Below are 206,436 nucleotides of genomic sequence, written 5' to 3'. Positions count from 1 at the left end.
ACAATGAGTACCGTATCATCCGCAAAAGCACTTGCAATACCTCTCAAGGGCAATTTAAGCAACTCATTGATATAAATCAAGAAGAGGTACGGACCTAAGATACTACCCTGCGGAACTCCACGAACAACTGGTACCTCCACACTCAATGAATCTCCTAGTCGCACACTCTGAGCTCTCCCCGACAGATAAGAGCGAACAAAATTTTATTCAAACCTCGCGACCAAAAAGCTGAAAAATAACACGAAATAATTGTGAATTTTTAATTTTGGATTTCAGTTACCAACTTTGCAATAAGACAATTAAAATTTTTGTCGAGTATAAAAGCATCGGTTTTGAAGATTTTAAAAATAATTCATAATTAACTCCTCCTTCCAAAATTTGTTTCAACTACGTCTGTCGACTAATTGGCGTGAAAAATGTTAAAGGTGGATGGGGAAGGGGGAGGGAGGTCTGGATTAAAAATTTGGAAAAATCTTGCGAAAAAGGCTGGGAAAATTTCAGACTACTCCTCTCCACCCTCTCCTCCGACACATTACTTCGTCATGCCTCTAACAGTAAGGCTGGACTCTTTCATGAATCGGAATTATTGTATACGTACATGCATGAAACCTCATCTTGAAGGATGAATTTTCTGCAAAACTTATCATCTTAAAAAGATTAGATTGATCTTGACAGTCACCACGTCATTTCTCACGACTGGTTTTTTGGCACTCGAGAGAAATTTTTACGACCCTGGTGCATTATTCACTGCTCAGAATTGAACTAGTCACGCTTATACTCGTATGTCAATCGATTGCATGGGAAAATTGGCGATTGCAAATTTCACGAGAATAAAATTTATCGACGATGAAGATGCTGAAGAGGGTGAAGTCGTCGAAGGTGAAGGGTAGGGTACGTACAGTCGAGATAATGCATGTAATGTAATACGAGTACATATACAAAACCTGTTAAAAGGTATATTAGGTACATTATACTCGTATGGTTGAAAGATGAAAAGAGCAGCGCTGAGCGCGGTACGGTTTGACGTTGTGGTAAGAGAATAAAGAGGGAGCACGGTGTAAATAATCTGTTATCTCGGGCTGGGGCGAGTGGGACGGACGCGAAGTTCACGGCAAATCAAATGAGCGCGAGCGCAGCGCGACAGTCGCGAGCGAACTGGCTTATGTGATAGAATCGTGGAGAATATGTTCGTGAGTCTGCGTACTGGTATCACCTCCGAGACCGACGACGTCGAAACGTTCGAGTTCGATCGCGTTTACTACTCGTATTATTTAATCGCGAAATTAATATTACCAAGAACCGAATACTCCTCGTCGACGATGGAGGGTATTTGATAAATAAAAAAAAGTGGAAAAAAATTCGATACTTGATCACAGCGAGAGTGATCCAGCAATCCGAATCCTCGAGCTTTCGAATCTAATCTTCCTCAAACGTGTGCGGTGTCCGAAATCTTCGCGTGGTTTTTTTCGCGTCATTTTCGAATTAATACCTACCTAAGTATAAATGATCAATCGTCATGTGTCACGAGGAGGAGATACAATGAGTGCGACTTCGAAATCGGCCACCAACAGTCCGATAATCGCGCCGAAACCGATCATTTCGCCGTCTTCGATCAGCGTCACCAACAGCCCGCGAATCTGCCGGTCGCAGAAATACGTGCAGAAGATCCTGGAAAATGAGAAAGTCCAAGAAGAAGCCCGCCGATTGCTGATGGACGGTCAGCAGAAGCTGGTCATTATACCGATGGGCAAAAGCGGAGCTAATGGAAAGATAACTCCCCAAGTTCGAGTCTGCTCGACGAGTGTGGCCAACAGCAGCGATAGCAGCGATGGTAAAAGGACACCTCCGAGAAGGAAACGACAGCAGCCCACCAATAACGTAGGAGGAGGCAGCGGCAATATCTCCGGCAAAGGGTACCACCATCAGCATCATCATCAGTCTACGATTTGGAAACCGAGTGTGCAAAAAACGCCCAGAAATTCGCCCAGCTTGAGGAGCCTGAAGGCGATGAATATCGAAGAGAAACACGAAGCTGGGCTGCTGCCACCGTCTCCCAGCTTGAGATCGTTCACCACGTACAACGATATGCCGGTATCGAATACGCTCAGACCGTTATCAGACGTCGTCTCCGTCAGATCGCTGGTGTCGATCGGGATGGGATCGACGGATGGCAAGAAATTGGTCATTAGGAGGGTTCCGACGTCGCCTTCGGATTTATTGAATTTTGCTCACGCGTCGCCGTAAGTTACCTTACCTACTTAAGTACTCTTCTTGCTTAAATTGATTTAGTAGAAAAGCGTCTGCAGGTATCCGCCTCATGGACCTGGGCCGAGCCCCCCGGCATAAGGCATTTTAGTCCAAGGTGCCATGCCATTGCCAATGCCACTGCTACCTGTAATCTCTTCTTCGCAAATTCCCCGTTAGATTCACACCACGTGATAAACGCCGCGCGGATACGATTCGAAGAATTTATAGCGATGTTTGTGAAGATGCCTAAATCTCATTCTGCTCGCTACTTGTACGAGTACTATCGGAAAATACCAGTTTGGTATGTGTGATTCATTAAAAAAAACTCAATCAGTGAGTCAATAAGACAAAGCAATCGTGTCCTAATTCTATACATCGAATTTTAGTGTAGGTATCTACTTCTTTTGATTAGAATTGTTGTATTATAGCAGTTGATTCGTCCCTCGAGACACGTGTGTGGGTCAGTTCAGTCGGTGTATGTGTTGGGCTTGAACCAGGGCCATAATGGGGGGGGGGGGTGGGAGGATAATTCAAGAAGATGGAGATGACGAACCCTTTAGTCATTGGTCATTTTGGTGACAGATTTTGGAAAATTTTTTACCTGTCGAAGTTCTAAATCAAAACAAACAAAAAATTGAAAATTCCTCCCCTTTCCTCCTCCTTTGGAATCTGATTCAATTTCGTTAACTTTTGCTTTCGTCGAAGTTCTAAATCAACAAAAAAATCGAAAATCTCCCCCCCAACCCCTCCTTTGGAAGAAAAACGTCAATTCTTACCTTTCGTCAAATATCTAAATCAAAACAAAAAAAATCAAAAAGTCACCTTTTATTTTCCTCTCTTGGGAATTTAATTGAGTTAGAAATTTTCAATTTCCGCCTTCGCCAATCGCCAAAGCTCTAAATCAACAAAAAAAAATATCGAAAATCTCTCTTCCCTCCTTTGGAAGAAAAACGTTGTCAATTTTTACCTTTCTTCACAAAGATCTAAAACAAAAATTAATCAAAAGTCACCCCTTCCTCTCTTGAGAATTTAATTGAATTAGAAATTTTTCTCAATTTTCGTCTTCGTCGAAGGTCTAAATCAACAAAAAAAAATCGAAATCCCCCCCCCCCCCTCTGAATCTGATTGAATGAGAAATTTCGTCGATTTTCGCCTTTGCCAAAGCTATGAATCGACAAAAAAATTATCGGAAAACCCCCCCTCCTCTCCTTAGAATATGATTGAATGAAAAATTCTAAATCAACAAAAAAAATCGAAATCCCCCCCCGCCCAGAATCTGATTGAATGAGAAATTTCGTCGATTTTCGCCTTTGCCAAAGCTATAAATCGAGAAAAAAAATCATCGGAAATCCCCCCCTCTCTCCTTAGAATATGATTGAATGAAAAATTTTGTCAATCTTCAACTTAGTGGAAGTTCTAAATCAAGACCACGAAGTCTCCCCCCCCCCTTCCCCACCACCATTTGAAATTTGATTGATGAGAAATTTCGTCAACTATCGCATTCGCCAAAGCTCTAAATCAACAAAACAAATTTGAAAAGTTCCCCCACCCCTTGGAATCTAACTGAATAAATAATGTTGTCAATTGCTCTAAATCAGCAAAAAAATCGAAATCCCCCCCCCCCCAACCAGAATCTTCGTCAATTTTCGCCTTTGCCAAAGCTCTAAATCAACAAAAAAAATCGAAAATTCCCCCTCCTCCCTTTAGAATATGATTGAATGAGAAATTTTGTTAATTTTCAACTTTGTCGAAGTTCTAAATCAAGACCACGAAGTCCCCCCTTCCCCACCTCCATTTGAAATTTGATTGATAAGAAATTTCGTCAATTTTCGCCTTCGAGCTTCGCCAAAGCTCTAAATCAACAAAACAAATTTGAAAAGACCCCCCACCCCTTGGAATCTAATTGAATAAATAATGTTGTCAATTTTTACCTTCGTCGAAGTTCTGAATCAAAACCAAAAAAAAGTCAAAAATTCCTTCCTCCCACTCTTCTTTGAAATTTGATTCAATCTCGTAAACTTTTGCCTTCGTTGAAGTTCTAAGTAAATGAACAAAAAAAATCGGACCCCCTCCCTTTGGAACCTAATTGAATAAAACATTTTGTCAATCTTTACCTTCGTCGAAGTTCTAAATTGAAACAAAAAAAAAATCAAAAAGTCCCCCCTCCCCCTTCTTAGGAATCTAATTGAATGAGAAATTTTGTCAATTTTCGCCTTCGTCGTCGAAACTCTGAATCAACAGAAAAAAATCGAAAATCTCTCCTTCCCTTTCGAACCTGATTGAATGAAATTTTTTTTCTGTTTTTACCTTCGCCGAAGTTCTAAATCAAAACAAAAAAAAAATCAAAAAGTCCCCTCCCCCTCCCAGAATATGACTGAATGAAAAATTTTGTCAATTCTTACCTTTGTCGTAGTTCTAAGTTTAAAAAAAAAAAATCGAAAATTCTCCCCTCCCTACTTTGGAATTTGATTCAATTTCGTAAACTTTTGCCTTCGTCGAAGTTTTAAATCAACAAAAAAAAAAAATCAAAAATCCCCCCCCCCACCCATCGAACCTAGGTAATTAAATGAAAAATAACTACACAAAAAAAAATAGAAAAGTATCCCCTCCTCTTTTGAATAAAATTAAATGGAAAATTTCCCAAGTTTGTATATCTTCGTCAGCTTTTTACAAATGTTGAATGCACCAATCAAAAAAATTGAAAAAATTCCCCTTCCTTTTGAACCTGATTAAAAGGATCCAAAAGTTATTCTTTGAGCTTTTATGGAAGCAACAAGCATCATACTCGATTATGTATTCATTTTTTATTAGTTGGGAGAAGCGTGATTTAGAAAAGGTCTTCTCACCGCAACAAAAAAAATATCAAGAAACACAATTTTTAAATGCAAAGGGTGATTCAAGGCTGAATTTTCTATTTGCTTGAAATATCTCAAAAATGATAGGTTGAAGTCTTTCTGGAAATAACTGGATAATCACACACACAAGGGAGTAATTAATTGTTTATAGAATATCGTTTCTCTTTGTTTTATTTTTGTTTTTGGTAAAATTTTTATTGCTTTTCAAAAATTATTTTCTTCTCGGCCGGCAGTCGGCACTCTTTATTTATTTATTCCCAAAAGGTCAATTTGGGTTACTATGATGAAAAATTGAACTTTTTCCCTCATTTTTAAAAATAAAAGACCTTAATTTTATTTTGGTATTTTTTTTTAATTTGCACTTCCAAAAATCTTTTGCTCTCATCTCCGAAGTATCATTGGAACTTGTAGCCCTCCAACTATACCGGCAAACCTCCCTTTCTGGGTCAGAATTTTTTTTTGGTAAATAATCCATTTTTCGAGGAAAAATAACCTTCAGTTTTCCAAGCAATGTTACTCTCCCCATGTAGAGCTCTACAAATAGAGAAAAAAATCCAAAAAATGAAATAAAATAAAATCAAAGCATAAAAATCTGTGAACAAAATTTGAAAATTTTCCATTTCTCCATGTATGAAAAATGTTTTAAAAAATTTACAGTATTTCAATTTTTTATTTTTGGGTCAATTTTTTTCAGTCTTTGTGGCAACTTGGAGGACTCTATTATAGATGAGGATCAACATTTTTTGAATAATTGCTTCTTGAAAAATGGGGTTTTATTTAGAAGAATTCTGACGCAGAAATATAGGCAACTTTCCAAAGTTATTTTTATTAAATTTTATTTTGGTAGGTTCGAGTATTTCATTTTTCTTGATTTTTTTTTTACATCTTTGGCAGATCCATACGAGCGGAATAAAAGTACCAGAGGATGTTTGTTCTTGAAACAATGGATTATTATTGATGGAAAAAAACGAAAATTTTCGAATATGTTTGATTTTTTGGTTTTTGTTGGCTTGTGGAGAAGTTGGTGGGGGGGGGGGGGTCCGGCACAATTGTTTTTTACGTGAGAAAAATCTAAAAAATGGAGATTAATCTTTTTATAAAATCCAACAACGGAGAGGAGGGCTTAAAAAATTAACGCTGCAAATGCGTAAAATATTTTTCGATTTTTTTTTTTTTTTTTTTTTTTTTTGAATTAAAAAACAAATTTTAGGCTTCTTGAATTATAAATTTCCAAAAGTTTTCGCTCGGAATAAATTATTTTTCCCATCAAAGCATCGGAATAATTATAAAATTATAAACAATAATAATAGAATTGAAGGAGAAAAAACATTCAGTAGGTATGCATTTTTTTTTTCACTTTGATCGAGAGCTATTTTCCTACTTCATGAACATGCACGGTTATTTCGCGACTTTCGGAAACCGATGAACGACTGTTTAAATAAACAATATTGGGTTAGGCTCAGCTAAGCACACAGTGTACAATGTACATAATGTACATGATGCTCAAGTGCTCGAAATTCAGAAGTTACCTTATTGAATTGAAGTACAGCATATGCTACATTATTATTCCAGTACGTACGATAAATTTATGTATACCTACTTACCTACCTATATAGACCTACAGGGTGCCCAGAAATATCGAGTACCCCTAAAAAAGTTTTCTACTAAAATACTTTGGTTGGTCACAGTGAATGATAACAATGATAGCGCATGATTGGTTGTTGGACTGGAGAGATAACATTCCACCAATCATATGCATCTATTTCACGTTGCCAACCTATATTTTTAATGAAAAACTTTCTAAGGGGTACTCGATATTTCTGGTCACCCTGTACTTACTACCTAGTTTTCGTTTGAAAATGAATTTTTTTGCGCTTCAGTCCTACAGTACTTGGTTGACTTACTGCTGATTTGCCAACTTGGTATTTTATTTTTTATCGGAGTCTCGAGATGATTCGTATGATTAACTGTGTCATCGTTTTAATAATCGTATGTAGGTATAATGAATGGAATGCGATTAATATACTCGTACTCGTATTCGTATTCGTATTCGTAGCGTATATGAAGTAAACATTAATGTTTTGAATTTCTTCGTTACTCCAACGTGTTATCCTTTCTATTATTCTAGTCGTGCGATTCAAAGTGTTGATGGGGTGTTCGGTGTTGAGGGGAAGAATGTCGCGAAAATGTTAAACAATAGATTCTGTGATGTAAGAGGCAAAAATATCTTCTGTAGAGAGAGGGCAAAATTAAAATACATTATCAGATCAATAGTCTAAATCTAAAACAAGTTTGAACTTTGAATATTCCAAATATGTAAGTAAATGTTTTTTTGGAGTAGAAAATTTCCAAAATTACGAATCTAAATTAATTTTTTTACGTGTATTTGAAATTGATTTTGAATGAATTTTTCTATGACTTGGTATCGACATCAGAACGTCTAGACTTTTGGAAAATCGGGAAAAGTCGACAGTAATTTCATCGTTCTGAAAAATTTGGAGAATTGTTCGAGAATTTTGTTATTTTCACTCCAAAATTACTACTTTATTCATGTTTAAAAATCGAAGATGTATTCAAGAAAATTGATCAATTATATTCAAACGTTCTAAACTTATTCAAAAACTGTACAAAAATTCAAAATCTGCGCAAAAGTGTGATAAAAAACTTTTCAAAAGTTCAAAAATTGTTCAAAAATTCAAAAAAAAAATTGAAAAGCTTATTAAAATATTTTAAAAATTGTTCCGCATCATCAAGTCAAAAAAAGCGTTCAAAAATTCAAAAATTTATCCAATATTGAAATATATGAAATATCGATTTTTTTCAACATTCTTGTGGCATTTAACCCCCCCCCCCATCATTTTTATTTGTCGAAAAAATTCTTGAAATGATGGTAGCAAAAATGTTTGAGGTAACAATAAAAAAGTTGGTCAAATAATTTATAAAATTCTCTATTCGTGACGTTCAACCCCCCCCCCCCCAATCCCACTCCCTCCCCTTGTTCAGTCTACTGGCATTTTTCGTACGGCTGATACATATTTGAAAGATGTGGAAAATGAGGGGGGGGTGGTTTGGAAAATTTAGAAAAGTCAGGAAGAAGATTTGAGTGTTGAACTTTTTGAATTTCCAGCAAAATGTGCGATTGGGGCCAATTCTTTGGTGATTTTTGAACAATTTTCAACCGAATTGAATATCTTAGATTACGACTATGATTTAGGGTGATTTTTTTCAAACGATTTTCCAAATTGACGAATTACGAAATCAACGAAATGATTCATATTTTTTTGTTAATTTCTAGGCTGGTTTTCCGATATTCGAGTGAATTTTTCCTCCGATTTCTGAACGATTTACTGCCGAAATTTTTTCCAACTATTTTTGTGAATTTTTTCTCGATTTTTGATGATTTTCTAATTTCTAACGAATTTCTCGACGATTTTATGCAACTTCTGAGCATTTTTCGGCGGTGTTCTCAACAATTTATGAACGCAACTATAGTTGTCCCATTTTTATTAAATTTTCATCCAATTTCTGGTTCCTCACGACGACGTAAGACGAACTTCTAATGTATCTTTTCACGATTTCTGAGCGTTTTTCAAATAAATTTCTATATGATTCACCAACGTAGACGACTCTCTACATTTTAATTGGTACTTATCCAATTTCAGGCAAACCTTGCGTAATTCTAAATCGATTTTATCGTCCAATGATGTTATTTTTCCACTTTCGTAAGATTGTGAAACGGTTTCCCTTAATTTTGCTCCATTTTCTTGGCAAAAATTTAATCAATTCACAAAATTCTGTTCAGATACATATCAGAGTTTTACTCACATATACTTAAACATGAAATTTTCCTACAAAAAAAATGTTTTGTGACTCAGGTTATTCAAAAAAAAAAAAAAATCCCGAGTTTCTCCAAACAAATAGAAGTTTACTTCATCATACTCTTCTCTTTCCCAAATGATTGATTCTAATCAAAATTCGTTCAAATAAAATTAAAAGGAAAACAGTGGTTTAACAACAGACGATATTAAACGGTACAATACTCGTATTAATCGATTTATTATTATATTTATCAGCGAAAGACTCCGTGTGTCAATAGTATAGAATTACGTAATCAACCAAAGCATAAATAATTTATATAAATTGACGTAAAAGTTATAAGCTTTTTATAACGTGTGAGAATAAACGTGTATTTATCTGTATAAATCGATCGTAGGTATTTATATAAGGTTCTGTCATCTTTTGCTTTTTGAAAATGACGCGATCAGGTCGTAAAATAATTCGAACTAGACACTCCACAGTAATCGTTACGATTAAAAAAATATAACTGACTGTGTGAGGTAGGAACTTAGGAAGGTATCAATTTGCACTTATATATTGCAGTGTGGAAAAAAACATCACTCGTTACGGATTCTGAACTGTTGATTGATGTAACTCGATCGATCGATCGATCGATTTTACGACTTTCAAGTCTATTTTGCTGCTTGCAAATTTGTATACGGGCAGTTCCTATCTACTTCATTAGGTCGAGTATAGAAAAACGTGAATTAAAATGGGTAATTTGTAGTACGTATGTAAAACTCATCAACATGTGCAGGTTAGGTTGGTGTAGATGTGGTGTTCTCTGATTGTCTCACCTATTTGTGACGATCGAGATACGTACTTGTGATATGATACGCGTTAATTAAAAAAATGAATTACCCTCGAGAGAGTTTTTTTTCTTTATCTATGAAAATGCGTCACATCGACGAAAAAATATTACAATAAATTCTTCTCTTTCGCGATATAAAACGTTGCTGCTGATGATGATGATTATGATAATGATGATGATTTTACAAGCTCAGCGCGATCGACGAAGAGTCGAGTCGAGCTGAGATATAAGATATTATACGTAGGTACGAAGAAGAAGACCAAGAACCATACATACTCGTATAAGAAGCTACAATAGCGTGTAAAAATTAACTAGTCGAATTATAATACCGTAAAAACCGGGTGATTTAGTCAAAATTACCCATCATATCCACCTACTTACCTGCTGGGAATTTTGAAGCTTCATCTTCTTCGGATAGGTACTGACATCGGTGGTGGAAAATTTTACTCGTACGACCTGAGGTGAAAATCACCAGCAGAAAAATTCCGCTCAAATCACGTGAACTTGGTACTGTAGCGTGAAAAGCCGAAGGATGAAATACGATAGGTAATCCTAGCGCGTATATTTATCTAAGGCTGGTCCAAATTATCGTTATATCGCCTCAAAAGACATATAATTAAACGTATTATCGAGTATAAAAATACATTACCCATGATACGTTTTTCTATTTTCCATCGAAATTTAAAATAATTATACAGCTAGAGTAAATGTGCGTGTGTGTGTGACTGTGTGAGTATGTTCCTCCTCTCGAGCTAACGTGTTATTACACGTGTTTGAGGAATATTTAAATGTACGAGTACGAGTATGGAATGGAATATGTGTAACTTGTCCAGTGGTGTACCAACCAGGAGTAGGTATATAATCATATACTTAGGATACGACGATGGATACGATGGATGATGGCAACTCTGCTACTATATACTTAATTTAACCTTGATTCGAGGGAGCTAAGTTGGCTACTGTTTGGAATACAATTCAAGGTACAGTAGGTACCTAGTTATTAGAATTTTACAAAAGAGAGCAGGTAACCCCCAGACTCGCGACTCGAGATGCCTTTGCACTTGTATAGATAGATATGTGATGTTGTGAGATGAGGTATCCTATATACTCCAACATCCTCATCCTCACTCATAGGCTATGGCTATGGCTTTGGCTCTATGCTATGTCTATACAACATAGATTAAACCTAACAATACGTTAACTAACGACTTCCTATGAGACTGTGTCGATGTCGCCGTGTATGACGACGTGTCCAGCCTTAGTAATCGCGCTATCAAAGGTGCGGTAATGTGTGCCCTGATATGTGGTCTCTTATGCTTATCAGCAACTGCATATATATGTACAGCAGAGGGTAGAGGCAGAGGCAGACCAACAAACAGCTCTTTAGGTCATTAGTGTAAGCTGTGAAGCTGACTAGTGAGTAGATATCAGTGAACATAAATGTATTACTGTGGGTTGTTGAAACTAGTCAGGGTTTCGGTATATCGTTGTATTCGTTGGTGTTTATGGGTAGATTATGGTTTGACTCGTGGACTAGCCCATTTTTATCTTCTACCTGCTGTAAGAGAACTCGAACAGGTCCATTTAACGGATGTTTTACGATAGAAAAAAATAAAACACGAAAAAGTGATAAAGAAGTGATTTTTTTTTCGTCGTTTGCTCGATCGTTTCAGTGCCAATTTTTTCATTATTGAATTAAAATGGGATAGGTCACCTCTGTTCGTTCTCATATCATCCGATATGAGGATATGATGACAATGTATACGAATGGTTGCTTTAATCTGCGCGAGTTTGAAAATTATTCAACGACGTGGTATTGAATGACTTTTGCCATGATCGGAACATGATTTAACAGGAGTAAATCTTGCTGAATATATGCTCGATAGGTTAAATGTATTCGACCTGCCGGTTACTTTGATTATAAGCAGTTTTGCTTGCGCAGTGAAAACACGAAGGCCGGAATAATAAGCCAAAAACGTTAGACTTATGCACGTGAAGCCTCGAATGATTATTTTTGATAAGAACCCTCTTCCCTCCTCCTCCTTCATTTTACTCCATAGTTCGAGACTTTGAGAATTTGAAATTTCATCCATAATGATCGGAGGGTCCGCATAAGGACCTACTGCACCCCTCCCCCCGGTCAATCTTCTGGAACAACTTTTTTTTTAAAGGAGGAGTGTCCTAAAGAACATTTTTAGCTCTTTCTATCTCCCTTTGATGAAATTTTGTGGAAATTTAATGTTTCAAAAATCTACTAGATGGTGCACTAATTCTGAAAAAGTTGCTGGAAGGAGGCTCCAAAATGAGACTTGAAATTCACCTGCAGTCGACTTCGTAGCCTATTAAAATTAGTTTGCAGAATGAATTTCGGCTTTCCAATTCCATTTCATGAAATTTTGTGGGAATTTCGAGATTCAAAAATCTGCTGGAGTCTCCAGAACTACTCAAAACGGGTTGAAACGGTTTCCAATCGATTTGGCATGCCTAAAGTAGAGCATATTCCAAATTTCAGCTTTCTAGGTCAATTTGGTAAAATTTTGGTTTTTTCCTCATTTTTGACCTAGATTTTCAAAAATTCACCAAAAATCGAAAAAGACATTTTAGCACTTTAAATTTTGACAGGTGAAAAATTTTTGCCTGCTCTTTTGATCTTACATTTGTATGGCTTAAAAAATGTTATTTTATGGCAATTTAGGTGATATTTAAAAGAGTTGGAGAGTTTGTAATGACTTTGAAAACATGACAATATGTATTGAAACAATTTTTTAGTTTTAAAAACTTTTTTGAATTTTTTTAAAACAATTTTTCAGTTTTCAAACAATTTTTATTCTTTGAACAATTTTTTCAAAATGGACTCTGAATAATTTTTCAATGTTGGAAGTAGAACAACTTTTGAATGTTCATAGGATGTCTATTTAGGGTCATAAAAGTCATCAAAGTCATGAAAAAGTCATGAATTTTGCTAAAAACACTCTTGAAAATTTTTTTTAAACCCCATAAAATGGAAAAAAATCAAAAAATTGAAATCTTTTTCAAAAGTCATGAAAAAGTCATGATTTTTGTCTGGGAGTTTTGTTAGACACCCTGGTTGAACACTCTCTTGAATTTTTGAGCAATTTTGGAGTTTTTGAACCATTCTATTTTTAAAACAATTCAGATTTTGAAGGATTTTTTAAAAATGTTCAAATTTTTGAGTACTTTTTCAATGTTAGAACCATGTTTTAATGCATCGGAACAATTCGGATTCAAGATCATTTTCAAGATGGCAAGTAGGAGTTGAAAAGTTGGCAATGGAAAAAATGAAGCCTTGAATAATGTTGTTTTTTTTGGGGGGGGAGGGGGCTCTAAAATTGAATCAACCTACTATATTATTCCAGATTCTGGGTGACCCGTTTACTTAAATTTTACGGGCATTTTTTTTTTAATTTCTTCACATTCACACTTGAAAAATACTCGTAGATATAAGAAAAATACCCCTAGGGGCAGAGGCAGATACAAGGTGGTTTAGACCTCCGTGGAGCACCCCCCCCCCCCCCTAAGTTTTGAATCTACTGGCAGACGGCAAAGATACTTCTTAAAGATTTTTTTTTTGGTCTTCACTTTTGAAAAAATTTCTCGTCACTAGTTGCGTCATTCGTTTTTCTTTAAGGGGGAGGGGGGTAGGGGAGTCCCATTTTGAAATATTCGTTAAAAGTTGTAGATTTTAAAAATCAAAAGGGGGTGCTCGAAGCTTGAAACTAACCGAATGGAGGTCAAACGATGGGTTTTTACAAAAAAAAATCAGAGCTAAAATTGTGATTTCGAGTCTTTTACACAGTTTATCTAACTCGTAGTGAAAGTAATGAAAGTAGTGATTTTAAAAATGGATAGTAAAAGTAGTGAATTTAGTCAAAAAGCTAATAAAAAAATTGAAAAATTTAAAGGCGCAACAAAAACCTTCAACGAATCATTGAAAAAAAAAAGGTTTTTTTGATGAAATTGACAACACTGTTGGAATATGTTAACTGTGAAGCTTGTGATGTCAGCATTATACAAATTTTTCAAAAATTTTCTTGTAAAAAATTTGGCTTCCGCAATTTTGTTGTGCAACCGGAGGGGGGGAGGGGTTGAGAGGAGAACTTTCTGAAAATTTAATTGAAAAAAAATGGCGAAAAAATATTGATTTTTTTCAAGAAAAAAAATTTTATTAGATACCATGGTACCTACATGACAAATCACATTAGTAGGTAACAGTTGTTTTTTAAACGGCTAAATTTTTTGAAATTTTCACACAATTGACAATTTCAAGTTGATTTTTTCCCTTCAATTTCTATATTGTAAGATATTCGAAAATTGTCGAAAATTTCTAAAAAATTCAAAAATTGAACTAAACTTGTTCTAAACTTGAAAAATTATTCAAAAACTCGCGAATTATTCGAGAATTGTTCAAAAACTTCTTTCAACTGTTCAGAAAATTGAAAATGATTATTCAAACATGGTTTAAAAATTTCTCAAAAGTTTGTTCGAAAATTGATACCTACCTAAAATTTTTTCAAATATCTAAAATCAAATCAAATCAAATCAACTTCATTTTTTGCAATAGGCAGCATTGCTGCATTTACAATGTCGACTTATTTACTAACAAAGATATATAAAAAAAATGAATAATAAAATGAAATAATATGAAATGAAATGAATGCGCCATGTATAGCATTATAGAGGTATAGGATTTGCAATTAGCACAGATATTTAAATAAATGCCTTCAATAGAAATAATAGAATCTAAAAACTAGACAGCTAAGCAAAGCTTAGCTGCAAAGTGTGCGTAGCTAGCTGCCTTTTCTACAGCTATAACCGTTATTACATCTAGGTAGTGCATAAGTGAATCAACCATGTCACAGTGATGAGAATTTTTGAAACTCTCACTGCTTCAAAATAATAATTGTTTTTCAGTGTTTTCATATTTTCCAAATTACAATAGGTATTTCAGAATAATTTATAAGCTTGTATTGCTTCTAAATTAAGAAATTTCTAGTTGTTTTTCATAGTTTGCATTGTTTTAAAATTTACAAAATTTCAAATCGATTTCCCGAATTCCCCATCGCTACAATTTCATAAAGTTTTCAATAAATTTTCAGAATTTTGCATTGCTGCTGAGTTAGGAAATTTGCAATCAATTTTTAGAATTCACATTGCCTCTAAATAGTCAAATTTTGAATAATTTTTCAGAATTCTTATTGTCTTTAAATTAAAAAATTTCAAATTCAATTTTCAAGTTCATATTGTTCACAAATTGTAAAACGTTTACTCAATTTTTGGAATTTACATTGCCTCCAATTTTTCAGAATTCTCATCTTGTTCATAAATATTACAATACTTATTTTATATAATTTTCAAGTTCACATTATCTGCAACTTACAGAACTTTTAATCAATTTTTGGAATTCTCAGCGTCTCTAAATACAAATTTTCATACTATTTTTTTTAGAATTTCCATTGTCTTCAAATTTATAAATTTTCAAACCAATTTTCAGAACTTGCTTTTTATTCTAAATTAAGAATTAAATCTTATAAAATATGTTAAGAATTTGAATTGCCTCTAAATTACACAAAAAAAAATATGGGTAATTTTTACAAAAAAATTTAACTAAATACTGGTATTTAGCACAATTAAGTACCAGATCCCATTTAATAATTTTTACTGTAATCATTTAGTAAAAATTATCATGTTAATAAATTTTGCTATAGGTACCTACCAATAGTAAAAATCATTTTGTTTTAATAATTTTTACTAAATCATGATAATAAAAATTTCATGTTTCAATTGTACAAAAATTAGTTTAATTACTCATTTTGAAGTAATTTTTAAATTATAAGTAAAAAGTTAAAAATTATTCATGTCAAGGTAATTCTTTTAAGAATTAAATCTTATAAAATATGTTAAGAATTTGAATTGCCTCTAAATTACACAAAAAAAAATATGGGTAATTTTTACAAAAAAATTTAACTAAATACTGGTATTTAGCACAATTAAGTACCAGATCCCATTTAATAATTTTTACTGTAATCATTTAGTAAAAATTATCATTTTAATAAATTTTGCTATAGGTACCTACCAATAGTAAAAATCATTTTGTTTTAATAATTTTTACTAAATCATGATAATAAAAATTTCATGTTTCAATTGTACAAAAATTAGTTTAATTACTCATTTTGAAGTAATTTTTAAATTATAAGTAAAAAGTTAAAAATTATTCATGTCAAGGTAATTCTTTTAAGAATTAAATCTTATAAAATATGTTAAGAATTTGAATTGCCTCTAAATTACACAAAAAAAAATATGGGTAATTTTTACAAAAAAATTTAACTAAATACTGGTATTTAGCACAATTAAGTACCAGATCCCATTTAATAATTTTTACTGTAATCATTTAGTAAAAATTATCATTTTAATAAATTTTGCTATAGGTACCTACCAATAGTAAAAATCATTTTGTTTTAATAATTTTTACTAAATCATGATAATAAAAATTTCATGTTTCAATTGTACAAAAATTAGTTTAATTACTCATTTTGAAGTAATTTTTAAATTATAAGTAAAAAGTTAAAAATTATTCATGTCAAGGTAATTCTTACTATACTTATGGCTATAGGTAGATAGAAAATTAATGAAATGAATTTTTAGTTAGCAAATGATATCATAATTCATAACTCAATTTCAGCATTATTTTTGCCCCATTATCATGTACTACGTAGGTAGTAAACTCCAAAGCATTTACCTATCCGATTTTCCTATGAAAAATCTGTCACCTACCTACTTACCTCACGGGGATTCGAACCTGGGTCCCTAAATTTCCTATTCCTACCTACATGCCCTATCCACTCAGCCACCACATCACTACGAGGGTTACGGCATTAAAATAATATATTTGTTTGGTAAACACCCCACCAAGCCTCTCCCACTTGAAATACACAGCTGGCAGACTGGGGGTGTAACAGGGTACAATGCAACGCAGCTGTTTATAAAATGATGAAAGGATAAGGCTGGGGGTATAGCAGGGTACAATGAGCGGCAGGTGGTTTACAAGTCCCCTTTCTCCTTTTTTAGGATTTAATGCATTAAAATAATGAACTAAAATTGCAATTACTCAGCAATTACCCATCCGAATTGAATGAAAATTAATCTATTCCCTCCGCCTTAATGATTCTCAAATGGTGTCCAATAGGTACAAAAAACGGTTGGATAGCTTAAGAGAACATTCAGTTCCAATAAAATTTCATTTCTCAAAGCGAAACCAATAGTGTGCTACGCACACTAAAAAACATAATTGCAATAAATCAGAAAAAAATACATTCTAAAAGAATTGAGATATTTTGTACATTTATCAAGATTCTTAGAATCATTTACAACATCACTAAATTATTGATTACACAAAAAAATTAAAAAGAAACAATGACGCTGTATAAATGATCATGACTATTGAAGATGATAAATTGAAAATACAAGGAGTCGCTGAAAGTTCAGTTTCTAATGCACTCAGTTATTTAACAGCGTCCATATATGTACTCATCTATTGAATAAAATGCATTTTTTAGCAGCCATTTTTTCAAAGTTTTAGAAAATTATTTTGTGCAATTGATTTCATTTGGAATTTTGTTATAAATTTTTGCAGTCATGAAGTCTATACTAGCTTGGTAAAATTTAGTCCTGAATTGTGTGCTATGTAGTTGTTGGCTATTTCTAGTAGGTATAATGACTATGTTGAGGGGTATGTAATTTTACTATGCCCTTCTTCACAATTTGGGCTATCAGGTATATGTATAAATAGGGTAAGGTTACAATTTCATTTGAAAGAAACACATTCTTGCATGATTCTGTGACTTGCATTCGATAGATGATTCTTATTGCTCGTTTTTGTATTACTAAAATTCTCTGCATAAGACTGATATTACCACCCCAAAATACCAAGCCATATGCCATATTAGACTGGAACATTCCATAATATGCCATTTTTAAAGTTTGCACATTGGTGACACCTTTTAATTGCCAAAGAAGATAATTTATTGATGATAGTTTCCCAGCTAAATAGTCTATGTGATCAGTCCAAGTTAGACTGGAGTTGATGTATACTCCCAAAAATTTTAGACATTCAACTTTAGTAATAGGCAGTGCCAAATTTAAATTTTGTGTGCTGTGACCAAAATATATTGGGTTTGTTTTCTTAACATTTAATTTCATTTTATTTATCCTGAACCACGCTACCAAATCATCCACAACCTGCTGTACTGAGACACCCATATTCATAGGAATCAGTGCAGTTGTTTAAAAGTTGTTCAAAAACTTCGAAAACTGTTCAAAGGGTTACAAATTTGAAAATTGGTCAGAACTTTCAAAATTTTTAATGCTTGATAATGACTGAAAATAAATTCAGAATTTGAAACCAAAATCTGATTTTATCAAGTGTTGCGATGTTAATTGGAAATTTTTTGGTCAAGTGTTCCAATGTAGAGAAACTTTTCCAACTGTGTTTTTGAATTTTGTTTTGTCTTCTTTACTATGTTTTTTTTTTTTTACTTATTATGTTGAATTGAATCCCTATTTTTCAAAATCATCAATATTTTTTTCTGTTTTCTATTGTTTTTTGATGTGTTTGAATGGATTATCAATTTTTTTATCAATTCGAGTGTTTTTAATCGAATTTATTTAAAAAATTGTATCAAAACAGAAACATTTAACGCTCGAAGTTTGAAAAGAAAATTTAATTTTTATGAGAAGTTTGATTTTTTATTCCCCTCTCCCCTCCTATTTTATTTCAGTTTTTTGGGAGAAGAATTCAATTTCGAGTCTTCTATAAGTACATGAAAAATGACATTAGTAACAGTTGTTTTTTAAAAAGCTCAATTTTTTGAAATGTACCTATTTTCAAAAAACTTTGAATTCAGCCTAAAATGATGAAAATTCATCTTCTCGTGTCTTCCAGTCTGTCGTCCATGATTGGATTGCGTATAACTCAATCAGCGACCTCCAACGCGGTCAACTCTTTCCCTCACAGGTGAGGTAGGTCTAGGCACAGATCGGCAATTATCTAATCACAAGTCCCAGCATCCGATAATCAAAGCATTAAATTAATAATCAAAATTATATCCAAAGCTCGCGACCTTTCCAAGGTTCAGTAAGTTTCGCACCCTTCGACAGGGACATACAAACGCATCGTGCACAGCCACAGATACTCGTATTCGGTGCATTCCAACAGCAACTCATGCGAATACCATGTGATCTACGAGTATTTGATGCGATGTGCTTTACCATCGTCTATGAAGTGGTCGTCGGTCACTTTGCCCTCGAGTTGAATGGAAAGACTCGGTCACGCGATGACCTTGTCCCTACATATGTGCGACTCCGACTATACATACATGTATATCAGAGCTCGCGTGCGTATTTGGGCAATGTACCAGTACCTAGTACATATCTAGTATCTACCAACCATAAGCATACATCTCGATAATCAAATAACCAGGCGGAGGAGGATGATAATTCATCACTCAATCAGCCAGCCTGAGCCAGCCAGTCGGTGGCAGTCAGTCAGCCCGCGGAAGTTCAAAAGTAAACCTCTGCTCAACCTATGATTACAACGACGCACACATCGACTCGTGTGTGTGCCCGTTAATTAACGATTTATGGCTTATTATCGGACGGGTGTGTCGGTGTCGGTGGAAAAAAAAACTTGCAAAATTCGCGATTATTTTACGATCTCGATCGTGTTTCTCGACTGCAAAAAGTACCCAAATGATGTAATATACGGTTTACTCGTAACTGACGCTTTCTCTATTAGTATTTTCAAAGCAATGAGATGTATAGAGAGGTGCATAAATTCGTATATATGCAACACCATCACATTCACATCTATTCTGTCGGTCAGCGGTCACACGTGATAATCAGCTAATAATTCCTCGTAATAAATGACTCAGCAGATGGCAAATTCCATAATCATAAAGAGCCTCGTCGTCGTAGCTTATTCGTATATTACGCGATATTTCCTCCTATTCTACGCATGTGTGTATGTACGAGTATAAAAGAGAATGATTATAATACGAGATGAGCATATTGTAACGGATTCAACGATTCATCCACCTAAAACTTTAATACATGACATTGGACCATTATATCATTTAAATGTCAAGTGCACAGGCACAGGCACAGCGGTGAGCACTCGAAAAGGAAGCAATAAAAATTGATCAAGAGCGCAATTATTATTGTCGCGCGTATACTTATATTACTCGAAATACACGCGTATTAATAATAATGTATGTATAATTTCATTCATTCATTCATTTATTCTGCCTACTGGCGGCATCGCAGGCTTCAGGTTTCTATACCTACAGATGAATAAAAGAGAAGAGTTGCAGAGCTAATAAACGTATAGCCGCCATCTCATCATCATCATCATCATCATTGCAACTGAACAATGGGCATTCTTATTGTAGATGACAGGTAGGTATATACCTACCTGATATATCACACACAGAGAAGAGACTATAAATTATTCGGAAAATATACTTTAAACTGGTTCCGATCATATATACGTGATGGTGAAACTAAAGAAAGAAAAGCTAGCAACTTGAATAGAAAGAACATGGATGGCGCGATATCGATACTTACTGATTTAATTCTTCTTCTTCTTCTTCTTCCTCTAGCTCTTTTTTTTCTTTCTTTTTTTTATACGCGAATGTACTTAATGTCTATGTAGGTATTACATACACAAGTACGTAGATATACTTTGTGTACATCCAATCTCATCCTATCTTCTCTGGCTGTGTAGCTATAGCTATTGGCTTGACTTTGCTGTATTTGTATTATAATGTATTCGCTACTAGGTGCATCCATATACAGAATGTCTAGATCCTTTTCTCTTTCACTACTTACTCGTTGTCGAGGTACCAGCATCATTCTTTTATAAAGTTCATGGCAATTGGTCTGAATAACCCAAGTTGGCAATAAACGAGTAGGTAGCTAGGTACTCTTATTAGATGCATAGGTATCGTCGCATATTTACCTATTCCAATACATACACACAGGATGATGCATAAATCGCGAGCACGTCTGGGTTTGACGTTTGCTCTGAGCGTGAGTCAATATGAGATTTTAAACAAACTTCATTTTTCAACTTTTCTGGATTATCTTTTGTAATAAAGAGAGTTAGTTGTCGAACATTGGAAACCCTGTCAAGATTAGTGCTGTCTTCAGTGGGTGCTAATAAGTAGCAGTTGTGACCATTTTGTTTGATCACAATGAAGGGGCCGATTTTCTTCTGATAAAATTTTCCAGAAGTTTGTTTTTCATATGACAACTCGTTACCTTAATGCCAAATCTGTGTATGTCCATCAAAAAAAAAATTGTCTTTTTGTGTCACTGATGAGACTCTGGGAAGCCCTGAATTGAAAAATTTGCATCCGAGTATGGTTAAAATGCACCACCGAAGATGCACGAAGCTGACCAATGTTCAATCAGAACTCAACAAACTCTTCAGAGCATATCTGAACCTCATCAGTGATATGTGAAATTGTACTTTTTTGTATGGACATACTCAGATTTGGCATTAAGGTAACAAACTGCTGATCAAAATGGAAAATGATTTTCAACTGTTGATCAAATGGCCAAATATTGAAAAAAATATTGACGAATTCGCAAAAAAAAATTGAGCAAAATCGGTTCAGTAGGAGAGGCTGGCGGATTGTCACCAGGTTTTTCATGTTTTCAACAACTTAAAATTCTTTTAATATATAAGGATTCTAGCACACTATTGGTTTCGCTTTGAGAAATGAAGTTTCATTGGAACTGAATGTTCTCTTAAGCTATCCAACCGTTTTTTGTACCTATTGGACACCATTTGAGAATCATTAAGGCGGAGGGAATAGATTAATTTTCATTCAATTCGGATGGGTAATTGCTGAGTAATTGCAATTTTAGTTCATTATTTTAATGCATTAAATCCTAAAAAAGGGAAAAGGGGACTTGTAGAACACCTGCCGCTCATTGTACCCTGCTATACCCCCAGTCTATTCCATCGCCAGCTGTGTTTCATTGTACCCTGTTACACCCCCAGTCTGTTAGCTGTAAATTCCAAGTGGGCGTGGTTTGGTGGGGCGTTTACCAAACAAATATATTATTTTAATGCCCTAACCCTCGTAGCAAAGTTGTGGCTGAGTGGTTAGGGCATGTAGGTAGGAATAGGAAATTTAGGGACCCACGTTCGAATCCCCGTGAGGTAAGTAGGTAGATGACGGATTTTTCGTAGGAAAATTGGATAGGTAAATGCTTTGGAGTTACTATGTAGTACATGGTAATGGGGCAAAAATAATGCTGAAACTGAGTTATGAATTATGATATCATTTGCTAACTAAAAATTCATTTCATTAATTTTTTATCTACCTATAGCCATAAGTATAAAGTAAGAATTACTTGATATGAATAATTTTTAACTTTTTACTTATAATTTAAAAATTACTTCAAAATGAGAAATTAAACTAATTTTTGTACAATTGAAACATGTAATTTTTATTATCATGATTTAGTAAAAATTATTAAAACAAAATGATTTTTACTATTGGTACCTATAGCAAAATTTATTAAAATGATAAGTTTTACTATACCATTACAGTAAAAATTATTGAATGGGATCTGGTACTTAATTGTACTAAATACCAGTATTTAGTTAAATTTTTTTGTAAAAATTACCCATATTTTTTTCGTGTAATTTAGAGGCAATGCAAATTCTTAACATATTTTATAAGATAATTCTTAATTTAGAATAAAAAGCAAGTTCTGAAAATTGGTTTGAAAATTTATAAATTTGAAGACAATGGAAATTCTAAAAAAAATAATATGAAAATTTGTATTTAGAGACGCTGAGAATTCCAAAAATTGATTAAAAGTTCTGTAAGTTGCAGATAATGTGAACTTGAAAATTATATGAAATAAGTATTGTAATATTTATGAACGAGATGAGAATTCTGAAAAATTGGAGGCAATGTAAATTCCAAAAATTGAGTAAACGTTTTACAATTTGTGAACAATATGAACTTGAAAATTGAATTTGAAATTTTTTAATTTAAAGACAATAAGAATTCTGAAAAATTATTCAAAATTTGACTATTTAGAGGCAATGTGAATTCTAAAAATTGATTGCAAATTTCCTAACTCAGCAGCAATGCAAAATTCTGAAAATTTATTGAAAACTTTATGAAATTGTAGCGATGGGGAATTTGGGAAATCGATTTGAAATTTTGTAAATGTTAAAACAATGCAAACTATGAAAAACAACTAGAAATTTCTTAATTTAGAAGCAATACAAGCTTATAAATTATTCTGAAATACCTATTGTAATTTGGAAAATATGAAAACACGAAAAACAATTATTATTTTGAAGCAGTGAAAGTTTCAAAAATTCTCATCACTGTGACATGGTTGATTCACTTATGCACTACCTAGATGTAATAACGGTTATAGCTGTAGAAAAGGCAGCTAGCTACGCACACATTGCAGTCAAGCTTTGCTTAGCTGTCTAGTTCTTTTTAGCATTTGATGAAGTTGTGATGTCGTTGCAGTAGATGTTGAAAAGCGTAGGGCTTAGAACAGCTCCTTGAGGTAAGCCTCTGAAGATGGGTTTAGGGTCTGAAAGTGAATCGTTTATGCGAATCTGGAAGTAACAGTCTGATAAGAATGATTTGATGATATCAAATAAGTAACGAGGTACTTGAGTATTCTGCAATTTTTGTAGGAGGCTGGAATGCCATATAGAGTCGTAAGCTTGTTTAATGTCGAGAAACGCTGTGGTGGTGTATTGTTCATTTTCAAAACCTTGGTGGATAATTTCAGTAAGAAGATGGAGTTGATGTGTTGTTGCTGTATGTTTTTGAAAGCCGAACTGAAACTGTGGCAATATTTCGTGTCTGTTGGTGTGATTAGTTAAGCGCTTCAAGATGATACGTTACAGTAATTTGGAAAGTGAAGTCAATAGGGTGATTGGTCTACAGCTAGCAGGAGAAGTTGGATCAGGACTTTTTTTGGGATTAGAACGATGATTGCTTTTTTCCATTCTTGTGGGAAATAGCCTTAAAGTGATAAAAATGTTTCAAAGTGTTGAGATTTTTCGGCCAAAAATTACAAACTGATCCCATGAATTGAAAACAGAAAAAGACACTGACATTTTTAAAAACGTGGCTTAAAAAAAAGAGAAAAACAAAAAACAATAAAATTTCTCAAAAATTGAAATCCGATTGTAACTGAACATCAATTGGTCAAAGAAAAGAAATTGATCCCACTAAATGCAAAATTATTGACAAAAGGAAAAACAAATTTAGCATAAAATTTGAAGTTGAAAATTCCAGAAAAAACAACCAAAAAAGAAAATTGATCACTTGAATCAAAAACAAAGAGCTACAGCATCAAACAATCGAAAAAAAAATTACCTAAAATTCACAAGAAATTGGAATTGAAGAAAAAAATTGATTAAAATTAGAAATTGTTATCAAGCTCAAAAATTTTGCAATTTTTGTATGGACAATTTTCAAATTCGTAATCCCTTGGCGAGCAGTTTTCGAAGTTTTTGAACAACTTTTGTATAATTTTTATAAAATTCTGATTGACTTTTGAGGTTTTGCAACAATTTTATTCTATTTTTGAACGAACTAGAAATTTTTGAACCACGTTTGAATAATTTTCAAGTATCTGAACAAATTTTTCATTAAGTTTTTGAACGATTCGTGAGTTTTTGAATGATTTTTGAATTTTAAAACAAGTTTACTTCGATTTTTGAATTTTTGTTGAGAAATTTTTGAATAATTCCGAGGTTTTTGAACAATTTTCCAATAAATGTTTTCAAACAAATTCTTGAATAATTTTCACGAGTTTTTTGAATGATTTTTGAACTTTGGAATAAGTTTAGTTCAATTTTTGAATTTTTAAACAATGTTTGAATAATTCTGAAGTTTTTGAACGACTTTCAAATGAAATTTTCAAACAAATTCTCAAATGATTTTCAAACTTTGGAACAAGTTTAGTTCAATTTTTGAATTTTCGAACAATGTTTGAATAATTCTAGAGTTTTTGTACGATTTTCAAAAACAAATTCTTGAATGATTATCATGAGTTTTTGAATGTTTTTTGAACTATGGAACAAGTTTTAGTTCAATTTTTGAATTTTTGAACAATGTTTGAATAATTCTGAGTTTTTTGAACAATTTTTCAATGAAGTTTTCAAACAAATTCTTGAATAATTATCATGAGTTTTTGAATAATTTTTCGCACTTTGAAACGATTTTAGTTCAATTTTTGAATTTTTGAACAATGTTCGAATAATTCTAGGGAGTCTGATCAATTTTCAAATGAAGTTTTCAAACAAATTCTTGAATAATTGTCGTGAGTTTTTGAATGTTTTTTGAGCTTTGGAACAAGCTTAGTTCAATTTTTGAATTTTTGAACAGTGTTTGAATAACTCTTGAGTTTTTGAACGATTTTCAAATGAAGTTTTCAAACAATATTTCTTGAATAATTGTCAAGATTTTGAATAATTTGTGTACTTTTGAACAACTTTTATCAAATTTTTGAACAATTCGTCATTATTTTCAAATCTTTGAAATGATTTGGACAATTTTTGAATTTTTGAACAATATTATGCTCCAATTCTTCAACAATTATCAAATCCTTTACTACAATTTTTAAAGTTTTGAACAATTTTTTCAAACTTTGAACAATCTTGAATCTATCAGTATTTATAACAAAATTTGAAGTTTTGAGCTTATTTACCATTTTTGAATTTGAACAATTTTTGAGATTTTGAGCCATTTTTCTTTTTTAGATTAATTTTTGAAGTTTTGTAACAAATTCTGAATAATTTTTAAATGTTAGAACAATTTTTTCAAGTTTTTGAAAAAGTTTTTTATTTTTACGCAGGTTTTGAATTTTTGAATAATTATTGCCGTTTGAATAGTTATTCAAATCATTGCAAACCAGATCTGAGAACTTGTTCTAAATGCAAGGTTCATGTTTTCAATCATTTCTGCCTTTATCTATAATCCTGATTTTTTTTCCAAGAGAGATGAATGCGAAATATTCGCACTTATTTGAAATTTATATTTCTGAAAATAAATAGTCACATTATGTTATGGTGATCGTCAAAACATTATTATCATGTGATTCAGTATCCTGTTTAAATAGAAATCTATGTATAAGCATATCTATCGAAATGCTGTAAATTTCTCATTTCGTTCTTCAGTATTTCTGATGAAATCAAACATTGATAAAACGTTTCATCCTGGATGATATTGATAATCGACATTCTTCGTGGAAACAATTATATGACAATCGATACTTAATTATATTACCTATCAGAACATTTTTCCTTCATGTTCACTGTTCAGGAATTTTAAAAAGGCATCTCTTTGTTCTAGTTTCAACAGAAAAATATTGATAAAATTGAAAAACTGATCGACGGAATTTATAGAAAATTGAATTCATATTGAAAAATATTTTTCAGGAGCCAATAAGTAAATGTGACCTGGAGGATTCCTCACTCAAGGAACTTAACTTCTCTGACGAGTAGCCCCAAGGTGGGATCGACACTCCTCTATTGTGGCAGTGATACTGCTGACCACCATTTAAAACACCAAATTCCATATTTATGTAATCGAATCTTTCTTACCCATTCCAGGTTATACTCCTCAAATACCTTCGTCGAGTTTTGAGGAAGTTTTTTTTTTTTTTTTACTCGCCATTTCGTAAAATTATAGTATTCGTGTAAACCGATATACTTTAACGTTAGCTAATCTGTTGATAATTATTTCAAGGCCTGAAATTGAACGCTTGTCGGTCAGAAATAATTACTTCGAAAAACGTTGTCAATATCAAATTATCTGTATATTAAAATGAAAAAGCAAACACGTTTAGAGAAAATTAGCGTATTTATGAGGAAATCTCACTTACCCCTACCCCTACCTCCAGATACCTATACCTGCATATTTAACGTAATGGTGTTTTTGTCCCCCCCCCTCTGTCACCCTCCTTCGTTTACCTCTTCGTGTGATTATTCTTCTTCGTTCTTGTTTTTGTATAGAATTGACGCGTATATTTACCGACTATTTTATTAAATACTTATAGTTATAATAAATATTTACGAAGGTTGAAAACGATGAATGACGAATTTCATTCTGCATAAAATATTCCACTTCATCGACGATATTCGATGATTGGTTTAGGTTCTAGATTTGGTGTGTGCTTTCATTTTGCTATAATTTAGAGGTTAGAATTACTACGAGTGAATGAAATGTGTGGGTTTTAGGACAAGACCTGGCTCGATTTTGTTGAAAGAATCTAAAAATTCTTTCCTAAAATGCCCAAGTCGTACCTATACCTACTGCAGGTGTTCTGTGGCATCCTTGAACTTGCTCGTAGTCGAATTCAAGGTCGACTTGAGCCCTATGTATCACATATGGTATATATTTTGGTATGGAAGTATGAACGTAGGTATAGAATTTTGTGAATTGGATGGTCCGTCACATTGGAGTAATTGACCCCCATTCTCTGGAACATATTTCAAATGCTAAATTGTATTTTTTTTAAATTTTTGGTGAATTTTTGAAAATCAAATTTAGGCCAAAAATGAGGGAAAAAATCAAAATTTTACCAAATTGACCAAGAAATCTGAAATTTGGGATGTACCCTATTTTCGACCCGCTGAATCGATTGAAACCGGTTTCAACCCGTTTTGAGCAGTTCTGGAGCCTCCAGCAGATTTTTGAAACTTGAAATTTTGAAATCTGAAATTCACGATCTGCTTCAACATAAACACGTGGTGGGTTTGTCATTTTGGAGCCTCCAGTGATTCTTTGAAATTACTGGAGCCTCCAGCACATTTTTCGATGCTAGAAATTTCAATAAAATTGTACCATATAGAGCTGGAAATCCAAAATTTTACTTTTGCATTCCAATTTCAACACCCTATCAAATCGACTGCAGGTAGGTTAGAGCCATTTTGGAGCCTCCAGCAACTTTTTGAAAACTCTCAGAGCCTCCGGCAGATTTTTGAGACTTGAAATTTCCACAAATATTCAGGAGCTTTAGAGTAAATGTGACTTTATAACTTCATTTGATGAAATTTTATTGTGAAAATTTCAAGTTTCAAAAATCTACTGGAGACTCCAGTAGTTTCCAAGAAATCGCTGGAGGTTCTAAAACGACTTAACCCACCGGCAATTGGCATAATAATTCAAATTGTACAAATTTTTGGGAATAATTTTAATCTTATGGAGACTCATCATTGGGGGGGGGGGTTGTGGTTGAAAATTGTAAAACTTCTCCGAATTCAAATATGTATTTCTTCAACAAAAAATTGAACGGAATAACCCTCAAGACTGTTGGAACATGAGAGACGAGCGGTTAATTGGTGGGAGGGGGGGGGGTCTCTCAAAATTCAGGAATAAAACATCCTCAGAAAAATCATATTACCCAGAATCACAGAAAATAAATAATTTTTGAAAAAAATTGCAAGTAGGTACCTATCATTTACCTAGTTACAGAGCGTGAAAATTCCCCATCATCTTCATACGCCGCCGCGCCGTGCCAATAAGTACAACGTCCAATCGTTCATCATTATGCCAAATTTGGCTCATACATTTCTAATTTTTCACGGATTACCGTATACATATGCAGGCTCGTATTGTTTTCCAAGTTGAAGGAAAAAAAAAAGAAAAATAATAATAATAATAAACCGCTTAAATTATTCGTCCTTGCTTGCACGAAACAAAAAGAATTAAGTAGAATTATCAAGTTAAAGTGTGCAAGCAGGAAACTGTAATTAATGTTTTAGAAATTTACACTTCTCTATAATGATTTTTTTTCCACATTTCGCGGCAGATTTGCTCTTTTTTCTCATCTCGTTCGCTCTTCTTAACTACGTCGAGTGGATATTTATCCGAAAAACTAAGTAAATAAACTCGAACAGTATAGATAAGTTTATTAAGTACGTATAACCAAATTAAGATGAACTAGACAGATTTTATCAAAACGCCTTCCATCGTTAAACTTTCTCATTGTACGTAACGTACGTTATATGTACGTACGCATAACAGAACAATGAAATACGTTAAACATCTAGATGCAAGTTGGCCAAAAGCTTAAGTATTGCTAATAAAATCTATTTAAAATGTTTCGCGCTCGACGTCCGTTCCTTACCTTACGTTTTATTAAAATTAATTTTATGGCATTATCTGCTCGATCTTTCAACTTCTATGTGAGCTGCCTCTTTTATTTACTCGTTTATCGTGGAAATTGCAACGCGAGATTTTCATAATTTTTTTAAATGCTCGCGAAAATGAATTTTGTAGAGTAAGAATGAATGAACTCTTTTTTTGCATGTTTAAATTGATTCAGTGACGCAAATAAAGCGCGAGAAGTACGAGTTGTTTTCATTTTTACCCACTCGTGATTGTGACAATAATTGAAATTACGCAGAAAAATAATAACACAAAGTTACAAAATTTGCGAGAATAGACCGAATTTGTGATTTAATTTGAAAATAAACTTACACCTCCCCTTAGAGAAATCTCTCAAGTCTTAATAGTCCGGCATATGACAATAGGAATAAAGCTAGATCGAAAGAGCGAACAAAAATTCATCATCAGACAAAATTTCAAGTTCTAAAGTGTATTTTTAGATTTTTGCCAAATCGATTGGAAACGGTTTCAAACCATTTTTAGCAGTTCTGGAGCCTCCAGCAGATTTTTGAAACTTGAAATCCACAAAATTCCATCAAATGAAGTTGGAAATCCGAAATTCACGCTATCAACTCGACTGCTTGCGAGTTTAAGTCATTTGGGAGACTCCAGTGACTTTTTGAAAATTCTGAGAGCCTCCAGCAGATTTTTGATACTTGAAATTTCAATAGAATTTCATCAATAAAATGCAGTTGGAAAGACGTTTATTCTGTAAACTAACTACTTCGACAATATTTGATTGATTTTTTTGACAATTTTGAAATAATTACAGTTTTTGAACACTTTCCCCGAATTATTCATAAATTTCTAAACAGATTTTTCATTGTTGAACAATTTTCCAGATGGCAAAGAAAAGCAAATGAAACAAAAATCACGAAAAAAAAATCATCAAACGACCAGTAAACTGAAAAATCTTGAGACCCAAAAATGTGTTTTGAAGATCTACACATATAAACAAAACAGAAATCAAACAAAAAGGAAACATCAAACATACAGCCGGGAGACTGAAAAAAACCCTTCATATGCAAATGTCTAAACATCCAAAAATTTCGAAACAGAAAAATATCCAAAAAAAATTTCAGACAAAAAAATTGGCAAAGTACAGAAAAATTTACTGTAAAAAAAATTGAAAATTCGAAACAAAAAAAGTCCATTTAAAAAATCTGAAGATCCAAGAATTTCTAGATCAAAAAATTTGGAGTCGACAAAAAAACACCAAAAAATGCGAAGACCACAAAAAAATTGTGTTCTAAAGTTTTCTAGAAAAAAAACTAGATATAAAAAACATGAGACAGAGAAATCTGGAAATTGAAAATTTTCCTCACAAAAATTTTATACACCGAAGAATTTTGGGGCAAAAAAAACTTGAGATGAAAAAATATAAAATTCGAGAAATCTCAAAACTGAAAAATTTGATATAGTCAAGGTGAGAAGAACTATGTACTAGATATAGTGGAAGTAAGAATTACTATGGGGGTGAAGATTAGAAATATTCCTTAGGCAGGGAATATTTACCAATACCTAGACAGCTCAGAACTATAGGTACCGTCGGGTGGGGTCGCTTTGATTAAAAAAAAAATGTTTTCTGTTCTGTACGGCGTAGAAAGATGTTTTCGAAAAAATTGCACCACTCAGTGTGTAAAGTAAGTCAAAACGCACCAAATGACTTTCTCATTTTTTTTGTTTTTTTTGTGCCTCAGAATTGCCCTCAAAGGCCGTATCAAAGTCACCCACGAGATGGGGTCACTTTGATAGGGGTACTTTTTTTTCAAAAAATGATTTCTCACCACCTTTAGACCTACCATACAAAATTTCATCAACTTTGGCCCAGAGGAAGTCGTCATATTATTGAAAAAGTGATAAAAGCCCCTATATTTCAGAAATTTTTTATAAAATTCAGTTTTTTAACAAAATTTTAAGATATTCAATAAAATACCTTTGCAACCTATCAAAATGGGATGAAATTTCACCCTGAATCCGAAAATGGCATTGATTTTTACTTTAGTCTCAAAACTTGAATTTTTAGCCTCAAAAATGAAAAATCAATAACATCCCACTGGAGAACAATGGGCCAAGGATCGGAGGCACCTCAACCTAGAAACTTGAAATTTTTGGTGAAAGTTCCCAAGGAGTGTACCTTTACGATAAGCTATCAGCCAATGTTCTATCACTTACCTGAATATATTAGAACATCAGCTCAAGTTGAGTAGTTGAAAATTTCAGAAATGTAGTGTTTTTAGAAAATGTGATAAAAAATGCGGTAAAAAAATATTTATTTACGAAATTATCACCGGTATCATATGAATTCAACATCAGTGTAACCACTTCGCTCGGGGAAAAAATGTAATTCGACGTTTTACTCACTCCACAGATTCAAACATGCAGAAAAATAAGCGCTACCAAAGTCACCTCGCGAAATCAAAGCGACCCCACCTGACGGTAGCGGTGATTACGGAACTCAGGGTTGTAAAAACCCGGCTAGTGATGTATGAGCTACTTTGTAGATAGCGTAGAAAGCAATGGGAAACTACTACATGAAAGCTCAAAACAACGTTGATTCACCAGAATAATTGCAGTGGCAATAGGCATTTGCCTTACCCTGTTGGGGTACCACAAAAATGCAATTTCCAATGTCCTGTAAAGGACAAGGAACTGTGATGACGAGACAGCTCAGAAGGGTTGTAGTTCATCTAACTCACTATATATCATTCAAAGAAGATACGTAATAAATAAGACTCTGCTTTACTTACTATGTATATTTACAGTTTTTACATAAATTCATTGACATACATGAGTACCTTAGAGTCAAACCCAGAATTCTCCACTTTTCACTATTTTGAGAAAAATACAAAAAACTGATGGAAGGTCTGTATCAGTAGTAGCAGGTTTCTGATCTCACCTATATATAGTGCCTCGGGTAACAATCGAATTTACAAAAAAAAAAAAATTTCAAGTCTTTCCATAGCAGTAATTCACGATACCATTTTGGAGAATTCTGGTTTTGACTCCAACTTCATAAAAAATGTCGAAAATACACGAAAATTCATGATAAAATGAGGGATAATTCTAGATACAAGTCTGTTGAAAGTATCTCAAGGTTGTTTACAGTCGACTGGAATGAAAAAAAAAAATTTTTTTGAAGTATTTTTTTCAAAGTTTGACTTGAACCTGGTACTTTGGACCCCTAACCATCATGGTATCGGATGGGGTAAAATGTAGAATGGCAATTGATGCGTACCTACTAACTGTACCCAAAACGACCATAATCTCATTTTTGAAAATTTTGGACATTTTTCGGAGTTTGACTCGGACCCGGTACTTTGGAACCCCCCTGACCAAGTCATTGTGTCAAATAGGTAAAAACGGCGAATGGCAATCGATGCGTACTTACTAACTGTACCCAAAACAATCATAACCTCATTTTTGAAAAATTTGGAGAATTCTGGGTTTGACTCTAAGGTACTCACATGACAATCTACATTTTGTTAGATACATAGTATGAAAATGAACAAATTTATTAAAGAGAATGATCTCTCCATGCGTGTGGTGAGGTAGATCAACATAAGTATACAACCATAGTCTAATTATGCGACTTTATCCCACCTGTAGTTGTAAGGATAGAATAGGCAAAGTTTGCACATGTTAATATTTATATGAAAGTATGACGTATAATTATTAGTCATCATAGATTCAGACACCTTGCTAGAGAATCTATGCGAAAATGATATTATTAAAATAAGTAGGTGTATCTTACCACTTACAACAAACTGTACATTTTTTCCATCTCTTTTGGGTGCCCACCTAATAATAAGGCATTCGATGGAACTTAACTAAAAGAGACACATTTTAATTCTTTGCGTATTTCAGTGATGTCCGGATACATCCCTCAATACCAAAAAGGTACACTAGGTATTAACCAAAAATTGTTTGATTAATATGAAAAGAATTAATTTACTATATCAGAGATGGATGGCGTAAACAAGAGAACTTTGCCATGGTCTCCTCGAAAGAGGCACCCCATGGCACAAATTTTATCAATGTTTGATGAGAGAACCGACTATTGTGAATTGCCGAAACCAAGTGAAGATTTAGCGCGAAGATTGGTATTATAAGGAGACATAAGATGGTCAAATCTCCACCCCTAATTGTGGGGTACCAATTGCGTAATTGCTAAGTACACAGTACTGTACATAAATTAGACAATTTATGTGATTTTGGTTATTTATGACTAAAATCCCTATCTTGGGCTATAAATGTCAAAGGCTCGCGAACCCTTTCTCTTTAAGAAGGGTGCGGCCTTGTATGCGCGAGTACATCATGTACTTAGCCTATTTTTAAGGAATTTACACACGTTACCAACATTTTCAATATAAGGGGTTCGTAATATATGCACTACCTTCGGCAGTGGGGCCAATCTGCCCTCTGTCAAATTTATGAAACGAAAAATATCCAAGTAAAAAAAAGTTTCAGGCAAAAAAATCTGAAATTTTTTTGTTTTAATGATTTTATTTAACGTCGCTCGACCTTTCGATCATTTGTCAGCCAAAAAATCTAAAAATCTGGAGCTGACAAGAAAAGTCCAAAAAATGCAAAGACCCGATAAAGCCTAAAAATCAAAAAATTCCGAAACCAAAAGATCTGATTATGGAAAATCTGTAGACAAAAATTTTAAAACCGAACAAATTCCCGGGTAAATTTCTACCTATAAGAGAATAATTATTTTCACCTTTGAAAAATTAATACATCAAATATTCACCCAATTCAACGATTTTTTTTCGACTATAAAGTTGAAATTGATAATCTGGAGACAGTAGAAATATTTGTACTCGCAGAGAACGAACAGTGGAGCGGGAGGGGGTAAAAATGTCCCAAAACTTGGAAAATCAGTGGACACTCGTCGTCGATTTTTTCAATTCTTTAAAAATTGTACGTGGCTCCCAAAAATGTTGAAAAAATTTGCCCCCGTTCACCTTCTGTTTTATTGGCCCTCTACCCTTTTTTAGTATTCGCTTCAATTTTTTAGTCATCAAGTTGTATCCAGTAAAAAAATTACTCAGATCTCTGTTTATTAACCTTCAACTCGCACATAAAATTAAATGAGGGGAAAATTTCAAGACTCATTGTGCAATTTGATGTAATGATTCGACATACAAGTACATGAGAATAGATAAGTCAAACGATCAGTACAGAAGCTACTGCTAGAAAACAGCTACCTCAGTTTTAAGAACAAAATTCAACATTTATTCTCATCGTACAGATAAAGTTACGTTCACTTTGAATTTTAAACTCATGAGAAATGAACCGCATCAATCAAGATTTTGGCAAATGCGTTTCTTGACCTAAGACAATCGTATAAAAAAACTATAGCTTACAGTTACTACAACATCTTACAATGCCAACGAAAGTACCCACAGACTAACCCAGACTTTAACCACCATTACTCGGCAAATAATGTTCGAGCACCTATACCAATACCTGTACTAGTATTAATAGTTAACGGTTCCAAATTACAACATTTCAAACTCGATTAAGTATGTACTTTGTTTTCTCCTTCGTAATATTACAATGATACCCAAATGCACTACACCACAATATCCGAACTCTTACAGCCAATAGGGATACGATTATAAAACTAGTTGCAAAAAGAAGGAAAAAAATTCACGATAAAATTTCTTCGAGTGTTTATACTCGTACTTATTATAATCACTCGATCGAGTATATCTACCTGTAAATTTCAACGATAAATTTCCAAAAGTGAATGTAGTTCAGCAGGGTCCCAACTTATCGTGCTGTAAAAGAAAACAGCATACGTAATCAACGAGTGGAAAAAATTTAATTAAAAATCTATTGTAACGGAATCGCGAATCGTTCGATGAGTAAGTTTCCATGTCCGAGATGGTGTGAATCTAGCTACATACAATTTCACTTCATCGGTGCAAGTTGCTATATAGCATTGAATCGTGCCATGTCAAGTACTTGTACTCGGAGAAGACCTACAGCAGGTATAGATTTGAAATTCGAAATTTTTACTCGTTTAGAGAATTTTCTATGTATTAATCAAAATTTACCTACGCCCAACGTTTCAAACTTGACCATTTTGATATATCTATGGCCGGCGGTCGATTCGCAATTTTGCCTTTGGAAACCGGTTGGGTACCTGCACCTATCATAGCACGTTTGTATATCTACATTTAACCATTGATAGATAACCACAGTACTATTTAATTATATCCGTTCGAGTTGTAAATTTAAAATAGATGTGCATTTTGATGTCTAATGTCTATAAGCACCTATCTACCTCGATACATAAAAATACGGTTGTATGTATTTGCTATATGTGATAATGATTTGTGGAATCAAATTATAGGTATTTGAATTGTGGAAAAATCATCGAAGAAGAAAATTTGCATTCGAAGATTACGTACGTCTTGTTTGTAGGTAAAATTTGCGAGCTAATAATTATACCAAAGGCGCTAACCTGAAGTCTTAATTTGCAAAAGTCTGACAGCACATATAACGAAATCTTCGCTAAAACTTGAACAATCATTATAAATGTGATAATAGATTGAGAAAATTTATTATACGTTTGAACTAAACGTAAACAGATGATAGACATCTGTCTCCGGTTTAGAAAAATACCATGTTCGTTGATGAATTTAATATTTTTTTGGCTATAGGTAAAGGAGACATTTCCCATCTCCAAATTTTTTGGTTTCGAAATTTTTTGATTTACCTATCTAGGTTTTAGGGTCTTTGCATTTTTTGTTTTTTTTGTCTGCTCCGAATTTTTTTCGTCTTTAGACTTCTGCTCATGCAATTTTTCATTTTGTGAAAGCTCAACCGTCAATATGTTCATCCAAAATGGAGCATGGGTCCCTGTATTTTATACCAACTTTTATCAATGTTTGCCCCCCCCCCAAAAAAGGGGTGAGATGTTCTTTGGAATTATGCTTTCACTCATTCATTACATCTTATGAAACTATATCATTCAGTTCTAAGGTTGACCCAATTCAGTTTTTTGCTTCTTCGATTTTGGAGGATAATCAAATGAATAAGTCTATCATTATTGAGATGGTTTCAAGGGGCGGGGGGCGGGGGGTGAACTGTGAGTAAAAGTGATACTTGTGATGTCAGGATTTGCCTGGGCCTTTAAGGGTTAAGCTCAGTGTATAAATTTTTTGTGAGGAGATTTTTTCAGTTTTCAAAATTTTCTATTTCTAGATTTTTTTGGTGTTTTTTTTTAGAGAACTTCAGAATACAATTTTTTTCAACAGATGGAAAAATTTTCACAAAAAAAAATCTGGAAACTGAAAATTTTGAGACCATAAAAATCTGCAATGAAAAAATTTTTATACAAAAAATCTTTAGATCAAAAATATGAGAGAGTGATATATGCCTTAATCGTCTTAGCGATTCTTAATGTAATCCCTCTTTAAAGGTGTACAAGATTTATGTACATCTAGGCGTGGGTGATTTATGTGTACTGGAAGTACTGAGAATGTGGGAACTATCAACCCTCCCTTAAAGCAGTGAGCTAGGTACCATCGTGGTACTTGCTGCAAGCTCTCAACTTCACTTAGCATCGATATCTCGAGCTCGTCGGAGCTAATGTCACCAAAACGTGTATTTTCTCAATTAAATAGGCAGAAGAGTTCTAACCTCTTCCCCAAATTCCTAGTTTTTGCCCACTAGGGTAAATGTGCCTAAGTTTGCGCGCTTCCTAAGATTGCGCAGTAACGATTTCTCAGAACCAGTGAAAGTTACAACATTGATACCACCTTTACTTGAAAGAAGAATCAAAATGACCATACTTAACGCTTTTTGGTGATGGTAGCCCCAATTGTTGCCAATTGACAAGCAAAAAACTTTTTTTTCAAATTTTTTTATAACTTTTCAAATAAAAGTCGCACGCGACAATTTTTATGGAAATGGCAGCAGAAATCTAAATAAGCTATTTTTAGATTCGTCATTGTCTGGGGATTATAACAAGCACATATTTCAAGTATTTTCTGCTATAATTAGCTTTCAATTTTTCAATTTTTTAAAAGAACACCCCTGTGCCTAAGATTGCGATTTTTATTTTTTGCTACTTTTCTAGACTAATAACAGTAATAACGATACTTTTCGAAATTTTCTTCAAGAATTCAATTTATTTGAATGAAATGACACCTTATATATGTATATAGAGTTTACTCCTTGTCAAAAGCTAGGGAGAAATGGGTGTAATGCTGGAAATACCAGATATGAGCGCATTTCCAGTGTGGTTCACTCAGAAGTTTCAAATGCACGTTCGTGTGAGACTTTTTGTTTGCTTTCATCATTAATTAAACAATATTGACGAATTTCTATGTTTTTCACTGGTGCACAATCTTGTGAAGGTGAATCCGCAATCTTAGGAAGGCATATGCCTAAGTTTGCGCATTTGGCTTTTTTTGGTTTTTGGTCAAAATATCAAAAACTAAGTCGATTAAAAATTTTATTTCTGGCGTAAATCATAGCCAAATGTTTGAAGAACCTTCTGTACTTTCAATATTCTAGCTCCTTTTCATAAAAAGTAGTGACTGTTTGAAAATTAAGTGCGCAAACTTAGGCACATTTACCCTACTATGTGGATAATTTGTATTAAAAACAAAGTGTTATTGACAAATTTAATCAATCGCGCTACATTCAAGATATTAATCGATCCTGCCGGCCATCGAATAATATAATAAATATTATAACCCAAGTCTGTCGCCGATCTTAGCATGAGTAGATCACAGGAGAGGCAGAAAATGAGAACAGTGTGGGTAAGTGATGAAATGGTACATACCTGAGTCGAAAGGCTCAATAGAAAATTAATTGCAATTTCATCGTAGTTAATTGTGAACACCTACCTGAGTCATGAGCCCTAATCAGGGCTTCAAACCCGAACGTTTTCGAGTACGGGTATCTGGTACGGGTACAGATTTATTTCTCAGAGAATCGGGTACGGGTATCGGGTATGGGTATGAAAATTTTAAACGTTCGGGTACGGGTACGGGTTTGGGTATTTTAGGTGAAATACCCGAACTGTACCCGATCTATCGGGTATTTTCGGGTATTTGGGTTCAAAATAGTCTCTATCGGGTACGGGTACAGGTTTGGGTATTCCTCATTTCATTTTTCGGGTACGGGTACGGGTACGGGTTTGGGTACAGAAATTGTTGGATTTTCGTTCGGGTATTCAGGTATTCGGGTACGGGTATGGGTAAGGGTTTGAAGCCCTGGCCCTAATAGCCCATGTCTTAGTTAGGTGCCTAAACTAGGGAACTTAATTACATCGATTTAAATAACAAAAACCCTTAAATATCATTTTAATTAATGCTTGATTCATTAAGGCGTGTCGTCTAGTTGGAGGTGTCTCCTTCTAAATTATAAAATATCTGCAAGTATTTTATATCAATTTCTCTTGTTTGTATTTTTACGACGAATAAATAATATTGACATGTCTGGAGATATCTATTTATTTGAGTTTAAACCACAAATAGCAATTTTATGTGCATAGAGTGATCTGGTTTTATTGTAAAAGCTCTCCGACTAAACCATCTAACGGGTAGGTAAATCTCACTCTCTAGGGAATGAAAATTATCTTAACCACCTTTGGCAAAAGTTATAATAATAACCATCTATCCCAATTATGCATGATCTCACTCTATCAAATACTGATTTTTGAAGCTCTTCAAAACACATTGAGAAAATGTTGAGACCAAAAAACGTAGAGAACGAAAAATCTAGAAACCAAAAAATCATGAGATCGAAAAATCTGGAAATTAAAAAATCTCCAGACCAAAAAATCAACAGATGGAAAAATTTTTGGATCAGAAAATCTGCAGTCTAGATGAAAAAATTTCAAGACAAAAAATCTGGAGATCCAAGGATGCCGAGTTCTGAAGATCTCCAGATACCTCTCCTCCCCTCCCCTTCCTATGAAAACCATCAGATCAACATCGAAAACTCGAGAAATCGAGAAATCTTGAGATCAAACAATCTAGAAACTGGAAAATTTCAAACTTGAATGAAAATTTTGAAACTGAAAAAACTTTGAGATTAAATAATCTGTGAATCAAAAAAATCTAGACATCCAAAAATGTGTTTCGAAGAACTCCACAAACTGATTAAAACAACCCCCCCCCCTCCCGCAATAGTCATCAAATAATCAGGGGACTGGAAAATCTGGAGACCCAAAAGTGTATTTTGAAGATTTCCACGAACAAACGAAACAAAAAAAAAAGTAAAACAATCAGGAGACTGAAAAATGTTTACACAACAAAATCTGTAGACCAAAAAATCTATAGGTACACTGAATAATTTCGAGACAAGAAAATCCTTTGAAACGAGAAAGTTCCAATTGAAAAAATTTCCAGACAAAACATTCTGCGTACAAAAAAATTTACTGTAAAAAAAATCTAAAAATTTTGATCCAGATAACAAATTTGGAGATCCAAAAATGTCAAAATAAATTTGGTTTGGGGATTTTTTAGTGTCCAAATTTTTTGGTTTCAAGATTTTTTGGTCTCAGAATTTTTTGGTGTTTTTTTCCCCTGGGGATATTTTGATATTAATATTTTTGAGTTTCCAGACTTTTGGTTTCAAAAATTTTAGTTTCCAGATTTTTTTTGTGAAAATTTTTCCATCTGTTGATTTTTTTGGTTTGGGATTTTTCAGTTTCCAGATTTTTTGGTTTCAAGGAATTTTGGTCTCCGAATTTTTTGTGTTTTTTTTTCTACTAAAGATATTCTGATATTGATATTTTTGAGTTTCCAGATTTCTTGGTCTCAAAATTTTTCAGTCTCCAGATTTATTTTTTGAATTGAAACTTTTTCCATCTGCAGATTTTCCAATCTCCAGATCTTTCAGTTTCATGATTTTTTGGTTTCTTTTGTCTTGAGATCGTTTGTCTTCAGATTATTTGATCTCGAGATATAGTAGTTTTCAGATTTTCAGGTGTCTGGATTTTTTGATTGTTTTCTTTTATTTGGAAATTTTCTGATCTCGATGTTTTTGGGTCTTTCGATTTTTGGACTACTTACAAGTTTTTCTGTTTACAAGTTTTTCGATCTCCATGGACTTCCCGATTTTCAAATTTTTGACCTAGGGATCCGTACTTTTTCCGATCTTGAGATTTTTTTTTGTTTTCGAGAAATTTTTCACGTTGAGATTTTTCCATTTCTATATTTTTTCTGATCTCGAGGTTTTTCAATTTCCAGATTTGTGGGTTGTTTTTTTGTTTTTTTAGATTTTTCTGTCTTCAGGTGTCAAAATATTCAAGAAATCACCGAAATACTTTATTTTAACCTCCCTCCCCCCACTTATCCTCCTCATAACTTTATTTCAAGATCCAGATAAGAGAAAATTGTATGCTCATTGAGCTGGTAAAAATTTGATTTTTTTTTAGTTTTCAAAAATAAGAAGCAACCTGCATCCCTCCTTTCTCCCTCCCGAAACCCTAGCTTCATCAACGCCCGGCAAAAGTTCGTGAATGTGGATGAAATTCGTAACATACCTATAATGGTGTTTAAAAAATTAGATCCCCTCCTCCCCCTTTCGGCTGAGCAAAATCTGTTTGCGAAATCATAGTAAACAAAAAAGTAGAGAATAGATTTTGAATTCAAGATGAGAGATGAGAGATTAAAGTTATTAAAAATCTTAAAATTGAACTGTCAAATCAAAAGCTTCGCTTTTCGATCATTATCAATGCAAAAGGTCAAAGGTACCCATACCTATTACCTACTGCTTAAAATCCTGAAAAAATTGTAACGAATGACTTTTCTTGTCCTTCTTTTTTCAACGCAGGCTATTTTTGAACTGAAATCTCAACATCTGTGAGAGGTGCAGACCTTTTTCGCCTCACCCCCTCCCCTCATTTTGATCAGAATTCGAAAAAAAAATTCTATATCGTGTGACATATCGATTATTATTGATTTTGAGGTGTTGAGTTTGAATATCGACTTATTTTTTCGATTCGACTTCTCTGAAGCCTCCTCTCTGCCATTTAATACGAGTATTTAGTTATAAAATACCAGGAAAATTGAAAATTACATTTGTGACGTGTCGTTTGTTAGTTTTCGAAGGCACTAAGTTCGAATTTTTTGTCATTCGATATTTTTAACCTCTTTCTAAAATTGTTCAAATCCGGTACCCAGATATTTCAAGAATACTCGAGGAGTGATTTCGATATCAATAAATGAGCACCATATTATAGATAGATTAGGTAGGTAGGTGTGGGTTGGGTATGACAGCAGCTCGCAGGTATTCGAGAGGTTCTTCATTCAGGTTGAAATACCTACGTGGATATTTATAATAATTTAAAAGCTTTGTTATCGAAAATGCACTTGTATCAGAAAATACTGATAAACCGAGCAACTCGTGTCCAATAATTAAGTATATTAATTCCACTCAATTTATGCAGCTGATCTAGTTTCGTAATACTAATTCAACGGTAGCCGTCACATAATAATTGATGCTTGTGCAAATACATACACCCATCTACTACACTTGATGTGAACATGACACCATCAGTAGGTATAGACGATAACTTGAAGCTACAGATCGGAATTTCCATCCAAACTTACGTAATATTGTATCGAACGATGTGAATTTTTTTCGTATAGCTTTCACATATTTTGAAAAAAAAAGTTTTAAGAGATATGGATTGGGATTTGATGGGTAGGTCTAGGTATATTGTAATCGAACGATTAGATGACTGATTTCCTGCCTAGACAGTTACGCAAGTGAATTCGATGGGCTGTTTAGTCTGTAGTCTTATTAGGTACTTGTAGCTTACCTACCTAAAATTCATATTTTAAAGTCAAATGTTAGGGTTCAGGTGTTCAATATTGTGAGCATTGCATATAAATTTTTGTATGAATAAATATAGCTCGCGATAATTTAATTTCGATGTAAAAAAATTTCACCACAATTCACTATTATCACGGTTCATTTTTCTAACCCAACGAGAACATTTTTTGATAACAACATATCCATCATCCTAGGTGAAATAATTTCAAAGTATTCGAGTAGGTAGGTAGGTAGGTAGATAGGTAGTTGATAATTACTCGTATTGTTTACATTTGACGTCATCAGTGTTACCAAATTTTACTGTGTTGTGATATAAAAATGAAATGAGACCGACTTGATTTTTTTTTTCGAGGAATACCTATCAAGTTTATGCGTAAAACTATACCTGCGTTTATTTTTATTATAAATGGTGAAATTCCATTAAATTATTACGACTTTCTTCGTGTGCATGCATAAAAAAAATTCGATTAATTAGAACAAAAGTTAAAAGTGTACACTGTATTCTTATTTCTTATACACGGTCGATTTGCAATTTCATCGTCAAATGAACCGAACCAAGTTAAACTTGATCCATGACTTTTTATGTTTTTTATTTATTTATTTTTTTTTTTTTTGGTACAAGACTTATGAACTTTTCGTAGATACTAATTTTTTTCGATTTTTCGTTTCGTTTGTTCCAGAGGAATTGGCACAGAAGATGATTTCTCGTCGTGCAGCAGCTTCAGCGGCACGTTATCAGATATCGGTGTGAATTACAAACCTCGTCGACGTTACTGGTCGAATAAATTGCAATTTATTTTAGCCTGCGTTGGGTACTCGATTGGCTTAGGCAATCTGTGGAGGTTCCCATATCTGTGTTACAAAAGTGGCGGAGGTAAATATTCGTATTATTTCTAGCTTCCCGTAGTACGTTATTATAATTGGTTATTAGCTAATTATTAAACAACAATGTGATGTTGGTGGATGGTGGATATTGTGAGAAAATTAAATCATCCTGTTACCTCCTATAAATTATAATCAATTCTCATCCGTTTTTTTTTTCTCGCTCGCTCTCTCCTTCACCGTTTCGTCTGTGCTATATGGATGTATGTGTACGAGTAGGAGCACAGTTGGTTGTGATGGCACGTAAACAGGATGTCGAGGATTTTGTTGTATTTAAATTGAAATTTATAAATACTGTGGAAAGAGTCTAGGATTGGTTCAAGTTTTGAAAATGGTCGTAGATGAAATTGAACTTATTTTACAAGAGGTAGATGATGAAAGGGAAATTTTCATGGATTGTTGTACAGGGAGCAGGGATTATTTTATAGTGGGAGTTGAGGGGTTCGTGTAGTTTTATGAGTTGGATTATAGGTATTTTATGCTCCCTAAAGTTCAAGTTTGAATTATGCAAAACTTCAAGTATCTACCTACTAAACTCGTAAATTTCCAAAATACTCCAGCACCTTCAATTCTGAGTTACGAGATGTTGTCCTTCTGTCAAATTTGAAGGATTGTTTGAAAATCGAAAAATTGTTGAAAAATTAATCGTTGAAAAACTCAAAAATTGTTCAAAAAATCAAACTACAATTGTTCTTAATTTCCTGTTCAAAAATTGGAAACATTGAGCAAAAAATGAAAAATTACTCAGGAATATTGAAACATGGTTCGAACATTCAGAAACAGTTCAAAAGTTTAGTTGTTCGAAAAAGTATCCATAATTGTTCAAAAATTAGAACTGGTAAACAACTGAAAATTGTGTTGAAAAACATTTCAAAAATTCAAAAATTCAAGGATTTGTTCAAATGTTGAGAAGACGTTGAGTGTTTGAAAATTCAAAAATTGTTCAAAAACTAGCAGTAGTTCTAGCATTAATAAACTGTTCAAAAATTCAAAAATTGTTCAAAAATTTAAAAATTGTTCAAAAATTTAAAAATTGTTTAAAAATTTAAAAAATTGTTCAAAAAATGAAAAATTGCTCAGAAATTTAAAAATTGTTCAAATATTTGGAAACAGTCAAAAACAAAAAGTTTAAAAATCGTTTTAAAAAGCATTCGAAAACTAGAATTGTTTAACTAGTGAAAAATTGATCAAAAGTTGAAGAAAAACAATCTATATAAACTCGAAAATGGAAGAATTTGTTCAAAAGTTGAAAAGACGTTCAATAAAAATTGAGTGTTTAAAAATTCAAAAATTGTTCAAAAACTAGAACAGATTAGTACATAGTTTGAGCACTGGTAAACTGTTCAGGAATTCAAAAATTGTTCAAAAATTTAAAAAAATGTTCAAAAAATGAAATAAAATTGATCAAAAGTTGAAGAAAAACAATCTAGAAACTCAAAAATGGACGAATTTGTTCAAAAGTTGAAAAGACGTTCAATAAATTGAGTGTTTAAAAATTCAAAAATTGTTCAAAAACTAGAACTGATTAGTAGTCTGACCATTGATAAACTGTTCAGGAATTCAAAAATTATTCAAAAACTGAGAAATTGCTCAAAAACTGAAAAATTGTTCAAACATTCAAAAAGTTTGAGAAATGTTTGAAAAAGTATTCAAAATTGTTCAAAAACTAGAATTGTTGAAAAATTGATCAAAAGTTGAAGAAAAACAATCTAGAAACTCAAAAATGGAAGAATTTGTTCAAAAGTTGAAAAGACATTCTATAAATTGAGTGTTCGAAAATTCAAAAATTGTTCAAAAACTAGAACTGATTAGTAGTTTGACCATTGATAAACTGTTCAGGAATTCAAAAATTATTCAAAAACTGAGAAATTGCTCAAAAACTGAAAAATTGTTCAAACATTCAGAAACAGTCAAAAAGTTTGAGAAATGTTTGAGAAATGTTTGAAAAAGTATTCAAAATTGTTCAAAAACTAGAATTGTTGAAAAATTGATCAAAAGTTGAAGAAAAGCAATCTAGAAACTCAAAAATGGAAGAATTTGTTCAAAAGTTGAAAAGAGATTCAATAAATTGAGTGTTCAAAAATTCAAAAATTGTTCAAAAACTAGAACTGATTAGTAGTCTGACCATTGATAAACTGTTCAGGAATTCAAAAATTATTCAAAAACTGAGAAATTGCTCAAAAACTAAAAAATTTTTCAAACATTCAAAAACAGTCAAAAAGTTTGAGAAATGTTTGAAAAAGTATTCAAAATTGTTCAAAAACTAGAATTGTTGAAAAATTGATCAAAAGTTGAAGAAAAACAATCTAGAAACTCAAAAATGGAAGAATTTGTTCAAAAGTTGAAAAGACATTCAATAAATTGAGTGTTCAAAAATTCAAAAATTGTTCAAAAACTAGAACTGATTAGTACCTAGTTTGACCTTCGATAAACTGTTCAGGAGTTCAAAAATTATTCAAAAACTGAGAAATTGCTCAAAAACTGAAAAATTGTTCAAACATTCAAAAACAGTCAAAAAGTTTGAGAAATGTTTGAAAAAGTATTCAAAATTGTTCAAAAACTAGAATTGTTGAAAAATTGATCAAAAGTTGAAGAAAAACAATCTAGAAACTCAAAAATGGAAGAATTTGTTCAAAAGTTGAGAAGACGTTCAATAAATTGAGTGTTCAAATATTCAAAAATTGTTCAAAAAGTAAACATTTTTCTAAAATTTGAAGAGCAGTTGAAAAACACTCTAGAAATTCAGAAATGAAGAATTTGTTCAAAAGTTGATAATGGGTATGTTAAATAAGTAATTGAGTGTTCTAAAATTTAAAAATTGTTCAAAAACTAGAAGTAGTTCAAAGAATTGTTGAACTGTTTAAAAATGGTAAAATTGTTCAAAAGTTCCAATTGATTTTTTTAAAAAGTAGAATTATCTAAAAATTGAAGAATTGTTCAAACATTCACAAATTGTTCAAATTTGGAAAAACCATTTAAAAATTCAAAATTGTCCAAAAAACACGAGAAATTGCTCAAACATTAAAATGAAAAATTGTCGGAAAATTCAAAAATATAAATTCAAAAATTGTTCAAAAACTGGAATTATTGTTTAAAAATTGAAATATGTATTAAAACTGGAATCATTTAAAAATTATTCAATTGTTCAACTACTCCAATTGTTCAGAAATAGAAAAATTGTGAAATTGTTTACCAACTGAAAGTTTTTCAAGAACTAGAATATAATTCAGAAACTGAAAAACTGTTCAGAAATTTGAGAATTGTTCAGAAACAAGTTGACATCTACCTAATGTTTAACAATCTGAAAAATTGTTCAGAAATACAAAAAATGTTCAAAGTCTAAACAATGAAAATGATCCAGTTGAAAAAAATAGAAAAATATTCAAAAACTGTGATTGCTCAATAATCGACAATTAAAGCGAGGGTTGCAAAATTGTTTGAAAATTAATAACTTGTTGAAGGATGAAGGAAGAGTTCAAAAATATGTACAAAAAGATACAAGAATTGCCCAAAGTTGAAAAATTATTCATTGACTGAGGAACTGATTGAATTTGAAAAGTTGTTGAAAAGTAAATTGTGTTTAAAAATCCATAAATTCTTCTCAAACTAAAACAATTGCTCACAACACTAAAAAAAAAGATAAAAAATTGAGGAATAGTTCAAAAAACTATTCAAAATTGTTCAAAAGTTTGAAGTTGTTGAAGAAATAATAGTTTAAAAATTCAAAAAATGATTTCATGGAATTATTTAAAAATTTAAAAATTACGTATCAAAAAATTAAGAAGCTGTTGAAAATTTAAATGTTCAATACATAGTTTAAAAATCGTCCACAAACTGGAAAATTGTCCAAAAAATTCTAGAATGATTCAAAAAAGGTTTCAAAATTGTTATGCTATAGAATTTGTTTTAACGATTTGAAATATAATTCAATGATTGTAGAACTATTTGAAACTTGAAAAGTTGTTGGGAAATTGAGAGTTCAAAAATTCAAAAATCCAAATATTGAAGAACTGTTAAAACCTGAAAAGTTGTTAAAAAGTGGAACGTTTGAAAATGAAAAAAATCTTTCCAAACTGAAAAATTTCTCACAACATTGAAAAACTTGACTAGGTAATTCGAGAATTTTCAAAAAAAAATTCATAAAAAGTACTCAAAATTGTTCAAAAAACCAAAATTGCTCAACTGTAAGACTATTCAAAGATTGCAAAATTGAAAAGTTGAGAGTTTAAAAAATCAAAAAACTGGATTCAAATTTCTAGAATTTTTCCAAAATTTAAAAATGATTCGAGAATTGAAGAAGTAGGGCTATCTAAACCTGAAAATTTATTCAAAAATTGTTCACAAATAGAAAAATTTCCCTTAACATAGAAAAACTATCCATAAGTTTGAGAATTTTTCGAAAAAGCATTCCAAATTCTTCAAAAAACAAATGTTCAACAGGTGAAGAATTATTCAAAAGTGAGAGTATGAAAATTCAAGAAATGGGTCGAATTATTTGTTCCAAAATTGAAAAATTATTCAAAAATCTAAAAATCGTCCATATTTTAAAAATTGCTTACAAGTGTAAGCATTTTTTACAATAAACTGATAAACTGACTAGAAATTCGAGAATTTAAAAAAAATTATTAAATGATTGTTCAAAAATTGCAGAATTGTTCAAAAAATTGGAACAATGATTCGAAAAAAAAGGTTCAAATTTTTAGAATTGTTCATGTTATTTAAAAATTAAGAAATTGATAGAAAAAATCGAGTGTTCAAAAATTCAAAAAATTGTTCAAAAATTGAGGCTTTGTTTACAACTGAAGAAACTGAAAAAGTTGTCGGAATTGTTTTAAAATGATTAAAAAGTTGTTCAAAAATTCATATGAAGTAGGTTAAAATCGTTCAAAATGTTGAAAAATATTCCACCACTGTTAGATAAATACTTAGTTTTGAAATTGCTTAAAAATTCAAAAAATAAAACAACAATATTCGTGCAATAAAATAAATCTCAGATAATGAGTTTCAACCGTGAAAGGAAAGGGAGTTATCAGCTCTAAAAATGTTGAAAAAGTAAAAATTTGCTTTAAAAATTAATTTTTGGCAATTTTTAACAAATGATTTTGTTGACAGCGTTGTTTTTGTTTCTTATTCCCAGGGATGAACTTGTAAGTGCGCTGAATAGTGACCTACAAAGGATCAGTCTTTGGTTTTCTCAGCACGGGCTTAGGGCGAATGCTGCGAAGTCAGAGCTTGTTGTTTTTGGCTTTCAAAATCGATATGTGGGCGACTTAAGAGGTAAGGTTTTCCTCCATGAGAGGGAGTGTGGTGCTCTCTGCTCCTGTCCAGCTCTGGTACAGGTGGAGAAACACAGGTACTTGGGTGTGTGGGTAGATCAGTGTTTGACGTGGAGGGAACACTGTTTGGTTTTGAGGGCAAAATTATCTAAAATTGTATATCTGATTCGCTACTTGTCTGGTTTGTTGTCTGGTGTTCATCTTCGGAGATTCTATGTGGCTGTGTTTGAGGGTACCTCGAGGTATGGGATTGCAGTGTGGGGGGGGGGGGGTGCGGCTACATGCTGGATCCGGCCACTACTGATGCTTCAAAAGCGAGCCGCTCGGTTAGTTGCTGGTGAACGCTGGGACGCTCCCTCTCAGCCAGTTTTCTGTTCTTTGGGTATCTTTAAGGTGAGGCAAATTTATTACATCACTGTGTTATCTCTGATGCACAGGTATAGAGACGCATTTGGCTATGCTGTGGGGGTGGGATGTACTAGACATGCTGCGTCGGGTGTTGTTCCGCTCCCTGGCTGGAGAAAGTCCATGTCTAGGTCAGTTTTTCGATACTTTGCTGCCCATCTGTACAACAGTTTGCTAGTGGAATGTAAAAATGCGAGTGTAAATGGCTTCAAAAGAATGATTGAGGAATATGTGTTATCCATCGTAGATAAATGAATGTTAGTGTGGTGTACCGAGCTATTACAGTATGTTGTTTGAAATTATTAATTGTAGGGTATTGTTCGCTCTCTGGTTTTTCTATTTTCTAGTGGCTGAGTGTTGGTTAATTATCTATTTATCTACTTATCTATCTATTTGTTTCTTTATTTCATTTATTTTTATTATTTTCTTATTTTTGTATTTTTGTTTCTGTCTTGTAATGTGGAGAGAGCCGATCCCCCACTCACCGAAATGTACTGGTGGGGTCGTAATATGTATCAATAAGATTGTACTGTATGAAAGAAATAAATAAAAATGTAAATGTAAATGTAAATGTAAATGTAAATGTTCTACTGCCTCCTTTTTCAAATTGGTTTCTGAAATTTGGTCAACTTTCGTTCATTTTAAGCAATTTTTATATCGATTTTATTGTTTTTCATGATACTTAATTTATGTAATTTGTGCTACAGTTTGTTCCATTTCGATGATGTTTTATCAATTTTTGAAACTTTGCAATTTTAAAAATATTCTCCAATTTTTTACACTTTTTTTTGGGGAAATTTTTCTCAAATTTGAATCTATTTTTATGCATTGAATATTTTTTCGATGTCATTGAACAATTTTTTTACTAAAATTTTTCGTGAGATTTGGCTTAAATTATACTTTTTTGGTTAAATCAATCAAAATTTTCAGTAACTATCTCATTTTGGGTAATTTTTGATTCATCACTATTTAGTCATTTCCAATTCCAGCAATTTTCATGTCGATTTTACATTTGAATTTGAAAGTAGTCCTTGACAGGCCCGTAGCCAGCGTAGGGGCAGCCGGGGCAATGCCCCGGCTAGAAAGGCTGTTTGCCCCAGGTAGCAAAATCAAAAAAAAATACGTTTGCCCCTACCAGCAAAATCAGAAAAAAAATTAGGAAGTGCAAAAAACCAAAAACTCAACAATGTAAAATTATGGTTATGTTCATGAAATGGCTACACTAGCATGAATTGCATTTGATAGTTCGATGGCTCGCTCGATGCGTTCACTAAATTTTAAATCAAAAATTTGATAATTTGAGTAAAAATTAGTAATTTGTGAGGATTAGAAATCCAGTAGGTAAGTACATCTTTTTGCAATTTTTTTTGAAAAGTGAGACTTTCACTTTGTGCAATTTGTGGTAATTTTACATAAAAAATTGAGACTTTTACACTTCGAAAAAGCTAAAATTTTCAGTAACAGGGAAGACTTATGGACAATTTTTAAGAAAGAATGAAAATTTTTATAATTTTTTGCGAAAAACCGAGAATTTTGACAATCTTAGCAAAAAGCAAGATTGACTATTTTTGAGGAAAACCACAAATTTTTGGCAATCATAGGCCAAAAAAATGATTATTTTTTTCGCAACCTTCGGTTGAAAATGGGAGACATTTTGGTCATTGACATTTTTTTCAAGCAAAAAAGGGGAATTATTAGGTAATTTTTAGAAAGGGAAATGGATATTTCTTGAATTTTTTTTACCAAAAAGTAACAATTTTTGGCAAGAAACGAGGATATTTTTGAAAATGTTGACAAAAGGTGAAATTTTGAGCTATTTTTGGCGATAAAAGTGAATGTATAAGTAGGTCAACTTTCTCAAATTATTCAATTATGGATATTACTAGCATTTTTTTCTCATCAAGATAAATGCAAAAATTGAATTTTTGAAATTAAAAAAATAATAATAATTTGGAAAACCAAAGCTACTTATCGAAAAAGTAACCCAATTTAGTAACTTAGTTTCTTGAAAAGTGATCAAGTACGAGCCCTGAGTGAGGGCAAAAGTTTGTTTTGAGAAGTAAAGTTTTTTCAGGTGAAAAGTGCGTTTTTTGGCTTAACATTTCTCTAAAAATTTGAATGATATATTTTTTTAATGTTGTTTGGACGCGAGTCAAATTTGACTATTTTACCTCCTGACAAAATTTAAACAGAAACAGTCACAGCCGAAGAATTATTACAAGAGTTTCACAGTAAATCGCGCAGATTACAGCTGTATTAGACTCAACCCCAGCATTACACATTATGTATAATCTTTTTCTGCAATATACACACTCATTCTGTTCATTTAAAAAAAAAAATTGGTTTTAAATAACGGTTGGTTGAGGGGGGTTAAAGGGGGGGGGGTATGTTTCACAGATGTTCGAGCCTCAAAAAGTGCTGCCCCAGCTGATATTTCCTTCGCCCCAGCTACATCCAGATTCTGGCTACGGGCCTGGTCCTTGAACCTTGAAACACAAAATGAGGGAGACGATCTTGGACTGCGAGGATTGAATAAATTGCAATACGAATACGTTATGTTCATTTTTTACGCACCTATTGACGTAGGTGCAGGTAGCAAGAGCTCGTGAAATTCAGTCTAGTTAATAAATGTGCTAATATTGTGGTTTTAAATTGGGTAATTTGATGGTCGCCGAGTCTCAATAGTGTTGCAACGATGTGCACCATTTACTCTTTTTAGTCATTCGAGATGTAAAACGAAAAAAAATGAAATTGAAACTAAAACGTGACGTTGAATGTTTTTATAGTATTTCAGATTAGGTACATTCAAAGTCGTGAATACTGCTTCGTTTAGTCGGTGGCCTGAAATTTCAAACAAACCATGCCATGCGACAAAATAATAATAATGATCGCGTGTCTCTATTTTAGTATTTATTCAGGAAATCGTCGTGCATCATATTGCTGTGCAATGTCATATTTTACAGTAAATAACTCTCAATGAATAGGTTTATAATACCTACGTTGAATTGTTGTTGATGGTGCGTCTCGCATCATCCTCGTTGTCATCAGAGAATTGAAAATGAAATACTTACTTATTATGTACCTGCATAATTGTATGAAAAATAAAATGAAATTTTCCTCATTTTATATTTTTTTTTTTTGGTTTCTTTGCAGGCGTGTTCCTAATACCGTATTTTCTAATATTATTAATGTGCGGACTACCGTTGATGTATATGGAATTAGCTGTCGGACAGTTCACTAGAAGAGGACCGATCGGAGCTTTATCAAAATTGTGCCCAATTTTAAAAGGTATGGGTAAAATTGCAAACCTACATACGAGTATATCCATCATAGTACAGCACACACCTCAATATAACTCGTTACACAGCTGGCATTGCTAGGTCAAGTATTGTGTTTTCATTTTATCGCGAATCTCGCGGCGAGTATTTTTTTTTTTTTTAATTACTCGACTTGGAAGTTAATAAATTATACACACTTTTAATATTAAAAAAAAACTATAAAAATATAAAATCGAATCGAACGATCGCTAATGTGTTATTCGGGTACCCTTGAAGTGTGTACTGTATAATATTATATTATTTATACATGTGTGTGGTATCGTAATTACATAAATAAGTATCTAACGTATGTAAGGTGTACTCGATGATTGCCGATTGGCAAGCAATGTAAAGAATAAATAGAGATGCAGATGTCGACGTTGATGTACTTACTCTAATTTATATTATAGATTTTTTAATCGACTCTTTCAGGTGCTGGTATATCGAGCGTAGTCGTATCGTTCTTCCTATCCACTTATTACAACGTTATAATCGCATACACCTTGTTTTACCTGTTCACCGCGTTCCGAAGCGATCCTCCATGGGATCATTGTAGTAATCGATGGAATACCCCAAATTGCTGGAAAAAATCGTTCGACACGATGAATCGAACCAGACCGATTGTGCCGAAAACGCCGGCCGAGGAATTTTACGCGTAATTATAATGTCTTTCTTTAATTATTTTCCAAAGTTTTACTAAAAAAAAAAAAAAAAAAAAAACACGAATATACGACCTAACTGAACTGACGTTGAGGTGAAAAGAGAGCACCGGTTAGATGACAGTAGAGAGACTATCTGTGTAGAAAATTTATTCTCGTGTTAAATAAGTTGCCTATAGGAGCCCCTGAAATGCTGAACGTTATCGTCATGCGAAATAAGTTGAAATTTTATTCTTCGAGTTTCGCTTTTTGTGTACATTTTTTGGTTTTGGGATCAAAAAACTCGATGCAATGACGAAATGTCCAAGTTTTCAACGCCCCTCCCCTCCCCTCCCCTCCTTGTTCATCTCAAAACAAAACTCTGAAGATTTTTTCGGTAGTTATTTTTCCCAATAAGAGTTTTTTCCTCCTCTCAATTTCTTACAAAATAAATTTGGGAAAAATTTTTATGAGCAATTTTTTATCAAGAAATTTTTTCAACAAAAATATTTAAGAACTGGATAGGATGATTTTTCTGTGGAAAATTTTTTCTCGTATTTGAAACTTTTCGCCAAGTTTTTTCCAGCTCTTTTCCCTGGAAATTGTTTATTTATCTAGAAAATTTTCTACCAAGAATTTTTTTCAAAATCATCGATCTCTCACAGTTTTTTAAAAAAAATTTTCTGCACATTTTTTTCTAGAGTTTTTTTGGAAAATTTTTTGTTGGTGGGTAAATTTCTTATGAAAAGTTTTCTCTTGTACAAATAGAACTCATTTCCTAGATTTTTCTACTGTCAATTTTTCTTCTGTGGATTTTGCTATAGAGGATTTTTTTCCAAATTTTTTCAGTGGAAAATTTTTTTGGAAAAATGCTGATAGGAAAAAATTTGGGCTTGATAATTTTTATTTGGATTATTTTTCTCCAAGAAAACTATCTGAAAAAAAACTTTTACTTTCTGGGAAATTTTGCTATAATGAATTTTAAGTATTTCCTTGAAGAATTTTCCTTTCTCAAATTTTTCTTCTGTGGATTTGTTTCTGAAACATTTTCCTATGAATGGAGAAAATTTCGAATTTCATGAGAAAATTAATAATTCCCTGTTCCAGCCGCCACGAGCCTACTTCCCAAATTGGGGGGGGGGAATCAAAAATGAATACGGTTCATAAAATTTTTTTTTCTACGCCGAAATTCCTCTAAATAATCTCCTTTTCAAAAAAAGTCACTCGCAGAATTGAAAAAAATAATATAAGAAGTGAAAGAAATCTTAAGTTGGCTAAACAAATTTGAAAACTTCCCATATTTGAGTCACAGAATGTTTCCAAGTTGGTTTAACCTTATTTTCAAGAAAGGACCTTGCTCGGTCCACCTCCTCAACAATTTCGTTCAGGTTTTCAGCCCCCTTCCTTCAAAAAAAAAGAAACAGAAGCCCGACAGACAGGTCAATTATTACTTTAGATAGTCAGACTGCCCTCAACAGCTAGACAAACATGTCAATGACCTTGAGAGTACAAACAGGACGCCAGACAACCTTCAGAAGCCAGACAGGCAGGTCAATGATCTCAGCAGGCGAGACTAAGAGCTGGACAGCTGGGTCAATGACCTTGAGATGCCAGACTATAGAAGCCAGACGTAGATAGCCCTCAAAAGCCCGACAGCCAGGTCAATAACCTTAAGGGCCCAGACACAACGCCAGACAGTCCTCAAAAGCTAGACAGACAGGTCAATGACCTTGAGATGCCAGACAGGACGCCACACAACCTACAGAAGTCAGACGGACATGTCAATGACCTTCAGAAGCCAGACAGCCAGGTCATTGACCTTAGGAGACTAGCTTGGACTCTATACACCGGTCAAAAACCAGACAGACAGTTCAATGACTTTGAGAGGCCAAACTAGAAACCAGATGGGGACGACCCTCACAAGCCAGACAGCGAATGACCTTAAAGGGCCAGACAGGACATCAGCCCGGTCTTCAAAATCTAGACAGACAGGTCAACGACCTTGAGATGTCAGACAGAACACCACACGGCCTACAGAAGTCGTATGGCCAGGTCAATGACCTTCAGATGCCATACAGCCAGGTCAATGACCTTAGGAGACCTGCCTGGGCCCCATACAGCCGTCAAAAGCCAGACAGGCAGGTCAATGACCTTGAGTGGCCGGACTAGAACCTAGATGGGGAAGGCCCTCAAAAGCCAGACAGAGGCCAGACAGGTCGGCAGACGGTCTTGTAAAGCCAGCCACACAGGTCAATGATTTTGAGATGCCAGACAGAACGTCAGATGCCTTCAGAAGCCAGGCAGTCTGGTCAATGGCCTTAAGAGGCCAGATAGGACTCCACAAAGACGGGTAAATACCTTTGAAATGCCACACAGGGCGTCAGACAGCCTTCAGAAGATAGGTCAATGACCTTGGAAGGCTAGACATGACGCCAGATGGTCTTCAAAAGCCAGACAGACAGGTCAACGACCTTAAGAGGCCAGACATGACGCCAGACGGTCTTCAAAAGCCATTCAGACAGGTCAACGACCTTAAGAGGCCAGGCATGACGCCAGACGGTCTTCAAATGCCAGACAGACAGACAGGTCAATGACCTTAAGAGGCCAGACATGATTCCAGACGGTCTTCAAAAGCCAAACAGACAGGTCAATGACCTTGAGATGCCAGACAGGACGTGAAACGGCCTTCTGAATCCAGACCGTCAGGTCAATGGCCTTTAAGAGACCAGACAGAACTCCAGACGGCCTCTAGATGCTGGGTCAATGACCTTAGCAGGCTAGACAGGACTCCTGACAGACAGGTCAATGACCTTGGGAGGCCAGCCTGCTTTTGGCTCAGAAATTAACCAGAAACGTCATTAAACTCTGCATTTTTTATGATGTTTTTTGACTAATTCGATGTCGCTGAGCAGGTAAATGACGTCCAATTTTTTATTGGACTTGTAGTTAGTGACCCTCGATACAAATAGGCACCTGATTCGGACTCTACGGCCTCAGATTAGTCAAAAACGACCTTTTACTAGTTTTTTTTTAAATCAAAAAAAATTGCAAAGGGTTAATACTGCATCTCTAAAAGTTGATCGATTTTCTTCCAAGTTTTTAAAAGCCTGTTATAATGTCAGCAACTCGACTGAATTTTTTTCCAAGGTTTCACAAATCCATGTCAACATGGTTTTTTTTTGTTGAAAATTTTTCTGGTCAATCCCGTTTCCAAGTTGGAAACTTGAAAAATGGTTGAAAATTTCTCATTTCATCCCTTTTCTTTATACAAGGTGGTTGTTTATAGAAAGATGATCGAATCAAATTTCCAGGTGCATCCTTGGGCGAGAAAATCGAAGTCTCGTTGAATGCTTTTGATTGGCTAAAAATGTTTAAAAATCTATTTTGAGAGTAGAAAAATATAGAAAAGCAGATTTTCATTACTTTTTTTTAAATTGAAAATGTGCTTACGGATTGAAACATATTTTTATTTCTATCGAGAAATGGCAGATTTCGAAGTGATTAAAAAATAAAACATTTTCATCTGAACATCAGCAAGGCCAGAAATTGCAGATTTTATTGGGCAAAATGATCGAGATTATTCTGATAATGCAGGAAAATTGTCCAAAACCAAGCTGAAAAAAATTCAAAATCGAGACCAAAAAAATGAGAAAACTCTCGAAAATACGTCATTTGTACGTACAGTGAATTTTAGATGCTTTAATTACTCGTATTAGCCAATTTATTAAGTTGAAATCGAATGTGTGAGAAACATCGAAATTAATCTAATTGAGATCATGAGATTATAATCGTTGGAGTTTTAATTTTCCTCCATTTTTTGAGCCAGTCTTGTGTCTCCATCCTAAAAAAATCGTTTCGTTCCTCCCAATTTTACATTAAATTTACCTGCTATTAAAAAAAAAAAAAATGATCGAAGAGATCAAAAATACGATTCATGTGTTTGGAATGCTTTTAGAGGCTCTATTGTGAAATTTTTCGAAATTTGAAGAGTGGAATCAGCAAAACAGTTGGAAAGATCCATCAGAATACCTTTATGAGGTTTAAATTAATGTTTTTTTTAATGATTTTTTTTTATTTTTCAAAATTTTAACTGCATGCTGGTTGAATTACTTTCTCGTGTTTTTTTTCATTTTTTTTTTTTTTTTTTTAATAATAATTAAGATACAATTTTACCATTAAATAATTCTTTTCGTTTCACCAAATTAATATTTTGCATTATTATTTCGCAGGAAAAAAGTCCTACAAATAAGTTCCGGTTTCCAAGAGTTCGGCATCATGCGATGGGAATTAGTCGCCTGTCTATTCATCGTCTGGGTGCTGGTGTATTTTTCACTATGGAAAAGCGTTCGATCCTCCGGCAAAGTGTTATACTTCACGGCTACCGTACCTTTCGTTTTAGTTTTAATTTTCATCGGTCATTCTTTGAGCTTAGAAGGTGCAAGTTTAGGCCTACAGTATTTGTTCTATCCTAAATGGGAACTTTTGCTCGATTCAAAGGTAAATACATATTATTTTTGCTAAAAATTTCATCTCCAATTTAAAATAATGAAACTTGATACCTTCTTGATCAACCTTACGATGCCTACATATTTTTATTTAATGTTTTTCAGGTTTGGGTGAACGCCGCAGCTCAAAATTTCAACAGCATGGGCATAGCTTTCGGTTCGGTGATCAGTTTCGCCAGCTATAACAAGTATAATAATCAAATCGTACACGATGCTGTGGCTGTTTCGTGTATTAACGGTATCACGAGCTTATTAGTGGCTGTTTTTGCGTTCACGACGATCGGTAATATTGCTTGGGATCAAGGCGAGTCGATCGAAAGTGTCATAACCGATGGTACGATTCATAATATTTCTTCGATATTTTAGTCTATGATTTTTTTATTTTTTAAAAAATTAATTTTGGTTGTATTTTTTCCCCCCTTTCGAAGGACCCGGTTTGGTATTCGTGGTGTATCCGCAAGCCCTGTCGCAGATTCCATTGGCCGGATTTTGGTCTGTTTTGTTCTTCTTCACGTTGCTCTGTATAGGACTTAATAGCCAGGTAAGTTAAATTATCGATGACACGAAATAATTTTGAACTAGTAGATCGAAAATACAAGATGTTTTTTTTGGTCGAATCCACTTTGAAGATAAAATAGCGCGGATATTATTTTTTGAGTTATAGTTTGCCATTGTCGAAGTAGTCGTGACTTCTGTTCAAGACGGTTTCCCTAATTGGATCAAGAGGAAGTTGGTGTGCCATGAGATTTTAGTGCTGGTCGTGTGCTTTGTATCGTTTATCGTAGGATTACCGAATGTTTTTCAAGTAAGTCGAACTATTGAACTTATTTTCGAGTCGAAAATGTCCCAAAATTTCTGTTTATCATTGCAACAGATCGTTCACTTTGTTACCTTATTATCGATCAAATCATACCTCATAAATAGATAGGTGAAAAAGTTGAAATAATAAAATTGATATTTTGATTTATATTTATTTATTAATGAAAAAAATTACCAAAAATTCAACATGTTGAAGTACATTATGAAACGTTTCATTTTTATTTTCGAGATGTAATTTTTTGGCCGGCTTGGAGTTGAAGCATTATTAAACCATCTGTAAAAACACAAAGAAGATTAGTACATACATATTTTTGACTGGAGAATTTATTAGTACATATTATTATAAAATACAAAAATACACCTAGTATGAATATGAAATAGAGAATAAAACACGTGTAAGTGTTAAACTTACTTTAAAAATAAGGAAAATTAGGCGATGACTAAGTCAAGGGCGGATTTTTCTTTGCCTTGGTCAACGGCGACGATTTCCATGGCGGATTTCTCTTTGCCTTGGTCAACGACGACGAAGTCCATGCTGACTTTCTCTTTGCCTTGGTCGACGACCACGATGTTATCGAAGGAGATTTTCTCTTTGCCTTGGACGGTGAAGAAATCCATGGTTACTCTTTCTTTACCCATTTTAGAGGTTTTTTGGTTTTGTAAAAAAGAAGGCTGTAAAATAAATTTGGAATTAGAAACACGTGAAATAGGTTTAAAAAGTCAAGTGCAAAGTTATTAGGATTAAAAAAAATAATTTTTAAAATTTAGTGTGCCATTTTCGATGATTTTTCGTCATCGTCATTCGTCAATTTGAAAATAAATAAATAAATTTAAGTTTAAATCATAAATGGATAGCTCAGATTTGAAAAAATAAATAGTAAAGTCAGCATTTAAAAATGAATTCAAAAATGATATTCGTGAATTAATTATTTTTTTTTTTTTAATTTATTGAACCATTTTGGATGATTTTCCATCAGTTTGATGTTTTAAAATTGATAAAATGAATTCCAATGAGAATGATTGTGTTTCGTACATATTTAATTAAACATTTTCTTTGAAGAAATTTGTAAATTGTTCTGTTTAGATTCGAAACCAGTTTAATCTAAATTCATCAACTTTTTATATTATTTTTTTTTACAGTTGAATTTTGTATCTTTTTTTTCAGAATTTCTCTCTAAAAATAATTATGAATTTTGATTGCAATTTTCGTACGATTTTCTTACTAAAATATATTTTAAAAAATAATAAATTTTTTATTCGTTCATGTTCAAAATTTAAAAGAAACCAATTTTTGTGTTTTGGAAAAATTGTAACGAAAAAAAAAATCCAATCAAATATAAAATTTTTCTTTACATTTTCACTGGAATTATTCTCTCTACTTCATGAAAAATATCACATAGATTAAAAATTTGATTTTTATTCGTTATTTTATTTGCAACAAAATTTTTAATCCAGATTTACTTTAAAATATATTATTCACTATAAATATTTTCCAATTTAATAAAATAAATAAAATTCATAAAGTGCAAAAAAAACACACAAAATATCTTGATTTTTATTCGTAATTTACTTACGAAAAAATACTTCAATTTTAGGTCCAGTTTTTAATTAAATAATGCAAAATATTCGTAATGGAACATTTTAAAAATTAATTTCAAGATTTACTTAGATAAAATAATTATGTAAAAACTGGTCACGAACTTTTCAAGATGATTATTCCATTAATTATTCCTCAAAAAACATTTTCCAAATTTAAAAAAAAAAGATGCAAAAAAAACATTATTCTAGTCCAATTTTCATTTGTAATTTGAGGGGAATTAGGATTATTTAAAAAATGTAGATGAGTTAAACGTAATATAAAAATCGATAGCGAATTGTTCAAAATATTCCTTAAATTATTCGCTAAAAAAAAAAAAAAAAAAAAAAATTCACGATAAATACAAAAAAACCACACAAAATATCTTGATTTAGATTCGCAATTAGAGGGAAAAATATTTTAATTTTAAATTCGGTTTTTAATTGAAAATGCAAAATAATTTTGATTTTTATTCGTAATGGAAAATATTTAACATTGTGATCCAGATTTACTTGAATGAAATGATGTAAAAGCTGGTCACAAATTATTCGGATTATTCACTAAAAAATATTTTCCAATATAAAAACAAAATGAAATTTACAATGCCAAAAAACTAGAATTCAAATTTATTTTTATTTTTATTCGTTATTTGAAGGGAAATCTTTAAAATTTAGATCCAGATTTAAAATAAATACGTAAAAATCGGTTACGAGTTGTTCAAAATATCCAAAAATACCAATTTAAAAGAAAAAAAAAATTAAAATCACGATACGAAAAGAAAATCATGCGAAAGTTGCATTTGACGATTATCTATCTAGGTAAAAATATACTCAAGTTTGTACTTAGAAAATATGTATGTACTAAATTCAAACTCACCGAAATAAAAAAGGCTTAGAAGCTCACAGTACACAAGTTACAAACAGTTATACCTTTCGAATGTAAAATTTTCGAAATTTATATCAATTCGGAGGTACGTGAGATTTTCGTGATTGGCCACCGAAAACCGTACGATTAGTTGTATTATCACGCCATAATCCTAATTAGCTTTCGCTAGCTTTTGGTACACTTGAACTTTGCTCTGCATCGGTCGATTTGTCTGCTCTGTATGTATACTTCTTTCTGTGTACGAGTATAATGTCTTTATTTGTATATTGGCGGTTTAAAAATTTGATATCCCTATAACCTCATCGTACGATGCTCGTACGTTGTGTATGTATTTGTAGCTATTTCTATGTAGTAAATATGCTCGGGTCATTTCATTGTCAAATGAGCCAAGTTTTGGGTTGAGGTGCTCCGATTTTGTCAATATTTGTTGTTAGGTCCTTATATGTACTTATTCGAGGTCATTGGCCCCTCGATCCCCCTTGGGATAGGTGAAGGGGGTTCTTACTGTTTTTTTTTCGGCTGTTAGAATTTCTCGTCGTTAAGATGCCCAAATTTGACATTTAATGGCTCGCAGTCGGAATTGCTGCAATTTGGAAAAAAAAACTTGTTCGTGGTGTTTTGAAAATAATTTGGAGTAGTTTCAAAAATATTTACCAGGTTTCAAAAGTTCAAGTTCAGCTTTGCTTTTTTTCAAAGCTCTATTTTCAAATGATTGCCAAATTTCGGAGTCAGCTATGATTTGAAAATTTGATGAAAAATTCAGGAAACTTGGATTTTCATAATAATAAAAACTATGATCTTTTCGTGATGGGATTCGAAAAATTATGGGGCGTAGGAGGCCCCAAAATTTTGGTCAAAATGTAAAAAAAATCACAAATATTGTGTGACATATCGTTTTGTATGTTTTCGAGGGTGCTGAATACGAATATCAACTCATTTTTTTGATTCGACCCCTCCAGCGCCCTCGTTGACCTGCCAAATTTCATGAAAATTGAAAAAACCGAGTGACATATGGTTTACTAGGTTTTTAGGAGTGCTAAATACGAATATCAACTCATTTTTTTGATTCGACCCCTCCAACGGCGTTATTGAGCCCCCCACCATTTTTGAACATTGAAAAAATCGTGTGACTTATGGTTTACTACGTTTTTGGGAGTGCTGAATACGAATATCAGCTTGTTTTCTTGACTAGACTCCTCTAACACTGACCCCAAAAATTTCTGAAAAGTTATTTCAGTCATGATGCTGATCGCGATAAGAACAAAATGATCGGGCAGTTGTTGGAAAAAATTCACCAAAATTGTGTGAAATATTCGAGATGTCGTCTATTTTCAGGAAAACTAGTAAAAGTTAGAGGGAATTTTTGCCCTTCATAGAACACTCATGAAAATTCCAAGGAATTCGAAAATTTTCACTCTAAAATCAGAGAATTTTGTGAAATTAACTACGTGATTGGTAGTTCTGTAAAACATCAAATTTTATTCTATTTTTAGTCAAAAAAAAATTCTCTCGCTTTGCTCGGGGATTTTTATAAGGTTTTTGAGGAAGCTGATTTAAATTTCATCAAAGACTTACCCCCCCCCCCCCCATCCCCCTTGAACGAAAAGTACCTTGTCTAAAGTAGAGTTTTGCATCTCTCTTTTAGAGCAAATAGAGGTATTTGGGATCAAATGGTTTTCAAAAAAGGATTCTACATCCTTAAAACCCCAGATTTTGATACACACATGTTGCATTTTTTGAAAATTTACAATTTCGTGCTACTCCTTTTGAGCTTATTTTGGGATTTGGTGCCAAATAGTCGTAAACGTTGAATTCTCAGTCTCAAAAACCTACATTTTGATACAAATGTTGTGGTTTTTGGAAATTTTCGATGTTATATACTTCTCTTTTGGAGACCACTTTTGGGGCTTGGGGGTCAAATGAACGTCAAAAATGAATTCTACCCTCTCAAAACCCACATTTTTATGCAAATGTGTTTTTTGAAAATATTTTTCATCTTTCCTTATTTGGGGCTCATTCTAGTGTTAGGGGTCAAATGGCCTTCAAAAATGAATTCTGCATCCTTAAAAACCCTGGCTTTGATACCCATATTATATTATTTTCTATAAATTATCAATTTTGTATCTCTTCTTTTGGAGCCAATTTCGGGTTTTGAGATCGAGTAGTCTTCGAAAATAAATTCTGCACTCTCAAAAACCCAGGTTTTGATAATTTTTGGTTTTTTACCTCCCTTTTGAGGCATTTTTTTTGACAAATTAGAGCTCAAAGGATCTTCAAATATGAATTCTGTACTCTCAAAAACCCACCTTTGGATATGTACAAATCGTTTTTTTTCCTCGAAAATTTTCGAATTTTCATCTCTCCTTTGAAGTTTATACTTTATTCTGGAATTTGGGGTCAAACGGTTTCCAAACATGAATTTCGCATTCTTAAAATCCAAGTTTCGATTCCCATATTGTATTTTTTGAACATTTTGGTTTTGTACTTCTTCTTTGGAACCTTCTTTTTTTTTCAAATTTGAGGTCAAACGGTCTTCAATGATGAATTTTGCACCCTCAAAAATCAAAATCTGTATGCAATTTTTTTTTTTTAATTTTGAATTTGGTGTCTCCCCTTTGAAGCCCATTTTGAGGTTTGGGGAGAAATGGTCTTCAAAAATGAATTCTGCGTTCTTAAAACCTATAGATTGTGAGTGTGCATAGCACACTGTTGGTCTCAGTCTGAAAAATGTAATTTTATTACACCTGAATGTTCTCTTAAACATATCGGATTGTTTTCTTAGTTCATTATTTTATTTTAATGCATAAATTTCTAAAAAAAAAAAAGAGAAAAGGGGCCTTGTATCAAGATATTCCATTATCACTTTACAAATCAGCTGTGTCTCATTGTACACTGCTACATCCCCATTCAGAGCTGTGGGTCCAAAACAATTTTGGGATTGGATTTCAGGTTTGGGATCAAAATCTATTCATTTCAGGATTGGATTTGTTTTAGATTTGTTCTTCTAAATTTTTATTTTGGTTTCGAGGTTGGTTTTGGGATTGAAAAAATTGTTTCAGTTCTAGTTTTGGGATTTTCATTGCAACCAATTTTAAGCCCAAATTGGCCAATAGACCCTGCAAGGGGTTTAGAAAATGAGAGGTTTTGATATGGATGAAGAATCCGATGGTGTAATTAGTGGGATGTTTTAAATGCATATTTTGCTTAATTTGTTGTTGAGTAATTTCTATTGTAGTAATCTGAATGAATGAAGATAAGAGTCTTCTTCTTCATCACTTGCCCGTATCCGGACATTGCAACTACAAAATCCCCGTAACCAGTTCCCTCCAGCTATCTTGGTCCTCAGCCTTTCTTATGCACTCTCCCAGTGACATTTTGGCAGTTTTCTTGATCAAGTCCGTGTATTGGGTGGGTGATCTTCCCCTTCCCCTCTTGCCTTCTATGTGGCCTTGGACTGTCGACTTTCCCAAGTTGTCCTGTCTCACGATGTGTCCGAAGTAGCGCAGTATTTGTCTCCTGATGACTGGGCTTAGCCTTTCCTTTACACCCAGTTGTTGAAGTATTGACGCGTTTGTTCTTTTCTGGACCCATGATATCCTTAGCATGAGTCTGTAGCAGTACATTTTGAATGCGTCAATTTTATCTTGATCTGCCTTATGTATTGTCCAGCACTCTGACGCATACAGGAAGATGGAGAAGACTAAGTGTTTTTACTATTCACAGCTTTGTGGCCTTTGTAATGTTGTGGCTTTTCCATATTTGGTTGAGCTTTCCCATTGCGTTCTTTGCTATGGCCAACCTTCTCCTGATTTCTCCAGCTAAGAATGAACCAAGGTACCCAAAGTCATGCACAACCTCTACACCATCAAACTCCAATATTTCAGGTCTGTTCTTTTGCTCCCTATCGATTATCATTATTTTCGTTTTTCCTTTGACCTTCAGGCCTGCCTCATTGCTGGATTCTTTGATTTTCCTAAGCATTTCCTTCATCTCATCTGGTGTTTCTGAGAGCAGGGTTGTGTCATCGGCATGCCGTAAGTTTGACAATGTCTTTCCTCTAGGGCAGTTCTCATTACCCATTCTCCATATGCATTGAAGAGGATTGGGCTCAGTATGCATCCTTGTCTCACTCCCTTTGCTGTATGGAAATGATTGGTGAGCTCTCCTCTAACTCTCACCTATGCCACATTGTCCTCATACAGACCTTCCATAAGACTGACAAGTGACAAGGTGCTCTGGTACTCCAAGCTTTTTGAGGTTTTGCCAGAGGATCTTCCACTTCACATTGTTGAATGCCTTCTCATAAGGTAAAGTACCAGTTGTGGATAGGGGTCCCGGTTGTGGATAATCGTTCCTATGGGCTAAAAAAAAAATTATCGCTCGTATCTTTTTCTGTAACATTTAATCATTTCCTTGCATTCATGACAACATGAAAATTCACCCATGAAGTCTATGTACAAAAGCATTGAAGTTTCAAAATGATAAAAATGCAGATTTTAAAATTTTTTAGAAGGAAAATTTCAATGATGGAGAGAAGCGAGTCAAATATGTAATTTTTCATAACTGCGGAAGTTTTTGGATAGTAATAAGATGAAATAACCACCTCTGCATATTTTTGAGAATTTTTGATTTCATTTAGTACTATTTAGAGCAGTCTTTGTCCGCAACCGGGCCAGGGGGCCCGGTTAGCGGATAATTGGAAGTTTTTAAGATTCTCTACTAAGAAATGAAATATTCTTGATTTTTTTTTTCCTCCCAAGTATTATGTAGTTCAACAGTTACACTACACAACAAAATCAAAAAAATTTGAAAAAAGTTGAAATTTGGGCTTCTCAGAGCATGTTGAAAAAAGTATAACCACAACTGGTACTTTACCTTAGTCAATGCAGCACATGTACACTAGCTTGTTGAATTCTCTAGCCTTTTCAATCACTTGGCGTACATTTAGGATTTGCTCTCTTGTGCCTCTTCCTGGTACAAAACCTGCCTTTTCTGGTGGTATCTGTGGCAGGATATACGCTTTGATGCACTCGTGTATGATTGCCAGTAGTACCTTGCTTGTGTGTGATATCAGTGATATAGTTCTGTAGTTCGAGCACTCCATCTTTGAGCCTTTCTTGCGCAGAGGTACATACACAGATGTAGTCCGGCCTTTGCGCCATTTTCCTTCTTCCCAGACCTTGTTGCAGATTCTGTGCAGCACTGTTATGCTTTCCTCTTCTGCTGTTGTTATCATTTCAGCCACAATTCCATCTGCCCCTGCCGATTTTCTTTTTTTTCAGCTTTGTAAATGCTGCTTTGACTTCCACTCATAGTATGGCAGGTTCCAGTTCGCGATTGATGTAAAATCACAATTTATCTGAATAAAATCGAGGAAAAAATGAAAAATTGCAATCCCAAAATCGAAACTGTTCTCACCCGGATCTTAAAATTACCCCAGTTTGTATCTGGGTAGAGAGCTGGATAGTAAAAATGACAAAATTTTGAGTAATTTGCATAAATGCCGCTAGGATTGTTATAATGTATCAAGAGGAATTTTTTTCATCTGAAAGTCATGTAAATTTGATGTAGCAACATCGGGTTTCTCAGTGGTTTTAGTACCCATACCCAGTGTACCAGGCCAAATTCTTTTCTGGTTCCAACCCAGAAAACCTGTCAATCCAGGTACTCGTTGAGCTCTGGTCTGCTGTGTATTTCAAGTGGGAGTGGCTTGTTGAGGTGTTCCCCTCAAGTTTTTGGTTACCTAGAGCGCAATTGAAATTTTGAATTTCATTTCATGTGTGACCTCTGTGGAGAGTACATCATGCTTGTTAGCTTAGCTTAGTCTTGTCTTGTGTGATATTTACCTTCATTGTGCGTTTGTACTTTGTGAATCAATGGCAGCCTATTGCACAGGTAATATTTATTTGGTAGATATTAGTTTTTTTAACATTCTAGTTCAATATTATTGTTTTTTCCATTTTTTTAAAAATTAGTTTCAACTTTTATTATTAGGTATTGATTTTTTAGTGTTTTATTTGAAAGTGCAGTTTGAAAGCCAATTGGTTGTGACAAAGCCAATGTGAAAGCGGCTTCTTATTAACATTGTGGTTATATAGTCCATACAAATTAGTTATGTGGGTGGTGTGAGCAACCACAACCAGGCCCAGACCCATGCACTGAGTTACTGAGAAAATCTCAGTGGGCTGCGACGTATTTGGGCCAATGAGGTAAAAACTGGGCCGCTTGAAAAATTTCTGAATGAATTTTTATGCTCAGTGTCCTGCACTTTAAAAAATGGGAGGAAAAAATGTGGCCCGATTAATTGAGGAGCCCAAAATCAGGGCCACTAAAATGGGATATCTCAGTGGGCCACGTGCTCTTGGGTCTGGCCCTGTGCGCAACCAATGTTAGCGGGAACCAACAAGAAGCCCATGTTGGTATATTCTGCTGCTGACTCAGGGCCCTCGTTGGTTCCCACTTGAGCACTTACGTTGGTTGCGTACACCACCCACCTAACTAAATTGCACCGACTACGGACTCCAATGTTATCAATCAACAATGTTATTGAAATCATTCAGTCCCAATCTTTTACATTATCTAAATCTAAATTACTTGAATGTTCCATCAGTTTAGTGTTTTCTTTTTTAACTGAATTAAATGTTTTTTTAAAAGTGTTCTTATGTCATTTTTGAATGTTTTTAACTCTTTTTCACACTGTTTTTGCCTAATTTATCTAAAATTTCAGAAGTTTTTTCTGATTGACATTACTTTTCTCAATTTTTTGAAGTTTTAACCTATTTTCAGCACTATTTTTGAGAATTTTTACAAAATTTTGGTTTAATGACTGTTGATGCACTTTTTTTAGAGGTAGAATATAATGTGTTCATAAACTATGCCAAAACAAACACTGTTGAAAATTTTTGTCCAAAAAATCCACTTTTTTAAATTGGTTTGTGTATGAAATTGGCCCCTGGGATAAAAGTGGTAACATTAAGCGGCTTTCACTATATATTGTGACAAAGATTATGGACTGCGCTTTCATAATTTGGAGACAGTTTGAATTCTGAACATTTATTTTAAAATTCAGTAAATATGAAATCAATATAGAATTCTGAAAATTGATTTAAAATTTTGTAATATGAAGACAATGGGCATTCTGAAAAATAATTTGAAATTTTGTCAGAGGCAACGTGAATTCCAAAAATTGAAATTTGTAGACAATGTGACATTGAAAATTTATTTGAAATTTTGTATTTTGAAGAGGCTCCTCCCACGCACCCCCCCCCCCCCCCCACTATCAACTCTCTCCAACCCAAAACGTCGCCGATTTGACATGAAATGACCGACTCAAAATAATGATACAATTACAACCATATTTTTTTTTTTTTTTTACAGGGAGGTATTTACTTTTTCCAATTGATCGATCATTTCGTCGCATCCATATCGATCATGTACATAGCGTTTTTCGAAGTAATCGCCATAGCCTGGATTTATGGATCGGATCGACTGTCAGAGAACATCGAGAAAATGACCAAGCACAAACCTTACTTTTTTTTCACCTACTGCTGGAGAATCGTTACGCCTCTTCTGTTGATGGTAAGTTTCTATAGTTTAAAATTTGACGTTTGTTAAACTTAAAATGTACTCATATTTAAACTTGGAATAGATCATGCAGGTGTTAATTGATTGATTTTGCCTTGCAGTGTTTATTAATATTTAGTTTGCTGGATTACGAGTCGCCTACGCATGATTCCATTCGGTATCCTTTATGGGCGGAAGTGATTGGCTGGATGTTTGTCGGTTTAAGTTTAATCTCAGTTCCTACGTTTGCTATTTACGTTATTTTAAATACCGAAGGGAATACCATTATCGAAGTATGATTTTTGTTTTCTTTAAATTATTAATCGATATTCGATACCCACCTAGAGGCTAGATGTGCTGAGGTGGTTTAATATTGATCGTATGTATTAATCGTGTGTTTTTTTGTTAATGTTCATGTAGAAAATATGGAATTCGTTGAAACCCAAATTGGACGATTATTGCAGTCATCATTCGGATGATTCGCATAACGAACGTAAAGATGTCCGAGAATTGGAAACGTTGATCGAATTCAAAGTCGTCGATAATAATAACGTCGATTTGAAAACCACCTCGACGTCGACTAACCACGAACAAAATGCATAATTACCTACATTATTATAAATAACGAGTCGTTAATGATATCTACCTATTTTTATTTTTATTTCTTTCTTTTTTTCAAAAGTACCTAAATTATAAGAACTGCCGATTATTACAAAAGAAGAGAAAAAAATTCAAAAATTACCTACCTACATTTTTATACATATAGAAATTTTATTTGTATTTTATTGATTGTTTGTTTGTGTGATTACCTACCCGAGTACCTATATTTTGTAATTTGTAGTATGAGTATTTATGACGATGAATTTTAATAAATGACAGATCATTAAATGGAATAAGATGTTCCGTGTTGCTTCTTCATTTTTGTTTTTCATGTTTGATTGAATTTTAACCCCCCCCCTCCCTTCCATGAGTTTTTTTTAATAAAAATAATCTGAAATTCAGATTTGGGAGGTTCAAAAACATATATTTCGATATGTCACACGATATAAAAGATAATTTTGAAATTTTGCACCTCCCCCCAGAAGCCCCTTGAGCGTCTTTTTTAAAAATAATTTCAAATTCGTGCACAGCGAGCTCAAAAACATGTATTTTGATATGTCACACGATATAAAAAGTCGTTTTGAATTTTTGCACCTCCCCCCCCCCCAGAAGCCCCTTGAGGGTCTTTTTCAAAAACAATATCAAATTCGTGCTCAGCGAGCCCAAAAACATATATTTTGATATGTCACACGATATATAAAAGGTCAGTTTGAATTTTTGCACCTCCCCCCCCCCAGCTCATTGAGGGTCTTTCTCAAAAATAATATCAAATTCGTGCTCAGCGGGTTCAAAAACATATATTTTGACATGTCACTCGATGTAAAAAGGTCATTTTATCGAGTCGAATGAAAAACGATCACTTTATTAGAAATTAATCGCAGTTTAATTACTCCATCGAAGAAAATCGTCCAATATTTAATTAATAATTGATCAGCGATCATGACAGAACTCAAATTTGAGGTAAGTGACTCAAATTTATCGAGTACAGCCTTCACTCGAGCTTAAAACACAAATTAAATACGAATCGTACACTTTGAATCGTCATTTTGACATCGAATAATTAATTTAACGCTAAAATAAACATCACTATCGAATTCCTCGTACCCGAAAACCCTTATATCGACATTTTCTGCGAAAAAATTCGTCGCTAAATCGATAAAATCGTAAATTTCCGATAAAAAATATCCGAAATTAATTTTTAAATAAACGCCTAGCGCCATCTATCGGAATATCAACGAACTACGGCGTTCTGTGTGTGAAATTCGAAGCAGCGCTGTCTGTTCCTCTGGTGGCGAAAATAGGAAGTTCTTTTGTTCTCCTAGAAAAAGTAACTTCAAACGTTCTTTTTCCTTCGAAAATGATGAATACAAAAGAAGTTCCGATTTTGACCGCCTGCAGCGCTGCTCTGAAAATCGCTCTTTGTTTACTGGTTGTTTCACTTTTCGCCACATAGATAGCGCTGCGATCGCGTTTCGAGAGTTTGGCTTTTTTGGTAAAATTACGGTATTTACGCGGTAATTACGAAAATTAAATGAAGTAATGAAAAGGGGTTGTTTATCACTTTTTGAACCAGCCAATCAGCGTTCGAGTTTGAAAATTCGACGATTTTAATAAAATTACGGTAATTACGTGGTAATTTGGAAAAATTGTTTAAAATCGAAAATTTCGTGAATTTTTTGCAGGATTTTCGTGGATTTTGATTGGTCGATTCTGCGATCAATCAGAACTCGAGTTTTTTAAGGTTGAATGAGTTGCATATGCGTATATTTGCAGGCGAATTCATTTTTTGAGCAAATATGATCGTATTTTTACGTAAATTGAGTATTTTTAATCGAGTTCTGAGTATATGACGAGTTTTTGAGCAATTTTCGAGTGTTTTATGTCGATTATTACTAATTCGAGGTCGCTGAACCCGAATATGAGATCGGTTTTGAGTTGAATAGCTCGGTTTTCGAGATACGATGATTCGGATTTACAGAAATGAGCATCGAATGAATTGTTGACTTACCTGAGTTAGTAATACTTACTAATTTGAGGTCACTGAACCCGAATATGAGATCAGTTTCGAATCGAATAGCTTGATTTGCTAGATACGAAGTTTCCAATACTAATAAAACAATGTCGAATACTTTCTAATTAAAATAATAAAATAAAACAACCTCGCTGGTAAAATAATTCAAATATTTATATTCATACGAATACAACAATTTCAACGATAAAATCACTTGTTCGTCTCGGACGTATATAAAAATAAGAAAAAAATTAGGTACAAAGGGGAGATAATAACCTATACATAATGTGGAATACTAATCTTCGGGTACAGTACATCTCACACGAATCAACAAACTAAAAAACCATCATCACTCGATAAAAATTTAAACTCTTTCTCGACAGAACAAAAAAAAACGAAGAAAGAATGCCATAAGTAGTACTTAAACGAAGGAAAAAAAACACATAAAATAATACCAATCACAGAATACAATATTACTTAAAAAATTTGAGAAGACGAAGAGAGAGAAAGAAAGAGAGAGAGAGAAAAAAAACAAAATACAATCTAAAAAATACACATAGGTACACGTAATTATAATAAAATAAACTATCTAATATAACGACGAGTTAAATAATCATTCGTAAGGAACTTAGAGGGAAAAGAGATTGTTCGTTAAAAAACAAGCACGAGTACACACGTACCAACTTACGAATACTGTTTGGTAAGTAAATTAAATAAAAAGACACTCTCGTAACAATCACAACAGGCGTGGAATATTCCACCTTTTTCATTTTCATCTCGATATCCACACCATTTTTCTAAGGGAAAACAAAAAAATCCATGGACGGAGTATTTCACAAGTTACTAAAAACGAAACAAAAATGATAAAAAACACACAAAAGAGAGCAATCGCGCCACTCAGAGCAACATTTCAATTAAGTAATCTTTCCAAGAAATAAGTACACGAAGACAGGAAGACGAGGAGGAGTTCTCATATGACAGTGATTTCAGGCATATCCATGCCGATTTCCGTTTGTTGACATTCCATGATGGCGTTCAAAGTTTTGAAAACGTTCTCTGGTAAGTGATCGAGTAACATTCGAGGCATTATTCTCATCTCCAAGAAATCTTCGCAAGTTGCCCAACGCATTTCGAAGTCGTCTCCGTTGAGTACCTTCAGTTTTCTGTAATAAGAAATGATGGGAAAATTATTGCATAAGAATTCATGCATATGGCAAGGAAGAGTAAGTCGAGAGAAAAGCAAAAAAAAAGGAACACTTACTTGGCTGCTTTTCGTTCTTCTTTAGTTTTCTTTTTCCTCGTGACATGGACAATGTTACCAGGCATGTATAGTCGAGTCTTGCAGAATCTTCGGGAAACAACTTCCTGCAAAGATGAGTTGAACACAAGACATTAGAAATTGTATGAAGCAGAATTAAGGCGAGCAATGCAAATGTAAAATGTAAAATAGACATAATGAAAAATAATAAACTAGAAAAAGGGTTAGAGAATTTCAAAATTAGAACCTGAATGAGCTATCATGAGTATTGCTAGAAAACAAGGGGAAAGAAAACACTGACTAGACGCAAACATTGATCAAAAAAATTCTTCAGACTGAACATTGGAACTGAAACCAACTAATCAGGGGGGTGGGGTGGCAGAATCAATGGAGAAGGAGAACCTTGTCAGGTAAAAATTATTAGGTAGGAACAAGCCAACCAAGCACTGCATGAAACAGCTAGACAATTTTATAGCATGAGAGAAACATGTTCCTATCCATAAACAAATCACAAGAGAAATGGCAATTACAACCTCCCACCATTCATTGCCAACATATTCACAGATAATCCTGAAACCAAACTGAAATTTTGACTCCCCACTTCTCAACAATTTGGCTCCGAACAAGATTTGAAAAAAAAGCAAAACACAATTTTTAAAAAAAACACACACACAAAGCAATTTTGAAAAAAGAAGCACAATGCAATTCCGAAAATGAAAACGCGAATTTAAAAAAAAGCACAACGCGGTTTTGAAAAAAAAGCACAACATGATTCCAAAAAAAGCACAATGCAAATTTGAAAAAAGTATGAGTTTTTGAAAAAAAAGCACAACGCAATTTCAAAAAAAGCACATTGCGATTTCAAAAAACAAGCACAATGCGATTTTGAAAAAAAGCAAAACGCGATTCCGAATACACTACGCTATTCTGAAAGCTCCAGAGCACAACGTGATATATCTCAAAAGCATCATGCAACTCCAAAAGCACTACAGTACTGAGAGAACCTCTTGGGAGCACAGCAAAATCACAAATCACTGGTGGGTTTTGATTCAGAACAGGTAACCGCCTGCTTTAGATGTCTATAGGTACTGAACATGTGTAAACAAAACACCTGCAGGTGTTCTAAAATTGAACAATGGGAAAGATAACACTGAAGATAAGAATATTTTACGACCACCCCTGCGGTATTACATTTTAAAACTGATGCTGGATTCCCTTTGATAAATATGTATAACACCACAGGGGTCGGCTTTACTTTTGATAAAATCTTATCAATTGTTCAATTTTGAAAAATAATTTCGAAAATTGAACAATAGAAAATACTATTTTACACCTCCTGCGGTGTTACCTATTGTCGGCTTTGCTTTTGAAAAAAGAAAATATTTTACACCCCCTACGGTGTTGCATACTGTCGGCTTTGCTTTTGATATGGCCCTTTTCCCCTTTTTATTCTTTTTTTGGTACAAATTTTTGTAATTTATTGCAATTACTCAAGAAGCTACTTGAGTAATTGCAATTATAATTACGGTGTTCCATGATTCACGTTAGACCACATCTACATATGAAAATTTCAAAAAATTGGCCCATCCATCTGAGAGAACATTTTTTGTTCTAATGAATTTTTTCATTTTCAGAACAAAACCAATAGTGTGCTATGCACACTAAAAAGTGTTCAAAACATATTAAGAGACTAAAAGTAACTAATAAACCAAAAAGGATTAGAATTCAGTAAACACTTTGCTGATATCAAAAACCAAAATGTGGTGTGTGACATAGGTAGTCAACAAGGCAAAGGAGCAGTTGATCACTGACAGTGAACTAGGCCATCCCTACTCTCTGATATTTTCACATCACTTATACCAATTACCAACCCACAATGCAATACCATACTGTACTAAGAGGGATAAAAGAAAAATTCTACTGCCCAGTTGTGCCAGCCACTGTGGGCCATCTATCACCCTACAGTAATTACCTATAGATGGGCCAAATAACCACGGCCAGGGTGGAGAAAGTCCTCAAGCAAGCTGAGAAGGAACTAGAAAAGAGACTCCCAACACTCCAACTGTGGAAAAATAGAGACCCAATGAAATGGGATCTTCACCCTGGAGGAAATAAGAGGATGATCTGATGAGACAATACATACATGCAGTTTACCTTGACCCATTGTGTCAGCGGCAAGCATCGACCTTTTATTCCTTATCTGGACCGCTATTCCAATCAGAAATCATAAGAATGTTTGATGCAAACCTTCAAATTGAGTTTTCAAAGAATTTAATGGCACCCTCAACGTGCAGTTACCCTTACCAAACCCTCAACCCTGTGCATAATCACATGTGAAAGATGATAACTTTCAAATCTGATTATACACAGGGTAAAGTAAGAGATGAGTTTGTGCAATGCACAGAGGCATTCTTTACAAACTTGATTTGGAATGTTTGCATCAAAATGTACCATTGGAACAGGGGTCCAGATAAGGAGAATAAAAGGTTGATGCAGTTAAGACTTCAGGATGTCCAGGGGCATTGCACTCATGTTCAAATGAGCCTTTTTTGGTAACCAGGACACTCAGAGGTTGAGAGGTGCTAAGGTTGGTGATTAGTAGTCTAGCTCAAAAAATATGGAAATTACATCCTTCATCTTATCACCAAAGAACAGTACAACCAAATAGGCAAATACTATCAACTAACAATACTGGCAACTTCATCAAAAAATGGTGTTTTATCCTCCTAGCGGCCTGGCATGTAACTAATGCGTGAGATTCAACCCAGTTATGAACCAACCAATCAGAGCATTTTTGATAAGAGTTAGTTTCAGTCCAGGGAGTTCAGATCACGCTTTTGCTGCAACAAAAACACTCAATGTATTTTAAATGGAGTTGCCAGTATTGTTAGTTGATAGTATTTGGTACAACCATACAACTATAAACCTACAATCAAAGATTTTGTAACAACAATAAAAGCACTTGCTGCCAAATGAAATGCGACCAACTTGAAATCAAAAAGATAGCAGTTCCGAGACTAGGGTGCAGTCTTGATAAATAGAGTGGCCCACAGTGAAGCAATCCATCACTGAATGCTTCAAGGACCACTCTGTCACTGTCAGAGAATGCACCCAGAAGGAGGAACAGCTTCAATCTTGATCAAGACATCAACCCACCATCGACCTGAAGAAGCCCTATAAATAATCCATCAAGATGTGTTACCTCAAGTTGTAAATATAGTAAAAGCTCGTTATAACACTCTTGAAGGGACCAAAAAAAGAGCATTATAAGCCAAAACCAAAACTTGTTATAAGCAAAAGTATTGTTTTAACGCTGATGAGCATTATACTGCAAATTCTCATTTTAAAGCAAAAAGAGCATAATAAAAGAAGTGGAAACATGAACTTCATTTTCAAATTTGAACAACAGTTCCAGTTGGAAATGAAAAAATCTGAAATTTTGCTTTGATTTTGAGTGCACCTTCTACGTCGAAGTCATCACCTGTTATGCCGAAATCTTCGACCAAATCGAATTCGAAAAGTTCGCCGAAATCATCAAACAGTTCTTTGCTTGAGAATGACGAATTTGATGACACTAACGATATTATCAACAAAGATCTAGAAGAAACCGAGCTTCTGTCTAGATGGAGAAAATTACGCGACAACAATCGTTTGAATTGTTTGAAATCTCAAGACGTCAATGATCACGCTAATTGCGTTGAGATTGAGATTTTCACGGCTGAAATAGAAGCTTCACCAAAATCGTACGCGGAAGCTGTTCGAAGCCAACCTTGTTCCAATTCGAAAGATCCTATCGACACCACGATCCGTTCCATAGCTGCTAACGATGCGCCGGATTTGCATGAAGTTGCTTATCCGAGTTCATCGCCGCTATCAAAGCATCTTTAACATTGACCAAATTCAAAGGAAACATGATCGACGTTCTTCATGTTCATACAGAGCAGTTTTTTTTTATTTTTGCTCGATAATTCTCAAATTAGGGAAAGTGTTAAAAATAATGTAAAATTCGCGTATACATTGTAATCGTTTATTTACTTCGTAATTACTCGTAATTCGTTGTATTATCTAGATACATTGTATAGTTTACATTTCTGAGAAGTCAACAAACATCAATCCTGACTTTTAGATTTTTCTATTCGAATATCAGTTTTCGTATTCGATCAAGTATTACAGTTTTCTCGCTAACGTTCGCATTATGGCAATTTTATATCCGTTTAATATTTTGTTCGATTAGTGTATATATCTTTGTATTAGTGTAAATACGAGTATGTTCAAATACATTTTTATTTCGAATTGTGCATCGTATTTCATTAGTACTTACCTACCTTTTTTGTAAGAATTGTAATCAAGCTTCCTTGTATTAAGGTTTGATAAGGTTATCAAAAAATCTTACTTTTTTTGGCCAAAATTGAAAATAAGTTTTACTTTGTTTGTATAAAGTATAAACCAATACTGTTGAAAGTTGAAAAACAGATTTTTTGGGCAAAATTTCGCCATAAATTTTTTTTTACTTCTTTTAAAATCAGAACTGCAAAAATTGCAACAACAAAAAAAATGTGCTTGTGGTCAAAATTTTTAAAAAGTGAGAATATTTTACATGAAAGTAAGCTTTTTTGTTGCAAGAAATTGGTTTTTTGTTGTCAAAATTATGATAAAAAGTCAAAAATTTCTTGTGGTATCCGAAATTTTGTACTAACTGATCTCATTATAAGTGATTTCCACTGTATACTTGTATGTATGTCATGCTATATGTGTTGCTAAATTTAGTATGCCATCAATATTGTAATATTGTACATATGTACATACATATTTATGCTAAACAGACCAATTTAACTAATCATAACTATTTTTCCTAAATTTTTAAGCTTAAATTAAATTATTTGTAATTAGTTTATACTCTCAAGTCCAATGTGAGCGGCTGGTGAAACGCCCTTAACAAGTGCACTGGACGCCTCACAAAAGTCTCGCCATATCCAAAACTCTTGCAATGCAAAGGGGTGACTAACACTTGTTGACCCCCCCCCCGGCCCCCTAGGCACCAAATTCTCCTCCCTAAAATCCCTTTGGCAACCACCTAGGGGGTATGGGTCGTGGTGGACAACCCGAGGGATAAATTAAAATATTATATTTTATTTAGATTTAGTCTTGGATTCAAGATGTAAAATAAATGTTTTTTTAAGGCCCCCCCCCCCGGCACCTCAAGTGTCCGGAAACCAAAAAAAAGATCAAAAGTCTGATTTGATTAAATGTGATAAACCTTGATCTGCCTAGATCTGGACACGGGATCAGTGACCAAAGAACCATATTAGATTCATTATCATTTCATGAAAAAAGAAATCTTGACCAAAGTTATGCACCACAAAATCATAAACAAGAAAAACGTCTCATTTTTCAGTCATTCTAAAATTATCTTTAGAGACACTGAACCCATATACTCCATTAGTATAGTAAGATTAGCATTCAGAAGAACAGATGTATGTACTTACATGTTGCGGATGAATCGGGGTAATATCATAAGACGTAGAAGGACCACCATTGGTTAACAAAGGAGAATGCCTATCTCTGGTGGAAAACACTGGCGTTCGAATACGATCCGATTTCCACGTCGATTCCAAATCTCTCGACGGAACTCCAAAGAAAGCATATCCAAACCCGTTCAAAAATATTCGATACTATACAAATACAAAACACCAATTAAATTCTCACATCAAAAAATCAACTCCAAAATAATAAAAAATCCGAGCTAAACCTTACCTTAGGCAATCTACAAGCATGCAGCACATGCATCATATTGGTTCTCAGATCTTCAACAGAATCGATACCGACTCTCATGACTAAATCGTCTCCAATACCGATACTGAAGACGAAATCTTCGCAATACTTGGCCAACTCTTTACTGACCATACCTCCAGGACAACTGAATCCGTAAACTTTAACATCTGGAAACTTGGGTCGCAGCATACACCCTAACAAAGTACCAGTTCCAGCACCCAAACTGTGACCTGCAAAACATCACCATTCAAAATTACTAAATTTATTCTTCAATCGCATAAACAGATATCTAAATTTCAAGCGAAACAGTGCAAGTGCTCGAAGAACAAAAAAAACACGACGAAGATGAGGTATGTAATGTAAGCTAAAGCGATAAACTTAGATAAGTGTTAGGTACGATACTACACAACTAAAAGCATTACCAGTTATAACTAATTTGTATTCGGGGTAGATAGCGTAAGCTTTATCCAGTACTCCGTAATCTTCTAATTCTTTTTTAATATATTTCGCACTGGACAACATACCTTTGTGAGCCTTTATAAGAAATCACACACAAATTATACGCAAGTGCAAAGAAAAAAAATTAATTAAAAAAGAAAAAAATGTGTAAAAAAGGTTATATACTGTACGTAAGTATTAAATAAATAGGTAAATGAGAAAAATCATAATAATAATATAGTGTAGGTAAATTATTATTTTTCTATCAGTCTGGTGCATTGTCGGCGATTGTGTGATTCACTGGACAACGGACAAGTGCGATAGAAAAAGAAGATAGGTAAATATGTATTAACGAAATGCTTACCAAGCTTCCGGTAGGTAACCCTTCGACGTGGAATTTTTCAGGCGTTGCTGTCAAATCGGTGAAGATATCACGCATTGATAACGAGCCTCGTATACATATTAATATAGAACTAGTCTTATGATCAGCTAATACACAAAATGGTAACTGGAAATAATACAAAAATCATTATCATTATGCCCAAAAAACATTTTAGCAGGATGTTTTATCGAAAGGTCCGAATAATTTGACCAGAAAAAGAGTAGGTGAAATTAAACCTCACAAATGCACCTTCAAATTTAAAAATCTTCAAGAATAGCTACATAAAATAATGAACAAATTCAAGGCATGGAAGTGATTCAAGGTGTCTGAAGCCTTCTAAAATTATTTCAATTGCGGCAGGAGGGGTTGAAAAGGGGAACAAAGAAGAGAAGGCCGGGTTAAAATTTTCATTTTAAGATGAATATTTCCATCTTCAAAAAAAATCCAAAGTATATGAAAAAAAGTCAAAATTCTGAGTGAAGGGGATTTTGGTCTTTGACAATTTTAGTGAATAAGTAAAACTTTTATCAGGGAACACTCTCAATTTTTTCATTTTTCCAGAGCCTTAGGGAGGGAAGTCAGGACAAAAAAAAAACATTTTAAAAAAACTTTTCGAAATAAATAATTTCGGTTTTTGAAAACATTGGTCAACAAGCAAAATTATAAAACATGAGGGGATAATTTCAAATTTTCCCAATTTTTGTGTGTATGTGTGTGGGGGGGGGGGAGGTTGTTGGGAAAGAGGTAGGCCAAAACCACTGATTTAAAAAAAAAATGGAAAAAATGACTTTTAGGAAATTTTGATTTTTGAAAATTTTTAGTAAACAAGCATAATTTGAAAATATTAGGAAATATTCTCAAATTTTTTCATTTTTTGTGGGATGGTGGAAGGAGGGGAAGGGGATGAGTCAGTCCAAAAACACTGATGGAAAAAAAATGGAAAAATACGATTTTTTTGATTTTTGAAAATTTTGCTTAACGGGCATACTATTTTTAAAATACCAGGAAATAATTTCAAATTTTTCAACTTTTTGTGTGGGGGGGGGGGTGAAAGGAATTAGTCAGGTCAAAAACCGTGATAGAAAAACTGGGTAAAAGACCATTTTTTTGATTTTTGAAAATTTTGTCAAACAAGCATAATTTCAAAATGTATCAGGAAATGTTTTCAAATTTTCATATTTTCTGTATGGAGGGGGGAAGGGGGAGGGAATGAGCCAGGCTAAAAACACTTGTAGGAAAAAATAAAACATGACTTTTTCAAAATTTTGGTTATGAGCAGTTTTGATCGATAAACAAGCAGGACTGAGGACTTTCAATAGGAAATATATTCAAATTATTCCATTTTTTGAGAGGGAGAGCAAAACAGAGCATCAAATCAAAAATTTTTCAGTGGGTACAACATTTTTTCATTTGCAAAGAGCAAAAAAAAATTCCAAAAAAAAAAATAAATTGATAATTTCCAAGTTGAATTTAGAAAAAAAAATGACACGCAAAATTTAATAAAAATAAACCTTTGAAAAAAGAAGCGAATAAATGAGAAATTTCAGCGTTCAAATTGGAAAATTGAAAAAACAGAGCTTTTTACTAAAAATCATTTCTAATCAAAATTTTTCTAAGTATTAAAAAAAAAAAAAAAAACAATATCAAGAAAAAAATTTTTAAAGTGATAAATGAAAAATTGTAATGTTAGTTTGAAAAAATGGACAAAATCTCGACTTTCAAGCAGAAAGCAGAGCGAAAGTAGGCAAAGCAGGATAATTAAATATTCCGAAATTTTAACAAAATCGAGCAAAACTTGAATAAAATTGCATCAAATATCATTAGTCCTCGTTAAAATAAAAATTCAAGCAACAGAAAAAAAATCAAAATTTGATGTAACATCTCGAAACTTGATTAATATCTGGAAAAAATTGCTCAGATTATTGAATATTACCAAAAATTGTGAAAATTGAATGAAATTTTATCAAAGTTAAGTACATAAAAGTATTGAAAAATTGCTGCACCGAGACATTTTTTTTATTGAAAATAATCCAATATTAATTTTTAAAAAATCAGGAAAATTGATTAAAATTTTGAAAAATTACTCAGAAATTAGTTCAAATTATTAAGAAATTGCTACATCGAGACATTTTTTTTACTGAAAACTATCCAACATTAATTTTTAGAGAATCAGTAAAATTTTTAATAAAAATTGTAAAATTACTTACTCAGAAAATTAGTTCAAATGTAATGAAAATGGTTGAAAATGACTGAACGTAAAATGTGAAAAATATATATCACAAAAAATGCGAAAAATATTAAAAATAATTGAAAATGACCAAATGTGAAAATAAGAAAAATATCGAAATAAAATAATTAATGAAATTTCAGTAAAATTGAACGATTATAAAAATCTCAAGAAATGGAGCATTGCTAAAAAAAATTAGGAAAATAACACGAATTTAAAATTTACAAGAATTGATTTAGTAGGTATTGATTCATTATTATTAAAATCAAATTAAATTTTGTCAAAAAAATACCAATAAATGACGTTACATGTAAAAATTTGAGCAAAAAATTAAAAAAAAAAATTATTAAAATACAATCTTTGAAATTTTGACAAAGTCTCATAAAGTACGTATTTATAAATTGCCACTTTGGCCGCATCTTTTCATAAAAATTACTCAAAAATTGATTTAAAAAAAAAAAACGTTGAAAAGAATAAAATTTAAACGTTATAAAAACAGCAAAAAATGACCAAACGCAAAATTTGAGCAAAATGTCACAAAAAATGCCTGAAATTTCAGTGAAAATGAGAAAAAAATCAGCAGAAAGTGCTCAAAACATCAAGAACATAATATTAACAAATCGAGAAGAACTGAAAAATTATGAAATTTTTGAGAATTTGAGCAAAATAAGAAAAATTGTCAAAACTTACGAAAATTATCAAAATTGAATGAAATTTTGAACAAAAGTTGCTCGAAACATTGTGAAAATACCAACAAATAATGAAATGTTTCAATGATTTGAGCAGAATTTAACAAAATTTACCTAGATTACTAAATTACCAAAGACCGATCGATTATCATCAAAATCAAATGAAATTTCATCAAAAAGGGCTCAAAAATCAACGTTACATAGCAAAATTTGAACAAACACATTTAAAAAATGTCAATTTTATTACAAAAAATGCAGTTTCAAAATTACGAAAAATTTATCCAAATCGACCAAAATTGAATAAAATTTTACAAAATTCACGAAAAATATTCAAAAGAAATGGTACAATTGGAGTAAAAATTACTGGAAATTGCCAAAAAATTGATGAAATTTTAGTAAAATTGAGCAAAAGTTGGAAAAAACATCGTCCATAGACTCATTTAAAACAACACAAAATAATGAAAACCTAACCCCAAGAGTCAATTAGAGAAATTTTCGGGTAGGTGTGAATTTTTTTTTTCAAACTCTGTAGGGCCCAACTTCCTTTTATAATAAGCTACCAGGTAAAAGTTTATAATTACAGAAAATCTTATTCCAAACTAGTCGAGTGATCCATTCTGACGCTAGTCAAAATTATTCGAACCTTTTTATAATCAATAATTTTCAATTTTCGAATAATATTTAATTCGTATCCCTCACCTCAAAAATATGGTTTCTAAATGAAGCGTATAAAATGTCTTTAGGCTGTAAATGAGACATGTATCGAACTCCGGCTAAATTACATAAACAGCAGTTGTCTCCTTTGACGATGGTCGGTTTCGCCCTGCGAACAATAAAATCATTAGTCCTGGTCTCAATAAAATAGTTTTATTCTTCAATTTTTTTTTCTTCAAATTTTTAATCGGGTATTACCTGAAGCAAGAACAACACATGAGTCTGGGAAACAGTTTGAATATGCCGGTACAACAATGTCGATAAATAACGAATAACCATCCGTACGATGCCATCGAAAGTTTCATATAATGTTGAGCTTTTTTCATACACATCCACGATGGTTTATCCATCAGCAGTTCTTTGATATCTACGAGTAGGTAAATCAAAATTAAACATATAAGCACACATTTCTGTTATATACATACGAGAAAATACAATATTCATAAGTACGTAAGTATTTCTCAAACACCTTTGAAGGATTAAGTAGGTAATTTCAATTTACCTGAAGTGCATTTATAACGTTGTTCGGCGATTAATGCTAATCTTCGTTGTTCTCTACATTCTCTCTTCTGTTTTACTCTCAATAGAATACATCCAGCTATAAAATCAGTCGGTATGATATCAGTGCCTCGAAACAAGCTGCTAAATAAACCTGTAACAACAAAATACCGTATCGTTTCAAGACACTTCATCGCCAGACAAGACAACATACCGAGAATAGTATTTTTTTTTCATCAATCACATCGATGACACGTTTCGCTTTCGTAATAATATTCTTATATTCTACGTACAGCAAGCAAAAGATACCCAGTCTCACTGAACCGGGTACACACATGGAGAAAAAAACCAATCTCATTAGCGTTTCATAATAATATTATGAGTTGTACAATGTAGATATCGCTTGTGGAATGAAAAATGTCTCATTTCAAAGTGTCAAATTCGAAATTAAAAATATCTAAGCTTGTTTTCGCATGCAAGTGCTTTGATTTAAAGATACTCGTGAGGGGAGGGGAGGGGTCAACGATGACAGCTTAGAAAAATCTCATTAGCCTAAAATCCAAATCTATGTAGTACTCGTGATTGGCTGATTGCAAAACTTACCAGCAGCTTGTGCAAACGCTTCGTGGCTATGCTCGTCTCTCATAATCCAGCAAAAAAACCATCGAAATCTTCGTACCCAAACTCTGGTTACTTTCTTATGTCGCAGCGTATCGGCAGTCGAATCGGTTTGCTCGTCTAGTCTTTTTGATCCCAAAGGATCCATGAGTAAAACTAAACCAAATACTGTTAATGCGAATAAAGCCCAGTTGAATAATACGACGACTGAAAAAAAAAACAACAATACGATTAATATCGAGATTTTAATCAAGCAAAATATTGAAAGATGGAGAGTAGGTAGTTGATGATTTTAGCTTACTTTCTATTGCTGTTGAAGTGAATTCTTCGTCATCACATTGTATGTAATCGGTAAATGCCCACATTGTTCCTAAAACGTTCATCGCTATTTCTGGTCCGATTAGTAACATTCTGAAAATAATGATCAAAATTAATTCTACATAAGTAAATAAAATTGTACTTAATTATTCATTATAATTTTACATGCAGCATAGGAGATCTTCGAATCGATCCCATTTGAAAACAGAGACAAAATTCGTTAACAGACACCCTCCTCCCTCTTCCTCCTCCACAAAATTTGAATAAATCAGAATTTTTTTTTTATTCAGAATCAATTGATTTCTCCTCGAGCTTCTTTTCAAAAGACTGTAAGACCATAAATTCTGATTTAATTTACCTCGAAACCTTTTACTGTTTTGTCCCAGCATTCCCTGAGGTTGAGGCAAAAGAAGCTCTAAATTCTCGGGAGACTTTTCAGGAACTCGCTGAGCTCCTTTAGGTTGACGATTTTTCGAAGAGATGATTTCTTCTGATTTTTTCCAGGTTTTTAAGGCTAATTTTTCAAATTTCCTGATCCTTCAAAAATTATCTACACTCAAATAGAGGGGGAGGGGGGGTCAGATTTCGTAAAGGTCGCTAATCAGGGCGTCCACTAAAATCCAAGAAGCCAAATTCGTACCTTTTTCGTACTTTTAAAATGAAATTTCACTTCACATCGACTCATACTTATACGCATACCTCTTACCCCCCCCCCCCCCCCCCAAAAAAAAACGAATTTTCAGGGTGTCAACAGATTTTCAAAATTCCAAACATTTAGGATTTATGTACCCTTTTCTCTCCCCACAAATTTCCAAAAACCTCTTCTATTTTCATTTTCTTTTTGTTTAAAAATTCAACTGGATTTTCAATCAAACAAATTTCACACAATTCGAAAGATTATTTTCAAAAACATACCTATCATTTTTTATGTGAAAAGCTGATTTTTCAGTCTCAAAAACCTTGATATTTTGATCAACAGTTTTCTGAAAAATTCAATTCTGAAAAATAAAGGCGAAGTGAAGACAAAGTAAGTATAGGGTGCCCGTAGTACAGAAAGCTGAATTTCGTACTTTCAAAATAAGATTTCTTATCATGTTAGTTCTGCCTAAAATTCTCCCTCTCCCGCCCCTCCCAAAAAATCCAAAAATTCAAAGTATTTGAACCGAGATTTTTTTGAAATATTTTTCTTCATAAAGGTTTAAAGGTTCACGTACGATTTCAAGATTTACCCTATTCCCGCCACTTCCCCTCCCCTCCTTAAAGTGCTTATTAAAAATAGAGGCATAAAAATTTCAATTCTTTCGATCACTTCACAAAAAAAAAAAAAAACGAGAAAATTGTCAAAAAAATTTTATCAATTTGCCCCCCAATTCCAGTGAAATCTAAAAAAAAAATTGTGGAAGTCAGCAATTTTCAATGAATTGTGCATATTTTTCAAAACTTTAGCAACCAATTTTCTAATTTGAGAAAAAAGTCAGAAAATTTTCGTATTCTAAAGTTGATTATTAAAAACTTTGAAAAAAATGCACAATTCATCCAAAATCGCGAATTTTTCTTCAATTTACCGAACTTTTTTTTGACCATCAACATACAAAAAGATTCAATTTCGAAAAACAATAGTACTAGCAAAGAGAAGAGAGAGCAAAAGCGATCGAAAAGTTTCAAAATAATCTATTTTTGAAGAAAGAGTCGATTTTTGTAACCCAGGAATTTTTTTAATTTGAAAAATTCAATCTTGAAAAAAATGAAGAAAAAATGGCCTGGGCGAAGCGAGGGCAAAAACTTTTGATAATTCATTATTCCAGAAGTACAGAATAGAAGAAATGGAAAGAAAACTGAAAATGAAAACAGTTTTGATAATGACGTCTTAAAAGCAGGGCACTACTCATTTTTTCCAAAAAAAAAAAAGAAATAACTTGAGCAGCCAAAAAAAAAAAAAATTGAAAAAGTAACCGAAAAACGTGTGCAACTTATTTTAATGTAGAAAAAAAACACCAAAAAAATAAATCTTTTCAATTGAATTTACTCAATGTAAAAAACATCAATGATATTCGATCAGAACTTTGGCAATTTTAACAAAAACCAGAACGTTTTGAGAGGTTCGAAAAAAAAGTGAGACTATTTTCCGACCTCTTTTTCGCAAAAAAGCAGGACCTTTTGGCAATTTTTGGGAAAATAGTGAAGCTTTTTGAATTTTTTTTTTTCAACCGAAAAATTTCCAGAAAAAACGAACAAAAATTTGGAAAAATGATGACACTTTTCGCTATTTTTGGCTGAACGCAATTTTAGAAAAAGGTAAGGCTTTTCAGTAATTTTTGGCAAAATTGCAAAACTTTCCTATACTCATCGTAATTAGCAGAAAAGTGAGGCTTGTCAATTCACGAAAAAAAAATAAAAAATTTTCGTACCCAACTTTAGGTAAGTAAAGAAATACAATTTTTTAGAAATTCTGAAAAAAAGCGAGAATTTTTTCAATTTTTTGGATTTTGGACATGATAAGAGACCTTTGGCAATTTCAAAAATAGTTTCTTAATTGAAGAAAAGTTTCGCTTTTACGACAGAAAAAATATGAAAAAGTGTTATTTATTTATTTATTTATTCTGAGAATTAAGGAAATTTTTCGCCAAAAAATACAATTTTTAACGATTTTTGGCAAGAACGAGGCATTTTGGCAATTTTGACAAACTACGAGACTTTTTTGCAATTTTTGGCAGAAAACAAGACTTGAAAATAATTTTAATTTTTTCTTTTACGATTTTTTCAATAAACCCCCCTCCCTTCCTCCCTCCCTCCTTCTACTCAAATTTCCGATTGCTACGCTAATTACATCATCATAAACGACTCTCAAAACGCCAAGAAAATTGAGATATGAATCAAGTTTTTGTCATTTTTCAAGCGTTTTTCAAATAAAAAAATTGGCATAAAAAATAAAACTAGGTAAGTACGTACTTCATTTAATGCAGGCCCAAGGAAAATATAATTTGGCCCCATTTCTAGAACGGTTTTTTGAGAGAGGAAGGGGAGGGGGTTCGACTGAAAATCTGTCGACTGCTAAGAGGGGAAAAATACCAATTTTGCCAATTGATGTCGCGTCGTATTGATATGATTTATAAAAATTTTATTATTCTGCTTTGGATTTTCGAAGGCCCAAATGTGCATTTTTATTTTAAAACAAGAAACAAATTGGCTTGAGGGAAGCAACGACCGAAGAAAGTTTTTGAAAATTTGATTTCGAAAGGCATAAAAACGACGTTTTTTTAAGAAGTTGGTTTTGAAAAAAAAGAAGAGTTTATTTTTTGGCTTTTAAAATTTTTAAAATTGAAAGATTTTTTTTAGGATGTCAATTTTGAAAAAGAAAATAGAACAGGTCAAAGTGAGGGCGAAAGCTTTTGCAGGGTATCTAACGGATTTTTTTTGAAAAAATCACTACTTTTTCACTACTTTTTTCAACCAAATTTTCAGAATGCCATCCACTCGACCACCCCCCTCCCCTTCCCACACACAAAAAAATTAACAAAGTCAACTTTTTCACATGGAAATTTGAAAAAAAAATTGAAACTGGAAGAAAATTTGTAATTTCAATTAAAATTATATAAATAAACGAGTTTATTATACATTCCTTATAGGACAAGGTGTCAAACAAAATTTTAAAATACATAAAAAACCAGGACTTTAGCAGGACATTTTTTAAACATTGAAGATTTTATTAAAAAAAGGAGCCGGGGGGAGGCAACATTTTACATTAGAATTTTTCGCTTATAGTTTTCAATGTCTTCAACATCCCAAGATTTTATTCAAGCAAGCGGATGTCGAAAATATAATTTTATCATTTCAATTTTTGATTTTTTTTCACGTTAAAGGTTCTTGCTCATGTAATGAAATTGGGCGAATAAAAAACTTTTTTTCAACACGTAATCGTTGACATGGCGGCTGACAGTCGCCATGTCAACGATTCCGGAATGTAAGTTTAAGTCAACGTTTAAGTGTTAACAAACCAAATTTTTAATTTCGAGAGGGAGATACATACCTATATGTGAAAATTTGAAAAAACGACGATTTTTAGTGTGATGAATTGGTTAATTATAAGAAGTTTATTCCTTTGCTTCAAAATTTTGAAATTGAAATGATCTCTTTGTTGAAAAATTCAGAGCCCGAGCGAAGCGAGGGCAGAATCTGTCAGAAATTCATGTTTCAAGAAGTGAAAAAAAAAATTTCTTCATGCAGAGAGGAGTTTATTTTTACAATTCAAACTTTGAACATTTCTTGGATTTGAACAATAGTTTTTCACGGGAAAAAAGAGTAAACAGCCCGAGCGAATCGAGGGCAAAAGCTCTCAAAAAAGTGTAATTCAAGCTCTAAAAAAGTCGACAAATGAGCTCTTTTCTACGGAGTAAAGATCGAGAAAAAGGAAAGAATTTGAACTTTTTCATTTTTTCACTACCTTTTTAACAAAATTCACTACTTTTTCACTACTTTCACTACTTGCACTATCTGTTAGATACCCTTTTTTGAAAATTTGTACTTCGAGAGACATAAAAACGATATTTTTATGCAAAAAGTTCATTTTTTCACTTAAAACTGTAAAAGTTGAATAATATTTTTTTTAGAAATTTCGATTTAAAAAAAAAAAGAAAACAAGCCCCAGCGAAGCGAGGACAAAAGCTTTCGAAAATTTGTGTTTTGAGAAATAGAAAAACAGGGGTTTCTTTCATCACATGCCCTTTTTTTCCGGACCCTCCATAGAGCGCGAGTGCGGGGTGAACTGCCCCCTTTGTCCCCCTCTCGACAGCCCTATCCACAAAATTATGCAGCTCCACCGAATTTTTTCACGAGTCCAAAATTTTTCTATTGGTACCCACAAATTCTATCAAAAGTACCATCCTAGGGCTCACTGAATTTCATTTCTAGGGTTCATATAATCACTCAAAACAACGCATCAACAATCAACGAAAATAAAAAAAAACACAACCCAAGAAAATATCAAACTCTAACCAACTCCTATACCGTCTAGTGTCTACAAAATAAACTTGAACTTGCTTTTAAACCGAATAATGAGTTTACAAGGTCGACCAAATGAACCCCTAGCTGAGTTGATTTCGTGAATCGACTATCGAGAAATAATACACTGCATTCATTACAGGTAAGTACCACTTATGCGGTTACCATTGAAAAAAATTCCATTAAACGACTTACGAGTAAAACTTCTACATACAGTATACTCGTACCAAGAAAAAAAAAAAAAATGACGCGAACAAAATATTCAACAATGACAACAAGCAATATAAACGACAACAAAGTAGATAGAGGTACCTCATACGCTACACATGACACCACATCGTATCAGATTCCATTACGAAATCCCAAAGTAATGAAAAATAATTACGAAGACAGATCTCGATTCTCATTATCCAACTAATTATACTCGGTTGATTACGTATTCATCAAAAATTACCTATCATTTTTTGAACTTTCGATCAATAGATGGATGGATCGATCAATCGATCGAATACCAAAAATAGATAGAATTTGTTGCGAAATAAAAATAAAGCGTGTGACTGCGATGAATGTGCTGAGATGCAAGGCGCGATAACCACCCACCAAAACGGTGACCATCATCAACGTTGCTAAACACCTTGATGATCGCAGCAGGCAGGGAAGATCTCATAAAAGTACAGGTACCAGGTAATACGTAGGTAGGTATTTTTGCTTACTTGATTATAAGCAACGGTCCGACTAATCTTCGAGCCTCTGTGTCCCATATGGCGCCTTGGGCACTTCGATTTACCAATAGCACCAGTACAAAGATCACCAGCGATAATACTGCTAACATTCCGATCAAGTACGCTCGTACAAGAATGCCACCGGAGACACAGTTGAAAGTCCATGAGTAGTAACGGCTGCACACAACGCTGATTAGAATTAACCTGAAAATATGCAAATGATATTGAAATTCGCTCCGCAGATGTGTATAATAAAATATACTAAATACTTAACTAAGTATATGGTAAGTATGGCTAAGTACAATGTTTCATATTTAATTGATAGGTATATGCCAATGAATACTGATAGCATTTAGGTTTGACGTTAGTTTATAAGCCAACACTTCACAACACTTTAAAATCACTACGGGGAATATTCTTGTGGTTAATTCTGGACTTCTGACGTCAATGCGCAGTTCTGAAGAACTGTAAAATTCACAGTTCAAAACATTAAAAAAAGTAGGACCGGGAATCAAGTTTATTACACCTCCATAGCCAACATCTACAGCTACTCGTACATGAGCTTCCAGATCAAGAAATCAATCTCGAGAAAAATATCGAAAAATTTCCATAAAATCTGGAAAAATTAAAGAATGGGGGGGGGGCTGAAATTTGACAGAAACAGAGAAGCCTTTAAGCAATTAAGTTTTAAAAAAAAACCAGAACTTTTGTTTGGGCAACTTGTAAACAAAAAGAAGACCTTTTATACAACCAAGGAAAAAATCAGTGCTTTTTGGACATTTGGCAAAAAAGCACATATTTCTAATCAGTTATGGAAAAAATTACGATCATTTGACTATTTTATCAAGAAACCACATCCTGAGAATTTTGTCGAAGAAACATTACTTACAATTTTTCGACAACTCGCCAAAAATTGACACTGTCTGATAATTTTGATAAGAAGTGTGAGAATTTTTTGACAATTTTAGCAAAAACAGGATTCTTTTGAGCAATCGTAACAAGAACAGGACTGTTTGATAATTTTGGAAAAAAATTGGCTCCTTTTAACGATTTTACCAGAACCTTAATTTCAACAATTTTGACAAAAATTGTCAATTTTTAACAACTACGCCAAAAATGGACAAGTTTTGACTATTTTGCCAAAAACTGATGTTTTTTGACAACTTTTCCAAAAAATTGATGCTTTTTAACGACTTTTTTGAAAATATCGACACTTTTTGGCAACTTTTCCAAAAATTGGCACTTTTTGACAATCTATCCAAAAATTGCACTTTTTGACTAGGTATTTTGCCAAAAATTGACACTTTATGATACAACTTTTCCAAAAATTGACACTTTTTGCACAACTTTTCCAAAAATTTGCACTTTTTGACAATCTTTCCAAAAATTGCACTTTTTGACAATCTTTCCAAAAATTGTACCTTTTGACAATCTTTCCAAAAATTGCACTTTTCGACTACTTTGCCAAAAATTGAACACTTTATGACACAACTTTTCCAAAAATTGACACTTTTTGACAATCTTTCCAAAAATTGCACTTTTTGACAATCTTTCCAAAAATTGTACTTTTTGACAATCTTTCCAAAAATTGTACTTTTTGACAATCTTTCCAAAAATTGCACTTTTCGACTACTTTGCCAAAAATTGAACACTTTATGACACAACTTTTCCAAAAATTGACACTTTTTGACTATTTTTCAAAAAAGTAACGCTTTTTGGTTTTGGCAAATTTTCCAAACGATGACACTTTTTGGCAACTTTTTCTAAAATTGACACTCTCTGATAATTTTGATAGGAACTGCGGGAATTTTTTGGACTATTTTAGCAAAAACAGGATTCATTTGAGCAATCTGAACGAGCACAAGACCGTTTGACAATGTTTGAAAAAATTGGCCCTGTTTTACACAATTTTACCAGAAACTTTTCAACAATGTTGACATAAATGGTCACTTTGACACCTTTTTGACAACTTTTCTAAAAATTGACACTTTTAGACAGTCTTTTCAAAAATTGACACTTTTTCACTATTTTGCCAAAAATTGACACTTCTTGAAATTTTTCTTCAAAAATGAACACTTTGTGACACAATTTTTCCAAAAATTGACACTTTGTGACACAACTTTTCCAAAAATTGAGACTTTTTGACACAACTTTTCCTTTATCAAAAACCAACACTTTTTGATAATGATAACTTTTCCAATAATTGACACTTTTAGACTATTTTGCCAAAAATTACACTTCTTGACTATTTTGCTAAAAACTGACACTTTTTGACTATTTTGCCAAAAATCAATTTTTCCTTTCCCAAAAACCAACACTTTTTGACAACTTTTCCAATAGTTGACATTTTTTTAGTTGTATTTTGTCAAAAATTGCCCTTTTTGATCATCTTATTGCCAAAAATTGACGCTTCTTGAATTTTTTTTTCAATTTTGAAGAATTTCATTTTTTGACAACTTTTTTAAAAGTTGACATTTTTCAACTTTTTTTCCAAAGTTTGGCGTTTTTTGAAATTTTCTTTCAAAAATTGACACTTTTTGACACAATTTTACCAAAAATTGATACCTTTTGACAATTTTTTCAATAATTGGCATGTTTTGACACTTTTTTCAAAAACTAACACTTTTTCACAACTTTTTTAAGAATTTCACTTTTTGACAACTTGTCTAAAAGTTGACACTTTTTAACTGTTTTGCCAAAAATTGACGCTTTTTGAAATTTTCTTTCAAAAATTGACACTTTTTGACAATATTTTCAATGTTTGGCATCTTTTGACACTTTTTTCAGAAATTGACACTTTTAACAACTTGTTTACGAATTGATACTTTTTGATTGGGTCAAATTTGGCAAAATAAAAACCAGAACTTTACTAGCAAATTTAGCATAAAATAGGACTTTTGTTTGGCAATTTTGGAACAGAAAAAGGCCTCTTAAACTGCCCAGAATATTTCAAAAATTGGTATTTCAATAATTTTCCATCGCTTCAGCATCTCTCAGACTTTACTGATCCAACGAAGTGAACCTCAGAGAATAATTTTGACGTCACGAAGCGGTCCATTTGAGCGGATTTGATTTATGCACGCCGATTTGCAAAGACTCGCCTGTTTGACTATGTTTTTTGGTCAAAAAATTCGAAATGAATGATTAGGGACACGATGAGTTGGAAGAGAGGGAGAGGAGTTGATTTGTCCCAAGTAGAAAAAAATTGTACAGTACTCAAAAATTTTGGAAAAATTTAAGGCATTGAATCCCCCTTTCGTAATCCTTTCGAAGTCTTTCCGGCTCAAATGGAGGTTTTTGTTTCAGTTCATAAAATCACGCTCTCTCTCTTCTTTCTCACTCTATTTTTTTTTCAAAAATTCCAGAAATCTGAAAAGAAAGCCACATTTCTACGATTTAAGTTTTATGGTCACCCTATAAGGTATTCTCTGTTCTTTTTTTTTAATTCGATAATTTGCTAAACAAGCACAGGCAAATTACATAGAATCATTTTAAAGAATTATGAAAAAATCAGGAAAATTGCTCGAAATAAACTCGATGGGCGTTCAAACAATAATTTGAACAATTTTTCAAACATTTTAACAACTTTCCAACAATTTAAAATAAGCTAAAGCAAATATCAAATTATCATAGGGAAGAAATAAATTCCAGTGAAGCCGCCTCTTTACTCAAGAAAGTAGCTCAAATTACAGTATACTTATCACGCATTAAGCAGACATACCAGTCACCTAGTAAACAACGATTATTTATGTACAATCAACGAGAGAACTAAACTTTTTAGGAAACGCTTCGTGTTTAAAATTAGAAGTTGTCTTTTATGAATATAGAAAAATTCACAACTTTGTTGATTTTTTCTAAATAATGAAAATATACTTCTGACCTCGAAACATGTTCGTGGACTTCTTTCTTCCATTACCTAATAATAGTAACTTCATTTTGATCATTTTGCAAAGTCCAGTTTACTCGACGAGAGTGATGTTTTTTTCAAGATCTTTATTCAGTAGGTAATGTGACAAATTTTTAAAAAAATGTGAAATGAAAAGTTTGCGACAAGAACTGATGAAAATTGCAAGACAGATTCGAGGATCAGAGAACATATTCGGTTACAAGAGTACGATGGCGAATCAACTCTATCTTTTATACTGCTTCAGTGGGAAAATATATTTCACCAATAAGATAGCCAAACCGGTAAAATACCTTTGGTATGGTGTAATTTCACAGCAAATTCTATTGATGTGGACGATTATTTTGATGAATTTTACGTACACGTACAATGAAAAAAATGATATTGTAACCATGCTGAACGTGGCAAATTCCTTCCTCTGCATTCATATGACATCAGTTGGATTTCCTTTGCTATCGTACGTGTACAAAGATCGCATCGAATCGATGATCGAAGACGTAGACAGCATTTTAGCCAGCACAGGACGAGGCATTTTCAAACAACACCAACTTCTCGCTAACGCGAAAGAAAACTTCTGGTCTTATTTGCGTCCAACTTTCGCATGTTTGATGACTTATTTATTAGTTTGCGTTTTCGACGCGGTATTCTTTTTCGAAGAAGATAAAGTGAAAAATTATCTGTACTATGCGCATCCTGTTCTTTTGGTCGAAGAGTATGGCAACATTGAATTGTATATCATCATCAATAGCATTTTATCCATAAATTTTGCATTCATGGTGAGCCAGGCATGGTTAGTTATGGCTATGATATCACATTGGGGCACTGTGTGGCATAACGAGCTCGTTTCTATACGTGATGATTTCAAAGACATAACCGCTATGTACGATTTGAACGGACCTTCGTCATTTATTAATGAGGACGAGAAATATCCAGAAGCTGGGAATGAAGTCTTTGAACATCTTTTAGGACACAGCGTCAAACGATTTCAAAAAACCAATCGGTAATTTTTGGATAAATAATGTAGAAGATACTTTTCATTTGCAATTTTTCACTAATTTTATCGACTGTCCAGTTTGATCAACCATCTGAGAGGATTCATCGATGTCTGTGGTACAGTCGTGATGACTGCAGCTTTCTTTTACGGTATATTCGATCTTTACATCTGTTCTTCGGTGAGTTATTCAAGTTATAATGCAGCATATGACAATAGGAATAATTGTCCTCCACCCCACCGATCCTCTGGGACAACATTTTTCATGAAAGAAAACATCCTATAAGAAACATTTCAAAGCAAACTTGTTAAAAAAAGAATTGGCCTTACTAACAAAATGGCGACCACTTTGATTGACAGATCGACCGAAGACGTAGATTTTGCTTTCCCACATAGGACTCCTATGAAATTTTTAGAATTGGACAAAGCTAGATCAGAATATCATGCAAAAATTCATCACCAATCAAAATTGTTTAAAAATACAATGAGCCAAAAAATGAGGAAAAAAATCAAAATTTCACCAAATTCACCTGGAAAGCTGAAAGTTGAGATATACCATATTTTCGACCTGCCAAAACGATTGGAAACGCTTTCCAACCATTTTGAGCAGTTCCAGAGTTTCCAGAAAATTTATAAAACTTGAAATGTTCACAAAATGTTATTGAATTATTGAATTTGGAAATCCGAAATTTACGCTCCATTCCAACCTAAACACGAAGTCGACTCCTGGTGGGTTCAAGTCATTTTGGAACCTCCAGCGACTTTTTGGAAATTGCTGGAGTCTCCAGCAGATTTTTCAATGATCGAAATTTCAATAAAAATTTACCACTGAACAGGGTTGGAAACCTGAAATTTACTCAACATTTCAATTTGAACACACTGGAGGTTCCAGTAGTTACCAAAAAGTCGCTGGAGGCTCCGAAACGATTTGAAATCCGTCTACAGTCGACAGCAAAGAGGATTGAAATTAGACTAGAGAATAAATTTCGGCTATTCTACTGCATTTTGATGACATTTTTCGGAAATTTCAAGTTTCAAAAATCTGCTGGAGGCTCCAGTAGTTTCCAAAAGGTCGCTGGAGGCTCCCAAACGATTGGAAATCCGCCTGCAGTCGACTTCATAGAGAATTGAAATAAGTTTATAGGATGAATTTGTCCTTCCAACTCAACTTTCAACCTTCAAAAATGTACTGGAGGCTCCAGTAGTTTCCAAAAAGTTGCTGGAGGCTCCAAAACGATTTGAAATCCGCCTGCAGCCGACTTCACAGAGGATTGAAATTTGTTTATAGAATGAATTTTGTCTTTCCAACTCCCTTTTCAACCTTCAAAAATGTACTGGAGGTTCCAGTAGTTTACAAAAAGTCACTGGAGGCTCCAAAACGATTTGAAATCCGTCTGCACTCGACTTCATAGAAGATTGAAATTGGTTTACAGGATGAATTTGTCCTTCCAACTCCACTTTCAACCTTCAAAAATGTACTGGAGGCTCCAGTAGTTTCCAAAAAGTTGCTGGAGGCTCCAAAACGATTTGAAATCCGCCTGCAGCCGACTTCACAGAGGATTGAAATTTGTTTATAGAATGAATTTTGTCTTTCCAACTCCCTTTTCAACCTACAAAAATGTACTGGAGGTTCCAGTAGTTTACAAAAAGTCACTGGAGGCTCCAAAACGATTTGAAATCCGTCTGCACATTGAAATTGGTTTACAGGATGATCCTTCCAACTCCACTTTCAACCTTCAAAAATGTACTGGAGGCTCCAGCAGTTTCCAAAAAGTTGCTGGAGGCTCCAAAACGATTTGAAATCCGCCTGCAGCCGACTTCACAGAGGATTGAAATTTGTTTATAGAATGAATTTTGTCTTTCCAACTCAACTTTCAACCTTCAAAAATGTACTGGAGGCTCCAGTATTTTCCAAAAAGTTGCTGGAGGCCCCAAAACGATTTGAAATCCGTCTGCACTCAACTTCATAGAAGATTGAAATTGGTTTACAGGATGAATTTGGTCCTTCCAACTCCACTTTCAACCTTCAAAAATGTACTGGAGGCCCCAGTAGTTTCCAAAAAGTTGCTGGAGGCCCCAAAACGATTTGAAATCCGCCTGCAGCCGAATTCACAGAGGATTGAAATTTGTTTATAGAATGAATTTTGTCTTTCCAACTCCCTTTTCAACCTTCAAAAATGTACTGGAGGTTCCAGTAGTTTACAAAAAGTCACTGGAGGCTCCAAAACGATTTGAAATCCGCCTGCAGTCAACTTCATATGAGCATTGAAATTGGACTACAAAATGAATTTCGGCTTTTCAATTGCATTCGATGAAACTTTGAGGAAAATTCGAAGTTCCTACATTTGCTGGAGGCTCCAGAACTACTCAAAACGGGTTGAAACCGTTTCCAATCTTTTTGTCAGGTCAAAAATGACGTATATCTCAAATTTTAGCTTTCTAGGTCAATTTGGTAAAATTTTGATTTTTTTTCTCATTTTTGGTCTAAATTTGTTTTTTAAAAATTCCCCAAAAATCGAAAAATACACTTCAGCGCTTGAAATTTTGGCTGGTGATAAATTTTTGCATGTTCTTTCGATCCAGGTTTGTCCAGTTCAAAAAATTTCATGCGAGTTCTATGCTGGAAATCAAAATCTACAATTTTGGCAGACCTGCCAACATTTCAAGTAAAGCCAATTTATTTTTGGCAAGTTTGCTTTAAATGTTCCTTAGGATATCCCAATTGTCCCTTTCAAGGGGGAGGGGACGTGCGAATATTCCTATTGCCATATTATGCCGGCTTAGTAATGGTCCGTTGATGGAACTCTTCAGAAAATATTTGTCTGATTGTTGTGTATAATTTTAGAGGAATTTGTCCCTGGTGCTGAACGTGAAATATGTAACGGGTTATCTGGTCACTGGTACATCGGTATTTCAATTTTACAGGATTGGACAAAATTTGGACACCTCGGTAATGAATGACTAATGACTGAGTATTTAGTTGAAACTTGAAAGTAGGTAGGTGTACTTGATTTCATTGCAAGCTAATAAACAAAATGATATTTTGAATCAGGTACTCGAGATATCAATGGCAATCTACTCCACTCCATGGTATCGTCTGTTGAAAATACGAACCAATGTTTGCATATTCTTGAGTTACACACAATCGGTGAAAAGTTTCGCAATTTTCAAAATATACGGACTGCTGCTGAGTAATTTTTCGCGATACGTGCACACGCTGTTATCGTATACGAATATTTTGCGCAGACTCGCCAACAAATGAATTTCATCATTAGGCTGACTAGCAAATTTTTTAGCGTTGGTAAATTACTCATTTGCCTATACCTGTAGTGTAGAGTGTAGATATCGACGTTTGTTTTTCAACGTCCATAAAATAGAAACCTTATTCATTTATTTATTTTTTTATTATTATTTTTTTTTAGAGATTTGGCTATAAACAAATCGACAAATCTTCACGTTAAATACAGTTTTTCTCAATTTTCTAATGTTTTTTGCCGAATTTGACAAAACTTCAAAACTTTGACTTCTTCTTATCAAAAAACCACATCCTGAGAATTTTGTCGAAGAAACGTTACTTACAATTTTTTGCCAACTCGACCAAAATTGACACAGTCTGATAATTCTGATAAGAACTGCGGAAATTTTTTGACAATTTTAGCAAAAACAGGATTCTTTTGAGCAATTATAACAAGAACAGGATCGCTTGACAATTTTGAAAAAAATTGGCTCCTTTTAACGATTTTACCAGAACCTTTTCAACAATTTTGACAAAAATGGTCAATTTTTAACAACTACGCCAAAAATGGACAAGTTTTGACCATTTTGCCAAAAATTGATGTTATTTGACAACTTTTCCGTAAATTGATGCTTTTTAACAATTTTTTTTCAAAAATCGACACTTTTCGGCAACTTTTTAAAAAATTTACACTTTTTGACAGTCTTTCCAAAAATTGCTTTTTTTGACTATTTTGCCAAAAATTGACAGTTTATGACACAACTTTTCCAACAAGTGACAACATTTTTTGACTATTTTCCCAATAAGTAACGCTTTTCGGCAACTTTTCCAAACATTGACACTTCTTGGCAACTTTTTCTAAAATTGTACTCTCTGATAATTTCGATAGGAACTGCGGGAATTTTTTGGACTATTTTAGCAAAAACAGGATTCATTTGAGCAATCTGAACGAGCACAAGACCGTTTGACAATGTTTGAAAAAATTGGCCCTGTTTTACACAATTTTACCAGAAACTTTTCAACAATGTTGACATAAATAGTCACTTTTTAACAATTATGCCAAAAATGGACAAATTTAGACTATTTTTCAAAAATATTGACACTTCTTGGCAAGTTTACCAAAAATTGACACTTTTTGGCAAATTTACCAAAAATTGACACTTTTTGGCAAGTTTACCAAAAATTGACACATTTTTGACAACTTTTCTGAAATTTGACACTTTTTGACAGTCTTTTCAAAAATTGACACTTTTTCACTAGGCATTTTGCCAAAAATTGACACTTTTTGGCAAATTTACCAAAAATTGACACATTTTTGACAACTTTTCTAAAATTTGACACTTTTTGACAGTCTTTTCAAAAATTGACACTTTTTCACTAGGCATTTTGCCAAAAATTGACACTTCTTGAAATTTTTCTTCGAAAATGAACACTTCGTGACACAACTTTTCCAAAAATTGACACTTTGTGACACAACTTTTCCAAAAATTGACACTTTGTGACACAACTTTTCCAAAAATCAACACTTTTTTGACACAACTTTTCTTTTTCCTAGAACCAACACTTTGTGACACAACTTTTCCAATAATTGACACTTTTTTACTACTTTTGCCAAAAATTACAATTTTCAACTATTTTGATTTTGCCAAAAATGGATACTTTTTGAAATTTTTCTTCAAAAATTAACACTTTGTGACACAACTTTTCCAAAAATTGCACTTCTTGCACAACTTTTCCTTTTCCGGAAACCAACACTTTTTGACAATTTTTCCAATAATTGACACTTTTTTAGTATTTTGCCAAAAATTACACTTTTTGACTATTTTGCCAAAAAATTGACACTTTTTTATTATTTTGCCGAAAATTGGCACTTCTTGAATTTTTTTTACCAAAAATGGACACTTTGTGTCACAACTTTTCCATTTCCAAAAACCAACACTTTTTGGTAACTTTTCCAATAATTGACACTTTTTTCAAAAACTAACACTTTTTCACAACTTTTTCAAGAATTGCACATTTTGACAACTTTTTTAAAAGTTGACACTATTCAACTGTTTTGCCAAAAATTAACGCTTTTTGAAATTTTCTTTCAAAAATTGACACTTTTTGACACAATTTTCCCAAAAATTGATACCTTTTGACAATTTTTTCAATAATTGCCATTTTTTGCACTTTTTTCAGAAATTGACACTTTCAACAACTTTTTTATGAATTGAAACTTTTTGACTGAGTCAAATTTGGCAAAAAAAAAAACACAGAACTTCACTAGCAAAAGCATAAAATAGGACTTTTGTTTGGGCAATTTTGGAACAGAAAAGGGCCTCTCAAACTGCCCAGAATATTTCAAAAATTGGTATTTCAATAATTTTCCATCGCTTTACAGCATCTCTCAGACTTTACTGAACCAACGAAGTGAACCTCAGAGAATAATTTTGACGTCATTCACAAAGTTCATTTGAGCGGATTCTATTTTATGCACGCTGAGAAATTCAAAATTGCAAAAACTATGCCTATTTGACTATTTTTTTGTCAAAAAATTCGAAATGAATGATTTGGAAACATTAGGGACATGATGAGTTGGAAAAGAGGGAGGGGAGTTGATTTTTCCCAAGTCGAAAAAAATTGTGCAAGACTCAAAAATTTTGGAAAAATTTAAGGCATTGAATCCCCCCTTTTGTAATCCTTTCGAAGTCTTTCCTGCCCAAATCGAAGTTTTTGTTTCAGTTCATAAAATCACCCTCTCTCTCTCTTCCTTCCCACTCTATTTTTTTCCAAAAATTCGAGAAATATGAAAAGAAAGACCCATTTTTACGATTTTAGTTTTATGGTCTCCCTATTATAAGGTATTCTCCGTTTTTTTTTTTTTTTTTTCGATAATTGCTAAACAAGCACAGGCAAAATTAGGATCATTTAAAAGAATTATCAAAAATCCAGGAAAATTGCTCGAAATAAACTCGATGGGCAACTTTCAAACAATTTGAACAATAAATTTTTTCAAACATTCTCACAACTTTAGAACAATTTAAAATAATCTAAAGCAACTTTTTCCCCGATAATTGCTAAACAAGCACAGGCAAATTAGGATCATTTAAAAGAATTATGAACATATATTTTTTAAAAAAACAGGAAAATTGCTCAAAATTGACTCGATGGGCAACTTTCAAACAATAATTCGAACAATTTTTCAAACATTTTCACAACTTCCCAACAATTTAAAATAATCTAAAGCAAATATCAAATTATCCTCGGATCCAGAACATTTCAAATTTTCTACAATAAATGGAAGGAAGAAATTTCAGTGAATCCGCCTCTTTACTCAAGTAAGTAGCTCAAATTACAGTATCACGCATTAAGAAGACATGCTAGTCGCCTAAACAACGGTTATTTTTATAATCAACGAGGGGGGAAAAGTTTTTAGGAAACGCTTCGTGTTTACTTTCAAGTTGTCTATGATATTGAAAAATTTACAACTTTGTTGACTTTTTCTAAATAATGAAAATACTTCTGACCTCGAACTATCTTCGTGGACTTTTCCGTTGATAATAACTTCATTTTCATCATTTTGCAAAGTCCAGTCTACTCGACGAGAGTGGTGTTTTTTTTTCAAAGATCATTAATGCGACGATTTTTTTTAAAATGTGAAGTGAAAATTATGCGACGAGAACTGATGAAAATCGCAAGACAGATGCGAGGATCAGAGAACATATTCGGTTACAAGAGTACGATAGCGAATCAACTCTATCTTTTATACTGCTTCAATGGGAAAATATATTTCACCAATAAGATATCCAAACAGGTAAAATACCTTTGGTATGGTGTAATTTCACAGCAAATTCTACTAATGTGGACGATTATTTTGGCGAATTTTACGTACAATGAAAAAAGTGATATTGTAACCAAACTGAATGTGGCAAATTCCATCCTCTGCATTCATATGACATCAGTTGGATTTCCTTTGCTATCGTACGTGTACAAAGATCGCATCGAATCGATGATCGAAGACGTAGACAGCATTTTAGCCAGCACAGGACGTTGCATTTTCAAACAACATCAACTTCTCGCCGACGCGAAAGAAAACTTCTGGTCTTATTTGCGTCCAACTTTCGCATGTTTGATGAGTTGGTTATTAGTTTGCGTTTTCGATGCGGTATTCTTTTTCGAAGAAGATAAAGTGAGAAATTATCTCTATTATGCGCACCCTGTTCTTTTGGTCGAAGAATACGGCAACATTGAGTTGTATATCATCATGAATAGCATTTTATCCATAAATTTTGCATTCATGGTGCTTCAGATATGGTTAGTTTTGGCTATGATATCACATTGGGGCACTGTGTGGCATAATGAGCTCGTTTCTATACGTGATGATTTCAAAGATATAATCGCTATGTACGATTTGAACAGGCCTTCGTCGTTTATTAGTGAAGACAAGAAATATCCAGAAGCTGGGAATGGAGTCTTTGAACATCTTTTAGGACACAGCATCAAACGATTTCAAAAAACCAATCGGTAATTTTTGAATAGATTAGTGTAGACGATTTTTTTCATTCGCAATTTTTTACCAATTTTATTGACTGTTCAGTTTGATCAACTATCTGAGAGGATTCATCGATGTCCTTGGTACAGTCGTAATATCTGCAGCTTTCTTTTATGGTATATTCGATCTTTACATCTGTTCTTCGGTGAGTTATTCAAGTTATAGTCCGGCATATGACACTAGGAATAATGCACCATCACTCCACCCCACTGATCCTCTGAGACAACTTTTTTTATGACATCCTATAAGGAACATTTTATAGCCAACTGGTCAAAAAAAATTGGCCTTACCAATAAAATGGCGGTCATTTTGATTGACAGGTCAGTCGAAATCACAGATTTTGCTTTCCAACATAGGACTCGCATGAAATTTTTTGAATTGGACAAAGCTAGATCGAGAGAGCATGCAAAAATTCATCAAAAGCTAAAATTTCAAACATTGAAGTGCATTTTTCAATTTTTGGTAAATTTTTGAAAATAAAATTATTTGAGCCAAAAAATTTTTTAAAAAATCAAAATTTCACCAAATTGACCTGGAAAGCTGAAAGTTGAGATATACCATATTTTCGACCTGCCAAAACGATTGGAAACGGTTTCAAACCGTTTTGAGCAGTTCCAGAGTCTCCAGCAAATTTATGAAACTTGAACATTCCCCAAAATTTCATCGAATTGAATTTGGGAATCTGAAATTCACGCTTCACTCCAACCTGAACACGATATTAAACCGACTGCTGGTGGGTCGATTGCAGATTCCAGCGACTTTTTGGAAAATACTGGAGCCTCCAGCAGATTTTTCAATGATCGAAATTCCCATAAAATTTCACTACCGAACAGGGTTGGAAATCCGAAATTCACTCCGCACTTCAATTTAAACACTCTGGAGGTTCTAGTAGTTTCCAAAAAGTCTCTGGAGGCTCCAGAACGACTTGAAATCCATCTGCATCGACTTCACAGAGTATTGAAATTAGACTACGCAATAAATTTCGGCTTTTCAACTGCATTATTGATGAATTTTTTGGAAATTTCAAGTTTCAAAAATCTGCTGGAGGCTCCAGTAGTTTCCAAAAAGTCGCTGGAGTCTCCAAAACGATTTGAAATCCACCTGCAACCGACTTCATAAAAGATTGAAATTAGTTTATAACATGAATTTTGTCTTTCCAACTCCACTTTCAACCTTCAAAAATACACTGGAGGCTCCAGTAGTTTTCAAAAAGTTGCAGGAGGCTCCAAAACAATTTAAATCAGACTGCAGTCTACTTCATAAAGGGTTTACAGGATGATTTTCAGCTTTCCAACTCTACTATCAAGCTCCAAAAATGTACTGGAGACTCCAGTAGTTTCCGAAAGTGAACGGAGGCTCCAAAACGACCTGAAATCCACCTGCGAACGACGTCTTAGAGTATTGAAATTAGACTACAGAATGAATTTCGGCTTTTCAACTGCATTTGATGAAATTTTGAGGAATTTCAACTTCCATAAATTTGCTGGAGGCTCCACAACTGCTCAAAACGGAGTGAAACCGTTTCCAATCTTTTTTCCAGGTTGAATATGGGGTGTATACAAAATTTCAGCTTTCTAGGTCAATTTGGTAAAATTTTGATTTTTTTCTCAATTTTGGAAATTTGATTTTCAAAAATTCACCAAAAATCGAAAAATACATTTCAGCGTTTGAAATTTTGGCTGGTGATGAATTTTTGCATGTTCTTTCGATCCAGCTTTGTCCAGTTCAAAAAATGTCATGCAAGTTCTATGCTGGAAATCAAAATCTGCAATTTTGGCAGACCTGCCAACACTTCTAGTAAGGCCAATTTATTTTTGGCAAATTTGCATTAAATGTTCCTTAGGATGTCCCTTTCAAGAAAAAGGTTGTCCCAGAGGATTGGGGGAGGGTGGGTGCAATTATTCCTATCGTCATATGCCGGCTTGTAATGGTCCATTGATGGAACTCTTTAGAAAATATTTGTCTGATTTTTGTGTATAATTTTAGAGGAATTTGTCCCTGGTGCTGAAAGTGAAATATATAACGGGTTATCTGGTCACTGGTGCATCGGTATTTCAATTTTACAGGATTGGACAAAATTTAGACACCTCGGTAATGAATGACTATAATGACTGAGTATTTATAGTTGAAAGTAGGTAGGTAGGTAGGTATACTTGATTTCATTGAAAGCTAATAAACAATTGATATTTTGAATCAGGTACTCGAGATATCAATGGCAATCTACTCCACTCCATGGTATCGTTTGGTAAAAATACGAACCAATGTTTGCATATTCTTGAGTTACACACAATCGGTGAAAAGTTTCGCAATTTTCAAAATATATGGACTGCTGCTGAGTAATTTTTCGCGATACGTGCACACGCTGTTATCGTATACGAATATTTTGCGCAGACTCACCAACAAATGAATTTCATCATTAGACTGACTCGCAAATTTTTTAGCGTTGGTAAACTACGTATCTATCTATCTATACCTGTAGATATCGACGTCTGTTTTTCAACGTTCATCAAAAATAGAAACCTCATTTTTCATTTATTATTATTTTTTTTTGGGGGGGGGGGGATTTGGCTATAAACAAATTGACAAATCTTCATGTTGAATACATTTTTTCTCATCAATTTCTGATGAAAAGGAGTTACTGGTGTTTCAGAATTCTAAGTAGATTTGGCAAAACCAAAAAGACTGTTTAAAAATTTTAAAATTACAACGTGCAAAATGAACATATTCTCCATTTGGAAAATTGGGAAAAATCAAGGAACTTCAGTCTTCTGGAAAATGTAAAGGAATTATTTTTCGTGAAAATTTTTCAATTTTCCAATGTCTTTTGTCGATTTGACAGAACTTTGATTTATTCAAAAAAAATTGACCTAATGATCCTTAAAAATTCACAAAAAATGGAAAAATCAAAAAAAATACATAGAACAATTTCAACAAAAATTTTTCAAGTTTTCCAAATAACCTCTTTTCAAGAACAAAAAGCTTCTTCAGCTTCCAAACAATATTGCTTCCCTTGCATTGAGTCCCCCAAAGTTGAAAAAAATCAAGAAAGATAGAATGAATCAAAGTCAAGAAAAATGGAAATTTGCCATCTCTGCATAAAAATCCTTCTAAATAATCTTCTTCTTGAAAAAATCTCTCGACTATTTCTCAAACTACAGTGTGGTTCGTTCATTTGTTGCTAAGAAGACGGATTTTAAATTTTGGACTAATCGGAGGAAAATTACGAGTTTCTTTTAAATTCTACGTTCATAAACACAATTGGTATTTTGGAAATCCCTGCAATGATTTCACAGTTACTCATTAATGTATTTAACTAAAATTATCAACCTCGATTACCATTTTAATTAATCTACCTGGCAAAAAAAAAGTTGATTTAGGAACAGCTTTTGCTGTCGTAAAATATCCCCACATTTACCTACTAAGACACGAACTACCCATTACAAGTCATTTCCTCGTTGTAATTCTCGCCATCGGATTACAATAGAATAAATTGGACATAAAACCACACGAGAAGAAACTGCATTCTCATTCTTCTCAGAATTCGAATCCACATCGCGGTAACACGAATTTATACTGAAAAAATTCGACTAAAACACGAAAAAAAAATTAGCCTCCCGAAGGTGAATTAAATGACTCTCATCTTTCAACCCTCGTTCGTTGATTGCTTAATTTAGTATGTAAATTAAGCGTAGTAGGGTTTATTTTTCTCTTTTTTTAACTCGCCCGAATAAATAAATTATTTTTCTTTGTTATACGAACAAAAATAAACGCGAACCACACGAATGTAGCATAAAAACGCAAACTAAGTGAGAAAAAGTGAAATTCACTCTATAGGTAATAAAAAGCAATGAGCAATGAGCATCGACGTTATGATTTATCAACATTTGCTCAGCAGATGGGTCCATTAAAAAAGGGCATCAGACAGCTTTATAGACGTTGAAAACGTAGTAGTCTGCGGTTCTCTATTAATTTTTATTATTATACGAATTCACTATGGTACGATAATCAACCACGAGTAAAACGAGATTTTTCATCATGTTGGAATAATAAAGAACGATATAGAAGCTGCGTGTAGGGATTGACCGCGCGATGCTATAAAAATTATTAATTTATCAGTTTCGTCTTTTTCGAGACGTTGGTGTAAAGTTTTTGAAAAATAAAATAAGGTGCCTACTGCATAGGCTACTTTAAATTTCACAAGTAGGTACTACATATAACATGGTACAGTATACAATATTAAAATGTAAAATCGCATTAACCTTGATCGGAGAAGGTTAGCGAGTTGCGGGTTGAAAATTAGCTTGTATTGTACACGTTTAATTTTCTTTTATTCGGCGTATTACCGCGTAAAATTGCGAAAAGAAATTAAAATTGCTTCGGGAAATGCGATATCGAGCATTTTATGGGATAGTTGACCTGGCTATTTGACATGTGAAGTGAAATTTTCGGTGATTGAGGTTTCAGACAGTCATGACGAATGGTAACAGACGAATAGCTGGAAATGACTGTGAGGATGATTTCTACCACCTAATTTTCAAAAAAATCTTCCACTGTCCTTCAAGTAATGTTGGTGCCTTATGTAAAGCCTCAAAAAAGCAAAAAATATTCAAAACGTTTTGTAAAAATGTCTCATTTCTGTTTCAAAATTGCTTCAAGTAGTTCCCTTTTTGAGAAAAACTTCCCCTATCCCCTTAACAAAGTTCATCTTCTGGTGCAAAGTTCTCAAAGTTGAAAAATGAAATGAAAGAAATATAGTATTTAAAAAATTATGAGCCAAGGGAGGTTTTATCTTGGAAAGGGAATTCGGGGTAACGACCCTATTTTTTACCCCCCCCCCCCAAGGACATGAATTGAAATTTCTTTTGATCTAAGTAATGAAACTAGATAAAAACTAAAAAACCTTTTGAAATCAGTGTGCATTCCTTAACAAGATTCAGCATTTGCAAAAGCTGTAATTCAAATAGTTTGACTGAAAAAAATTATTAATTACCAAAAAATGAGTTCGCTATTTTAAACCCCCCCCCCTCATTTTTAGTGTGCGTAGCACACTATTGGTTTCGCTTTGAGAAATTGAAATTTCAATTACAATGAATGTTCTCTTAAGCTATCCAACCGTTTTTCGTACCTATTGGACACCATTTGAGAATCATTAAGGCGGAGGGAATAGATTAATTTTCATTCAATTCGGATGGGTAATTGCTGAGTAATTGCAATTTTAGTTCATTATTTTAATGCATTAAATCCTAAAAAAGGGAAAAGGGGACTTGTAGAACACCTGCTGCTCATTGTACCCTGCTATACCCCCAGTCTATTCCATCACCAGCTGTGTTTCATTGTACCCTGTTACACCCCCGGTCTGTTAGCTGTAAATTCCAAGTGGGAGTGGTTTGGTGGGGCGTTTACCAAACAAATATATTATTTTAATGCCCTAACCCTCGTAGTGAATTCGTGGCTGAGTGGTTAGGGCATGTAGGTAGGAATAGGAAATTTAGGGACCCAGGTTCGAATCCCCGTGAGGTAAGTAGGTAGGTGACAGTTTTTTCGTAGGAAAATTAGATAGGTAAATGCTTTGGAGTTACCTATGTAGTACATGATAATGGGGCAAAAATAATGCTGAAATTGAGTTATGAATTATGATATCATTTGCTAACTAAAAATTCATTTCATTAATTTTTTGTCTACCTATAGCCATAAGTATAGTAAGAATTACCTTAACATGAATAATTTATAACTTTTTACTTATAATTTAAAAATTACTTCAAAATGAGTAATTAAACTAATTTTTATACAATTGAAACATGTAATTTTTATTATCATGATTTAGTAAACATTATTAAAACAAAATGATTTTTACTATTGGTACCTATAGCAAAATTTATTAAAATGATAATTTTTACTATACGATTACAGTAAAAATTATTGAATGGGATCTGGTAAGGTAGAGTGGGGTAATTGCAAAGCACTTTTTGATTAGTGACACTTTGAGAGGGCGCTGTGAGAAGACTATTGCACGGATGAAGCTGAAATTTGTACCACTTATACTTCAGGGGGTTCTCTATCAATGGTAAAATTTTGGTACAGTTTGGTCCACAAATCGTGGAGAAAATTGCAATTTGAAAATTTGAAAATCGACTTTTGCATTTACCCCGTGTTAGGGTAAATGCAAAAATGGGCAATATTTTTTTTATTTTTTAATTTTATTGCATTTTCAACACTTTCACTGTATTCTACGTGTCATTTGTCAACTTTTGATGTATTTGTGGTATTGATTCGGTAAAAAATTCGATAACTTTTCCACTTCCCAAAAACATTTTTAGGGGAGTGAAAAAATGTTGAAAAATTATTTTTTTTTAAACTCGCTAAAATGAACAAAAAATCAACTATTGATCATTTCTGATGTTTTTTATGTAAAAAACTCGTCATAGAAATACATTTTTCGTCAAATATATCAGTAAAACGTTAAAAAGGAGCAATAATTTCAAAATTCAATAAAACTGTTAATCACTTCTCTAACGTGTAACCCATCGTGTGACCGTGGAAGTTTATTTTGTTTGTAATTTCAAACCATTTTCAAGTTATTTAGGGCAAAAAAATATTTGTGGTAAGTGCAAAAATGAAAAAAAAAATCGTTTTTGCAATTACCCCGAGTCGTTTTTTTCTGGGGTAATTGCAAAAACGCAATTTACGGCCAAAATAAAAAAAAAATTCAAATTGCGATATCTTACGTTAAACTTTAATCCTTCATGACCCTAAATCGTGAAAATTCCAGATAAATCGACAGTTTTTTCTATTTCACCCGCATTTTTTTAAAAAACACTTCTCACTTTACTTATGAGTGATTTCAACATGCTTTGATAAAAGTGTTTGCTATGGAGCGACAAGTTGAACCCTGCGAGTTGTGACCAAGTGAATATGTCGGTAAAGGTTGTTGCTTCGACACCCCCTAGTTGGCACAACCAGAAAATTGATATTGTTTTGCATGAGGTCACAATTTTGCAATTACCCCGTTTTTGCAATTACCCCACTCTACCTTACTTAATTGTGCTAAATACCAGTATTTAGTTAAATTTTTTTGTAAAAATTACCCATATTTTTTTCGTGTAATTTAGAGGCAATTCAAATTCTTAACATATTTTATAAGATTTAATTCTTAATTTAGAATAAAAAGCAAGTTCTGAAAATTGGTTTGAAAATTTATAAATTTGAAGATAATGGAAATTCTAAAAAAAATAATATGAAAATTTGTATTTAGAGATGCTGAGAATTCCAAAAATTGATTAAAAGTTCTGTAAGTTGCAGATAATGTGAACTTGAAAATTATATGAAATAAGTATTGTAATATTTATGAAGAAGATGAGAATTCTGAAAAATTGGAGGCAATGTAAATTCCAAAAATTGAGTAAACGTTTTACAATTTGTGGACAATATGAACTTGAAAATTGAATTTGAAATTTTTTAATTTAAAGACAATAAGAATTCTGAAAAATTATTCAAAATTTGACTATTTAGAGGCAATGTGAATTCTAAAAATTGATTGCAAATTTCCTAACTCAGCAGCAATGCAAAATTCTGAAAATTTATTGAAAACTTTATAAAATTGTAGCGATGGGGAATTCGGGAAATTGATTTGAAATTTTGTAAATTTTAAAACAATGCAAACTATGAAAAACAACTAGAAATTTCTTAATTTAGAAGCAATACAAGCTTATAAATTATTCTGAAATACCTATTGTAATTTGGAAAATATGAAAACACTGAAAAACAATTATTATTTTGAAGCAGTGAGAGTTTCAAAAATTCTCATTACTGTGACATGGCTGATTCACTTATGCACTACCTAGATGTAATAACGGTTATAGCTGTAGAAAAGGCAGCTAGCTACGCACACTGCTTAGCTGTCTAGTTTAAAATTTTGTTAAGAAAATCGACTAAAATTCACATCACATTTTTCAAAGTCTCCTGAACCATGAACATTGAAACATTGAATGGAAAATGCAGCTTTTCAAGGGCATTGTGTTCCAAAAGAAGCACAAAACATGTTAATACTTATGATTTTCAAATCTATTCATGACTTTGGTGGCTTATTTTTCAGAAAATTTCTCGGGGGGTAAAAAGAACTAGAGAGGGTAAAAAAACTGGGCCGTTACCCCTATTTAGAGCAATTCAGAGTCAGACACAGATTGAAAAACATGCAGTAAAAAAATTCTGTCATTTCATTTCTATGATTTTTCACATTTTTCGTCTCCATTCAAGGGAATTACATAATGCAACAAACTTCTAAAAATGAGGGAAATTTTCTATAAAGGTCACATGTTTTAAAATGTTCAATACAGTGTTTTTCGTAAAAGTGATTTTTCTTATATTCAAAAGAAAATTATTCAGAAAACTTGGAAAATTGTTGTTTTAAATTTTTCATTTTTTCAAATTTTGGTTGCTCAACCGTATTTTACTATTTTTGGTAAATTTTCAAAGTAAGATCAAATTCGGACAAAAAATTGAAAAAATCAAAATTTTGTCAAATCGACCTAGAAAGCTGAAATTTGGCATGTACCTTATGACGCCCCCCCCACCTCCTCCTTCATCGATTGGAAAAGTTTTAACAGACTTTTAAAAATTGAAATTTACCTACACCAAAAATTTACCCAATGAAACTAGAAAGCTAAAAATTACTTCATCAGTACCCTAATTTCAACATGCTGAGTCCATCGGAGGTCGTTTCGAGCTGTTTTGGAACCTTCAGCCATATTTTGCGAATTCATGATTTTCAAAAAGTGCCATAAAAACGGTCCAAATCAACTCAAGCAGGAATAAACACTAAGGTGGGTCATAGATTTTGACCAAATTCCGCACAGACCTTCATTTTGAGTCAAAGTTGACTCAAAAAAAAATTAGCTCTAAAATATGTCCCTGGAAGGGTGGTATGGGTCCTCAGAGAGGTTAAAAATTGGCAAAACATGATGAAATTTTTGTAAAATTTTAATAAATCATACCCCTTTTTATTTAGCTTTGAACAATGTTTCATGTTTTAGAATTTCTTCTACAATTTTTTTTATGAAATATTGGTGATTCATTTTTGAAGAAAGGAAATAAATGTGCAGTCGAACAAAAATATAGCTTCATGCCGAACTCCATCTCCTTCTACGTAGATCGTTTTCCCTTAAAAGGGTTGGAACACTTCGCAATGAATTCCATAAAGCGCTGAAATTGCAGCCAGGAGGCTGAGGAGTTATAGGACGTCTTATTGTTTGCCATCCTTCTCCTCAAATCCTCTACAAAAACCTGCTCGAATCTTATAATGAAAAATGCACAATAATTTTCGAACATCACAAGATGAACTGCTGAAAAAAAAAGGTCATTCTATCCTGTACTTATATCAAGTCTGTTCACTCTGTACAAAAAAAAAATATAATTTCTCAGCACAAACTATACAAAAATTGGCAGCTCTTCTTCGATATTTTCTCACCTAATTAAACTCGTTCGTATCTAATTTCACTCTCTTTTTTACTCATCATTAGAAAACCTCTTGAAACTGAAATTCGATAAAAATTGAATAAAATTCCATATTTTTCCATAAATTAGCCTTCAAAATATCACTCTCGTTGACGTGTATCAATTTTCACAAAGCTGATATCCGGCTACCGTCGCCATAGCTCCTTAAACAGTCTCTCAACCAATCACTTTTTCGTTCAAAGTTTATTATTACCTTTAAATATTTTCCATGACGTAAAAATTTCGTTTACGAGAGTATTTATTTTCGCTATAAAGCATTTCCTCTCTCTCGTTATAGTACCTACAAAGAAGCAAGCATTTTTTTTCCTAATAAAAAATTGGCAAAGATATTGCAACCCAGCTATTTGAATTTTGTTGATCATTCCAACTCCAGCGGACTTGTATCAATTTTATTATTTGTATCGCTGATTACTGGGTTCAGTTTGACGTGCTGTTTAGGTTAAGTTAGGTTAGGTTGCGGTCGTCATAGAATAGAATACGTATAAAAAGAAAAAGCTGAAGGAAAAAACACGCCTAGATGAGTACGAATAATCCGAACGTGTTTCGCAATGACGTCATACGAGATTGACCAAGTAATTAATCTATTCGCAGGTATTATTAACGGTGCAGCAAGGGGTAGGTATGTGTGCTCTCGAGAAGTAAATATTTTCCAAGCGTGAGGTGTCGTAAAAATTATTCATAAAAAAAAATTCGCAAATGTGAGTAATTAATAGTAAACGCGAAGTCACGTTTGGTAGTACGAGGTATTCTCTGCATAAATGCGTAAGATGGTAAGATACAGGCACAGGCATTCAACGTTGCAGAAAAAATACCTATACTTGTACATATAAGTACGTAATACTCGCGTAAGCAAAGTAACTGTACCTTACTTGTACTTGTTTTTATTTTTTTACTTCACTGTCATGTCAGTTTTTTTTTGTGCAAACTTGTTGGCAAATTTAGAATCGAACTGAATTTATTTTGGTGCAAATTCGAATCGAAGGAAATTTTTCTATCTCACCACATCATCGTAACTAATAATTATCGAATCGATGACTGTTGGACGGAGCTGTAGTGAATGAATATTGATGCGGATTTTCCAGCGATGTATATAATCTACTTTGGTATTAGGCACACGTGATGATAAGATGTATTAATCCTCCTCGAGATGAATTTATCACCGTCGGCTAATTCCAATCGCGTAATTAAATTTAAGAACTCTTTTTTTTATTTATAATACAGACGAATGGGAATATTTGTTCGGAGGTGAATAACCTCCGTCAATTGAGAAGATGTGAGAGATCGACTTTTGGAACTTGTTGAAGGAGAACTAGTGAAAATACTATAAGCTCGATGATGATGAATTTCTATTTTCTACATTTTGATGTGGTTTTTTCCGTACCATGCACAGGAAAAAAAATAGGTAAACAAAGTTGCATGTTATTCTGTCGACTACCCACTGAGCGTTTCACTACATTAGTAATTCAGTTTTCATGTTCATCCTCTGGTTATATCTCAATTCGATCACAATTTGCAGAATACTTACCTGTATTCAGTTTTCTTGTTCAGATTTCAATCAAGAGTTTTTTTTTGGAAAAATTTACAAATGTGTTTTGGAAAAATTGCTGGACACGAGTCTGGCAAACGGATTACCTCGTCTAGCTCCCTCTTACTCCCCATATTTTCCTATTAAAATTCTATTTTCAGAGTATTTTTCAACTAAAACAACGAAAGAATTTTTAATCCGAGAAAAAAATTGTCAAAAAATATTTCCAAGAAACTTTCTAAAAATTTGAGGAGCAAGATTTCGACACTCATATTGAATTTTTTAGTATTTTAGAGCTCCAATCACCCTCTGAGGTTCAATTTCGTTGTGAGGTCGAACATGAATCAATGTCTGTAAAAACCTGTAAACATTTTGGGCTCCTCCCCTCCCCTCCCCTCCCCTCCCCTCCACAGTTTGATTTCAATTGCGGAAAGATCATCAGAACTAGAATCAACGCTGTTGAAACCCATATTCAATGTCCACATCACTTTTTATTTATCTATTCCTCGAGTTTTTTTTACCCCGCCCCCTTCGTCAACGAATTGATCAATTCAGTAATTTATGAATCAATTCGTTCGCGAATGATTCGCCAAAAATTGTTCAATTCATTCGTAAATAATTCACCATAAATTGAGTCAATGAATCGAATCGTTTGTGAATGAGTCACTTATACGAATAAATTTCTTCGCGAATAATTCACCAAAAATTATTCAATTCGTTCGTGAATGATTCACCAAAAATCGAGTACATGAATCAATTCGTTCGCGAATGAGTCACTTATAGGAATGAACTCGTTCGTGAATGATTCACCAAGAATTATTCAATTCGTTCGTGAATGATTCACTAAAAATTGAGTAAATTAATCGATTCGTTCGCGAATGAGTCACTTATACGAATAAACTCGTTCGTGAATGATTCACCAAGAATTATTCAATTCGTTCGCGAATGATTCACCAAAAGTTGAGTAGAGTAAATTGATCGACTCGTTCGCGAATGAGTCACTTATAGGAATCAACTCGTTCGTGAATGATTCACCAAGAATTATTCAATTCGTTCGCGAATGATTATTGATTCATCAAAACTTGAGTAAATGAATAGATTCGTTCGGAAGTGAGTCACGTATATGAATCAATTCGTTTGCGAATGATTCTCCAAGAATTATTCAATTCGTTCGTGAATGATTCATCAAACATTGAGTAAATTAATCGATTCGTACGTGAATAAGTCACTTAAACAAATCAATTCGTTCGCGAATGATTCATCAAAAATTGAGTAAATGAATCGATTCGTTCGCGAATGATTCACCAAGAATTATTCAATTCGTTCGTGAATGATTCACCAAAAGTTGATTAAATTAATCGATTAGTACGTGAATAAGTCACTTAAACAAATCAATTCGTTCGCGAATGATTCATCAAAATTTGAGTAAATGAATCGATTTGTTCGCGAATGATTCACCAAGAATTATTCAATTCGTTCGTGAATGATTCACTTATACAAATCAATTTGTTCGCACATAATTCATCAAAAGTTGGGTAAATGAATCGAGTCGTTCGCGAATGAATCACTTATACAAAGCAATTCGTTCGCGAATGATTCATCAAGAATTATTCAATTCGTTCGCGAATGATTCACCAAGAATTATTCAATTCGTTCGCGAATGATTCACCAAGAATTATTCAATTCGTTCGCGAATGATTCACCAAGAATTATTCAATTCGTTCGCGAATGATTCACTTATACAAATCAATTCGTTCGCGAATGATTCATCAAAAATTGAGTAAACTAATTGATTCGTTCGTGAACGAGTCACTTATACCTACAAAACGATTTGGTCGCGAATGAGTCACTTATTCGAATCAATTCGTTCGTGAATGATTCACCATAAATTGAGTAAATGAATAGATTCGTTCGCGAATGATTCATCAAAAATTGAATAAATTAATCGATTCGTTCGCGAACCAGTCACTTATACAAATCAATTCGTTCGCGAATGATTCATTAACACTATTGATTAATTCGTTCGAAAATGATTCAGCTAGAAATCAATCAATACTTTCAGCCCATCTGATTTTGAAAATTTCACTAAAAAGGGAAAAATGCACTTGAACAGTTGAAATTTTAGCTGATTGAGTATTTTACGTGCTCTTTTGATTCGACTTTTCCTGATTCAAAATTTCTCACTGAAGAGGTCGAGTGACGTATGCTCTGCTGTGATTCTAGATATTCTGATTTCAATTTTTGAAATCATTTTTTCAATCGTAGGTACATCTTTTTTTGAGAGCTGAGATTTTTTATTTCATTTCGATATTTCGAAAAAATGGCTTTTTGACGACTCCATTTTCCTTAAAAGGATTTCAGAGCATTTTTTATGCATTGAGATAGGTTAAAAGTCATGTAAAAATGAATCATTTCATTAATCTCGACTATTTTAGACCAAGTCGAAGTTCTTTAAAATTCATATTTATGGCATTCGCCCAAAAACTCAAAGTCTTGCATCCCTTTTTTTTGAATTTTGAATTTTGATCTTTCAAGGTCAACTGCGGGGTCACTAGAATTCCAACTAAATTTCTGGACTCTAACTCAGATATTCGATATTCCCCTTTCCAGAAATCAACTCAAAATTAATTCTTAATCAGGTGGGTTGGAGTTGAAACTAAAATTTTCAAAACATTTACTCGTATTTCAAGTCATTTTTAATTTTCTGACCGAAAATTCATTTTTCTTGGTTTGAAAGTAGATTTTCAACAAGCTAAAGAGTCACAGTCTATGCAATATTTAAATACACTTGATATCAAATTTTTTGTACTAGTGCATTTCTAATTTAACCTTGAAAAAGACACAAATTACGTAATATTGCACCACATAAGATGCTACCTAATCAAGAATCCCCCTTCCTTTCCCTGTCGTGCTTCAATTTCCCATTAAATCCACAAAAAAAAAAAATTAAAACACAGATTTTTATCCACAATTTTTAACCTGAAAGCTTGGTTGATTGCTTAATACATATTTGAATTGAAAATGAATTATACAATCAAATGCTCAATATTTTCTCAAATTGAAACACATGAGACATTTTTGATTTCATAACATGAACAAAATCCAGTATTTGGATTTATATGGCTCAATTTTATGAACCACTAGAGTCTTTCATTTCAATAGGCAGAAAATTGGTTCAAAGATTTGGGCTCAAAATCTTCCTAAAAAGAGCTAGCAAACCATTCGACCATGAACTTTCAAAACAACTCAATCTCCTTCTCGTTCACTTCGCTGGAAAAATTTCACTATCGCTTCATCTCTTCTCGAGCCAAAATAACAAACACTCTTGCTGGTGGTATTTCCCACAACGCACCTCTCTTCGCAGCCCACAACTCTTCTAGAAGGCGGTCCAATTTCAGGTAAAAAATTTCCCAACTACAGTCATACGAGTACTACGAGCGTCATTCGAGTACAATGCAGGTGTAGGTACCTATTCGTATCGTATTGCGGCAACGATAAACAAAATCATTAGCAGCCAACAAATCACATACTGGATTCGAGTTAAAAATACATAAAATAATGTACCCATATACACATAGTTTGCTAAAATATAGTAAAATATTCGCCACACTAGGCCGATTATGTGACGACAATCATTAAACCGATTACTAGCTAAGTTCCGTATCATCATTATAATTTTTTTTCTTCTTTTACAAATGGCATCGTGATTACGTTAATTACAGCCGTGCGATTATCATATTCATCAAAGAAAAGTTCACTCAAGGTTATTAATAGTAAATTGAAATGAAAATTTATAGAACGTCGCAAACAAACACAATCATACTAGAGATGACGACCTCATCGAAGGTATTCAACAGAAGAAGAAGAGAAAAAAAAAGATTGATCCGAAAACTACGTATAAATATACAATGTACTCGTACTATATACTCGTTTAGCAGCACTCCACTGGCTGGCTCATTTACTCTCGTATAACATTGCAGTCGCGATTTAAACCTGTTCGATGGTGCCTAAAAACAATGCTACGTGGAGTGCGTGTGCATTCTTCTATCTACTTATTCGTACGTATATGTACTTCACGACGACGACAAATTACATACTGCGAGCCAATTTAATTAATAACTATTCGCGTCCTGGCCCTGTTACATAATTTCAAGACACGACAGCGATACGACGCCACTCGGTCGACGTCGTTCCTATAAGTAAATGTAAGACTATGCCTATACTTTTACCCATTTAAGGATTTGTGGTGTACTCATTTTTCATTCACCTATATACTTGAGCCAGGTAAATTGGGCTTAAAATAAGGATTGAGAATCAGAACATTTTTGAATGAGATTAAACTTGAATGGTCAACTTACGTTAGCATAAGCTTCATAATCACGCTTGGAAAGTTCAATTTGACCTTCAATGTGCCTTCCAGCACCCCCAACCTCCTCCTCCTCCCCCCCGACAAAAATTGGAGGCTTAGAAAGTGTTCGGAGTGAAAAAAATGAGATCAAATTTGGTTCAGCACCTTTAAAAACATTACATTCGATACATTGCAAGATTTCATCGAGATTTTCACGTTTTGACCCTAACAGAGAGGACACTGAGGGCATGGAAGGAACCAGATCAGAGAAATATAGTCATATTAGTGTTCAGTACCTTTGAAAATGCGATATATCGTATGATTTTTCAATTTAAAAAAACTCCTCTCCAATTTGAAGGTAGGTGGAGCCCTCTCATATTGAAAATGCCCATTTTAAAAATAGCTGAATTGAAATAAAAAACTTTTGACCTCAAAACCGACTCTTAAATCGTTTAGAAATGTTCAAATACTGGTTGAGGGGGGGGGGGAGGTCCAAATTCTAAAAGAAGGCCAAAAAATAATTTTGACATTTTCCACAGTGTTTTTGAGCACTTCCGATTTTTTTTCAGTACCAATACTTAGAGGCTAGAGGAGACCACTTGAATCGAAAGAGTATGTCTTAAAACCTCTATAATCAAACTTTTAGGAGCCAAAAATTATTTTTGGATTATTGGTGAAGTTTTGAAAATTCACTAGCCATTCTGGAATTTCCAGCAAGATTCTGATTTTTTTCAGGAATTTCAGATTAACGTGGAGGGGTCAAAAATAGACTTGGGTTTATGTTTATGTAGCAAAATTTGAGCAAAACACTCACCAGAAATTACCAAAAATTGCATAAAATATCGTTAAAATATTTGAGGACTTCTGGTGGAGATTTTTTTAAAATGTACATTTCAATTTGGAAGAGAGCACGGTTTAAATCAGAATTTTTATGAGGTCAAAATGTTTGTCAGACAAAACTAGAAAAAAATGAAAAAAAAAAATTCATCAAAATGAGAATTTGATTGAAAATTAAAAAAAAAAAAACAGAACTTTGGCAGAGGTTTTGAAAAAAATAGGGCTTCTTTGACACAGACAAAAAAAAACTTTCTTTTCTTCGTGAATCTAGGCAAAAAACCGGAACTTTTTCGTATTTCATGAAAAAAAACAGCTCTTGATTTATTTGAAAATTTTAGAAAAAAACTGAATGTTTGAGGCAATTGAGGAATTGTGACTTTTTACAATTTTGACTGAAAAAACAGAACCATTTTAAGCAATTTTGAGAAGAAAACACGATTTTGGTCAATTTTCACAGCAAATGAGGCCTTTTTCAGCAATTTTTAAAACAGAATTTTTTAGCATTTTTAATTTTTGTAAAAAAAGATTTTTATTCGACGTTTTGGGACCTTCAAACACTTGAAGGCAAGAATCACTATTTTTTAGATGTTTTGGAAAAAAAGCAGGAATTTCTTCACAATTTTGGCAAAAACTTGTACTTTTTGAAAACTTTTCCAAAAAAAAAAGGATGTTTTGATAATTTTGACAAAAAAGCAAAACTTTTCTATAGCAATTTCGACAAAAAGTACAATATTTTGAAAATTTTGCCAAAAAGGTAGACTCTTTCACAATTTTAGAAAAAATAAGGATCTTTCTGAATTTTTATCAAAAAAACAAGACTTTTTGACAATTTTGAAAAAAAAAAGAAATTTTTACAACTTAATTTTGACAAAAAGTGTGACTTTTTTCTAAATTTATAAAGAATTTGGACTTTTTAACAATTTTGGCAAAAAACGGACTTTTTGACAATTTTGGCAAAAAACGGACTTTTTGACATTTTTGGCAAAAAACAGAATTTTTACTGATAATTTTAGCAAAAAAGTGTGACTTTTTTCCAATTTTAGAAAGAATTCGGACTTTTTGACAATTTTGGCAAAAAAAAAAATTTTTAAGCAATTTTGACAAAAATGGGGCTTTTTGGCATTTTTACAAAAAAAAAAACAACAAACAAACGAAACAAACTCTTTTCAACAATTCTGGCAAAAACAGAATTTTTCAGCATTTTTATGAAAAAAAATTTTTATTCGGCCTTTTTGAAAAATACAGGACTTTCATTCAAACAGTTAAGGCATTCGGAAGTTTTGGCAAAAAAGAAGGAATTTCTTAATAATTTTGGGAAAAATTAGTACTTTTTGACAACTTTGCCCCCCCCCCCCCCCCCCAAATGATACTTGACTAAAATTTTCACCAAAAGTGTATTTTCTGATAATTTTGACAAAAAAGCAAGCATTTTTTTTTTTTAGCAATTTTGATAAGAAGTAGAATATTTTGAGAATTTTGCCAAAAAGTATAACTTTTTCAAATAAGGACTTTTTGACAATATATAGGACCTTCCCACATTTCTACAAAAAGTCAAAAACAATGCATTTTGAACAATTTTGGTAAAAAAACAGAATTTTGGCAAAAATTGTGAATTTTTCATTTTAGAAAAAATTTGGACTTTTTTTGCAAAATTGTCGCAAAAATAAAAATTTTTCAAACAATTTTAGCAAAAATGAGGCTTTTTGTCATTTTTACAAAAAAAAAAAAACAACCAAAAACACTAACAAAAAAAACGTTTTGACAATAATGCTGGCAAAAACAGAACTTTCTTTGACAGTTTAACCCCCCTCCCCCCCCAAAAAAAACCCTGGAGTCGATGGGCATTTTTGTCAAAAAATTAGACTTTTTCATCAATAGCTAACAACTGCTAAAAAGTCCACCATTAAACACTAAGCAAAGTCCATTTTTGATCCCTGCATAGTAATTTAAAATTTCTGGAAAAATTGAAAACTTGCTGGAAAAGTGGTTGTTTTCCTGTTGAGAGGACTGAAATAAAATAAATACATATTTCCACTGTTTCGTTGGACGTTAACAGAAAGAAAGCTCAGCTATTATGACAGATTCTTTTGATTTTTTAAATTTTCAATTAATTTTGTTTAAAATATGTAAGACAGTTTTGATTCAAGTGATAATGGCTCCCTTTAATTAATTTTTCAAATTTTTGTGCAGTCGACTTCGACCAATAACCTTCCTCTCAGTCTCAACAACCATAGACTGTACTCATAAAACACACGTGTCTTGTACGTAACGTACATTGCCTCGACCACGATCACTACGAGTTTCACACCACATATAAATACGTGTACGTAAACTTATGCAAACAATTGTCCAAGCTTCGAGTAAATCCGGTTGTCATACTTATGACCCATACTTACAAGACGGGTTAGCGTAATGAAACACACGCGATAATTTATCAATGAATCATCTTTATACAATACTTATACACTATACAGATACACATACATAGGAACATGAACATTTCTATGTTTTGGCAACCTTCCCAAAAGCTGGATTACGAAAATTTGATTATCAATGAAATACGAAGAAAATTCCGGTACGTATATGATTTCCCTGCATAATATCTATGCCAATCATACGCTTGGTAACCGGTTCGTGGCATCGCTACCGAATTCTAAAGTACATATTCGCGAAACTCTAAAATATCGCCAAATCAATCGATAAACGCCGCATCGAGTTTTTAATCTCGACGTTTGTATTAGAGATTATTCGTACCTACTGCACTATTAAGTACACGATTAACGAATAATCAGGGTCGTTTCATAATTAATGATTATTTAGTACCTAAATTTTATGTATTTTTATATTTTGGTACTAGCTACTGTAGCTCGAAATGAGTGAAAATCGTACGGTAATTTACTCTGTTGTTGAGCATACGAGCATGATTTATGATACATTACGAAAATCACACTTGCACACTTGCAATATACAGAAATCGCGAACAAATAAGTAGTACGGCTACAGATTTAATACCTACCTACCATACCTACGTTGAATCACAAGAAGAGTTTAGTAATTTCACAAGACAAGTTAAATACCCACAAATAAAAATAAGCTGATTTTTTAAAATTTCTGTAAATCACACCAACACACGATAATTTACTTTTGGCAAAAAAACAAGAATTTATTAAAAATGTTAGCAAAAAAATTAGGACTTCTTCGATAATTTAGCCAAAAAATGAGACTTTTCGACAGTTTTGGCAAAAATGGGTCCTTTTTACAACTTTGACAGAAAAATCAGGACCACTTTCGGCAATTTCGACAAAAAACACGATTTTGGACAATTTTTGACAGTGAATAGGACCTTTTCCAGCAATTTTGACCGAGTAGATTTTCGAATTCTCAAGTTTTCGAAAAAACGCTGCAAGTACTCCTAATAATATACACGTAGGGCAAACATAAGGAAATCCAGTATTTTTGAAAAAAAAAATGTATTCTAGTTCATCGCTGGAGAAAATTTTCCATTTGAACCGGTATAAAAAGATTTTGAAAATATGTGACTAAATCGATCGAAAAGGTCCCAAAGGTAAAAAATTCAAATGTACAAAGCAATTTCATTTTTATCGCACTCACGACGTTTTTCAAAAACTGGAGAATACAAAAATCCGCTGGAGTTTCCAGAACGGTTCAAAACCATCGCCATTCGACTCAGAAGGTCTAAAATAGAGAGCAAACAAAAATTCAGCTTTTAGGTACGTCAATTTGATCAACTTTTAATTTTTTTTCTTGGGAAGTGGATCAAATTAGAATTTTTAAAAATTCGCCAAAAATCGAAAAATCAAGGCTTATTTTTCTTTGTTAGAGTTTTTCAAGCAACTCCCTCGTTGAGTTCAAGGAAAAAACTCTCCTCATCCTAAAAAAAATCACTGATATTTTTCCAATTTTCTAAGTTATGTATTGTTTGTTGCCCTTGCACAGAACCTTCAAAATTGAAGAAATAAAAAAATCAATTAATGAAAAAAAAGTTGCTGAAAATTTTTTATGGGTTATAAAAAGTCATAATTCTACTAAATAAGTGACCTCGTTTTCAAATAGAATCTCCCTCGATTCCAAATTTAATGTCGGCTCTTCTGTATAAAGTGGCTCACAAAGTTGATTAAAAAAAGAAAAAATTAAACAATAGAAAATTCCGAAAAAAAAGAGTCAATTTATGCGTCAAAGCTCTTCCTCTTGTATGGAGCAGCCCAGAGTTGAAAAAAATACACATCAACAGAAAAAAAATAAAAAGATTTCAATTCCCCCCCCCCCTCCTGAAAAAACCTCCTGTATCTTCCGAGCAATGTCATTCTCTTCAAAGAATATTTTGTTCTCCTTTCTCAGAAAATTTTTGAAAAATATTCAATGACATTTTCCCCTTTATTTTAACAACTTTTGGGGGTGCAGAAAAGCGAGGCTGAATCGTTCAAGGGACCGGAGAAGTTTTTTGAAAATAAGAGATCATTTAGAAGAACAATTTTTGAAGAAATTTTTTATCATTTTTAGTTTTGACGCTTTCAGCTTGGTAGGACTGTATAGAGATGAAAGGCATTAAAATTACTACGAGAGCTGAAGAAAATTTTTTTCTGAAAAGAAAGAGGTTCAGATTATTTAGAAGCGTTGGGAATTGAAGGGCTTGGAATGAAAACTTACATTTGCCACAAATATCAAAAATGAGTTTGTTACGGTTTCAGAAAGTAGGAAATGTCCTTCATAACCCCACGTGATCAGTTTTGGCAAATGTTAGTTTTGACTCCAACTTAGCTCAAATAATTATGTACTTTTTTTTAATCAAAAAAATTTTTTTTTGAACAAAATTTGTAGACTTTTTAAAAATAAACATTTTGTGTCTCTTGACATTTTTGATCTAGTTCAATTTTTCGCGATAGAACTTCTTCAGTTTTCAACCTTTGGAAATTGAACAAGTTCTATCGCGAAAAATTGAACTAGGTCAAAAATGTCAAGAGACACAAAATGTTTATTATTTTAAGGTCTACAAATTTTGTTCAACAAAATTTTTTTAGGGTTAAAAAAAAGTACATGTTGGATTCAAAACTCACATTTGCCAACCTTTGCGGCCATGTGTAGCGCCCCATGTACCGCGAAGTTCCAAATTTTTTCCTGGAATCTTTTTTACAATCACAACCGCTAATTGTAATGTGTATTGCATACTCGGTTACAGCAAGGAAATAGTTGTGACAGTTTTTTGCATTTTATGGAAAAACACGATTTCTGCAAATGTGAGTTTTGATTCCAAGCCCTTCAATTGTGTCGTATATTTTTATAGTCTTTTACCTATTCATTTTTCATCGGTGGGAGGGGAAGGGGTGGGGTTCGTGAAAGAGCACCAAAATTGCTTACAAGACCAGGAAAAGTTTTTTCACGAAAAAATAGAGTTTCTTTCTTTTAGAAGAATTCTGACATATAAATTGAGAATTTTTCTAGATGTTTTGTAAAATTGTCCAAAAAAATGTTTTTTTATGTTTTTTTTTTCATTTTTTGACAAAACAGCATTTTATGCCAAAAATATACAATTTTTCGGTAATTTTGAAAAAAAAACTGTTTTATGCGACTTTGACAAAAAAACTGGATTTTTTGAAAATTTTTACTTAAAAAATGGAGTTTCTGCAAGTTTGACAAAAATGACACTTTTTGGCAATTTTGATGAAAAAAGTAAGATTTTTTGCAATTTTGGGCAAAAAACAAGACTTTTTGCAAAGTTTAATTTTAAAACTAGACAGCTAAGCAACTGCAAAGTGTGCGTAGCTAGCTGCCTTTTCTACAGCTATAACCGTTATTACATCTAGGTAGTGCGTGAATCAACCATGTCACAGTGATGAGAATTTTTGAAACTCTCACTGCTTCAAAATATTAATTGTTTTTCAGTGTTTTCATATTTTCCAAATTACAATAGGTATTTCAGAATAATTTATAAGCTTGTATTGCTTCTAAATTAAGAAATTTCTAGTTGTTTTTCATAGTTTGCATTGTTTTAAAATTTACAAAATTTCAAATCAATTTCCCGAATTCCCCATCGCTACAATTTCAAAAAGTTTTCAATAAATTTTCAGAATTTTGCATTGCTGCTGAGTTAGGAAATTTGCAATCAATTTTTAGAATTCACATTTCCTCTAAATAGTCAAATTTTGAATAATTTTTCAGAATTCTTATTGTCTTTAAATTAAAAAATTTCAAATTCAATTTTCAAGTTCATATTGTCCACAAATTGTAAAACGTTTACTCAATTTTTGGAATTCACATTGCCTCCAATTTTTCAGAATTCTCATCTTCTTCATAAATATTACAATACTTATTTAATATAATGTTCAAGTTCACATTATCTGCAACTTACAGAACTTTTAATCAATTTTTGGAATTCTCAGCGTTTCTAAATACAAATTTTCATATTATTTTTTTTTAGAATTTCCATTGTCTTCAAATTCATAAATTTTCAAACTAATTTTCAGAACTTGCTTTTTATTCTAAATTAAGAATTAAATCTTATAAAATATGTTAAGAATTTGAATTGCCTCTAAATTACACGAAAAAAAATATGGGTAATTTTTACAAAAAAATTTAACTAAATACTGGTATTTAGCACAATTAAGTACCAGATCCCATTCAATAATTTTTACTGTAATCGTATAGTAAAAATTATCATTTTAATAAATTTTGCTATAGGTACCAATAGTAAAAATCATTTTGTTTTAATAATTTTTACTAAATCATGATAATAAAAATTACATGTTTCAATTGTACAAAAATCAGTTTAATTACTCATTTTGAAGTAATTTTTAAATTATAAGTAAAAAGTTAAAAATTATTCATGTCAAGGTAATTCTTACTATACTTATGGCTATAGGTAGACAAAAAATTAATGAAATGAATTTTTAGTTAGCAAATGATATCATAATTCATAACTCAATTTCAGCATTATTTTTGCCCCATTTTCATGTACTACATTCATAGGTAGTAACTCCAAAGCATTTACCTATCCAATTTTCCTACGAAAAATCTGTCACCTACCTACTTACCTCACGGGGATTCGAACCTGGGTCCCTTTTCCTATTCCTACCTACATGCCCTATCCACTCAGCCACCTATTCACTACGAGGGTAAGGGCATTAAAATAATATATTTGTTTGGTAAACGCCCCACCAAACCACTCCCACTTGGAATTTACAGCTAACAGACCGGGGGTGTAACAGGGTACAATGAAACACAGCTGGTGATGGAATAGACTGGGGGTATAGCAGGGTACAATGAGCGGCAGGTGTTCTACAAGTCCCCTTTTCCCTTTTTTAGGATTTAATGCATTAAAATAATGAACTAAAATTGCAATTACTCAGCAATTACCCATCCGAATTGAATGAAAATAAATCTATACCCTCCGCCTTAATGATTCTCAAATGGTGTCCAATAGGTACAAAAAACGGTCGGATAGCTTAAGAGAACATTCATTGCAATTGAAATTTCAATTTCTCAAAGCGAAACCAATAGTGTGCTACGCACACTAAAAAATAGGGGGCGGGGGGTGTTTATAATTACAAGATTATTACAACTGTAAAGTGGTGGGGGGGGGTAGATTTGGTTTGTGAGGTTGGTGCTTTTTGTTAGGAAGATGAATGTTCAATTAATTTTACTTGCCATGTTAAAGAGGTGATAATGAAATTATCACATTAAAAAAACACGAATATTTTTTGAGAACTCCTGCATTAGATAAAAATAAACTTTGAACTTTACTGGTGACCTAAAAGCGATTATATTATGCAAGCATTAAAGATGTCTAAAGATCACCTGAACTAAAAAATTAAAACAATTGAAAACAGTTAAAATGTTTAAAATTTTGAATACTTTGTGCTCAAGCCGGAGAGTAGGGGAGGGGGGGGTTTAAACGCTGACCAAAAATTTTGAAATTGTTCTTGTGTCTTATTCAGGTTATTTGGCCATAATTTTTTTGCTAGGATATATCAAAATTCAAAAAAAGTTGAAAAACGACCCACCCAACGTGGTACCACCTCCCTCATGATGTTTTTTTTTGGGGGGGAGGAGGTACAAAAACAGCCTCAAGCCAACTCATCCTTTCCTTGTCTTTTCCAGAAGTGGCTTTCCAGAAACTTGGCACCTTCGTTACCCATTTGAAAAATATTTTTTTCAACCATTTTATCACTCCAAAGATTTATCAAGTACCTAGACCTACGTAATCACATCTATTTTTCCCAACAACAAGACAAATCACTCGCACCCTACGAACTGCACCTCACCTCACATTACACAATCACGCGCGGGGTTTCCAAGGTAATTCAACTCGCGGGTAAATCCCATCTCTACACATACTCGTATCTCAGCAATCGATCAGAATCACCGTTGACTGCAAATTCCGAAGGCGTTAGCTAAACCACAAATGTCAACTTCCCATACTTACATTCCTGCAATCCCATACGCTCATACACTGGGAACATTTTCAGCCTCATTACAACCAAATGATTCATAACTGAGAATACCTATTAACTAACGCTCGCCACCAACTCGAAAACTTTACCAAGAATTACAAACACAGGTAGGTATAGTGGGTAAGGTATATACGAGTATGTAAAAATGCTATTCGAGACATGACAACAATAAACGAGGTATACTCGAAATTGCGGTTAGGTTTGGGTACTTGCCCCTTCCTCCCCCACAGACTGTTTGAGGCCTTGCTGCGTACCTACATGAACGAGAAGAAAGAAAATCGACCGAAAATTCCCACTTTAATTAGGCTTACCATTGAAATATTACGATCGTTAGTCAATATGTACTGAAATTATCAAATTTACCAAACTGGTTTATCTCGATACGTATGTATATGTCGAGTGAGACTTGAAACCCTTCTCTCCCTTTTGGCTCATTATTTTTTCTCTCGGCACAATTACATACAATATCTAATCTGGGTGCTAATGTGGTCTTCCTCCTATGAGCTTTTTTTACTCAGACCCCCCCCCCCTTCTTTTTCCCCCTTTCAGCTTTGTGAGAATTTTCTTCGAAGAAAATTATTACTTATAAATATTCTAAGACTCGAATCAAATCGGATTATAGTACGTAAGTGAATATGTACATATTACGTATCTATACTCATGCTTTATACTGTGATAGTATTAACGCAGCATCACGTCGACGTCGAAGTAGCACGTATCGAGCACAAGTTAACCTTAGATCAAGGTATTTCGTACACAATGTTTTGGCACGAGTGCAGCGAAGCTCTTTTTCTCTCTCCTTTTTTTTTAAATCGTTCGGCTACACGCAATAAATGCATTAAAAAAATATACGTAAAGCTCGAAGCGCAGACAGTCGTAAAAAAAAATGCGTTAAAACATCACTCCGCAGTTAACAAGTGTATAGAGAATTATTTGATTGATATTACAAGATAGAATCACTCACCATATGACCCTGACGAGAATTTCGAACAGGGCAGGAAAAACCATATCGTCTGAACCGATGAGCCATTTTCTACCCAAAAGGACCAGTGCGGGCATTCTCTACCTGTTGAGGAAACAAACAAACACATTTGCGTTTAAAATTTAACAGTAAGTGGATGTGAAATTATAATAATCGTGTATACGAGGATGCAAGATGCACATGCAAATGTTCAACATCAACAGTCAAAACACACATTAAAAGTTAACCAATGGGATAGTGACCTCTGCTAAGTCTACATCTAGTAGTTCATTCGCATCAAACGATGGATTCCAATTTCGAAACAATTATTTTATAAATGTATCGGCGTAATTAACAGTCAGACGAGACTATACGTACCGCATTGAACGAGATAACAATTTGAAAAATATTATTCTTTGACGTTGGTAGTCGTTCAAAATACGAGTATTTTTCAATTAGATATCCGTTTAATAACCAGATTTATGAATATGATAATTTCATTTTTCTTTATGTAGGTAAATTCTAGAGTTCCGCGTTGTTTGTGGCAACAGCTGAGCGACTGTGACTGTGGCTGCGAATGACCAGTAAATATGAGTATGTGTTATTGAAACGTCTTGGATTCTTCAAAAACTTGTTTCTGCTGTAATAATTTTTATTAAGAGTGACATAAAATGTTAAAAACCCAAATTTATAATCATTATAAACCAAGCCATGTGTCGTCATACGCGAAGCATGGCATGTCCTTATCGTCTCCCCCTCCCCACCCCTCTAATCAAAAAAAGCATACAAAAATAAAAAATACTGAATTAAGAAGAGTATAAAAAACTTATGTGGGCTTGTAACAATTTTCTTTGTTCTACTGGGCGATTTAAATGCTAAAGTTGGAAAATCTGACGCCTCTGATGGGTTCTATGGCTATGTCGGCTGCCACAGATTAGGTGCAAGGAATGAGCGGGGTAAAAGATTGTTACAATTTTGCGCTGAACAAGGAATGGTCATTATAAATACTCTCTTTCAGCATCATAGTTGACGACTGTACACATGGAAATCTGGTGGTGGTGTTAAAAACCAAATCGACTACATCCTAGTATAGAAGAGGTGGGAGTCGGCGATAGCATAATCCAAGACTTATCCTGGAGCAGATGTTGCATCAGATCACCAAGTGCTGGTGGCATCGTTCAAATTGAGTCTTTGCAGTGGGAAGAAACCAACGACTACATCCTAGTACAGAAGAGGTGGAAGTTGGCGATAGCACAACCAAATTGCATATACCTTACTGACTACGAAAGGAAAAGATTTGCTGCCCAAATGCATATTGATCACACAGATGAAGAGGACCCAAATACCTTATGGGAAAATATGAAGGCAGAAATCCTAAAAAAATGCGATTTGGTGATCATTGATCAAGAATAGGAAGGGAGAACTGAAAAAACATCAACTATGGATGTTGGAAGAAACATTGAAGCTCATAGAAGAACCCAGAAAAGTAAAACTGGAAGGAAATGATAAGTACAAAGCCTTGAATATATCGTTGTCCTAGTTCGTCGGCTAAGTGCGAAAAGGTGCCTTGTGAAATTCGTTACTTGACACCTGTGTAAAACGGTCTTTCCACTCTGAGCACCATCTATCAGTCCAAATGTTCAAACCAAAAGTTATGTTACCTCAAGGCACCCTTCCCATCACGGGAGATGCCTTCAGATTTGAACTTGGACTGATAGATGGCGCTCAGTGTGGAAAGGCAGTTTTACACAGGTATCAAGTAACAAGTTGCACGAGGCACCCTTTCGCACTTAGCCGATGTAGTGGGGACTTGGGACGTAAAAGCTCATATCACCAACTCTGAGATCACACCTTGTGTAAACTGTTCTTTTTGCACTGCAGCGTTTCCTATTGGATTTAAATGCTCAACTAAAAGATAGTTAACAGAGGGGGACCACCCTCTCATACCTACCTTTTGGTTGAGTGTTCAGGTCCAATAGGGTGCGCTACAGTGCAAAAAGAACGGTTTACACAAGGTGTGATCTCAGAGTTGGAGATATGATCTTTTATAACTAGGATGACAATATGTATTCAGAGAAATTGCTGGAAAGACAGAGAAGCCTACCTGAACAGATGTTGTGAGGAAATTTAAGAATAAGCTGACCACAACACATCAAGCATACTATTTAAGAATATGCTGACCACAACGCATCAAGCATACTATTCAAGAAGATAAAACAGATCACAAGAGATTTTAAACCACAATCACATAAAATCACAGCCAAGGATGGTACAGTCACATGGGATTTAAATAAGATTCTATAGTCTGTTCACAGAAAGAAGGGACCAAGCTGAACAGAAAATTTTCTGTTTGCGGCCAAATATTTGCGCTGCGGTTGAGGCCATTATTGAGAATTTGAGGTACTCATAGAATAAACAGCAAGAGAGTATTCAAATTTTCAATGCTGAATTTCATTTTCTCGTTAATTTTCCTATTTCATTTCAACTAAATTCCTCTTTTCAATATTTCATTTCATTCCAGATCAGAATTTGTACTTCATTCTACATACTTTTTTGATTTATGTAACATGATTGATAATGTGTTTTGTACTTTAAGGAAGCGCACCCTCAGTTTTCAGTGAAAATTGCAACGCAAATGTTTGGCTGAAAATACAAAACTTTCCGTTTAGACTCGGTCCCTTCTTTTGGTGAACAGACTATAGAGAACTGTAAGGGGACACACAAGTTGCTTGCAACTATGACGTTGATGAAGATGACTCCTCGATAACCAAATAACCAATTTCAGTCATTTTTTCACACTTGTAATGAAAAGTTGAGATTCTCAACGAGATTTAAATTTTTGGAAACACCCTAAAAATTGCAGAAATTGATGAAAAAAATAAAATGACGAGTTTTCATCTCCCAGAACACATTTCTGGTCACACAGTTGAATTACAATCACATTTTAGAGGCTCAATTGTGACAAAAATAAAAAATGGTGGTAAAAGTTTTTTGAGGACACCACTTCTTCAAAAAAATACATCCAAATCTCAAACGAGCAATTGGGTAGTTATTTTATTTTATTTGTCTAATTTTATGCCCTCTGCCATATTAGGCACTCTGCATAGTTTGGGCCTGTTTTTGTGATGACTGTGTTCGGTGACACATCCAGAGACTGTCATTCTGAAGTTTCCCCAAATATACTGCACAGGCAGGTCTGCAGGCTTGAATCTCTTCAATCACCGTGTTTCCCCTGAGTTATTGAGACACATTTTTCTGGATCATATTTCAACTATCAACACATTTTGATGATCACTTTCAACGTAAATGAGAAATAAACTTTTTTAGACCAATTTTTTCCCCAAAAAATAACCTGAAATCTAAAAATGTGCAATAATTGGGCATCTCTATTTCAAGAATTTTCTTGCTGGGTCATATTTCAACACCAGAGTATTTTGGGAACCAAGTGAGTGTTTTTTTTTTATAGATGATAAGAAAATCTCAATTTTTGGGACAAATTTTTTCAAAAAATTACCTAAAATATTGAAATCAAACTTTGGGAAGTTTTTTCCAAGTCAAATAATTTTTCTAGGTCATATCTCAGCCATCAACGTGGAGGGGGGGGGGGTAATTTTTGACATAAACGAAAAATTAACGTGTTTTTAAGCCAAATTTTCTCCCCAAAAAATGATCTAAAATCTATAAAAATGTACAATTGGGCAGCTACAAGTTTGAGAATTTTTTATCTGGGTCATATTTCAGTAACCAGGGCATTTTAGGAACCACTTTCGACAAAAGTGAGTGTTTTTTTTCAAAAATGATACAAAATCTCAATTTTTAGGACTAATTTTTCTAAAAAAAATTGCCCAAAATCTTAAAATGTGCAACTGGGCTGTTACACTATACTTTGGAAATTTTCTGTCTAAATAATATTCCAATTAATACAAACGCATTTGGGAACCACTTTCGACATGGACAGGTTTTTAAAACGAAAATCACAATTTTTGGGACTCATTATTGCGAAAAATAAAATAATAATCACCTAAAATCTCAAAATGGACGAGTCGATATGATGCAGCTACATACAACTTTGGGAACATTTTTCTAGATCTTATTCCAAGGGAAACACATTTGGGGGAAGGGGGGTCACTTTGGACATGAATGAGAATATGACGTTTTTTTTTGGATCCAATTCCCCACTCCCTCTCTACCTAAAACTGACCTAAAATCAAGAAGTGTGCAATTTTACAGCAACAATATTGTGAGAATTTTGTTTCTGGAACATATTCCAATGGTCAGAAAATATTGGGAACCACTTTCGACATGAGTGAGAAAAAATGTAGGTGTGTATTTTTTCAGGGCAGAAATTTTTCCAAAAAAATTTGCTAAAATCTTGAAATGTACGATTGGGCAACTACAACATTGGAAACTACCATAGGTAATTTTCTGAGTCATATTTAAACCACCAACGCCTTGGGACAACTTTTTTTAAAATAAAAAATACTTGTTTATTTTGAGCACAACTTTTTCCAAAAAAAAAAAAAAAAACCTAAAGTCTTGAAATGTGCGATCGAGCGAGTATACCTTTGAGAATCTTCTTTCCAGGTCGTATTCTTAACATACCACATTTTGGAGACCACTTTCGACATGAGTGAGAAAACCCGTGTTTTTTGCGTCCAATGAAAATCTCAAAATGTTTGATTATATTCGGAAGCTACAATTTTGGAAAGTTTATTTCGAGGTCATACTATTCCAAAAATCAGAGCATTTTGGGGACCACTTTCGTCATGAATGAAAAAAAGTGTATTTTTTCAATGCATTTGAAAAATGACGCGAAAATCTCAATTTTTGTGACTATTTTTTCAAGTACATAGGTCATCAATAATCCAACAGACAACGCATCTCAGAGGTCACTTTTGACATGAGTGATGAAAGTTCATAACCACCCTCCCCCAAATAGTCTAAAATCTCGAAATACAGTATGTGATTGGGCAGCTTCAAGTTTCAACTTTTTGGGCACCACTTTGGGCATGAGTGAGAAAAAGTGTATGTTTTCTGTGCAATTAATTTTTTCAAAAAATGACCCCAAAATCTTGAAGTATTACGATTAAGCAGCAACGATTTTGAGAACTTTTTTCCATGTCATATTTCGACCAACAACGCATTTTGGGAGCCACTTTTAAAACCAACGAGAAAAAGTATATTTTCTTGTTGCATTTTTTTTTTGTTTTTTTAAAATTCCTCAAAACATAGAAACGAGCAATTGGGCAGCTAAAAGTTTGAGAATTTATTTTCTACACCATATTCTCACAAAGAACGAGTTTTTAGGGTAAAATTTCCATATCGATGAGTAATAAAAAATATGTGTTTTTCGACATTTTGTGAAAAACTTGGTCTAACAAGAAGTACTATTTTTCCCAAAAATTGAGTTTCTTGACTTGATTTCAATTCAATTGAGACAAAAAGTATGATGATTTTCTTTGACAACTCATTTGATTTTTTATCATCTGATGTGTTTTCTGAACTATTTTGAAAAATTCAAAACCTCGTCGATTAGTTTTTTGACTGAACCTTTCAGCTTTCCCATCACAAGAGTCAAAATTCAAACAAAGTGTCCCACTAAAGAGCGACATATCGATTATTATATGTTTTCAATTCTCCCAAAGCTCCGACGAAGAATAATTTCACAATACCGCATTTTGCACTCGAGTCTTATCGACGAATAACTGTATTCGTAATTGCGGACAGTATTCGCCTAATCAGCACTTTCTCATTCACCTATTGCCTGGTGTTTTAAAAAACAAACGTGTTATTTGTACGCAATAAGAATAAGAAATCCTGTTTCGTCGACTAGATTCGCGATTTTCATTTTTATTTTCAATTAGGTATAGCTCAGTGAAAAAATACAACTGCAATTGAAAGTGCCAGATTTTGAAAATTTTCACATTTTTGGTATTCAGTAATTAAAAACAGCCCCCTTCCCCACCCCCCAAAAAAACTTTAGAAAATGATGATTTCTCAATTTTCAAATTTTCCAAAAATGGAGACCACATCGGCTAAAAATAAACTTCAAGAGCGTTCTTCGGGTGTTATCAGATCTTGGACGTTTGAATTAGTTCGCGATAAACTTGCATTTATCATGAACTAAAGCAAGAGATAACTCAAAGGCCAAACTATTCAAACGTCCGAGACCTGATTATTGTGATAAATACATACGAGTACATGATAATTTATGAACCTCCCATTACAGCTAATTTTAGGCGGAAAATTTTTTAAATAGACCGAAACATACGCTGATAATTCTGTTAGTTTAATTTAGGCACTCGTATATTTCATAGCTAATTAACAATATTTTTCGAACAACCTCGAAATTACGTAAATTTTCACTTCCGTTTGTATACTTACATAGATACTTTTACCAGTAAAATGAAATTTTCATCATTTAATAGGTACCCTGCCTATCGAAATCTTTCTACACACAAACGACACTCAGAAGCGTTGAAACGATTATTTTCTCGGATAATTTATGCGCGATTAAATATCGTAATAGTTGTAGATAGTTATGCGGTTATTAAACGCAAGATTAATACCTGTGTATATCCAACAAGGTGTATAGTATAGGTATCTATCTGCTTAAACTGCTTACACAGCTTCACTTCACACAATAATAATTCTCGAATAGATCAAATTGAGGTCAAACTTCACGAATCGGACTTATCTCGTAAGTGTTTTAAAAACGTATTTAATCAAAACACAATCAACGACGAGTTGCGCATCCGTCGATAATACTAATGTTTTATCATCTATGGGAGATTGGGAGAGAATACAAATTCAGTTTCTTATTTTTATTCATACATGGACCTAGACCTAACCTATACAGCTTCGTAGAAATGATTAGTGATCAGCTGATTTCTATCTGTACTTTTAGAATTCAAAAAAAGTAAAATTCTCAATTCTTTCTTGTTGAAAACTCTTTGATTTATGCAAATCGTCCTCCCCTTCCCCACCACCTCTAACAAAAATTTGAAGAATATGAACGACGAGAAAATTCACCGGCGAAACCCTAAATTTTAATGAGGATTTATTTTTGAAAAATGAGATTCATCAACTTCTCAATTTTTCATAACCCAACTTTTGAGGAAAATTTTCCAACAAAATGAATTAAACATGCGTAGATATTAAATTTCTTACACAGGTGTAAAATACACGTGCCTCGATCATTTCCATTCGCACATGGTGAAATTTTATTCCCTACGAGTAACGGAATATTAATAAACAAAAATGCTGAATGTGTTTTATACGATTAGCCACAATATGGTTTGGTATTTCCATGTCGTTCTTTTTAAATCGAAAACCGATACATTGAATGAAATAAAACGAGGTATTCCAGCAGGGATTTTCCAGAATTCGCGTAGGTACATCCGGTGTGAAGTTTTTATTGCACACAATGGTAACTGGGCACCTTTATTACTTGTATACATTGAATTTCCCTGCAGCAAACCGCTGGTCGCGAGTTCAAAGACCTCTGCAGTTAATTGTTTAATCCTTTAACGCCTAGAAGAGGATGAACGAATGAATTTTAAACGTTTTCCAGAGAGAGAAGTTGGACTTGAAAATTAGATTGTGAGATTTGAGTCATCACTCAATGTGGCATTGGGTGATTTTTTGCTCTAATCCAGAAGTGGAAGGTGGTCTTCGGGGTCTAAAACCATTCGTGGTATTTTTAGTTCTTTAATTCACTTCTATAACCCTGTCAAAGAGGGCAAAAATGTAACTATTAGTTAAAAATTTCAATCTGTGGCAGTTTTCATTCAAATTTTTTCAATTTGTCAACGTTGAATAGAGACTCTTTCAGAAGAGAAATTCACCATGAAAATTTTTCTCACGATCAGCTCTTCTCGCAGTAAAATGCATGCGGGTAAAAGTTTGAAAACAATATTATTTTGTTGAAAATATACAAGGATACAAAGACTGTTTGGAGGGCAGAGAAGGTTTCATCTGGAAAAAGATGTTCAAACAGTTTTGACCATAAAATGAACGAATTTAAAAATTTTTCTACAAACTTTAATTCTTATTTTTTGTGGTGGGGGGCTCAATACAAAGGGATTAACATTGTTTAGGAGTGTGATTTAGGGAACTGGCAGAAGTGATTCCCTGGAAAAGAAATAATTCAGAAGAATTTTGATGCAAGAAGTTCGGAATTTTTTTTCAATTTGGACGGTTTTTCGACATGATTTCATTTCACAGTGAAGGGCTCAAATTTTCATGAAATTTAAAAAAATAGAAATCAGCTGCTGTTGGGATGAGAGGGGAAAAAAGCAAAATTAATTTTCACAAGTGTAATGTGTAAATAATGAGCCATCCCATGAGTAAGGACGTCCAGAGGTGGGGGGGGGGGGGGGGTAAAGGGGGCAGTTTACCCCAGACTTGCGATTTCTCAAGGGCCTGGAAAAAAGGGTCTGTGATGAAACAAACCCATATTTTTTTACTTTTCGAAACACAAATTTTTGAAAGTTTTTGGACTCACTTCGCTCGAGCTTGTTTTTTTTTTCATTTTTAAAATTGAAATTCCTGAAAAAAAAACCATTTAACTTTAAACTTCACGTATAAAAAGTATCATTTTAATGCCTCTCAAATTTTCAAGAGCTTTTGCCCTCATTATTGCCTGCTCTCTTTCCTTTTTCAAAATTGACATCCTAAAAAAATCTTTCAAATTCTAAAATTTTAAAATCCAAAAAATAAACTCCTTTTGCATCAAAAACATTGTTCTTAGTTCTTTCAAAATACAAAGGGTTCTCGGTTAAAATGTGTGAAATGCCCTAGAATTTTTTTTCAAATTTTTTCTACAGGTAGGTCATCTCCAAAAACTCGAAAACAATTTTTTTGTATCATGGCACCACCAAAAAAAGCGATATTGCCAGTGACTGTATTTTGAAATTTGGAATACAATCCTCTAGAAAAAAAGTAGAAAATCAAACAAATTCTTGAAACCCCCCCATTTTGAGCCCACGAGCACCCCCTCCCACAATTTTGGGGCGAAGGAAGATTGGAAATATGGGTATCGTTATCATATGAATCGAACCCACTGAACACGAATATGAAGTTAGATTTGCAATTGGACCCTCCTGAGGCCACATTGGGCAACCCACTCCCTCGAATGTGGCTTTAAGCCGGGTTCAACAGTAAAAATACGAGTTCATATTTGTGCTCAGTCAGGTTCTTCGCAAATATTTCGCATTAATGATGCTAAAATATTGAAATATATCACTCCTAAAAACTGAGGAAAGAATTTGGAACGCAATGGTGGCAATTTTTTAATCATCATTACCAACTTCAAAAAAGTCGAAAACATTTTCTAAATTTTTGGCAATTTTTCTCAAATTTTTGAAATTCAAAGGCCAAAAAATTTTGAAAAAATTCACAAGGCTGGACTCATGTCTCCTCTACATATTTTGAGTAGTTAAATTCAACATTTTTTGTTCCAAAATTTTTTAATCACTATTGCCAACTTCGAAAAACCAGAAAAATTTTCTAAATTTTTGGCAATTTTTCTCGAATTTTTGAAATCCAAAGGCCAAAATTTTTTTTAAAAATTCACAAGGCTGGACTCATGTCTCCTCTACATATTTTGAGTAAATTTAAAAATTTTGTTATAGGGGGGAAAAGCCTCCCTACGAATAATGATATAGGTGATAATTAATACCATTGGGGGGAGATTTAGAAATATTCCTTAGGCGGGGAATATTTGCCAATACCTAGATAGCTCAGAAGGGTGTAGTTTGACTATTCTGCCCTATACATCATTTAAAAGAATACCTAATAAATAAGTCTCTGCTCTATTTACAAGGTATATTTACATTTTACACACAAATTCATCAACATACGTAATATTCTCTAATTTTAGTAGAAAGTATGAAACGAATGAATTTAGTTTGAGATGATCTCGCCATGCGTGTGATGGTGTAGATCATAAAAATCGAAACAATAATCTATCTTGAGATTTTACCCTAAACACCTGTGAAGAATAGGATATGCGAAAATAAGTAGTTTTTGGTAATATTTACACGAGAAAACAACATATAATTTAATCTTCATGGATTACGACACCTTGCTTGAAATCCATGGGAAAGGTATAATATTAAACAAATAAGTGTATCTCACCACTTACGACAAACTATACATGTTTTCCATCTCTTTTGGGTGCCTACCCAATACTAAGGCGTTTGATGGAACTTAACTAAGTGCACGCCTACATAAGCGACAACGTTCAACGTTCAACGCTCAACTCTCAACCAATTCAAAATATTTTGTTTTGGTTGGACGTTGTGCGTTTAGGTTGACGATTCCAGCCAATAACCGAGCATCTTCTTCCGGTTGAGCGTTGAACGTTGAACGTTGACTCTTATGTAGGAATGCACTAAAAGAGGTGCATTTTAATTCTTTGCCTATCTTGGTGATGTCCGGATACATCCCAAGATATCAAAAAGGTACACTTGTTATTAATCGAACACATGCTCAATTAATCTCACCGATTTGCGCAGGCTATTTACCATCAAGCGAGATGGAGAAAACAAAAGAACTTTGCCATGGTCTCCTCGTATGCGGCGCTCCCATGGCATAAATTTTATCAACGTCCTGTTAAAGAACCGACGACCGCGAATCACCGAGACAAGAGACAAAACGTTTCTGCTGATTCTTGCGAGAAGATCGGTATTATAAAGAGACTTGAGATGGTCAAGTCTCCACCCCTATTAGTGGGGTACCAATAGCGTAATTGCTAAGTACACATAAATTTGAAGAATTTATGTGATTTTGTTGATTTATGCCCAAAAATCCTATCTCGAGCTATAAATGTCACCAAGAATCCCTATCTCGAGTCATAACTGTCAACGGCTCGCAAGCCCTTTCCTAGCGGCTCACGAACCCTTTCTCTTCTAGAAGGGTGCCGCCTTGTATGCGCTAGTAGGTAGTGTACTTAGCCTACTTCTTTTAAGATATTTATACACGTTACCTACATTTACTATAAGGGATATGTTACGTCAGCACTACCTTCGGCAGTGGGGCCAATCTGCCCTCTGTCAATTTTTTGTTCCAACTTCAAAAAATTAAAAAAAATTTCTAAATTTTTGGCAATTTTTCTCAAACTTTTGAAATGTAAAGGCCAAAAAATTTTGAAAAAATTCACAAGGCTGGACTCATATCTCCTCTACATAATTATGTTGAGTAAATTCAAAATTTTTCGTTCAAAACTCGTTGAAGTATGAATTTTTTCCGAGAAAAACGTTTTTTCCCGCAATTGTGGGCAAGGGGAGGGGGGGGGGTGGAAACATGTTTGGGTCTACAATTTTTTCTAATAAAGGTACCCAACAATATTTCATTGATATTTTAAAAATTCGAGGATAGGGCCATAACTGGAAATGATATCCTTTTCAAAAGTTTTCGTCCTCGCTTCGTTCGGACCTGTCCTCTTTTTTTCTCTTCAAAATCAACTTCCCCAAAAAAACAACGTTTTTAGGTCTCTCGAAATCAAATTTTCAAAAACGTTCACCCTTGCTTCGCTCGATCCAATTTAATTCTTGTTTTAAAATAAGAAAGATCACATTTTTGAGTACCCCAAAAATTCCAAAACAGAAATGAAAATTTTCATACGTACTTAAGTCATTCGAACTGCCTTTCTCCCTCCCCATCTCAGAAACTCTAAATATAGTTTCGTCCCTAGAAATGGGGCCAAATTATATTTGCCCCAGGCAGGCCCGCATTGGCTCTCAACGGCCCTGCCTATGGGATCCATTTGTTTCGTTATTTCTTCTGAAATTGTTTTTATAAAAATGCATGCATCACTTTTTACTATCGTATTGCATCGATTCACATTTCAGTAAAATATTAAATCCAATCTCATGACTCACGAACATTGCGATAAAATAAGACTGATCGGGGTGGAGGGGAAACACATGCAGGTCAGCATTCTCAATAATACGCAGAAAAGTGTCAACTATTACATCACTTGAAAAAAAAACACTCGATACAGAGATCATCGTTCAAGATTCACAACAATCAACAGAACTATAGAGATTCTGAAGTTCGCTGATAATGAATTATTGTGATTCATATACAGTAAACTAGGCTCGTATGTGTATTTTCATAGCAGAATTAGACATGTTTTTCAAATCTTCAGCTTTGAATCATTTCAAAATTACGCACACTGGAAATATTATAACTGATTATTTTCCAATAAAATCATTACTGAGTTATTTCTTCGTGACCAAACGTAAAATGGACTGAATATTTAAGAACCGTGTAAACGCACAATTTTCTTAGTGAATCACGTGAATTTTATCTAAAAGATGATTGTTCGAACAATGAATCATTTGGAAGAATTCCTTAGTCGTTCAACAAGAATTTTCTTTCAGGTTTTTAACGAATCAATAACTTCTTAAGTAAACAAGTAAATATGTATCTAGATCCATAATAATATGAAGGTAATTTTCCATCAAACAATGACCTCGAACGTCTACCGTTCAGCAAGAAAGAAATTACTTGCATTATGAATCGCTCGCGAACGACGGAACGAAGCAATTTTACGAATTGTTTCTACAGGTCTTAAATTTTAAAAGCATCAAAATTTTTTAAAAAATGAATCATTCGCGAACGATTTGAAAATTCAACGAATAAATTGATCAAAAAAGACTCAGGGTCATTCCACGTCAATTGGGCCAAGAAGTGGTAGGTGGGATCGGCGATTTTTTAGAAATTTTTCCTGTGGAAAGACCTTCCGAAGGGATGACCAATGGCGCAAATCGCAGCCCTCTAGCTCATTTTTAACGGCAGCCAGGGGGTGTCAAAGTTTTCAGTGAACCTAAAATATCATCCATTTCAGCAGGGGATTGCTCGATAACCGCGATACCTACAAAAATGGAACTTTTTCCCATAGTTAGAGGTTTTGAAAGGCTTTTTGGTGATATCATAAAAATCAGTGTTGCCACTTTTTTTCGTACAAAAAATTAGCTCAAAAAGTTTCAAAACGCAATTTTCATATCGTTCCGACCCTCAAAAATTCTGAAAAAAATATATTATGGACAACTGTTCATGCTGAACAACATATTAAAAAATTAAGATGGTAACTTGTGACAAAGTCGATTTAAAAAATTTTAAATTTTGCGAAAAAATGCGATTTTTTCAATTAAAACATGAAAAAAAAGTTTTGATTGGTAAAGTTGACCCATTTGATCCCTATTTTTACGTATCTGTTGAGAAAGTTGAAAAAACCCCTTCACTCGGTGAAATTAACTTATCACAAAAATTCAAAATTCAAAAAAATTCAAAAAAAAGCAAATTTCATTTTTTTTGCTGTGAGTGAGATTTTTATCAACTTTTTCATGAAATACGTTAGAAAGTGGTCAAAATAAGACGACTGAATAAATTTAAGCTTTTTTTGATGTTTGAAATTGAAAATTGAATTTTTTCAAATTTTGATTTTTTTGTGATGAGTTCATTTTATTGAGTGAAAGGGGTTTTTTCAACTTTTTCAACAGATACGTGAAAATAGGGGTCAAATGGGTCAACTTTACCAATCAAAACTTTTTTTCATGTTTTAAATCAAAAAATCGCATTTTTTCGCAAAGTTTAAATTTTTTAAAATCGACTTTGTTACAAGTTACCATCCCAATTTTTTAGTATGTTGTTCGGCATGAACAGTTGTCTATAATATATTTTTTTCAGAATTTTTGAGAGTCGGAACGATATGAAAATTACGTTTTGAAACTTTTTGAGCTAATTTTTTGTACGAAAAAAGTGGCAACACTGATTTTCATGATATCACCAAAAAGCCTTTCAAAACCTCTAACTATGGGAAAAAGTTCCATTTTTGTAGGTATCGCGGTTATCGAGCAATCCACTGCTGAAATGGATGATATTTTGGGTTCACTGAAAACTTTGACACCCCCTGGCTGCCGTTAAAAATGAGCTAGAGGGCTGCGATTTGCGCCATTAGTCATCCCTTCGGAAGGTCTTTCCACAGGAAAAATTTCAAAAAAATCGCCGAACCCACCCACCACTTCTTGGTCCAATTGACGTGGAATGACCCCTCAACCAAAACCAATTGACTGAATGTGAGTCATAAAAGACAAAACTCATCTTAGAAAAATAGATCGTTTGATCGTTCTCGAACGATTTTCAAATTGAATTATACACGAACTTGAACTTGAAAAAATTTTTCTCTTCACGTTTCAATTTTTGCCTCATAATTAGCACACGAATAAACAACATTACGACCAATTTTGACCCGAAGGTGTTTAAATTTTCATATTCGAATCTGCAGTTGTAGAACCAGCATCATCAGATTATCGAGCATTGCGTTGATATCTTCGTCGCCTACGCTCGGGTCTCTTAATTATCAAAGTATTTTTCCATTTCCATTATACGAGTACATTGTACATTCTTTGCATTTTCTTCGATCCAGTTCTCCGAATACTCGAAGCACGAGCGTATTTTTCCATCTTCTTATTAAAATAGTTGTTAATCTCCTGAGATATTACCGCCTGCTTCGATCCTTTTTTCTACACGTTTCTGCGAATTGAACGAATTTTCATCGCATCAACTTCATTCTCGTGTTCGTTGATATCCACTTGTCAGTCTGTATCATCATTATCATCAACCATGGGCTTGGTGTCTCCTATGTACGTACATGGTAAATAATTGAACAAAAAATTGCACTTTTTCAATGTCAAAACAGTCATGAAATGCATATTTTCTGACATCTTCCGTTGCTCTAATGAGGTTTTTTTTGGGGTGAGGAAGGAAGGAGGGGAGGGGTTCTTGGAACTGTTACGCACGAGACGAAAATTCGAACGTAGATTTGGATCGCATTCTCCAGCTCGCTACTCGAAGGTCACATCCCATGATGGGTGCAAATTGACTAAAATTGAAGGTATTCGTATTTTGCGTCCGCAAGTTTATGCAACGAGCGATACACGTATAATATTTCACGATGACGAGATAATTGCGTAATAACTTTGCGATAAACATACATAAAATATGAAAAAAAAAAAAAAAGGACGAAGCTAGAAGCAGTGTAATTTTGCTATCTTTGTAGCAGGTGGTACGTGATACCAAAGATCATCGCCTCTGCTCTGCTTTCCCCCAGCACTTGATGTAGTTTCTTCATTCTCGTTGTAGTAACGATGCTCTTCGCTTAGCTTCGTTGACAAATCCGCGTCTATCTTATAGGCTGTGGATAGTGGATACCACACGTTACGCGATTTACGTAATTTTATACACGTTCCGGTTTTGAATATACGTAGATAGATCACATGGCCGGGCGATGAGGGCTGGATACATATTTATCGATGGAGTAGAGTTCAGATTGATGTACTGTAACGTATCCAGAATGTAGATTAAAATTCCCACATCACGAGTGAGCTCTCATCTTGAAATTTTCACACATTCGAAAGAATGGTGCACCAAAGAAAATATGTACTCTTTAAACGAGGTAATTTCAAATCACCTATTGCTCAAAAAAATTCAAAAATTGACTAATTTGACTAAAAGAACTCGAATTTGGGAGAAGCATTTCATGCTGAAAGATGATCAAGCACTTCAGATCGATGTACCGCAGGCACCTATCTCCAAAGTGATCAATAGACTGTCACAATATAATGTCTATGATTGTATTCGAAGTTGGCGTCGAGGAGAAGAGGCAGTCAGATCGAAAAAATAATTTTGAATTTCAAAATCAGCATCTCTGAAACCCCAAAAAACTAAACAACACGAATTTTTAATTTTTTTTGGAATTTGAGGGTTTACTATGGGGCTCAGATGCCTCTTATCAAAAAAGTAACTTGAAATTCAAAACCGACACCTTTAAAAACTTAACAAACCACAAGTCATATGAATTTTTCAATTTTTTTCAAAATTCGATGGGTTTGTTGTGGAGTTTAGGGGGCTGGAATGAAAAAAATAAGTTGAAATTCAAAACCAGCGTTATCGAAAACCAAACAAACGACATGTCACAAGATTTTTTATCATTTTCAAAATTTGACCAAAATTGAATTTGGAGGGGGGGGAGGGTCACTTAAGAAGTGCCAGTTTAAATTTTGTGAGAAAAGTTGCGTTATCCTCAGGGAATACTTAGGATTGTAATTTAAACACCTTCCATCACATTTTTATTTGTTCCTAATTTTTCTAAAAATGGAAGGGTGAGGGTAGGGGAGGTGGAGTTTAGGGGGCTGGAATGAAAAAAATAAGTTGAAATTCAAAACCGGCGTTAGCGAATACCAAACAAACGACATGTCACAAGATTTTTAATCATTTTCAAAATTTGACCAAAATTGAATTTGGAGGGGGGAGGGTCACTCAAGAAGTGCCAGTTTGAATTTTGTGAGAAAAGTGGCGTTATCCTCAGGGAATACTTAGAATTGTAATTTAAACACCTTCCATCACATTTTGATTTGTTCCTAATATTTTCTAAAAATGGAAGGGGAAGGGGAGGGGAGGGGAGAATGAAAAAATACTCGAACTATGGAAAAAAGTGATGTAGGGTTCGAATTATGTGTTTTCGAAGACACTGATTCTGATTCTAAAAACCGTTTGACCTCAAAGTGAAAACTAGGCTCCTCAGAGAGGCTGTGCCCAAGGCCTTCTTCAAGATTTTGGCACCTCTTCTCTTTCTGGCAGTTCAGTTTATATTTTTAGAGTGAAAAGTTCTCAAATTGAAAATCAACGCCGCCTTTGAAAACTTGAAATTTGACGGCCACGTGTTTTTTGTAAAATAATTTTTTTTTCATTTCTCTTTCAAATACCCCCAAAAAATACAAAACAGTAAAAGTTCAAAGTTGGGGGCATAAATCAACTGCAAATTTTTTTTCCGAGCAATTTGCAATTTTGAGTAAAAAGGATATTTCTTCCCAAATTTCACTAGGAATTTTTTTGGGGGGGTGGAGGGGGGGACGTTGACTGAAAGTTCGCCGCCTGACATGAAAAAAATACCAATTTTACCAAATAAACTGGCGAGTTTTTGAAATGAAAAAAATGTATTTTGCCTTAAAAATTTCAGGAAGCTCGAAATTTGGAAATTTTCTACGTTGAAAAAGTTCAAAAATTTGTATTTTCCAGAACTACGTCATAAAATAACAATCATTAAGTATGATTATAAACATTTCTTGGAATTCTAATGATAATTTTTTTTCAATTTTAAAGATTTCGAAAACTTGTCAAATTTTTTCCAAAAGCGTCACTTAATGATCGACGGAGGGGGGGGGGAGGAGGAGAAGGAGTAACATCCCCTCTTGTCACGTTCTTTGTCAATTTGTAATTTTTTTTGAAACGTTATTCACTTGCAAAAAAAAATTTTAATGACAAAAACTTCAGGCCAGTTTCATTTTTTGTTGCTTAATTCTGCATCTGAATAATTTTTATCAATTCATGGCAAATTCAGAATCATTGCCTTAAAATTGGAAATTATTAATTTTTCTTGGGCTCACTCTCTTGCCTATCACTTCTATCTACTTTTTAAAAAATAAAATGAAGTTCACCTTTGATCTCCATTTTTTCCCAAGTAAAAACGTCAAACGATTCTGTTTACAGGAATCCAAAATTTAGTATCGAAAAAAAAATTTGGAACTTTGAAAAATCTCAAAAAAATGAAATTTTTTCAATAACCTCTCCCAGTCTCCCCCTTACCCCTTTTTACTCTTCCAGGCATAGGTAAGATGGTTTTCAGTTAAGGTTCTCCATAAAAAGTTGCTCACATTTTTTTTACACACTAAATTTAGTTCTCCATTAATTGATGAAATTTTGTGGAAATTTCAAGTTTCAAAAATGTACTGGAGGCTCCAGTGGTTTCCAAAAGGTCGCTGGAGGGTCCAAAACGATTTGAAATCCACATGCAGTCGAAATCAGTTTACAGAATGAATTTCGGCTTCTACATTTTGATGAAAATATATGGAAATTTTTAGTTTTGAAAAAATTTACTGGAGGCTCCGAGAAATTTCAAAAAAACGCTGGAGTCTCCAAAATCACTTCAACCCACCTGCAGTCGATTTGATAGCGTAGTGAAATTGGAGTGCAGAGTAAATTTTGGATTTCCAACTCTGTTTGGTAAAATTTTATTAAAATTTCGAGCAATGAAAAATCTGCTGGAGGCTCCAGTAATTTCCAAAAAGCCGCTAGAGGCTCCAAATCGGTTTGAAATCCACCTGCAGTCGACTTCATAGGGTTTTGAAATTCGTTTACAGAATGAATTTCGTTTTTTCAACTGCACTTGATGAAATTTTATGGAAATTTCCAATTTCAAAAATCTGCTGGAGGCTCCAAGAATTTTCAAAAAGTCGCTGGAGTCTCTAAAATGACTTGAACTCATCAGCAGTCGACTTTATAGCGTGTTAATGTTGGAGTGCAGCGTGAATTTCGGATTTCCTACTTCATTTGATGAAATTTTGAAGAAAAATTTGCTGGAGGCTCCAGAACTGCTCAAAACGGTTTGAACCCGTTTCCAATCGATTTGGCAGATCAAAAATAAGGTATATCTCAAATTTCAACTTTCTAGATTAATTTGATATAATTTTGATTTTTTTCTCATTTTTGACTAATTTTGATCATTAAAAAACCTGAGTGCTGGAGGCTCCAGTAATTTCCAAAAGTCACTGGAGGGTCTAAAACGACTTTAAATCCACTGCAGTCGACTTCCTAGGGTATTGCAATCAATTTACAGAACAAATTTCGGCTTTCCAACCGCACTTGATGAAATTTTATGGAAATTTCAAGTTTCAAAAATCTGCTGGAGGTTTCAAGAATTTTCAAAAAATCGCTGGAGTCTCTAAAATGACTTGAACTCATCAGCAGTCGACTTGACAGTGTGTTAATGTTGGAGTACAGCGTGAATTTCGGATTTTCAACTCCAATTTGATGGAATTTTGTGGAAATTGCAAGTTTCAAAAATTTGCTGGAGGCTCCAGAACTGCTCAAAACGGTTTGAAACCGTTTCCAATCAATTTGACAGGTCAAAATAGGGTACGTCTCAAATTTCAGCTTTCTAGATTAATTTGATATAATTTTGATTTTTTTTTCTCATTTTTGACCAATTTCGAGCATTGAAATATCTGCTGGAGACTCCAGCAATTTCCAAAAAAATCACTGAAATCCTGTTCGTTGGTAAAGTTTTATGGAAATTTCGAGAATTGAAAAATCTGCTGGAGGCTCCAGAAAATTCCAAAAATTTGCTGGAGGCTCCAGAAATTTCCAACAATTTGCTGGAGGTTCCAAAATCACTTGAACCCGCCAGCAGTCCATTTGATAACGTGTTTAGGTTGGAGTGGAGCGTAAATTTTTGACTTCCAAATTAAATTCGATAAAACTTTGTGAAAATTTCAAGTTTCATAAATTTGCTGGAGGCTCTGGAACTGCTCAAATCGGTTTGAAACCGTTTCCAATCGTTTTGGCAGGTTGAACATATGGTATATCTCAACTTTCAGCTTTCCAGGTCAATTTGGTCAAATTTTGATTTTTTCCTCATTTTTTGGCTCAAATTTTATTTTCAAAAATTCACCAAAAATCAAAAAATGCACTTTAGCACTTGAAATTTTGACTGAATATGAATTTTTGCTTGTCCTTTCGATCTAGTTTCATCCAGTTCAAAAAATGTCGGTCAAATTTGCGATTTCGGCTGACCTGTTAATCAAAATGGTCGCCATTTTGTTGCTAAGGCCAACTTTTTAAAACCAAGTTCGCTTTAAAATATTCCTCAGGATGTCCCGTTTAAGAAAAAAAAATGTCCCATGAGTATCGGAGGGAGGGGGGAGGGGGTGCAATCATTCAGGCACACACATACAAAGAAGAAATTTCCCACGACGTAAGTCTGCGTAGATCCTCTCCTAACACATGTAATTGGTCCCAACTCGATACCAAATTGCGATTAAGATTTGATCAAAAAACGAATACACGCGATGTCTCTAATCCAACTTTACTGATACGATTAACGAGATGAAGTTCTGCTAACCAGACCATAGAGGTAGAAAGAAGAGAAGGGATAGGAGGACGCGATCCCTGGCTGAGCAACGAACGTAGGTGCAACTTTCACTTTTATATTGGTCGCACTTGCAGATATAGGGCCGCAGCTTAGCAGTCAGCAACGGTATAAGCAAAGCACTAAATCGCACGACACGCACATAACGTACGTACTACGAACAGAATTACAGATACATGCACGTACATATACGTACGTCGTATCGTATAATATATATTTTTAAAGGTGTACTTGCAGCTGACAAGCGTCATAATAATTCGACGTACGTAATTACGATCAGATACAGGTACAGGACACTTGATGAGAGCGTTCAGCAGCAACAGAAGACAGAATAGAACAGGTAGGTAAGGTACTAGATACATTGCCAAAGTGAACGGTGCACCGGCATCGGCACGTTTCCATTTCTAGAAGGTAGTAACGACGAGATCTATCACTAAACCGAACTCGGTTCGCAGCCTGTGCCGTGGTGATGTGAGGACAAACTGCTGTTGAAGAAAAAAAATCTCTAATTCATTATGCGCACGTTGCCGCGTTGTGTAATTATGTCTCATACCTCATAGCGAGCCTCTCTCTATACACTCCAAGACGAGGTTATGTAATACACATCGTCGTACGCTGCGATGATCTTTTCAATAATATGTACGCGATACATCCAAGTGCATATCATTTTTCACTCGTTTCGGTTTCGGTGGCCGGATCAGATCACACCGTCGTACTCGTTCGTTCGTATTTAAACCAGTTCACGTCCACGGTTTTGCTCTCATCATCGGTCAGCGTCGTCGTCGTCGTCGTAGATACATATTTCAGGAGAATATTTACGTACGGTGAAAAATTTCCGTACATGCCAATCAGAATCACGTGGTTCGAGTTCATTGGCGTTCGGCTGTGGCGGTATCCTTTTACATGTCGTCTCATTGTTACGCCTTTAGAGCACGTGCCAGAGTTCTGGTTACGTCACGTGTGTCGAGTTTGTAGTACAGTAATTGGCACTTGGCAGTTGGCAGCTCGCATCGATAGTCGAATATGATTTTTAGACACTTCGTAGTAAATACGAGATGCTGAATTTGTGGAAATAATCGCAAGAGCATGAGAAAGATCATTATATAAACTCCGCTGCTTCGATCAGCTGGTATGCTGCGGCGGCGTAACTTGATTCGAACGAGTCGTCGTCGTCGTCGTAATGAGGACTTCTTTTCTATTACACATATCGAACCGGAATTACAACTACCAGCTTCTAAATCTTCGAGCGGTTTTACTGGATCCGCGTGTCCGAAAAAAAACCATTAGAATTGATTCTTGGAAATACTTTGTAATAAATTTTCAAGTATTTTCCCATATCCTTCGGTAAGACGTAGACAGGATGCGGATCAGGACTTCGATAATTCGTAGGAACTTCGAAAATTGCATTATTCTGAACCGGAACTCGCTCACGATGCATTTTTCATTCCTCCTACTCAACAATAATTAATCTATGCTCGTTCAAATCCGATTATTCCAACGATTCAGCGTCGTCAGCTTCGTTCCAACACGTCTAAACGTTTTAACCACCGCAACATCGGAAGCTACTGGAAAAATATTAGAAATAAAACGAGATTTACAACATATAAAAAAATATATATATGTATTAAGAAATCCGCGCGAGTGAAAGCTATCCGAGGTGCGTCTGCTACGTCGACCGCCGTCCGCCGTCCTCGCCCCTGCAGCTGGCTCTACCGCGTATAAAAAACCAAAGTGATCAACTAGGCGAGGAAAATATTACGCAAAAGTATACACTCATGTAATCGTATCAGTAAAGAGGAAAAAAATACCGTAATTCACGCGAGACGAAGACGAGAAACCCTCGTAAGAATACGAAATTATTTTATACGATTGTTATGACTTATGAGTATGGGTATTGGGTACGTATTCCCATCCGTCGTCAAACCGAACGGAAAAATTGTGAAAGAAAATTTCTTTTCGGGCAAGACTTCCGGTAGATTAATATTCTTCGTAGGAGATTTCCTGTCAACAAATACTAGTGCATAATGTACAGTTATAAATTCGTATTTCGTGAATAGAGCTGTCGTAGGAACGTTAAATTTTAGAATGAATTCCATCAATCACGTGCACTGCAATCGAAATAAAACACAATCATACCTGAACTGAAACTTTCAAAGCGGTACTCCAGAGAATAATATAAAGATCAGCCGCACATCACCAACTATCGCACATTTTTTTTTCAGCTCACATCAAGAGCTTTGATCATCAAAATTGCACCGAATAAACACCTCCGGAATTGAAGTTTATACCATTACGTTAGTGCAGTAAACCGATACGAACATCACGAGTGGAAAACTTCAGCCGAATTAACATCACTGATAAGTAATACCGAAAACAGATTAGATGTAAAATGATTATTTGTAAAAAATAATACAAGTAAATCTATTCACTGAAACACGACGAACTTGTAAAATCGTAGCATAATAAAAACAAAAACACGTTATCACGCAACTTGTCCGAATAACATGTTAAATTTTGTTCCACTTCAAAGCCACAAATAATATAAACTGACAAACACCAAAAGTTGTGCCATAAAATCGCTGCAGTTGAGCTTTTTATGGAACGTAAGGGAAGGGATGGTTTGTTCGTGTGATTCCGTATAAAATCGTCTGTGGAATCGGAAAAACCATAAACTGTTTGTAGCGCTCCTAGCGACTAATCAATGAAACTACGTCGAAAAAAAAAATTTAACTCATAATTAGCACATTTAGGTATACCTAAATTGATGAGGTGGTGACTTTTTCAAAATTTTCAAGATTCAGTCTCCCACGAATCACTTCTAGTCTAGCTTTTTCTTTTTCTGGGTAAAACTTTGATAAACGAAACATAGGAATATCTTTTCGATATCATTGATAATTCCCGTAAACTCTTCAACACTTGAATCAAGTTTTCAAACCTAAACACAAAACAAGATCTATCATGAATCATTGAATCAAGAAACGTAACAACGAATTAAAACGAACAATATAATCAACGTTTATTCAAAAAGACACGTTACAGCCGAAGAACGGTGAAGAGCTTAAAACAGGTACGCGAGGAGAATTGGATATCGTCATGCCGTTAGGAATAAAATCTTCTTCGTCTTCGCCTTTACTTTCCATAGGTTCGGGCTCACTTATATCCGTAGATGGTTCAGACATTCGACAATAAATTGGATGTATAATTCCGCCAGATCTGTAAATCACACGAGCACAATATGATTAGATACACGTTCAACATCATTCTTAAAAGAGAGTAAAATGATTTAAATCGACGAACCTTTTCAAAAGGTAGCATTCGAAAGGTAAATATTCATCGAGCCAAATATCCGTAGAATTTCTAATGACAACATTGTAATTATTCAACACTGAGAAGCAGTATGTTAACTGGTATGTTTTCGTGACAGCGGCGAACATATTGACAACATTACGAGAACAGACGAGTAACGGATTCAATCGACAAGTGACGATTTTGCCTAGATTAAGATTTTCTAAAAATTTCAAATCTGAAACAAGATTTCAAAAATAGGTCAGTCATCATCAAATATAAACTCAATTCAAAAATTAAAAGTCGTCAACTCACGTTTATTACTATTAACGAGTTCATCTTGTCTGGAACAGATTAAATAGAAAAATGCTTGACAAAGGGCATAAAAAGCTCCATGTCTGTTAACCATAGATCGATTACTATCTTCGGTGAAATCACTTACAGCGTTGATATACGTATGTAACCAGCTAGCTATTTCGTTCATCATATTTTTAACAAATCTGCAATAAAAAAAACGATGACAAAATTAGAATCACGTTAATGGGTAGTTGGGTACGAAGTTCTCAAAGTGTAATACGACTTACTGGACACTGAAGAAGGAACCGTGAGCTAAAATGCCAGAAATGTAACACGCAGTTGCTTGTCTAATGATCGGAGCTACGTTACTGTTCTTAAATTTATTCCATAAATAAGTAATAAAATCTTCGGCGAGTTTTTGTTTGAAGCTGACTAAATAAAACAAGATGAACTGAAGATGACACGAGCCACACGTTGGTAATATCCTTTCTTCGAAGATTTCGATGAACTCGGCGTAAAGGGTTTTCAATTTAACGAATTTCAATTCACCGTTTTTATCGTGGCATTCGGCGTGAATGAATTTAAACAATCGATGCAAACAGTAATCTAATTTACGAGCTTTATCGTTTTTCATGTCTTCGTCGGGAGTAACGTCGTCGATTTCCATCGAAAATACCGGATCTGTTTTCATTTCTGTGCCATTTTCAGCCTTTTCTATTTCATCTTTAGAAGTTGAAGCATCGAAAAAGATTAATCTGAAAATGAAGAAATACCATGTTAATCAAGTTCATCCAAAAAAAAAAAAAAAAAAAAAAATGAAGTGAATATGAATTTGAAACAGAACGTACTTGGAAATAATGATATCGAGAATTTTAGGTCTCAAGCTAGGCTCGTAAGATGCTATATTTAATAAGTTGTGGACAAAATTCAAGTGACTTTGAGCACTTGCGCCTTTGAACGGATATTTCTTTAGAATTATATTCGATATAACGCCTTTGGACCTGAAATTAGCGCCAAAAAAAAAACAAGCTCATTAGGAATTGAAAAACTTTGGAAAAATCAACAAAAAATAATCAAGATACTCACATCGGAATTAATTTCAATAATGATCGAAATGTTTCGTGAACATGCTGAAAGGCTCGTTCTTCTTGTTCCGAAGGAAGACAATTATCATGATACGAGTTCTCAATAACTATTGTCAAACGTAAAAAAAATTCATGGTTAAATCGAGATTTTCAACAATTGATAACGATAATAAAACGAGGAAATTAAATTACCATCGGCAAACGAAGTAATTAACATTTGAAAAACGAATTTCGTGTAATAATTGTGCGCCGAACAAACATTCAACAGAAAGTTTTTGTACTGAAGAGCAGCCTCGTCGCTCCGATTCGCCCATTTCAATATCTAAAACAAATACGAATCGTTAGAAAATGGGGAAAATACTCCAAAACAAAGTGCATCGGTGAAACACAACTCACCAGTATAACTTGAACGAAGAGTTTCAACTCTTCACTCAATACGGAAATACAATCGTTCGTTTCTGTAATGAGCTTTATGAATTCTTCATCCTAAACAACCACACAATACATTTTTTATAAAATCACAATTGAAACATTATAAGCAGGAAATTTGAACCGAGATCTTACCGTTAATTCGTCTCCAGCGTCTCGAATTCTGCAAATGACATCGACGTATGCATCTTTGTTGGTTTTCTCTTTAACGTAATCAGACAAAAGGTTCTTCAAGTTGCTGATTTTATCGACCTGGAACCTGACCCTGAGTCCGGGTGATTTCGGTTTTGGAGTTTTCCGAAGTATAGATGGTGTAGAACTTTGGCGCGATACACTTGCGTACGACATTGTGAATCTGTAATTGGAAAATAATACAGGTTAAGATCAAAATAACAGTTGATAACGAATATTGAGCTAGATGAAGTGATTCGAGAGGGATTTCTCGAGTGAGATGATTTTCAGAGCTTGAGTCGGTAGAGTAAATCTGAACACTCAACGCTCCGGAAATCATCGAAACACGAGCTTTCACCCTTAAAATTAAACAAAAGCTGAAGGTAGAAACACTGAAATTTAGCGGTAACACATGGTCAACTTTACACGTACGTGTTATCAGGACAAGTGCAACATCTTCACATTATTCTATGTTTTAAAGGATTAGGAGACCTGAGGTGATCAGGCTAGATACATTACATATTTATTTATTAATTAAAATACTTAAAACTTACCGCTAATTGAATTCAGGATCACATTTCCTCACTTTTTACTTCACGTTTGCAGTTATTACGTCTCCTTGCGTCAAACTGCGATTTTTCTTTTTTGATTTTTTTTTATCAAGGTAACTGTTATTTTTGGCTTTTTGGTCTGATTTTTCATACAGAACAAGTCACAAAAAGTAAAAACTGCGAAATTTACGGTAATTTACCGACATTTACTCGGTTTTTACCGGTAATTTTGATGAAAGTTGAACACTTGCACCTCATCTTGAAATTAGACACATCGAAGTGTTCAAAACAGCTATTTTGTTTCGGCCGAGTCGGCAGTCTCCATTTTTGTATTTATATACATTGTAGTGAAATAATTATCGCATCTTTGTTAATTTTCGTGTGAATTAATATTATTCGATCATTTTACGTTGAAAATTTCGCCAAATTGGTTATTTATAATCTCCATCAAGTCCAGATCTCATCCCCTCGGTGCCCTGATGATGTGGTAATAGGCAATTCCATCGAGAAATCGAGGTATAAAATGTGTTTGTACGCTTCACTTTCCGATACATTATTTTATCGTTGTTAGGCTATTTAATCGTATATTATGCATTATTATCAATATTAATCCAACCCTACAACAGATAATTAAAGTAATTGCTTCTTTAATTCACCTTTCGTTGTATTATTCATGTCCGAACCATGTCAACTTGAAGCGGTCTGCGCTTGATGCGGTTCAATAACTCTTCCGTGTGAAAATCATTCAACGAATTATTTCATCGTATAATTTATTCTCTTTGTTGAACAGGATTGCGCAAGATGGCGATTCCACCGTATTTACTCGGACCCAATCCATGGGCTTCGATAATACAACAACAGCAACAGGTTCAAGCACAGGTAGCTCATGCCCAAGCTCAAGCTGCAGCCCATGCTCAAGCAGTTGCAGCCGTCCAGGCTCAGCTGCAAGCTCAGGCAGCTCAAGCTTCAGCGATGCCGCCTCCTAAACCGCAGGAGCCTTTTTCTGAAGAGAAATTGCAAGAGAAAGGTGAACTTTTACAATCGTGTGCGATTGTGCATTATTTACGAGTTGAATTTCATGTTTTTACTATTCTTTTAGCCCAAAAATGGCATCAGTTGCAAACGAAAAGGTTCGCGGAGAAGAGGAAGTTCGGTTTCGTTGATGCTCAGAAAGAAGATATGCCTCCGGAACACATACGTAAAATTATTCGTGATCACGGTGACATGAGCAGTCGAAAATATCGGCACGATAAGAGAGTTTACTTAGGGTATGTAGTTGACCATTGATTTAAGCTATTTTACCCAATTTCGTACTAATTGAATGCATATTTCAGTGCTTTGAAGTATATGCCTCACGCTGTTATGAAGTTATTGGAGAATATGCCAATGCCATGGGAACAAATCCGCGACGTTAAAGTTCTTTACCATATTACCGGCGCTATTACGTTCGTTAACGAGATACCTTGGGTCATCGAGCCGGTTTATATCGCTCAATGGGGGTAAAGTTGATCTCTTTGTTGTGTTTGTATTTTACAGTGTTACTTTTGAATGTAAATTAATTTCGGTGATTTTATTTTCGCAGAACTATGTGGATTATGATGCGTCGAGAAAAACGAGACCGAAGACACTTCAAACGAATGAGATTCCCTCCATTTGACGATGAAGAACCTCCTTTAGATTACGCCGACAACGTTTTAGATGTAGAACCTCTCGAAGCAATTCAAATGGATCTCGAACCCGATGAAGATTCTTCCGTTATCAAGTGGTTCTATGATCATAAACCATTAGTGGGAACTAAGTAATTATTCTTCCATTTATATCAAATCTCTGTGACTGATTGAAAATACGAATCGAGTTAATCGATGAATTTTTCGTTTTTCAGACACGTTAATGGATCAACGTATCGCAAATGGTACTTAACGTTACCTCAGATGGCATCTTTGTACCGGTTAGCGAACATGTTATTGACTGATCTTGTCGATGATAATTACTTTTACCTGTTCGACACGAAGTCCTTCTTTACGGCTAAGGCTTTGAATATGGCTATTCCTGGAGGTCCTAAATTTGAACCATTGATCAAAGACGCTGCCCATACCGCGTAAGTAATTCCCTTTGCCCTTCGTTACGATTTTTTTTGACACGAATTTAAATTAAAAATTTTTTTATCTACAGAGATGAAGATTGGAATGAATTTAACGACATAAATAAGATCATCATTCGTCAACCTGTCAGAACCGAATATCGTATCGCGTTTCCTTATTTGTACAATAATTTACCCCATTTCGTGCACCTTTCTTGGTTAGTTTTTTCAATTTGTGTTTCGTAATTATCACATAAGTTTTGAGAAAAATTTTACAGAGTAAATTTTTCTTACTAGAATGTGAGATAGTAAATGGTGGAGTTGTTGATACGACTATTGAGCTTTTTATAGATCGTGTGCTGATAGCCACCGACATTCCTTTAATATTTTTCTATTTTTGGACGTTTTTAATTGTTGATTTGTGATTTAGGTATCATGCTCCGAATGTAGTTTATATCAAAACCGAAGATCCTGATTTACCAGCTTTCTATTTCGATCCGTTGATCAATCCGATCCCTCAGAAGCACGCTCATAAGGTTAGTATTGTGATTGAAGACGCTTCAAATGATCTGTTTTTGTTGCTGCATTTTTCAGTCAGTCGTTAGTTTTCCTAGATGTATATAAATTAATTTTTATGATTCGTGTTTCAGATCGTCGAACCTTTACCAGACGACGAAGAAGATTTCGAACTACCCGAAGAAGTCCAACCGTTCATGCAAGAGACTCCTTTATACACAGATAACACTGGCAAAGGTATAGCTTTGTTATGGGCACCTAGACCATTCAACATGAGATCCGGCAGATGTCGAAGAGCCATCGACGTGCCTTTGGTGAAGAACTGGTACAGAGAGCACTGTCCTCCTGGACAACCTGTCAAAGTTCGAGTCAGCTACCAAAAGTTATTGAAGTATTACGTATTGAATGCTTTAAAACATCGACCACCCAAGCCACAAAAAAAGAGGTCAGTTCACCCTCGCATTTATACTTTTTTAAAGAGAGAATTTTTTGATGATATTTGCTCGTTTTTTTTAGATACTTGTTCCGATCATTCAAAGCGACCAAATTTTTCCAAACTACCACGTTAGATTGGGTCGAAGCCGGATTACAAGTTTGTCGTCAAGGATACAATATGTTGAATTTGTTGATTCATCGTAAGAATTTGAATTATTTGCATTTGGATTACAACTTTAATTTGAAACCGGTGAAAACGTTGACGACCAAAGAGAGAAAGAAGTCACGTTTCGGAAACGGTAATTTGAAATTTTCTCGACACGATGCTAATTGAGTGAAATGTGTGCTATTGAGTAATTTTTCTATCCCTTTTAGCTTTCCATTTATGTCGTGAAATTCTACGTTTAACGAAGTTGATTATCGATTCGCACGTCCAGTACAGATTGAACAACGTGGACGCTTTCCAATTAGCTGATGGGCTTCAGTATGTGTTCGCTCATGTGGGTCAACTTACCGGAATGTATCGTTACAAGTATAAATTGATGAGACAAATTCGAATGTGCAAAGATTTGAAGCATTTGATTTATTATCGATTTAATACGGTAAGTGATGAGATATTTGACTCATATAGAGAATGATAGAAGACTTCATGACGAAGGTGTTATTCAATTTCACAGGGACCTGTCGGCAAAGGACCCGGTTGCGGTTTCTGGGCACCTGGCTGGAGAGTTTGGTTATTTTTCCTCCGGGGTATTACTCCTTTATTGGAACGTTGGTTAGGTAATCTGTTATCCAGACAGTTCGAAGGTCGTCATTCGAAAGGAGTTGCTAAAACTGTGACGAAACAGCGAGTCGAGAGTCATTTCGATTTGGAATTGAGAGCATCCGTAATGCATGATATCGTCGACATGATGCCCGAAGGTATCAAGCAGAACAAAGCTCGTACCATTCTGCAGCATTTATCCGAAGCTTGGCGTTGTTGGAAAGCCAATATACCGTGGAAGGTGATTAAAAATATTCCCAATGAAATTATATTCCAGCATTTTCTTTAATTCATTTTTTCTATATCGCTGGTTTTTTTCTCTTTCTAGGTTCCTGGCTTGCCAATTCCGATAGAAAACATGATATTGAGATACGTGAAAATGAAAGCTGACTGGTGGACGAATACAGCGCATTATAATCGTGAGAGAATACGTCGTGGAGCGACTGTCGATAAAACCGTGTGTAAAAAGAATCTCGGACGATTGACCCGATTGTATTTGAAAGCTGAACAAGAAAGACAGCATAATTATTTGAAAGATGGTCCGTATACGTCGCCCGAAGAAGCTGTGGCTATTTACACGACCACTGTGCATTGGCTCGAGTCTAGACGTTTTGCTCCGATTCCGTTCCCTCCTCTGTCGTATAAACACGACACCAAGTTATTGATATTGGCTTTGGAAAGATTAAAGGAAGCGTACAGGTATGTTTGAGGCTCGTGAAAATTCATTTTAAAATTGAATCCAGTCCAGATTACAAGTCTTAACGAATTTTTGTTCTGTTTCTAGCGTGAAATCACGATTAAATCAGAGCCAACGAGAAGAACTCGGATTGATCGAACAAGCTTACGATAATCCTCACGAAGCGTTATCTCGAATCAAACGTCACTTGCTGACTCAGAGAAGTTTCAAAGAGGTAAACACTCGCCTATATGGCATTTTTTTCTATTCTGGAGATACAATGATGATTGCACAGGGGTCCGAAACCGATGTACATGTGGTTCGGACGCTCTGCAACGAATCTCGACCGGTGAACATGTGGTTCCCTCGAGTATTCTGTTGCAGTAGCGGGAAATCTATGCTCTGAGTCGCTCCTATTTGAATTCTAGACAGTCTTGTAGATATTATTTTCTAATCTGGATTTTTTTTTCAAAGGTTGGAATCGAGTTTATGGACTTGTATTCGCATCTTGTTCCTGTATACGACGTAGAACCCTTAGAGAAGATCACCGACGCTTATTTAGATCAATACTTGTGGTACGAGGCGGATAAAAGAAGACTATTTCCACCTTGGGTCAAACCATCGGATGCTGAACCGCCTCCATTATTGGTTTATAAATGGTGTCAAGGTGGGTGAATCTTACATCACGAAAAACGGTGTAATTTTTCAAAATGAGCTAATTTGTGATTTGTTTTTCAAATTTTTTAGGTGTAAATAACCTGCAAGATGTTTGGGATGTAGGCGAAGGCGAATGTAACGTGTTACTCGAGAGTAAATTCGAAAAGATTTACGAAAAAATCGATTTAACATTGCTGAACAGATTATTACGTTTGATCGTCGATCACAATATTGCCGATTACATGACCGCCAAGAATAATATCGTTATTAATTACAAGGTATAATCTCACTTCTACTCGATTGGGAATTTACAGACGGTCAGGAAGAATGTACTGATGACATGATTTGTATTTTTTCAGGACATGAACCATACGAACAGTTACGGTATAATCAGAGGATTGCAATTCTCTTCGTTCATCGTCCAATATTACGGATTGGTGTTGGATTTATTGGTTCTCGGTTTACATAGAGCTTCGGAGATGGCTGGACCTCCCCAAATGCCTAATGATTTCCTGACATTCCAAGACGTAGCCACAGAAGCCTCGCATCCGATTCGGTTATTCTGTCGTTACGTGGATAGAATCCATATATTCTTTAGGTAAATTAAATTTAAAAATTGGGAGATGATTTTAGTCGCAGCCGGAGATCGAAGGTATAATGTTAATCGATTTTTTCAGATTTACCGCCGAAGAAGCTAAAGATTTGATTCAAAGGTACTTGACCGAGCACCCGGATCCGAATAACGAAAACATCGTCGGCTACAATAATAAAAAATGTTGGCCCAGAGACGCTCGTATGAGATTAATGAAACACGACGTCAACTTGTGAGTTGAAAATTATTACCTTTATTATTTTTTTGTTTGAAAGATTGTCTAATTTGGTTTCTGAAATCGTTTCGCAGAGGTCGAGCTGTATTCTGGGATATCAAAAACAGATTGCCTAGATCGATCACAACGGTAGAATGGGATAACAGCTTCGTCAGCGTGTACTCGAAAGATAATCCTAATCTGTTGTTCAATATGGGCGGCTTCGAGTGTAGAATTTTACCCAAAGTGAGCTCGATTTTGAAATTTTACTATTTGAAAACGACGATCGAACGGTTTTTAATCTTTTTCTGTCGCAATTTCAGTGTCGAACGACTCACGAAGAGTTCACCCATCGTGACGGTGTTTGGAACTTGCAAAACGAGGTGACCAAAGAACGAACAGCTCAGTGCTTTTTGAGAGTAGACGACGAGTCGTTGCAAAGATTCCATAACCGAGTCAGACAGATTTTAATGGCCAGTGGTTCGACGACCTTTACCAAGGTAAATCGTATTTGAAAAATTGAAAAATGCTGTTCCGGTTTAATTTTACTCGAAATTTGTTTTTCTCATTTCTCGTTTAGATTGTGAACAAATGGAACACAGCGTTGATCGGTTTAATGACCTATTTCCGCGAAGCTGTGGTCAATACTCAAGAACTGCTCGATTTGCTGGTGAAATGCGAGAATAAGATTCAAACTCGTATTAAAATCGGTCTAAATTCCAAAATGCCCTCGAGATTCCCTCCGGTGGTATTCTACACACCGAAGGAATTGGGTGGTTTGGGTATGTTATCGATGGGTCACGTGCTTATTCCTCAAGTGAGTTGAAAATCTGTATACTTTTTAGCTTCTGATGCGAATAGACTGATCTGATTTTTTTTCTCTTTCGTAGTCTGATTTGAGATGGTCGAAACAAACAGACGTCGGTATCACTCATTTCCGTTCCGGTATGAGTCACGATGAAGATCAATTGATTCCCAATTTGTACCGATATATTCAACCTTGGGAGTCGGAATTCATCGATTCGCAACGTGTATGGGCCGAATACGCGCTGAAAAGGCAGGAAGCTAATGCTCAGAATAGGTTTGTAATTCGTAATCGTTGAAATATTCGGAATATTCGGTACCATTTTGATGGTTTTTGAAAACTTTGTCCGCAGACGTTTAACTTTGGAAGATTTAGAAGACAGTTGGGATCGTGGTATTCCCAGAATTAATACGTTGTTCCAAAAGGACAGACATACGTTGGCCTACGATAAAGGTTGGAGAATTCGTACGGAATTCAAACAATATCAGGTGAATAAAAGTCTCAAAATGTCATCATTTTATAGTTGACAGTCCAAGTAGAAGTACGAAAAAGTGTTCAGTGAGTTGGTGGGGTTGAGGGGGGGGGGGAGGTCATTTCATATTATGTAAAATTTTCAAAAATTTAGGATATCAAGTCTGAGGAGACTTCACCTCCATTTTTTTTTCAAAGATGAAATTTTAGGATCCAATTTTTTTGGAAGTGGTCAAAAAAGAAAATCGCTGGCATTTTCGTTTTTCTCGCTAAATTTCAACCCACTTCGATAGGTCACGTGATAATTTTTCAATTTCTTCCAAATTTGATGAAATTTTGGCACTCAATTTTTTTAGAAATGGTCAAAACAGAAAATCGGTGGCATTTTTGTTTTTCTCGCGAAATTTCAACCCACTTTGATGAGTCGCGTTGATTTTTCAATTTCTTCCAAATTTAATGAAATTTTGGGCTTCAATTTTCTTGGAAATGTTCAAAACAGAAAATCACTGGAATTTTCGTTCTTCTCGCGAAATTTTAATTCATTTTGATAGGTCACAAGGCAGCTTTTCAAAATTCGAAATCCACAATTTTTCTATGATCCTCCCCCTCCCCTCCCCATTTAAAAAACCCTGCGCTTTTTTTTCTGGTTTGGACTGTGGGCTAATAATATATTTAAACAGGAAGAATAATTATGAATCGAGGTATAATTTTTTCACTCATTTTTTGGTGATTATTTTTTTTCATAGGTACTGAAACAAAATCCATTCTGGTGGACGCATCAAAGACACGACGGTAAATTATGGAATTTGAATAATTATCGTACCGATATGATCCAAGCTCTCGGTGGTGTCGAAGGTATTCTCGAACATACTCTATTCAAAGGAACGTATTTCCCCACCTGGGAAGGTTTGTTCTGGTAAGAACGTGCATCTGAATCGGTATTCATTTCCTGGTTCAAAAGGGACAGAAAATTTGACGTGTATTTTTTTCCACAGGGAGAAAGCTTCCGGTTTCGAAGAATCGATGAAATACAAAAAGTTGACCAATGCTCAGAGATCCGGTTTGAATCAAATTCCGAACCGTCGATTCACCTTGTGGTGGTCACCGACGATAAATCGAGCCAACGTATACGTAGGTTTCCAAGTACAGCTCGACTTGACGGGTATTTTCATGCACGGTAAAATTCCAACGCTGAAGATCTCGTTGATTCAAATTTTCCGAGCTCATTTATGGCAGAAAGTGCACGAATCGATTGTTATGGATTTATGTCAAGTTAGTATTTTAGCTTCATTTGTAGCAAAATAGAGACGATATTTCGTTACTAAGTTGGACGATTCTCTCCTGTTTAGGTATTCGATCAAGAGTTGGACGCTTTGGAAATTGAAACCGTCCAAAAAGAAACCATCCATCCTCGTAAATCTTATAAAATGAATTCCTCGTGCGCCGATATCCTTCTGTTCGCTGCGTACAAATGGAACGTATCGAGACCATCTCTATTAGCCGATTCTAAGTGAGTTTTGACGTTCTTGGAGTTTATCTTATGGCGCCGATTGTCGTGATATTGATGCTTTTGTTCGTTTTTAACAGAGATACGATGGATAACACGACGACCCAGAAGTATTGGATCGATGTACAGTTACGTTGGGGTGATTACGACTCGCACGATATTGAAAGATACGCTCGAGCCAAGTTCCTCGATTATACTACCGATAACATGAGTATTTATCCGTCTCCAACCGGAGTACTCATAGCTATCGATTTAGCCTACAATTTGCACAGGTAATAGAGTAATTTTTTGATGACAGAAGTTGTTGGAAAAATGCATTCGAACGAGGCTAACGATGTTTTTTGCGTATTTAGTGCATTTGGACATTGGTTCCCTGGATGTAAACCTTTAATACAGCAAGCCATGGCTAAAATCATGAAGGCGAATCCGGCCTTGTATGTGTTACGTGAACGTATCCGTAAAGCGTTGCAATTATACTCGTCCGAGCCTACAGAACCTTACCTATCTTCGCAGAATTACGGAGAGTTGTTCTCTAATCAAATTATTTGGTAAGTTGAAGAGTTCAATTGTATCGAAATGAGGTGGAAATTGATCGAAAACGATGAGAAATGGGTTCGATGGCGAAATATTCTACTCCTGTGTGTCTAATCAGTGGATTATTTTTGATTTTGACAGGTTCGTGGATGATACGAACGTATATCGAGTCACCATACACAAAACGTTCGAAGGAAACTTGACGACTAAACCGATTAACGGAGCTATTTTCATATTCAATCCGAGAACCGGACAATTGTTCTTGAAAATTATTCATACTTCGGTATGGGCTGGTCAAAAACGTCTCGGACAGGTAAAAAAATTGGAATATTTTTCATGAGTATTTCGTATAAGATGAAAAAAAATACGGTTATTAATGTGTTTTGGTTTCGTTCTATAGTTGGCTAAATGGAAAACGGCCGAAGAAGTAGCTGCGTTGATTCGATCGCTTCCGGTCGAAGAACAACCCAAACAAATCATCGTCACACGTAAAGGAATGTTGGATCCTTTGGAAGTCCACTTGTTGGATTTCCCCAACATTGTGATCAAAGGCTCGGAACTGCAGTTACCCTTCCAGGCTTGTTTGAAAGTTGAGAAATTCGGTGACCTGATCTTGAAAGCTACCGAACCTCAGATGGTCTTGTTCAACTTGTACGACGATTGGTTGAAGACTATTTCGTCTTATACGGTGAGTGTCTTTTCAGTCCTCTTTTTTGATATTCGTGATGATGGTTCCGATATCGATAATTGTGATTTAAATGTTTCTTGTAGGCGTTCTCTCGACTCATCTTGATCTTGAGAGCATTACACGTGAATACGGAAAGAACAAAGGTTATCTTGAAACCGGACAAGACGACGATTACGGAAAGTCATCATATTTGGCCTACGTTATCGGACGACGACTGGATTAAAGTCGAAGTACAGCTGAAAGATCTCATTTTAGCCGATTACGGTAAAAAGAACAAGTAAGTTGTGATACTCGAAAATACTAGGATGAAATTATCAACGACTTTTGATTGTTTTTTAACGTACAATACGTATCTCTTTTCACAGCGTCAACGTAGCCTCACTAACGCAATCGGAAATTCGAGACATCATCTTGGGTATGGAAATCAGCGCTCCGTCAGCTCAACGACAACAGATCGCCGAAATTGAGAAACAAACCAAAGAACAATCTCAATTAACCGCTACGACGACCAGAACTGTTAATAAACACGGCGACGAGATCATCACGTCGACTACGTCGAATTACGAAACTCAAACGTTCAGCTCGAAGACGGAATGGCGTGTACGAGCTATTTCAGCGACTAATCTGCATCTGAGAACGAATCACATCTACGTTTCTTCAGACGATATCAAGGAAACCGGTTACACGTATATATTACCGAAAAATATATTGAAAAAATTCGTTACCATCTCGGATCTGAGAGCTCAAGTACGTGTATTGATCTGAGAAAATGAACCTCTGATGTGATGAGTAAATATATTGACTAAATATTTTGATATTTTTACAGATTGCCGGATATTTATACGGAGTAAGTCCTCCGGATAATCCTCAAGTAAAAGAAATTCGCTGCATTGTCATGGTGCCTCAATGGGGAACTCACCAAACGGTCCATTTACCCAATCAGCTTCCTCACCATGCTTATCTCAAAGAAATGGAACCTTTAGGATGGATACATACGCAGCCTAACGAATTGCCCCAACTATCGCCTCAGGTAACTTGATCTTTATCCTTCTAGTTGATTCGTTTAGTTAGCCGATTGTTGACGAAATGGTATTATTTTTTTCTTAGGATATTACTACTCACGCTAAAGTTATGACCGAGAATTCTTCGTGGGATGGTGAAAAAACCGTGATAATAACGTGCAGTTTTACTCCTGGATCTTGCTCGTTGACCGCGTATAAACTTACACCCAGGTGAGTGATGATTTCCAGAATAATGAAGTGGTGACAGTGTCAAAATATTGCCAAAATAGACTCGTTTCTAGCTTAAAAATGTCGTTTTTTTGCAAAAAGTCTCAATTTTTTGAAAAAATTACAAAAGATCAATTTTTTTACAAAAAGTTAATTTTTTTTAAAAATTACAAAAAGTCAATTTTTTGCAAAAATTACAAAAAGTCCATTATTTGAAAAAAAAATTACAAAGTCAATTTTTCGAAAAAGTTATGAAAAGTCAATTTTTTGAAAAAGTTATAAGAAGTCAATTTTTAAAAAAAGTTATAAGAAGTCAATTTTTTAAAAAAATTACAAAATGTAAATTTTTTGAAAAAATTACAAAATGTGAATTTTTTGAAAAAATTACAAAATGTGAATTTTTTGAAAAAATTACAAAATGTGAATTTTTTGAAAAAACTACAAAAAATGTAAATTTTTTGAAAAAATTACAAAATGTAAATTTTTTGAAAAAATTACAAAATGTAAACTTTTTGAAAAAATTACAAAATGTAAACTTTTTGAAAAAATTACAAAATGTAAATTTTTTGAAAAAATCACAAAAAGTCAATTTTTTGAAGAAAAAAAATTACAAAAAGTCAACTTTTTAAAAAAACAAAGATTGCGAAAAATTATCATTTTTTGCGAATAACATGTAATGCTTTTTCCTATAACTTTTAAAGTGTTGTTTTTTCTAAAAATTGACAAGATTTTTTTTTCTTAAAATTTGATATAAATTGACGTTTTTTCAATAAAAATTCTAAAGTCTCATCTTTTTCCAAAAATTGTCCATGAATCCTGCTTTTTACCAAAAATTCTAGTTTTTTAGATATTGAAAATTGCCAAAAGTTACTACAAAGTTTCGTTTTTTTTTTTACCTACAAAAAAAAGTCTTCTTTTTGGATAAAAAAAATTTCTTTGCAAATAATACCCAAAAATTGCTGCTTTTTGATGAAATTAAATTTTTACTTTTTATCAACTTACTGAAGCTGTTTTTTTTGTTGTTTTCCATAAATTGTGCAAAACTCCATTTGTCTCGCTATTCTGTCAAAAATTTCATTACCTAAAAAAAAAAAAAAGTCTTGTTTTTGAATAAAAAAAATTTCTTTGCAAATAATACCCAAAAATTGCTGCTTTTTGATGAAATTGTCAAATTTTTACTTTTTATCAACTTACTGAAGCTGTTTTTTTCTTGTTTTCCATAAATTGTACAAAACTCCAATTGTCTCGCTATTCTGTCAAAAATTTCAAAAATTCTGTTTTTTGCTGGAACTGTTAAAAATCTTGTTTTTTTTGCCAAAAAGTGTCAAATATTTCTCGCTTTTTAATTAATTTGAGATGTTTTTTGCAAAAAAAAAAACCAAAATGGTCATGGTTTTCCGAAAATTGTCCAAAAGTCTTGCCAGAAATTACCTAGAAGCCCTCAAAAATTTCCAAAAAAAGCTCTGCTTTTTGCTAAAATTTTCAAAATTTTGTTGTTTTGACAGAAATTGCTAAAAATTTTCACTTTTTTTCCAAAATTGCTCTAAAGTCTCACCTTTTTAAAAAAAATCAAAAAATTGTCAAAATTTTGTTTTTTGGCAACAATTTTTAAAAAAGTTTTTTTTACTAAAATTACTAAAAGTTATGGCTATTTTGCAAAAAATTATTTAAAGTGTCATTTTTTTCTGAAATTGCTCAACAATTTTTTTTCTTTTTTTTTATCAAAAATTGCTCGAAAAAAACTCTGCTTTTTGCTAAATTGTAGAAATGTTGCTGTTTACAGAAATTGCTAAAAAAAATCTCGCTTTCATATCAAAAATTGCCCAAGTCTCGCCTTTTTGAAAAAAATTGTCAAAAAGCCTTGAATTTTTGCTAAAATTGTCAAAACCACGATCTTTGTCAATATTTTCAAATAAGTCACTTGTTTTACAAAAAAATTGCAGTAATTTTCCAAACAATCTTGCTTTTTGCCAAATTGCTGAAAAATTTTATTTTTCAACCTAAAAATGCCGAAAATTACCAAGTCTTACTTTTTACTTTAAAGTTTCACTTTTTTTCCAAAAATTACCAAAAATTATTGTTATTTGCAGAAATTTCAAAAAGTTTCATATTTTTTCAAAAATTGTTCAAGTTTTTTTCTTTTTATCAAAAAATTCCAAATTGTCAAAATATTGCTGTTTTAGCTCAAATTAAAAAATAATCTCACTATTGTGGCAGAAAATTTTAAAAAGATATTATTTGCCAAAAATTGCCTAAAATGTCCTGCTTTTGGCTAAAATTGTAAGTTTTGATCGAGTTTCAATGTTTCATTATGAAATTCTATTTAAAATGCTTATTGTTTCGTTTTTTTTTTTTTTTTTTTTTTACATTTTTAATTGAAATGTTGTGGCTTTTTTGGTGATTTTGTTCTACATTGAAAATATGTTTTACTCGCGATTTTTTTTTTTTTGGAAAAAAATTGTTGTGCTATAGATTTTAAATTAATTTTTCTGCTTTTTCATTTTCAGTGGATTCGAATGGGGCCGTACGAATACCGATAAGGGTAATAACCCGAAAGGATATTTGCCTAGTCATTACGAAAAAGTACAGATGTTGCTGTCGGACAGATTCTTAGGATTTTTCATGGTTCCCGCCCAAGGATCGTGGAATTATAATTTCATGGGTACGTGATTTTGTAAAATTACATAACCAAACGTTGGTTAATTTGTATATGCAATGACCCATAATATCAAATGTGCATTTTCAGGTGTAAGACACGATGCGAATATGAAATACGAATTGACTTTGGCTAACCCGAAAGAATTCTATCACGAAATCCACAGGCCAGCCCATTTCCTTAATTTCTCATCCTTAGAGGACGGCGATAGTGTGGGTGCCGATAAAGAAAACATGTTCGCGTAATATCTTGTGTGTGTATTTTTATCTCGAATTACTTGCTTTGGAAGCTGGGCGAAGTTTAGTGTGTATATATGAAATTTTGTCATTTAGTTTATATGACCTTTATGTACTTCTATACGATTTATTTTTTTGTAATTGAATTTCGTTTCGTATTTATGTAATTATACGTGTATTTTAAAATATCAAATAGTTTTATTTTTGTACAATATAAATTAGTTGATAAAACTTAAATCTTAAATCAATAGATTGATGGTAATGAGTTCGTTTCTCAGAAATTTCTAAATCTAGTCCTTCGATTCCTGATTCTTTTCTCTGAGTTTCAAAATTCAATCGATCGAAGATCTTGAAATAGAATCCCTTCGTGGAGAAACTTTTACTAATACTGGTTACTTTGTACATAGTGTACTCGTGCTTGACTTCTTTCATCAAGACTTCCACCTTGGTTGACCACGAGTAGAACTAACGATTATGTTTTCGATATCCTTACGAGGTAAAATCTCAACATCTACTTCTATACGTTTCTTCAAAGTCCTTCGTACTATAACAGTAATTAATTTAAAATCCGAAATGTGGCCGTAATTTCTCTCGTTTCTTTTCTCCAGATACCAAGCCGCGTACTCCTTCGCCTCATCCATTACTTCTTTCGGCGTAGCTAAGTTTCCATACTTGAATTGAATAATAACCATTCTTCTTTCACGTGTAATTAAAACTACATCAGGTCTATTACGATTGATCCAATTAAACATTGCTCTAATTTCTCTCGAAAGGATATCCAATTTATACACGCTGGATAAAATATGCGTTTCGATCAATGATTCGATTATCCTTTCGTTATAATGTACAGCAGCTCCGGGTGTTTGCATTCCTAGAGGTTTATACGATTTCATTAATTTCTTCAAGTGAATAGCGAAATGTTTGCAATTGGTGTAGTTTGTACTGATGAGTTGTATTAATAATTCGTTGAAATTCGTCGATGCTTCGAGTAATTCCTGAGTTCTATCTACGGTATCTGCCGTCGAAATACCTAAAATGGAGTCGTACTGAGACCATAGGTGTTTTTTGATTTCCAGATTAGCTGGTTTAGCTAAAATGGTTCGTTCGAGATCGATATGATGTAATGATTCTGTATCGCGGACTCGAGTCAGGTATCCTGTTGCGAACAAGGTTTTGAATCCGATCGTTGAGTCTAGATTGTGCCTCGAGTACCATTCGATTGTATCGAGTAAAGATGAGTTTTTAATGGCTGAAGATTGCTTTGAAAAGTCATCGAATGTGAACGAGAGTACTCGAGTGGGTGTTTTTTTCAAAGGGTGGATCTGTATTGGGATATAACCTCCGATGAGGACTTGGTAAAGCTGTTTGTTGAAATCGGTGTATTTGACTAAATGCTTAATCAGCGTTATTGTTGAGGTGGTCTCGATGGATATCCAAAGCGAACCTATTTGGTTAGGGTTGGCGATAGAAGCTGTGATGGAGTATGGGTTGTATTTTAGTAATTCTTCCGAAATTCCGAAATCGTACGCTTTATAGTATGATTTAACTTGGGCTAAATACTGCTCCATGTTTGTCTGTTTGAAAATCATTTCAATCTGATTTTCTGTAAAACCGTAGAAGTTGATTGCTTCTCCTCCTGCTACAGTGTTTAATGCGAATTCTGATTCTGGAAATAGTTCAGGATCTGCCCAGTAATAGGTACCGGTGATGAAGACGTATTGAACGAATGAAGAATTGATCAGTGATCTGTATATAGATTTGATGTGAGATATTGCAGTCTTCTGATCTTTTTCGATGGTTAGAATATCGAAGATTTTATTCAAAGGTGCATCGTAGTCGTCTATCAAGACGATAACGGTTTGATTGAAAATATCTGCGAGTATGGTAGCTAAACTAGGTAACGTCTGAGACATTTCAGATATTCTAGTGGAATTCAGGTGATCTAAAAGATCTTTGTATTTGCTACGATGAGCTTCATACTGGGATAAATTATGTTTAAGATAATCGTGCTCTAGAATAGAGTTCTTCAAACGATTTCGTAACAAGTTTTCAACATCTTGGATCGTTTTAGGAGATTCTGAAACATGCAGATCTAGATGGATGACTGGTTTTGTACCCATTAGTTTCAATACATCGCTATAATTTCCATCGTTGATGAGGAATTCATCTTGTATATTTACTGTTTGGTTACTATTACTACAAGTTATTTCTCTTTTGACGAAAAGCTTGTGAGATTTAGTTTCCTCCGGTTTCAATCTTTCTCCGGTAGTTTCATCTATTTCGATTTGGAAAAATGTTTTTAACATTTGGAGACTGGTGGTTTTTCCAAATGCGAGAGGTAATGCGATTAGAGTTCTATTATTGAGGTATAAATAATGGATTAATAATGAATTATCGATGAATAACTTGTTATGGCAGATTAGTTCCTCGAGAGTAGTTGGTCTTGGAGGAGTAGGATGTGCAATGAGATCTGTATTGGTGTTTGTGAGGAGTATTCGAGTTTCGTAGGATTTCATCGTTGAATTGGAATTAGAGGAAGTTGATGATATTGTTCCATTAATTGCACTGGATGTAGAATTATTACATTTTGTGAATATTGGTCCAAATGCGAAGATTGAAACGATTAGGAAGGATGACCTGTAGAAGAAATAGGTGACAATTATTTTTTTGTTTTAAATTCAGTCCTATAATTAAGCAATAGAGCTGAGGAACGTGTTGACGATTACTCTATTTGAATAGATAATGAATTTGAAATGAGCTAATATTCGACCAGATAGGTAACCTAATGGCCTATTCAATCCAATCCGATCAAATTCAGTGAAAAGGCCAACTCTACAAGCATGAATTTCACTCTTTAATTCCTATTGTTTCAGCATTACTTAGCCCCCTGTCAATATCTCAAGTTCTAGGAAAAGAATCTAGCTTCAAATAAACATGAATTGAATAGAACTAACTTACTTCATCATGTACAATTGAGAAAACAACGTTGAAAAAATTCAGAAAATGTTTCACTAGACATTACTTTTAAAAATGATGAGATAATCTTGGGGAAAAGATTGAAATATATTAGGTAATCTTGACAAGTTTCTGGCTAATAAAACTGATACTTAGATAAATATAGCTGCTTTTATCGCATCATTATTTCTTAAATTTCAATACGACTCAATTTTGACCTTATGATAAAATATTCATACTCGATCTGAAAATTCTGAAATAGGACTGGAAACATTATTCCAATTATAGGCATGTTTAGTAAAACTAAAATTATATCAGATTCATCACTAATCATGTAATTATGATATTCGATCAAGTACGTCTATTACAAATGAGCTTCATATCTCTGAATATTGTGTTAAATTTAATCAATAAAATCTCGACCTAAATAAATGATCAACATTAATTAATTTTCAACTCGATAGGAGAATATCTGTGTCAAAAAATCCCAGTGTTTCTAGTTTCCACTTTGAGAAAAAATCTCACAATGCATTATCCATTACCTTAAATAAATTAAACTACAATTAATATACAAAACGATTCTATTTAAACAAAAAAAACAACAAATTCAAAACGCAGACTCCGGTAATGTACCAAACAACTCAGTCATAGTCATTTCATCCATGATAGATAATTTTAAATTCAACTTAAACGTACGACCGGTAGACAAACAACGTAAATTAACGTATAATTTATCTAAAGCTTTCACTTTATTACATTCTAGGACTAATTCGTCTTTAGAAAACTTCTCGTCGACTCTTCTACCTCTAAAGTTCACATAAGCTATTACAATTTGATCATCTTCGGTTTTATAAATAAACCCTACGAGATGAGTAAACCATTTGTTAAGTATTAAACATTTAGCTAAAAATACAGCTTTGACAATATTAAAGGTTATCAAAGTATCGTAACTCATGTCACCGCTAGCATAAGCTATACCTTCGACTATCCATGCCGGAAAGTAGAACAAAGCTAGATAAAATTTCGAATTGAAGATAAGCTGAGAATGTGTTATGTAAGGAAATTTATAGATAGTCATCAATTTCCCATATTCATCGTGATCTATGCTGATTAATTCCACCGGTAGGTCGGCTTGAGGTTTATACTGACATAGCTGACTGCAACTTGGATGGAAGTTTCGTATTTGAAGACGCCGGAGATGGTGTTTTGAAACATTGAGCAGTAGAGGTGTTAGCTTTAGTAGCGACATTTCGACATTATCGAGTGAACGTAGCATACGATAGAGGTGAGAATAATTAAATTAAGTGCGTAAAATACAAAATTTCAACGAAATTGAACAAAATTTTGCTATTTTCCGGTTGTTGTTATCAGAAAACACGTTTTTGATAACAGATTTTTGTTTGTTTTGGTAGTTGAATGATTGTCGGTTTCTTGCAGGTTACGAAAATTGAATTTTGTTAGTTATTTGCGATAAAATGAGTAAGATTAGAATAAATTAATTAATTGTATACGATTTTATTTATAAATAATTAATAATTTTATTCATTGTTTGAAATTGGAATCAAAAAACGTACAAAAAAACAAATGCTGCAAAGTGGGTACATTTCAGTTCTTACACTGCGCATGCGCAGATGCGCATGTTTCCTTTCGCATTCTTTTCCCCCTCACCCCGCCAACCGGAAATCATCTGTTTTTTATCAACATCAACATTTTTAATTTTTTATCACTAAAAATTTGGAATTTTTTGCAAATTTTGCGTTGAATTTACCCCAAAATTAAAGCAAAATATAAATGAAAGTTCTCTTTGATTGATTGTTTGAGGTGAAGTTGCATTGCTGCTTGTCGTACTAAGTACTCGAGTGCTTCTTTCACCAAGTATTGAACTTCGTTCTTCGTTCTTATCATTGAAGTGTTGATCTGATCCTACTACAGATTCTACAATAATTTGAAAAAAATTGATTTTATTCAAGATTTAAGAACGGTTTACTTTAAATTTTGAGGTATTGAACTTCGCTCGACTTGAGAAAAACATGTCCCCACTCCAGAATATATGAAACGTACGTATTAAACTCGTGCTACTCTATTTAATTACTTGTTTCCTTTGTCATGACGAAATCATTATGTAATGCTGATAAGATTATAAAAACCTCTTCAACACTACACTGACACTTGTATTATTCATTTTTGCAGTTCGTATTCCTTCGTTATTTCGAGCTTTCGGGACTTTTTCAAAAACTAGTTCGCCTAGTTCGTGTTTTCAACTCAGATATTACCAAATTCGAGGAAAAACCATGTCTTGCAACGGTGATCCATCTCCACCCAAACGTATGAAAGGAGTTTATTCAATGGGTCCCAAAACCTTGGACGTTCCTATGGAATTATTCCAGCTGAATCGTAAACGATTATGTGACAGTTTAACGAGCGAAGGTATCGACGAAAACGTCCTGGTGTTTCTTCAAGGAGGAGATAGCCAACCATTCTACGACACAGACATCGAGTACAATGTATTCCGTCAAGAACCTTTTTTCTTCTGGACATTCGGCGTTACAGATCCGGGATGTTACGGAGCCATCCACTTGCCCACCAGATCAGCGTATTTATTTGTTCCTCGAGAATCCGAAGAGGCTATCTTATGGCTGGGAAAATTACCCACCCTTCAGGGCTACAAAGAGAAATACGAAGTAGAAAACGTTCATTTTATCGACGAAATGGTTTCTGTGATGAAACCTTTGTCAACTACATTGCTGACGTTAAACGGAGTAAATTCTGATAGCGGTTTACGTAGTAAAGAAGTATGTTTCGATGGTATCGAGCAGTTCAAAGTGAACAAAGATACGCTTTACGAGCACATAACCGAATGTCGTGTAATCAAGACCGAACTGGAAAAAGAAGTAATGCGTTACGTCGCTCGTATTTCTTCCGAAGCTCACAAAACGCTGATGAGGAAAGCGAAACCTGGTATAATGGAATACCAATGCGAATCGATATTCACCCATTACACTTATCACGTCGGTGGATGCAGACATGTCGCATACACGTGTATTTGCGCTTCGGGCGATAACGGTTCCGTTTTACATTACGGGCACGCTAGTAAACCGAATGATAAAATCATCAACGATGGCGAAATGTGTACGTTCGATATGGGTTCTGTGTATTGCGGTTACAGCGCCGATATCACCGTTAGTTTCCCGGTCAATGGGAAATTCACCGAAGACCAGAAAAGTATTTATAATGCTGTCCTCGAGGCGAATTTAGCTGTACAGAAGGCGGCGAAACCGGGTGTATCGTGGCGTGATATGCATCTGCTGTCTTATAAAGTGATGCTGACTAATTTAAAGAAAATTGGTATTTTGAAAGGAGATGTAGATGAAATGATCGAAGCTGGTATCGGAGCTGTTTTCCAACCTCATGGGTTAGGTCATTTATTAGGACTGGATGTGCACGATGTCGGTGGATACATCAAAGGAACTCCTAAACGACCAACGGAGCCAGGATTTCGGTGCTTGAGAACTGCGCGAAATTTAGAAGCGGGAATGGCGTTGACTATAGAGCCTGGGTGTTATTTTATAGAGTCTGTGTTAGATAAAGCTCTGAAAGATCCGGTTCAAAGTCGGTATTTTGACGCGGAGGTTTTGAAACGATTTAGAGGATTTGGAGGTGTGAGAATTGAAGATGATGTTTTTGTTACGGAAAATGGTATCGAGAATTATACTCAGGTGCCGAGAACTGTTGAAGAAATCGAAGACTGGATGAGTAAAAAAGATGATTCGTTTGGATTGAATGGTGTGTAATTGTTTCATCTATTATCGGATTTATGAGTCGAGTTTCGTGCAATGTGATATAATATGTTCTATATTGTAACCATTTTTTTTTACCACTAAGCTAATAATGAAGTTTTACTATTTTACTTAGTTCATTTTTTATTGTGTAAATTATTCATGAAAATACATCAATCTAGAATAATTTATAAATGGTATTTTTTACAGTTTAAAGAGATCCAACTCCATTAGTGTTTCAAATCACTCAGCAATGTTTCGATAAAATTCAAAAATTCCGATTTCACTCCGTTCGGATTACTCGCAGCGTTTATCGTTTTACGCATTACCCCATCGAATCGATGAGCTACAGGATAAAAAAACAACATAAAATATTAGCATTAAAGTGCAAAATACACTAATAAATTCAAACATCTTACGTAACATCGATGAAATTTGATCCAATTCGCTTTTTTGATTGATAAAAACCACACAGTTGTAATCATTCATATTATTTTGAGTAACGAAGTAATCGTAAAGTAACTCCAACTCTGGCAATTGATCCGATGACTGAGGATTACACACGAAAATAATACCTTGAGTATCGAGCTGTATTACAGGCCAACATGGTTGATACCTAAACTAATTATAACACCTTTGAGAACATCGATTGATTAAAAGAATTGTGCACAAATCACGTTAATTATACCTATCTTAATATATTTTCTTACGAACCTTTGAGAACCACCACAATCCCATAATTCAATATCTACGTTGGAATTTTGCATCGTATTTAATGAAACAGGGGTTTCAATTTCCAAGATCCGGACTCCTTCTGTAGGTTCGTATTGCGAATAAGCGTTTTCTGTCATATCGGTGATGATGTTTGAAATGAGTGTTTTTCCAGCCTATGGACCATCGTTACAAAAAATAATAATAAATTAGTTTTCTCAAATATGAACGACGAATATTGGAAAATAATTTGAAGTTACCTGTTGTGGTCCAACAACGATTACTTTCAATTTCGCAGTCATTATTCTGTCAGTTGAAGAAGTATTACTAGTCTTGTAATGATTACCAATGAAATGCATGTGGAATGGATTTTTTCAAAGCTCTGAAACAGAATTGGCGATGGAGTTGTTAGTTGTAGCATGTAGATGGTTTGATAGTTGTCATGACAACAAATGAATTGTAGAAAACGATAGAGGGCTTACGACAGCAATATTGAGTGAATAAAAATAGGTACAAGTTGAATGATCGTAAAATTCTCAGACGAAGAACTATAATATCTCTATAAAAAGTTTTCTCTCTTATTTTACGAGCAACTGAAACTGATACCTATCTATAATCTTCTGAGGGATATTTCTGAGATTTAGCATGAACCAGACAAGAGTTAGTCAAAAGCTGTGAAAAATCATGTCTGAGCTTTTGAATTCTAGAACTAAATAATTATTCAAATTGAATTTTGTAAGGTTATGAAAGATGAATCATGAATGATTTTCCCATTTTTATAAATAATGCTCTCATTTACTTATTGGAACGAAGAATATGAAAGAAGTTTGTCTATCAAAAACTTTGAAGTTTGAAATTTTTCTGAATCTTTCAAAATGATTGAGGCAGATTTGGATGGTAGATGAATGCACTTTATTCTTTTGGTTATGAATGAATTCATCACTCATCTCATCATCTTTCTCATTTGGACGTTTGCAATTTGAATTTGCAAATTTTAAATTTTAAAATGATTTTTAAAAATAAAAATTAACAAGAAGGGAGCATCCTACCCAACCTTTTCTTCATTTCATTCTTCTATGGATACCAACTTCCGCCCGCGGAATATACCTCTTTGGAACGAAAGCATGAAAAATGTAAACATTGAATTATCAACATTGTTCATTTTTTGTTCGTGAGGTTCTGTACAATAAAATCTTTTTCGTCGTGCTTAATTTCCAGAAATTTGTGAACTTATTCATTCTATCAAGCCGCTGTATCAATTTATTGCCATAATGGACGATGTTCTAGTACTCAACAATGATATTTTCCCATCGTATAATCGACAAGATAAATCCTTAGGCTTATTAACTCGACGTTTCGTTAGCTTATTAATGAACTCTCCGGACGGAACACTTCACCTGAACACGGTAAATAATATGTTTTATATTTCGACCAAAACCCCATCAGAATGTTCTCCTGATTCTTGGTACTGATTTCACCCGATTAGGCTTTCAAATTCTCAGAATATTGTGATGATAAATCAGTAAAGCATGTTCGCCTATAGATCAACTTGTTGCATATCCTCTCAACTCAATTTGAGCGTGTAGTATTTATTATTTTACGATGATAATTATTTATTTCATTTTACAGGCGGTGCAGTTGCTAAAAGTACAGCAGAAAAGAAGAATTTATGATATTACCAACGTCCTCGAAGGTATCGGTTTAATAGAGAAAAAAACCAAAAACACTGTGCAATGGAAGTAAGATGAGCTTTCAGTAGTAAAGAACTTATCCCTGGATGATTTTTTTCGTAATTTCTATTATATTTTATTTCAGAGGATCTACCAGCAGTAATATACATAATAGTTTTATAAACGTACAAAAGCTGAAGAAAGAAATTAGGCAATTAGCAGTTCAAGAAAGCACACTAGATGAAGATTTATTGGTTCGATATCATCGATATCTAATTATTATTTAATCTATGTATTCATTTTACGACGATTTTGTTTTGTTTAGAAAGCTTATAAAAGTTTACAAAATGTCACCGATGATGCCTCAAATATCAGATTTGCTTACCTAACTGCTAAAGACGTTTGTAAATTTCGTGGTGAAAATAATCTAATCGTTAGACCACCTACTGGAGCTAAAATGGAAGTTGAATCGATCAAGAAAAAAGTCAGTATTGTTTCAGATGATGAGTTCAATATGTACGTTGATGATTCTCACGTTTTTATTTCACTTATTCAGGATGGTCAATATGTTGATATTACCGCTCACGTGAAGACTGATTCCGGTCAACCAATACATTTATGGTTATTGGATAACTTAAACGAAGATAGTGATAAAGTTCAATTAAATCAATCTAAAATTAAGAGAAAATTATCAGATCTGGAGGTGAGTTATCTCACATTCTACGTAAATTGAAAATATCCCTCGTTGATATCGAATAAGAATTATTTTTTTTTTATTTTTTAAATAGGAAAATAATTATAAACAAGGCTGTGAAATAACTGAACTTGATGTAAATGGTTGTGTCATAAAGGAAGAAAGCATCGATCTAGACACCAATATAGCAAAAGAACAAAGTGAGTATACCAAAATTCATGAATTTATCTCTCCTTGAAATGATTTTTAGTTCGTGAGAAATATATCTATCAATTGGCAGGTGTTCTCGGTCTGCGGTATTGTTACTTTTAACATGTGTGTTCAGTACGATAACTTCTGTTGTCTGGGAACCGGTTTCACATCTCACATGTTCATATACTAACCTTCTGCTCTGCTACAGAACTCTGGTTTCCCTTTCATTCCTCTCACCTTAATTATTGCTGGATAGTGGATTAGGGATTACGTAAATAGTAAAAAAAAAAAAAAAACTCGATTTGTTTGGTTACCTTACCTATACGAATGTAATTATTTTCGTACATGTTTTTGTCGATACTTTCTAAAATTACTACTGCTGCTAATTTTATAGTTTTTTTGAATAACTAATCGTGATTATTTTATAATCGTGTCATCTCCTGTTGACAAATTTTTTCGCATGGAAAGAAATGTGAAATGAACTAGGATAGGAAGGGAGTTGGAACTCGTTAGAATTGTTAGAAACAAATGCGTTCAACCTTGGATGGAATTTAAACTGATTTAAAACGTTGATTGCATTTATAGTCTATACTTTTGTTACAGATGGGGCAGATTCATTTTCATTATTAAGTATAAACCCACCGTACAAAAAATTCATGTATTGTTTGCAACAAGACGAAGGATTATCGGAATTATTTGGAAATGCTGTGTGATATTGGAATTGGAAATACTCGTATTTGGATTTTCAACGTGATCTACTTTTATTATGACAATCATCGATGTTTTTTTTTTCGTACATTGTGTTCCTTTACAATAAATTTATATCAATTTTTTTTTATTTTCCATTCATTTTCGTCGACTTGCTCTATCCTGTGTAAATTTGAACGATACGTAGCGCCTCTGCTGGTATAAATCTGCAATTTGTAAAAATCGACGCGCGCCACATGGTCAAAATGAAAACGCTGTGATTTGAATGGAAATTCTTTTTCGCCAGAATGAAAGTTTGTAGATGCTTGACAAGAGGTACTGATAGCGTTGATTAAATGCTACACCAGCAGAACGTTTAAATTGTTAATTAGATTTTTGTTGTTTTATTGTTGCCATCGGAAGCGTTATTATGACGTAAAATACGACGCGTTATGTGCGATTGATTTGTACGTAAACTCGTAAATTAGTACAGTAGACATTTTATTAGAATCTCTTACCAGTTCAGTTATGGTACTTCAATATGAATCTCCCGTTCGAGTTTACAAATACCCTTTCGAATTGGTTATGGCTGTGAGTATCTCAACTCTAAATACTTATTTAATCAACCATCTGATTCACAGATGTACTCCTACGTTAGCTTTATTTCAATCAACAATATGGTAGTTCGAATACATTGATAACCGATGTTTGTTTTTTGTTGGTTCTCATTCAAAGGCTTACGAAAGGAGATTTCCTACATGTGTTTTGATACCGGTGTTCATCGGTTCGGAAATCCTATCCGAATGGCAGAGTCCAGATGGGAGCCAGAAGATAACCGAACGAAGATGTCAGATTCACGTAGATGCTCCTTACTTGTTGAAAAAGGTTCGACATTTCATCCACGCACTGGTTCTTGGATATCTTCGAAGTTTATGTTCGATTAATCAAACGTTGACTCTTTTTTTGTTGGCAGCTCGTTGGCGTAGATTATGTATTTTTTCATCAAAAGAATGATCTCAACTTGAAGAACCGTACTTTAGATATAGAAGTGAAAAATGAAAGCTTTACCAATCGTATAACGTTAATGGAGAAGTGTCGTTATTACGTAAGTTTCCACAACGTCTACGTTTGAATGTCGAAGTAACTTCATTCGTAATTAACGCCACGATTATGTTTATTGTGACCCTACATTGTCTTTTATTCGTACAGGTACACGCAGAAAATAGCGAATGGACTTGTTACGAGCAAGCAGCCTCGTTAGAAATACATTCTTTCTTCGGATTCGAGAGCACTATCGAGAAACTAGCCATGAAACAATATTCTCAAAACGTCGCCACCGGTAAAGAAGTAATCGAGCATTTTATTAAAGAATTGAAAAACGAAGGTGTTACTTTTATCGCACCATGGAAACCTTCGGAAAAACAAGAAGAAGAAGTTGACGAAAAGTACGAACCATCTTTGTAAGAATAACTCGCAAAAACACATCATCGTAATTTTTTTCACGTATTTTAGAGCTAAAGTTGCAAACGGAGGTAGTATAACGTTAATGAATGAAGTTACGAGCGATCTGTCTGCCAAATTGAACGACAGCTGTAGATTAAAAAGACAAGGCAGTATTTCACCGACTGGTACTTGCGGTAAGATATCACTGTGATCTGATACCTTCATCGTAGAATGACAAAATGCTACTTTATGACTTGAAAATTGAACTAGCTCGATGAATAGAGAGCTAAATGACGTCAATACGAATTTAATAATTTGAGATTTCGTTACAGATAATCAATTAACATTAGAAGCAGATTACATTAAACGATACTTAGGAGATCTGACACCTTTACAAGAATCAAAATTAGTCCAATTGAAGAAATCGTTCGTACATTCTCATAAAGGAAAGGTAAATGGAAAATTTTTTCCGCAGTGTTTTTTTTTGCTATACCGACCCACACAATATTGTAGCAAGAATTCAAGATAAAAAAGCGTCAAGATAAGCGAATTATCATTTCGAATTAATTGCCTCGATTAGCATACGAGAAATATAAATAAACGAATCTTAATGCGATGTTTAAAATTGGGAAATAGCATATTTTGTTGTTTTTTTTCTGATATCGTACAAGGTGTCCTAAAAATTTCCTTATCTTGTACGAATTTCGATCTCGATTCGTTCGAGTTAATTTTAATACATAAATACGAAAATAACGATGTTATTTTTAGAACACCGTGTTTTTTTCTTTTTTTGCAGTTACCAAGTGATTCTACTTTATTGCGGTTCCTGCGAGCTCGTGATTTTAATTTAGAAAAAGCCAGAGATCTGTTGTCTCATTCTTTAATATGGCGCAAGAAGCATAACGTCGATCAAATTCTATCCGATTACCAAATGCCTCAAGTTATTAGCGAATATTTCCCCGGAGGATGGCATCATTATGACAAGGGTACCTACTACTCGTATTATTATTCAACTACTCTCAATACTCGATGTAAAAAAGATCAATTCACGTGTATTTTTTTTTCATATTTTATTAGATTCTCGACCGTTGTATATTCTGCGACTTGGCCAAACTGACGTCAAAGGTTTATTGAAATCTGTTGGAGAAAATGGCTTGCTAAAATTGGTACGTTGTCTCACGTACATATTACTCATCGATAAATTATTTAAAATATCCCACTGATTGAGAAATTATGTACAATCAAGAGGATAAATCGCTCGGAAACAAAATCTACGTCATTATTACATTCATGTTATGGATTTTCATACGTGACGTTCTGTAACTTCCGGTGAATCACCTTCAACCAGTTAAAAAAATGCTCGTTACGTTTAAACTATTGTGTGTTTATATTACGTACGTGATAATTTCGATTTAAACCAGCATTATAATCTTTTTTAACCCCGCATTTTCGAAACAAAAAGAAAGGAAAAAACCCACGAAACTGTATGAAAAATCGTAAATTTAAGCTATCTGGCTAATCTCATTTTTAGTATATTTCTTCGTCCCAAGTGAATTTTTTTTTTCAACGACGATAAAAACAGAAAAAAAAACTTCACAATGCGGGAAATTGTTTTACGAACTGCGAAGTCGAACACGCAAGGACGTTGATCATGCGCGTTTAATTCAAATCCGCCGATAACCCGATTTGATATTATTTTCTGGTCAATGCGTTATTCGTCTGTAATTCTAAGAATTTCGCTTTGTATTATTTTATGTTGAGAAATTTGGCTCTTGTGTTTAAAATTACGTTTGTTTTTTTTTTCCTTACGTAGGCGATGCATGTTTGCGAAGAAGGTCTGAAGCTGACCGAAGAAGCAACCAGGGTTTCTGGATTACCGGTGACTACGTGGAGTCTGTTGATCGATTTGGAAGGGTTAAATATGAGGCATTATTGGAGACCAGGAATTAGAGTAGGTTTTTTAGAACTCAGTTGAGTGGAAAATGATCTCGAATTCGTTGATGTGATTTTTTTTTCTTTGGTTTGTTGTAGGCTTTGCTGCATATAATTGAAATAGTCGAAGCGAATTATCCTGAAACTCTTGGACACGTGTTGATTGTCAGAGCTCCGAGAGTGTTTCCCATATTGTGGACTATTATTAGTACTTTTATAGGTAAAAATGTGGTATTTTTTGTGTATGCTGATTGCTGCTTCGAATGAGGCAGTTTCTCTTTTATCACTCGCGAGGGAACCGTTTGAATTCTCAGTCTACAAATTGAACGAAACCGAGCTTGATAGAAAGAGCATGTCGTAATCAAAATTCAGGTGTTAACGTTCATTTTTGGATTTTTGGTAAATTTTTGAACATTTAAAAAATTGAAAAAAAAACTTTTAGAGGCGATTTTTTGCAACTTTTCCATCAAATGTAAATTTTTTCGAGCAAGTTGAACCAATGTGAATAATTTCTTCAATTCAACTCCTATTCATCAAAAATTACTAGTTTTGGGCCATTCTGGAGCCTCCAGTGATTTTTTAAAATTTTTTCCAGAAATTTCAAATCGCTCTAAATGGGCTTAAAATGAACTTTGGCACCTATAACTTTGATCGTTGCTCATTGGGCACCCTCTCGGCTGTATTGAATGGTCTGAAAGCTCCATAACCGAAATTTCAGTTGCTCAAATTGATTTTTCGATTTTTAGCAAATTTTTGACGAATTATGCTCTTTTTGAAAAAAAAAAAAAAAAATGTATACTTTTTCAGTAAAAATGATCGAAATTTGCCCTGAAATTGAAATCAATTCCATCGAACCGAATTTCACGATCTCGAGCCATTCTGGAACCTCCAGAATTATTTTTGATTTCTCCAGAAGACGTGGAAATGAATTTGTGCAGCAACAATTCGAGATGTGACGCATCTTTGATCTGTTTAAGGGATCATTTGAGACAATTTCAGGGTAGACTTCTCAAATCTGTTTTTCTTTTTTTGACAAAAATATTTCTGGAAAAATGCAAAAAATCAGAACTTTCCCATTAGTGCCCCCTTCCGCCCTCCCGAATCCGAATTTCGCAATTTTGAGCCAGTTTGGAGCCTCCAGCGTGCTTTTCGATTTCTCCAGAATTTTTCCGAAAGACTTGGAAATCAATTTGGGCATTTGAAAATCGAGTCGGGCCTTTTCCTCCATCTATTAAAGGGAGTTTTCCGCATTTAAGGTGATTTCCAGGCAAAAACCCCAAAGAATTGAAATTTTCTGTTGGTAGAAAAATTTTCAAATTTTGCGCGAAGGTCTTTGTACTTCCCGAATCTGAATTTTGTCATTTCGAGCAACTCTGTAACCTCCAGCGAGATTTTCGATTTCTCCAGAATTTTAAAATATCGGCTCAAATGTCAATAAACCCTTTGAGCAGATCGAAAATGAACCACAACTCGATTTTCAGCTGCCCAAGTTAATTGCTGCGCCTTCCGAAGAAATATTATAAAATTCTAGAGTAATTGAAAATCATGCTGAAGACTCCAGAATCACCAGAAAGGGTGAAATTCGGTTCGAAGGAAGTGGAAATTTTTTTCAGGACCAATTTCCATCATTTTTACTGAAGAAGTGTAGAACATTTATTACCTGTCAGAATTTCAAGTGCGTAAGTGCCTTTTTCGATTTTTGGTGAATTTTTGAAAATCAAATTTTGGCCAAAAATGAGGGAAAAAATCCAAATTTTACCAAATTGACCAAGAAAGCTGAAATTTGGGATGTATCCTATTTTCGACACGCCAAATCTATTGGAACCCGTTTCGACCCGTTTTGAGCAGTTCTGGAGCCTCCAGCAGATTTTTGAAACTCGAAATTTCCCAAAACTTTATCAGATGGAGATGGAAAGCCGAAATTCATTCTGCGAACCAATTTAAATACGCTACGAAGTTGACTGCAGTTGGATTTCGGGTCGTTTTGGAGCCTCCAGCGACTTTTTGAAACTTGAAATTCCCACAACATTTTATCAAATGGAGTTAGCAAGCTGAAATTCACTTCGAAATGTAATTTCAATACGATATGAAGTCGAGTGCATGGTGATTTCAAATGATTTTGAAGCTTCCAGCTACTTTTTGGAAATTTCAATTTTCCAAAAAACGCCGTACAATCTTTCAAAAAGTCGCTGGAGGCTCCAAAACGACTTTAAACCCACCAGCAGTCGACTTCGTAGCGTATTGAAATTAGTTTACGGGATGAATTTCGGCTTTCCGTCTCCATTTGATGAAATTTTGGGAAATTTCGAGGTTCAAAACTCTACTGGAGGCTCCAGTAGTTTTCAAAAAGGCGCTGGAGGCTCCAAAACGACTTGAAACGGCTTTCCATGTCCATTTGATGAAATTTTGGGAAATATATAAAGTTTCAAAAATCTACTGGAGGCTCCAGTAATATTCACAAAGGCGCTGGAGGCTCCAAAACGACTTAAAATCCACCTGCAGTCGACTTCGTAGCGTTTTTAAATTAGTTTGCAGAATGAATTTCGGATTTCCAACTCCATTTCGAGTTTCAAAAATGTACAGGAGACTCCAGTAATTTTCAAAAAGTCGCTGTAGGTCCCAAAACAACTTAAAATCCACCTGCAGTTAACTTCGTAGCGTTTTTAAATTAGTTTGCAGAATGAATTTCGGCTTTCCAACTCCATTTGATGAAATTTTGGAAAATATAGTTTCAAAAATCTACTGGAGACTCCAGTAATGTTCTAAAAGGCGCTGGAGGCTCCAAAACCACTTGAAACGGCTTTTCAGCTCCATTTGATGAAATTTTGGGAAATATATAAAGTTTCAAAAATCTACTGGAGGCTCCAGTAATATTCACGAAGGCGCTGGAGGCTCCAAAACGACTTGAAATCCACCTGCAGTCGACTTCGTAGCGTTTTTAAATTAGTTTGCAGAATGAATTTCGGATTTCCAACTCCATTTCGAGTTTCAAAAATCTACTGGAGAATCCAGTATTTTCAAAATGTCGCTGTAGGCCCCAAAACAATTTGAAATCCACCTGCTGTCGACTTCGTAGCGTATTGAAATTAGTTTGCAGAATGAATTTTGGCATTCCAACTCCATTTGATGAAATTTTGTGGGAATTTCGAGTTTCAAAAATCTGCTGGAGGCTCCAAAACGGGCGGAAACATTTTCCAATCGATTTGGCGTGTCGAAAATAGGGTATATCTCAAATTTCAGCTTTCTTGGTCTATTTGGTAAAATTTTGATTTTTTCCCCTTATTTTTGGCCTAAATTTGATTTTCAAAAATTCACCAAAAATCGAAAAATAGATTTGGGCAGCTGAAATTTTGGTAATTGAGATGGAGGGAATGATAATTCAGATCATACTCTTTCCAAAAGTCTCGGTCCCCCTTAAACTGGACACCTCAAGAGGTTGGTTCCCTTGTGATTTTAAAAGCAAATTTCCATTTAAAAAATGACAAAAAAAGATCTGAAATTTCTAGAAACATTTGAAAGATTTTAAAAATTTATTCATAATTTGCGCTTAAATTTATGTTGTATGGTTTTTATTCGCAGATGAACGAACTCGTACGAAGTTTTTGCTGTATGGCGGTAATGATTACCAAGAAGAAGGTGGACTAGCCGATTACATCGACCCATCTATTGTACCAGATTTTCTAGGAGGACCTTGCGAAGTAAATAAAAATATGCATATATGATTATTTGATCAAATTGCTGAATTTTCGTACATTTTTCTAATCACATACGTGAATTACAGACGAAAATACGCGAAGGAGGCCATATTCCAAAATCTCTATATTTACCAGAATCTGAACTCGAAAAAGAAGGAGTAATAATGGGTGAAAATAGCATCTATAGTTCGTTCAGCTTGCATCGTGGACAAGTAAGTGATTCGATAATACGATGCTGGTTCACCATTGTTGTTTATTTCAAGCGACAAAAAGGAAGATAATTGCTTAATTGATTGTGTTTAGGTTTTCGAAGTTGTCATCAGAATTAAAGATGTTGGTACGGTAATTACTTGGGATTTCGATGTCATGAGACAGGATGTCGTGTTCACCATTTACAGAATAAGTAAAGAAATTGATCTGAAAGATGGGCCAGCTTCGTCTCCAGGTTTGCTTTTTTCTCTCGTACCTCAATACTCGTATTTTGAACAAAAAAATTCACATATGTCCGTTTCAAACAGGCTCTGAGCAAAAAAGCATAATCGATAGAAGTTGGAAAGAAGGCGAAGATTACGAAAAAGTTGAAAACAGCTTCGTCTGTCACGACGGAGAAAGCGTTCAAGGATCGCATGTAACCCAGTTCGTAGCCGTTTACATATTACAATGGAAATACGCTCAAATTGTTAGTCAGCTGTCTCACGAAGGTAGCGGAGACTGCCCTAGATCCAGTTCATCTCATAAAGCTCAGATCATGTACTTTTACGAATTACTTCACTCAGCCGATTACAGGTAACGTGTATTCGACTATCAAGTCTGTAACTTTCCACCAGATGTTGACCAAATGTTTTTTTTTCACCACAGAGGGTCAATGACCAGTTTACAGTCCGCTCAAAGCGGATTTTCCGCATTGAGTACGCGATCAGCTGTCAGCCATGCGCCTTCCAGATGATGTAAGGACGGCGACGAATTAAACTCCGTCGCCGAATGCGAATAGAATAATTATTCATGTACCTAGTGCAAAAAAAAAAAAAAACGTTGTATGTTCTCATAGTGTGTATGATAGGATAATGTTTTCTAGACGAAGACGTGTCTCAAGCAAACGGATAAAAATTCTCGCGGGCCGAGTGATTTTTGTTTTCTCATTTTTAATTTCTTTTCTTCTTTTATAGTGCAATATAATAGTAAATTTATGGGGCGGATTGCATTGGTTTTTTTTTTGTTTCTCCGTGGCCGACTAATTTTTGTATTTACGTGTAAATTTTTTTTTATTTATCTAGATAATTGTACTGTATGTAATTTTATAATACTCGTATTGTAGTTAATTTTTATCGATTCGAGTGACAAGGGCACACATATTCGAGTGCTTATACAATATTTTTCTCGTTTTTAAATCAAATTCAACGTACGTACGGATAATTTCATTTTTAAATCTCATTTTTATCGTTTTCTCGTATTCGAATTTCGATACTCGACGCGATGCGATGCGCTTTCCAAACTTTACGAATGTTTCGATGAAAACCTCGCTGTATTTGTAAAATTTCGGATTTTTGTCTTAAATTTACCTTTTTCGTCCTATATATTTGTGTGTATCCGAACGTGTAAGTACCTGCGTTTTGTCTCTTTATGATTTTTTTTTTTTTTTTAATACGCTGTATATTTTGTTATAAGACGTTCGAATCAAAATAAATAGAATGCCCGGTACCTACCTACTCAACTTCATCAGAGGTGAAATGATTTCTTACTTTGTGAAATTTGCGATTGCTGTGCAAAGTAGTAATACGTGTATCTTTACCTATACCATTAGATTTACCATACCAAAATGGTGCAACGGATTATTTTAAGTCACAGGAGATCATCTTCTTTTCTCTTCAGTCTTACGAGATAATCGAATTTTATACGCAACGAATTGAATTCATTTTTTCTTTCTAAATTTATGGCTGTATTGATTAATCAATTTTTTTAAAATATGTTTGTCAGTTGTAAGTAGTTATTAAATAATTTTATTTCATCTGTTTATTGTGTAGATTTTTTCCATCGGTGAAGAGAGATGATAAGACGATGATTCAGTATAGGGAGCTGAGTACGGTTTATCAATTTATAGCGAATGGATTTTCATAATTTCTGCCATCTTGTTATCAAACAAATGTGTATTTTATGTTCTGATGAGGTTTCTTGTGTTATTTTAAAAGCTTTTTGAATTTAGTCAGGCATATGAGTGTAGGAGGAATTGCACCCCCCCCCCGATCCTCCGGGGCAACTTTTTTCTTAAAGGGGACATCCTAAGGAACATTTTAAAGCAAACTTGCCCAGAAAAAAGTTGGGCTTACTTACAAAATGGCGGCCATTTTGATTGACAGGTCAGCCGAAATCGCAGATTTTGCGTTTCAACATAGGACTTGCACGAAATTTTTCAAACCTTACAAAGGTAGATCGAAAGATCATGCGGAAGTTTATCTCCTGTCAAAATTTCAAGTGCTAAAGTGCGTTTTTCGATTTTTGGTGAATTTTTGAAAATCCAATTTAGGCCAAAAATTAGGAAAAAAATCAAAATTTCACCAAATTGACCAAGAAAGCTGAAATTTGGGATATACCCTATTTTCGACGTGTCAAATCGATTGGGAACGGTTTCAACCCGTTTTGAGCAGTTCATCTGGAGCCTCCAGCAAATTTTTGAAACTTTGAATTTTCACAAAATTTCATCAAATGGAGTTGTAAAGCTGAAATTTATTCTAATTTCAATGCGCTGCGAAGTACTGTAGGTGAATTTCAAGTCATTTTGGAGCCTCCAGCGACACTCAAAGAAGTCGCTGAAGTTTCTAAAATGACTTGAATCCACCTAAAGTCGGCTTCAGAGGGTGTTAAAATTGGAATGTAGAGTAAATTTATTTTCATATTTCCATCTCCATTTTGATGAAATTTTGTGAAAATTCAAAGTTTCAAAAATCTGCTGGATGCTTCAGGAATTTTCAAAAAGTCGCTGGAGGCTCCAAAGCGATTTGAAATCCACCAGCAGTCCACTTCGTAGCGTATTGATATTAGTTTGCAGAATGAATTTCGACTCTCCATCTCAGTTTGATGAAATTTTGGGGAAATTTAAGTTTCAAAAATTTACTGGAGGCTCCAAAATGACTTGAAATTCACCTACAGCACTTCGTAGCGTATTGAAATTAGTTTTTAGAATAAATTTCAGCTAACTCCAATTTGATGGAATATTGCGGAAATTTCAAGTTTCAAAAATCTCCTGGAGGCTCCAATAATTTTCAAAAAAGTCGCTGCAGGCTCTAAAATGACTTGAACCCACCTGAAGTCATCTTCAGAGGGTGTTAAAATTGGAATGTAGAGTAAATTTCATATTTCCATCTCCATTTGATGAAATTTTGCTTCAAGAATTTTCAAAAAGTCGCTGGAGGCTCCAAAACGATTTGAAATCCACCAGCAGTCCACTTCGTAGCGTATTGATATTAGTTTGCAGAATGCATTTCGACTCTCCAACTTAGTTTGATGAAATTTTGGGGAAATTTCAAGTTTCAAAAATTTACTGGAGGCTCCAGTCATTTTCAAAGAAGTCGCTAGAGGCTCTAAAATGGCTTGAACCCACCTGAAGTCGTCTTCAGAGGGTGTTAAAATTGGAGTGTAGAGTAAATTTAAGCTTTCCATCTTCATTAGATGAAATTTTGTGAAAATTCAAAGTTTCAAAAAGTCGCTGGAGGCTCCAAAATGACTTGAAATTCACCTACAGCAGTTCGTAGCGTATTGAAATTAGTTTTTAGAATAAATTTCAGCTTTATAATTCCAATTTGATGGAATATTGCGGAAATTTCAAGTTTCAAAAATCTACTGGAGGCTCCAGTAATTTTCAAAAAAGTCGCTAGAGGCTCTAAAATGGCTTGAACCCACCTGAAGTCGTCTTCAGAGGGTGTTAAAATTGGAGTGTAGAGTAAATTTAAGCTTTCCATCTTCATTAGATGAAATTTTGTGAAAATTCAAAGTTTCACAAAGTCGCTGGAGGCTCCAAAACGGTTTGAAATCCACCAGCAGTCCACTTCATAGCGTATTGATATTAGTTTGCAGAATGAATTTCGACTCTCCATCTCAGTTTGATGAAATTTTGGGGAAATTTCAAGTTACAAAAATTTACTGGAGGCTCCAGTCATTTTCAAAAAAGTCGCCGGAGGCTCAAAAATGACTTGAACCCACCTGAAGTCGTCTTCAGAGGGTGTTAAAATTGGAGTGTAGAGTGTATTTCAGCTTTCCATCTCCATTTGATGAAATTTTGTGAAAATTCAAAGTTTCAAAAAGTCGCTGGAGGCTCCAAAATGACTTGAAATTCATCACCTGCAGCACTTCTCCGTAGCGTATTGAAATTAGTTTTTAGAATAAATTTCAGCTTTGTAACTCCAATTTGATGGAATATTGCGGAAATTTCAAGTTTCAAAAATCTACTGGAGGCTCCAGTAATTTTCTATAAAGTCGTTGGAGGCTCTAAAATGACTTGAATCCACCTGAAGTCGTCTTCAGAGGGTGTTAAAATTGGAGTGTAGAGTAAATTTCATATTTCTATCTCCATTTGATGAAATTTTGTGAAAATTCAAAGTTTCAAAAATCTGCTGGATGCTTCAGGAAATTCCAAAAAGTCGCTGGAGGCTCCGAAATGACTTGAAATTCACCTACAGTACTTCGTAGCGTATTGAAATTAGTTTTTAGAATACATTTCAGCTTTACGAGTATAAGTCCAATTTGATGGAATATTTCAGGAATTTCAATTTTCAAAAATCTACTGGAGGCTCCAGTAATTTTCAAAAAAGTCGCTGGAGGCTCTAAAATGACTTGAACCCACCTGAAGTAGTCTTCAGAGGGTGTTAAAATTGGAGTGTAGAGTAAATTTCAGCTTTCCATCTCCATTTGATGAAATTTTGTGAAAATTCAAAGTTTCAAAAATTTTATGGAGGCTCCAGAACTGCTCAATACGAGTTGAAACCGTTCCCAATCGATTTGACATGTCGAAAATAGGGTATAACCCAAATTTCAGCTTTCTTGGTCAATTTGGTAAAATTTTGATTTTTCCCCTCACTTTTGGCCTAAATTGGATTTTCAAAAATTCACCAAAAATCGAAAAACGCACTTTAGCACTTGAAATTTTGACAGGTGATGAACTTTTGCATGATCTTTCGATCTACCTTTGTAAGGTTTGAAAAATTTCGTGCAAGTACTATGTTGAAAAACGCAAAATCTGCGATTTCGGCTGACCTGTCAATCAAAATGGCCGCCATTTTGTAAGTAAGCCCAACTTTTTTTGGGCAAGTTTGCTTTAAAATGTTCCTTAGGATGTCCCCTTTAAGAAAAAAGTTGATTGGCGGGGGGGGGGGGGGGGGGGTTTCAATTACTCCTAAGTATTTATTGTCATATGCCGGACTAATAGTGTTTGAAGGTAAGTGTATCGTAGGCTATGGAAAATTATTTGACTTCGTTAGCTTTTAGATTGAGATTTTAGGATGAGACAGAAGACTGAACTTCGTTAGAATCTGTTGTTTTTTACGTTTTCTTTTCCCGTTGAAGTAACGTGATATGATTAGATTTGGAGAAGTCGTAGAGTTGGAGTTGGACCTTAGTCTCCTTTGAAGTATAATGTGAGAACTAAGACAACAGTGAAATTGAAAAGTATAACTAGATTGAGAGACTGAGGTCGATGAGATCCATTACTGAGATAATATGATTGATTTGAGACAGACAGTGAGACGCCATTCATGCTGGAACTAACGACACTACTGACTACTTTGTAAACTAAATCATTTCTGATTTCTCGTGGCCTTGACAGTTGGCTGACCTCGAAGGTTTTTTTTCTCAGTGTCACGTGTGTTTGTTTTGTGTGGGACGTAGTACAAAACTAATTAGTGAATGATATGAATAACGATTAATTTATTCGCGAGTCGTTACATTCGTTGAAAACCTCCCAGATTAATCAACATCGATGGATTTCAACGAAGAAGACAGCATACTGTAAGTATCGAATATATTCATTCTAGACTGTAAGTTGTGCACGTATCTCTACATCAGTTTCATTTTTTTTTACCCTAGTCCGATCCTGAACCAAGTAAAAGCTTTTCAACATAAATGGCTGGCTAAAAACCAACAATGCGAAACGTTGGAATCATTTTATAGAGAACTCGAAGCGACGAATAAAGAACTCAAAGCGACCAATACCGAAATGAAGGCATCGTTGAATTCGATCGTAGCCAAAAACAAAGAACTCAAATCAGCTAACGCCGAACTGAAATCATCGTTGAGAGAAAAAACCACCGAAACCGAAGAACTGCAGAGTAAATGCGAGTCGTTGAAATCGTCTCTGGAGGCAGCCAACGTCGAATGTGAACAATTACGTGTAATTCGAGGAACGACGGTATCTAATTTTCTCTCAGCTAACGGTAAAGTGAAGGATCTGAACGTTAAATGCAAGTCGTTGAAATCGTCTCTAGACGCAGCTAACGCCAAATACGAGCTACTACAGAAAACTCACGAAACGACGGAATCTTCGCTGGTGTCGGCGAATTTGAGAATCAGAGAGTTGGATAGTAAATGCACGACGTTAGAAACGCTTTTACATAAAGTTGACTACGAAAATAAGGATCTTAAAAAGAAGATGGATAAATTGAAAACGAGAAGATTAGAAGAGAAGAAAAAAGTAGTAAAGATAACGTTGGAAAGAGTACAGGATAAATTATTAAAAAGTCCTTTACATGTGATGATCGATAGAGTCAAACATAATATAGAAGCATTGGACGAAAACGCCCGCACTTCTGTATCCGTTCCTTCGAAGAAAGATATCGAAGTTGTTGATATCCTAAGCAGCGACTCCGGCGATGAATCGACCTTATCGCTGAATAGCGAGAATCAAAACATCGACGATCTTCTATCACCTTGTCGAGTGAAAAATAAAACTGAACCGTCTGAGCCATCTGAGCAGGGTAATTCGAATGAAACCACCGAGCCAAATTCAGCATCGAGCTCGGTACCGGTAGAACCTGCCCTTCCATATACGATCGAACCGTGTGTAGAATTAACGAATAGAAATTCCAATCGAGTTAATCGGGTAGAAATCGACGACGACATGAATTACGACTCCGATATTAGTTTGAGCATATGCGACGATGTTACCTCGACTACAGCTGAAGAAGAAAACTTGGACGAATCGTCGGGAAAACTTACCACGTCGACATCACCTTCATCGTCGAATGAATTTTCGAGTTCGACTTGTAACCCGATCACAATCAGTAGTCAGATATCTCCTGCCAAAGTGCCTGAACCTGAAACAAACGTCCAACAGAGCAGCGATCCTGTAATATCACATGCTAGTCACGATGAAAATAATATCGAGCAAAACAACGTAGAGTCATCGAACGTTATTCCTAACGCAGAACCGAATACGAATCAAGGTCCCGAATGCAGCAACTTAATTTATGTTATTTCAGAAGTTCCGATGGATATATCGATGAAAGCTCCTGAAATTAGTTCGGTTTCTGTAGGAGAGCTTGAGACCACGCTTTCAAATCCGTCCCAAAGTTCAGATTCGAATAACGAAGCTCTTTCGAACGCAACCCAAAGTCCAGATTCAAATAACGACGAAGCTGTTTCGATCGAAATCCCAAGTCCAGATTCAAACAACGAAGCTGTTTCGAACGAGAACGAAACCCAAAGTAGAAATAATTCAGATCAAGATAATATCGAAGACCAAGTAGACGCTATCGTCTCAAAATTGCTAAAATCTGGCAATCACCTGAAGGTCATGCATCGAGTTGTTATAACACCGGTTCAAGAAGAAAACTACGAAAGGTAATCGCACGTTTGTGTGGGAAATTAGAATTCTCGTCAACAACTTATACGTTGAAATTACGATTTGAATATTTTCAGGGTCGGTGTTGAAGTTGGAGTACCTAACGGATCGAGTCATTCTTCTCTACCTTCAATTGCGGAATCAACGCTGGAGGATTCTTCTTCGATGAAGCGTTCGCCTGATCAAAAACGTCATATTATGTGAGTATTTATTGGTCACGATGGTGAAATTAATTTATTTATGGGATGTAGACATTTTTACGATTTTTTCTCGTAAATTTTCGATTGCCCATTCATTCAATTATTTGCGATTTTTTTTATCCTGCTGGACCTGCAGTGTTATAGTATAAGTATGCGCGTTGAACAGTCCCAAGTATTCGTACTGCTCGTCAGCCAATGAGCCATGTAATCTCATATCGAATACCGATCTGTCGTCCATCATCATCGCCGTCTTCGAAAATTTAATAATGAAAACTCCAAACGAACACGAAGAGATGAATCGATAATAATAATAGAAGATTTTCGATTTTTAATTTACGATTATACCTAATTGAAAATCTGTTTGTGATTTTATTTTGCAGACCCAGTAAGTTGAAATGCTGCAGTTGACTCGTTGACTAATAATGGTTTGAAAAATGGAAGAATTTTTAGAATAAGTACACCCTTCGTTTATTATTGTTAATTTATTGTTAATTAGAACTTCTACCTCAGATTTGCTTTCCCGATGTAAATTATGATACGAATGTTGATTTTTGTCCGGTATTATTTTCCGAAATAGTACATGTGTATAGCTTCCTACCACAGTTGTGTTCTCAAATAACGTATTACCCGCTACTATTTAATATTTATTTTATATAATTAATTCCTAATTTTTACGTTTTCGTCGTTTAGAATTTTCGTTCAATTATGTTTAAACACGAATCTTTTCGTGAATATATTTATTGATAATTTGATACTATGACCTTTATTCGATGATAATTTTAACAAATGGTATAGGTATATTGTTCCATTTTAGAGCTGTACAGCTCAGCTATTTATTATTCGTTTTCTCAGTTTGATGATGAGTTCGTCGTGAGTCGTGAAGGCACGACATCGACAGTCACAGTGGTGGGATTTAATTGGATGTTTTGGGCTTGTTTTTGAGTAACTTTCGGTTAATTTTTCAAATTTTTATCAAACTTACTTCTTGTTCTTACTCTTTTTTTTTTTTTACCAGAAATTGCCCAAAACTCTCGTTTTATAGCCCAAAATTTCCAAAAAAAAACCTTGATTTAACGTCTTGCTTTTTATCAATATATTTTCCAAAAAAAAAGGTCACTATTTTACCAAAGATTTGCAAAAATCTTACTTTTTTCAACAAAAATTGCAAATGTATCACTTTTGAGTTTTCACAAGTGATTTCTCAAAATTCTCAATTTTCAACAATTTACTTACTTGGAAATCTTTCTTTTTTACTTGAAAATACCAAAAATTTCCAGAAAGTCTCAGCTTTTTTGTCAGAAACCACGAAGCCTTTTTTTTCTGCCAAAATTATCCAAAGTCTTGCCTTTTTAATTTTTACTAAGAAGTTGAGAAAATATCTCGTTTTTTCGATAAAAATTGCGAAAAAGTATAACTTAATTTTTTGTCTTGTTTCTCGCTTGATTCAGTCGAAGTCTTACTTACTTTTCTGTCAGGAATTACTCAATATTGTAGAAAAAGCCCTGCTTTTTTTGCAAAGTTGCTAAAAAATTTTATTTTCCCCCCTAAGAATCCCAAAAAGTTGAACTTTTTTTCAGAAATCGTTTTCCAGGCCAATAGTACAGTCATTTTAGCAAAATTTTTAGTCGAACCTCGGAAAAATTGGCGGAAAGCAGAGTTTCACATTATTTGTTCAGATTGGTCTCTAAAACGACCCATCAGAAGTTGCATCCCGTAACTTAACCTCTACCCCCGCAAGAGGTCATTAACCTTTGCCGATACAGGGTTTTCGGCTGTATCGCCGAAATGAAGGGTCCGAGAGGGAAAATGTTCGAACAAAAATTGTTCTACGCAAAATTTCCTATCAGCATGACCAATTCAGTCAAAATATATTTTTCAATTTTTGGTAAATTTTTGAAAATCAAATTCAGGTCAAAAGCGAAAAAAAAAACTCAAAATTTTACCAATTATAGCTATGAAGCTGAAATTTGGATATACTCTATTTTCGACCTGCCAAATCGATTGGAACTGATTTCAACCCGTTTTGAGCTGCTCTGGAGCCTCCAGCAAATTTTTGAAACTGGCAATTCTCACCAAATCTCATCAAAATGAAGTTGGAAAGCGGAAATTCATTTCTGTAAGCTAATTTTAATACGCTACGAAGTCGACTGTACGTAGATTTCAAGCCGTTTTGTAACCTTCGGCGAGTTCTTGGAAATTACTGGAGCCTCCAGTAAATTTTTGAAGCTTGCAATTTCTACAAAATTTCATTAAAATGGAGTTGAAAATCCGAAAGTTGATTCGGATAGATTTTGTGGCATTTTTTGGGAAACAGAAGTTCCTAAAAATCTGCTGGAGGCTCCAAAACGAATTGAAACTGCCTGCGATCAACCTCAGAGTAATGTCAAAAATGTGGTGTCTCTGTTTTGTAAAATTTTATGGAAATTCTGAGCATTGAAAAATCTGCTGGAGGCTCCGGTAATTTCCAAAAAGTTGCTGGAGGCTCCAAAACGACTTGAAGTCTACGAGTAGTCGACTTCATAGCATATTGAAATTAGTTTACAGAATGAATTTTAGCTTTCCAACTGCTTTTGAGGAAATTTTGTGGGAATTTCAAGTTTCAAAAATCTGCTGGAGGCTCCAGAACTTCTTAAAATGGTTTGAAATAGTTTCTAATCGATTTGGCAGGTTGAAAATAGGATATTATATTCCACCCTCTCGCCCTAAAAGACTAAAATTGCAATTTCTCCAACAATGACTGTACTACAAGTTTTGATTTTTTTTGCATTTTGCCAAAAATTGTCAAAATATTCCAAGTTTCTCAAAAATGGAAATGAAATTTTGCTATTTGATAAAATTGCTAAACAGTTCAAACAGTTGTTTAAAAACAAAACAAAACAAAAATTTAATTTCCAAAAAGTCTGTCTAGTTTTTTTGGTCATTTTTTTCCCTCCTACATTTAAAATAAATGTTTTTTACTTTTTAGTTTTTACTTTACTCACGTTTTGTCAGTTTTTTGGTTATTTTTTTCAAGCTTTTTTGTAATTTTTATCGTTTGAAAATTGAAATGAAACAACCTTAACAAATCGTACAAGCTTTGGAGACTATAGGATGTATGTAGATATTTCAATTTTTCTTTGTCCAAATCAAAAATTGAAAATTGTTCAGCTGATGGGTTTACCTTTTGCTACGACGAAATCAAAATATTTCTCGAACTGAAAAATAAAAATAAAACATCCCCTAAAAATTTGAATCGCGCGGGCTGCCATGATTCATAAAATCCTGACGCACCTGATTGGCTGATGATAAGATAGTATTTTTGTTGTGGATTTTGTGTTTGTAGTGGTGTGTGGTGTGATTGGTGTAAAATGTGGAATGTGGATGATAAAAATTATGGTTGGTCAATCTTTTTATAAAACTTGCTTAAAATTCGTATAGTTTTCAATTTAATAAGAAATTAAATCTGAATTTCCTTCCTTCGAAATAAGTAAGTGAGTCATTTCAATTACCTACCAAGTATGGATAATTTTAAAACAAAAATACCTTTATATTGTACCATACTCTTAAAATCATGTATTTTTCCGCAGAAAAATTCTTGAAAAAGCATGAGTTCCGAAGTCAACTCAAAAGTAACTGGTCCAGTTCATCACAGAAGTAAATATTACAATGTCATGGTGAAAGTGGACGACGATGTGTATTATTTAGACAAATTCCAACTGGCCTGGAAATCAGACTACTTCGAGAAGTTGTTCGAGTATTCTGACCAACAAGAATGCATTTCGGTAGAACTACCACTGATGGATACCAAAACATTCTCTACCATAGTTGACATAATATATCGTTGCTTTATTAGGAAAAGGTCGTAACTACAATTTTTATAAAAAATGAGATAGTGGTATCATTGGAAAGAGAATTTTGTCCTCTACATGATGCAACACTTGAAATTGAATTTCGATGTTTTTTGTTCTCGTAATAGCCGAAAACAAATGGTTTTAAATACAAGTTTTCAAAACCGTTACAATGAAAAGGTTCTAAATGATATTGTTTCTCAGATTGAACCTATTTCTTTTGATTTTTGTAATTTGTTGGTAAGAAAAGTCATTATAAACACATAATTTCACGTAATTTCACTGATTAATTGCAGAAAATCAACCTCATCACCTTAAGGATATCGTTCCTGTGTATTTCTTATGGGCTTTTGATGAAAAAAGCTTGACTTAAGGTGAAAGTTCCTTTGTTAAATTTTACTTTTTTCAGTTCAGAGTTCCTCAAATAAAAAAATGAAAAATCAGTGCTACCAGGATGTTTATTTTGAAAATTAGCAGGAAAATGATTGCGATAACCAAATGTTCTCTTACCTCATCTAAAACTATAAAGTGTACTTGATAGAATGCTCTTTAAAAATTAAAATGCGTTTTCTGAGAAATCAACTTTGATGTAGTTACGACCTTTTCCTAATAAAGCAACGATATGGACAGTCTTTGAATTCTGTCTTAGACCAATTCAATTACGTTGATTTAATAATGGCTATGGATTACTTACAAATGGAAATAGATCGGAGAACCTACGAACGTTTCATCCGGAAAAATTGTTGCGCAGATGAGAAAATATTCGAACTATACAACTTCGTTCGAGAGAATCCGAATTTACAGTGGTTGTTTAAGTTAGTTTTAGAATATTTATCTGTTCATTTGGCAGATATGCGAAATAACATAGATTTCTCATCTATACCATTTGGTCACATTATGCGGATAATTTTAGGCAAAAGAACCTTCAGTTGGGAGTATACTCCGACTACGAGTAAGAGTAAGAGTGATGTGCTTAAAGTTTGTCAAGTTTGCTCAGAATGGATTTGCACCAGTTTGGAAAATAGGCTTGCACATGTAGCAAAGCTCGTCAATGCTGTTAAACGAAGATTTCGTTACGTGAATTATGAAGTGAATGATGACGATTGTAATACGGTGTTATCCGAAATCGCAGAACAAATAGATCCCAAAATGATGACGAAACTATTCTACAAATTTTTGATGTACGATGGAGGCATACGAGTAAATCCAGGTAAAGTAAAAAATTTTGAGTTGAGAATACAGAGTTGATTTGGTTGTAGATATATTAGATGTTCATAAATTAATCGTTTATAAGAATCCCTGAAGATATTCATTGTATATTTTTACTGTTTGCAGCTCAGAATCTACAGGAAGATGAGAGTCTAATGTACGAGAACAGTCTACTGGAAGATGAGAGTCTAGTGGAAGATGAAGAAAGAGAAGCTTGGATCCGTTCTGAAGATGATGGAAAAAAGTTTGCAAAACTTGTAGAAAATAATTATTGTTACGATGTCGTAGTCAATGTTGGAGAAAAAACGTATAAACTTCATCGATTTATATTGAATTCAGCGTCCGGCTATTTCGCTGAAATTTTTTCCACCAAGCAGTCCAACTCCTCGGACGTTCAATGTGCAGAAGTAACGACACAGTTACCAAATAAAAATGAGACGTATTCGATTCATGACGTTGATCAAACCACGTTCGACATGATCATCGAATATATCTATTTCGATGAATATTTCGATGAATTGCAATTAACACTTGAGACTATAACTCGTATACTGAGAGCTGCCAATTTTTTGAAAATGGAAAAATTATTCAATACTTGTATATCTTGGATAAAGACGCATATCGACGAAGTTTGTGCGAAAGTTTTAATCATCGATGAATATATGTCTATGTCGTGGATAAAAGACAACATTGAAGAAATTGTTTCAAGATTTCTAACCATACCTGATACAGAGAATACATTGCCTATATGTTCATTTACTTTCGATATGTTGGAATATTTACTTATGTCCTCGACGTACTGCTGCGATAATCCGCATCAAATTGTAGACGCATGTTCGAAATGGATTTTCCACGATGTAAAAAATCGATATCATCTGATACCACAAATCGCCCTTGCTATTAATCGCAATCTTCATTACAATAAAATCGAACCTTCTACAGATTTAATAAACTGCTCATCGGAGCAAACAATTCTAGACGAATTATGGAAGACTTTAAATCATACTTCATTGATACTTTCGGTTTCCACTGAGAAAACCCCGAACGTTGGTAAACAGAAATGGAAAGAAATACCCGTTTTTGTCGCAGTATCCGAGAGAACAACTACAATTCATGTTTTGAATGCTGATTTAGAGGAAATCGCCTCATTGCGTCTTTCAAATTCAGATGTTTATCAATTTACCGCGACTTTAATGGATGATAATTTATTCATTATGTTATGTTTAGATTGTGATTATTTTCGGTTTGGTGTATATAAGTTATCTTTGAAAAAATTCATCTCTTTGAATAACTGTCTAGAATTGGAAAAACCAAGCAAATGCTATCGGAGTACGAATACGAGCTCGCTGTTGAATTGTCGAGGTCAAGTTTACTGTTGTTTCAAAGACGGCTATGTATTGAAGTATTCGATCGAATTGAATCGTTGGATGAAGTTTTCGGAGAAGCCGGTGTTTTTTGATAAATACTTGAAGGATAAATACGTATGGTTTACAAGCGATGGAGATAAGTTGTACAGGTCGTATCGTAACTGGATTCCTGTAAGTCAGAATCGGTCGGCTTTAAGACATGTTGTGGAAGAATTCGATTTTCAACAAAACGTATGGTTGACTTTGTCAGGTAAGTCATTTTCTGGAACGTGTTCCAAAGTGAAACATTTTACCATCATTCAAGGTGGCGAACTTGCTGTGATATTTGGATCATTCTGCATGTCATTGAACCGAAACTTAGGACACTGGCGTATGTTCCCACGTCCCAGCAATTCTGCCCCTGATAGTGAGAAATCTATCCTGTTGACCCAGTGTGAAGATAGACTTTTACATGTGCTCGATGATAAACTCTATCAATGGTCTGAAAAAATTCACAAGTGGCAGTTTATAAAAGAATTACCATCGAAATCTATATCATCCGTTGGTGTAGAAAATTTTAGACCATTATATAACCGCATTAGTACCGTTCATAGGGTCAATGTTTGCACAGATTAATGTAATGCATCGATTACCTAATTATACCTAGTCAATTATTATTTTTTTATTATTGATAATTGTGATAAGACTGACGTAATTAAAAGTAATTATTCTGCATCGTAATTTATTTATTAAATTTAGAAAAAAATATATCTAAAGGCGTGTTCCCTGTCCGGAACTTAGAGTACTGTATAACTTTCAAGCAGGGAGATCAATTTTCATCATCATTCAGACAAAAGCTGAAAGTGACTGAAAGCTACCGTTTGAAACTTATAAAACAATAAGAAAAAATTTTTTTAGTTACATCTTTTTATTCTAATCTCAGGGCACCGGACTTGGAGTATTGATTTTGATCGATTCAAGTTTTTTAAAAAAAATCAAAGAGAATAGTTGAATTTAATTTTATACATCGACTGTCCATCATCATCATTCACACCATGATAAATCATTCAAATGGGGTTTATAGATTGGTAAATATAAGGAATCTATCTTATCCAGTCATCTCATATCAAATGTCCACGAAGAGGGGAATCGACGATGGAAAGATTTTCGATTTTTAATTCACATTTAACTTTTAGTCTTTATTTGATAATACCTACTTTTAAAAAATTGCTTGAATTGTCGATATCTTGTTTTTCCGCCAAAAATCGTCAAAAATTCTCGCTTTTTGAAAAATTTGCTGATAATTATCATTCTTTGCAAAAACTTTCGTAAAAGTCTCATTTTTTTTCTTCTAAAAGTTACCTCGCTTTTCGGCTTTTACTCTAAAAAGTTGGAAAAAATTCCCCTTTTCCGACAAAAATGCAAAAAAATATTATTTTTTGCCAGGAACTACTAAATTTTGCAGAAAAAGTCCTCCTTTTCTTGCAAAGTAATTGAATAATTTCCCTCATTTTTTCCCAAAAATTCCAATAAGTTTGACTTTTTTCAAAAAAATCTTTTTCCAGTCCAAATTTTGGTTTTCAGCATTTTGTCGAAAATTGTCAAAAATTCTCAGTTTTTCAAAAATGACAAGAATTAGCTTTTTGACAAAATGGCTAAAAAGTCTTACTCGAAAACTAAAAACGAAATTAAACGATATTTTTATTTTTTAAGATTCATTAAAATTTAAAACATAACATTAAACGAAAACTTTAAATAATTATGTTATGAAGTTTTTTTTTGTTAAACGAAATGGATTTCGTTTTTTTTTTTCGTTGCCATGTTTTTTCTTCACACACCAGAAATAGTTCTCAAAAATGCAAATGGTTTTCGAACTTTCAGAAAACAAGAAACTCAACTTTTTTCCCCTCGAATTTCTTTTAAAATCGCAGAAATCAGTCAAATTTGAGGAAAATAATGAATAACGGTAAACAAATAAAATAAACAAAACGAAAAACGTTATTTTTAATAACGAAACAAAACGTAACTGAACAAAATCAACTCAATTTTTCCGCATCTTGCCAAAAATTACTTTTCAATAAGTTTTTCACTTAGAAGGGTTTGCACTAAGCAAGGTTACCTACTTTTTCGCAATTTAGCACTTATCAAGGTCAATAAATTACGCGACAAGTACGAAGTACCTACTTTTTTGTACTCAATTTTCGTGATTTTTCATTTGATTTTACGTTACCTACATCCATTTTATGCCAACTTTACTAGTTTTTCAATTTTACAGATTTTTTTTTGGGCGTTCTACTATTTTTTAGTGTGAATTTTGGAGGATTTTTTGGATATTTTCTACATTTTTTACTGTATTTTTCAAATTTTTACTTAGGTTTGAATGATTTTCACTAAAAATTCGCCAAATTCATTGCACTTATCGAGGTACTGTTGCAGTTATGGAGGTAAATTTACATGTTAAATCGACTGTAGAGACTGGGGAGTGGGGATTAATTTTGGTTGCACTTAAAGTGAATTTTCACTTATTGAGGTTGCACTTATCGCGGTTTCACTGTATTTCAAAAATGATCAAATGTTTTTTTCTTTTTAGCGAAGTTGCTGGAGAAAAAAAATCAAAAATCTCTTCCTTCATTTCCTTGCCTTCCTTTCGCAAAAATTGTGAAAATAAAATTTTTTTTACTTTTCCCTTTGGCCTTTACCAAATGAAAAAACAAAACGAAAATTTTTTTAGTCATTTTTATGTACATCAAAAATGAATGTTTTACTCACGAATAGTCAGATTGTTTGGTTTTTTTTTCAAGATATTTTTGTTACCAATACCATGGCTAACTTTTTTCGGAAAAAAAAATGAAACAAAAAACGAAAAAACAACTCTCCTGTCTCCTACAAACGTTGGAGAAAAGGATGTATCACAAATTCTCAATTTTTCTTTTCCAGGATCGAAAATTGAGAATTGACGAATGAATTGAATATCGTTATTCAATCTTTATTAAAAATTTAAAAAAAAATAAAACAAAAAAAAACAACCCCTGAATTTGAATTGCCCGCGCTTCCATGATCCATAAAATCCAGACGCCCTTCATTGGCTAATGATAAGATTGTATTTTTGTTGTGGATTTTGTGTTTGTAGTGGTTGTGGTGTGAACACGTGGGTTGATGATATTGATAAAAATGATGGCCTCCTTGGTCTTTTTATGAAACTGATGTAATATTCGTCATAATTCGTGTAGTTTTCTGTCAGTGATGAGCAATTAAATTTGAATTTCCCTCCTTCGAAATAAGTAAGTGATTCATTTCAATTACCTAACCAAGTGTGGATAATAATTTTAAAACAAAAATAGTACCTTTATATTATTCTACCATACTCTTAAAATCATGTACTTTTCCGCAGAGAAATTCTTGAAAAAGCATGGATTCCGAAGTCAACTCAAAAGTAACCCGTCCAGTTCATCACAGAATTAGTAAATATTACAATGTCATGGTAAAAGTGGACGACGATGTGTATTATTTAGACAAATTCCAACTGGCCTGGAAATCAGACTACTTCGAGAAATTATTAATCGAGTATTCTGACCAGCAAGAATGCATTTCAATAGAACTACCATCGATGGATACCAAAACATTCTCTACCATTGCTGACATAATATATGGGCAGTCTGTGTTGAACTACTTTCAGAACTCTGTCTTGAACCAATATAATTACGTTGAATTGATAATGGCTATGGATTACTTACAAATGGAAATAGATCTGAGACCCTACCATTTTTTCATCGTGCAACATTGCAGCCCAGATGCGAAAATATTCAAATTATACAACTTCGTACGAGAGAATCCTAATTTACAATGGTTGCTAAAGACAGTTTTTGATTATATATCTGTTCATTTGGCTGATATGCGAAATTACAAAGATTTCTTATCTATGCCATTTGACCACATAATGCAGATAATTTTAGGCAAAAGAACTTTCACTTGGGATACTCCGACTACGAGTAGGAGTGATGTGCTTGGAGTTTGTCAATTTTGCTCCGAATGGATTTGCACCAGTTTGGAAAATAGGCTTCCTCATGTAGCGAAGCTCGTCAATGCTGTTAAACGAAGATTTAATTTCATGAATGAAGTGAATGATGATGGTTGTGTTAGGATGTTATCCGAAATCACCGAACCAATGAATCCCAAAATGATGACGAAACTATTCTACAAATTTTTGATGTGCGATGGAGACATACGAGCAAGAACAGGTAAAGTAAAAAAATAGTTTTGAGTTGAGAATACTGAATTGTTTTGGTTGAAAAATAATGGATGTTCATTTAATCGTTTACTTGCCACTAAATCAGAATTTCTGAAGATATTCATTGTATATTTTTTTCTTTTTTCAGCTGAGAATCTACTGGAAGATGAGAGTATACAGGAAAATGAAAATATACAGGAAGATGAAAGCATTCAAGAAGATGTGAATCTACTGAAAGATGAAGAAAAAGAAGTTTGGAGGAACCGTCCCGAAAGTTATGATCGAGAAAAGTTGGCAAAATTTGTAGAAAATAATTATTTTCACGATATCGTAGTCAATGTTGGAGAAAAAACATATAAACTTCATCGATTTATATTGAATTCAGCGTCTGGCTACTTCGCTGGAATTTTTTCCATCAAGCAGCAGTCCAACTCCTCAGACGTTCCATGTGCTGAAGTATCGACACAGCAACCAAGTATAATTGAGACGTATTCGCTTCAAGATGTTGATCAAGCCACTTTCGACATGATCATCGAATATATCTATTTCGATGAATTGCGATTAACAATGGAGACTATAACTCGTGTACTGAGAGCTGCCAATGTTTTGAAATTGAAAAAATTATTTAATACGTGTGTGTCTTGGATGGAGAAGCATATCGAGGATGTTTGTGCGAACATTTTAATCATCGATGAATGCATTTCTACTTCGTGGATCGTATACAATATTGAAGAAATTGTTTCAAGGTTTCTAACCATACCCGATACGGACGATACATTGCCTATCTGTTCATTTACTTTCGATATGTTGGAATATTTACTTATGTCCTCGACGTATAGCTGTGATAATCCGCATCAAATTGTAGACGCATGTTCGAAATGGATTTTCCACGATGTAGAAAATCGATATCATCTGATACCACAGATCGCTCTTGCTATTAATCGAAATCTTCATTACAATAAAATCGAAGCTTCTACAGATTTAATCAGCTGCTCATCTGAACAATTGATTCGAGACGAATTATGGAAGATATCACGTTGTAGTTCGTTGATACCTTCGGTTTCCATTGAGAAAAAGCAGACCGTTGGTAAAAAGAAATGGAAAGAAGTACCCGTGTTTGTTGCTTTGTCCAAGACATCGATAACAATTCATGTTTTGAATGCTAATTTAGAAGAAATCACCTCATTGTGTCTTTCAAATTCAGACATTTATCGATTTACTCTCGCGCATCATTACGTTTCTGTGGCTGCGACTTTAGTGGATGATAATTTATTCATTATGTTGTGTTTGGATTATGATTTTTTTCGGTTTATTGTGTATAATTTATCTTTGAAAAAATTCATCTCTTTGAATAACCGTGTTAAAGTGGAAAAATCAACTGAATGTTATAAGAGTACGAATACGAGCTCGCTGTTGAATTGTCGAGGCCAAGTTTACTGTTGCTTCAAACACGGCTATGTATTGAAGTATTCGATCGAGTTGAATCGTTGGATGATGTTTTCGGAGAAGCCGGTGTTTTCTGCTGAATACACGAATGATAAATACGTATGGTTCACAAGCGATGGAGATAAGTTGTACAGATTGTATGGTAAGTGTATATCTCAGAGTCCGGATCTGTCGGTTTTAAAATATGTTGTGGAAGAATTCGATTTTCAACAAAACATATGGTTGTCTTTGTCAGAAATGCCTTTTAGTCGTCAAGAGTCTTGGGAAGTGCAAAATTTTACCATCATTAAAGGTGGCCAACTTGCTGTGTTATTAACATCATGCTTCGTGACATTTAAGGGTACACTTTACAGCTGTAATCAGTAATGTTTTTTTACGCTTAAGATAGTCAACTTACAAGGTAAATTTCTCGGCAAATATTCAATGGATTTTGCTAATTTTTTTTTTATTCGAAAGATAATCCATTTTTTAAGCAATGACTTTTGAGATTTTTCGTATTAATCGATTAGAAAATCCGTGAAAATGGTTTTTCTGTAGGAATCCGTTTTCAAGCATAACTTACTATCGGATCACAATATTGGAAAAGTTGAAAAAGTCATTGCTTGAGTTTTTTACTCTGAAAACGTTGATGAAAAAAAAATTGAAGAAAATTTAAAACTCAACGAGATATTTACCTTGTAAATTTAGATACTTGATGGGCGGGCGCGGAAGAATGAGGTAGGAGTGACGACGTTATTTGCGGACGCGCAGTTCAGGCAAAAATATGTAGAGCGCATGGTTATAGGAATTCCAGTTGAGTTTGTGCAACATCGTTCCTTACTCAATTATTTGTATACATACCGTATTTTCGCATTTTTACCTGATTTTTACCCATGGTTTCTGTAAAAGGTCTAATGTTTAGTCTAATGTCTTCGATTATTCCTTTTCCAAAAGAGGTTTCTCTTTACCTATGACTTTACATAGGTAAAATATGTACCTAATGAAAAAATTTTTAAACAGAAGACGTTATGCGCTGAAAGCTTTAGAATGTTTTTAGTTACTTATTAGGAAAACTTTGATTTAAGCCCTCGATTCCCTCAAATTTCAAAATTAGGAGTGCAAAAAACTTTAATTCAGATTTTTGTAAATATGTAATTATGTATGTATAACTCAGATAGGTATTTTTATTCTAATCAAACCAATGCGAAAATCAAACCAAATTTTGATCATTTTACTGGCATTGAAATGGACCAAGATAGGTATCAAATCTCGATTTCTAAGTGGGTACCCACTTGAAAAAAATTTTTGATTTGCTGAAATTGAGCCAAACTTTCGATTTTCAAAAAAGTTATTTTTCTAGACAAAGACTGCAAAACTATATACCTATTTTTTCAATTTTGCGCCAATAATTTCCAAAAAGTCCGGTCTTCTGCTACAATTATGTCTATGTCTTACTTTTTATTGACAAAATATTTTCGTTTTTTCACAAAAAATTCCTTTGTCAAAAAAAA

General features: G+C 34.0%; 12 protein-coding genes and 1 long non-coding RNA gene across 15 annotated transcripts; 8 read left to right on the top strand and 5 right to left on the bottom strand.

The window, feature by feature from the left end:
* The first annotated feature begins 1,123 nt into the window (after positions 1-1,123).
* LOC135833720 (sodium- and chloride-dependent GABA transporter ine-like) lies at positions 1,124-68,582 on the top strand. Its single transcript, XM_065347475.1, has 11 exons — positions 1,124-2,240; positions 42,494-42,687; positions 51,530-51,664; positions 52,126-52,348; positions 56,561-56,828; positions 56,942-57,170; positions 57,265-57,377; positions 57,501-57,641; positions 67,494-67,694; positions 67,802-67,972; positions 68,100-68,582. Exons 1-11 carry the CDS (start codon positions 1,504-1,506, stop codon positions 68,280-68,282), a joined length of 2,595 nt encoding a protein of 864 aa, XP_065203547.1. The 5' UTR covers positions 1,124-1,503; the 3' UTR covers positions 68,283-68,582.
* On the bottom strand, positions 57,788-60,267 carry LOC135833759 (uncharacterized). Its single transcript, XR_010556531.1, has 3 exons — positions 60,108-60,267; positions 58,068-58,327; positions 57,788-57,929 (listed from the first exon to the last, which is right to left on the bottom strand). It is a non-coding gene; the product is annotated as an uncharacterized LOC135833759 (long non-coding RNA).
* A 1,864-nt stretch (positions 68,583-70,446) lies between the features above and the next one.
* On the bottom strand, positions 70,447-149,789 carry inaE (inactivation no afterpotential E). The gene is made up of 14 exons (XM_065347483.1): positions 149,370-149,789; positions 127,241-127,342; positions 88,916-89,128; positions 83,188-83,297; positions 82,872-83,093; positions 82,273-82,422; positions 81,969-82,137; positions 81,756-81,879; positions 78,123-78,266; positions 77,743-77,854; positions 77,303-77,550; positions 77,035-77,220; positions 71,552-71,655; positions 70,447-71,453 (listed from the first exon to the last, which is right to left on the bottom strand). The coding sequence occupies exons 2-14, from the start codon at positions 127,333-127,335 to the stop codon at positions 71,261-71,263; spliced, it is 2,070 nt and encodes a 689-aa protein (XP_065203555.1). The 5' UTR covers positions 127,336-127,342; positions 149,370-149,789; the 3' UTR covers positions 70,447-71,260.
* A 435-nt stretch (positions 149,790-150,224) lies between these two features.
* Tif-IA (RNA polymerase I-specific transcription initiation factor RRN3 homolog Tif-IA) lies at positions 150,225-153,207 on the bottom strand. Its single transcript, XM_065347486.1, has 10 exons — positions 153,055-153,207; positions 152,465-152,684; positions 152,297-152,386; positions 152,093-152,222; positions 151,902-152,007; positions 151,664-151,816; positions 151,103-151,570; positions 150,834-151,018; positions 150,531-150,756; positions 150,225-150,446 (listed from the first exon to the last, which is right to left on the bottom strand). The coding sequence occupies exons 2-10, from the start codon at positions 152,675-152,677 to the stop codon at positions 150,254-150,256; spliced, it is 1,764 nt and encodes a 587-aa protein (XP_065203558.1). The 5' UTR covers positions 152,678-152,684; positions 153,055-153,207; the 3' UTR covers positions 150,225-150,253.
* Positions 153,208-153,377: 170 nt separating this feature from the next.
* Positions 153,378-167,303, top strand: Prp8 (pre-mRNA processing factor 8). Its single transcript, XM_065347463.1, has 36 exons — positions 153,378-153,567; positions 153,842-154,078; positions 154,151-154,319; positions 154,386-154,550; positions 154,634-154,849; positions 154,934-155,149; positions 155,224-155,349; positions 155,562-155,667; positions 155,782-156,092; positions 156,164-156,381; positions 156,458-156,684; positions 156,760-157,086; positions 157,174-157,544; positions 157,630-157,756; positions 157,996-158,188; positions 158,269-158,456; positions 158,538-158,776; positions 158,856-159,002; positions 159,080-159,230; positions 159,308-159,484; positions 159,565-159,801; positions 159,875-160,065; positions 160,142-160,277; positions 161,007-161,176; positions 161,256-161,532; positions 161,610-161,770; positions 161,848-162,039; positions 162,121-162,315; positions 162,443-162,614; positions 162,702-162,989; positions 163,073-163,266; positions 163,355-163,736; positions 163,816-164,019; positions 164,097-164,221; positions 166,726-166,880; positions 166,965-167,303. The coding sequence occupies exons 2-36, from the start codon at positions 153,853-153,855 to the stop codon at positions 167,117-167,119; spliced, it is 7,134 nt and encodes a 2,377-aa protein (XP_065203535.1). The 5' UTR covers positions 153,378-153,567; positions 153,842-153,852; the 3' UTR covers positions 167,120-167,303.
* On the bottom strand, positions 167,269-171,467 carry LOC135833724 (uncharacterized). Its single transcript, XM_065347481.1, has 2 exons — positions 170,069-171,467; positions 167,269-169,747 (listed from the first exon to the last, which is right to left on the bottom strand). The coding sequence occupies exons 1-2, from the start codon at positions 170,074-170,076 to the stop codon at positions 167,542-167,544; spliced, it is 2,214 nt and encodes a 737-aa protein (XP_065203553.1). The 5' UTR covers positions 170,077-171,467; the 3' UTR covers positions 167,269-167,541.
* A 299-nt stretch (positions 171,468-171,766) lies between these two features.
* On the top strand, positions 171,767-174,036 carry Dip-C (dipeptidase C). Its single transcript, XM_065347495.1, has 2 exons — positions 171,767-172,122; positions 172,256-174,036. The coding sequence occupies exons 1-2, from the start codon at positions 172,116-172,118 to the stop codon at positions 173,854-173,856; spliced, it is 1,608 nt and encodes a 535-aa protein (XP_065203567.1). The 5' UTR covers positions 171,767-172,115; the 3' UTR covers positions 173,857-174,036.
* On the bottom strand, positions 172,305-175,554 carry LOC135833752 (intraflagellar transport protein 22 homolog). Its single transcript, XM_065347522.1, has 5 exons — positions 175,035-175,554; positions 174,813-174,934; positions 174,556-174,728; positions 174,261-174,457; positions 172,305-174,187 (listed from the first exon to the last, which is right to left on the bottom strand). Exons 2-5 carry the CDS (start codon positions 174,909-174,911, stop codon positions 174,072-174,074), a joined length of 585 nt encoding a protein of 194 aa, XP_065203594.1. The 5' UTR covers positions 174,912-174,934; positions 175,035-175,554; the 3' UTR covers positions 172,305-174,071.
* Positions 175,555-175,683: 129 nt separating this feature from the next.
* LOC135833749 (transcription factor E2F5-like) lies at positions 175,684-177,942 on the top strand. Of its 2 annotated transcripts, none has more exons than XM_065347515.1 (7): positions 175,684-175,958; positions 176,182-176,291; positions 176,368-176,476; positions 176,548-176,706; positions 176,779-176,925; positions 177,011-177,116; positions 177,197-177,682. In XM_065347515.1, exons 1-7 carry the CDS (start codon positions 175,824-175,826, stop codon positions 177,226-177,228), a joined length of 798 nt encoding a protein of 265 aa, XP_065203587.1. In that variant the 5' UTR covers positions 175,684-175,823; the 3' UTR covers positions 177,229-177,682. The 2 variants fall into 2 exon arrangements, with proteins under 2 accessions (XP_065203587.1, XP_065203586.1); XM_065347514.1 differs by lacking the exon at positions 177,197-177,682 and adding an exon at positions 177,712-177,942 and having other exon boundaries at positions 175,685-175,958.
* Positions 177,943-178,088: 146 nt separating this feature from the next.
* retm (real-time) lies at positions 178,089-186,876 on the top strand. Its single transcript, XM_065347482.1, has 15 exons — positions 178,089-178,386; positions 178,531-178,680; positions 178,769-178,900; positions 179,005-179,240; positions 179,308-179,432; positions 179,571-179,689; positions 180,035-180,224; positions 180,316-180,404; positions 181,052-181,189; positions 181,270-181,390; positions 184,750-184,868; positions 184,952-185,077; positions 185,169-185,310; positions 185,384-185,651; positions 185,724-186,876. Exons 1-15 carry the CDS (start codon positions 178,324-178,326, stop codon positions 185,809-185,811), a joined length of 2,106 nt encoding a protein of 701 aa, XP_065203554.1. The 5' UTR covers positions 178,089-178,323; the 3' UTR covers positions 185,812-186,876.
* Positions 186,877-190,663: 3,787 nt separating this feature from the next.
* Positions 190,664-193,644, top strand: LOC135837839 (uncharacterized protein DDB_G0287625-like). The gene is made up of 4 exons (XM_065353241.1): positions 190,664-190,859; positions 190,938-192,689; positions 192,768-192,890; positions 193,271-193,644. Exons 1-4 carry the CDS (start codon positions 190,831-190,833, stop codon positions 193,296-193,298), a joined length of 1,932 nt encoding a protein of 643 aa, XP_065209313.1. The 5' UTR covers positions 190,664-190,830; the 3' UTR covers positions 193,299-193,644.
* Positions 193,645-196,130: 2,486 nt separating this feature from the next.
* Positions 196,131-205,632, top strand: LOC135837837 (uncharacterized). 2 transcript variants are annotated; one of them, XM_065353239.1, is made up of 3 exons: positions 196,131-196,356; positions 202,664-203,510; positions 203,649-205,632. In XM_065353239.1, the coding sequence occupies exons 2-3, from the start codon at positions 202,682-202,684 to the stop codon at positions 205,310-205,312; spliced, it is 2,493 nt and encodes an 830-aa protein (XP_065209311.1). In that variant the 5' UTR covers positions 196,131-196,356; positions 202,664-202,681; the 3' UTR covers positions 205,313-205,632. The 2 variants fall into 2 exon arrangements, with proteins under 2 accessions (XP_065209311.1, XP_065209309.1); XM_065353237.1 differs by lacking the exon at positions 196,131-196,356 and adding an exon at positions 202,263-202,553.
* Positions 196,239-200,005, top strand: LOC135837838 (uncharacterized). Its single transcript, XM_065353240.1, has 4 exons — positions 196,239-196,360; positions 196,457-196,651; positions 197,367-197,927; positions 198,053-200,005. Exons 2-4 carry the CDS (start codon positions 196,642-196,644, stop codon positions 199,906-199,908), a joined length of 2,427 nt encoding a protein of 808 aa, XP_065209312.1. The 5' UTR covers positions 196,239-196,360; positions 196,457-196,641; the 3' UTR covers positions 199,909-200,005.
* Positions 205,633-206,436: the final 804 nt, after the last annotated feature.

This window comes from Planococcus citri, chromosome 2 (genome assembly GCF_950023065.1).
Source record: "Planococcus citri chromosome 2, ihPlaCitr1.1, whole genome shotgun sequence".
NCBI classification, from domain to species: Eukaryota; Metazoa; Arthropoda; class Insecta; order Hemiptera; family Pseudococcidae; genus Planococcus; species Planococcus citri.
Note: the sequence above shows the minus strand (reverse complement) of the source record. Positions and strands in the feature narration are given on the sequence as shown.

Excerpts from the sequence above, each read along its gene's own strand:
- LOC135837839 (XM_065353241.1), top strand. The coding sequence starts at position 190,831 with ATGGATTTCAACGAAGAAGACAGCATACT. Across the intron at positions 192,690-192,767 it reads CAAGAAGAAAACTACGAAAG|GGTCGGTGTTGAAGTTGGAG; the intron begins GTAATCGCACGT and ends GAATATTTTCAG. Across the intron at positions 192,891-193,270 it reads GATCAAAAACGTCATATTAT|ACCCAGTAAGTTGAAATGCT; the intron begins GTGAGTATTTAT and ends TTTATTTTGCAG.
- LOC135837838 (XM_065353240.1), top strand. Across the intron at positions 197,928-198,052 it reads AGGCATACGAGTAAATCCAG|CTCAGAATCTACAGGAAGAT; the intron begins GTAAAGTAAAAA and ends TACTGTTTGCAG.
- inaE (XM_065347483.1), bottom strand. The coding sequence starts at position 127,335 with ATGCCCGCACTGGTCCTTTTGGGTAGAAAATGGCTCATCGGTTCAGAC. Across the intron at positions 89,129-127,240 it reads ATTCTCGTCAGGGTCATATG|GTTAATTCTAATCAGCGTTG; the intron begins GTGAGTGATTCT and ends GCATATTTTCAG. Across the intron at positions 82,138-82,272 it reads ACGTTATAAATGCACTTCAG|ATATCAAAGAACTGCTGATG; the intron begins GTAAATTGAAAT and ends ACCTACTCGTAG.
- LOC135833749 (XM_065347514.1), top strand. The coding sequence starts at position 175,824 with ATGGACGATGTTCTAGTACTCAACAATGATATTTTCCCATCGTATAAT. Across the intron at positions 176,926-177,010 it reads GAAAATTATCAGATCTGGAG|GAAAATAATTATAAACAAGG; the intron begins GTGAGTTATCTC and ends TTTTTTAAATAG. Across the intron at positions 177,117-177,711 it reads CAATATAGCAAAAGAACAAA|ATGGGGCAGATTCATTTTCA; the intron begins GTGAGTATACCA and ends CTTTTGTTACAG.
- LOC135833752 (XM_065347522.1), bottom strand. The coding sequence starts at position 174,911 with ATGCATTTCATTGGTAATCATTACAAGACTAGTAATACTTCTTCAACT. Across the intron at positions 174,729-174,812 it reads TCGTTGTTGGACCACAACAG|GCTGGAAAAACACTCATTTC; the intron begins GTAACTTCAAAT and ends GATGGTCCATAG. Across the intron at positions 174,458-174,555 it reads GATTGTGGTGGTTCTCAAAG|GTATCAACCATGTTGGCCTG; the intron begins GTTCGTAAGAAA and ends TAATTAGTTTAG.
- Prp8 (XM_065347463.1), top strand. The coding sequence starts at position 153,853 with ATGGCGATTCCACCGTATTTACTCGGACCCAATCCATGGGCTTCGATA. Across the intron at positions 154,320-154,385 it reads GATAAGAGAGTTTACTTAGG|TGCTTTGAAGTATATGCCTC; the intron begins GTATGTAGTTGA and ends TGCATATTTCAG. Across the intron at positions 157,545-157,629 it reads AGATTAAAGGAAGCGTACAG|CGTGAAATCACGATTAAATC; the intron begins GTATGTTTGAGG and ends TTCTGTTTCTAG.
- LOC135833720 (XM_065347475.1), top strand. The coding sequence starts at position 1,504 with ATGATCAATCGTCATGTGTCACGAGGAGGAGATACAATGAGTGCGACT. Across the intron at positions 42,688-51,529 it reads GTGTTACAAAAGTGGCGGAG|GCGTGTTCCTAATACCGTAT; the intron begins GTAAATATTCGT and ends GTTTCTTTGCAG. Across the intron at positions 67,695-67,801 it reads TTACGCCTCTTCTGTTGATG|TGTTTATTAATATTTAGTTT; the intron begins GTAAGTTTCTAT and ends TTTGCCTTGCAG.
- Tif-IA (XM_065347486.1), bottom strand. The coding sequence starts at position 152,677 with ATGTCGTACGCAAGTGTATCGCGCCAAAGTTCTACACCATCTATACTT. Across the intron at positions 151,571-151,663 it reads CTCGATATCATTATTTCCAA|ATTAATCTTTTTCGATGCTT; the intron begins GTACGTTCTGTT and ends CTTCATTTTCAG. Across the intron at positions 150,757-150,833 it reads ACTCGTTAATAGTAATAAAC|ATTTGAAATTTTTAGAAAAT; the intron begins GTGAGTTGACGA and ends ATCTTGTTTCAG.
- LOC135837837 (XM_065353239.1), top strand. The coding sequence starts at position 202,682 with ATGGATTCCGAAGTCAACTCAAAAGTAACCCGTCCAGTTCATCACAGA. Across the intron at positions 203,511-203,648 it reads AGACATACGAGCAAGAACAG|CTGAGAATCTACTGGAAGAT; the intron begins GTAAAGTAAAAA and ends TTCTTTTTTCAG.
- retm (XM_065347482.1), top strand. The coding sequence starts at position 178,324 with ATGGTACTTCAATATGAATCTCCCGTTCGAGTTTACAAATACCCTTTC. Across the intron at positions 179,241-179,307 it reads GAAGAAGAAGTTGACGAAAA|AGCTAAAGTTGCAAACGGAG; the intron begins GTACGAACCATC and ends CACGTATTTTAG. Across the intron at positions 180,225-180,315 it reads ATGGCATCATTATGACAAGG|ATTCTCGACCGTTGTATATT; the intron begins GTACCTACTACT and ends ATATTTTATTAG.